Source organism: Bactrocera oleae, chromosome 6 (assembly GCF_042242935.1).
Source record: "Bactrocera oleae isolate idBacOlea1 chromosome 6, idBacOlea1, whole genome shotgun sequence".
NCBI lineage: Eukaryota > Metazoa > Arthropoda > Insecta > Diptera > Tephritidae > Bactrocera > Bactrocera oleae.
Window position 1 is genome coordinate 44,397,718 of NC_091540.1, and position 281,061 is coordinate 44,678,778.

The window sequence follows — 281,061 nt, forward strand, 5'->3', positions numbered from 1 at the left end:
TATTGAACTTGCCCTTCTGTTTTAGTCTATCAGAGTTGTAATTGAAAACCATGTCGAACTGTTGTGAGCAATTTTAAAAACTAATTTTATTTATATTCTTTTGCATTGAATATAAATTGCCACTATCATTGCACCACACTCTTCCTCTCACACAACTGAGCTTTGAAATTTTTAAGACCCAAAATACAAGTCTGCAAAGCCTGCGCGTGCGGCATGAGTGCGGTTACAAATACGGCAAATTAATTCAAAGCTTTGTTATATCAGCGACACTTCATACATTTTCCGCTCAACGTCAGTTCCTTTATGACTATCGTTATTCCCTCCACCCGTCATTCTTGACATTTGCCACGCGCTCGAAGTCGTTTGAGAATATTACTGCCACACTTATTGTTGTTTGCCATGCGTTTCACGCTTATTTTTATTATTATTATAATTCTTCTTTGCATAAACTCATACGCACATATGATAGTCTCAGTGCCCTGCACTCTCCACGGAAGTGATTGGTTGCTAGTTGAGATTATGCGGCGGCACATATCGCATACTTGCCGTTAAGAGTACACAATGGTACACCTTTTACATATTGGAAATACATGCAGTTAGTAGGCATACATATTTACCGTTACGAACTTTGCTTTTATAATGCTGACTTACTTTCCTACCCTTCCGTCCTTTTCTGGACTCACCTGTCTCTATGTATTGTAAGCAATAAAATATTTATGCTTCCCAGCTCTCAGAGTAGCGGTGCGGTTGGCTAAGAGTATTGCTTGTCATATAATCGTACACTACATATTGCTATAAGTATATACATCATGCTTATGTAAATTTGTATTTGTCTGCTTACACCTCAGTATATTTATGTGTGCTTGGGTTCTTTAAACTGCTGATATGTTTGAAAGTGACAGTAAGAATATCTTATGTGTGTGCTTATATGTAACATATAATATTTTCAGTATTATTTATTACTCCTTTGTATACATTTTCTCTATGCCGCGCGTTGGCTTGCATAACCAGACTTTATTCTTTCGTTGTTTCTCTTTCGCCGTGGCATTTTTTGCAACCGTTACATGGTGTCCCATAAATAATTAAATATTAACTGTTTCATTTTATGAGCTTGTATTGTGCGCTTCGCAGATGACAGTTCAAATACGCCATATAAAACAGTTGTAATGTAGCTTTCAGAAATATTGCTCATACGCCGTGGTTAACATACAAGTAAGCTGTAGTACATAGCATGTAGTTATGCATGTCGGCTTATAAGAATATCAAGACGATATGTATTTTTATTATCACTGGCTGGTAAAAATTTAAATTTTATTATTACTGTAGTTCTTCTCTTTTGGAGTTTTTCGTTGTGTATGTATATGTGTTTGTCCCTTGCCCATTTGAAGTCTTTAAGTGAATGTTGATTGATTAACCAAAGTACTTAGAATTAGTATGGAAACATAACGTTCGAAAGGAGTTAAAAATTATTTTAAGAAATATAAGTTCACTTAGCTTAGTTTAGGTTATAGATATCTGGATCTTAAAGATGGCGAGGAATCACACTTAGACTGCTATGTACAACCCCTTGCGAAGCCAGTTAACTGTTTTAGTTGGATATCAGCTATCGATAAAGCGCTTTAAATCTATCTATCACAAATCTGCTAAGAAGCTTTATTTATATTTTCACTTTTTCAAGTTCAAGTCTAAAAGTATGAGATCCGAGGTGGTTTAGCCTTGATCTGGCAAAGGCGGGCTATTCGAGAAGAAGGTATTGCAATGATTCTAACTAATCTTCTTCCAAGCAAAATGTTATTATAGTTAACAATTTGAAGAAGCAGCAGTCGATCTACTGCTACCTTTATGACAGCCACTCCCCTTGGCTGGGGGGCTTAAAGTTGAATTTGATGATAGAGCCCAACGGTGTACTCCTTCACGAAGCCTCGGTGCAAGTTTTGAGCCATCCGTAAAAATGTTCACCGAATCTCTCCGCCAGCAAATCCTTCCCTCAAATGCCTACCTCGAAGGTATGTGCGTAGTGCACCACACATACTGATGACAGCCACCCGTTAAATACTCGCCAATTTCTTCGGGACATACTACGTAATAGACAAAAACTAGAAGATGGACCAACAAAAACATTTGTGGATAAGATTGTTTGAAATTTGTTAAAAACTCTGGTAAGCCTTATTTCGATGTCATTACTTATGCCCAGTCTATGTTATTATCAACTAATGCCAAGATTTTAAGTTATACGTTTTTTGTTAAATTTAATGTTTCTGCAGCTTTTCTCTGGGCATACGAGGGCTCCTCGTTATTACTGTATTTCTTTAATGATAAAACGATAGACGTCTATCTATTTTGGTTGGCATAACTCTTATTGTGTTTGAACCTTGAGCTTTGTTACTTATATTCTCTGTACTTCTGTACTCTTGCAGACCTGTAACAAACATTAAAAGCAATTAGGTTGAACCAGCGACTTTGATAATTGTTTTGTTTCTAACAAAATATGTTCAAAGTACTATTTTATCAATTATATGGTATAAGCTTTAATATCTAAGATCATATTTTATTGTATTCCTTATTCCAAAGGCTCTTATTTTTGAACCTAATATCACTGCTTTTGTTAGTTTTAATTTTAAAATCATACTTGTGAATCTCTTAAAGTTTCAGAAATTAATAGAGCTTAGTGAGTTAGTTGCTTAGACTGTACTGTTATGACTTGACTCATACTTGTGATAGTTCAAGCCAAGGATGGGTTTGGTTGTTTGACATTGTGGAAGGAATCAATAGCTATGGATGTAAAAAAAGCTATCGGCAGGGCTCGCTTTAAGTCCCGCTTATCTTGTTTGCATTTCAAATTCTCGAAACTTTGAACAAATGTAGCAAATAAAAAAAATACCGCCTTACTTTGTGCAAAATGTTGTTGGCTATTGGCTGGCGCCTGGCAACACTAAATAGCCGTCTTAATGTGTTAATTGCGCACACAGCAATATCGGCAACATAAGCCACCGGCAGCGAAGGCGCACACACATACCCACATATATAGATACGCGATTGAAAGTTTAAAATGCAGATTCAGCAAAAAAAGGGAAAATAACTGAAAACACAAAGAATGTCACCAAATAACTGTTGCAACAAGAGGGGCAACAAAGCGCGCATTGTATGATGGCCGTAAATTTGTGACGCTGCTGGTTGCACGCCATAAAATCGTACTCAAAAAGCCATAAATATAAATTAAAATAAACATGGCGGCAAAAAACTTTATCTATGAGCCAGCACTGGAAGGTGAGAGGAAGCTGGAGGAAGCAGGGTTGTGAAGTAAAAAAAAAAATGGATAAATGAATACTTTGGTGTGCGCAGGCAGAAAGGCGGAGGGAAAAGGCAGCGTGAGAGTAAATTTTCAGCGGCAAGTATGAAGTAAAATAAATATACAAAAATACGAAACTAATTTAATAAATTAAATGGCACCATCAATGATGTTAACGAGACACTGAAACTGGCCACGCTGGCACCGTTTATGGTGGACTGCTATGAACGCCACAGCGGAGCGAGCAGCCACGATGCTCAGGACAATAAGAGCAACAAGAGTAGAGAGTATGTAGGTATTCATACTCCTGCGGCAGGATCAATGCCCACAAACACTCAGACACACACACACATATATCCACGCAGCATAAGTTATTTTGTTGTTGTTGTTATATGTAAGTCTGCAATTTAAAATGGCGCGTTGATCGTAAACAAACTAAAATAGCACTCACTTCCGGATAACGGTTACACCACGCTAGCACCATATTATTGACGACAATGTCACTTACCTCTTATGATGACCTGCCGGTGCCTGCTGCCTGTTGCCGTCTGCCTTGGCTGCAATTCCATGTGGAGCCTCTGTTGTCTGTCGCACGCCTTGAGTGCTTCGAATGGCTTGTGTTGGCGTTATTATTGTTGTAAACATTTATTTTTTCTCCGCCTCAATCGAACGAGTTGGCAGCGTATGCAATTCGATTTTATTGTAAATAACAACAGCAAACAGCCAACAACAGCGGCTGCAGCAAAAAATGTAATAATATATCGATACTTACATACCATATATACATACATATATATATATATATTTATGTATATACTTGTATATATATAATGCATAAATACTTGTAGAGAGCAACAGCGTGGGAGTGTGCAGCACCAGCAACGATAGGGCAAGGACCTTTGAGGCAACGCTGACCATTGCTAGTCAGCCTTAAAATTAAAAACTCTCTAGCGATGAGCAAAGGAAGAAATGAACATATCTACCACATATACATACATATGCGCACATTTTATCGTGCCATACAATATGACTCCAATGGCCGCTGGCGTTTATTTGTGCCACGGTTGAGCAGTTAATGCGCGGCGACGGCCTCACTATGCCGCCTCGTTTCGTTCGATATTTTTACAATATGGCGCTTGTTGGTGCCAGCGTAACCATTCACCTTTTATGTATGTGCACATTCGCATAGCCATGCACCCACACCACCACACTCACCTTAAGCTAGCCACCTTGCAACAGTTGGCCGGTATAGGCCACTCAATTTGTCCACATCGTAATGTGACACAATGCTGCCTTTACGAGTTTTCTTCTTCTTGCTATTGTAATCGTTGACGTTGTTGTTGCTGCTGTTGATATTATTATTGGTTGACCAGTGGGCCGTTCAACCATTTGGCTGGTTAGTGCGTTATTTATTTTATTAGAAATTACTTTGTGCAACTGATTGCGTGGGCGTTATGCAGCAGCTTTGTCAGGTTCTTACAATTTTTCAACCATTTTTATGGCATTTTCGTCGCCCGGAGCAGCACTCTGTGGACGAAATGGTAGAAGAAAAGCAGAGTACAGTTAGGTTTACCGTGTTTGTGGTAGTGGGTGTATTTTTTTTTATGGGCTTGATGGCTTACTTCTCAGCTTCCAGGATTTTTGTATTACTTTAGTGTACATTCTTACGTTTGAAATTTTTTTAAAGCCTAGACTTTCAGATGATACTAATATGAAGAAATATTGTATAAGCTTCAAATACTTTGGTTTTAAACATAGTGAACCATAAATTATTTGTTTTATTAATGACGCACTTTAGCGTTTCTTTTTATTATTTTCGAAATTCCAAAAGTTCTTTGCACAAGTCTCATTATTAAAAAAAAAAAAAAAAAAAATTGCTTTGCAATACACAAATGTATATAAATTAAAGTATAATTTCAATATTTCCGTTTTTGGCTTCGAAATAATTTAAAGTTCTTACCTGTAGAGGTGAGGCATCTTGTAGAAATTAAAAAGTATTAACATTTTGTAAAGCGATCAAGCAGTTTCGAGATATCAAGCGTGACTTTCATCAACCTGGTAGCATTACATATCATACGTTCTTCGTTGGTTGAATGGTAAAAAATGGAGACATGGGAGCTAATGGACGCAGGTGGCCTAACTGAAGCTATTATCAGCCTCATTGAGTTTCCTAATGGTAACCAATTAAGTCCTATTCAGTAACTCACTTAAGGGCAATGTAATGTATATCCACCACGATTCATCCATCAGTACTGCTTCCTAAAATAAAGTTAAAATTCTTTAGAAAAAAAAACATAGCTGAGAACTAATATATTATCCATATATAATATATTATCCATCCATACAGCTGTTATGGTAAGAGATGAGTATTTGAAAATCGTAAAAAGATTCGTTCGATATTTCCAGTAAACTGGTAACCTAATGCTGTCTTTAGCCTAAGTCGTTTAGATTTGAATGGCATAGTAAGATTAAAAAAGGCTAACGTAACGTTTAGAAGTTTAAGCAAAATTCAAAATAGTTCCCAGAACTGATTCAAGTATCGTTTTAATTAAGCACTGATAGGCCGATTTTTGGTACATAGTGGCAAATTATATATTTTTGTTGTCAAATGTCTCAAATCAAATATGTAAGTGTAACGTGACCGCGGAAAATATTTCTGAAAAGTCGCGACGTCGCATGTCAAGAGTTCATAGTCATCGACCTAAACTTATGGTATATGCGGCTGATTTATAGAGGGGGGAAGAAAAGATTTTCCACTCGTGCTCCAACAATTTATTTACTATATACTATAATATTAAAGAAATTTTGGAATATGCGGGGACCAGGTCTATTTTTCCGCAATAACTTAGTTGCCAACCCAATATATACTATAATATTAAAGATATTTGGAATATTCGTGCACCAGGTCAGCACTAAGGTCAGTTATTTTCCTCGGTTTTCTCTAACAATTCTATACTTATAGCGGCCTATTTTAAAGAGGTGCAATGAAACAAGATAATTTACTTTCTTTTAAATATTGAGAGCCTCTTCATTTCTTCTTCTAAGTTCTTTTTACGTTGCCTGGTCTAGGCTAGGTACATAAGGGTAATACTTGATAGTGGCTTCAATTATGTCCTCAGTAGGCTTATTATGCGTATTCCTAATACTCCTATTAATTTCAGCCGAACAATTAATTTAAAAGCTATTGCGCTAGCAAACGCCCACTCTCAACTAGATTATTACTGAAATGTTAATATGTTCGCAAGAGCTGCTAAAACGCATGAAATGTTATTAAATAATTATTACAGGCCATTCACGTGACTCTAAATCATTTATTTATAAATAACATTAATCCAATTACTCACCCGTACGGCAATTTAATAATCCATATTAACAACGGCTTCATTAAATATTTAGAATATATGGTAAATAATAATGCTTCTATTTTCTTCTCTCTCCTCTCCCCATACTTTTCTAAGGCAACAACGCAGCTATATTTCCAATCAATACAAGTATATGAGCTTTGTAGACTACACATATACACTTATGTATATATACAAACACCGTTACCTTTATATGGATGTATATAAGTGTGTTGCTGCAAGTTTTAATAACTTTATTGCATCTGATATTCATGCATAACAAACCCACCTGTCGGCTGTGAAACTCAAAGCGTATAAAATGCTTAAAAACGACCACGTCATGCCAACGTTTCAATCGGACGACAAACAAACAAGCTTGTGAGTGCCGGTGACACATGCAACAGCGACCGCCTGCCATATTAGTTTTAAATGCAAAAACTTTGATATTTTCATGGGGTCATGCACACGCACAACCACACATACAAGTGAACGGTTATGCATACTAACACACATTTACATACTCGCATAAATATTCATATGGGAGGAGTGTATGTGACGCTTGTCCGACATAGGCTACTGTGCATAACGGTTTTTAAAAGTTTATCAATGAATTTCAGCTGCTCCACACACACACACACATATATACAAGTACATATAAAGGATTTGGTTTTTTGTCGGCAATTCCTATGAAAAATACAAAGCCAAAGGAAACTAATTTTTGATGCAGTTACACGCAAATTTCATATACCGACAAAATACTCGTAAAGCTCTCTCAAAGCCAAATCTCTGCTTTAGAGAAAATTAAACCAAATAACCAAGAGTTGGCTTGTTACTTGTTGTTTGTGCGCTTAAGTTTCAAATTAATTTATGAAAATTTCCAAGAAATATCTGTGAAAAATTAATATTTCAATATTTCTATGAAAATTCATTTATACTTACACATGAGCGTTCAATTGGGAGTTATGAACTACGTGCCTTAAAATAGCACGAGTATTTAAATAAGAGGTATAAATCGTACGCATGTAAAACTGTCATTAAAATCCGAACTCACGATAACAGACTACTTATTTACGATTAATAGTGCGGAAAAATGTTGAGCTGGTTTAATATCTAACTTCTTTGATTTGTGGAAATTACGTTTTCTTGCGGTCTGCTAATTAGGTGTTCATGTGGCAATAATTTCTTCTGAGGTTTTCTTGTTCATTCTGTAGTTGAACTAAAAGGTCCCCGATTTATATCGAACTCTAATGAAATTTTGTGAATATTATTTCAATGTTGTATTCAAAAATTAATTTAAATGATACCTATGAGTTAACGTTAGAGGGTTTAAATGTATCAGAAAAAAAATATTCGTGCCAAAACTTGTCTGGTTGCACGGTCTTCAGAAAGACCTCTAACTATTTTTTTAAACACTTTTTAATTTTTTCTTATCGTTCAGAAACTCCATCCTTATTCTGTTTTATACAAAGATTGCAAAATATAATCGATGCCAAAAGAATAAGCATATTAATCAAATATGCGTGTCACCAACTCGAAAAGTTTTACAAACAAAGAAAAATCAATTAAAAAACTAGCTATTCAAACACCAACTCTTTATGTTAAATTGAACAAATATTATTCTTGGTGAACATGTTAGGTACTCGTGGCATCGTCGTGCTTCAAAACTTGGAATTTTAGTGATCGCAAACGAAGATGAACGAAGTAGCGAACAAGAGATTAACAAGTTGAAAATATTGTAGTTTATATGAAGACAAATAGTTGCTAATCCTAAGCAGCAACCAACTTCATTTAGAGCATTGCTGAAACAAAAATGTAGAAGATATTAGAAGAATAGAGAATAATCGATCGGTGAGTAGTTTGAATATTCTCCCGCTTCGCTTTTGTTCAAAATCAATATTTATGTTATAGAAATCTGTCTACAATTTAGCATAAAAAGCTCCGATTCCGGTCTCCTTGCCAGGAGTATTTCAAGTGCGTTTGGTTATGATGATTCTATAGATATGTTCTTAAAGCACGATCGTAATCATTAATTTGAGGGGAGGCATATTTTAAATGCTTTTATTATAGAAAGTACGTGCATAGCGAGACCTTTGGGTGGTAGAAAAATCACCAATTAGGTGGAGGTAGAGTGAAGAATTAAACAGTTTATGATTTCACAAAAATCTATCTAATTAAAAGCGATATTTCTTGATTTATTTTAATATTCAACAATACAAATAATAATTCGATTTTTCAACTACATGCTTAATTTTGATTTCCAAAAAAAGCTGGCAATTATTTCTCGATTGTTTGTAAAGTTCGGCTTACACTATTTATCAATACAACTAATTTAAATATGAAAAATATGGAAAAAGCTAATGTTTTTTTAAATTATTCATTAAGGGCACTTCAGCTGCAGATGCTTGACTTAATGTGTAATTGAGCGGTCAAAACTGTGTTTTTCATTCAATTTCGTAGCGTTCATATCACGCCAACGCAAAAGACAGTCAACAAGCTATATCAAAAATAAATTCTTAAGCATAAAAAGTGAATGTAGTCAGAGAGTTGTGCGCGTTATTACCTCGTATATATAGATGTACACACATATACACATGCATATGCTGTCAAGCGCCATTGAGCACACGAGCTTTGTGAATTTATGTTTTACAATATGAAATTTATCCATTCGTCGTTTGTGTTGCATTCTGAGCCAAAGTTTATTTAACATACCAACGCGTTTATAATACATGCACATACATGTGTGCGTGTGCGTGTGAGTGGAGATTTTTTCAACACTTTTTACGGCTTTCAAATTGCAACTTCTACTCCTACTACGCCCTAGTCCACATTGCTTCGACATCGTTAAGTGGGTTAGGGCTCCTCGCGAGCGAATGGCCAAATGCTTATGCATGTTGTTGTAAGCATTGTTGCATTTGCGCTTGCCTGTATGTGTTTCTATATGCTGCACGGCAAAAGCTATGCAACGCTGTTAATTGGCTTAAACTCGATTTTTTATGCCTTTATGTCATATCAACTCACATATCAAAGAGAATATAGGGTGCTTTTATTTATTTCTTACTTTCAAGAAATTAAATTTAATGCACTGATATTAATAGTAGAAGTATTTTGGATCGGTTATATATTTGTACATATATTTAGGTTAGATTAGGTTGGCAGTTTAGTAAGACACGCATGGACCCGTTGTCCGTAGCGGGGGTACGATGCTTCAAGCGTTGCCTTGCTAATTCCAGGCAGCTGCACAAGATAGGCTCCATTTTCTCCCTGTTGGCTTGTTCTTGACATTTTCTGCAGTCGTCTTGATCTGTCAGCCCCATTCCACAGGCGTGTTTGGCCACTAAACTGTGTTCTATTCCAGTCATGTTCCTTTAGTCCTTTTTATCAAGAGTGAGTACGAAATTTGTGTATTTTTAATTTACTTTTTGCACACAACTTTTTCAGTTTTGCGTCACTGTCCACTGATTAGTATTCGAAATGAGTTTATTGCCTTGATTACTGCTTGACGTTCTCTTTAGATGGTAATTCTAGAATTGCCTGCTGATTCATTAGAAGCTAACTCCGCAGCAAAGACCTCTGTATGAAATATACTGCAGTGGTCGAGCAGCTTAAAAGGCTGCCTTATGCCTAACTCTGTACAGTAAATTTTTGCACCAATATATTTATAAATATATATGATTTTTATAAGTTTGGCTTGACAAATAAAAGAAAAAAGAAAATTACACATATTTTAATACTAATTTTTATTATCACTTTCAAAATATGTTCCAGAACCAATAAAAGCATGCCAAAGTTTAATCCAAGTTCTCATACACTTGTTATAAGCCTCGGTTGAGATGATCTTCAGTGCCTTCAGGGTATTTTGGAGTGTCATTTGCTAAATTCTACGACAGTTCCGACGTCATATTCATAAACCCATGTCCCGTCACTTTTGCTACCACCCTAGCATTGGCGCACTACATACACGAAACATTAACCAAAATATGCTGAGTCGATCCATAAGAGATCCCGATCAATATTCGATGACCTTATGACCTTCACTGAATGCTTTCGAATACTTGTCTTCGTGATAAGGTAGACTCTTCAAAACATTTCTGCAACATTTTCATTGATTCAGTAGCCGTGATTCCCTTGGAATATACAATTTTAAGCAAACTGGCTGTTAAATTTATTTTCTATGGTAAATATCACCAGACAACCTCTACACGTCATAAACAAGCAGAGGAAATCAAACTTGATCAGATGGTATATGTAATGTCGTATGTTATTTTTATATATATTATTTTGTGTACTTTAAAATATATAATGTTTTATAAATTTTGTACTGAAATTTGCAAGTTAATCGTACCCTGTTGACTATACAAAGGAGTTAAGAACCTTAACCAAATGGCATAACCTCTCTTTTCACCGCTATCACGGTGATTTTACACCAGTTTTACTATTGCAAATGGCTTAATTGTTAAATATGTTATAAAATTTTCAATAAAAAAATATTAAAATTTTTGCATACTTTAAAAAGTATATTTGCTTCCGCACTACAACATTTCATATGACTTTGAAAGACACCCTTTATCTGCATATATGCACGCGTATTTCTATCGCAAACAAATGAGCTGTAGCAGCAGCATGCGAATAATGTTGCCACCAACAGCGGCAGCTAAAGCAATAGCACAACAATAAAACAAAATCAACACAGCGCCGACATCAATAACAGCAGCCAGCATCATCAATATAGTCAGTAACGACATTTGAGTAACTACATTCGCATTTCTTTCATGATCCTTTTTTGTGTTCTCCGCGCTCGCCGTAGAATAATGCAATTTTTTCGACCGCTTGCCGAGCAAACGCTTCGCTGAGCGCCTATCAGCCTGTTGCAGATATGCAATCAGCGCGCGCACATCTGTACATACTTACGCAGACATGTGTGTGTGTGTGCGGTTGTGTTGAAATGCTTGTTTGCGTGTTGTTATGAAAAAATGCCGCGCTGTGTGTTTCCCTAGCATTTTCACTTGAGGACTCGTTTTTCGCTTGCTCGTTTATGAATACTGATGTGTATGTTAAATCAATTTGCACACACACACACATGTGCAACAACCGGTAACTCGTTGCACCAGCTTTCAGCCTGTTGCTATGTCCAGTTGCTCGCATTAATTTGAATTGAAAAAAGTGAATTTAACGAAAACGCCTGGTGCGAATCAGCTCCATATGTGCTACCGAATGGTAATTCAGATTTCAGTTTGTGTATTTTTTGTAACGCACTTATAAACTTTAAATATTGTTACACATGTTGTTGTTATTATACCCTGAACAGGGTATATTAACTTTGCCACGAAGTTTGTAACACCCAGAAGGAAGCGTCGGATACCCTATAAAATATATACATAAATGATCAGCATCATGAGCAGAGTTGACTTAGCCATGTCCGTCCGTCTGTATATATACAAACTAGTCCCTCAGTTTTTGAGATATCGATCTAAAATGTTGCACCTGTTTTTCCTTCACTAAGAAGCTGCTCATTTGTTGGTACGGTCGATATCGGACCACTATAAAATATACATACAAACTGAAAAATCGGAATCAAGTGCTTGTATGGAAAACTATTTCATTTGACGAGGAGTCTCCACGAAATAAGGCATGTATTATTAGTTAAACCAACAATGTAATCTCCGAAAGAACTGTTCATATCGAATCACTATATTACAAGTATATACCTGTCACAGAGGTTTTCAAGCATAGTCTCGATTTTGTATGACATCTAAACGATCAGAATCAAGTTCTTGTAACTAACCTTTTGTACCTAAGAAGGGTATTATAGATTCGGTGCAACCGCTGAAAATTTGTGTAAAATATGCATTTAAAGGAATTTTGAAAATTTCGCTTCTTATGAAATTCCAAATGAACTCGTAAATTTAAAGTGAAATTATTTGTGCCTAAGAAATTATATATGAACTTATATACAAATATATAAAATAAATATAAAAATATATCTATACATATATATAGATGTGTCTATGTAACAACTCGGAAAATACTAATATTTCTGGATCCTGAAAAGTTAGACTTAAGAAAAAGCAAATTTATTAATACTAACACTAAAAGTTTGACATTAATTTAGTCCGGCAGAAAAAAAAAGTGCCTTGGATGAATGTATGTTAAGCATATGTCTACATACTTCACACGAAACTACAGAAGTTGCGTCATTAACAGGTGCATCTTTGCTCTCTGGTGCTACTGAGTCATCTAAACTCAAATTTAAAAAAATTTAGAACGTATTATCTCAAAATTCTCCTGCTAACGGCAGTGTTTGGTGCATTTTCATGTTAGTTGGGGCATCCTCCTTTATTTATACTTCCTTCTCACGCGTTTCTGTGGACCCCTTATATTTGTAGTGAGAAGTGTACTTTCCTGCTCCTATTGTTTTCCACTTGGCAGATAATGGCAAACTTTTGAGCGTATTTCTGTTAAGAGAAATATAAGGTTGGAAGGTATCCGCTTCCGCTTTTTTGCTCTTCATTCAATGCTTTATAAAAAGTGTTACAGTGATCGCATTTAGTTAAAATATTCGCCGTGTGTTTCATTCGATGATCTGTTTCCATCTAGACGGCAACTTCATAATACCTTCCTCGTAGAAGCCCCCCTCCTTATTTGCGAAGAATTTGGACAGCCACTTTTCACAAGCCTCTTTTGAGTTCAACTTCACACCACCAAGGGCATTCGCCATGGACAGGAACAGGTGATGCGATAAAACCTCCCATCCGAGCTCCCGTAGCTTCTGACGAGTCATCAACGAAGTGTGTGGTCTGGCGTTGTCCTGGTGGAACACTACACCCTTCCTGTTGGCCAATTCTGGACGCTTCTGGTCGATCGCCTGCTTCAAGCGGTCCAGTTGTTCGCAGTAGATGGTAGAATTAAGCGTCTGGCCATATGGGAGCAGCTCATAGTGGATGATTTCCTTCCAATCCTACCAAACACACAGCAAAACCTTCCTGGCCGTCAATCCCGGCTTGGCCACTGTTTGGGACGATTCACCGGCCTTCGACCACGACCGTTTTCGCTTGATATTGTCGTATGTGATACATTTTTCGTCGCCAGTCACCATCCGCTTCAAGAATCGTACGAGTTCGTTCCGTTTCAGCAGCATATCACAGGCGTTGATTCGGTCTAGAAGGTTTTTTTGCGTCAAATTATGCGGCACCCATACATCAAACTTTTTTTTGTATCCAGCCTTCTGCAGATGGTTCAAAATGGTTTGGTGACTAACTCTCATCTCCTGGGCGATGTCACAAGATGCCATATGCCGGTCTAACTCGATGTATTCCATGATTTGATCGGTATTTGTCGTCACAGGTCTTCCGCCGGCTGGCTTATCCATGGTGTCGTTTTCACCGGCTCCGAATCGTCAAAACCATTCCTCCGCGGTTCGAAGTGATAGAGTACCATCCCCCAAAACACCATTAATCTCACGGAACGTTTCTCTAGCGGATTTGCCTTTAACGAAGGAAAACTTTAAAATAGCGCGAATTTCGGCGTTAGTGAACTCCATGTTTACACGTCTATAACTGTTGAACGCAATATCCAAACTAATCATGCATAGCGATGTTTTGTAGGTTATGTCAAGACCTTTCAAATTATGTATAGTGTTGCCAGATACGAGCTCTGTAGCGCTTTGTACATAGCCGCGAAATTCAAAAGACAAAAAAGCGGAAGGGAGATACCTTCCAACCTTATATTACCATAAAATTCATTAACCGCTCGCAGCTAAAAGCCTGTAGCTAGATACCTCTATTTATCGGACGATATGAAGGTGAGCATCACAAACGAAATGAGACCGACAAGGAAAATCTGCTGTTATAAAATCTAAAGATCTCCGAATTATTATAGCAACATATCTTAAAATTGTTAACCAAATTTTGATAAGTTTGAAATAAATCAAAATAAAAATCACTGAACGTAGAATACCTTTTACAAATACAATGCCCTACAATAACTTGAATTTGATCGGTCAGTTTGTATGACAACTACATGCTATAATGATTCGATATCGGCAGCTCTAACAAATGAGTAGCCTCTTGGGGAGAAAAGGACATCCGCAAAATTTCAGATCGATATCTCAAAAACTGATAGACGAACATAGCTAAATCGACTAAGCTTTTCATGTTGATCATTTATATATATATATTTTTTTGGAACTCTGTTTCCTTCTGGGTGTTAAAAATTTCGTGCAAATTTAATATACCCTGTTCAGGGTATAAATATCAGTTTTCGACACCTCCAACTATCGACAGGTACTTGTAGCTTAGAGCCCACGTTTTGATTTTGAGAGCTTCCTACCTACACAAATTTGTAGCAATTAAAACGAATTTACTGCTGTATTATTCTTGATAGTTGATAGTTTTGGTCGTGGTAAAAGAGGTCCAAAGCAAAAGAGAACATCTCCTAGAACGAAGGTAAAGCTTAAATGAATTATAGCTCAAGTACAAAAGACTTTTAAACCGATGGCAATAATGGCGCTTCACTTGGGATCGAAATGTTCAATTTGGGTAATATTCCTTAATTCACCCTGCCTATTAAACTTAAAGTTATGTAGTTAGGCTTTAAAGAAGGGAAACATTTGAAAAAACATACTTATTGTGTTGTTAATACATTAATGCTAGTCAGTATCCTACATTACTTTTCCGGGCTACTAAGCTCACCGCAACTGAAAATAGAAAGCATTAAGAGGGTGCTAAGGGTTTCGAAAACTAAATTACATAAAACTAACATACATTTTCAAAGTTGTTCGTGTCCATTAAGCTGCCGATAATATTCGATTCGACATACTTATCACTGTCTATATGTATACTGTCAAATGCAATGAAATATCTATGCTGGAAAATATTTTAGGTATCATGTAGATGGTATATGTATGCTTTCAATTTGAAATTGCTAGAGATTTCAGGGTCTTGCTTCCTAGGTTACTTTGTTGCTGTCATTAACTTCTTGTCTCATGATTTCATCGCTATCGGTATCGAAATATTTTATGTTTCATATTTTGGTGGAATATTTCATTATTCTATAAACTTGCCTGGAAGCATCGTTGTTTTGTACTACAATAAGCTATTAGTTTAATAGGCATAAATGAGACTTCTTGGTCAAAATGTTAGACAACGTAGAAAAATCATTAAAATTCGTGATTAAGGCGAAATGCATGCTCTTTGTTTAATTTGTGTCAAAGGTATTGGTGGGTACAACGTGATCGTTGCGGCTCAAGCATCATAACTATGTTAGAGTTTTTCAACTAATTTCTCAGTTTATTGCTGGTTTTCGTTTTAATAACAGGAAGTAATTTAAATATTTATATCATTTCACAATCAAAAATCCACAACCATTTCTCTCTAAATTCAATTCAAATTTATAAAAACAACAATAGAGTTATAGTGCCTACGCCCATTACTAAATGCTTAAAATACGAGCACATAGTTTGAAATAAAATATTCAATTACTGCAGAACAAAAGAGATTTCATTTCAAAATCATTCGAAATTTATGCTCCCACACATTCGGTCCACGCATTTTACATGAGCAGAACGTTATTACATAGTACAAAAAGAGTCAGCAACAACAATTACCCGCCCACACACACACACACACACACATGCGCTGATGTGAATACATTTAAATATGCACATTCTGCAAAGCTGAGTGCTTAATTAGGCTGGTCAGTGATTACAAGCTATTGTGATGCTGTTGTTTGCATTTTTATTGGTTGTTGTTGGTGTTGTTGTTATGGCTTTCAGTGTTTTGAGCTGTTTGAGTATCAGTGTCGACATGGCGCAAAGTTTCATCCAATAAACGATAATGCTACAAATAATAACATTGTAATCAGTTTTATAATTAATGCTAATTCCGCTTGCCAAATCCTATCAACTCACATAATTTTTAGGCGGATTATGCGCGTGAATTAACATTCTGACAATTTGGCAATTTTCCGAACAAGCGAGATTAATTTATGCGCGTACCAATAAATAGGCGGAGGGAGTGGCAACAGCCGCCACAGTGAGTGCGAAAATATGCTCTGGAGTGGTGTGTTATGGGGGGGCAAACCAAGTGCTATAACTAAGTAGTTAAACGTGTTCGACAACGCCCGCACTGCTTTATCGCTTTACATATTTACATATGTACGCGCATATATTTAGTTATGTTGACCGGCAATAAAACAAAGTGGCTAGTCGGGCGCAAACAATGTGATTTGGCAGCTTATATTAAGTATTTGCGCTTATGTGTGTGTGTGTGTGTGCTTGTTTGCAAACAGAATATGTAATTAAACAATCCAGCTAAATGCAATGAGCCATTGCATTATGTGTGCATTTATTTATATGTGTGTGTATATATGGATGTGCGTAAATTTCTTTCTCGATAATCGGCACAGGAATTGAGCAAAAACAATTAGCAGAGAGTTCATTCAAGAAATGTATTGTGATTTTAGGATTTTTGCGGCTTTTAGCGCTGCCAATATGCACAGGTGTATATGGCAATTTCGAACGCAAATATTTGTTTATAACTATAGCAATATATTTGAGAAGAGCATATTTTATTTGGTATTTTTTTTTATTAAGATATAGAAAATATAGAAAAATATTCATATTTGTATTGGTTTTAGAACTATATTCGCGCGTATTGTTTTGTATAATAGTCAGGGCCGGATTGAGGGCAAGGCCGACGTGGACAGCGGACCGAGGCCCAACATTCCGGAGGCCCCTACAAATGAAAGAACAAAATAATTTCTTTTTATCGGCACAAACGATTCTTATTGCTATACAGTGTTTATTCTATTATATTTTTTTAAATTTTTGTTACACAGTTGGTTTAAATATACTCGTAATTTTATTCTATTAATTAACACTGTTGATGTTATCATTTTATTTTGACTTGATGTACCCATTCACACTGGCCACTGGTAACCAAATAAATACTTGCAAATACCTCGTATTGTTTGGGGCGCTGATCAACGTATTGTATTGACGGCAGGTACTCACGTAAATCACAACGAAATTTGTTAACTGTCTGTTATATAGGCAATCACTGGTGAAATCCAAATGAGATGAGTTATAAGCGTACGAAAAAACTGTCAGAAATTTCTCCAATACTCATAGTCGAGTCGCCCGAGTAAGATGTTTGCTTTTAACCTTTCGGTTCTCAGGCATTGGCAGCGAAACTTTCAGCGAGAGACAAATTTCACACGAAAGCTTTTCTTGCAGTCATTGCCGAATTAATTAGTGCACTTAAAAACAAAATCTCTGCTTATGAGTTGGTTTACGAGCGACTAAATTTTATTGGTGACCTGATACACATGAAATCAGGTGATATCGAAGCAAAAAAGTTGTGGAAACATACCCAAGACAATTAGAAGCCTCCTTTGGAAATGAGCACATCTAACTCAAAAATTTTGCAAATCTCTACACAAAAGGAGAAAACAATTAAGACATTATTATTCTACGATTAAACCTGTCGATGATGCTCACGAATTGCACAAGTGAAAGACCCTTCTTCAAGTTTAAATTGATGAATAATCGACACCGTACATGTGTGGAGGAAGACCGACTTATTGACCTAGTTTGTTTTGAGTTCAGAAAGAGATATAGTGCGCGAACTAAATTTAAACGATTGAGCTCGTACAGAGTCGCTGCAGTAGTACCATCTCAATATACAGTGTTATGTACTGTTAACACGTCAAAGTATTGATTAATGTATTACTTATGAAATGGGATATCTGATTATATAATTAACGACCACGTTGAAACAAATTGACGAGTAACTTTTCAATGAATTGTATAAAAAAGAGCCCACTCGTATCGTGACCTCGTGGACCCCATATTATTGATTCGGTTCTGACAATATTAATCAAGGTATTGTCTATCTGAAGCTGTAATATTTTCCAATTTTTCAGACAATTGGTGGATTATATCCAAAAGAACTGTGCCGGCTTGCCAGCCAAGAATGAACCAAATAAATTTTTGACACCCTGTTCTGGTGTTAACTATATTCCAGAGATGACATTATGCAAATGGTTGTCAGAAGGGGTATAATACAGCTCGCCTTTCTGTTCCCACCGAAGACATAGCATTACCGCAACGTCATGGATATTCAGCTTTGCCTTTGATTGACTAGTTGGACGTTGACGTAGTGGATCTATTTTTCATCACCGATTACAATCCGATAAAAAAACGAGTTTTTTTCGTAACGTTAAAGCAGCATTTTCGACGCTTGACTTTAGTTCATATGTCACCCGATTTCTTCCGTATAATTTTAAACGTTTTAAAATGGATGCTTGTGTGACTACCAAAGATTTGGCGAACTTTTCTCGCATTTGACAACAATCTTCATCGAGTAGAGCTTCCAGTTCTTTATCTTCAAACTTGTTGGCCGCATTGGACATTCGTCGTCCTGCAAGCCAAAATCATCACTTTTAAATCCTGCATACTACTTTTTGCTTGTTCGCTCAACTAGAGCATATTCACCATTAACTTTTACCAAAATACAGTGACATATACGAAAAAAAACTTCACAAGGATAAAAGCTTTCCAAAGTATGTTCTCAATATTGTAACAATGGAGTAATAATCATATTGTGCCATCTTGTGGCAAATCGCACGAACATATGTATAGACCCATTATATAAGCAATCAACATGATCAAGACTATTTTTTCAAATTGAACAAAGTTAAAAAATATTTTCATTGAATTGAAGAATTTATATATAATTATTTTATTAGCAAATGTGTTCAAGTAATGACATAAGCGCTGTTCCCGATTGATATTTTTGATTACGTAAATTTTTTAAATTTTTACAATTTGTATGTTAATGGTTTTCTTAGATATCTGATTTAATATTTCCTTTCAAATAATAGGAGATTGATGTTGCAATGACATCATAGACTTACTTGTTGAATACAATGTTTGCAAACGTTCAATTTCAAACTCATTTAACATTGCAACCAAGCATCAATTTTAAACTAATACTCACAGTGTCATTATATTACCGTAAGTGGCTTTGCTTGTAGACAATATTGCATTAGCATATTAATCGACCACACGCACAGCATTGCATGAAGGCATAAAAGGAGGTACGAACTATGCACTCCTCGGTATAAAAAATAAATGCAGTTTTTAATTAGGCAGACACAAAGGTTTTATTTTACATAAAAAATATTTTACGCTAGTAGTTTTTATGACTTTACATAAAATATTTACACACATACATACATACAAAGGCATTTGCATGTTATGTTATTAAAAGCAATCATGCCATAAAACTCATTTGCCAGCGTGTAGGTTTTAATTATGTTGTCAGAGATAGACAGCCTACATGCATTGCAAGTGTGTGGTTGTGTGCGTGTTGTAGGTGTGTGTGTGAGTGCGGAAATGGATTTATTGTGTACGCTGGTGAATTTAAAAATAGCTAAATGTCATTTCCTTTGCACGCATTTAAAAATAATTCTTCATTTTATTTCTGCTCCGTTACATCCTTTTTAACCATTCTCTTTTAAATGCTCTAATACAATAAGGGAGAGTTGGAGCTGAAGAGTTCCACTACAATGCCCCTTAATAGCAGGCATTCAAACTATTAGTGTCAGCATTTTTAAATGCACTTAGCATAAAAATGGCGCGCACCTTTTGATTTGCTCTATAATTAAATATAATTATGACGAACGCTTAAGTTCTAATACCATTTATAAGAGTAGTCCATAAAGATTAATTACTTTATTGCATGTAAATTTATATTTTAAAGCAAACTCATACGTTTCTAAGAATGAGAAATTCTATGGAAAATGTAAGAAAAGCGTAAATTATAGCATATCTATTCTTAGAAAGTTGCGATATTTCAATATTACGTGGTATTGCAAAAAAAAAAAACAAAAAAATTACGTTAACTTATATTGCACCGAAATGAAAATTAAATGAAAAAGTTTTCCATACAAGCACTTGATTCCGATTGTTCAGTTTGTATGGCAGCTATATGCTATGGCGGTCCGATATCGGCGGTTCTAACAAATGAGCAGCTCCTTGGCTAGGGAAGAACGTGTGCAAGATTTCAGATCGATATCTTAAAAACAGAGGGACTAGTTTGCGTATGTACAGACAGCAGCAAAGACAGACGGACATGGTTAAATCGACTGAACTCATCATGCTGATCATTTATATTTATATATTTTAAATATATAACCTCCAACTTTTCCTTCTAGGTGTTATAAATTTCGGGTCAAACTCTAAATACCCTGTGCAGGATATAACAATGAAAAATTAGCGATAACGTTAGCTACACCAACGCGTTTTTACCCTTCAGAGGTGCATTTTTATACCAAGTATATATTATATATTACCAGCTAACTGTTTGTCTCCAATGCCAAAAGTTTCGCTTGTTTTTTCTAGCCACGTTGTTTGATATAAACGACCTTCAAGTCGAATAAGACTTACTTAATAAAGAAAAAATATATTTTATGAAAATCTTAGTCCCGATTTTGATTGATTACTCATTTATATTTATACTTTATACACAAATTTCGTGACAGACTTAACATATACTGCGGCGTGCTATAAAAATGTAAGCGAGTGTACATATTTTTGTTACTCATACGACGTGACGCCCGTAATTCCAGTTGTCGTTGAAATAAGGAATTTGTTACACTATGTAATGTTTATAAATCACTCGTTTCTCTTTTTTGCAAAAAGTATACCTACGAGGCTAAATTTCTTTTGAAATGATCGTATAAGCACTTATGGTAATTGAGAATTATTTCAATCCGATCGCCCCCACCTATACCGTTTACAGGAATAGCATGCATAAATTACCAAAAATGCAATCTTTTTGGCTTTAACTAATCAATAATCACTAACCGCACTATAAAATAACTAATTTTTTTAACTTATTCCAGAATTTTAATGGCGAAAAGCCACTCTTTGTTGGAGATCAGACGAGCTGCAGCGTTATATTGAAATACTTCCCAGCAGATTTGAGTTTTTGTTGCTTGAAATAATCAAAAAGTAAGCATATGATAATTTCAAGCGGTATGCATTACAAACTATTTGATAATTGAGTCTAAGACGATTTCAGCTGATGTAGCTTTTTGTATTGAGCCAACAAATATATTATGTTTATTCGTTTTTTCTGTTTACAAATATTTGGTACTTCTGAATCAAAGCCCTGTTTTTATGTATATGAATAGATGAAGTTTCTAATTCGTTGCTCAAAATAACTAAAATTTTCTAGAGTCGTCATCTAAATCTGCTTTTGAATAAATATTTTTAAGATTTTGTGATTTTTCATTATTTGCTTTCATTATTTACCTTTTTTGCTTTCTGTCGATATTACTTACCAAATTTCAATTTCCTTTGTCAAAAACTGTCTATACCATATTTATATAACTACAATGAAAACGAAATATTTTACATTAAATATATTCACGTGTATATTATTTATTTATTTGACGACATTTGACTTCCATCAATTACATTTCGGTAGAATTAATCCATATTCCATGTACGCTGTCTTTGCATATACCATACTTACATTTAACTGTATATATAAGTGTGTGTAATGTTGTCTGTAACTTTGTTCGTTTTGCATGGATTTGCTTTTACAATATATGCTCTGTTATTACATATGTATTTAAAACTTAGGATTTGGTTGCATTCTGGGCAAATACTCGTATATGGCGGGTTAAAATTATCGCATTTATTTATTTTTTTTATTTTGAGCGTTTGGTTAAAGAAAAATATATTGAACTGGTACCTTTGTACATTTAGTTAGTACTGAGAACTTTCTGCGGCTTTTTTAATTTTTTATAATTAAAAAAAGTTTAATTTATTTGTGGGAACGAAATTAATGTCACTTGCGTGCGGTTTGAAAGCAGGCTGCTTTTAAAAATTATTTCTTTGTTTAAATTAAAAAAAAACATTTCATATTTAAATTTAAATATTTCAAAAGTAAGTAATTTTAATTTTAATATTGTATATTTAAGGCATACAAATTATTTTTTGCTTCCCTTTTGAAGTTGAATAAATACCGGCTGTGTCTTCATACACTTGTTTGCATTGAAAAGTTCGGTCGATTTTATGAATTCACCCGTAGCAGTAATTATTTATTTAAAAAGAAATTTTTTGTGGTTTTTTTATTTTTTATTCACCAGTTTGCGAAAACTGTTGCTGCCTTGCTTAAGCATTAAATATAATATAATATAAATTAATAAACTTCATTTTGCTTATAGCTAATAATTATTTATGTGTATATAAGCATTTTTATACTTAATTAAATATTTTATTTTCGCTACAAAGCCTTTTTGATTCACCTAAATTATAGTAAAAGCATTTTGTTTCTGTTTTGGTTGTTGTATACAAATAAACAGCTGTAACTATTTGAATAGCGACTTTTGTAAGTAATGTAATTTTTATTACTCATTTAATATATATTAGCAATAAAAAAGAAAAATAAGTTTTTAAACGCCTAATGGCAAAAGACTTAAACGTTTTCTAGTATGCGCACTTAGAGTTAGTTGCTATGTGAGCTGTAAATCTATATATCTATGTATATGTTTATATATATATAAATATATATGTATAGATATATTTAACATTAATTTTATTTCATTCTTAATCAGTTTAAATTTAATTGATTTTTTTTTTTGTTTTTTCTTAATTATTTTTTTCTTAAATTTTTTTTTTGTTCAGTTTGCCTTTTGCTTTTATTTGGCTTCACTATATTTATCATACATACATATATGTATTTAAATATGTCCAATACCTATATTTATACATATCTAAATTTATGCTCGCTTAGACTTAACACATACTTACATATACTTATACACTTGCATATGTATTGTGTATATACTTTTATTACTCTAAATTTACTTACCTTTTTAAAATTTATAAATATTTTATTTTATGCCTCAATCGTTTCATGTATTGAACATTTCATATTTTCGCAATTATTTCTAGCTTTCGCAAATACTTTCAATAAATATTTGTGCTTTTTAATAAATTAGTTCATCAAGTCCTCTGGCGCTCAATTTGTTGACTTTTTACTTATTACCCACCAATTTACAATAACAGCATTGACGTCTGTATATATGTATGTGTGTGTGTGTGTGGATTTTGCTACGGCCACAATTCATTTTCGTCCAGCCACTGCTAATTTTATCTTGGAAATATGCTTTTATGCACCGTTTCAACTATTGATTCTACTGCATTTCACTCGCTCTAAAATGCTATTATGCCGCTTGTATGTGTGTGTGTGTGGGTGTATGCTTTGCTGGCAGTTCATTTTATTTATTTGGCGTAAATTACTATTTTATTGATGCCATCAATCAATTATTGGTTTACAAATTGGCTGTGAATTCAATTTCTGGAAAGTTATTTTCGTAAGCCAAAATTAAATTAAATGTTGTTTTGTAACATAAAGCTAATGGGTTTGCGGAATACAAATATAGTATATATAGTATATGTATGACTCTATAAATGCACTTGTAGAATTGCAAAGAAAAGTGCATAAATTTGCATATTATTTAAAAATATGCACTACACTACACAGGATTCCGCTCAATTGAGTTAAATATTCATTAGGCAGAAATACAATTTGAATACTTTGAAACTAACAACTGAACCGTGTGGGCGATGTCTATGAATTATATGTATGTATGATTGCACTGGAGTTAGTTTTGTGTTGAACAAATTTCTAGTATGAAGTGTAGACATATAAAATTAAAAATATCGGGAACAGATGATTTCGGAACTCGGTTATTAAAACGATCGACAGTATCCGAATACAATAAGTACCATAAATTAGTATTCACAAGACTCAAACCCCTTAAGGAATATTGTAGAAGCCAGTAAATACTAAGAATAATAGGAAGAAATTATAGGTCTGATATTTAAACTCAAGTTTCAACTCAGTTATCTCAAAATTTGTTTATAGGACGTATTTGTTTTGGTTCGAATTTAATAAAAATTTCTCATATCCAAGGCAGTTGGTTTTTTTTCAGATTTATTCATTGCCGTGCGGAGAATTCAGTATTATTAGTTGAAGTACACATGAAAAATGTTTTAACTGTAATATAGAATAAAGTATTTTGCGATAGTGTATTATATAGCAAATGTTGGTTTGTGGTACGAATATTTATGCGATGTAGTGTATGAGACAGCACATTTCCTGTGGCTTCAGCTCCTTGATTGTCAGCTAAAATTAGTACTATTTGCTAGCCCAGCAAACTTTAATTTTTTCTAATTGTATATTGTTTTAGTCCTATTGAAGAGTACATTATGTTTTTGAATATAAATTATGAAAATAAAATAATTTTAGCAGAGAAACTGAGTAAAAATATGAAATTTTTCAATTTGGCAATTTATGTTTTTTTCTTGCTTTTATGCTGATTCTGATTGAAACATTTATACAGTAGTGTGAAACAGCAAGTAACTGAAGACCTAAAAAAAGTTTACTGTCAATGCTTATTCACAAATATTATAATTTATGGAAAGCGCCTTATAGTTAATGCGAGCTGTATTGCTTCTGCCAATTTTTTTTTTTAACTTTCCAATTAGGTTTTCTTTAAAATGCATTTTAGGTATCTATAACTGAGTGCTCTTATATACATATGCACATACATGTATGTATGTTTATAGCTGCTGCTTATAGCTTCTTATTGATTTCTCATACATTGCCGTTTATACAAGTATTATTCTTCGCATTTCTATTATTCTGACTTAAAAATATGAGATTTTTATATTGACACTTGATAGTTCTTTTTACACTTACACATATAATTTTGTTACACTTGCGCACACACACATGCACGTTTCTATGCATTTGTGACTATATTCGAATATGCAAATTCGTAGATATTTTTGCATATTTTCTGCTTTAATGGCTTTGGCTTTCCCCATTACTAATCATTACTATTTCATACACCTAATATTATTATTAAAGATTTTTTTTGTTTTTGTTCTTTATTCCTTTATACATTATCAGTCTTAGGCTACCAAAAATGTTTCGCAATTTAGCAAACTAATAATTTAATTGAAACGAAAATATTTTGATGAACATAAATTTTATAAATTTATAATTGTATAAATAATTCAGTGCAATAAATACAAAAATGGTAAAAATGAAGAGCGAGCAGTTTGTGTTCTTATTTGCGCACACATTTGCTTAGCATCTATTCCAAATTGCAAAAATAAAAATACAAAAAATATAAATATATATTAGCTATTATAAATTAATAAATTATAAAAAAATACAAATAATTTAAGTTTGATAAAATTAATTTTTATTGTAAAAGAATTAAAAAAAATTAGTATATATTGCTATTAATAATATTTTTATTCTTAAAAATTTTAAGCAGCAACTTTTTTACAATTTTTTATATTATATTTCGAAGCATTTTTTCAATTTCGCTCACTATTTTGACGATAATCGAATGCTTACAGTGTATTTTTGCCTGTTTCAGTTTCCCTAGTGAACTACCACTAACCCTACGAGTCTCTAACTGCACTATAGAGTTTACAATATTCATGGCAATTTACATATACTTAATATATAATATGTTACTTACAAATATCATGTATGTATGTATATATTACAAGCGCGTCGTTTGTGTAGCTGTCTCTTAAGCATCTATGGTAGTTGATAAAGTCAAGGCATAGAGGTTTTGGTTAAATTAGGAATGTTTGAGAAGATATTTTTTTAATAAAAAAAATTAAATTAAATAACATAGAAGAAGTCAAAAAGCTTGATAGATAATAATAATAAAAATATATTTTTTCTTCAAAATTTAAAAATGATCTCGGAGATCGGAAATAGTCGATGGCTTGTTGTACCAGGTTAGGTTAGATTATGATGTCGATCCTAATAGAGATCTTACTTTTGGTTGACCTCCGTTGTGATACTTAATACTCCTTCATAATAGATCATAACACCCTCACAAATCGACAAAACGCTTTGAACCTGTCACAAATTTCTTGAGATGGCTAATTACTTCGCCGATGGTGGGACTACCGAGATGTTTCAATATTAGTTCTGTAAAGGCTAGAAAATGTAGTTTGTTATACAAATTTGAAATAACATTTGGTGGTAATGATGAGTGATTTCTAGTCACTAAATCATAGTTTTAAGAACTGACTAAGAAGTAAAGTAAATTATAGAACCTATCACTAAAGCTGTATTACCAAAATTTTAAATTTTTTTTACTCTAATCTTTACCTTAAAGAAACTTTGGGAAGCCTTAATTGAAAAAATTCCTAAAGGTCATTTAAGGACTACCCATACTTTCTTGATTATTGACACTGCAAAAAATCCGAAACAATGTTAGGATCACCGAATAATTATTTTGGTTTGCAGAATAATATTCTGATAAATCATCGAAAGTATTTTCAGCTTATGAAGTCGCAAATCTAAGATATTTGGTATCTGGTGCAAGCAGACTATAACAAGGCTATAATATGTGGTCTTGCCAAACTAACCGAAAGCGATGTATTTATTCGAAACCAGATCTAGGGGCAACTTTGGAAGCAGACCTAACAGAAATTTAGTAGTAAATAATTAGATATTTTTTCTAATTATAATAAAATTATGAAATATTGAAATATGTATGAATTAGGAATCTTAAAAATAATAATCATCTAAAGGAAAACTGTATAGTTGAGTACATTGTTAATCAACTGCAAAACAAATCAAAACATAAATAAAAATTAAAACAAAAACAAAAATTATATAAATTCCAGTCACAAGAATAGAAAAAGGAATGCTTGCAAAAACCCTTTCAATGTTTTTTTTGTATATATTAGTGTTATTATAAATTCTGCAACAACTACGACGCATCTGGAGGTTGCCACATTTTTTTAGCAGCAGCAATATAAAAACATTTACACTTATTTCCGTTTAGCTATTTTCCATTTTAGTGCTTAATATACTCTTTATTTATTTTCAGTTTCGCTTTTTATGACTTCAGCCGTTTTTGCTTTCATTTATTATTTATTTAGTTTTAATATGTTCATTCACTTTGTTGATTTTTGTAGTTGAAAATGAAACACCAGTACATCGGAGGTTTTTTGCTTTGTAAATTCACACATTTTTGTGCGTGTGTGTGTGACATGTCTGCAAATGTATTTTTAAGAGTTTTAGCTATTATTGTGTTTATATAAATATTTCAATTAAGTGTTTTTTCGCACTTACAACTTATACGCGTACTTGTTTAAGTTTCTTCAATTCTGGCGGTGAAATTCAATTCGCTTGACCGAGCTGAATGAAATGCATATTTACATACATACATATACAAGTATAATTATTTTTAACAGAATTTGAATATTTTATTAAAAAATGTTTGTGTGTTTTTACGAAAGCAATACTTTATATTTATTTACAACAGTATTTCATGAAGCGCATTAAAAACGTCAATGAAATCAAAAACCTTTTTTTATAATTTTTACTTTTGTGAAATAAAATCCGTAAATATATAAATCATTAATACATATTTCAATTAAATTTTTTAATTATCTGTAAGCGCTTAAGTTGAACTTGATAGCTCGGAAAAGTTTGAAACTCTTTTGAAAAGTTATTTAAATTAATAAAATTATAATTCTGAATTGAAAAAGTTTTCCACTGTCAACATATATTTATTATTGAAATACGACAAATAAATAGTATTTATAATGGCAAAAGTTGCAGTCAACTGGAAGTTTTCTAAACTTCTGTAAAACCATTCCAAATATTGCAATTGTCCAATAGCTTTACTTGTAGTTTAACCCTTTATCTTTCTTGCTCATATCTGTTTTGTTATTAGGTCTAGATCAACGAGTATCATGCTATGCCCGGAAAACATAATGACTATTTGTCGACAAGATATTGATAGACAAATCAAAACATTCTTTATAAAGAAACACATACAAAACATATATAGTTCTCCAAATTATGCGATCGAGGTTTGCAATTAAATTATGTTCCAACGCTAATGAAATCTGTAGAAGTTTTTTCTTTGTTGGCGATATTGCTTCCCTTTTCTGCTAAATTTGAAAATTGCAATGATTTGTGATATAAGTAATTTCCATATTTCAGAGTTGATGGGTTAAACTCATCGAAATCATTTTATTCAAATAAAGTTCTTACTATTAAAGTCTGAGATATTATATTCAAAATCAAAATAAAGAATCGAAATAAAAGCAAAAATTATAAAATATTGCCTATATATCGGCGCAAAGCTAAAATTAATGTGCTAACAAACGCTTCCACTTTCAACCTATTTCTCCTATAGGAAATTTACAAATTTTGAATGCGTAACGGTAAAGCGAAAAATATTGCTAATTTTATGGCTTTGTTGGTCTATTGTTTACACTTCATGACCAAATTAGCAGAGTCGTATTTTTATATATCCAATCTTTTTAAGAACTCTGTGACAAGTTTAAGTACATTTCTTAGATATGGCTGTGAATAAGATTTCCGCCAGATGGGGAAAGAGTTGAGCGGACTTATCCATATAATTATCATCTAAACGAATTTTAATTGGAATGACAAAAAACATACACATGTTTTAATATAAATCTTCACGATCGCACCCTTCAAAATTATTTTAACCAAAAATATGTCCTTTTAAATTCAAAAGCAAAATAAATTTAAAAAACATTGCATACTTTTTGGCGCAATGTTTAAATAAATGCGTTAACAAAGGCTTCCACTTTCAGCCTATATCACTTATAAGAAGTTGACTATAAATTATTTTCTAATATTAATAATTTTTAACAATAAAAACTTTTTTTTTAGGTTAATTAAACAAAAGGAAACAATTTCTTTTCTTAAAATGTTTAATTCTTTAATTTTTCTTTACTGTTGAAGGTAATTCCAATTAAATCAGATTAGCCTAAAGTCAAAATATTTTCATATATCCTGAAAAATTTGGAATAAATAGTCTCGTTATTTAAAATTTTGGTAATTTTTTATTAAAGAAATAAAGCAAGCACAAGTCGTTGTTCTATAGCTATTTTATATACTTAAAACTAATTAGTAAAATTAAGTTAATTTTTGGGCATAAGTAAAGTACAGTCAAATATTTCAGAAAAAGAAAACAAAATACAAAATCTAAAATCAAATTAGAGTATAGAGTAAATTATTTCGCTAGATAAAATGAGAGTTACTTAAGCTCAGTGTAGTGGCATCACCTCGCACGCTAATTTTGTGTCCCCAGTACTAGACCGACACGGTTGCACAGAATAGATCGTTTAATATAAAACTAATACATGTGTTTAATTGTATGACCAACACATGGAAATATACACAAGACTAAAGAGATAGATTGTTGACAAAAAAAACTGAATAAAAATAGATATGTAACTTAATTTTTATGCGAATTAAAAAATTTTTGCTGTAAAATAGAAAAATTACGTGAAGCGGCGTATTTTGTTCATTTTAATGCATGAATTATTTTTACACTTAACCAATTAGTTTTTACCATTTATATAGCAATATACATATATATGTATCTAATTTAAGTTTTTTATTCTCTCATTAGGCGCTAATTCCTATTTTATATTTTTAATTTTTTCGCTGCCCGACAGGCAAAAATAATTTATTTTGAGTTGCTTAAAACTAAGTGCTTTACCATTTGCTCTTAAAACTATACCCTATATTTATTTTTAATGTAAGGTATAATTAAATTTTAATTTTTCTGTGTGTGCTTTTGTAAGGTTTTTATACCAAAAAGAAAGTAAGCATACAGTTAATTGAAGCACGTCTTGAAGTTTTCTTATGTTTTTTGTGTTTAAACTTATTAAGCGTTAAATGCTTAATAATATTTTTTTTTTGTGTAATGAACATTACAGCTTCGTTTTTTTTTAATTCATTGTGTATTATTACTTTTTTGCTTTATTTTATTTAGTTTTATTGTTATATACAATCATAAGCTAACTACAAATTATGTCTGCCCAGTTTTATACTAGTTCATTTAAGCTGGCCGACAGAAGCTGTTCATGTAGGCATTAAAATGTTGTTGTTATTTCTTTCCTTCTTTAAGATTTCGCTTCCAGGTGTTTTTTAATATGTACAGTGTTTGCTAAAATTCTGCGCTTCGGCTTTCAACTGCATTGGCTCACGCAAGAGATCGTTTCACATTAAATACGCTAACATGTGTATCTAAGTATGTGTGTGTGTACTGTTAGAAATTATTTGCAAATACAAAAACGCCGAAAAATCGTTGCATAAAATTCTAATTCGAAATTTTCAATTCACTTCAAAATAGTTAAAGGAAAAATGTAAAATAATTTTTTTTTTTATAATTTATTGTTACAAATTACCACTGTATATTCCATATTGGCAATTGTCTACACACAAATATTTCCACAGTATTCTTAAACGCAGATACACATTTAAATAGAATAAATGTTACCTATTACACCCGCGCGCCGTCCTTGGTGTTTAACCGATACGCCGTCTGCTGCTGAAGCGTAACATTATCGCCGCCACGCCCACCAAGGTCGTCGTTGCCATTGAAAGTGCGCTACCGGCCGACGACATGTTGCTCTGCGCCTGATTGCTGCGCACATCCATGAGATCGCGCGACAATGGCAACTCTGTCGGATCGCTAAGCTCGTCGTGACACGGCAGACGTTCGAGTTTCAATAAGAACAGACACACCTTGATGCCTAGCGGCTGTGGCTTGCTACCGCCATGTTCGTTGATTGTATTGGTCGGTCCAATCACATCATTGGTTTGCTGATTGTACAAAGCATTCTGTTTGAGCGCGTCCAAGCCTTCGCCCAGTTCGATTTGTTGTGCTAACAGCAGGCCATGCGGCGCAGCAGCGCCACCGCCTAAACCGGCAGCTTCGTCGTAGTAGTCATCTCTTATTTTGGCGGGCAATACGGATTTCTTTTTCTTCTCACCAATTATATTGACGGTGGCAACGTCTGGCATACCTGAAGCTGCCAAGAGCGCATCATTGTATACTTCCGGCTGACTGCTGGCGACAACTGTGAGCACATTGCCATCGGCTAACGAACGCTTGCTTAGCGACAATACGTGTTCACTGTGTTCGGGTGTTAGCGCAACGGCAGCAGCATCGATCACATCGACATTCTTATCGGCGGTTAATTGCATTTGTCCCAGACGCTGTCCGTTACCGCCGACACCGCGCTGTGTGCCACCATTTTGACGTGACTTGGAGAATCGTTTGCGTCCGCTATTGTTGCCACCGAGATGTAGTTCGGCGCTGTTGCCGCCATTGTAGCTGCTGCCAATGTTGAGTAGATCTAAAATATGATTTGGTACGGGCTCAACAAAGTTGGAAATTTTCGGATCATGCAGTGTGCATACGAAAGTCTCGAGCGCCTCACGCAGTGCAGTATAGCGTGTACGATTTTTCAGCTCAAACAGCCATTGAAGACGACAATCGCAAACGAAGTTATTATCTGCAATGAATAAGGAGAGGAAAGGAGAATTGTTAATAATGTTACAAGTGGGCGATTGCTAAGGTCTCACTAAGACCATATTCAGATATTTGGGCGAAACAATGGAACAAGTAATTTTTGTTAGAACAATACAAAGTGCTACTAGGGAATGCAAAGCACATTCGTGGACAAATAGAAGAAACACTGCTAGATTTACAAGCTGAAAATTGCTTAGCAGTTCACCAGCTTCGATGCATTGTGACCATGAAAGTTGGTGCGTAGTAGTGGAGCACAAAATATTGCCAATTTATTGTTGGTCAGTTGTATACCCTTCTTAGCAAAGCCGTATATTTATATATCTTTTTTTTTACGAACTCCGTGACAACCTTGAGTACATTGCTTAAATATGATGCAATATTCTACAAGCTATGAATACAATGTTCGCCAGATGGGAAGGAGTTGAGTGAACTAATCTATATAATTATCATCTGATCAAATTTGATCCGAACCAGGAAAACCCCTACATTTTTACTTATTCTATAACAAATGTTTATGATCGCCTTTAAAGTAGGCTCTTGAGTCAATACAGGGATGCTAACTTTTTCTCCAATTTTCCTTACACCTTTTATAAGTATCGGCTGGAATGTCCTGCAGTGCCCTCGGCGAATTTGGTTTTTTCGATTTCGATTTAATTTATGGAGCGCCATTGGCTAGATTACTGGACAGTCTCGACGATATATTTATAAACTTACGTCTCGTCACCAATACTCGATACTGTTTTTGCAAAAGATTCAGGTCTTTTGGTACAAGTCTAGCATTGACACATTTCATATCTAAAACATTAACGAAAATAAGTTGAGTCAATTCTCTGCTATCTCTCTGATACCAAGCCCGATGGATTTCAAGTACTGTTTCTTTAACTGAGACAAGTTTTCAATGAGTTCACGACCTTCTTTAAATGGTTTGTGCCCCTCAAATATTTGTGTTGTATGAGAAAGTAGACTTTGCAACACACTTACGCAAAATTTTCAACGATTCGGTCCAATGATTCTATTGGAAACACAAAATTTCCGGTCCGTTGTGGTATTCAAAAACAGCTATATACTGGATCACAAGACCCTTACAGATCAATAAACGCCTTGCGCCTATCACAAATTTTTTGAGACTCCGGTCGGTTTCGATTATCTTTTCTGGTCCACCGAAGGTAAGATTACCGAGATGTTTCAGCCTCAGTGTTGAAAAGGCTGGTCAATGGAGAAGAAAGAGCCTGAATGTTTCCACCTTACAATCCTACAAGATTTTAAGCACTACCGCATGAATGCCTATTGGACAGTGTCCATTAAGAACTCCCACGTTTGCGGCAAGATGAACTTTAGGGGCAAGTAGATCTCTTTCCAGAAAGATCTCGCAGTCGTATAGGAGCTGGTTGTCGCCTGGTAAGCGCACGTGAGGTCCAATGGTTCATTCCGTTGTACCCAGGTACCCAAACGAGTCCAACTAGTGAGGACAGACACTCCTTAACTAGCTTTGAGCGCACAGCTAGCGAGCTCAGCGCTAGTATTGCCCCTCTGCTGTCGAAGTGCATGCTCGCCTCTCTGAAAGAAGCTGCATTTCGTAGCAGTATGTCTACCGCACCTTGATAGCAGTCACTTCTGCCTGAAAAATACTACAATGGTCGGGTAGCCTAAAGCTAAGATTGACGGAGAGCTCTTTACAGAAAACTCTCCTTTCAACCTTCCCTACTAGCTTCGACCCATCCGCGAAAAAGTTCACTGCGTCTTGCTAATAGGATCCTAAATGTTGGAAATTCGAAAGTCGCGAATTACTTGAAGTTTAAAGAAAGCTTTCTTGAAACTATGGACCACCAGCATCATATGTAAGTGTCCATAAGAGTAAATATCCGCTTCCATTTTCACTACTTTAAGCAGCTTAGGAACTAAGCCGATTTCTTCTGAATATTCTTCATACCTTTTGCTGTCATAAAGGGTATTCCCTTTGATCATAATTTCCTGTAACTGCATTACCTCGATGTTCAAGCGAACGAATGTATACGCCTTGCAAACAGTTCAATGCGTTCAACCTGTGGCATGCGACAATACGCGCTCTGAATACAGTGTCCAATGCTTTTGTCTTTTGCTACGTCTTCTCGTTTGCTTTTGCTGTTGATTTCGCAACTCTTTTGTTTTGGTTGTGTTTTCTGCCTTTTACTAAAAGCGCACCAGCGCTGTCAAGCGTTTCAATTACGTGCTCAATTATTAGCCTTCACGCCCGGATTGAAGACAAAGGTCACCGACACACACACACATATACGGACGATCAAAGTATGCACCGCCTTGTGAACCATCCATTGCTTGCTCTCCACAATGGTTGGTAAAATGTATGCGCTCATCTTACCATCTACCGTTGGTTGCATACACATACATGCACACACGTACATACATAAATAAAGACTTTAGAAAGCGTGCGGCAATGGCGATTGTCTGCTCTGTTGCTCAGAAGCGGGCTGGACGTTCAAAGTGCGGCTTTTGTTTGCTCCTCGCATTCAAATATGTATGTAGCCATTCGCCTCCTTGACCGCTCGCCAGCACTCCGTTATCGGTCGATCTATTCAACTATCTGTCACCCATCCACTTTCCGTCACGTTTACCAATTTCTATTTCAAATTGAAATTCGTATTCTGTCTCACCAGGCGCCACACACATCCACACACACACACACTCTCATACATAGATTTACATTTTTTCTGCTCGGCAACACATTGTCTTGCCTCGCATTGCCCGTCTCTTTGTTGACCTATGCTGCCTGCCGGTATTTTGTTTCGTTCGAATTGCCACCCAATTGAGTTGTCGCTGTCAATTTATAGAGTTGCTGCCGTCCGAATCTCAGTCGCATTGTGACTTGACGTTAAATTTCCAAAATTTTCAAATTTCATTGCTTGCTTCTCCAGCTGCATTTCATTTTATTGCAATTGACTTGGATTTGTGCTTTGTTGTTTTTGTTTTACTCCTCTTTCTTTTTCGATCTAAGCAATTGGCATAACAATTAAAATACTTTGACTTCAGTGTTGACGCTGTCGATTTCGATTATCCTCAAGGCATATCGGAATTGCAGTCAAGCTGCCATTGAGAATAGCAATAATAGATAGTTTATTACAATATTTGTTTAAAACTGTAGGCCGTTAGTAAAGTTTTGATTTCCGGAATTACAAATACTATGATTTCGATAGTTTTGCTTACTAAACAATTTTGAGGTTAATTTGGTTTTAGAAAATGTCAGTAGGCGACGAATTTTAATTGAATTATAATAAGTTGAATTATTAACTTTTAAGGCTTTGAGTTTACTTTTATAATCTGAACTTAATATACCCTAAGTTTGTCGCAAAGTTCGCAACACACTGAAAACTTTGGAGACCCTGCGTGTCGCACTGAGTCGATTTAGCCATGTCTGTCTTCCCGTCTGTATAAATAGTCGCTAGGTTTTTTAAGATATCCACCTAAAACTTTGCAGACGTTCTTTTTTGCGCAAGAAGCTGCTGATTTTTTTTGGAATCGCTAGAATTTGCCAAACAAACAAAACTTTTTTATTTGACAGGATATCTTTTCAAAATTTTGCACAGATTATGACCTTAAGAAATCTACAACCTCCGAAGAAATGATTCAGATCGAACAGTTATAGCATATAGCTGCCATACAAACTGATGGATCCAAATCATGATAAAGATGTTTAGATGCCCTTTGTATGTAAGATATTCACCTGTGAATGGTTACTAAATCTTGGTACTACAAAAAACAAATTTCATCGGTCGAAAAAGCCAATAAGAGACGTTGAGAACCTTTGAGATTTCGCCAGTAATTATGTAACGATTTTTAAGCACAATTTAATATATTGTTTGAAGTCTTGAAGGAGTCAAATTATCATCGCTTTACGACTTCCACTGTATGATTTGTGCCAATCAAATAGCTCAATTTTCGATAAAATGGACTCGCGAACAAACATTTTCAAAGTTCCGATGATAGTACTTCTTTCGAAAATACTAAATAACAAGCAACTCCTGCCATGTTTACCAAATAGAAATAAAAAAAAAGTTACTGTGAAAAAACTTGACAAGAATTTTTTTTAATTGTTAGATAACACTTTAAAGCGCTGCTAAAGCGAATTTCATGCCTGTTCAACCAAACTGTTGAAGGTTATGCCACCAGCACTACGTAAATGGAAGAACCTCCGATTGTCTTTCCAGCGAAATAGTAATAGTAATAAAAGTTCATATAAGTATATCAAAATAGCCGCATTTACATAAATATTTAAAGTTTTAATTTCGTAAGGCAAATTACCGTTAAGAAGACATGAATGTATGAGCATAATATGTGTGTCCAAATGCATGGCAAGACCACATCAAGTCAAATGTAAACTAACTAACCACTAACGGACTGAGTGGCAAACTGACTTGGCCTCAAACCGCATTCCACTCAACTAACGGTCAAGTGTTCGTAAACTAATTTAAAACTAACTAAACACAATTCACTATAACCCAAAATGCACTTAGCAATTCCAGGCAACAGGCAACAGCTGCCTCAGTACCTACACACCATTGGAAAATAGGCAATGAAGGCAACAATTTTGGCGTAAATGTGACGGAAAGAGGCGACTTTGACTCTGAGAGTGCCAGCTTGGCTTGTGGCATTCCGACACATTTTTGAAAGGAAAGTTTTTGGGAAAGTGCGCGAGTACGTGTGTGTTATGCATATGTGTGGCAATAAAATCTAATGAAGTGAAGTGAAGAGTACACACATTATTATACATAAATTTATTGTAAAGTTAGCTTTGCGGAAGTTGACGGAAGTAAATGGTCATTTGAAATAAGTGCGACTGATTTCACAAATGTTGTCTCAACTATGAAATGTCACTTAATATTTGGCTTACGCGAAACAAGTGTGAAAATCTTGATTACTGCTAGCAACTTTAAATAATCATAATTTTTAGCTTACGCACAGCTAGATAGGTAGTTTCTTGATTTTGCCTCGTTCGGTCGTCGCAAATATCGGAACCAACGAGAACCGACTCAAATACTATTCACCGTTTGCTGTCGAATTTCGTTGAAAAAGAAACAGAAAAGGATCGTCAACATGCAAAAGCGGCGCAATAACTTTAATGAGCTTTTAGGCAGAGTGTTGCCAGAATTCACAAGAGTCACAAAAGTCACACGTCAACCTTAATATATCAGCTTCAGTGGATCCACTTTGCGGCACATTTGAAAAAGTAATTTATTTTAGTTATATATAGATTCTAATTAAAAATAACTTATATTTAAAAATATATGTAATATTATAAATTGCGTGCTGAATACCTTTCTGTACCGCCAGAAATGTTCGAAAAATGAAAGAAATTGGTAAATAAAAGCATTAATTTGGATATCGCTATTAAAATACCATTCGCCATGTTTTTCCAAAAATATTTCTAACAAATTACAAACAACTTATTAAGTCAAACATAAAATATATACTTTTATTGCTTCAATATTGTCTATATACTATACTTTTGTACCCTAGCTGGGTCCCTAGGAGGAAACTTTGGAGCATCTGAACTAGTCCCCAAGTTTTTGAGATATCGATCTGAAATTTTGCACACGTCCGTTCTCTCCAAGAAGCAATAGTTAACAATTAAGTGAATCGATCCAAATCAATTTATGCTATAAAAGTGCACCCGTGAAGGGTATTAAAGCTTTGAAATATAAGTGCAGTTGAATTAAATTTTTGTTTTGTGTTAACACGAGGTGTGTACAAAGGAAAAGGTGAATTTTGAATTGTTTTGACAAGTTCTTGAAAGTAATGCTCGTCGGATATAATATACTTGCGCCAACCCGCTTTCCAAGCACTTCTGAATTCTTTCTTTGATTCTTACTTGATCTCTTCAATTGTGGCAAAGCGCCTTCCATTCATTGGTTTCTTCAATTTTGGAAATTGAAAAAAGTCGCAAGGAGTCAAGGCTGGTGAATACAGAGGTTGAGGCATGATTATGGTTTTGTTTTTGGTCTACTGAGCGGTATTTACGCGACATTGCTTTTGCTAAATTGTTAGCAATTTCGGAACAAACTTCGCTGCCAAACGTTTCATGCCCAAAACATTCGAGAAAATGTAATGGCATGAACCGATTGATATGCCAAAATTCTTTGCAACTTCCCTAATAGTTATTCGACGATTTTCAAGAACAATTTTTTTCACTGTTTCGATGTTTCTTCGCTTGTTGACGTAGTCGCACCTTCAGTATGCTCATCGTCATCAACATCTTCTCGACCTTCTGTAAAGCGCTTGTACCACATATAAACATTATTTTGAGACAAATTGGACTCATCAAATGCCACAGTCAATATTTCAAGTGTCTTGCAGCACTTTTTTCCAGTTTTAACGCAAATATATTCTTTGATCCATTTCTTTCAAAAGTCAAAAATCGAAGAGCACACAAAAACGTAACTAACCTCTGCTGTTGCCAAAAACAAACTACTAATCGAAATTGGCTCCTAATGCAAGCACATGATAAGCATATGTGTGCGATTATAACAGAAACAAAAAATGGATTGTCAAATGTACAGAACCCGCGAATTATCAAAATTCACCTTTTCCTTTGAGCACACCTTGTATTGCTCTGAAACTAACATCTTGATGGAAAAATTAAATGAATAGTAGGCGGAAATGTTGCCAAATTGCTGAACACTGCGCAATATTTACCGAATATTATGTATATGTCACTAGCTTACACTGCATATGTACATAAGTGCAATGAAAAATAAAAAATAATAGGAAGCATATGTGTTTGCAAATATATACTGAAGTCTAACACAAAAGAAAAAATTACATAAACCAAAAATTGGCATGAAAAACGAAAGAAAATAACTGGAAAATACTCACTTGCCTACCAAAACACTCCCAGCAACGCCAGCAATGTTGCAACAACATGTCAAGCTAATTCGTCGAGTTGTCGTTCATGTAAGTTAAGCGCATACAATGGGGACACATTTAGGCTTTAATAGAAATAAAGGAATTTACAAAAACTACCCACTGGCACCCTACCTCGTTTGGTGGGCGGTGTAGGCTCGGTTAGCAGTGACGAGTTCGGCTGTTGGCGTGTGGCTGTGTTGCCAAATTTTGCACACTTTGAAATGCAGAAAATGGCAAATTTTCACTAAAAAGCATGAAAATGCTGCCATAATCGCCTGTCGCCTAATTGTAGCAACTTGCCACACTTCAAAAGGGTTACCTATTCCTGTTGTTGTTGCCTTTCCTTTTTTTTTTTGTATAACTTGGCTTACCCATTAGCTCTCTGGTTATCCTGTTGTTTTGCACAACTACAACAATTTAGACGTGGTCTGTTATCGTCAGCGTCATTGTAGTTGTTTTTGTCATTGTCTATTTCTATCGCCAGTGGCTACAACATTGGCCTTTGGGACGTACAATTCACTAACGTCGACATGAATATTAGTTTTATCTATGAAAAGCTCCGAAAAGATAAATGTTGTTGTTTTTTTTTTTGTTGGCATTTTGGGTCTGATGTGTGCTTTTGGCAAAATAACAGACAAACTATTACTCACATACACACACATGCGCATTTCTGTTAAATAGTTGTTAGTATTTCGTATACTGGTTCCGCTCTCGTCCCCAGAGTGCAGTCTTGTAAATATTCCAGTAGTTTATTACACACAATATGACTGTAATAAAGAGAATCATCAACAGAGTTTTCAAATTTGAAAATCCTTTTTTTTCGAGTAGCTTCAGTTGTCACTCTCGGTGCGGATGTGGGTGGGGATAGGGACACACCACAAGCATGATGGATTCGAGTATGCAGAAAGTATTGTTATTATTTTAAAAATATTATTCTGTAAAAATATAGTTTGTATATTGGATATGATTGAGTTTAAATATATATATATATATATATCTACTATGTGTGAAATATAAATTGGTTGTTCATAGAAATTTTATTAGCTAAATGCTAAAAACATGTTTTAATGCTTTTTTGAATTTGCGCCTCCATAGACTCCAAAAGCTTGCAGTTTTCAAAAGACTTATAATTTTAAAAATAAATATAAAATAATGTCGTAACTAACTTTCAAAGTAAGAAAAATTTAATTTTTTCAATGAATACTGACAGCCAACAACAAATTATGACATACGTATTGAGAAAATTAAATTATTTGTTGTTTTTCTAATGAATTAATTAATATTTTAAATGAAAATGTATGGGGCAAGCATATATTTTCACTTAAAATGGAAATATATATTTATAAAAATAATATACTGAATAAGGAACAGAAGAATGAACTATATTATTTTAAAACTAACTACTTTTTCATTATAAATCATTAATATGACATAACCCTACAGTGGTTGAAAGCATTCAAATTATATTACTCAGGTAGCCAATTGTTGGAACCACTTCATGATATACAAATGGCAATTTGTGTGCCTAAAGCAACCGAAATTTTAGGATATAAATAGAATAAAAAATAAACAATATATTAATAAAGTGATTATTTATGTAAAATAGGTTCTATTAGACTCAAGACAACACTTGAAACGATTAACCAGCGCATGCATATACAAGTACATATTTGTTATGCCATTTATAAGAATATTTTTCATCCTCTCGCTTACGGCTGCTTGAATGGCTGGGATACATCATAAAATGTCTCATATTGATCAATTCAGAAACAGAATACACTCACATAGTGATATATTAAGTAAGTACGAAGTGTGGTTGATGAAAGAAGTCCGTTTTTACATCAAAAACTCGGTCACTTTTCTGATCTTTATTTAAATCACGTGAGACAAAACGCACAAGGCTTCTGGCTGGTCTTGTACCCAAATTTTCAGTCAAAACTTCTCCAAACAGTATTTTTACTCGTGTTTAGTTCCTCAGCCAAAATTTTTGTATTAAAATTTGCAGCGATACCAACAATTTCACGAACTTTTTCCACGAATTCAGCACTATTACAAGCTTTTAGACGACCTGTGTCTTTGTCGTTATTTAAATCCTCAAGATCTGTAACTTTAATCTCTGTCATCCGATTTCCATGAAGCTTATTTATTGCTTCTTTTAATAGCTAACGCTGCATGTTGTATGATGTCAATATTACGTTCGGCTATTTTTGAAACACACCTGTATGTCTTTTAGTTCGATATCAAAACTTTGTCGCAATAAAAGAATCGTTTTACAAGCAGTATGTTTTTTTATATTATGCTACTGGAATCATTTAATACTGAGATGTTTGATACTAAGCTTTTGCAAATTTTTATAATCAGTTTTTAGATATTACTGAGAGTCTTTTCAGAATACAGTTTCACTAAAATATTGTTTATTTTTTTTATTTTATTTTTTTTTTTCATTCCTAAAAGAGTCTCTATAAGTAAGAGAATAACTTTTCACAGTTGTGGTTCTTTTCTGGTTATATTTTATATTGAAATATATATCAAGTGGTGAAGTTTAGGAGCACTCTACCATTGAATACGCACATATACCTTGGCTTGACAAGATTGTTGCTCGATGTTCAAGAGGAAGAACAGTGCTGAGCCAATGCTTAAAACTTATAAAAAATATATGTATATGTATAATAATAATATAATTTTATATACTATATACTTTATATATTAATAGAGACTCTTTTAGGAATGGAGCGAAAACAATCTTTAGTGAAATTACTGTTGGAGCCGGTAAAATTCTCAAGGGACTGTCAGTAATATCTAAATAACATGATCTCTAAACATGATATTTATATAACAAATTTGACAATTTTTTTTAAGATACAAACCAAAATTGGATTTGTAACTCGGCTTAACATTTTTGGTGCAACAATAGTATGAAAGAAATTGCATTTAATTTTATGTTTAGTGTAAATACTTTGGATTTTACTAAATATAAATGCAATTAATTACATATTTCTACTCAAATCGTTAATATGTCCTTACACTTTCAAGATCATACAAAAGTCTGCGTTCTGTGCCATATTTAAGTATATCCTTGCCTGCTGATTTGGTTTTCAGCGGACACATTTGTTGCCAAATATTATATGCCATTTAATACAAGTTATCAAAGAAAATAAATTTTGCTTATCTCTGTGCATTTATATAAATTTCAATGGTATGTTTTTTGTATTTGCGAAACTGGCAATTTATTATACTCTATTAGGAAGCCATTAAAATGCCAAAACAAACATTTGACCCAACAATAAAAACGACAAATTGCATTGTAACACGCGTTTAAATTGACTTTCAAGTGCAAGAAATGCTTATCTACATATGTATGTATGTATGTGTGTATGCATGTATAAGATGAAAATAGCATGCTTGCAAAATAGTTATTTAGTTGGAGAAAAGGAAATCGACTAAGTGTAGCCGTAAAGAACATATGTTCGGCATATTGCTTGTGGGCCATAATTTAGAAATATCTTTAAGTGCATATGTGTGCGCATATGTGTATAGATTCGCCTGAAAGGAATATAAATCTAGTGCAATGCAATGATTTGTGGCTTCGACAACAAAACCATATGACTGAAAAGCTGAGACATACAAACAACACTCATAGATGTGTATATATGTATATATTGATTTATTTAATCTACCTTCTTTAGATATATTTTTATAGGATATGTATATACCAGTACATCTGCGATAAATTAGTATTTGCACATGTGCCACTTACGCACGATTAGCTTTCTATCCAACACAATTCCACACATGCACATATACATATACTTGTATGTATAAATACTTTCGAACGGATATGATTGAGCATTGAGTCCACTCAGTGGGAAATGCGCTGCTCTCACAGGAATGTCATATCTATGCACATATTTTCGATCAATTAACTGCATATATGCAGATTAACTTATTTATTTGAGTGCTGGCGCAACACATGCAATTTCTAATATTTATCTGGAAATGTATAATTATACAATTATAGATAAATATTTATAAGCGATTGGTGTGCATGCGGTGGCATCGTGGTATTTGCTCAAACTCATATATTATACTGCAATGTTTGTATATTCCAAAGATTAGCTTTTTTTTCTGCTGGTCTACCGCTTTGCTAGATCACCTAAGTTTCCTCAGCAATCGAATTTTCTTCGACGCATAATTCATTGCGAATGCCTAAATCATCTATAAAGCTCTAAAGTCAGTTGATTTAAATTAGGTATTCAAATATTGTGCAATCACGCATTTACATGTGCAAATATTTGCAGATAAGTAATTTAGCTATGTATTAGATGTGACTTTAACACTTGCAGGTCGATAGAGGCCCTGTAGGAAAAAGTAGTGGTTTTGCGACTGCAGAGAAAATTAGGTGTGGCACTTAAATAGTGAACTTTTTAGGTCATATTTTGCGCATAATTAATTAGGGCACCAAGAAAAAAATTAAAAGATCAGAAGAGGTAGAAAGAGAGAGGAAGTTTGCTCCACTGTCGTCAACACAGCAACTAGCTTTTGGCATTTCTAGTATACTTGTATACCATATTTAGTGAATGCTTTGAGGTTGAAAAACTTACATAGTAAGATTATAAGTGTCATCAGAAAGTTTTACTTGTATTTACGCTGTAGGCTAATGCCGAAGCCTTTCAAAATGATTAAAAAAAAAAAATAAATGCATAGTAGGTTGAAATCCATCGAAAACGAAAGATGAAATGACATAAAAAAACATTAAAGGAAAATTTAATTAAATTTACAGGAAATCTGAAGTCGGGTAATGGAATGGGAGGGGCGTGGTTGAATTTTTAGGGGCTAAATAGAGTTTGTCCCGATTTTCGGCAAAACTACAAGTCCTGTAGAAAAACGTTATATGGCATTGTTGTAAATAATAAAAATGTCTATGACTTTTGCATATACACTTATTTTACATAACCTCAAAATTTAAGTGAAAAATTCAAATAACGAAATTTATATTTTATTATCCTGTACAATTTTTTTTTCAGCTGAAAAACGATTCAAAATTATAGTAGTTTATATAATCCACCTATTATTTTGTAGTAGCAAATAATAAAAAGCAGCTTGAATCGTTTTTCAGCTGTTTAAATTGTCTTTTAGATGTTAATTTTCAAAACTTCAATATATTCAAATTATTCAGCATACATTTTCTTTAAGTACGTAGCTCACAAGATCGCTTCCATTCAATAAGTTTCAACAAACTGTGGGTTCGGAAATTAGCGCGTACACAAATTTCCAGACATCGTTACATAATATTGACAAACTATCGCCAAATTATGTCAAATAAATACAAATGTGTGTTACAACTAACTTGAGACACGCCTGCATTGACTTTTATTGAAATTAAGTGACTCAAGTTCATGTCACATGATTCCCGGTGGGCTACGCACGGTACTGGCGCTGACACGCGCACACGCCTGCATAAGTAAGCGATGCTTTTGCTTGATCAAAGCGCTCAAGGAAAGCACAAACACACAGTTAACGGTACATGCACACACATACCCTTATGTAAATATTTGTTGGCATATTAAATAAACTACAGTCGCATTTAATCTCAAGTGACTGCTGCCGTGTCTATAAATTTTAAACATTTAATTTCCGTTAGGATATAGAATGGCAAGCGACTGTGAATAACAGGCGGATAATGCGTAACCTCTGACTACATACTTGTACCTAGGGTTTCTCGCAAGACGTCTGGCACATTTTTTAAATTTGTTCGGAAGAAATTCGCAGCTTTTGACAAGCAAGTAAAACGAATTGTATTTGTTATTTTACAAATATATATAAACATGTGCTTTTTATATAAGGAGTTGTGCTCAAGGTTGTTTTTGTGTCACTAAAAGCATATTGTTGCTCATACGCCAACGCCAACTCAACCGCATGCCGCTTGTGATAAGGCTTCTAGTTAACTTAGCGAAAAATTTGCTTAAGAATTTGCTGCAAAAATTAAGCGAAATTTGTGTGTTTGTATGCTGTTTCACAGCTTATGTATTAACATCTATTCGGAAGACGCTCAGCTGACGTCTTTCTTACTACTAAATGCTTCTACTCTGTGTCTATGTATGCGTAACCCACTCTCTCGCTGTTATTTCTGTGCGTTTTTATAAATTTGTTTTTTTTTTTTTTATTTGGGCCGAATTTTTCAAGCATCTGCGCTACTGCTGTCTCCGGTAAAGTTTCTCCAATTTATTTTATTTCATTTAATTTCATTGCACTCGCATTTTCTTTGCTCTACCTCCTTTATCTACACCACTTTTAAGCTTTCCAGTTGCGCTTGGCTGCTTGTGGATATTTTGAGAGTTTTTTTTTTGCATTTTGATTTCACTTTTTCACTTAAATTACTTGTTGAAATTTAATGAGTTTAGCTATATATTTCTTGTTGTTGTTTTATGCTTTGATTGCGTTTTTCTTGCCAAGGCTATTTGCTGTTTATATGTGTATAGGTATACATATATGTATGCGTCTTTATGGCTATGCTTACGCACATTCACAGCAAATTAAATTTGATTTTTATTTAAATTTGGCCTAAAGTAACTCCAATAATTTTTCTACATTTTTTTTCTCGCATCTTTCTTTAACAACGTTTGTTTACTTTTTGCTTAGCAGATCATGCTATACCTTTCGCTGAATATTTTCTGAATGACGAAGACTTGAAAAATGTAAAAAACTACAAACTAAAGAAACAAAGTAGTTTCTAGTAAAATGGTAAGTGTTTTTAGCAGACGCATTTCATGAATTTTTGCTCTTTTGTGTTTTTTGAAGAAAAAGTTAGCTTTCTTGTTATGCTATTTTAACCTACAAACCCTTATTATTTTCTAGCTTACGAGATAAATGGAAAGAAAATTTTAATGCAACTACACTAATTTTTATACTCTTGCAACATGTTGCTACAGAGTTATATGTATAGAAATGAGCAGGATGATGAGACGAGTTGATATCCGAGTGACTGTCTGTCTGACCACCTGTCGGGCTCGCTTGCACAGGCGACTTGGTTAACTTGAATAAAAATTAGGATATCTAAATGAAACTTAACTGACATGTTCCTTGGGAAAAAAGTGACTACGAGTTCATAGATAGGCGTAATCAGATCCCTGCTACGCCCATAAAAAACATAAAAATTACTATAACTGAGCCGCAAATTAAGATACGGAACTTATGTGGTTCAACGAATCGCAATAATGAGGGTCACCTGTGATTGGAACATTTTTTTAAAGTGCGCGTTGCACCTCCAACTAATTGATTTGATATACTTACTTCCCAAATCACTTAAGGTACCATGACCAAATTCGCTTAAAACAAATTCCTTAAGCATCCCTACCGATTAATGGGGATGGATGAAATCGGGTGAGCACCCCGCCCACTACCCATATAACGGTTCTGTTAAAAACTACTAAAAGCTTGATAAATCAATAAATAAATACGCCAGAAACACTAAATTTTTAAGTATAAATGTTTTTTGACACTGATTTATCACCCTAAATATGGGGAATGTTTTATAGTTTTGCTTGTTAAGGAGCAATATAATCCCTGAAAGCATTGCCTGCACTTAGGCGCTTCTTTATAATATATAGGTATACAAGGGCACCAAGAATTCGATGGAAAATATATAAAAATATGTAAAGCTTTCTAATACTTGATAAAAATTTTTTGGAAATATCGAGAATCTAAACAATAAATATTTACCATACTAAAAATGAAATTATGAAAATTGCTGCCTAAAAATAGGCGCTCTGTTGTACTATATCCATAATTGCTATCAAAAAAACTACCAGCAGAGCAAACAAGAGAAAGATTCTATATTTTTTTCTTGAACATTTAATTTAAATTTGTAATATTATTAAAAATTGTATTAATTACTTTATTTTCGTCTTCTCTTATATGCATGTACATGTATACACATAACGGCATACACGTGCGTGTATGATGAAAGCATCAAGCATCATTCAGATGAATAAATTATGAAGCATCAGCTATGCATGAGCAGCTATTAGCACGCTACAAGTGCGCCACCGGAAGTATGCCTCTGCATCCGAAGCTAATTATTACGCAGATTGCTGCCATAAGTGTACAACAAAAAAACATCAGGACTCTCAACCAATACTCACGCAACCGCAAGTGAGTTTTCTTCATTGTACATGCAGCAAAGTTACGCAGCGAAAGCCCAACAACAGCAATAACCACAAAATGAGTGTGTGATACACAAATATGTTGGCTTCACCTTGGCTTCGTTAGTTTTCTGTTTGCGTTGCGGTGCTGCGATGCATTGTGTTGCCGGCTAAGAAATCTAACTTATAAAGTGCTTTAATGTTAATCATTGATGCGTGTGTCATATCTAACTAGGCAGGCAAACACCCTGTATACTGAAGCAGTTCTGTATCATATATATGCATATTATTCTCTTCAAGTACTGAAAATGTAAATGAAGTCAATGTGTGTCAGCTGACATCGGACTGTCGGCATTTCACTCACACTTTTACAAGTACTAAGTACGAGTTGAGAGTTTATATTCTCTTGTTACAATAGCAACTTTAATGACTGCCTAAATAATTTGTGTTGGCACTGGCTTCAAAATATGATTATGCGCGGTTTTTCGGGTATTTTAATGCATTAAGTGTGTATTTCAGGTTATTATACGGTAGGATAACATAAATATGTAGAATATTCACTTATTTTCCCCACTGCATATATATTTCACTAACACACTTTTTATGTTGTTATAAAGCATAAACACCCTGGAGGGGTTTATCCCAAAAGTACATTAGCAAATAAGGTGTTGTTGCAATGATTTCTCTATTTGAGAAGCTAATACTTATATAAGTAACCTCTTCTAGAAAATTAAGAGATGAAAACAAAACTACAGATTTTAAGAGTTTTCCGCGTTCCCTAGCATTCAGTTGAGCATTATAGATTTTAGGGCTCATCAACTGCATATACCTTAATTTGCAAATCATAAAAGTCTCCAACTTTCGAAACTCTATTCTTCTGCTATAAATATTGACTTAATTATTCCCGCAAAATATTTAAGTAAAAAAAATATCTCAAGAATATTCACCAACATTAGTCTTTTTCAATAGTTCTTTAACTTTGCTACGCTTATTTATTAATATTTACTTATGTATGGGAAATTTCATAATATCAGTTTTATAATAAACTTTACTACAAAGCCTTCTTTGTTATTTAATATATTTCATTTGTAGTTTTGTTTTGTTAAACAAGTTTCATCCGCTCCCACTCATTGAAGTACTTACTTGCTAATACTCCAAATACACATATATTATGAACATAATAAGCAACCAAGTAGTACGAGTATACACATTTGATATTTGTACATTATACAGTCACATTACAACTTAAGCACCCACATATTACCTTAGCAAAACAGTTCTAATCCATCTTCATAAACAAGAAAGTTTTCGAAAACAAATGCCGTTAAGTATCTGCTTTACTCGCGTACTTCACCCCGGCGCTGTGCTAATGTCAAAATATATGCAACTGCGCACCGATTCGTCTCGTCAGCATAAAGCTCAAGTTCGCTATGCTTTAAGGCACTTCATATGTTCACAAATAACTAGTCGTTTTGGGTAGTATGTGGAAAACGTATGAATATATATATATGTATATGTAGTAACGGTACAAGCTTAACTTATTATATTTAGATGCCAACTTGTGTGTTTGTGTATGTGTTCATAGTTTATCTGCCGCCAACTCACAATACGTATGAAATATTTAATCCTCTAGCAACTACCACAAACGTAGCTACCTATTTATACTCTTGACTACAAGAAGATTTTTCCCGCTCAAGGTGGCTTGTTAAAGAAGCGTCGTTCGATTTATAGATGTCACCAACATATGCAGTTGTGTGTCTATAGCTCCTCAGCTGTTGTAATATTTCATTGGGTTAAATGTGTGTGTGTTTGTTTGGCATTTTCAACACATTAATTAGTTGATATTTCTAGGATTACTTTGCGTAACAAATACTGTGATGCTTTGGAATTGCTAGCGTAAGCAAATGTGAAATTTTCATGAAATATTAGCTTAAATACATATATATGAAATGTATTATAAACAAAATATATTAGTCTGGTGAATTGTTGATTATGCTGAGTCCAACTTTGTCTCATCAATGATGGATAAGGAATTGCTTAAATACAAATATTTACACTTTGAGAGAAAACTAAATGTTTCCCTATAAAAACACATTTATCCGCTTATACTTGGTGACTTCTTATGTATCGAACATAAAAACCGAATAAACATTTAGTGCTTGATAATTATACAGTAAAGGAAAGTGTTGCCTACACTTAGGCGCTGTGCTAGACAATTTTACTTCTAAGAACTTAAATAGCAAAAATTTAAGAAAATGTTGCTGGTTTATGAAATACGAGCCTCTTATTCCATTTTACTGGTTTTGACTGGAGAATACTTCGGGGCATGAATACAGATATATGGTATTTTGACTAAAAACTCTTTCCCGAAATATATATGTCTTATTATAGCTGTTACTATATATACTTATATACTATTGTAGTTTCAAGCGAACTTATGCTTTCGTATCCATAAATAGGCAGTACCTGGCTCTGTTGTCTATATATGTATGAACTTATCGGGAATACTTTCCAAGTAAGTTTTTTTAACTTTCAGCGAGTACAATTTTACATAAATTTAATATAAAATTTCCCTGCGTTAGGTTAGGCAAGGATCCAATAAGCAGACTAGCAGGTATAGGAATAGAAGGAAACGAAAAGGTAGACGAGTTCACCTGCTTAGGGGCAGCCATGAACACAATTCCCCTAAGTTGGAATTGGACTAGACTATTCAGCTCAGGACACAGGGCAGTGTTAATGGTGGAAAGACCAAAAAGTTTCTATTTCCAGGCAAAAGGGAACTAAGTAACATTGTAAGGGCTATCACAGGGCACCTACCTTAAAGATCCCACTTTAAAAAAAATTGGTAAAGTGGATTCGGCGGAACGTAGAGCATACGCAGAGGATGATGAAATACTAGAATATTATCCCTTTAAATGCCATGCCTTCAGTTGGCTGAGATAGGTTATATACCACGGCTGGGGTGGAAAAAAATCAGGTGTTTTACCAAATCCACAGAGCTGCTGAATAAGGCTTAATTGGCTACCACACGAAAGAATAGTGAGCTTAACAATAGCCTAAGTGTGGCCGCCTGCGGTCTGCCGCTCCTGCTTCTCCCTTTTCAATCTTAAATAATTGCAACAAAAAAGACTATTTATAGTATTGAAATAAGCAAAATTCTATTTCAATTATTCATTTTAAAGATTTTGATAAAAAAAATTTTAAAAAATTTTTAAAATTAAAAAAAAAAACTGTTTTTATGATTAAGTTTCTGGTAAAATATAATAAAATAACATAAATAAATTAAATAGAAAAAGTTCATTTAATAAACACATTTCGCTCACATAAAATTGCTCATAAATTACACCAAAAGCTCATAAAAATAATGCAAAGCATTTATAACAAAGAATTGCAGCCTACGGCAAATAACACAAAATTACCCAAAGTTCGCAAAATAACAAAAATTACGACGCTTTTGATGTCTGCTAAGGGCATCGCGGACGAGAAAAGCAAATATAGTACGCTCGACATCATTTAGAATTCCGATTTCAATAAAAGTAAAATTCACCATTTATTATTGCCTTCAACATCTAATCTACTGACACCCGTTTTCTATGCCATTTTCGCCATTTTGCATTGTCTTTCATAGTTGATGTGCTTTGAGATCATTTTTTACAAGCCCCCTTTATTATTATTATTGCTTCTCAGAGCGTTGCACGAGGGGAACAGCAAAACGTCAAGCCAAGGGAGAAATGCTGCCAAAGTCCATGAAATATCCATAGTCCATAGTCTATAGCGAATGCGCCAATACATTTCAATCAATAAGAAAACAATTGCATCATTAAACTGTAATATCAGTGGCGCTTGGGCGACCCTGAACCACCACCAACACCGGCACATACACAGCAAAGCGAGTAGATATCAGTGACACACATCGGCGATGCGATGAGCTTGAAGTGTTATGTAATGAAGTGATTTGGGCATTAGGCGAAAGAGTGACCAAATACCCGCTGAGATTACAGCGTGTGTAGGTGTGTGCTGGTGTGCATGGTAGTAAAAGCAGCAGCGTTGCAATAACGTATTTAATATTAATTCGCAAAATGTAATGGAATTGCAAATCACAATTTCCCTTCAGCGCCGTACAAACAAAAATAATAATAATAAAAAGAAGTGAATAAAGAAAGCGATGAAAGTTTTTTCACACCCTCCTTTTCGGTCTCGTTTACGCGGCATATGTGCTATTAGCGCCACCAACCACCCTTCCACCTACCGCTGGTAGAACGTATTTAAATTTCCGTTTACTGCCAATTTCGTTTGCTCTCATCCGCCTAAGCAGCCAACCACCCGAACGCCCGACCACTCTTAACGGTCATAACTTTTGAGCTCATCGAAGATTGTTTGATTGCCACATTGATTTGTTTGGTTATTTTCAGAAAAATGTTTATCCTCAAGCGTAATATTTATAGGTCGGTAATGCTAAATCGTTTGCAATGACTTCTTTGGCGGTCGGCCTGCCCTAAAAAGCCTGCTCTCATTTCTCCCTTCGGTTTGTTGGACTGACTTTTTATATGTTTGCCGTTTGGCTTGTTTGCTTATAGCGCTCGTGTTTGTATTTGCGTTAGTGTTTGAACCTGTGCGGGCTTTTCGCAGCTTTCTTTATTTGCCTCGTGCAAATTTGTCTTGTACGGCGCTTTGATAGCGGACTTCCCCTCCACCATATATATTGTCACAAACAAAAAAAAAAAAACAAAAAAAAAACAGTAAAAAAAAACTTTGCGCCAAACTTTCCTGCTTATTTAATATTTCCGCCATTACTACAAGTATTTGTTGTTGTGCCGGCTTTTGCGTGGGTTTTTGTCTTTCGCGTGGAGGGGTGTTGAACTGTTTGATCTCTTGCTTTTCGCTTGGTAGATTGCATCAAATAATTTCATAAAAAGTAAGCCTGCGTAAGTGGTGGGTGCGCCAACGCTTTCTGAGGTGCATAAGCTTATAAACAGTTAGTAATATTGTTATTGCTGTTATTATTGTGGCAAGTGAAACGTTTGCTGATGCTGATTGAAAATTGAAATCGTTTTGCGTTTAGTTTATTGCGAAATTCTTATTATTAAATTTTCGTTGATAATAATATGCCAACCTTTCGCGTAAATTCTTGTGTGCGTGTGTGGGTGTGTGTAAATCTTCACGTGTTTGTTGAAGTGTAAGGAAATATGCTTTTTCGGCGTAGATTGCTTTTAATATATTATTACTTTTTCTGCTTGATTGGTGAAATTTCGACAAATTTGTGCATATCTCTTTCGATTGCCTTCTGAAGTGAAATATTATTAATATCCTTTTGCGAAGCGGTACAGGCGGCGTATTAGAAATTGGATTTTGCATAATTTAGAGAATGACAGGCGAGCAGAAAAGATGTTGAAAACACAAGCAAGAAAAAATTTTAACTTTGGTTACATCCTTCACAAATAAAAAAGTTTTCCATACAATAACTTGATTTCGATCGTTCAGTTTGTGTAACAACCATATCTTGTGTTTCGATGAGAGCAGCTCCTTGGGAAGAAAGGGCATGTGTAAAATTTCAGATCAATATATCAGATAAACCGAAAGAAGCACAGGGCAAAATCGACTAAGCTAAAGCACCAGCTAGATTGTTAGACAGTTTCGACGTCATATAATTAAACATACGACTTGTCACCAATATTGATGCGTTTGATGAATTTAGTGTCCTCAGCTACGTAGTCAAGCATCTTTTTTGCGACCTGTACTCGTTCTTTTAGTATTGAAACTCAAAAAAGTAATCAAAATGTGTTGAGTCGATTCATAAGAGATGTTGCGCTTTTTACCTTGTTACCTCTCTAAAGCCAACACGACTATTTCCAAGCACAGTTTCTTTAAATTTTGCAATGTTATCGTCATTACCCGATAATGGGAGACACGCATCAGGCAAGTTTTCGATAACTTCAGACCGCAGTGTATATGAATCAGTCTGAGCTAATTTTGATCAGATTGTACAAATGAATATTCTAGTCATAGTTTATTTGACTTCATATTTTCTCCCTGGAAAATAAAATATTTCAAATGTTGTCCGACTGCCGATATAAGTACCAACCTATTTTTATTTGATATTTACTTCCGTGAAACTTACTTCCCTACAACTTAGTGAAAATGAGCAATTCAATAAGACTAAACTTTTAAGAACTTACTTATATGCTTAAAAACGGACTGTATTTTATTATATATATATTATTTTTGTAGAACGAAGAATAGGTTTATTATGCTAAATGGTGCTTTGACAATAATAGAATAGAATTGAAATAGAATCTGCACGACCTTATTATGAGGAACCATCACGAAAGAAGACTACCAAAAATAAACTTATTGCTAAACAAACTCGAAAAGCGGCCCATTTCGGCCAATGTGTAAGACCCTGCACAATACCTGATACATATATTGTACATAAGTAAGCACCTTAGTACAGCAATGTCGCACACATAAACAACACTTGTAGGTCAAATTGAGACGACCGAAGAAAGTCCCCAAAAGACAGCAAAAAAACGTGTTACTAAGCAGCAGCCGCTGATAACCGTCACCTCTACGTATGCGCAGCATAACGGGAGCTTGAAGATGAAATAGGTATGTCTGAAGAACACATATATACACTTGTGTGTGTGTGTGTATATGAACTATAGCGGCGTCGTAAAGCTGTGAACTTAATTTGCATACATAAGACTCTTGAGGCATGCAATAAAAGTGATAAAACCCTCGAGAGGACAACCAACTGTCCTAGGAAGCCTACTAGCGGAAGGAGTCGATTCCGGCGGCGGCGCGGAGGAGCTTTCGTTTAGTGCAAAGCCAACACTGTTCAGCTTAAATATATACAAGGTGTGCTCTTTAGCGCATAAGTACACAAGTGTTGCTATTATAGTCGCTATACATGTACATATATACGTATGTATATGTGTGTGGGCGAGCGTTGTGAAAGCGTCTGTGTTTTTTGAGCGCAAGAATCAACATTACATGAAAATTTACAACGCTCACCGAAAATAAAAGTTAGCAGACTTAAACTAGGCCATCTGGTTTATTGTTGCTCTATTTTTTGGCTGCCTTGTTGTTGTTACTTTTTTTTCATCAGGGAAAATGGTGAATATCGCTTTCGCTTTTGGCAATTCGCTTTTGCTCCAACTGCCACTTTTAGTGTTGGGTTTGTTGGTCGCTCGGTTGCACGGTCGGTGGTGAGCGTTTTTCTCGCCCACCAAAAAGGCTCGAATTACTGTTTGTGTAAGAACGGTTTTATTCGTTTTTAGATTACATAGACCACGGTTCGTTGACGCTTTGATGGCCTGCCTTAGTCGGAATTGCCCGCTTGCTTGTTGTTTTTCTGTTAGTGCTTTGGCCGGTGGTGTGCTGGAAGCTAATTTTTTTGTTATTTTATTTATTTCTAGTTTCTTTTTTATTGTTTTAAAGCACTGCCGCGGTCATGAGAGTGCACGAACTGTCGAAATTCCGCTTTGTAAATAGCGCCGCAGACCACTGTACGCCTAAAACCAGAGCGTCGAAATTGGCGAGCGCTACACTATTGCTCTCATCAAAAATTCGAATGAAAATAAGGAAATGGTCTTTGAACTTTGCACCAAGCTATATGGAAGATTCACTAAGGCAATCAGAAATAATTTAAAATTTTCAAGTGAAACCTCTTTTACATCAAAGTGGTTGAGTGACTATTGGGCTATCTTACTAAGCTGATTAATGCTCGGGAGAGTTCTGCGTAAGCCAAGTGCTGATTAACAATTAGGTCGGAGGTTTCACAGCAATGAGGGAATATTTGATTTTCACAAATGATATTTCTTAATACGCAAGCTTTAAGTGTTGCCGTTGAATTTTTTGGGATTGTTGATTTTGGTTTTGTAGGTTAGGTAGTAGCATTGAATACTAAAATATTCCGAATTGTGGAAAACTTTGCTGTAATGAATATCAATATGGAACATTATTATCTCCTGTTCTTCGAAACCTTTTACAGAACTACTAAAAGCTACTAAAAATAAAAAAAAACTAGATAGTAAAGACGAATGTGCTGAAGTGATTATATTTTCAGAGCTGAAATTTGCTTTAATCATCATCGAATAAGTCCTTTTGATATCGAGTTAGTATTTCTAAGTCGACAACGATTGTATGCGAATACCCTGAAACCGAGTAAAACTTTCAGTTTGTATCAAAAATATATTTTGTTTCGATATAGACTCTAGGCAAGATAACTTTGCAAATTTCGATTACGTTCAACTAATATTCAAGAACTTTTTAGTAAAAATCTTGGAAAGAGGATATTATTTATATCAAGGACTTTTACTAGAAGGAATAAGATTGAACTTCATATTCCTAGTTCTGTGTTAACACTAAACTGAAGATAACATATAGATAGCAACAAAACTCTTAAAAAAATTACAATATAAATTAATTTTAACTAAAATTCAAGTAACACTTCAAAAATCACATTTACTTTTTATGTTCTGGAGGTACTCTTTGAAATTCGTTTTAAAAAATATTTAACCTTCCACTAAATCACTTAAATATTTACTGAAAGTACTTATGTACTTATGTAAAGTACTACTTATAATATTTATGTATACAGTATATGTTATAGTTGAAAGTAAATATGTATCACATTACCCTAAATAGTGAAATAGCCGTCATCATATGGCAGGAACAAAATTAAACAAATCAACCAAAATGGCATTCAAGAAGATGTGTGCGGTTATGCTTGAATGTATTGGTGGACACATGAGTGGACACCTAAACAAGTGTTTCCTAATATCTAACCCAAACAAATATAAACAAATTTGCTTAAAGGGTTAAAAGAGTAATTTTTTATTTGAAAGGTTACTGAATTCATGAACATTCGTTCACATGTACATAAACTACACTACAATGTACGTTTTATATGAAAATTGTGCTGTTATATTCACGTCTACTTAGCTTAGGTAATGGTAAGATAGAAATAAATTGTTCCAAAGCGTATTGTAAACGCTTTTTTTTGAAATAAAATTTATGGTCAAGAATGCTCTTGAGTGAGTTTGCTTGTTATATCGCTGACATACTCGTATATATTTTTGGTTTGCAAAATTTACTGGGATCAGATGAAAGTGAATAATTATATATAATATTTTTTTTTTACCAAATCAAAAAGATGTATTGCTTTGCATGATCATTTGCATTTATTTGAACTGCAAAGACAAGTGTTTGTCATTGAAAATTACGCTGTTGTTCTAAATAGGCGCAGTTGTAGGGCGATTCAAGCCTTTATCAATTATGTTGGGCGACTTTATGATAACAAAAAAAACTTAAAAATTTAATAAATCTAGTTCAAAATGGTCTATTACTTTCTTATATAAAAATCTGAAATAAAATTTTATAATAAATCAACACTAACTGTTAGGTGTACAAATATACTATAGTCTGTGCAACATGTGGCAAGCGTACAAAAATACTTTCCAAAATCAGCAAACAACAGTTTTAGGTTATGCTACCTAAAAAATTTCGAAAAAAATTTTTTTTTTTTTCAATTTCAGTAATTACAACTTTTTAGCACACCAAATTTCCAATCGAGCAAATTTATGTTTATAGCGAAAGTACTGGTTTATATATTATTTAAGTTTTAAAATACTGCCTATTTCATCGGCAGCGGTTCTCAATGATTTGTTGAGAAAAAAAGCAGCATTCCAAAAGCATCTTACTGCTCCCATCGGTGTTGCACATCATGGCAGCTGTCAACTTGCTTCACACACACGCAGCAGAAACACTAAATAACAAGAACAAAAATTAAACCTTTTTTATGCGCGATTTTACTTCTAGAAATCGTATTTTATAGACTTTTTATACTCGCACTCGCACTGGCACAGCTGTCAGTTGGCAAAATAACAACATAAAATTGTCGAATGTGAAATTTATTGCCAGGTCGTGTGAGCGGCAACAGCCGTGTGGAAATGGTCAGTCACATGCATCAAATGAAAATAAACAAGCCGCATAAAGTAGCAGCGTACGTGCTGCAAGCGGTGAGTGGCAAACACATGTACATGTACATATATATTGTTGTATACGGTGTTCAACGGCTTTGGTGTGTGGAGTGAAGGCGAAAAAGCTTCAAGTGCGCATTCCTAACAGCTTCTTTACTTGCTTCGTTTGTACATTTATGTGGAACAATTTTACAAGTAAATACGTCGGTATCGGTTTTTATGAGTTATATGCGTTATGTACGCGTATTTGTTTGTTATTCCACAGGCTTTAATTTTTTGTTGCAGTGCAAAGCCTTCTTGAGTCGCCCAAACGTTGTTTTCTCTCGCGCAAAGTCACTAATACGCCGCGTTGTCCTACACTATTTCTTAAATACTTTTAAGCGCATACTGCACATAGGCGCAACGCTGACTTACAGCAGCGCATGACTCTTGCGATAAAAATACAACACTGTTGATGTTAGTTCACAGTATAGTTGACTGTGGCGTTAGATTCATACAGTGTATTGTTTACATATTGGTTTCTTTGAAACGAAAATACATTTTTAGACTTTAGAAAGCAGTTGTATAACCTGAGATAGTGATGCTACGGGGAACTACTTTAGAGACACACCTACTAGATCGCCTAGTAAGAGGGGATTTTTGGGTATTTTTGTAAAGAAAACTACAACGAAATATTTTAAAATCTATAATATATAAAAAAATATTTTTTAGCGATTTGATCATAAGCTTCGAGTTGCAACAGCAGCCAATTTACAAATGCAGTTTTGAGAAAAAGCTGTTTAAGATAAACTGATAGATCTGATTGAACTGAGAGGACACACTTTAGAAAGCTGCAATTCCAAAAAATGTGCCATTTAATGTCGATCGATTGATCAGATGGCTCTTTGCAATATCTCTGAAATAATTTTAACATCCCGCTAAGAAATTTTAAAATTTTCTAAAAATTGGTGAGCTCAAAAGCAGTGAAAAAAGCAAAATTTGAACCGCCAACCATTTTCCACATATTTTTTTTTCCAATTCATATCATTTTTGATTTTAGTTGTTTATGCGAATAACTTCCTGTAAATTAAAAATCCGTCAAGACCTTCGAAGTTTAGTTTATACTGATTTTAAAGAAAAAAGTGATTTAAATGAACTCTCCAATAGCATACTTGTTCCTCAATGACTCAAAATATTATTTCATGACATATATTTTGTTGGGGAAATTTAATATTTTATTAAATCAAATAATATTATATAACAGTTAAATTTAATCACTGCTCTCTTATCCTTAACATTTTCTGATTTCTCTTATTTTAATTCCTTTAACTAAAAGACTAGCAATGTGGCCATAAAGTTTTAATAAGTCCAAAGCAGAGTTTGAAAAGTTTGAAATTTAGTAATAAATAAAATCTCAAAATACTTAAAAAAAATCTAGTGTTTGAGGATATTAGTTCTGCTTAAGAACATTTGGTTTGATCTACAATGGTCTTATGTAACTCACCTGGATATTCATTATTGGCCAAGTTGTTTGCTAATAAAAGCTAACTTAGTAAGTAATGCCAATTATAAAGTGTAGATAACAGGAACAGGTTTATTTATATTTAGAAAAAATATGAAAATTTCCTGAATTTCAAATTTCAAATATAGAACCAAAAACTACTTCAATTTGCGCCATTGTCATATTTTCAAATTGTTAGCAACGCGCAAATTTTCCAATCCAAAAATTGTGTTCATCGTTTAATTCTCCAGCTGAAACCAAAAAAGTCCGGTTACGGCTTCTATTTCAGTTCAATGCAGGCCGCCTTCGCCCGCTGTGCTGCTGTTGCACACAACAAATGTTTATTATTGCTCAGCACCGGCCGCTGCATGCCATGCAACACGGTGTTTTGTTGGTCATTGGAGTATTGTAAAGCCACATGGAGTGTTCGCTGGTTTATTCCAACGAGCGCCTGTGTATTTTGTTAGTTTTTGGTGCAGGCTGAAACCAATTTTTTCACCATTTTCCCACAATAAATTTTCAATGTTTTTGTGCAAGACCAGCTGCGCTTTATCATGCTACTATGTGCACCACTGTGTGTTTGTGTGCTATTGTAAGTGGGTTCATGACAAATATTGCTTCATATGCTGCATTTTGTTTTGGTGCCTCTGCTGGCGGATCGGGCGGAAAAGGTATTAAAACTATTCGGTGTTTTTCGTAACTGGTAGGCATACAACTGACCGGTTCTACTGTCGCGCAACTATCACTTATGTAACGATTAGAAGTGCACATTGGAAACATATATGTATATGTAAATGTGGTGAGCCGTTGAGCTACAACATATTTGTTTGAGCTGTTCAAACGAGGTTCGAATGCTAAAAAGGAAGTGCAGTGAGGAAGCTGTGAATACTTATGATTGGAAATGATTTAGAAATATTTTTGTATTTTTATTACTTCCAGATCATAATATGACTCTTTTTGGTAGTATATTAAGTTGCTTTCAGTAAAAATCATGCAACTTTAAAATCTTATACTCAAAACAAAGCTGAAAGGCAGGTTTGTTAAATGTTTAAAGATTATTTGAGATTATACATGATATTTTTTTACTTAAGGTCATTGCTGATAGTTTTTCTCTAGCGCTCATCTGTAAGCCATAGATTTCTTAATAGCCAGCTATAGCTTCGATTCGCCAAGCGTTACTCTCCAGCAAATCGAACAAGCTATACCAGATGCTCAAGCAAACGGGCAGCATTTGTGGTGTAACCCTGCACTAACATGTCTTCTGACACATGCGCGATAGTGTTATGATTCTTTCTTGATGGAGAACTTATTTTTTCGCGTACAAAAACGTTGCTGTAATCCTTTATTTTTGTTTTCTATAAATTACTATAATTGATTTTCCGGCTTAAAGATTAAATACGTAGACGACGGCAGGCGGCAGGCAGCTTCTGTCAAATATTAAAATACACATATTCTTATGGGCACAGTTATTCAGACAACAGCATGACTTCACGGCAGCATGCTTTTTGCCAAAATATTTCTAATTTTGCCGACTGCCAATGGGCAGTTGTAGTGATGCCACTAATATGTAAAATGTAAAATTATTTAAAGCTTTAACAAGTTTAACATTATTTTAGCAACAGTTGCATAAAATAGCTCTGATATATCATTTGTAATAACAATTGATAATTTAAACCAAATTAACCTACATATTTACTTATTTTTTGCACACAAAATTTCACTCTGAACAAAATATTTATATTTTATTCAAGTGAAAAGTTTTAGTACGGCAACAAAGTTGTGTACATCAGCTGTTTGATATGTCGATGCCGTCTTCAAAATATTCAAGAAGCTAGCTTCAAGATGGCATTTGCAGCCAGGAAAATTTCGATGCAGCTACGCTGTGTGGTGCAGTCGTCTATATGTTTAAAGTTAAGTTTTAAAATACAAGAAAAAAATTAATTGTTTTTTTATTTGTCACTTGATCCACTCGCAATAGAAAAACTGATCTAAAATATGCAAACAAAACTTGGTAGCACTGAAGATAGGGGCTTCACCAGTTTAGTGAGGTATTCGCATACTCACTTGCACGATATCAATTCGATAACTTTGTTGTTGTTTTCACATGTACAAAAAAGCAGCAGTGGGCAGCGAAATGGCGAATCGAAGACAGCTTTGAATTTTAATTGTACATGTCATGATTTTATATGATCTTCTGATTCCGTATCACATTCCTTTCCATGCATAATTTGGATTGTTATCAGAGCAAAATATGGTTTTCTCATATAACTTTTATACTGTCACAACATGTTGCTACAGAGTATAAAAGTTCTGACAGTTCATAACTTTTAATTGTATAACCTAAAACTAATCGAGATTGTTATGGAGTTATTATTATGTATATATACATCATCATCAGGATGACAAGAAAAGTTGAATTCTAAGTGACTGTCTGTACGCCTGTCTGTCTGTGCAAACGGTAACCTGAGTAAAAATTAAAATATCTTGAAGAAACTTGCTATACATATATACATATATCTCCGCTCTATAATATTATATTGACATAGTTATCTTACAGAGTAAAATCGTACTTTTCATATAACAACCATATTTCTATTTATGTCGAAAGATAACTTTGTACAAATTGTGCCTTTAAGTTATGACATCTAATGTTTCAAAATAGTCGAAATCGTAGTACAACTTATCAAGGCCCCAGATACCAAATTTGTGGACATAAGTGCCTATGGCTGATTTTTCACCGAAAATAGCGGTCAATCTCTAAGATAAATAATTAAACGTTTTTTTACCTGGAAATATTATGTCCTGGTCTTAAAAATAGGTCATTGGTTTCTAGAGCCCCCATATAGTTAACAGAAGGATTTTTAAAATTTCAATTGATTTTATACCATATATATCGGTCAGTCTGTGACATATATATTATTATTGAAATTTGGAGAGTATCGGTTTTTACTAACTATAACTAATATATATATTTTCCAACTTTTGGTTGACTTTATACCACATATCATGATATCTAAAATGAAAACAAGCGACGAATATGCTTGAGTTATGCCAAAAGTTAATACAATCAGTCCAAATCGTCCCTTAGCCCTTATTCGGTTACAATGGAGCTTAGCCTTCCTTACTTTTTTAAAATGAAAATGTGTCAAATAATAGGTGAATTGTTTCCTAATGGAAAATATTATGAATATTTGGGCACACATATTCACTTATAAGCTTAGATCAGTTTCCTCAAACAAAAAACTCAAATTCTTTGAAATGGCACCTTACCCTTTTAGAAAATCAGTACAGTTCTCTCGATTACATACAATAATCTTAATTTTCCTCAATTAGGGGCTTGACTTGGAATTATAGCTAGGAAATGTAATAATCATCGTCGACCAATTAATTAAAAAAATGGACAACAAATCACCTAAACTTAAAAAACAAAACTCAAAAATTTTACAACAAAAAACTCAAAATTGCACTTTTCTGAAAATATTGAAATTGAGCACCATTTGATGCCACATTTCAAGTCGCTGCATTCATTAGGTACACTAACGTACACATACTCACACACACACACACACATTGAAGCATAAAGCAAAATGTCTCGGGTGTCAAAATGCACATAAAATTCGATGTGTTGCCATAAACTAAGTAAAAACACTCGAGCGCCGTTGAAACACTTTCAATCCATTAAGTTTTCGACGCGTACAAACCCAAGAACTACAAGCACTACGTAGGACTGCAAGCGTTGCCAAAATGCGCGCTTTTGCTGTTGTTGTTGCTTTTACGGTTGACAGTGTTGAATGTGACATATAAAAAATTCATGAACATTGAGGCAACGGGACATGCGGAAATGCACTGTGACATTGCCAACAAGCTGGCAAGAGTCACTTAACAACAACAACAACAAGAACACAAACAACAGCGCTTGCAACAACTACTATAAGCGCTACTAAGAGCAGTCAATAACAGCAAATAGCGGTGATAAAGGAAAACCGCTACTCTTACACAGACACCACACCAAGCCCCGCCAACCGCGCGCAACTGTTTGGGCACGGCGACATCATCAATCCGTTGACATTTTGAATGCTTTCAAAATATTTAGCGCATCATTGCAACACTTTGCTGTCAGCAACAATATAACGGTGAAAAGTGCTGTTGTTAACAATAACAGCAACAACAGCACCAGCGATAAAGCAACAACGTACAAAGCTCGCGTTGCTCTTAAGCAAAGAAGCCGCTGGTGTTGCATATGCTTACAGCAACAATAAAAACAACAAGCAACGTTGCTGCTAACAGCTGATGTCAATTGATGCTGTTATCTTTGTAGTTTTTGTTGCTGTTGTTTGCATGTCGCTTTTAACGCCACACCAACCGCTTGTTTAACTACTGACTTATGGCACAAAGTATGCACACACACACACACACACCGCACATAAAAATGCATAAATATAGCATACTGGCAGGCGCACGGACTGACTGAGCATGATGCGCTGTAAAATAGTGCGACTTTCTACATTTTGCCACCACAGTGTACCGAGCGACTGCCGCAGCAATAAAAATTGTGCAAACAACACTTAAAAGTAAAATCGTGAGCATTTTACATAGAATATGTGTCGGCAGTCGCATGCGACAAACGATGTTCCTTTGATGTTCAAATATCGAAATTTGTGGCAATCAAGCGTGCAACATGCAACAGGCAAATATTGCGCATACCTAGACATAAGCACAGCGTAAGCAACAACAACAACTTTTAAACGTAGCAGCACTATCCGTTTATCACCCATTCACACTTTTAGTTGTACAAACAGCAAAAGCAAAGCAAGCAAAATGAAGACGGAAAATATTTGCTCTAGGCTGCCGCTGCTGCCGAGCGTGCAGACGCAGATGGCAATAACGAAATGTCTTTTATGCGCTAATGGAAATCCATCACTTGGAAGTGGTTATTACACACATGCACATACACACTTATGTGTCCGTATGCCTGCCGTTGCGCTTGATTGCGCTTTTTTCGAAACACTTCTTTTGAGTTGAACTTTCGTTGCAGTTTGACATCTATCTTTCGATTGCTTCTCGTTTTTGTCAATTTCTATTCGCTGCCATCGGTTACTTCGGCATGTTATTGCCTTACGTTACTAGCGTTACTTGAACTCACTCCAATTTCTTTTTCATTTTTCGTTTTTTGTGATTTTCGCCGCCAAAGTCATGCAGACAGTCAGTCACTCAATTGCTCAATTACTTAGTATGACAAATATAAGCGGCTGCAAAGCTCTGCTAGTAAATATTTATAAGAATTCTGGTGCAAAATTGAAAGAATTGCGCAAGTTAAGCAAACAAATTGAGGACTGCTAAACGTAGAACAGCTATGTGCAGACTAAAAATGCTGAGGGATTTCAAATCATGCGAGGAGTATTCCAGATTTAAAAAGGTTTAACTCAAATTCAAATGTTTTTAACTTGAAGTTGAAAAAAACTTTTCATAACATCCGATTAGAATAATGCATTTGAAAAAACGGGTTTTTTTGTCCAAAGTTCATTATTTACCAACAAAAATCAGAGTAAAAAGAACTGTAATCAAATCACTACTTTCAAAAACACATATTGCAAAAGAGTTGCATTAGGCACAAGAAAACATCAACGGTGATGGAAGTAATGAAAGATGAGTCAACTTTTGAGACGTTTGACATAGAAAAGAACAAACATTTATTCAAAGAAGCATCCCCAAAAGGTGCATGTTTATGCATAATCTCTGCTCATGGGTTTGAGGTTTTGAGGTGCTTCACAGAAAACCTGAACGCCGCTAGAATGATAAAATTGTATAAAAAGGATTTAATGAAGTCAACTGAAAGCTTTACGGTAAAAAACCAAGATTATATGCTGCAAGAAAACAATGATCTGTAACATAGAAGCAGACTCTGTATTCAATGGAAACAGGACAACCATATTGATAAGCAATCTCAGTCAGCAGACGCCAAGGATTTCATTCGGCTATTCCAACATAACTGGAGTTTTCTTCCCCTGGAATGCGCGGAAAATTTAGTTGCCATCAAAGTTGTCAGACTATATCAGAAAATGCGGGAGATTGAAGCAAGTAGTGAACATCAGCTATATATATATATATATATATGTATTTTCTATAATTACAAAATTTTCTCCAACGCTACCTATAGTTTTGGGAACGCACTGCACCTGCACAGACAGCGAAACTCATTAAGACCCACCCACTTTCGGATATATACATGTGTGTGCGAAGATATTAAAGTTATTGTTGGTGTAGTGAGCATAGACTCTGCTTTGTGAACAAGGAAGTGAGATATTATGAACGCTGCCATCTAATCTTGAGATTTTTTTTTATGTTGGCCTGAATCGGTGACATTGTTGTATATATCTCTATACAAGAAAAAAATACGGTGCTGGAGACTTTTACCAAAAAGCATCCTAGCTATTAAGGTCTTTTGAATACTACTATAAAATGGTGAGAAATTTAAAACTAACACTGAAAACAAACGAAAATTTATGAAGACAATGAGAGTTATTTGATACTTCTAACCCTTAAGCAATTCTATATTTGAAATAACCACATCGCTGGTACAGCTATATAAGCTAAGGCAAGAATAAACTTCACTTATTTATAGATTATAGTCCATCGACTTTCACAAATCGTTTTGTAATAAAAAAAAATACGTGAATAACGACGAAATCATCTTATATAACTTATAGACTAGGCGCCTCAACCTCAGCGAAAACTACACCAACCTATTATAATTGCTCATATTCCCTTTTTGGCACATAGGGCCCCAAGAGTATGTGTGCATACAGATAACAGAATAAAAGCAACGCTTTTCTCATTTTTGCAATGCGCCAAAAACTATGCTTATTGATTTGTGAACAAACTTTAATCGAACTAAATCGAATATTGCAACAACTCCGCATAAATGCGTATAAAACTGCACAGCAAACGCGCTTGCCTCCCTCATTACCGAAATTATAGCGAATATAATATTTCTAAATTGTGGCACTATTCACTTATGGCGAAAAGCACTTTGTATAATGATAAATCACAACAAAAACAAATGTATTTTGATTTCTAACAGTTTTCAGCGTGGTTACGTGTTGGTGTGTGCCTACACACACACACACATACACTTACAAGCGCTTGAAGTATGAATGGGCATAATCAATGTGTGTAAGTGAATTAAAAACTTATGCGCAAGCATCTGGCAACGCACACGATCAGCACGAGCTATAAAAATAAAGTTAAACGAATGTTTTCAAGCAATTTTCAGTCATTTGGAGGCAATTTGCCGCCGCTTACCCATTAGCAAATGCAATTACAGCACCCAACAGCAAATATATTTAAATATGCATACGTGTGTCTCTGAGTGTGTGCGTTTGTGTGTGAGTGAAACATGCAGTACGCTAATTTTATACACTACCAACACACACTCAATCAGTAGAGCCTTCACACACACGCACACACACAGACACAATTAACTGGCAACTGTGCGCTCTTATAAAATGCAAATGAATATGTATACCGTTACACATATGCATATGTGTATGAGTTGAAGCGATTTATTAGTGGGCATACACACATACACTCATATACATGCTCATATGTGTGTTTGTACCTCTGTCGGGCTTTTTGCATGTGTAAATAAGTTACGTAAATGGCTGCCATTAGCTTCAATTCAGTTTTGCAAAGCTTTTACAACGTCGCCGGTATCGTGGTAGACCTCATTCTCGACAACACGAAATGGGTCCACGTTGCGGCTGGTCGAACGGTCGGACGGCATTGGCAAAACCGAAGTGCCGAAACAAAGCAGAAACCATTGAACTATTTTTCAACACTAAGGTGCTAATTAAGCAGAGTGTTAAAGGTTAAAGGGAGGTGAGGCAGCGGCGTTAGCAAACACACACATACACATGCAAATCTAATTTTAGGACACTTTCCGTTTGGTGGGTTCGAGACGGGTGCGCTCGGCATGGGTGAAAAATTGAAATACTCCGACAATTAGGCAGACAATTTAGCAACTACAAACACACCCATGTGCCACACACACACACATACACAGCGCCGTGTGTGCGTAGGATCGTATGAATTCACATTTAATTTTATGAAAATTGCTTGGGGCCCATGTGTAGGCGCCAGACATGAATTTCGAAAATTACAAAACATTTAGCAAAATTAGACATATTCGTGTGAACATGTGTGTGTGAGTGTGTGTATGCGTGTTGTAGCCTACTCTGACAATTTCAGTTGATTGGAAATTTTGTGTGAAAAGTGGCAGCTGCATGCACCGTGTGCCCGGCTGCCTGTAATTTGTTGCTATTGTTTGGGTATGTAAATAAAATAAAATTTTAGGTGTTTATTATTAATTCACTTCAAATTCTCTATTAATATTCCAAACAGTCAATCAGCTACATATGCAATTATAGTCAAACAAAAGTCACTGCTGTAATATTTGCCATTTAACACCTTCGACACCTTGAACTGTGGCAAATTATAGTGGCAGCAAAGGACATTAACGAGTTAGCTGTAATGGTCTGTTTGTTTCTATGTACATATGTACATCTGGTTGCATGTGATTCACTGCCACAGTTTTCTTTTTTTTTTGCTATTGCTGGTTTTTGGTCTTTTCCCACTCACAACGGCAGCGGAATTCAACACTGGTCACTGCACCGTGACACATGAAAGCTGTTGCAAGGGGTGTGTGGCAAATGGCAGGCGGCAAATGTCAACGGAAACGCTCATTCTAGCAATGACGATTTAACATTTCCTTAATGAGTGCAATTCTCAGCGTCACGTCCAACTAGTTCACATAAACGTCGCGCGGTAAAGCGTTGATGTGTGTGTAACTATGTGAGCACATTTTTTATGACCTAATAGACACATAGGTATATACGTATAATATATAGACATACATACACATTGTTAATGGATTGTATAGCAGCATTTTTTCAACGACCCAACCGGAAGATGTAAACCTTAATAACTGTACTATGAAGAGTAATAAGAGCAATAGCTAAGATTATCAAAAAGATTATGGTTAGCATATTTCGAGGTTAAAAAGTGATTTGCTAAAATGGTAGATCTTAAGCTTAAAAATTTTGAATCAAGAAGACCTTGGAAAACGTTCGAGAATTTTTTGTAGCATGGAAATAGAAAACTCATCGATAGTATATACTCATTTCTACATTCTACAACATTCCATCGCTCCTTAGAAGAGCTTTTTGACATTTTGTAAATTTGAACTGTTCGGCTGTGAGATATTGCAGATGGTGAGGCAGTCAAAGTAATAACATTTTTTGACAGCATGACTACTAATTTAAATACTATAGCTAGCCAAGCTATTACGGTGATTTAAAAGCTCTTCGTCCATTTACATTTGTTTTGAAATGTTTTTAAATCAAACCTTAAAATTTTATTTAAGAAAGCAAAAATATTCAAAAAATATTTTTTTCCTAGTTTTTTAAAAGCTTTCCAAGCTCTTTAAATAGTAATGAGACCTTAAAATTATATTTAGGAAGCAAGTAATAATTTAAATATATATTTTGTTAAGGCTTTTAAAGCTTTTTAATAGTAACTAAACCTTAAAAACATATTTAAAAAGTCAAAAATAATCAAAAAAACTTTTTAATAGTAATTGAACCTTACAAATCTATTTAAGAAGCCAAAACTATTTAAAAAATTTTATTTTCAAAGCTTTCTAAAAGCTTCCAAACCTCTTTTAATATTAAATATACCTTGAGCCAAAGCTAAATATATTTAAAAAATTTTCGAAAATTGATATTTATAATAAATTTATTTTGTTAGTCTAAACTTTTAACGACGAGAAATTAGTCCCTAGTGACCCAAGCAAAGTTAATAGCTATACATATACTTCTTCAGCTGACTGATTTCTATAAAAAAAAACGTTAGATTTGTTGATTTTAATTTAAAAATAGTGCATTTACACACACAACCGCACTCTCGCTTACTCATCTATTCTCTCAGTGACTACAGAAACATTACCGCTGCTTTTGCATGCAAAACACGTAGGACAGTTGGATGAAAAGAAATTTACAAATAGCCGACATTCAAGCGTCTGTCATCACGAACACGTACAGTTCGCGTGGAGCGAGCGCCTAGCAGCCGACAAGTGAGTGTAATTAGCAAAGAACAACGAATATAACTACCCACACGCCCACATGACTCAGACATATCGACAAATTTACAAATGACACGTCAGCAGTTCGCTATATAAACACATATGCACACTTATAACTATATGGGTATATATGTATATGGTATATACGCTTATTATAATGCAAATATTTGCGCATGTTGGCTTTAGTAACTGACTGTGCGATAATTTAATAAGAGAACTTGCAGATTGTTTGACCAAGAAGCAATGTGGGCCGTCTGCTAGTTGACTTAAGGCATATTTATATTAGTCGCTGCATGTCAAATATTAAACATTGCCGTAACTTTTGTTGCGCTAAACTTACCTGACAGCAGCAGTTCACTTGTACTGTTGACCAAATTATCCATAATTGGCTGGAATGTATAAAATGTCAAAGTCTCCAACTCGTTGCTTTGCACATTGATGTTGAGGAGCGCGGGTGTGCCACGCAGTAGTCCGTTATCGAGTTTCTTTAGCTTGTTATTGCGAAGATTCAGCGTTTTTAGCGTATTCAAGCCATCGAGAGCACGTTCCGAAATGCGCTGTAATTAAGGTAAATAAAGGGATTTAATAGACATTTCTTTACACAAGAGTTTGTGCATATGCTACTAGATTAAAATAGACTAATATTAGTACAGTAGGAACTTTAAGGTGGGATAGCTAAAAAAACAATGTCACATTTTTAAAGTAGTAGTAATATATAATTTGAGTGAAAAATCAATTACCTGACAAATGGATATGAGGAAGGAAAATGTATACTTATTAATATTTTAAGTTTATATAAATTTAAATAACCTTTTTCTTCTAGAAAAATAAAGTAGTATATATAAATGTAAAAATTGTAAATTTTCAATGCCAACACAATTCAACAACTATTATCCTCTACCTTATTACTCGCCGAAACTAGCTCTTCCATAATTGTTTTCAATATAAAATCAATATTATTCGCTTCTTCACACCCATTATTACTAAAGAAACAAAATCGTGTATCAAATGTAGTCAACTATTAGGCGCATAATTTGTGTTAGTGAAGACACATACCTTGAGTACAGTTTCCAACCACATTAGTTAATAATTATACACAAAATGAGTTTTAAAAGATATGATAACAATTTTTGGTGATTTCATATTTCAAAATATATAATATATATATTGCAGCTAGTATTATTTTTTCCTATAAAAGCTATTCTTCAATAATTCATATTATTTTAAGTTTAAAACTGATTACCGTAATTATTTGAGAGCTTTCTTAAAATTTTTTTTTAAAGTAATTTGTGTACTTCTTCAACAGTAAAAAGCATATAGTTTTAATTAAATTTAACTACCACTCAAAATGGACTCAGCTTTCATAAAATAATTTTCGAAAGAAATTAAAATCACAGCTCTGCGTTTATGAAACTTAATTAATAAAGCGTAAAAACTAATATTTTTCGGCAATAAAAAGTTAAAGGCACTCCTCTTATTGCATATACAACAACACAAATGTGTGTATTAGTGGCTTAACACATATATGTATGTGTGTGTGAGTATATTGCTGTCCTTGAGTTCATGTGGCTGCCTAAACGGTTAGGTTGGCATGAAATTACCACTCACTTCAGCGCCATTTACGAGCCTTGGCGCACACAAAGTGCACGTCTGCCAGTCATTAAATTATTTAATTGCTGGCCAAAAGTGTAAATTTTCGCCTTTTATTTCTGCTTTAATTCTAGCCAAACAAAGCTATTAAGTAACTTAATCACTCACTCACTCGCGCTCACTCAGCTACTCAGTATACCCATAGCGGCCATTTTAGCATTCTATTCAAGTCTCTTTCAGCCGTTAAGGCATTTTTAATGTGAACTAATTATTTCCTGATTAACTCTGGACATGAACTGACTCATCTATTCTTACCGGACATAGCCGTTAAAGTGTGCAAGTAACGGAATGTTTGCGCAAAAAGTGATGTTCGCCGGTCTTTATTACCTGTCAGGTGGCATGTCTAACCCATATTAGCGGGCACATTTCTTCACTGAATCTACATTATGTATATGTTTGTATTATATATGCAGGCTTTGCTTATTTATATATGCAGGCTTGTTACTCTTGGAGGCGGTTATAATGCTGAAAAGGGTTCTATATGTTTCTTAAGTCAAAAAATTACTTTATATCTATGTTGAGCGTGATCTGAAATCGAGCGAATAGTATCTTTAGTACGTGCACTAACTGCTCTCTATAATACAGGTGCAGAAGTGGTTTATAATGTTATAATTAATTTTCTTAAGTACTATTTGCATAACTTGTATTCAATTCTCTTATTAAAAAAAATTCTATATTTATACGCTATTATTTCTATTCTTAGTAAGCTATAATAATTTTATAAATATTATATAAATTTATTTTCCTACAATACTAAACGAGTATTAACCAGATGTGCAATTTAGTTGAAACAAAATCCGCCAGACAGACACCCTTGCAAAGTCTGGGTGCAACAGTGCGTATAAGCAACAAGAATTTGTACTTGACAAACGTTTTTCGCTTGTGTGCAAGTGTGTGTGCGCACTTATGCCGCCACTTGACGTGCTTGATCCACTACTCTGCTTTGAAGTGTTAGAAAGCTGCTGACACATATTTATGAGCGACGCTTTTAGTCGTGGTTGAGTTTTCAATTTGTATATATTTGCGTGCATACATACTTATTTATAGTAGGTATATATTTATGTATGGTGTGTTGGATATATGTATGTACGTGTGAGTGATTGCATATTTAAGATGAAATGTTTAGTGTTTTATCTTGATATAAATGTTTCATATTATAGATAAGACGCAATTAAATCAACTCCTAAGTCTCGAACCAATAAATAACCCCTAGGTGATGACCCCAAAATTCGCAGCAATACGGAGAATCTCTAAGCTGAAGAACTCAAACTAGTCCTTCTAATTAAACTACTCTAAACTATAGCACCACTAAATGGCTGAATAATCCTCAAAAGAAGTTTTTAAACCTAATGATTTTGATAACAAGAGGGGGACTATGTGTACCTAATAAATTTCTGAAATCATAAAGCTTCAACTTTTGAGGTTTTATAGTTAGATGAGTTTGTAGAAGTCTTTCAATTATTCTTTGATAATTATTTATTTTTAAGAGCTTTCAAAGCTTTTGCGAAAGCTTTTAATACATCTTAAGCTAAAATTTACAAGAGCTTCCAAAATATAAGTGTCAACTATCGCAATCTAGTGTACATCTATTGTACTTAGTCTGACTTGGACAGATATCTAGAATCTACGAAGGACAACGATTTCCCGTGTCAGCAAAAGCGATAATAATGCCTTAAAAATTGAGTTAACTCAATCGTGCTGGACAAAAAGTTTCACAAATTGGTTCTAATGACAATTGGTACTATACAATTTTTTATTATGCATGCCACTGAAAAATATTACAGAAGCGACTGATTACTAATTTTGAAGTCAAAACCCGATTTTCGTTCGGTTCATTATATTTAAAAAGGCATTTCAGGCAGGCACGACTAATTTAGCAGAAATAATTATAAACAGTAAATGTAGCATGAGCGCTTACTCAATTAAAAACAATTATACCGTTAAAGTCGAGGTGCATTAGAATTATGAGTTTTTGTCAATTGGACGCATATAGGTGTAAATATTAGGGATATACCTACGATCTATTACCTTATTCATACAGCATATTAAAACAACTTACCTCAATCTTGTTGTCGTCCAACTTCAATTCCGACAAGATCCACAACTCAGCAAACACAGTATCGCCGATGAAATTAATATTATTATTCGACAGTTTGAGTACATTCAAATTACCCAGACCTTTGAAGATGTCGCTGGTCAACACCGATATCTGATTATGCGCCAAATTCAAATATACCAAATGTGGCATCTCCACAAAGAGGCTGTCATGCAAATTTGTTATATTGTTGTTGTTTAAGAGAAGTTTCTCGCATTGTGGTAGATTATGAAAAGCGTGGCGATCGATCTCAAATATCTGATTATGCTCCAAATTCAACTCACGTAAGCGTATGTGATTAGCGAATGCGTCCTGAGCCAAGGCCGCTATGTGATTATTGGTCAAGATAATACGCTCCAAATATGGTAGATTAGCAAAAGCATTACTCTTCACCACATCCACTTGTGAGTACTCAATAATAATGCTGGTCAAATTCTTTAACGATTCAAACACTAGCGTTGGTATATAGTCCAGGCGACCATGATTTTGTATGACAAATTTCAATTCACGCAAACGCTTTTGCTGAAAGAAACGCGTCCAGGTTGTATCGTTCTGTGGCAAGATATCGGAGAATACCCAGCACTCCGCCTTCAACACCGGCACGTGATTCTCGTCCGGTGTGCAGTAGCACATGAGCTTCATATCGCGACGACGCACACAAAAGCCGGTCGTATCCATGGGACCCGTATACGAGCTGGTGGCCGAGGAAGATATACTCGCATAATTGCTGTTCACGCTGCCGCTGCTAGCGTAGTAGGTGGACGAGGCGGAGGTGGAAGAGGCGGCTGAGAGGCGATCGCTGCGACGACGTCCTTCTTTGTCGCGCGAACGGGACGCTGCGGGCGCAATGAGGCAGGCAAAGCAGACGAGCGTGATGGCGAGCAGTATGAGCCGCTGACAGTTAGACGGCCACATTTTGGTGGTGTTGTGGGGTTTGGTAGTGTTTTTGTTATAAGAATGTGTAGATTTTTTGTCGAAAGTGTGGAGAGCTTTTGTTTGGTATAAGGTTTAGCTTAAGTTATGCTTTTGTGGGAAGTTAGGTGGGTCGGTTGTTCAAATTATTGATTGTATCTTCTTCTCTTTATTCTTTCTTATTCGTCTGTTGTAGTATAAATACGTTCAACAATTGCACAAAATCGTTTAAGCTCTAGTTGTTAATCTGTAAGACGAACAAAAGGAATGAAATATGATTAATTTTTAGGGTTATAGGTGTGGTTAAATTAGCGTTTATAGATATTTTGTTCGAAATAATGACATATTTATGGCTGAAGTAGTTATTTTTATTTCAGCCGGAGTCATTTTGGTTACTAAAATGAAATGTGTCAAGAAAAAATTGTTGTTAAAAAAAATAGAACAATTTACTAAAATAAATAGCAAGAAACTCGCACAAAATGCATAAAATTTGATGCAGTGGCAACCACTGATTGTTAATAATACCCTTTATTACCGTTATAACTATAATATATAAATATATAAGTACACTTTGATGTTCAACAAGATATCAACCATAACTTTCAGCACATAGCACTTGACTTACGTTCGTAACTAGACACAGCCAGTGTCAACTAGACGCGCTACTCTGCCCTCCATTCACACCAACATGAGGTATGAACATCGTCCTATCAACTGACTGCTTTTCAACACCGCTTGTCTCCAATAAAGCTAGCAATTTTATTTGAAAAGCTTGCAATTGTATTTATTTGCAACATAACTTTTATTTATTTTACGTCGTCTGGTCACTATGTATGTGTGGGTTGCATTGCATTGCTGCAGCCGGCGATAATAATACAACAACACAATCGCTGATTTCGCTTTGCTGCCCTAACTACAGTAACATTTTGCTGCCATTACGTTCATTGGGTTGCCTCCTGCTCTTCACCCACTCCGTGACCTTTTGCACTTAACTTTGTTTGCTTTGTGCTCGGCATTTGTGTCCTTTTTTAAATTGCTTAAAATTGTTTCCTTTTTCATAGATTTATGACACCCATAAATTATAACAACAGCACGAATAACAGTGCAACAATAATGGCATTATGAGAAATAAAAAAAAAAAAAACGAATTAGAGAAAAACGAAAAACTCGTTGGGAGAAAGAAATTTATTGTTCCCAGTACTGAGTAGTTTGAAAAACAAAATATTATATAATGAGTTTAAAAAATAAGTTTTGTGTGAATATATTTTTGTTGATTTTTAATTGAAAAATATTTTTTAATAACAAGTGCGCTTCTATTTATCTACTACTTCATCTGATTTATGAAATATTTATTCAAGTTTCAAAAAAGTATTGTATACACTTCTGATCATACCAAATATAATTGAATATTGAAATATTTATGCCCCTTCAAAATTAGACAGACATTAGTAGGGGAGGACTATACTGCTTTTTCTCTACCGGCGGGTCCAAGATGAACTGCGGAGTAGAAATGGGTGAACGAGTCAATTCCAATGATCTTTACATCTCTCTCTCTATGCGTCGACCAAACTCAGCCAGCATATTCCAAGCGGAAGTACCAGGTAGAGGAGAGGCTTTCTTTATTGAATAGTTACGGAAAAATACAAAAAGCAACCATATACACGGATAACCAGGCTAGTATTTTTGGCCACATCGACGTCACAGATTATTTCCAACGTAACCAAATATAACTTAACGAGGCATAAATGCCCCAAGTATGATAAGAACAGGACTAAGGACTCATCAAATAGGTCAAAGAAAAGTATATAAGAACTTACAAGGTGTACTCAAAGGAAAAGGTGAAATTTGATTTTTCGCGGGCTGTGTACATTCGGTTATCCATAAAAATTGTTCTTGAGAATCATCGAATCACTATCAGGGAAGTTGCAGAGGATGTTGGCATATCAGTCGGCTCATGCCACTCAATTGTCTCGAATGTTTTGTGCATGAAACGTGTGGCAGCGAAGTTTGTTCCGAAACTACTGGATTTTGAGCAAAAGCAATATCGCATTAGTATCGCTCTGGATTTGAAAATTGAAGAAACCAATGAAAGGAAAGCGTTTTGCCAAAATTGATGAGATCAAGTCAGAATCGAAAAAAGAGCTGATGGCCATAATGAAAAGTGCTTTTCTGTGAGGATTGGAAAAAGCGTTGGCACACTAGTATTATATCCAAGGGGAACCCCTTTGAAGGGGGCAAAATAGATATTGTTAAATAAATAAGTACTTTTCGAAAAAATTCAAAGTTCACCGTTTCCTTTGAACATACCTCGTACAGCGACTATAACGAGGCACTGACCTTTTAGAAAGCATGCAATAATAATGGGTCCACCTTATAAAAATATTTGCCGCAACTGCAAGCCAGAAGGGAATAAGGAAACTATTTTCCATATTCTATGTGAATGTCCAGCTCTATCACAAACCTGACACAAAATAAATGGAAACCATCAGGCCCCAAACCTTTAATGGCGGTTTACAGAAAGCATAACAGATATAAGTAGTTTCATTGAGAGCACCAATGGCGCGTCCAGCGATAATTGCGCCCAAGGTGGCTACACTTTTACATACCTATCTACCAGGTGTACGTATATAAATAGTGAAACTGTATTCTGGAAACCTATTTATTCCATATATACAATTAATGAATTCGATCATATCTTTGTGCTGTCTTTTGAGGTTTAGGATCAAACTTGTTTAAAATCTTCATCCAAAATTTGTTTCTGTTTTTTGTCTATTTTCTATTTTGTTTTGTATGAGTTCAGATAGACCCTTTTAATAGAAAATCAAATTTATAGCTTCTTTAAAGACAGATTGAAACGAACCCCTTCTAAGACCTCTTAGGGAATCTCCTCTCTTCCTACTGAATAGGAAGATGTTTGGTACATAGGTATGTAGTAACATATAACACTTAAGAAAATTCTTATAAATTGGTACGACAAGCTGAAAGGGGTAGCCAATGAGCAAGATTGGAATTAATTTTTAAATAATTTCACCATATATGTTATATCTCCTTTAGTTACATTATGACTTCCAGTTTTTAAAGTCTGTTATATAATATTCTACCAGCATGACGTTTCATTAGACTTACACTGCATACAAGTTTTGAAGAAAATATAATATTTTAGGAATAGGTTAATATAACATTAGTAAAGTTTAAATATACTAATTATTTGTTTAAACTTTAAGAATATCTAATTATCTCTATCGAAGATAAATCGAATCGATTGTTTCATTACTATTTACTTCACAGATCTAGCACTTGTTGTATATAAAACAAAGAATATACTTGCATGATATATCTGTGAAACATATATAAATTTTAATATGTATACATACAAACATATCCGGTACTAAAATCATCACAGCACACTATGAAATATTTTCAATTCTGCATACTTCAAAAGAATTCAAGCAAAGCTCGAAAAACAAAAGCTTCACCCAAAGATACACAATGCAAATATGACAACGAAAGCCCACAATAATCTCTTATGCCTGTACTATGTCTGTTTGTATGTGAAAGGAGCAGATAAATAAAATATTAAAGTCAGACAGCAACGTGACAAAAGGATATTGGAATGGAGCAGATTATTTATGCATGTGAGTATGAGACATATGAATTTACCGTTTTGTACCATGGTTGGTTGCACTAACTATGGTTATTAGATAGCTGATCTTATGTTTCTTCATGCAATCTTTTACAGGAACAAAGTTCTTATAAACATTTAAGTTGAAGAATTTGTATACAGATTGCGAAAATACTCCTCTTTGAACAAAAACTGGTCCAGAAATTATCATTGAAGTCTAAACCCACACTTTTAATGAAAAATCTTTAATTAAAGGGGTCGTTTGAGTATTTACATTTATACATATATATCTTGAATCGAAGCATTTAAGATTCTGCATAGATATGTATGTGTGTCTGTAGAATAATATCTATAACAGCATGAGACAAAATTCTCTAACACACAGGCATTCCAACTTTATGAGCAAAGCAGCGCAAAACTACAGACTACAACACACACATTTGCTTGCAGCTTTATATGAGTAGACAACTATTCAAGTATATATATATATATGTATATATACATACATACTTATTTGCATATATGTATCTGTATAGCAAGTTTCCTCCATCTTCAGCATTGTCTTCCACATACGTTTGCATGTCCATACGTGTGAGCGGTATGTGGGTGCGTTTGTTGTGCTCAGCATGACTTAGGAAACTGCAGCGAAAAGCAATTTGTCTTTCTTCAATGATTTCGATTAAACTTTTGCACAACATAATGCCACACAATACAAAGTAAATATGCAGCTACATAGCTTAGTAAATAAATGCTGCTGGGACGAGTTGCAATGCCGCACGAGTGACATACCTTACTGTCGTCAAAAAATTTTGCATAAACCCATGTATGTATATATGTATGTGTGTTGACGTTTTATGCTACACATTGACAATACTTACAAACTGTGCTCATAAACATTGGAAAGTGCTGAAAGAGTAACATACTTTCGTTTATGGTTGCAAAGTCAAAAGTCTAGCAGAATACATATGGAGAGATGAGTAATTGACGGGAATTTACTTTCTAGTACATACGAGGTGTGTTCAAAGGAATTGGTGAACTTTGAATTTTTTCAAAAAGTAATTATTTTCGTCGATATCTATTTTGTCCCCTTCAAAGTAGTTCCCCTCGAATTTAATGCACCTGTGCCAACGTTTTTTCCAATCGTCAAAGTACTTCTGAAATGAGCTTTTCGGTACGGCCATCAGCTGTTTCTTTCAAAACGTTTTCTTTTCATTGGTTTTTTTAATTTTGGGAATAGGCAAAATTCGCAAGAAGCCAAGTCTGTTGAATACGGTGGTTAAGGCATGATAATGGGTGCATTTGGCAATTTCGGAATAGACTTCGCTGCCACACCTTTCATGTTCAAAATATTCTAGAAAATTTAATGGCATGAGCCGATTGAAATGCCGACATCCTCTGCCACTTCCCTAATAGTGAACCGACGATTTTCAAGATGTTTTCTTCGCTTGTTGACGTTGTCGCACCTCCAGGCTGCTCATAGTCATCAACATCTTCTCGGCCTTTTATAATGAGTTTTTATCAGTTATAAACGCTTTGTTAAGACATACTGGACTAAACGAATGCCACAGTCCACATTTCGTGTGTCTTGCAGCACTTTTTTTCTATTTTTAACGTAACATATATTCTTTAATCCATTTCTTTCAAAGGTCAAAAATCGAAGAGCACACAAAAACGTGACTAACCTCTTCTGTTGTCAAAAACCAACTATCGAACGTGGCTCCTAATGCAAGCACATGATAAGCATATGTGTGCGATTATAACAGAAACCAAATATCGATAATCGAATGTACTCAGCGAGTGAAAAACCAAAATTCACCTTTTCCTTTAAACACACCTCGTATATGTTTATATCACAAATATACTTGTATTTATATTGGTTGTAACATGTGCTTGGCACAGCCAGTGTGTTGTCGGAACGTGGGTTGCTGCTTTGGAAATCAATGCAACACCCTTTTGATTTTAACAATTTTTATGAAGTCCTATATAGTCATTGTTTCTCGTGAGAGTTTATTGCTTCCAAATAGTTTTGCTTTTGTATTCATTCACCTAGAAACAATATGCGATTGAATACAAAACCTAGACGACTTGTTTTATTAAAACATACAAGTATATTGTATATAAACAAAAAAGAGAAGACAAGGAAATTTTAATTTCAAAACAAATGATTTTAGAATTAGTTTTATGGTCTATCATGTAGTTTTCATTACATGAAAACATCTAGGAAATGAAATTATTAGGTGAAATAACGTTCTAGGCAGTCCAAACTGTTCTGTGCTAGCACTTTTCACAGTCACGCTATTAACCAGGCATCGCTTTCAAGAAAGTGTGGAATTAAAAACAAAACTTATATTTTAAGCTAAACAGTAAAAGTTGTGAAGAAAAAAATTAAATTTTTTGAGTTACACGCGATCTCCGACGGATGAAACTTTAAAATTTGAAATTCTAGAATATTTTGTCCGTACAGTGCTACCAACGGTGAAAAAAATCAAAAATTTATTAAATAACGGCCTTCAAAAGTAGTTAAGTTCTACCAAGATTTTAATAATTTTTGACCTGCCAAATCGGATCAAAGAACTGGTATATCATTATATGGAAAACTATATACAGAACAAGAGCAATCTGATAGTTATCGGATAATTACACTCCGCGTAATCACTCAAGCAAATTTGAAAAACTTATATTTACATCTAAATAAAAAAGCTCGTGTCAAAAGAGAATTTGCTTTATGAGTTTCCAAAATTGAGTTTTATTATATCTCGTTTTCATTGAAAAAGGCTAAGTAATGCTGCTCATAATCATAATTTTTTTCTTCAGTGTATTAATTTAAAGTTAAATTAACACTAAATTACAAGTTTTCTGAGAATATTTCTTGAGCGCCTTTGGTGCCTTCATTGAGTTATCTACATCTAACTACTATTTCTAGAATTTGTTTTTGGTTTAATTTCCACAGTTTGTACTTAAGCACACTTATTTTAATAAACTTGCACGCTCTCCTATTTTACTTACCTCCTACACTTTTCTACCGTGTCATGTATGTTAAAAAAAAAATCATTAAGCTTTAAAATTGATGATTGATGATTTTCCTTCCTAAGCTTTAAGCTCAAATGTCTTAATATATTGTGTGTACGTTGCACACACAAGCGAAAAGACCATGTGCTTGATGCGCCCGAAAACAAACAGCAAACATATTTGCGCTTGAGCTTGAAACGTTTAACATTCAATCACGGTCTTTACCAAGGATAAACGCAAAATTGTTGATTGCTTTGATTTCATTTATTGAAACTTCAAGGGAAATTGCTTTATTTATAAAATCGACTTCCGATATGAAGGCCTAATACCAAGGAACTACAACGAAAATCTTCTAAAGAGCAAAACCGGCATTACAAATTGCCTAAGCACATGAGCAAAACCTTTCTAAATACACAGGCATACTCAAATTTGTATAGATTAGTGTAAGCGCTTGTGTATGTGTATGTGTGAGCGTGTATGAGTAACCCGGAGCACCCGAAACATATGCAAGCATACCCGAAACATTTTGCTGACAGGCACGCATATCCTGTTGACCCATAAATATTTAGTGTGTACATATGTGCACGGAGTGAATATGTGTGTGTGTATGTGTGCGTTGGCTTCTGCTTGAGTTTGGCACACTGTGGCGTATGAGTAATCTGTATGGAAATTGTTTTCAATTTTTGCCATTTGACAAATGGTGACACTTCCGCTGTGGCAAACCTTAAAGTGCGAACAGAGACAGCCCGACGGACGGACTGACTTGCTGCCTGACTGGCTGACTAACGGACTAATAGTAGATAGTAGACAGTGAGCCGAAATAGATGAAGGGATAGACATAACCGGCAGATGAACGAATAGCGCACACACACACACTCACTGCCACGCACACAAACTGATTTCCCAAACACTCTATACGCATGTATGTGTGCATGTGCGTGTGGGTTAAACGTATGCGCTAGCCTGAAATGTTGTCAGGCGGACGGATTTCGCCAACAGTTACTGTCAGCAGTCAAAACAACCAACCCAACAAAAAATGTAATAAAATAGATGACAAAACGCCACAACAACAACAACATGTCAGCAATATCAACCACAGCGTACAGTGGCAGCAGCTGTATGTAGCCGCCACTGTAGTTGCAACATCGCAGCTGTTGCTGTCGCTTGCTGCCGACGTTGTTGTTGTTGTTGGTGAAGCTTTTGACACATCAAAGCTGTGCGCAAACAGCACAGTTCATCATCTTTCCATCGCAACTGTTGTGCTGTAGCGCTTGTTGTTGTTGTACGTACTCATGTGGTATGCCGAACACATGTAGCTGTGCTTGTATGGGTGCGCATGTGTGCGTTGCCGCCGCCGCTGATGAGTGTGCGATGACGATGATGATGTCGTTGATGGCTGGTCGGGATCTATGGTTGAGCTGCGCATGAAATAAAGCCAAGTGTGCATCATCATCAATCATTATGACACAGGCAGTCGGAGGAGCGGCGCACGCATACAAATTTACGCACATTTACTGCTTTTTCGCTTGATTTTATAACGTTCTTTTTTTTTCGTTTTTCTGTTTGTTGTTTTTGTAATTTATGAATATTGCACGCGCTTTGCGTTAGTCTGACAGCAGAACTTAGCCGCCATGGGATTTATTTTGTCACGGCGACTATGCACAGTGCGACAGTTAGCTGAGCTGTACGCACCCGCCAGGCACCGACGGTAAGACGTCATAGCTTATGAGGCACCAGGCAGACTGACAGTCGTGACAGTTAGTTATGGCAGGCGATTTGTAATAAATCGCTGAGCTGTCATGCAATTCAATTCATTTCAATTCAACTGCTTCAACGGACTTTTGTACAAAAAACTGAGAGCGAGCGAAAAAATTACAATAATAAGTTACAACAAAAATAAACTATGTTTATATGACATTGAGTTCATTGCCTTGTTTATCAATTATTATTGCAGAAATATGAATGTATCAAGCCAACTTCATATACACAACGAGAAGGTTGTGGCATTTGACATGAATCCTCATTTGTCAGCATGTATGATCACGTGGATGAGTATGCTCGTATATTTAGTTTAATACTTATTAAATAAGTTCTTGTTGTTTGAAACTAATTTACGGTTTCGCTTGCTCTAAAAGGAAATCATCTCATGTGCACCGAAGCTATAATACCCGCACAAGTACCAAATGTTCCATACAAGACCTTTTACTTGATCTGAACAATTTCTTCGGAGCATGCACCGTTCTCTTAACCTCTCCACCTCTGATTTATGTAAAACAGGACTCATTGTTTGAATAAAATAATGTTTTCTTCAAAGGTATATCTTCATCCACTTATGAATTTTAATTCAATATTTTTAACTCTTTAACAGCATCAAAAGGTAATAAAAGCCTATGATGCAATCGTAGTGACCGAGTCCGTGTATTGGGACTTGTGATAATGCTCTAGTTAAATTAAAGTCAACAGAAATTTTTTCTATTATTGACCATCACTTCTCAGGTAAGTTAAAACTTTAAATAGCTTTTCTAAAATTAGAAAGTTTTTCGTAAATCAGCCATTAGGAGGTGGGAATGTTAGCTGAAACGACATTGAAAGCTCCTTGGCCACTTAAGGCGTTTAACTGTCTTTACTTTAAAACGTTCACAGGATCATACATTTTAACTATTCAGAACTGTCAAAAATAATCAGACAATAATTCACATATATTCAATCAATATTTTGTAATTTAAAAACTTCTTTATCAACAGGAGATCAACGAATAGTGATTTATAACTGGCACAAATCTCTATGTGGCGAAAGTGGAAGAAATTCAATTCAAAGTATTTGTTTATTGGAGTTCTTAGTTGAAAAGTTATTTCTTGCTTATAGCAAATATGAAAATAAACTAAATCAAATGTGTATGTGCGTAATCGTGTGCCTGTGGCAACAGCATATAATTCGATATCTCGCACAGAACTCAGGTAAATCACTACCCCACCAAGTGCTGCCAACCTACGCGCCAGCCTGGCAGCACACACAAACATACATGCTCACGAGCGATGGTGACTGCCTCGGTGGCATCAGCTGCGGCACACTTTCAGATAAGCGAATTCATATGTATGTATATACATATATATATTTGTAAGTGTGTTCACACAGTTGTCACTGCAAAAGTTGTTAACCCCTTCTTTGGCCCATGTGCTTATCGCAACGTTTTTCATCGAGAGGATTCAGGTGCAAACTTCTCGACGCTGACACAGTCAGATTGTATGAATATTTCGCCAGCAGATTTACTTAGAAAGCACATCTTATCAATATGAACATACACTTTGTATGTCTGTGTAAACAACAGTCAGCCAGCCAAAGTTTGCGCAGCATATATCCACACACACACACACACATATATATAGACTCACACGCTGGTTTATTCAATTTGTTTTTATTTACACCTTGTTGGCATGAGTTGGTTGTTATTGTTTTTGGGAATGAAATATGTGCTTTTATTTTGTAGAAAATTGTTTGGCAAATATTTTTGCAATTTCCATAAATTCTGACAATGACAGCTGTAATATAAATAAAAATACTTACACTTTCACAGTGGCATACAAGTTGACACACACACACTTGCCAAGATAAATCTAAGTATGTGATTATATTTGGTACTTATGTGAATGTAATGTAGTATGTATATTAGGGTGGATCAAATAAAAGTAAATATTTTTTGGCTTGATACTCTAAAAAATTGGTTCTTAGACACCTCTAAGAATATCTCATAAAAATTCATATAAATTTATATATTGCTTGCAAATATTTTGAAAAAATATCTCGTTTTATAAATTTTGTAGGAAATTTTTTTCCCACCCTTATGTACATGTGTGTGTGCATCTTTCCAAGTTGCCACGTTAGGCACACACACATGCACACAAAAGCGCTCAAACGCTGAATTACCATCCAGCTGGCTCGACTCAAGCAGCGTCTGGCGTATTGCCGTTTGAAGTCGTGCAAGAAAAGCAACAAAGAAAGTGAATCTAACAAACGGAGCCTATAATGTAGCTGGTGCTATTGGCAGTCAAAGTTCTGCTTTTCGTTTTCATATTGTCATACTTGTGCATCTGACCTTTCCAAATTCCTCGCATATTTCTTGATAAAACAATTTCAAGCAGATGATACCGCCAGCACCTATGAATATACAAAAATTACAATAACAACAACACCAACAATAAAATTAAATATATGTCGCTACAAATAGGCATAGACAGCAAGTGTCTGCGAACTTATTTATGTACTTGCGCACGCATACATAAATGAAAGTCACCTTAGGCGTGTGTGTGTGTGTGAGCCTGTAGAAGTTCAAAACGAAACTTTATTATATTGTGTAGTAAGTAAATAATAGCTACTCTTCATTTTGTCTGAAGGGTATATGTAGACCGTGGCAAGAAATTTTTGAGTGCGTCGTGCGTGTGTTGCCACCTTTTTGGCTGTGCAAGTATTTGCTCGTGCTGTAAAGGTGGTGAAAGTGATATGCTCATATGTGTGTGTATAATTGTCTGTGCATCGCATGTGTGTAGATTTAATATTCGCTGTCGGCGTTTAACATTTTTAATTAATTATTTCGTTTCATCTCTGCTTATACATATTTACTTCGTCTTGAGGAATTGTGGAATTATTTATTCCTAAGAAAATACTACGACATTTAACTGGTTACATCCAATTCTACATATATTATATATTATACAATATTTGGGCTGAAGCTATCGCCATAACTTTTTTAATTAAGTGAAGTATTCTAAAATTCTTGTATGTTTCATTAACTTTTGATTATTAAGCTAAAATCTAAACTTATACAAAAAATAAACCCTTTATCTTAAAGAGATGTAAATTTAATTTTTTTTAATTTTTCAACGTACGAGTCGTAATTGCTTGTAAATTTGCCAAGATTTCGTTAAAATTGTGGAAAATCTTAATACCATTGGTACAAACTACTAAAACTAAGAAAACGCACTTCATTTAAAATTTAAAAAGTTCAAAACTTCATCTTAATAGACACTAGAAAATAATGAACGATTTATTATTGAGAATGCTTTAGAAATAAAATTGTTTATAATTGGATCATCGCTACCTGTAATACATAAATAGATCGCAAGTGCTTTACAAATTTGAAACAATCCACACAAATTTACAATAGGTCGGGTTTAACTATATGAAGGGATTTTTGGCTTAAAAGAATTGTGTGCGACAACGTGTCTTCGCTAACTAAATTGTTGTGATATAAGAAACGGTTTTTCACAATGACCGTATGAGTTTTTATGCTAATCGTCTAGGCTAAAAACTCATAAACTACATCCAAACGACTAATGGATTTTTTAGAAAATATTTTATATTCGGGCTTCATTGGGATGTGTTCACCGTCAGTATAAAATTGCAAAATGAGTGGAAATTTCAAATTTAAAATGTAAAAATTTTTAAAACAGAAACCTGAATAGAGCAGTCAACCATGTGAAGAAAAAAACATATTACGTAACTCACTTGATTGAAAATTGTAGTTTCAATTGTCAGTTGTTTGAATAGTTAGCATTAATAAAGAATCCATTTTTTGTTAATTTCAGATATATTTAGCATTCAATAAAAAACTTTTTTCTGATTGAAAATGTTTATGAAAAAAAATTAACAAAAAACCAAAATTATTTAGGAAAAAAATATATTTAGGGAAAAAATTATTTAGAAATAAATTCGGAGCTTATTCAATTTAGTGATATTGTTTTAGAAAAAAAAATCACAATGTCTATAATATATCGCACGTATATTTAAAGTGTGTTTAAAAAAAATTTCTTTTGATTGAGAAATTTGTTAAAAAAAATTATTTGGCAAAAAATTATTTTGAAATTTTTAGGAATTTATTTATAAACTCGGAGCTTATTCACTTTACTGTTATTAGTATTTTTTGTATAAAAAGCACAATTTGCTTAATATATCGGATGTATATTTAAAGGGTGTTTAAATTGGTACATAGCCCAGGGGGAATAAATCTCAAATCTCACCTGTTAAAGAAAACACATAAATACATATATTTGAAATTTATATACAGTATATTTAGTCAAATTATCATGCAAAGACTTGCAACTGAGGAACGTTGAGAAATTGTGTATTTTTCTCCCAAAAGTAAGCGTTCACCGCTTTATCTATTTTCATTGATGAGGCATATTTCTCTCTTAACTAATAAGCAAATTAGCAAAATTATCACACTTGGAAAACAATTAGTCCGGAAGGAATTTTCCAGATTCTCTTACATCCATAGAAGTGTTACCCCCACGTAGTTTCTGACTTTCTGCTTCTAAAAGTAATAAAAGCAAAAAAAAATTGTTGTGCTTAAAAAAAAACGTTTATATCTCTAAAAAAAGCACCCTGTATTTGTATATACATTTATGTAGTATGCACATAAATTTGCTTGTTAAACTACTCGCGTTGTATAATTTTGCGTATAAAACGTGAATTGTTGATATGCACTCATTCGAAGCTATGGTTTTGATTGGAATAAATTCGCATAAAAAAGGCATTGAGCCAAAAAAGAAAAAACGATCTTCATTAAATTTTTCTGCTTTTTGGCGCTTTCATGCATAGAAATGTAAATGCGCGTGTAAATTCCGACACCCACACGCCATTGAGCTTGCGCTAACATACATACGAATACATGTATGTATAAATATGTGGATTCAGATGTGTGACAGAATAACATGAATCACATGACTTCAAATCAGAATGTCCTTCCCGTACACGCATATTTACATATGTACATTTCCATGTAAATTTATATTTTTAATAACCATGCCAAATATACTGCAGTAACCATTAGAGATTCCCAAGCAAACAATGTAAGCATCCAAATATACCACACATACATATACACATATGCATAAAAATGGTGGAAATGTTTGTTATTATGATTGTAGCAGAGTTGTTGCGGCAGATCTGCAAACCTTTTATGGCTGGGGTGAATACATTATATTTTTTATATACATACACACATTAATATATATACTGTGTATAAAATTGTGCTTAGCAAAGCATATGCGTGTGTAAGTGAGTTGCTCCTGGCCTTCATATGACATTAGCGTTATCAAGAGTAACCCACTTCGCTCATGACTGCCTCAAACACCGACACAAGCTCATACTTTATTTATTTATGCATGTAACGGTGAAAAGTAAAACTGTTACACATGTGTCACGGTAATATGATATGTATTTCAATGCTGCATATACATGCACATATATATATTTGTGCTTTTTAGTAGAGGTCCACGTGCAGCCTTTGGGGAAAAGCTTTGGTTACGCAGGTTTGGATTTCTTATGAACACGTCACTGAAACTTGTTTACTTTTTGATTTTGCTTTAAAGTTTCAGTTACTTAAATATAGTTATATTTACTAAATAGATTCGAGTTTTTTTAGATTTAATATATTAAATTTTCATACCCTGAATGTATTCTATATTAAGTTTTTCGAAGTTTGTAACACCCTGAAGATAACTCCGGAGACCTTATATATATATATATATTCATATATAAATGATTAGCATGATGAGCTGAGTCGATTTAGCCATGTTCGCCTGCCTGTATATACGCGCAGTAGTGCAGCAATTTATGAGATATAGCTATGAAATTTTGCACACGTCCCTTTCTCCTGACCACTATAGCATATAGCTGTCATACAAACTGATGGATCCAAATCAATTTATAGTATGGAAACTTTTTTATTTGTGATGGGTATTATAACTTTGGTTTAACCGTAATTTAACTTTATTTATAGCTGTAAATTCGTGCAATGGTTAGAAAATCTTGTTTATTGATGGTGTTAACATCAATCAAACTATTTTATAGATTACCACGAAGTTTAGAGACTGAAATAGTTTCCAGAATATAACCGCACCTCAAAGCTTTGTGGCGTAGGTTGTTCGTAGGCTTAGGAAAGCTGTGTATATGAGAAACTCCGAGCAGGGACACACTGAACATTTACACTACTTCGATTGGATTCTTGAGAAGCTAGATTACTGCATCGCGGAACCTTCTCCTGCTAGTTACTTCGCTGTTCACATACCTACGAAGGATTTGTGGTCGAAGCGAAGCTGTTGGAGAGGAAGTGCAGTGAGTTTTTTCACTTTCCGATTCCGAAGTTAATAGGAAGGGTTGGAGGTGAAGTCTTTTCACGCGAGCTCTCCGTCAACTCTGGTTTTAGGCTACCCGACCGCTGTACCGTCTTTCAAGCGGAGTGGGCACCATCAAGGTAGCAGTAAATGTTCTGCTCCGAAGTGCTGCTTCCTTCAGAGAGGTGTGCATTCACTCCGAGCACTTGTATTTGCTTTTAGCTCGCTGGCTGTGTACTAGTCAAGAAGTGCATGACCTCACTAGGAATAGCAGCAAGCTTCCTCCATATTAGACTTGTGTGAGGGCACGGTCTCAGCGGAATAGCCGGAAACTGCAAAACCGATGAGCTAGCTAGGGTGAGCGTCCTTATCACAATTTCATACGGTTGGAAGCAAGTCGGTATTCCAATGTCCTCTTGCGTTCTAGCATTGGACCTATGAGCCTCCAGTGAGCCCGGCAAGGGCTGGTTAACGACCAGAACTTGTGCGACTGCGCGATCCGTCTGGCCCAGAGAAGCCGTAAGAGTTCCCTCAAACTACTTGCTCTTAGCTTGGTCAATCTCACCGCAATTGTGGCTATTCTTACTGGACACTGTCCCATAGGTATACATGCGGTGGGATTCATTTGTACACAAAGTACCAACAGATATCTGGTATTCTTTTAGTAAAATTGGTACAATGATATATTTGTAATTTCATTCAGAAAAACTTAAAATACGTACAGTATAATGTGTAGAGTACTGCTGCGTAGAAGGATGCCTCTCCACTGAGAATTCAGCTCTTAATCTTGATTTAATTCACTCTTATTAATTAAACGTAAGCGAAAAATATCCGATTAGAAATTTTCCGTTCAAGAAAAAAGTAAAAATTAAAAAAAAATTCATAATTTCTTCAGATACTCATAAAATTTGAATATATTATACCGTTATTTGAAACATCATAGCATGCTTGATTATATACTTGTATCAGTGCATCATCACCAAGTACCATCGAAAGAAAATGCCCTCAACCAAGGATAACAAGATTTTGAGGCACTCAGCAGTCAACAATGAATATTATAAGCACAAGTATGCGCGCGTGTGTGTGTGTGTGTGTGCACTTTATATATACTTGTAGTACTTTGTTTGAGCATGCATCAATGCCAACGAGCACTTGATTGTAATTAAGTGAGGTAATTTGCATAAAATATATTCAACACTTTTGAAAAGTTAAAAAGCGCATAATTAATTGCAACCAGCCTCTTTGCCGCCGATGCATGGGTGGATGTGTGGATGGATGTGCACTTCTTTGCTTTGATAATGTGATGGCTTGTCGATGCACTCAAAATTCAAAGGGCGGCATAGTTGTGAAATAAACTTCTAAATAGACAGCAAAATGCATTAGATTGCCGCGTGTGTTTGTGTGAGTAGTTGGCTGCTCGGTTGGTTGAGTATGTTGAATAATGAATAAAAATGAGCATGAACCTCAAAAGTTGGGCTTATAAAGTTATCATCATTGCAGTGATTATCACAAACATATATGTATATGTGTGTACTGTAAGCACCATGAATATGCAGTAATTACTAGTATTTGTGAAAGAGTGTAGGAATACAAGTATATGCATATATACATATGTTATCTATCTACATGCGAATATGCCTTTTACTGAACATATATTTACCTATTTTTACAAGCTTTTGGAAATAATTTTTTCCACTAATGACATCGTCAGGTATTTACAAGCCGCTAAATATTCATATTCATATCAAATGTCTGAATATAGCCCCTACAACATGTTGGTGACGCCTTAAGATCCCTTCAAATAAGTTCAACCATTATAAATGATGTTGTTGTCACTATATGCTTACAAGTACATACGCAAGCGTTATATTTAATGCAATATGCCCATATATACACATACATATAAATGCTTGAAAATATGCGATGGAAATAAAAATATTTAACTTAATCGAGTGCAAGTCAACGCAAAGCATTTACAATTTTCTGTTATTAATTCTTATTAACCGCAATTGCCAATGTAATTTTATTGTTGGGCCGTACAAAATTCTGCAAAAAAATTAAAGTAGTGCAAAAATTATCTGTAAAAATATAAAATAGCCGGCGTAAAAAATGGCAAAGTGATTTCAATAAAATTATTTTAAAATAATTTTTTAATTATATTTAAAAAAAAAGCAAAAAATACCATTGACTATGGTTATATCGAAGCTATAATACCCCTCCCAAAAATAAAACTTGATTTTGAACGATCAGAGTGTATGACAGCTATATGTAACAGTGGTCCGATATCATCGGTTCCGACAAATGAGCAGCTTCTTGTAGTGAAAAGACGTGTGCAAAATTTTAGATTGATATATCCAAAATTTAGGGACTAGTTTGCGTAGACAGACAGGCGGACATGACTAAATCGGCTCAGCTCGTCACGCTAATTGTTTATATATTACACGTTTTTTTTCAGAGTGTTACAAACTTCGTAACAAACTTAATACACCTTGGGCAGGATAAAAAAATCGTAGATATAAAATACACGATTTGCAGTAATGAAAAAGCTTATGGTCATCTAAAATGCAAAACAGCGTATCATCAAAAAATTTGGAAATCGAGTTTTTTATAGATTACGAATAATGACATCATATGGCGTATAACTACAAAATCTTAAGCTTCTGCTACCATATATAATCAAGTTATAACGAAAATTTAAAGTTGGTTTCGAATATGAGCCGGTTCTATTTTAAATGTATTTTTCTTACCCTGTAAACTTATAAGAAGTAATGTTACGCTATTTTCATTTTAAGTAACGAATGGTAACTTTTTTTATTTTTATCGATATAGTTTTTTAAAAGGCATATAAGGCAATAAATATTTGAGCTTTTTCTAAAATTACATTTTCTTAAATTTCTCTAGCAAATTTCCTCGCAAAAGAACTTAAAAATTCGGTCCACCCTAATGCAGGCAATTGCTGATATGCGCGCATACAATCACATCTACATATTGGCATGCATATTTCTTCGCTGTTCTCTGCCGTTATTGGCTGCTTTAAAAGAGCTTTGCATTGTTTAATTATTTGCAATTTACGCTCAATTAATTGAAATGATATTTTTTCTTTAAAACATTAATTTTTCGCCGCATAAAAGTGCACACACATATGCAGCTATGTATACAGTGGTGGCAAGTCGCATTATGCAGCGCAAATACGGTCCAGCAGATGAAAATTAATGACGACTTCGTGAGTGGTCATATAACTGCATACTCGCATTTATGCTTTAAAATTTACAACGTGCATGTGTGTGTATATACGACTACGTTGGGAGAATTAATTTGTTTATGTGTATCTAGTAAATGGATTTGCAGTGGCATTAAAGCGGGAGAAAGTGACTGGTAGAGGTGTTGAGTTTAAATTTGTTGGCAATTTTTTTAAGGAAAAATAATAAAATTTAAGAAATTTGTTTGAAAACAACCGAAGGTGCTATCTAAGGATCTCTTTAAGAGGATTCGTCATTGTTCGATGTTAAAGGCTACCTTTGCTTAGTGTATTCATTCAGAATGGAAGATTCAGATGGTTTTTCAGAAACCCAAATATTCAACGTGTTGTTGCTGTATTTATACAAATTTTGAGTAGTTTTTATTGTCTCAATAATTAAATAAACAGCAGATGACATATCTTCAAATGATATTGATCGGAAGGTTCTCGTTTATATTACTAATATACCCCAGTTAGCCACGAAGTTTGTATCATACAGCAGGAAATGTCGGAGACCCTATAAAGTAAGTATGATATATTAATGATCAGCGTGACGAGTTAGGAAACATTATATGAGATCGGGTAGTTTCCTTGATCTTTAAGTGGAAATATAAAAAAGGAGGTGAGCTTGGCATGGTCTTTGTGTCTAAAATAGTAACTCATAATGATATACTAGCCATCTTCTCAGCATTGAACACGCGAGAGTATGTGAACCTTTCACTAAAATTATATAACCGCTTGCTCTCCTGCCTCTATTCGATTATGCTAGTCTTTGTGGTTAATCAGATGTGACTATTACATATATATATATATCACATATATTCGGCGACCATTCCCAGCAATGCATTAAATAATTGCTCGCATTTTTATAGTTTATTGACTTAACAATAGCAATTATTAGCGGCGCTGATGGTAAAAACCTCTAAAGCGAATAACTACCCTGAAACAATTAAAAATACACTACCGTTATATTGTGCATCAGTTGTTTATTCAACTATCCCAACTCCCCATTTGCGCCCAACTAACGGTATGCTAATTGCTCACCGCCCCCTAAAGCTAAGTGGGAGCCACAATCGGCACAGATGATCAATGCAGATAATATTTCGGTGACAATGTCGTCGTACACTAACACAATAAACGCGTAGATAACAACAGTTAAAGTGCTGCCAGCCAACTACTGCAACGGCGGCGTGTCAGCGATGTGGAAATAATAACAATGCCGGAAGGAATTGCGCGCTGTTTAACTACGCCTTTCAAGCATGTTGTTGTTTTGTCATTATTATTGTTGTTATTATCTGCTATCGCTGCTGCACATTACATAATGGAAGTAGAATAAAAGCTGAAATGAAGCGTTCGTAAGCAATTGAGTGTATGAATGGATGAATGAATAACACACACACACACATACGTCGCCGCATATGGTGACAGACATGAAATATTTAACATAAATGAAAAAAATCGAAAAACTTTTTGAAGAAAATTACGCTAAAATGCCAACGCCCACGCGCGCAAGCCGCCTGTGGCACGGGCAGGCCAACGATGCCGTAAATGAGAAAAACAAAACAAATAATAATATTATTACAACAAAACAAAAAAACGCGTAAAAGTCAGTAAATAAATAATGCAATTACTTCGTCCATTACCAAAACCAAATTATCGTACTCAGTGTGTCCACATTAATACATATTCGTTAATATTCAAACGCAGTTATGTTTCAGTATACATATGTGTCTGTGCATGTATGTGTGTAAAGTATTTATTAAGTGGCATATGCACAAACGCACCCTGTAATTGGCGTAAATGTGCTGGTGTTTGTATTTAATATTAAATTATGACGTGGTATGCCGTTGGGAAGCAATCCGACTACTGACTCTGCATGCACGCACGCGCTCACCGCGCCGTCTAATGCTCTTCACACCCACATTCGCTCACAGGCTGCCGCACGGTTTCTTCGCATACGATTAACAAATACGCGCGCTTATACACTCTGAAATTTAGTTAACATTAGTCGTATATACGTAATTTAGTAAATCCCGAAATTAAAACCGGTAGTCCCGAAATTAAATCTCTAAATCCCGAATTTTCGGGATTGATTTTTTTACTAAATTTTTGTTCAAACTGCTATTAAATTTATATGCCGACAGAATTTGAATTCGATCCCGAAAAATATCCCAGGTTAAATTTGAAAACGTACACTATAAATCTTTAGTGAAATTTTGAGACTATCTTGGCATACGAATAATTTTGTATCTAAATTATACCACGAGCTCCCAATTCAATTTGAAGATACGACTGTGCATAATAGAAAAGAGCTGCCACCACTTGAAAAAAATTAGTTTTTAACTATCAGGGTTTCCATTTGCATAAATAGTACGTTTTATTTTAATATAATATCGTTTGGTACGCTGCTATCTAATAATAAAATTAAGTTTGAAAATCTAACAACTTTTCTAAGGGGTTGCCACCTATTCGTACATAACAAAATAAGTAATAATTTCAGATTAGATCATACAAAATATCTTAGCAAAATAATCAGACCATAAAAATTTAGACCTACTAAAAACTAATAATAAACATACTAAACGTTAAACAATACGTTGACTCCTTATATGGTCAGTTTTGGGTACCCACAAATATGTAAATTTCTTAATATTAGCAACAGACATTTTTTTATTGTTATCTTTAATTTTTAGGAACTTATCCCGATAAAAAAAAATAGATTTTCACAACCCTAACTCTTATTCGCTTATTTAAATTGGTTAGAGTACACGCAGTTGTGACATGCCATTGACCCTGCTGTGCATTTGTTGAGTTTTCATATTAGCATGCAAATATGTCCACATGTCCATATACATTTCTACATATGTATGTGTGGGTATTAGAGACTTTACTTCTATTGCCGCTGCTGCATGCGCGCCCGGCACTCTTTGACCAATTTCAGTTAGTACCAGCTCAAAAGCGCCATACATATGCCCATACTTATATGTGTGTGTTTGTTTAATTATGTCGGTATAAATGTTGAATGTCTTGTACGCTTGTAGTTAACACCCACATAATTTCCTCATTTACTGCACACAAATACATACGCGCTTATGTGTGTGATTTCTGTTTGACAGTCCATAACTTTTTGAGGGGTTAAATGTGCATGCACGGCGAAACATCCCCATTTTGAACCGATTTCACGCCAAGCAGTTACTTTGAGCGACTAAAACGCCGGCACGACATTTATTATAGCCTGTTCGTGTGTATGCATGTGTAACGTAGGAATATTAAATTAACTTTGTTTAGGGAAGCCGTCAAAGACACAGGCAAAGAAAAAATAGTTTAAAATTTTTTACACTTTTCTGATTGACTGGTGTAAAGTTCATAGTGTAAACAAGAATATGTCTCTTAATCGCTAGAGTATTTATATGTATAGGTATATACATACATTCATAAAATACACACTTATGTATATTTATAAGTTAAAATATTTAATAAATAAGAGGCGCCTGGTGTGATTTCACATGGCGTGATATTTAAAATCTATCGATTTAAAAAGTTTATGTAAAAACATAGAAAACTTTAAAATTATATGTAAATATTTTTCATAGGGTTGCCAGCTTTCAGAAATTAGTAACTTAATATATTTAATAAGGAAAACTAGTTATTGCAATAGTGAAAAGGATTGCAAAAACTTATATTCAATAACGTTGCCACCCTATAATTTTTTTATTCAATTAATATGCAAAAACCTAATGGTGTAAAAAATTTATGTGAAAACATTGCAAATTAAAAAAAAAATTTACATTTTTTTATTAGCGTTGCCATATTTTCGACATATTCAGTTCAAAAAATTTGGTATTGAAAACTAATTATTACAATACAAGTAATGAAGAGTAAGCAGATAATATAATTTCCACATATTGTTGAGAACAATTTTGAAAAAGGTTGCCATCTTTTAACTTTGTACTTTGTATTAGATTGCAAAACTAAATGAAATTTCACAGAACAATGTTTTAGACAGTACTTATTTATATTAAGTGAAATCTTAAAAAATTGTAGAACATTTTTTTGATAGGAGAATAATTTGAATGGCGATAACATTGCATCGAACAAATGTCAGTAATGCGCTCTCTATTCAGCTGTCAGCTTAAAATAGCATAACAAAACTAACATAAAAAATGTATTTATATAATAACCGCTAATTTCAACGCTTCCAATAATTTAATAATTGATTGAAAGTATCGTTTACAAGAAAATTTATTTTTTGATCCATGCCATATATAAAAAATATTGAAAAATATTCAAATAAGAAAAAAGGTTAATTTCGGTTACACCGCAGCTATAATAACTTTCACAACTAAAAAAAAAACTTTCTATAAAATAACTTAATTCCGTCAGTTTGTATGGGAGCTATATGTTATAGTGATTCGATCTGAATAATTTCTACGGAGATTTTACCACTACCTTGGATAATAATTCATGACGAATTTCATTCATCTTATCAAACAAAAAAGTTTTCAATACAAAAATTTAATATTCATCGAACAGTTTGTATATCATCTATATCGAATAGTGATTCAATAGCGAGGCTTCCGACAAATGAGTAGCTTCTTCAAGAGAACGTGTGCAAAGTTTCTGATCGGCATCTCTAAAACTGAGGGGCTTGTTCGCGTAGGTATATACAGACAGACGGTCACGACTAAATATACTCAGCTGGTCACGGTGATTTTGCTATGAAACGCTTTTAAGGAGATGGGAAACAAAATATATCTTTAATCAAAGTGTGAAAAATTTGTTTGATTTTTTATTATTTTTCGGTAATATATCTTAAATGAGATTATTAGAAACTCTTTGAAATAGCAAATAAGTTGTTCGTAGCCATAGCTGACCCTAATACATGACAACAATTCAAATTATTTATATTTTCAAAGCATAATTTGTTAAGTTGGCAGAAGGAAAAACACATATGTATGTACGTATATTTTCACGAGCTCAGTGACAAATATTTATACATCCCGTTGCGAAGGCCCAATCACTGTCTCCTTTTAATACATCATAATTTCATCAATTCGAATGCTTCGAACAGACAAAAAGTTGTTATGACCCCGTTTTGCTGTGTAGGACATGGCTTTATTTCGACACAAATACTTCCGCCGAACGAGCGACCTACAAAAGTAGTAACAACAACTCCAACTAATGGGCATAGAATAACAAAAGCGCCACATTGCTGTGACATAATCACACAAAAAGTTGTCCAAATACGCATATTTTTAATACAATTATCGTTGTGTTTGTTTTCGAGGTCTAACTGCTGTGTTTTACAGCCATTTCTCCATCAATTTTTGATGAGCTACAACGGCGTTGTGGGGCGCGTCCGAATGGCGCGAACACCACGAAAGTAGGTGTACCTAGATGTGTGACTCCATTCACGCTTCAATTGTCCACTGTATCTACATATGTATGTATTATCTGTTTGTGTGTGTGTGTACGTGTACGCACTGCTGTCTCTGTATGTGAAAATACTAGATTTTATGGACTGCTTGTTTGCATAAGTTTCGGTAATATTTAGATTTTATGTTGACAGTTATGCGACAGAGGCCGATGGTGAGGGGATGTGCAAAGTGCGGAGGTGGAACCCATTAAAATCACAGATTTACGTTTTTCTGAATAATTTAATGCGTACATTAAATGTGAAAGTGAATGCTAGTGAAATGTTGCTGTAGTATGGTGCGAGCGACGGGTGGCCAGAGAGGGAAAGGTGGTAAAGCACTTAGTTGGTTGGTTGTAGTTATTGTTGTTGTCACGACTAAAATTGGCTGTGGAAATTGCCGTAAAATGGGCGGAAAATGTGGCGGAAGTGTTACAAACGGCGGGACACACAACGCACTTCGCTGTCACTACTCATCGCGAGTGGTAGGAGGGTGTGCTTCGTTGTTGATTTTTGGTCATATAATTTTGGGCATTTGTCACAGCTTACGGCTGTAAAATTTTGTTTGTATCGAGACTTTTTTGTATATTTTTTCATTAAATTTAAATGGCATATTCTGTATACGCCCGTGATTTAAGTTTTTATGTGGAAATAAATTTGTGAAATACGACAAATGTCAAAGAAATTATTCCGCCTTAACACATCACTTCCACAAATATTAGTGTTGACAGCCACGTGTTCCGGTAGTTAGTAAAATAAAAAGAACACATTGTCAGAGCTTCTTGCTTAGTCTGTGAATGAATCGCATGTTAATTTTTCAGAGCATTTCCTTCCTATTACCAAAGAAAAAAACTACTCTATAAAGAATGCGAAAAGTCCTCAACACTTACAAACCCATGTAAATAGGAACTACAGATTATTAACCGTAGGGTATTTAGGCGCACTTGCTTTCGCTTTGCGCTAGAGCATCGTCTTCCGTGCCTACGGCATGGCTTAACCAGCCTGATCGTTGATTTTTATGCGCTTAACTATATCCATGTCACCGTAGAGCTCATACAGTTCATCGCTCACGCAGTCGACACCAAAGACCTTGCGGAGAACAGTTCTATCGAATTTCTCATAGCGGTTAGTCACCATAGAGAGTAATACTTGTTCGCTGAGGGAGGAATCTGCTTCTCAATTGTCCTCTGGTTCCATAGTATCACCTGCTGGAGTTCACGAGTTATTCTGCAGTTGATATTCAGGCTTAAATTGTTTAGGGTATTTATTATTTTAAGATTTGCCCACTCCATTGATTGCACCAACACATACACCTTCCACACTAGCAGACAGACAAGTAGTAAACAATATATACTTAAATGTGTCACCGGTTGCTTTGCTCGTTATTGCCTTGTTTATACTTCGCTGTACAAATATATGTTTTGCCTGTCATTGCTGCCAAACCGACGTGTACCCGTACCTCTGTTGAAGGAAATAATTTTTTAATAATAGATGCCAAGCATGTTTTTCCTGTTCCTCCTGTTCAACACGTTGCAACATTGTTGTGCCACCCCCAGGCAGGGTGGCCCTGAGCCCTTACACATTTTCTTGAGTACGTTGCGTCACTCAATCCAACGGGTCTATGACCCAAGCACTCGAGAGTATTGTAACTAAGTTGCCTATGCAAATAGTATAGCAGGTTTGATTTTGATTTGGTTGCCACCGCTATTGGTTACCACCATTGTTTGTGTATTCATGGCAGTGCAAATTTATTGTATATGATCCTTTTTTAGTATTCAAGCAAACAAGGTGGTGAAAAAGTATATTCTCTAGTCCTTAGCGCAAATAATGAAGCGCTACTATCCAAATATAATACGCTTGTTATTTTCCTACCCCTCTAGCACATCTTCACCTGTCTGGGTGAAATCTTATTGTTATTGTTGCGCAGCAACTGTGGCAACACGTCGGCGTTATTTATTTAGCGCTTGCAGTGCGTTGAGTAGCTGTTTTTGTTTTTGTGCCTGAATTTTTGTTCTCATTATGTGGAGTTTGTCGCCACTGTTTCATGGCATTTGTTGTTGTCCTCGTGGACTATACAGTGCCATCGAAGGGATGTACTAACTCAGCCGGCGCATCCCTTAGCGTTATAATTTTTACGCAACGCAATTTCCTAGGGTCTTTAATTTAGCGCTTTCTTTTTTTAATTTCGTATGACAACTTTTTTTTTACTTTTGCAGCACACTCCCTCGTACATTTAAGAGCACGCTGTTGAAGCACTTGAAGAGGGTCAGACATTATGTTATACTCAATATTATTATTTTTTTGTTTGCTTCAGCCTGTTGCAATTGAATTTATAGTGCGATTTTGTTATATTTTATTGGTGGGACGTGATCTACTATGTGGTTCTTCAAAACTTAACGGCATGTGTAGTTAAAACATATACACAAACAATATTAAATATACTATATTATAACAAAGTGTGTGTATGTGTGTGTGCGTCGGTCGAGCTTAACTTGTTTACGGCTTTCTTGCCGCATTGTTATTTATCATTGTTTCGCCAATCATTGTTATTGTTGTGCTTGATCATTTCCTATAGTACCTTCGCCCAGCTCAATTTTCATGCTTTATTTATTTGCTTTCGTTTCGTTTTCGTTGTTGTTGTTTGTTGGGATTAGTGTCGCAATATGTACCCACGTATGCGCTATACATATTGAAGGGCTAGGGTAAATATTTGCTTAGTCGCAATTTGTGCCCGAAAAATCCTTTTTTAATTTACCTACCATTGAATTTAATTGGCGGAGTTGATTAAATTGGTTACGGCTTTCACTGAGTTGTTGTTTGTGTAGCTTTTTTTCTCCATGTCATTTAATAAGGGTAAAAGGACCCTAGACATGGGCACAGTTGATTGTTAGGGAGGCAACAAGTTCTTGGAGGTGGCGGTTTGTGCTAGAATTATGATTAAATAGGCGTTCCGGTTCATTAAAACGCTCCAAATTACAGCTCAGTTGTTGTCAATGTCAATAAATTCCATGGTTTTTAATGATACTAATTGAAGCACCGTCGTAGTCGAATGGGAGAAAGTTTTCAAATATTGTAGATTGTAAAATTTCGGCTAGCAACGGTTAGTAAAATCAAATCTGAAGCAGTATTTCTTGGAGAAATCTGACTTCACACAACTTCATGCATTTTCAGGTTCGATAATTTCGAATGCTGGGGAATTGGGAATTGTGGGCAAGTAGAGGTTTTAAATAGCTTAAGAAACGGTTTGCTCAGACTCTCAGCTATGATAATGCGACAAGGACTTTTCTACATAACTAACGTCAACAGAGTGATCTGACAGATTACAGCACAACGATTCTACAAATTTGCTATGTTTTTGCTAAGGAGTAAATGGATCTTTTCATAGAGTTATTCGAAAGCCAAGTATTTCGTCCCTTTGCTATAAGATATACATGGTGAACAGATTGATTATTTGGAAAAAAAGCGAAATCGGCGGAAGTACAACATTTTTGAATAGTGCGCCATATTAATTACGTTTTTCGGAAATTATCAGGATTTACAAAGCACTCCAAACACTTTTCGTCCAAACATATTTATATTCCTACGACTGGTCAGATAATTAAGGACAATACAATAACTCTATAATAATCAACAAAATCCGTCTGGTTTATGTTGAGAGAGCGCAGAAGAATATAATAATCATTTTAATTATTTTCACCAAAAATAGGCGACTCGACAATGCTAAAGGTGAGTGTTTTAGAAAGCTCTAATCAAACTTGTTACACATAAATAATTTCAAAAGCAATTGAGTTTTATGCAAAGGCATTAAATTACTTTATGACATATAACTATAATGACCTTATCAAATATGCGTAGTAATTACAATGGGTTTACTAAATTCTGAACCAAGTTAGTACATGTACTATATATATGGAGACATAAATGTGTAAAGTTACGTGTGTTTAGCTTATAAATCTGAACAATTTGGTAGCGTCACTTGAACTGGTAAAGCAATGAAGTAATGGCGTTAATTACACCAGAATTGAACTTGCATATAAATAAATTATGAAGGTACAACAATTAGCCCAGAATCTAAGAAGCCTAAGTATTCAAGAGGACACACATTAAACCACTTCACGCAATAAAAATTTAGTGAACGCACTGGAAGGCAAGCTTTCAAAGTAGACCGTAATGTTATGCTAATACAAGTCATATACGAGTATGTACTTTACGCAATACATATTATTGCATTTGTATCATAGTTTGTTTATTAAAGAGCCTTTAGTTGTACTTTGGGGAAAATAATATTGTAGAAACAATTTCAACTTGTTGAAATATTATTATTTTATCCAAAAGCATTACATTTTTACAATAAGAATATGACCGCAGCTAGAATTCACTTGATTCTCTTATGCATTCTCACCAAACCCATTCGACTATTCAATAGGGTAGCTGAGGTGTATTAAAACAATTAATAGAAACTAACTAAGTATATATGTAATGAAAGTAAGTATAAGGGTGACTATTTCATCAAGCAAAAATAAACACACGTACAAGCTTATGCACATAGCATATACAAATAGAACTGGTCACTTAAGCGTCATATCCACAGGGATAGTTTGGCGATAAAATACAGAACAAATACACACACATATATGTGTGCATGTGAAGCAGCACAACTGACTGCCGACTGGAAAACTAACTGATAAACAGATGCTGCTTTGCTGCTATTTCGTAGAAGAGCTAATGTTCGAAGTAGATAAGACAGTTTACCTTCGCCTGTCGCTAAATGCTGTCTGCAGATACTTTCCACTCGTATTTAAATGCATTTGGAACATCTAAATGCACTAAAGTGTCATATAATTGTAGTTGTGTATTTTTGCGGTGCTTATGTGGCATGCCACATGTGTGACTGGCTTACGAAATTTGCTTGCGTTAGATAAAAATCTGATAGTACTATCAACATCAAGTGGGTTTTGGGAAATGCTTAATTGAATTATTTAATTAGCACTTGAGGCTTGGTGAATAATAAAAGTATTCTTTTGTTTGCTGTGAGAACACTACTATCAACATAGATAAGAGGGTACAAGGTTAGTTGATGTTTGAAAAATGGAGGTGTACAGTAGCATTAACGAAATATGTTTTAAGTTTGGATTATTAAAGTATATAGTTATATAGTTATAGCTATTTCTTCAGAAATGGTTGTAAATCAATTGGCCCCAATATTTGAAGCAATAAAACATATCGTCATTATAGTGAACTAATTTCGATCCTTGATGCTTTGGAATATTTCGACGCGAAAAATTTATAAAAAATTGAAAATATATTTTAAGGTTTCTGCTCATCTGTCGAGACCGCCGCTATCGGATGTATAAAGCATATATCTTCTATACAAGCCAAGATATCTTCAAAATCGTTTAGCATCGATTATTGTCCAAGTCAACTATAGCAAGATAGAGAAGAATAATTTTTACACCCTTCCCATTGAACCAATAAGTTCTTAATAGATTTCGGTCCAACTTAAATTGAAGCTCGGAACAAACAAGAGAACAGATTTTACGCTCAAAGAGAAATGTATAATTAAACCAAAATTTCTTTTAAAAAAATCTTAAAAGAAGCGCGGCAACAATAAATTACTATTTTGTTCAAAAAAGGTACGAATGCATTATAATTCATATCTTAGCTGCGTCCATGTCGAATTCAATGACGCTGTAATAAAAAGTTAAATATTCGTGTGCTGACGTCAGTTAATAACTAAAGTTAGTAATATATTGACTATTGCCGCCGAGGGTTAATCAACGCCTAACAATAGACCAGAGTCAGTACTTTTTGAATACAAAGAAAAAATAATAACAGTAGAATGAAAGTCTTTGGAAAGGGAAGATAAAATAGAAAAAATAATAGAATCAATTGACGGGCGATCTGCAGTCGGGAAGAGGAAGGGTGCTGAATTTTTAAAGGTTAAAAAAGGTTAATATCGATTTACGTAAAAACTAAAAGTACTATGGAAAAAAGTTAAATTGGAAAGTTGTGGGTAAAAAGGCATTTACATACTTTTAATATGACCTTAAAATGTATGTCAAAACTGGAAATAACTACGTTTATTAAGTTTTTTTTTTAACTTTTTCGATATTTTTTTTCACGAAATTTGTGCCAAACAAGCTATAACTTTTTACATTTAAAATATTCATTAATCACCTTTTTTTGACTTCATATCGGAAAAGGATTTTAGTTTTCAATCAGAAAATATCACAACAAAATATTTGCTTTTTTAAAATAGTCGGTGAGCATTTTCTTCGTAGAGAACTCTACTTCCTGGTGTAATAAACAATATATACTATAAAATATATACCATGTAGTTTTTTTAGTAAATGCTAGAAAAGAGGAAACTTATCTACAATGTGTATTTACAAAATATTAAAAATTAAATTCTTTATTGGAAAGTAATATTTTAAAAAGTTGCCTACATTTAGGCGTAGAGTTGTTTCAGTACTGTGGTAGTTGCATTGCAAACCTCTCTGAAAATTAACTTGCTTTAACTAAGTAGTTTTAAGTTTTACTAAATAGTAAATTAGTCATCATAATATAATAATTAAATTTAGTACAAATGTAGACGGCAATACTTTGAATGGTTTTACTTTCAATAATTCAATCATGGTTTTTATTAATTAAAATAAGGTCGCTTTAAAATTTCAGATAATTTTATTTTTACACATACATATTAATATATATAACGAGTAGTATATCATTCTAGATTGTCTCGTTATGAAACATAACTACGCCAATATACACCACTTAAGCATAATTATTAATTTTATTTAATGTGTTCAACATTTCTTCAAAAGCCTGAAAGCCAAAGTACCAATCAGTATCAATTTACCAATATCGATTATGCAATTTTATTCTCCACTTTGGCTTTTGTGATGGCAAATTAATTTCATTTTCTTAATTGTAAAATTACACCGTTGTTATTGTTGGTGTTTTTCTTTGTTTATTTTATTAATTTAAATAAAGTGGAAAGCGGTGTAAAGCAATTTTTTACCTGTTGTTTCTGTAACGACACAGCGTGAGTGTCAATAAAAATTGTTGACGCTTTCTTTAAGGTAATAATGCCGCAACACATACACACAAATGCACGCACGCACACACACACTTACACTTGAGAGCCGACATGTATAAGCATGTAATTGTGAGCAAATTATACACGACAACTTAAAACACATTTCCATGAGTATATATTTCTATAAATATATATGTATGTATGTGTATAAGTATAAGTATATACCATATATAAGTGTATAAGTAAGTGTGATATCATGCACTCATGCAGACAGCCTTTCATGTATAGATATACACACACATACAGTTATGTTGAATGTGACGAGTAATTACAGTTCAATGGCAACGAGAATTACGGTAAGCTGCAATTTTTTTCCATCTACCGCCATTATTTCTGTCGTGGATTTTCGTTTTTTGCTTTTCGGTAGATGTGAATGCGTTGTGGCAACATTTTATGTTCGCTGCAAAAACAAAAAATTCCACATACATACACATAAGCTTACACATATCTGTGCATTCGCCGATTTAAGCTCATCTACAGGTGAATTTTGTGTGGCGAGCAACGGGAATGAAGGCAACAAAACACCATTATATGTCGGTGGCCGTCGGCTGATGGCTAACGACGACAACGACAAGGCATAAAGCAAAAAATAAGCGCATACACAGACACATATCTGCATACAAAAACATATGCGATGTATGAAGGAAAAAATGAAAGTGCCACTTTGCTGCGCTGCGATAAGCGTATGGGCGTGCGAAGCACTCGAGCTGGGCGGTGAGTTGGGGTTAAAGGCGCCAGCTCTGCTGTAGTTCCGTGCAGTTGAGCGCAGATTGCGGACTATAGTGTGTTGCACATGTTGTACGTACATTTGTAGGAACATATATTAATTTCTTCTTTCAACAATTGCATACAAAAAACAATGGCGGCATTAAAAGCAGTCAACTGAATTGCCTTTTTACCAACGTAATTTGGATCATTGTATTATATGTGCACGCGCACATACAAACACACATACACATATGCGCATAAGTGCACTCATAAGTGCCACAGTGGGAGTGCATGTGCGATTATTGTTAGGTGAATTTTATATATTTTTAAGGTATAATTTTTGGCGCGACAACTGGCGCGACAACAACACTAATATTCCACTTAATATAGGCTTACAGTTGTACATGCATATATGTGTTTAAAAATATTGGTGGGCGTGTGTGCGTAGCTTTTTGCTGGCCTGCTGTTTATTATAAAGCGCAGGAAGTCAAAAATTTAATTTTGTAACAACACAACAAACAAATATATAAAAAATATATAAAAATGTTTGTATGTATCTATGGTATATATGTATATGTATGTATATAAAATCTTTAAAATCTGTTAAATGTCGCCTGTCACCGTAGCCAACGCTCTCGCCGCAGTTGTTGCCAATAAATTGCCGTCGTCGTTACACAGACGTTCGTCAAAAAGAGAGGTGAGCAGAGCAGCAACAAGAATAACAACAATATCATGGACATTGACAAAAACAGTGGACGCCATTATTTCACGTATTTGCCGTTTCCATTCAGATTTATACGAGCGATAACTCGTTTCGCTCAAATAAAATATATATATAATATATACCATATATGGGCATAATACATGGGCTGAAAATGATGGGCGGCTCACACATATATGGCGTTAGTTTTATTTAATTCACCTCATTTTCTGTTACTGGTAACCTTCAAAAGACAGCTGTTAAAATTTCATAATATTCTATTCATTTGTTTGCGAGTTATTGTGCTAAGAGTGATACTACTTTTGTTACTTCAAAACAATGGATAACAATTTCATGTTTTAATTTTACACTGCTTCTTGATAAGAAAAAATACTGTTCAAGCGAAGCAATGGGTTGAAAAGTGTTATGGTGATTTCACACCATCAGCAATCACAATAAAACATTCGTTGGCTGACTTCAACGTAATCGTAGAGACATCCAAATGAGGCTGTAACACCAGAAAAAATGTTGCTCTTGATGGAGATTACATTGATGAATGAAGCCAATTTTGAACAATAAAAAATCGTGATTTCTTTGTCTCGGCCCGGTCATTTTCAGCCCATATATTAGGTATATGTATGACCACACAAACAACAAAACAGTAATAAACAAATGAAATTTAAAAGAAAACGTATAGGTTGCTACTTGGACGCTACTTTTGTATTATATACAGTCTAAGATAGATACATACATACATGTACACACATATGTCTGCATATCTTCATTGCTAATTTTTTGCATGTGGCGCCCCTTTGCTTGTTACAACAATTTTTTGTATAGTCACTTGTCTGGTTGATTGACAAACATTTTTTCCAGATATACAAATAAACATATGCTTGTATATTTGCGTATATACTATACATACGATTTTATGTAAAAACAAGTAAGGAAGGGCTAAGTTCGGATGTAACCGATCATTTTATACTCTCGCAAAGTCAAATAGTAATCTCGTTTGAGATTTCTTGGTGGATTGACTGATATTTTCGGTAGAAGGTCAACTATAGGCACTGGGGTCCACATATTTAGTGCTTAGGGGCTTGAACAGTTTTGGTTCGATTTAGACAATTTTTGGCCGCAAAGTGGCATACTTTAATCGCATTATTCACGCAAAGTTTTGTCCCGATACAGTCATTGTTGCTTGATTTGCATAGTGGAAAGTGAAAGAATCAGATGGAATTTAAAATGGTGTTATATGGGAAGTAGGCGTGGTTGTAGTCCAATGTCGCCCATTTTCGCACTATGACATAGAAACATGAACGTTATGCACCGAATTTGGTTGAAATCGGTTAAGCAGATCCCAAGATATGGGTTTTAACCTAAAAGTTGTCTGTGCCACGCCCACTGTCTAATTTTGAACGCGGTTCCTATAAAGTCATCTCATACCATCCAAGAGATAAAATTTAATGTCTCTGGCGTGTTTAGTGCTTGATTTATTGCGCTTTTAGTAGTTTTTAACAGTACCGTTATATGGGGAGTGGGCGGAGTTGCCACCCGATTTCAACTATTTTCGCACCGTCAATAGAAGTGCTAAAAAAATTTGCTTCCAGTGAATTTTGTTATTATAGTATTAGGGGTTTAGGAGATATGAACATTAAACCTATTAGAGGCGGGAGCACGCCACCTTAAAAAAAAAATATTTACTGCAGATGCCCCTCCCTAATGTGATCCTGTGTACCAAATAACAGTCTTGTATCTTATTGCGGAGCTTAGTTATGGCAAGTTATTTGTTTTTGATTAATGGCGTTTTGTGGGCGTGGCAGTGATCCGATTACGCCCATCTGCAATACCAACCGTCTCACGGTACCAAGAAACATGTCTACCAAGTTTCATAAAGATATCTCAATTTTTACTCAAGTTAGAGCTTGCACGGACGGACGGACGGACGGACGGACAGACAGTCACCCGGATTTCAACTCGTCTCTTCATCCTGATCATTTATATATATATAACCCTATATCTAACTCGATTAGTTTTAGGTGATACAAACAACCGTTAGGTGAACAAAACTATTATACTCTGTAGCAACAGGTTGCGAGAGTATAAAAAGTTTAATGCGTTAAGTTAAGTGTAAGGAGACAACACCCTGCCAAAAGCTGAAAACAACAAAAATTGCATTGCTGAGGACAATTAACTTAATTAAATTCTGCCCAAGCACGTGTTCTACTAGACGCTTTCTTTCTTCCAAGAAGAGCTCACAAGCTTGTTACGCCTACATCACCTGCAGGGCACCTAAACACACACCTTTTTGCACTGTCGGCATTGCACGGAAAGGCATTGATATGTAGAAGGATGCGGAAAAGACACTAAGCGCTCTTATGTATATAGAGGGTTATATCCACTTGGAAACCAGAAAAAAATAATTTTTTGTGAATTTAGTTTGAAGAAGCATTTTAGTTAATAAATAAATAAATAATTTACATTTATCGTAGCTGATCTACAGCACGACCTTCGATAACAGGTGTCTGACGGTGAGGAAGATTTTCCTGCTTAAAGCTATTTCAAATTCTGAAACTAAAAAACAGCTGACTACAGGTAATGATTGAATACTTAGTCAAAATTTTGATTTATGACAAAATAGCGGCTTCCCAGGGCAAAGTCCTCTTAATGTAAAAATGGTTACTATTTAGAGTGGCTTGAAAAATCAAAATTATTGTGAAAAATCTGATTCGAATAAAATATTATAATAATGGATTAATCTAAGAAGGTTGTGTAAAAATTTAAATCAAAAACGAGAATAACGGGTTTAAAATGTTGGGAACCGATTAGACTAAGTTAAAAAATTCTTACGAATACACTTATATCTCTAAAAATATTTGCTGGTTCAACTTAAAAATTTCGGAGAATATTTTAAAACACATGTACGTTCGATATGTAGATAAAAAAACGATTTTTGAAATTCAAAACTGGATATAACCCCTTATGGCTGACACAAACACACACAAGACTCATATTGTTTGCCGATTAGTTATCAGACGTTCCGACATTGCCTTTGGCAGCCTTTGGAAACCGGGTTTCTGCCCTATATATGTCATTCCAAACTACCAAATAATTAAGATTTGAAATTTTTCCAATTCATCCATTTATTTCTCAAAATCACCTTTTCATTATGATTATATAGACATTAGTTTTTTTTTACTCTTTTAGGTCAATTTACCATAGTATAATATTAAAAGTGGCAACCTCAATGGAACTTTTACTTAAGCTAAAGCCAATTCAAATATACGGAAGCCGTCTTCTTTGAATTACCATAAATTACTTGGACTCTGATTTTTGGAAAAAGTTTTCCATAAGAAAATACCAACAACAAAGTTATCCAGTTGAGGTAAAGGCACGAAAGTAACTGTGACATGCTAGATTTATACCAGATTTTTGACTAATTCGAAACTTTTCACAGTAACGACAGCTTTTTAATTATACCAGTTGTTGTTCGATTGAAAATTTTTGAAATGTATGGCAACCTATTTCACTTTATGCTGCTTAACATTTATGCCAGTACATTTGATTGACTTTTACCGGTTGTATGTTCGATTTTCTACTCCCGAAATTTACACCAGTCTATTTAGCTTATACCAAATGCATGTATTGTACTTTAAATTTTTGATAATTGACTTTTAGTCACTTCTGTTTTGTACCAGTATATTTTATTGAACTTACACCAGCCTTATGTTCGATTCCCTTCTCTTACATTTTATGCCAGTCTATTTGACTTATACCACATTTTTAGTTCGATTCGTCATTGCACTTACACGCTCTAATATATTTATGGCACTATTACTTATTCTCAGACAATTCGTAATAGAAATCGAGTGAAATTTCAAGCATTTTGTACAGCACCGTTAAATTGAAACATCGTTTAAGTGCTGGCCATTTTGCCAATTCAATCAATGTAATCTGTGAACAAGTCTCCCATAACAACTGACCCAACAAGTGATAGGAAATATAGAAAAAGTAGAAAAAATACGTAAAAGTTCAATTGTATATCGTTACGCTTGAAAGTTCGGCCGCAAAACGTTTACATTTACCACAAACATCGATAGCAGACACGAGAGCTAAAAGTAAGCCAGAAAATCAGCAACACACACCCAGACACATACAAATGCATGCATGCATATTTAGCACACAACAATTGCTGCAAGCAAAGTAACGATGAGCTTTGTGTAAAGCGGTTAGTTAGTGCTAAACGAAAGCCAAAGTATTGTAGAAGAAGAAGCAGAAGCAACAAGTAAAAACGAAGGCGACGTAACTTAACTTTTTGTCAGGGATATAAATCTAAATTTAATCTTATGCTACTGAAGGCGCACAACAGCACCAAAGAGAGTCGTCTCTTCTCTAGAAAGCAAGCAAGCAAGCAATTCATCGTGCAACATCAACAGGGTGGCAGCATGCGGTGGTGTAGTAGTGGTGGTGCTTACGTTATTGAGTGAAAGTGCAACGGTTGCTGATGCAGAGCGGTGAGGGATTGGAGGTGTCGCAAACTAATTTGTAACGAGATTAGTAAACGATGCGTTGTGAAGGATGGGAATGACTACACGTGCCGCTACGCATACACACACACACACACATACAAACCAACAAACAAGGATATGTGTCTATGCAACAAATTTTTTGTGCAGCGTTGCAAGCATGTAAGCGAGTATAAATTACTACTAAGACGCCTTGTATGTGTGTGTGTCGCTCAGTTAAATGTCAGAGAATGAGAATTTACTCGAAATTGCTCAGATTTGCTACACAACGAGCGGCAGTATAAATTCAAATTTGCACAGTAGAGGTTGCGCAAATACACTAACAAACATACGGGTGATGTGCAGAGTAAAGACAGTGCAAAATTTATCTATTCACAAACACACAAACACACACAAATGCAGATGCAGACGCAGCTTAAGTCTAGTTAAGCCTTTGTCATGCCCCACAACACTGAGATTTCCAACGCAATCCCCTGCTACTCATGTTTGTACATGTATGTATGTATGTGGGTGCTGCCACATATATACATATATATATATATATATTTGCGCTTCCTTTGACAGCCCAAAGTCGGTAAACTCGCATTTGCTTTGAAAACATAGAAGCAGTTTTTTTCACTTTAAATGAAAATTGTTTATAATTCCCTCAATAAATGCTGACATCATTTCCGAGTGAGTTGCATGAAAATCAAATTTAAATATTTGCCAAGCGCACATACTCGCCAAACGCATACAAATACACACTCACATCTACTTTCTATGCAGGCGCATAAATATAGTAAATTTATGTTTCTGTGCATTTGTATGTATGTATGTGCTCAGACAAGTTTTAAGTTTGCGCACTCATAGTCGCTTACAAGCTCATAAGCTCACTAGAAGTTTTGCACACGCCTTTTTTCTCTGCATAAACCACTGTTTCTTATTTAATTTTGCATGTGCGCGTGAGAGATTGTATGTGTGTGTGTGTTGCAGTTGTTGCACAAACAGTCGAAAATCTCCCAAGGCACTTGAGCTATTTTCCACTGCGTTGCCACATTTTTGCTACGTCAACCAGCACTCGCACACATACATATGCACCACACACAAACACACTCACAGAAAATTGCAAACTCAATTGCGAATGTGTGTGCACTGTGACAGCAGCAGCACAGTTAGGGATACAGATTTGCTGCAGCTTGCGCGTAATTGTATGCCATCTGTATGATATGCAGTGCAACGTCAGTTTGGAGGACGAACTAGTCAAAAAATAAACAACAAATAGCAACAGTGACAAAGTGAAGGCAAGCAGGGCTACATTGAGTTCGGCATTAGTGACGATTCGGTACCCTACCAAAATGATAAAATCATAATCGTGTAAAATTTCAGCATGAATTATTATTTTTTAGTATCATGAATATATTTTTCAACTCTAAGGTCTTTACAGGTGCAATTTTTATAGCAACTATATGTATAACTAAATCTGTTAAGTTAACCGTCCAACGATTTGCATTCAATGGAAAACGTTTTGCTAGTTGTTTCAGCGAATATTAACGGTAATTAGTAAGCAAAAAACATCTTTTATCAAATCTTTATTTTGATTTTGGTTTCAGTTTATATGGCAGCTATATGAAATAATGTTTTGATCTGATCAATATATTTGGAGATTGTAGCGTTAGCTAGAACAATAACCTGTGTAAAACTTCGTGAAGATATTTTGTCTAGTAAAAAAGTTCTTCATAAAAAAATTTGATTTTGATCTTTCAATTTGTATGGCAGCTGTATGTTATAGTAATCAGATTTCGGCGGCTCCGACAATTAGGCTGCTTCTTGAGGTGAAGTGAACGTGTGCAGAATTTCAGATCAATATCTCAAAAACTGAAGGACTAGTTCATGTATATAAAGACGGATATACGAACAGGTAGGCATACTGACATGGCTAAATCGACTTCGAATCATTTATATATATTCTTTATAGAGTCCACGAGGTTTCCTTTTGTCTGTTACAAACTTCATAGCAAACTAAATATACCCTGATCAGAGTATGAAAATCATCGATTTGTCGAACAAAATGAGTGGTGAATCGAACAGATAATTTACATAAAGCAAGCCAAGTAGTATAATGAAATATAGGTGGTAAGCAATCTCATATAACATGCTTACACCACAAGACCATATAGCTCATAAAGGTCTTGAGAAGAGCGAACTGCTCAAATAAAGCGAGAAGAGTTGGCAAACCGACAGCTTTAACACCATATGAAACTTCAATACGAATATTCCATTAATTTGCATTCTAAAAGACGTATTTTCATGAACTTCGAGTTTATGACCGCTTCTTTTCTAATACGTAAACATACTTCTATATGTTTGATAGCAAGTATACGCAAATAACTACAGGGTACCACAGAGTCTTGCATGCTAATGCAGCGTTTCATCTTTATCCATACAAGTATATACCCCCATATATAAACACATAGCTTTTAGAGATACGTATGTATATATGCTATTTATTTGCCAGCTTTTGCTTTGCCGCACAAACTGTTGATATGCCTAACAACAATAACAACGTTTTGGAGTAAAAAATAGCTTTTTGAATGGCAAAAACTTGGCGAAGTTTTACATGGCTTTATGAAGAAAGCGGGCTTTATTTGCTCTCTTCGCACAGCTATACGCACATATATGTATATAAAAGATTGTGTGTGTGTGCGCTGCAATACAAATTGTTGCAAGTGGCCGCAGTGATTCAGTGGCACTTTCGGAAACATTTCTCTCTGCTACTTATTTATTTGCGACCACTTTGCATATTTCTAAATTTATACGCTGGCTACTTGTACGGTTGTAGCGCGTCTGCAAGTGTGCAATGGAGTTTTTGCTGCCACAACGGCTGCTGTAAGAACTTAGTGTGCCGTATGGGTGTGTGTGTAACGTTTTTGTATGTCTGTTTATTTTACCGTTTTATCAACAAGTTATATGCATAACCATTTGCACGCTTATAAGCACATTACTAAGTATATTGGTATTTATATGAGCAAACACCATTAAGCCCCTGCTGCACGCCTTTGCATAGGCTAGGGATTTTTTAGTTTTGTTTTATTTGTTTTTCGTGAGTTTTTTTTAATAGTTGCGGTTATCTGCTTTTGGCTGCTTTATTTTATTAAATTTCTTTGTATATATTTTGGGTTTTTATATAGCGGTTTTTGTGTTTTTTTTTTAACAAAAAGGAAATCACTGTATCCAATAGACGTCAACACATTGTAAGTGCATGGAATGACAACGCGAACGAGGATTAGGCGACAAAGCGTTTAAATGGCGTTAAGGTGCAATTTTTTTCGTTAACAAAAGAAAATACTATTAAAATTAATTTATAAAATTGTAAAATACTGCATACCACAAATTTAATCAAATATTCTAAAATTACCACAATCAGTGTTTTGCATACAATTTCTCAAGATTAGAAGTATTTGAGCGGTATAAAGCCTACCTGGTATGTCGTGAAATCAGCAAAAACTTGACTTATGCGAGTCATCTGTACAACACTGTTAATGACGATAACATAGAAAAAGTTAAGTAAACAGTGCTTGAAAATCTTCTTGTCATCATCAGAGTGATATTAAAGTATATCAAAATATCTTATGGATCGACTCAACACATTTTGGTTAAGGTTTTCTATATGAATCGTGCCAATGCTAGACTCCCATCAAATGACCTGAATGTTTCAAAAACAACAAAATTCGCTGAAGACTGACTTTTAGTGTCCCAGCCGAGGGTTATAGCAAGTGTATGGGATAACAATGAGATTAGGCGTAGGCATGCTTATATTAATTCAGAAGCCTATGTTGAAGGTAATAATAAAGATTTTTACTAAAATACGTGAAAATGTAATTTCTTTGTCAGTTTATGTCAATTTTGAGTAGATTTATAATATTATAATATATCTTGTGTAGTTTTAAAAATTAAACTTTTAACAGTTTTTGAATGAGTCTACTAATATCATAGTTAAACCATTTCTCTTGTCTTGACACTAATTTACTTGTTCTGCAATTTTTTATTTAAACCTAGCTAAATTTAACTAAAGGTCTTTAAAAGTAAAACCTGTAGCTTACCTTATAGCGATACTCCTTCAAGACAGATGTCTAACCGCAAAGAAGCTTACATTTCATACCGATCTAAATATATATTAGTGGTACATATGTATATGCTGAGGAGCAACTTTGGCACATAACTGCATACCTAATACATTCTAAGCTACAGAGAGAAATGGAAAATTCCACAGAGACAGTGATTTACTTGCAACTTCTTGCTATCGTTTTGTCTTACTGAGATCATATGTGTGAGTGTACGTATGCAAGTATATATATAAGGGCGGTAGTTAAAGATTTATAGCTGCTAGAGATTTGAGCCACTTCTTTTACAGATTATAGGTATAGCTTGTAATTTTACATCTTCGGATACAACTGTAGAAATGTTGGATCATAAGATAAAAAATAATTATAATGACTTCAATTTCAAATCTCATTTTAATCGTTATAGAAAAGCGTATTAAGTTCTCGTTCTACGCGTCTTAAGCATATGAGATAAGGACTAAAATTTGCATATGGTATCTTCAACTGTGGATAGTGTCGAAGTAGTTTAAGAAATTAAATGTCTATATTTACGGTTCACCCTAAAATGTACTCGTGGTATGAGTGAACTTATGCAGATATGAAAACTTATAAACCTTTGTATTTGTATCTAGCGTTATTGCTACTGCGAAACTTTCAGATGCTTTAAGCACATATTTCTATACCCAACGCACAAACATAGGCACGCTTACAAATACATTTGCATATTCATACGTTTGCCTGTGGTTTTTGAAGAATTCAAATGTTAGCAAATCAACTTGAAAACAATTAAATTTTTAGTCAATCAATGTATGATATGAATAGCTAAAAGTTCTGTGCACATTAACAACATATGCGTGAATGTATATTCGTGGCTAATAGTAGATTTAACTCTGCATTTCTATAACAAATGTGAACTGGTGTGTGACGTATATGTGCACACAAGCTTCGGAAAAAGCTTTGTGATTAATACTTGTAAAATTGAAATATGATTTCATAAGGACACGGAAATTCCATTTCGAAATCGATTACAACCACTGAGCAGTGTGTTTACCAGCTTTACAGTTGAGTTGGAAAAATACTTTATTTATTTCGTTTGCTCTTATATACCTATTTAGTGGCAGCTACTCAGCATAACTGCTCAACAACTATATATATATTTTGTTGTTTTTGGTTAAAAATAAAATTTCCAAACATATACAAATTGTTTTCGTTCGATCTAAAAAAATCTACTCTAATTTCATTTCAAGGAAAAGTGACAGGTAATAAATAACTGAAGATTTAAAAATTTATGAGTATTTAAAGAATTTCGTGCGGTTTTGTAAATATTTGTACGATTATAAACCAGTTCTTTTATATTTTATTACTTTATTTAAATCCTTTAAGGAAAGCCCATAACTTCTAATCGATAGCGAGTGCCTAGAAAAACTATTGAGAGCAATAAATTAAGAGGTGATAAGAGAAATCTCAATCAACACTAAATTTCTTTAACGCTATTTTTCAGTAACAAAAAAAAAATATATATATATTTATTACTAAAGGCTTTTAATTGACTCTCAATATGAATGAATATTTTTTCTTTTATTAATTTGTGAACTATTTCGGCTCGAACTTCACTGCTGAAGAGTGGACTTGGATCACCAACCGAAGAGTTCGTTAAGCTTATAAGCAAAGCTTTAGCGTATTTTTCAGCAATGGTTCGAGCGAATACGGTTGTTTTTGTGTAATTTTTATGTTATATGTTATATAGCCAATATGAAGATATATTAAAAAGATATTAAATAATAAATTGAGCCTGAAAAGCTTCTCTCTATTCATATTCATAAATACCTTACCTGAAATACATATATCTTTTCTACTGTTCGCGCAACTGCTATATAGTATACTTAACACACAACCTTTAGCTTAGGGTCTTCATTCAGATACTCTTCGTAAATTCTTCCTATTATTATTGTTGTAAAGGTCATAAAATATAATTTTTAGAAATAATGCTATAGTGCTCTTTGTGGAATATAACTGCGGAAACTGTTAGGTTATATTGTGAATGGACTAAACTTCGGAATCGCCTATTTTAAAAAGGCTTCTACAGGGTACTGTGGTTCTATGTACTCGTGCTGTCAATAAGAAACTAAAAACCAGGTTCTTAGTCTTTATAAAACGTGTTGCTCTTGAGCTTTACATCGGTTTGTCGTAAAATAATAGATTTGTAAAAGAAAGGTTTTTACCGAAAAAATTAGCAGAAATTTGCTTATAGCGAAAGGTTGAAATACTAACAAAAAAATTGGTCTTAGTTTTCTGTATAAGGTCACTGTGCATCTATAGTAAAAATTTCAATTGGATGAACGTGATAATATCCCAGTACCATCGGTGTTCGATAGGAAAAATGCAGTTTCGGGAAAAACCCATTTAAATTTGTATATGCTCAATGTTCCGAACGCTTCGCCAATACAGTGGTTTGGACATGGAAAAAATATATTTTTTCACTATTCTATCAATTTAATAACTATTTTATAACACTAAAATGCTCTAACCTAAAAATTAAATTTTATTGTAAATCTAAAACTGGCTTAAATCATTAAGTAGCAACTAATTTAAGGACAGGTGTGTGTAATTTGACTCCACCCGTCAACCCGGATTATAGCATTAGCTTTCGATGTAAATGTTGTCTGCTCTAAATATAAATTATGCAGCATATCGATACACTCTCACACACACACACATAAAGAATACACATAAAACAATGACGATCTGCTGATTTCACAAAGCGATTGCGAATAATTATTTCCAGGCGTTCGCTTCACAATGGACATCAATGTGTTTTTGATGAACACTGTAGCCATGGCGGCACAACTGGAGCTGCAAGGTATTTGCTGAAAGCAAATCAACTATGAATACAACAACAATGAGAATTAAATTTACACGTATATACACTAAAACATAGAGTCACACATACTCCCACAGAAAAGCTCAGCGGCGCATAAATGTAGTTTATAAGCAGTCAGTTAGTGATTTACGATTTTCATTTGAAATTTAAATTAACATAATGGTCGGCTGCAGACGCTTGAAGACAACACAATACATATTTATGCATTAGCGTCGAGCGGAGGCAACCAGCAAATAACGGTGTGGACCCTACGCAACCAGCAATCATCAAGGGTACTCATCAGCACGTCGACAGCCGGCAGCTTGTTGAGTGATGCCAGTGGCGTCACAGACAGGCGGTATAGGAAAGAGCGTGCGAACAGGTGAGCGGGTAGCGAAAGGGGTGGGGTGGTGGACGTTATTACTAAGCTTTGTGTGTTATTGTGTGCGTGTGTGTGTGTGTGTGAGAAAATTTGCTGCGCGGCGGTAGTTTTATGCATAGGTAATTAAGTAGCCGAAGATGAAGGCACAAATTCATTGCGGGACGTGCATATATACATATAAAGTATATAATCTATATACATATATATATGTGTGTGTGCGTATCATTGTATAAGCACTGGCTCAACAAGAATGCTGAAAGTTGCCTAAAATCTAAAATGTTCTGCTTGCTGTAACGAAATTTCGTGGCTGATGTTGATGGATGTTTATTTTCGGCACAGCTGTGTTGACAATAACAAAACAAAGTATAACATAAAAGCAAAGAAATGCGCGGCGAAAGCACGCTGAAGTTGAGGTGAATTTTCCGAATTTCCCACAGACGAAATTCACTATATTTAAATGCGTTTTTTTGCTAACGATCCTTGCCGCAGGCACTGGAGAAAAAAGCGCGAAAAATAATTTACTAACACACACACCAACAAACAGCAATAATTCACAATTCGCGCAAAGACACACACACTCACACTTAAACCACTTATGTTTGTATGTGTATTTGTGTGAGCATGGCAACTTGCAGTATTTTATGTAGTCGTCAACAACTGCCTAAGCTGTTGCGGATTTGCATACGTAAAACACGACAAAGTGACTGTAGTGCGGCAACGTGTAATATTTTCACTTTCTTTTATTGTATTGTAAGTTTTTATTTTTCACTTTTGCTTTGGTGGCAAGAAAAGGCTCAGTGTAGCAGCGCTTTAGCGCAGACTTACCCGTACTTGTTGCTTATTCGGCTGTTGAAGGTGCCTGCTTTCCAACTGTGGGCGTGTTGCAGATAAATACAGATAAATTTATTTGCTGTTATTTCATTTACATTTAGCACTTGTTTGTTTTTGTTGTTTGTTGCGCTTGTAATTTTACTTTTATTTATTTATATTTCCTCTTTGTAAACAGTTAATGTAATTTACAGTAACAGCTGTCAATCGACATTACAGACACGCTACAAATTATAATTGAGTTTTATACGCGTTCGTTTTTGTATGTGTGTGTTTTTGTACGCGTGTGTATTTCACAGATGTGTATCAATATATCGGCTCTTGTATCACTTCAACACTACGCTTTTGTCATTTTTACACATTTTAAATTAATTTATGCACATACAAATTTTGTAAGATAATTTTTATTTCCGGCAGGAATTTGTTTAGTGAAGGTTTTGTTTTGCCTTTCAGTTTATATTAAATGCTTTTCCTTTATTAGAATTGTGAATTTTCTGCAAAGGTAGAAGTATTTCAATTAAAATTCCATTGAGATATTTATAATTATTTATTAGTGCATAAAACCTTAATTTATATTCTAGAATTCATAATTTTTTTGACAGCCTCAGTAAAAGTTTTATCTTTACTAAATTTATTGTATATGATTTTCATCCTTTTATTGCGTATAGTTCGTAATTCAGTTAGTCAGTATATGCAAATTCTGCAGCAGAATTAAAAAGAACAAAAAATTATAAATAAACATTTTTTTTTTTAAAAACTGTAAGAAATTTTACTTCATTTAAATGTAAGGGCTTTGTATGATTGCTTAGATTCAGTATGTGCTTAAAATTGTTCTAAATTGTTAAAAAGAAGATTTTCAACTGGATATGAAGTTATGAAATATTTGTTCGATAAAAAATAGTTAAAAGTAAAAACGCCGAACATACTAGAAAGAGCACTTCTGTTTTGGGTTGACATAATATTTTATGAAATGCAACATTAAAGCTCATCATATTTGAGCCATATGCAATAATTGCTGAAATTTTAAGTGTGTTGCTAAATAGAATAAAATATTAAATAAATAATTAAGCAAAAATTTTCATTTATAATGAACCAACATAGCTGGGTAGGTAGGTTGGATGTCTGACGATGCACCTAGACCTTTAGGAAAACCACTGTGACACTACCGGTATAAAAAGACTCCATATTTATAATCAAGTGTATAAGTACGTTTTAACGTCCATATGCAAATACTTTTGTGAAGCGGGTCTTATTAAATAAAAACCAGAAATAATTAAATCATAAAAGTATTCTGAATATTACTGCGAATTTATTTTATAACATTATAATATATATTTTTTTTAACCACTTGTTGGTTTCAGCTCTTAGCACGATCACATTCGCACACACAAATTAACAAACCCATGGCTTTATAACTCATTTTATGAAATAACAAATATTAAAAATGTCAATATTACTATTCTATGATGCATAAAAAAATTAAACATGTAAATTGTGCTCGACTTTAATGAAATATTTTGCCTCGAAATGATTTAAAATGTTGTATGAAATTTCTAGAAAACTCATATCAAATTTGAAAAGTTTGTGGATATCTTTAAATCGACTTTAAATTTACAAACTTCATTCAAATAAAATGAATTGATGCTGATAACAATTAAAATCTCCTACTTATATTTTTTGGTATATGGTAAACAAAAAAAAAATGCATGATTAGGTTGAATAAAACTGCCTGCTATTGTAACGTCAAACCCGAAACACTTTCAAATATTGAATAAACTTTGTGATTTTTTTTCAATTTACTCAAAACTGAGCGCTCAGAAATTAAAATTGTAGCATATAAATAGGCGCACAACCATCAAAACTGTCTTTGACGTCTGACTTTTTAATTGTTATGTTTAATTTGTAACACAGGTAAACACCAGAAGTATGGAAACTGAGCTCAAAAATTAAAAAAAAAAATATCAGTACTTTTTTAACGCAAGTGTTGTTCTTTATTTTAAAATATTTTAAATAATAAAATTTTAGAATCTTTAGTTAAATATTTTAAATTAATGCAACATAATCTAAGCACAGAATATACACATTTGGTTATAGTCGGGTTAAAATATAATGTTTCGAAATTCTATAATTTTATTTAATTTTTAAGATTAAATTTCCTTATAGAGTCTAAATACATATATTAAATCTAATATCTCCGCTTCCACATAGTTTTTAAATCTTTCTGAAAAATCAAAAATTTTAGCAATTTATAGCAATTTGAAAAAAAAAAAAATAAAACGAAATTGTATGTCTTCACAGCTGCTGTTGCGAATTTTTGTGTATATTTTTCAGCACTCGCATTTAAAAGCACAACACTTCACAGCTTCGGACGAACAATCAAAACTTGTTGCATTGCAGCCAGGCTAAATTCGTTGCACGCACACTCACGCAAGTGCCACCTCGCAATGTTTATACGTACGTATACGTATGCTTGTCATGCCTGCAAGCCGCGAAATACGTCGTAGTCTAATTTGCATTTTAAACCTTCATTTAATGTGTATTTAAGACTTTTTTAGTTTTCGCTAAAAATAACAATAATTTAACACTTTGACACAGTTTTAGTGAATTCGTCTTTTTTCGCCCGATTGAACCCAAATACATACACATAAATGCGTTCGCATACGTTCAGCGCATCACACAATTACTGGGTGAACAATATAGAAAATCGTCAAACGTTAAAAACGAGAGGAGCAACACGTTGCTAACACACAGACCGCCCAACGAAGACTGAGCGCACGACAACAACTGTCACAGCAGAATAGTAGCACACGCGCCGCCACAATCAGAGTCGCAGCCGCAGCGCTGGGTGGCCGAACGCACGAGCTAACGAGGGTGGTGAGTGGTGGTGACGATTTTAGTTTGCTCGAAACAGGCCAAACACCAATACAATGAAGCAGCACACAGCGCAGGCAAACCAAGTCCAAGCGACTTCAATTGGAACATCAACACACTGTGTCTGTGCCTGCAATAGCGGCGCTTTTTAGCCGACGTTCGTTCGTTTGATACTCGCAATGCGCTCTGTTTACGAATCTGCTACATGTATGTTTATGCTTGTGTTTTGGTGGTAACTTTCTCTCATTTCCGTTCTGGTTTTCATACGATTCCTCAGTATTTCATTTCAAATTTGTTTCGCTACGCTTGCGGACTTGTGGCTCTCACGTGCACGAATAGCTTTCTATCCGGGCTATCTGTTCGCTGGCTAGCGCAAAATAATGCCAATGCCCTGGTGAGTGTTGGTTGGCGCGTAGTTGTGTGCTCTCGCATGTCCTGTGTCAGCGTGTGAGCAGCAGCGAGTGGCAACCACTCAGTGAGTGTTTCAAACCTATTTCGTTTCATGTGACGGAAAAGCGGAAGTCAGGTGCAAATGTTACTTGTGGTAAAGAAACTGGAAACAAAGTTTCGTTAAGTTTGTTAAAATTTATATATAATGCACTCAATAATAATAATAACTACAAAGTAATTAAATTTGCAATATAATAAATTATATCAGTTAATTGATAAGAAATCAGAATTTCTGAAGAAGACTTTTTTTAAATAAGAAATAATAATAATTTGCTTAGATTTGAAATAATATAATGTAGCAACAGGTATGTTCAACAACGTAATGATATCTTAGCTTGGAATCATACATGTATATATAATTTAGCGATATTTTTTCAACGAATTATAAAATCATCTTCATTATGAACCAAAACTTCGAACAAAGGAAAGAAAATAAATATATCAGAGTTTCTTGATGTCATACTGATCTAAAATCGCTTTTGAATATATTTGTACCAACAATTCATGAAACTATCGATGGTTTTGTAAGATTTTCTTTTGTTTATTTTTAAATCTTTATTTCCATTTTACACTATAAAAATCAGAAAACATGGAAGCAAATATTATATTTACTAATTAAGTCAGTTTTTTTTTTTTTTTAAATAGGAATACATTGAAGTAAACAGTGTGAAAAACTGTGAAAACATGTGTTATATTTCAATAAAACTCCTTTAATGGGCTTTTATATCATAATTTTCCAGGTGGTAATATCTTTTTGCTCACAAAGACCTTGATACCATACTTCCATCACTTTTAGTTGCACCGCTTTTTCTGTTTCTCGCTATAATTTCCAAAATTATCTGAAAACTTATCCAAACGGTTATGCAGATAGTCTAACTTGATTTTTACATTTGCTCCAAGAGTTTGAAAGTTTGCCAACAAATTCTGCACAATTTCTTCATAATTTGGTACTTAATGTTTACCTGGGAGATTTTCGACTATCAATACAAAACGTTTCCACTATTCGCTTTCCAGAACACTCATAACTTTAATAAGATATGTATCTTTCACTAATATCACATATTCCACCTTTCAGCTTTTGCATACTAAGTTCGGAAATTGTCACTAAAATAATATCCTTCCACGTCCAACGCTTTGACCATTTTTTTTATCATTCCTAACGTGATCATGTATTAAAATACTGACTTCCTTTTGAGCATATAACTTTGGTGTTGGCGTTTTACCCTCTTATTCACAGCCATTTACAGACCGTTCCGTTATGATATTTGGCGCCATTATTGTTTCTGAGTAGTCCATGCAAATTATTTTTGAAAGAAAAACGAAATTTTTATTAAGTAAAACAGTACATTTTGTAGGCTGTAAGTCTGTCTACGTTTGATGTTTCGTAAAACCTCAAAACTTTCCGTACATTTTTGGTAAAGAGCCTGAGAGTGGAGTCACTAACAAGCCGATAATTATCCTAAGCCTGAGAGTGGAGATCACGCATATGCAATTAGCTTAAAAACAAGAGCACATTCAATTTTTTTATGAATAAGGTCGAAATCTGATCTAAAATTTTATTTTTGTAGAGCTCTTATATCCGTTGGCAAAATAGCTAAATATCTATGCCTCGTTTTTTTATAGATCTAAAATAGGACAGCTGGCGGTCTTACATGTAAAATTTAGTTTTGACAGTTGTTGGAATATTAATGAATTAATGAATGAATGAATTTAAACATATTTACCACCGATATGTATTATGATTCTAAAAAACAGTCAACATTTTGTGAGTTGGTTTAAGATTAATCCAAATGGTATGGATATTTATTTTTCAAAAACGTTGATAGATACTTTAAATACTTTTTCAAACCCCACAGCGCTATAAAATATCAAAAAAAATGTATCTATTTCTAGAACTTTTATGGAATAAATTTAGAATTAAATCTTTCTTTAGCGACAATTAACAAAAATACTTCATTTTGTTTCGAATCCCAATTAAAATATGAAAACAAGCCAATTGTAAACTTTACCTGTATCAAAACTAGGTTAAATCAACATGGAATAACCATGCTCGTGAATTTACCAAAAAGCTAATCCTATAGGTTTGGCTTTTGCGGTAATTTTATTAAAAATATTTGTACACATGTAGAGTTTGGAAAGAAAAGGTTATTTGAATTTAAAACTCTGACAGAGCGCAACTCTGCTCAAAAAATCTTAGCCAAAATAATGTTTAGCTTATGGAAGTTTCAGTCAGAATTTTTTTGAAATACAAGTACAGCTATAAATTTAAGATTTTAGGAATTTCAATTCGTCTCTTCTCTGGTCCTTATTTTTTAGGCGTGCTTGTTTGTGAAAAATTGTAAGTCGAAAAGCAACAAAAAAGTCAGCACAAATGTTGTTGAGCAACTGGTATAGTAAGGTTTGTGCGATTTACTACTCTGTTAGGTTTGGCGAATCTAAGAGAGCTATATAAATTTATGTCTTAGCAAGAATGTCGGCTACCAATTATTGTAATGCGGAAAAGGTAAGACAATTTCAGTTACCAATTATTGCTATGTGCAAAAGGTATGATAATTATGTTGTTTGAAGCCAGATATACGAGGCGCTCCATACTTAATCGGTATTTTACATATACTTACTTATAAATACACCCTCTTTCATATGTAATTAAATATCTTCAAGAAATTATTATACACTCAAAATATTGCCACAGCAATTACAGAGATCATGTACCGAAATGGTTTAACAGCGCAATGTTAACGAAATATTTCTGCACAAATTACTGCTAACAGCTGCTCGGCAAATAACAGTAACTTAGCAGCGCTGTTATTCATTAATAACATGGCACTCTCAGCTGTATTCCATTAACATTTGATTTACAGATTTAGTGGACTCAGACATACAAACATACACATATACATATGTATTTACTTTCTGAACTCTTATGCAACGTTTGTTTTTATTGTTATATGCTGTCTTGGTGTTGTTGATCTGGTTGAGTCATACATGCATACATACAAATTTAGTAGTTGTTGTTCTTGTTATTGCTTCCACTGTTTGCTTATGTTTGTTTATTTTACTCTATTCGCGCAATTTGTGTTTTATTTTTGGGAACATCAAATACTGTTAAAGCAATCGCTCACTGTTGCTGTTATCCCGCTGTATGCTCTCTCTTGCTACTGCTGCTGTTGCTGTTGTAATCGCTAGACGGTGTTCTATTTTTAACTGGCGTGTGCCATCGACGCATGAACTGCTACAAACGCACGCAGGCAGGCAGGCACTTATGCATATTTATATATATGTATGTGTGTGTGTGTGACTACGTTTATATGGTTGTGTGTGCATATCAATATAATAACACAAGTGTTGTATTGTTGTTCTTTTTGCTGTTGCTATCGTTCGTCGTGCATGTTTGCACGTTGCTAGTGCTGCGCTCTGTAGGTGGAGTCAGCAGCAACTGCTGGTCATACAATAAACCTCGTGTAGTATGTAAGTATGTAACACTATGTGTGTGTTTGTGCTCGCACGCACTTGCTGCTGTTACATTTCCGGCTCGTTGCACTTGTTTTTCCTGCTTCACTATGTGCGTGTGTGTGTTTTATGTTGTTGCTGTAGCAATTGTTGCTTCAACTGCCAATGATGACTTACATTTACACTGTATCCCCCTCTTACCTTTCGCCGCTGTTTGTTATTATTGTAGCTGTTGCTGTTGTTGTTATTATTGTAGCTGTTGCTTTTACTGATATTTTCTGGCATTCGTTGCAACATTTACTTTTCACAATGTTTTTCAGTCCTTTGTTGAGAGCGTATAGGTTTTTGGTGTGTCGCTTTTGTTATTTTTGTTTTTGCATTCACAGCATATGTAAACAATGTTCTTCATCGTGCATTATTATTGCATTTCTGTTTACATATTCTTGTTTCTATCAATATTTTCAATGCATACGTAAGCTGTTGCATTCCAATTGCTGTGATTTTAAGTGGGAAATGTTATTATTTCGCTTTCGCTGTCTATCAGCCATCCCTAGTTCGTTCTATGGGTGTGCATTTCAGTGCGTTGCTGTTTTTATTGTGTTCACTTTTTACAAATTTTTTTCCTCATGTTTGTAAAACATTTTTTTGTTTAATTTGTTCTTAATAAAGCTGTTAATATATGCTGTGTATATATTATTTTTTCAGTGTACTGCCAAATCTGTAAAAATTATATTTTTGCATAAAGCATTTTGCTTTCGCTATTTAAAAGTTTTTGGGGACTACTTTTTGTCTTCTTTGCCTTGAGTGGCGAGTTTTTAGCGCGTAAAATGCACTCAACAGGTCACTTGCTAATTTTTGAGGCAGTAAAAACATGACTGTGATATACAGTTATAAGCCAAAAAAAATCAAACAAAATTGTCATATTTTACAGAATGAAAATATAACTGTTTTCCGACGCCAGCATAAAATTTTCCAGTTTCAGATTTTAGTGCAGCGACTAATTGACTTTAGAAGTATTTACTTTGACTTAGGTTATGTTGAATAAATTTGTATAGCGGGTCAGAGTGTCAAATTTTATAAAAATACACTCGACTTAGCCATCTATTTATTCTAGGCTTACAAACATATCTTAGGTATAAAATGCTAAAGCTTTCTCAACAAAATTTTTTAGATATTCAATTGAATTGCGCAGTGCGAATATAAGTATAATATTATATTCCAAATTTTGGATTTCACCTAAAATTTTAATCAAGTTATCGCTTGTACAGTCGGACGGACGGACGGATGGACAGACAGACACATCATTATGATCGGTTATATATATGTATATAACCCTATATCTAACTCCATTATTTTTAGGTGATACGAACAACTGTTGGTGAACAAAACTATAATTACTCTATAGCAAGATGTTGCGAGAGTATAAAAGCCGTCGTGTTGTCATCGGAGAGACAGCAGAAAATCTCAACAACTCTTAAGAATCGAGTCAGCACATTTTGGTTAATTTTAAGGGTATGCAGCATGTGAATGCTTGACTTGTAACAAAAGATCTGAATCTTTTGCAAAAACCACATGGAGTAGAGGTTGCAAAAGAGTCTATATGTAGTATACAAGTATATGTAAATATGCGGTAAATATCTTAATAAAAAATTTAATAAAGAATTTTTATGCAAATAATATAAATATTTTGAAGGAATGTTTTTCGAAATAATTTTCAGACGTCACAGTAACTGTATTTGTATCAAAAATTTATGGGATTTAACACAAAATTGCTAAAAATTAAGACTGACTGAAAATACTAAAAAATATATATTTATTATTATAAATAGTATAGTTTGACTGACAACAAATCTTTTAAAAATATTTTCACTTATTACTTAATCTTCACTTCTTGCTAACTGCTTTTAGTTAGTATAAAAATTATGTAAAATACTCTCAGCGCTGATAACGAAGCGTGTAGTCATTAGTCCCCTACACTCTCATACACGTGTGCAATAACAGTAAAAGAACATCAGCTGCGCTACAACATATGCTACTTACGATGGGTAATCAATATGTCACAAGAGAGATATTTGCGCTATAGACACATGCCATGTACCTAGAAATACAATTTGACCTGCAGTCATAGCATTACATTTATGGTACATTGCTTGTCGGGATGGAGAGTAGCTGAGCTGATACTAAGTGATAGACGCTGAAGTACAAACCGATCTACCTACATACATACATTTATATGGTACATAAGAACGTTATGAATACACAATGTACATATACCTATATATGTATATGCTTGTATATACGTATATGGGTATATAGTATATAGAGAGATAATTTCTGCTCATTGATCAAAACCTAACAAGCTGCCGTAAAGTTTTGCCAAAGCTTACTTAGAAGTCGCACATAAATTTACAAAAACGTATATTTACATTTACATTTGCATTCACATACATAAAAGTGTAGGTGTGTGCGCTCGAGAGTGATTAGCCTTAAGGAAGCTGTGTGCACTACCACATAGATATATACACGTGCGTATGCTGTGAGATAAATTGGTTTGCTGCTAAGCCATCATCGCCAGTATTAGCCGACAATATGCTTGAGTGAACGTCTGCGTCGAAGAAGAATATGATAACAGCTGCGCATACAAAAATACATAGTTATACATACATACAAACATCTATAGTTGAATGGGATTACTAAGTTAAGTGAGATGGTGGCATTGTGGGTGTTTTAGGCGCTGCCTGGTGACATCGAGCATTCGGCAAATGTCCGACTATGTCATTATAATTATCCGTTACATGCTCACCATGGTTGCTTTTGAGCTGTAAGCTTTTATTCTTTTCCACTATGGAAGTTTGTGTCAGAGTGGAACTGGTTGTTAGGGTAACCGCTTGTATATTGTTGTTGTTGTTCATTATCACTTACTGCATTGACTTCAGTATCGTGTAAATGCGCTATTGTTATATTTATACGCCGTTTACTTTCTTGATATATTCTTTGTATTATAGCAATATAATTTGTCATGCTCTCATACACTACCAGTTGTTGTTGTTTTTGTATTCACATTTAACAGCTTGTTGTGTCCTGCGGCGAAAATTGACATCCAGCATTACTATGACGATCAACACTGTTTAAAAATTCCCGCTTAATACGCGCTTTTCTTCTTGGACAGGCCTTGAAAAGAAAGCATATTTATACCCTGAACGAGGTGTATTCAGTTTGCCACGAAGTTTGTAACGCCCAGAAAGAAACGTCGGGAAGCTTATAAAAAATTATTTAAATAATCAGCGTGACGAGCTGAGTCGCTTTAGCCATGTTCGTCTGTCTGTTCGTCCGTCTGTTTGTATATACGCGCACTTGTCCCTAAGTTTTTGAGATAAAGATCTGAAATTTTGTACCCATTCTTTTCTCACCAAGAGACCGCTTGGAATGACCGATTTCGGATCACTATAGCATATATGTAGCTGCCAAACTCCTCGATCAAAATCGAGTTCTTGTATGGAAAACTTTTCTATTTAACGAAATATCTTCGGGAAATTTGGCATGAGTTATTATCCAAGACATCGGCACATCAAAATCAAGTTCTTGTACGAAAATCTTTTTTATCTGTGAAGGATATTTTATTTAGCTTCAGTGCAACCGAATTTAACATTTTTTTTTGCTTGGTGTTGTTGTTGTAGGTATTAGTTGCCGCGACACGGTCAAAGTGCCAAAGTTGAGCACGTTTGTATTACAAACAGCAACCTGTCAGTTTATTTATTTACTTGCTTTACTCCACTTTTCTACTTCTTCTCCCTCCACAACTCTAACGCCTTGTCGGTCCACTGTTGATTATTTGCAGCTCCATCAACGCCTTCATCGTCAGGCTGTTTGAAGTCGTCAGTGTTGTTGTGGCTGTCAGTAGCTAAGCGGCACTCAGTGCTAAAGAAAGTTACTTTGTTGCTAACATCCTGTCACTGTCATGCGAGCATAGGCTGACTTGAACTCAGCACACACACCCTTACGGAGCCGGCCACTCACTGACATCCACACACTCTCTCACAGATACAGTCGGACTCAGTACAAATGTAGTGCTTTCTACATCCATTATTACATGTCCGTTACAGCGCTGACGGTGAAGGCGCTCATCAGCAGGCACTCAGACACTCATCACCAGCAGGCATCTCTCCATCATGGTCATCATTTGCGCTGATGTGTTGACCATGAACTCCGTTTGCGGCCGACAGCGCATCAAATGAAGCCATCGCCGCAATTGATTTCGACTTTCCTCGCCAGCCCACACAGCACACTTCAGCTTATCAATGCAACAGCACAAGTGAAGCGAGCAGCAGGAGCGGCAAGGGAAGCAGCCTCTCAGCTCAGCTACCCTTTGCACGGCGGGTGGGCGCTTGATGTATTAGCGTCGCTGCTTCAATTTTTTCCTTCCGTTTTTTGGTTTTTTTTTTGTTTTGTTATGTTTTCGCCTCACATTTCCACAGTCGATTTATGTTCGCTTTATGCCATTCTGCCTCGACAAAACGCTGCTGTTTCATTTCATTGTCAGTTGGCCATCACTCGGTCCGCTGGTTGGTTACTCCATTCGATGGCAGTAATTTCTTTCGTCTTTATCACTGCGGAACTACTACAGTTTGTTTATTTTAGGGTGTTGAAGAGATCTATTTCTGTCCGCCCAAACAGAAGGCAACCGGCGCAAATGAATTCAGTGAAGCGAAATGATTCCGATATGCTTGAGTATGAGTGTAGGTGTATGTGCCCACGCCGCAGCGCATACCCGATTTGTATGTAAATATTTATTCTTTGTGCAATGTTCGATGCCCGAAATCGGTGTAATAAAGGCTAATAAGTGAGGTTGTTAAACTTTGCATGCTGTTTGATGACTTTTCTGCGGAAATGCATTTCCTTGCCAGCACAAGCGGCCGCGGCGTTATGAAACTGTTAGATGGCATAGGATTTGTTTAGAAATTCGATTTGTAGTGCGCATATATATTTATGAATCTGTTGAGTTGGTTTAGTGATTTTATGTGTTTCTAATGTGTTTGTAGTTTTCGAAATGATTCAAGTGAAAGTTCAAATGTTCAAGAGCAGCAGTCAATTACCTGAGCCATTGTAGAAGTCACTGACCTAATTAAGGCGGCAGTTGATAAGTTTTAAATGTAAGAGTGAAGTAAAAGTATTGTGGATAAACTATTCAAATATGTCGGGGAGGAACTAAGAAAGCTTTTGAATGTACCTATTTTGCGACTTGAAGGGTTGTATGAATCAGATTTATATGATTTAGGACCAAAAGGATTAAGGAAATATATCAGGTTGACTTTAGACTTACATAACAACTACTGTAAGCCCTTTATGCATTCGTATGCAGCAAATCTTGAAAAATCTCTCAAACAAACGGATCTACGTATAACTCAATCTTCTTCTCAAAAGTAATGTTGACATCGTAAGTACGAAAGGACCCTAATACTTTAAAAACTATTTTCTGTCATTTAAATTGACGTAAAGTAATGCTACTGGTTACAACTCCAAAAATATCACCTCTTATCTTACTTGTCCTAAGAGGTACCGAAGAATTGCAGACGATCTGCAAAAGATGCCTGACCCAATGTGCAAGTGGGAATACGAGTACATACATGCCTTAAAATAATTGGCTGTACGAGATCAGTAAAGTTTACTATCTACCTTTGAAGTTAGCTTAGCTCTGAAGACATTCAATACATAGCAGCAGAGATGCATAAACTCTTGCTAAAGGCTAGTAAGCTAAGGCTCAGAGGGATTTTAGGTTAACTTCCGAATCGAAGGAAAAACAGGTACATAATTTTTACCGTTACTGAAAATAATTTATTTTACTTTTATTTTTGTAATCATTCTTGCTCCCAGCTAACATAAAATCATAATGATTCCAACGTTGCTAACAATTAATATGGAACTCGAAAGAAATACTTAAGGGACAAAAACATTTTGAGGTTAGAAATTACCCTCCATGAACTAATCCTTTGAAAATTTATTTTATGTGTTAAATATTGACTCGAGAATAATAACACTAATAATATTGAGGTGTCCTGATTACGCATTTGAGTTCAGAAATTTTGCATCACGTACATTTATTTTTCTCATTTTAGTAAATGGTGGTGGTTTGACGTCACAACCCTTGAATTTAACACAAAAAATCCTACGTGTTAGGAAATTTTTACTATCATTTTCGATTTTAGCAATCGAACATTACATTCGCAAAATAACTATAAACTAGTGTAATTGACAAGTCATTGTTCAGCCGCTACATTTAAAGAGCGAATTTTTAACATAAGAGCAAAAAATGCCTCGTTATTTTTTAGACGCTTATCCTTTCTAAATCCAATATTTTCTCTAAATTGTTTTCATTTTCACCTTACTTTTCCACTTATTCTGACAACTAATTTGCTCATGCTGCATGTATCCCTTGTATCCAAACAACTACCCTTAAACTTTTAAGTTCAAAAGAGCCTGTTGGTCAGTAAAATATTTTTTAAACCTTTCGTTTACCGAATTATGCTTTGTCTGCCCGCCAGTCTAACTAAAGGCTGCCCAACTCAAACGCGTTCACTGAAGCTAACATTTCGGATTAATGTCAAAGCGAAAGGATTTCGAATTTCACAACATATTGAGTTGAGCTAATATGACTAACGCTGATGCCAATACGCCACTGTAGTTACACTTTTATTTTAAACGCCATTATTGTGCCTCGTAATGGCTATTTGTTTTGTTGTGCCTTTCCTACTTAAGCTCGCTTATAACTTTTCTTTCCTCCTTTAATGCGGCCCATTTTTGTACTTGTATGTATGATTGGTATAATTCTACTTGTGACGTATGAGTCTGACATTTCATTTCACTCTTACCGCTTCGAGGCAGGATTAGTATACCGACCGGTTATCGAAGAGTATAGAGTGTACACTAACTGTAAAGGACAATAGCCATATTAGATTTATACACATACACTGGAAATATTATTACAAGACTTTTTTGTGAGATTAAAACTTCCGACTTTCGCATACAACATTTTGCAAACGAATATAGTAGGAACGGCGGATGGGGAGTTTTCGAGTATAAAACTTGCATCCCTTCAAAATTGCACATATTTGCTTATACATATGTATATTAGTTGGGGAAATAATCCGCTGGAATAATCTTGCTAATGATGGGTAATTGCAAAATGCTGGAAGGTAGATAATATTTAATTTTTTTTTACTTTTATCTTGCTGGGATCTGCACTGCTTGAGCAGAATATTGCCTAGGGCTTGTTGTCATTCGAAATAATTTCTTTCAGATTTAAACTATCTCATTATTTAACAATATTTGCTTACAGTCTGAGTAAATCTTAGAAGAATTTGATACGTTTTCAGTTAGTCTAATAGAATAGGGCTCTAGGTGAGGACTTAACATTGTTCAAACAGTAAAAAGTATAACGATAACAGATGGAGCTATAAAGGTACAGATTCGATATCAATTTTTGAAAAACCTTTAAACTACTCAAAATTTTTAATTGAAAACAAAAGTGCTCTCCTCTATCTCACCCCTCTCTCTCTCTCTCTCTCTCTCAAATTAAGCGCTGTAAGTAAATAAGGATTTGATAAAAAAATATTTATTGCAAACAATCAACGACACACATAAGATACAAAAAATGCAATACCGTTGATTACAATACCGCAGATGTGAGTGACGTAATCTCGCGCACGCAGTGGCATAATAGATGAAGCGCAAGCAGCAAAACACAGAAGAATGATGCCAACGCCAGCGTAACGGGAATGAAGTAATAAATATCCAAAAGTTTGTGAGTTGTATTGTCAGACTAACGGCTAAAGTGGCTAAAGAAGTGGAGTGTGGGGAAAGAGTAGTAATAACTCATTTGAGGAAAGAGAAATTTGTTGCACAGTGAAACAAACATAGAAAAGGTTTTGAAAAGTTTGTTTTTTGAATTGCTAAATGGGCTGAAGTCATAGAAAACTTGCCTCTTACGAGTCGTTCATACAACTCTGTTAATAGCGAAAACTTGTGCTTAAAAATCATCGTGTTGTCGTATTGAAGAGACCTCAGAAAATATCAATATCTCTTATGTATAAATTTTACAGATTTAAGTTAGTGTTTTGGTTATGAAACGTGTCAATGCTAGTCACCTACCAGAGTATCTGAACCTTTTGTTTTATTACTGGTGGCTAGACATTGGTTTGTCAAAATGACGTTAAAAATGTTCAACAATCTAGCGAATGGGGCTCCAAAAATGAGCCAAAAGGCACTGAAGGCCATTCCCAGCCGAAGCTTATAATAAGGTATGGACAAATTAGATTAAGCGTTTGGTTTAGGAGCTAAATACGTGAACTTTTTTTTATCAGTACGAATCAAATTTAATCAGATGGGTATGTCTAAACCCCAACTAGAAATTTTTGTATTTAAAATTACTTTTCGAAATATGATAATTATATCCCGTAGGTCGAAAAAAATTCTTTTTACACAGACTTAAATTATAAAAATTATTTACATTAATTTAAAATTTTCAACTACTCTCAAAAAATTATTTGCCGCGCGGTTAGACAAATTTTTATCAAGCTATAATTTATCGCCTGACCGAAAAACATTCTCCACTGTATAACCACCGAAAGCATAGGCCACAAACGCTATTGGAGAGGGAAACTGCTTAGGCACCTACAAGTGCGCTATGCTTTATCATTAAGTCGAAAATTAATCGCTTCAGCTGGAAGTGCCCGCCGATTACTCACACAATTTTGACACCAAAAAACAGAAAAAAAAAATTAATACGCTTAAACAAAAATATTCCGCACAAAATGTGAAAAAATGAAAAAAGCTAAATAACAGATACATATATAATATATATAAAAAATGTGATAAATATATAAACGTAAACTTATACCAGCTAAAAGCAAGAGTATCGAGCATAAAGTACTAAACATTATGCATGCTGAGGCCAGCCAATTCACGGGTAGGGGTGAGTTGAGCAAATCCGCATGTGTATAAGTTATCATACAATATTTCCTTGTAAAACCCCACTTCTACCCCCCACACACACACTGTTAAAAGGCCCTAATAGCGTATGTAAATTATACCCGTCACAACGAAGTCCCTTCACACACTCGCTGCATGCTCACCCCTGGTTGCTAAGCGCGCTGCCATGCCTCGGCTGTGTGGCGACGATGACGGTAGTTACCGATGATATTTCACATAATTAGGGTGCTGTGATAAACCAGAATGACAAAACAACGCGTTGAGTAAAATTTGTGTTCACACACAAAGCAAAGGAGAACGCGAAAAAAATCTGGGGATATCTGGGCGAAGACACAAAAAAGAAATCAATTTGTAACGCAGCACATATGTAATCGTACCAAAGATAACTAGATGTGTTGGTATATGTATATCTCTGTATACGCGTGTGTACGCGACAGGCGCCGGAAGCGGATGTTGACATGCTCGCAGACCAACGCCAACGACGATGACGATATATTTATTTACAAATATTAATGTAAGCAACTACGTGGGTACGAGAAGATAATCATTTGATTGTAGTCTTCTGTTGATTATTTGTATTTATATATGTATGTATGTATGTATGTAAGTAGGTGTGTATGTAGTTGTAAATGCATAAGGTTGAAGATGTATAGTATATTTAGATGTGTAACTGTTTCTGCTTAGCATCGGTATTATATATATGGTATATACATATTTAGTGATATCACATATCATGAAATAATGTAAAAAATTTTAAAACTTATCTTTCACGATTTGTGGCTGGACTTTTTTGTGAAATGTTAAATTCCTTACAAGAATAAGTTTTCATTTTCACTATACAATAAATTGTTCAAACGCACTTAATATCCAAACAGAATAAGAAACACGAAAAAACGTTAACTTCGGTTGCGCCGAAGCTATAATACCTTTCACAAATACAAAGGTTTCTTACAAGTACTTAATTCCGATCTAATTTCGTGAAGATATTTCGTCAAATAAAAAAGTTTTCCATTCAACCACTTGATTCCGATTGTTCAGTTTGTATGGCAGCTATATGCTATAGTGGTCCGATATAGGCCATTCCGACAAATGAGCATCTTCTTAGTGAGGAAAGGACAAACTTCGTGGCAAACTTTATATACCTGGGTTATTTATATGCAGAAAAGGAAAATAAGTCTAAGAACCATTTTTGCGGTTGTAAATTAGTAATTTCTGAGTTTGCATGTCTTTTAAAAGGTAAGAGGCAATAAAAACACTAATTTTGTTGCATCCATTTAATATATTACAATATACCGTAATATCATATTTCGAAATCACCATGTTTGTACAAATGTGCGTTTATGCAGTCACAAATAATTATATGATTAATTAATTAATTTTCATTGGCTTCACTTCGCTTCTCTGCTTGCCCTTTTTTAGGTGTAAATCAAATTATAATATTATCAAAATCTAATAATTAATTTGTCACTACATAAATACAGAATACTAGGAATAATTTCCGAAATTTGTCCGCTATATTTTGTTTTGTTGCATTGGCGAGTTTAACCAATTCACTGGAATTAACCAGCCGAAGACACAAAAGGCATATTAGGCGTCCTGTGAGGATGGAATTAAAATAGATTGATTAAATTTTTCATGGTCGAATCATAATATCAATACCCTTATTTTTAATTGACTGTATTAGAAGCTTTGATATTCTAGTACTAGAAGATCTTTCAGAAAAGAATACACGAATAACCACCCACTCGAACAGCTATAGTTTGGGGTTTGGACAACATCTAATGTTTCAAAGAGCACACTTTTCTCGTTGTTGGTACATACACAACTTTGTATTCTAACAATGATTTTATGTATAATCATTAAAAAGTATAGACTGCATGTTGTTGTAGTTTTAATTGACCGCATCTAAATGCAACCTTGGATTCATTTGAGGTTTATACTACCATAACGGTATATGCTATGAGTATAATTTAACCGTCAATACATTAACGTGGTTTCTGTTTTCGCTATATTTTCATAGTTTCCTTGTTCACGACCATTTCATTAATATGCACATAAATGGCGAATAAATTTTTATTAGCGCCGATATATGCAATAAACATGTTTACCATATATGTGCATGGCTGCTATAACACGCATACAATTTTACACATACATAAGCTCACATACTTATTTATATGCGTGTAGTGTTGTGTGCGCTTTATGCGATTGCGTCCACTTCCGTTTCTATAAGCAAATTAATTTTGAATACCGTAAAGTTAATTAATATGTGTGCGTTGTGCTGCTGCCGCCTGCATAATACATAAGTGTTAAGTAGGACTCGCCCAACGTACCACACACACATGCGTGTCTGTGTGCTATTCGCCGAAGTGAAGCCAAACAGTATTATTTATTCCATTTTAACGTGGCAAAAGGATTGCGGTGCGTGCCAGTCTTATTGACTTGGCATTCAAACTCCCATCGCAAAGTGTTGGTTTCTTTATATATATGTTTGTATATGTGCTTATTAACAGTTTTAACAAGCATGCATGCATAACAGACGAGTTTAAGTAAATATATGTTAATATATATACGCATATAAGTGAGTCACAAGATTTTCTGCAAACGAGCCGAAATCATAAATAATGCATATCCTGCATTTAGACACACACATATGTACCTATAGATAAGTACGAGTATATATCTATACATATTAGCTCTTGATAGAAAGTGCTTTACTAAAGCGTCTATTAGTCGAGCCTATACTATATGTTGTTGTAGTTGGGTCAACAGAGCTGGTGTTCTTTTATTGTATTTATATTTCACAAGGATCTTAGCAAGAGGTTTTCAGAACTCTATGTTAAGGTTTGACATACAATCCCTAAAAGGAGTCGCTTCTCAAATCTTAAGGGCCTGACACTCTGAGTAATTTTTTACAAAAGCCACACTGTATCTCAATAACAATAGACACAGACTGAAAAATCGTCATTAAAAGTACTTTTTAATTTAATTTTGCCCCAATGTTATAATACCTTAAATATTCTGCAATGCTAGTATTTTATTTATGTGCAGTTAAGAGATCTAACGTCAAATCCGTCACGAGTAAAAGTTGAAGCTACACGTAATAGAAAATTAGGGTTCTTCTCTTTAAGAGTTGCTTAGCGATACTGAAACCTACTAAGTGATGATGAGTTTTTTTAAAGAAAAAAAATCAATAAATTAACACAAACTCCAACGACCTACAAAATAGTGCACTACGTAATATAGATTGTCTTAATTCGAGCTTGGCGAAATTAATATCCCTTATAGGCAATTAAGATCGTACAAGTATAAGAGTTGATTACTATAGAAAAAATGCAGGAATTTTAAAAACGGACAGAATAAAGTAGATTCCAAAAGGCGACAGTGGAATTGTCTCGAGGCAATTTTGGGGTTAAATAAATTTCCTCACTACTGAGGTTAAGAAGTTTTCTGAAGGTTCTATATCAACTAATCTAGGGGACCACAGAAAAAGATTAAATCGTCGGGACTTTATTATACATTTCTTGGCATCTCCGCTATTTGATAGCAATGGGTGCATACTTTAGTTTAATTGGACAACATGATAGGGTTTCAAACAGACTAGACTTTTGTGGTTTAATGTTGAATTCGGCTAAACGTAAGCGAATGATAAATCGTGGCTTTTCATTCATAATCAAGTTATTTTCCATATTCTAAGAAAGATAGCTGCGATTGGGTGTTTGATTAATGAGAATTAACTGCATCTAAGCTACAGCCCTTTCCAAAGAGAGATACTTACAGACAGTCTCTTACTTAGATGTTCTCTAATTTTCAGAAAGATGTGTTATGATTTTGTGCAGACAAGATTTCTTTAAACGTCCAGATGTAGCCAAATCCTGCAGATGTAGCATACAAGAAACCAAAATAAATAAATACTGTAAATACCACGCTGCTCAGACACCAAAAGAAATTGGGGAATAATTGAAAGAAGCAATAATGCTTTCAAAGCGCCCAAATGTAGGCCACACTGAAAGCGCAGTCAAAATACTGTATACAAGCGAGACTGTGTATCGTGATTGCAAGCATGCTTTCCCGACAAAGTAAAATCCACTCAAAAGCAATTGCAAACAGTACACCGTACTATAAGAAAACAACAATAACAACAAATGCATAATGTATATAAAAGGCATTGACTGCAGCAAAACAAATTAAAACGCGAAAAACATTATGAAAAACCGCGCTGAGAGAGTGTGGAGTAAGACAATGCGAAAATACTGCGAAAGCAGAATTCCGTGCGAAAAGTAAGCTGCTTGGCGCTGTCGTGAGTATTGCACACCTGTTGCTTAATTACGGATACGTGGTTTACCTAGCTACGCGGATAAGTATGAGGCAGTGTTGAGTGCTGTGTCTATGTGTGTGGGTATCTGTCTATTTATTGTATATGGCTGTTGTAATGCCGCGATTTAATGATGCTTCGGGAGAGTTGAAAGCGAAATGCTTGGAGTTTGTAGTATGTAATGTGCCATTAAAAGTGCTGCTGTTGGTACACAGACGATACCGCACATCACTTAAGCTTTACTAGCATATCTTATAGTTTTAGAGCGGATAAAGCTTAGAAAAGAAGCATAAAAATCAGTGAAAATCTATGTGTATACGAATTTGAGAGCAATCATTTAGTCACTAAGAAATTCTACGTTGTTTTAATATTGAGAATTAGAAAATATGTATTTTAGGACAGAATTCAAAATTTATTCGATTTTTTTTTAACAGCGAAATATATTACTCTTAAATAGAAGAGATGCGGTAGATATATATATTAGGGTGGGTTCGCTAAGTACTCTGAAAAATTGGTTGGTAGACACCTCTAAGAAAGGCTCTTCAATTATCAGCTCTAAAGCGTAACGGAAGGTCCTCCGCTTTACCGTTATATATTTTTTTCGTATAATCGGATAGAAAAATTCATATCTCGTTTCCAGCTATTTGAAAACATTTCGATTTATAATTTTTTTAGGATATTAAATGCTTTTCGTAAACTTAACCGTTTAAAAGATATTAACGGTTGAAGTTGGTTTATTTTCAGGTAAATTTGTTTATTTATTTTAATTTAACTTTATGACAAAATATCATTTTTAGTTGCAAAGCTTGTAGACTTATAGGAACTTTACTGTTCTACATAAACGATCTATATAATTTTTCGATTAAGTTAAGCGTTTACGAGATATTTATAGTCAAACATCAACGCCTATCAAAAGCCTATATAACACAAAAAAGAAATATGAGAAAAAAATAAGGCCATTTTTGTAAAGCAGTAAATTTTTTAATTTTAGACTTGAAGAAGAACAAAAAAGAAAATCATCAGAAAGGTAGTGAAAGAAAATTATTTGTAGTAGTCGATAAGCACAAGTTTTAGTTTTCGCTTTGTATATAAATTTGTGTAGGTTTAAGTACTTAAAGTACTATTAAGTCTGAAAGTCTAAGCTTATTTTATTATTATATCCAGTTTGCTACGAAGTTTGTAACAGGTTTTTGAGATATCGATCTGACATTTTACACACGTCCCTTTCTTTTATACCTATACCGGACCACTCTAAGATATAACTGTCTACAAACTGAACGATCAAAACTGTATTTTGGTATGAAAAGCTTTTATAGTTAATGAGATATCTGCACGAAATTTAGCATGGGTTATGGCTAGAAGAAATTTTTTAGATAGGATCACTATATCCTATAGCTGTCAACAAACGGATCGATTCAAATAAAAAGCTTGTATGGAAACTTCTTTATTTGCAAAGGGTATGTTAACTTCGGTGCCACTGAAGCTCACGATTTTTCTTCTTTAATTTCTGAAAGGTTTTGCGGTTTTAATCCACTTGAAATTAACGCTTTGCCTTGTTTTTAATACAACGTCGACGTTATATTCTAAACGGGCAAGGTACTTGGGAGCTAACACTCAGAAGCATCGATAGAGATCTCGTTTTTCCGAAAGACCCTAATATTATCTTTTGTAGATCAATGCGATTCAGTCAGAGACAATCAGACTAGACCAAGAAGAGAATTCAATAAACCTTTCGCTTACATCTCCATAGTTCAAAGAGTAGGAGCTCAAGGTTTACTCTCTAAAGAGCATATAAATTAAGCGAATAAATACTGTGAAAGTACTGGATGTTCCAACTATGGCATAGGCATAGAGACTTCATGACGCCGTTTAAAAAAAATCAAATTAAAAGGATCGTTATTGTTATTTCGAATTGTTTGCAATTAACGAGCTGTTGAACCGACTCACGAGTTCTTGTGAATCAGCCAAAATCGCATGGACATATAAGGCACCGATGAGGAATTACGTGTAATAAGTGTTTTTACATATAAGTACATACTTATCGTGCGAAAAATAATTTATAATAAAATCGAAAGTGAAATCCTCAGGGTAAACATATTTGTGGAATTCAATTATATGACCAAATATGAAGGGAGTTATACAGACACGCGTTCAACTCCTTGTAATTGCAAGATATAATATTTCTGCTTTATTTTGTGCATTTAATCTGAAATTCCATTTAAAGGCGGAAGCAGATTTTTCAAATATTTTTTTATGATTTACACCACAACTGGGATAAGCCGGCAAGGAGCAAACTAACAAAGGTCCGCTACGTGAAAGCTCGCCAACAGTCGCCCACACCCATCGAATGCGATAAGAAAAAAGCACGTTAAACTACAAAGTAAACAACAAGGAGAAGTTAAGAAAAATACGCTAAATACATTACAAAGTTTGCAGTTCACAGCATCTCGCAAGCGGCCGCAATAAAAAGGGGTTTACATGCCGGCAACCGGTGAGCCGCTGCGTGGGCGCGTAGCAAGTGAAATACACACACATGCACGAGAAGAAAAAGGAACGGCATTAAGAGAAGTAAAATGAAATAAAAAGGATGCGCAAGGATACTTAATTTTGATTTGTTTGTGAGGTTATGAATAGTATCAAGTAAAAAAGTTCGAATGCAATAAGAAAAAATAAATAAATTTAACAAACTAAAAAAACTGTAATAAAAGCATGCGAATAACGAAAAAAATTCAATAAAGCGATGAAAGTTATGAAGGGTTCGCAAACAAGAAGTGAATGCCGGCTTTATGGGGCTTTTGACCCACACACATACACGCCTACATGTGAACGCGTGTAAAACGTGCTCAACACGCCTACAATTCGAGAGGCGATTTCAAATGATTCACATACACATACACACACACACACAGGAGCAAACACATTGAGCCAGTTGGCTGCCACGGTGGACGTTGTAAATATTTTCCAACCGTTTTCGGTTAAGGATGCCAATAAATCAAAGTCATATTTCTTGTTGGACACTTGCGCCATGTTGTTGTTGCTATATTATTATTTCACTTTTGTAAGAAAGGCATGTGTGGAATTTTTGTTAGCCGCACTTGTCGAACTATGAAATACTTCACTGTGTTATAGGGTATGCCGTTATATAACATAGGTGGCGGCAGAAATGCAGTCAAAACTATTTGGCAGCTGGCCAAGAGATTGCGGTAAAAAATGTGTGTGTAGGCACCTTGAGTGGAGCGGAGTTTGGAGTATTACGATTGATGTATGTAAGTAAGCATTAATGCTCTCTTACTAGTAGAGGTGAAGATTTGCAGAAATCTTAAAAAAAAAACTCAGTCTACAGCTTTTAAACGCTATATCAAGGTGATGTGGCTACATTTCGGAGATGTCTAAAATCGTTATTTAATCTGGTGTTTAAAAGTTATAATAGTCATAACAAGTTAAAGCATTACTAATATGGAAGTACAATCAACGAATATTATTCACTCGTATACAAGTCGGCGTCGTAGATATCCCGAATGAAAAAATTGCGCACACAAATTTATACATTTTTGTGAAATGCATGATAAATTATGAGTTATACCACTTTTGTTGTTGGCATTTGAGCATGAAGCATTCATTGACTTTAATTTTTTTAACGCATCATCCAGTCTTTTACTCTGCTTTTACCTTTAGCTGGTAAAATTTCGAATATCGTGGGAGAATTAATAAATACTTTTTGCTACGTTTGCCATTACTTTTTCGAGCATAGCGAACGGTGTAGCGAAAATATCGCAACGAATGTTGGCCTAGAAGTCGTCACGGACCCGGTAGTTGGTGTTGTATAACTTGCTGTGTAGATAAGTTTAAAGAATGTTTTGGGAGGCAGTTAAATTTGGTAATATTTTTGACATCAGAAAATCAGGGATTTTTTGTTATAGAAACAGAATCATTGGACTAACAGTCTGGCCAGTAGGCGATGATATGATTACTACGCAGAGCGGATATAATGAGCCAACATTCATCGATATCGTTTAATGTTAAAGGAAACCTTTTTTATTTTAGAATATATCTTCACGAACTTAGTTATTTAAGCCAACTCTACAATCTTCGAGGATATTGTGGAGTTAGGACCACTACTACTATCACTTTTAGAATTAAGATAAAACATCATTTTAGAAAATTTTTTGTTATAAGAAACAACCTTGTGTAGGGTGCTATGGCTTCAAAGCATTCGAAGTTAATTTTTTCTTGTTTTAAAGAAAGAATGAATTAATGAAGATTTTGGTGAAAGCGGCACCTGCTGCTCACAAATTAAGGCTTATAGAAATTGGTTTAACATAACTGAACGATTATATTTTTATATCAAGCATCACATTAGCACAATTGGTGTATGGCTCTTGAAATGTTATTCCTTCAATAGAAGTATTTTCTAATATTAAACAAGCCTCTAGTAGTAAATTCTAATTATTATTGCATTTATAATCTACTATTCTCAGTATTTCTAATATATTTTCAAACTAAGCTCAACTGCAGAAATCAATTTGTTCGAACGCATACATACTCACAGTAAGCTCTCTTTAATTGCTTTCGCACTTTTCACACACATGCACATTTATTTAGAAATCATACCAATTTGCTACAGTTTCAACATTCTAACTAGCTGCCATCCGCATCTACTGTTATTCTGTTTCGAAGTCTTTGCTTGGTCACTTTAACTATGCGATTGTGATTCTTCATAAAGGCAAATACTATCGGATGAGTAAATAATTTATTTATCTTTATAGATATGTATATGTGTGTGTGTGTGTTAGTGGACGATTATCAATTTCTATTATTTCAAGCAATAAATAGACAAATGCAAATGCAGTTAGGAACTAAGATAATGGCAACAAAAACAAGAAAAACTCTCAACCACACATGGTAAGACAACAAATTCAGAAAGTACAACAACAAAGTATAAATTTTTTTAACAATAACAAAGACGAATAACCCTTGACAGCAGTAGAAAGTATTGTAATAACAACAAATACAAAGAGCGGTTTTGTAACGATAAAATGATGAACTTAATGTAATTTACGCTTGAGAAAATACGAAAATTATATTAGAATAAAAGATTCGCTCACTTACTGAGCGCCCACACCCACACCAGCAACACACACAAACACATATAAAGATATGTTTAAAAGGTGGTTGTGTGTGCTGGTTGATAAAGTCAGAAACCGAAATTTTGCCCGCTGTGAGAATAAACCCTACGCACACAAACACAAACGCACTGATTAGTGGCCACAGAGGAAGGCAAAGGTAGAAGATGGGCTGCAATGTAAGATATAGGACTAATTTAAAATAAATAATTGAATTTTAAGGATGTTCACCCCGAAGTAAGTAAAACACAATACCGAAGGCGCGCAAGCGAATGGACTACAAATATTGTAAACGTGCGGATGCGTGAGTGAGTGTGTATGTGAGTACGCAGGAAAGGCTGCCGGGAAATGGTGAGCGCTAAGGTGAGCTTGTAAATTACTGCCGCCACAGTGTGGGTTAAATAACTGTGAGCGCGCTGTGTGCGGTATTATTGTTGGTGTGTAAGTATGCCTCAAAGAAGGTGCGTACTGCTAAGCAGGCTGTGCCGCTAGACTCGATTGTGGGAAAATTCTATTGTTAGGCATTTGTACGTAGACAGACAGACACACGGACTCTGAGGCAAAAAAAAAAAAAAACACGATTTCTGTTGGGTCTGTGTTTGATGGGTGATTCTTGTGCGCAATTCAAAATGAATTGCTTGCACACAAATATAGTTTACTTACAGTTGATAAATTTTCAGCAATCAATTAGTGAAGCAAACATAATCGACAAACTGTATTTGGTATAATAAACAAATACACGGCACTAAGAGTAAATTTCATTTGAATTACTAATAAAGTTAGTATATAATGTGCTGGTGAACTGACCTTTAATTTGCGGAGAATCTGTAAATAGAAGAGAAAATATATTTATTTAACAAAGTTATAACTTGTGTATCACTTATTTGTTAAGGTGCATTAAATGTTAATATAAAATAGATTACTTATTTTAATGAATAACTATAATTGTATAAGATACGTTCTATTCAAGAGGTCACACAGAAGTCACAAACACCAAGCGTTCCCTATAGGCACTTCATTCTGATCGTTCACTTGTATGACAGCTATATGCTATAGTGATCTGATCTGCACAATTTCTTCGGAGATTGCAATATTGTCTTAAGCAATAACCGGTGCAAAATTTCATAAAGATATCTCGTCAAATAAAAAGTTTTCGATACTACAATTTGTTGCTGATTGGTCAGTTTGTATGGCAGCTATATGCTATAGTGTACTGATATCAGTCGTTTCGACAAATGATCAGCTTCTTGGTGAACAAAGGACGGGTGACAAATTTCAGATCAATATCTCAAAAACTGAGGGAGTAGTTTGCATATTTACAGTCAGGCATGGCTAAATTGACACAGCTCGTCATGCTGATCATTTATATATGTTATATACTTTATAGGGTCTATAACGTTTACTTTTGAGAAGATTGTGTCAAGCACTTCTTAAAATTTGATTAATAGAAATAATATTGAATAACAGGGCAAAAAAATAAGTGAAACCAAAATTGCCAATTGACCGAAGGCTGCGGTGTTTAAATACGTAGACATAATCTTCATACGATTTTTTGACTATATTCTCTCTACACTCTGAACTTTGGATACAGCGGAAAAGTTTCGCAACTTTTGAGCTATCTGATCATATCCACATCAGCGCGGTTATAGAAACTGAATATCCACTTAAAAAAAAATTTTTGCTTTATTAATTTGAGATGACTTTGGATTTACAACTTTTCTATCAATTTATTTGTTCTTTGTAATTTGCGGTGCCTCGAGGTCACTCACAAAAATTTTGACAGTTGAGATGTCATCATGACAGCGCAAATTAAACTGTCATGGCCATTTATAAATTAGCAGTGAAAGAAAACAGATATAAATCTGTGACTTTCCTGTTGAACTTTATTACAGTGACTTCTGCTTGCACCTCAATATTTGCTTGTGCCTTCAACTTTCCCGAATAATTGTGCACAATAAATACACAGGTCACCCCATAAGCACGTAGGCACTTCAAATACTTCAAGTTGACAGCCTAAATATGAATAACAATTTGTACAGGGGTCAGGCAAGGACAAAGCCATCATTGAGTTGTTAACAATTCGTTAGATTGGCGCTTGAATGTTGAGTATGAAATGAAGAAAAAAATTAAAAAGACAGTAAAGCTAATCACCAAAACCATGACATGACAGTGCTAGAGCATTGGCAGTGAAGTGAAAAGAAGATAAGGAGCAAAGTAAGAGTGCTAGAGTATGTTGTTAACAGATGAAATAAATGAGCACGAAAGCGGTGCTATTTGTTGAGAAAGATAAGCTTTTTTATGAAATTAATGTGGAATTGTAAAATTCGTAACAATTTCATGCTGCTTGAAGATTTTGAAGCATATTTCCGTATCAATTGCAATAAATTCTCTCTAAATATAATTTCAAGTTAAAAGAAGAGGAGCAACAATTTTAAGTTTACAGCAAATTGACTGCTCTAAAGCGTGTATTACCTCAATGCAACACTCAGCGCATAGAAAATTGAAAGCAACAAATTTGCTAAAATTGACGATGAAAACGAAAGAAAAACAACATTGGTGCTACAAAAAACTATGGACTGCATTCATAAAGCAGCTTTGTAGCGCTAAAGCAAAATACGCTGCTGCTGAAGCAGTGAGCAAGCGAAACTTGAGAGTAAGACAAAAAAAAAGGAGAAAAGATCCGCATACACTAAAACAGAGTCTGCCTGAATACATCACGAACTGGATGAATTTCCCGGCTAAAGCAGATACTCACACACTTACACACATATACAAACATTGAGATGTCGCTCAGCAACATGCATGCTCAGAAATTAGACGGGTTTATGAAGGAGAGCGAAATGAAAGCAAATGATAATATAAGCGCATAGTAATGGAGATGATTTGTGCTGTTAACCAGCATATCCACACAACCACACAGCCACATGCTATCACTTTCGTCCTGCGTGGAACGCCCTACCACCTAACCGACTTGCACTCGCTTCTTCCAATTCGTTTACCACAGAAAATCCCATTTTACGCTTTCTAACTGCAATGGCATTAAAACTTTTACTATTTCGCATTTCGCAGAACCATTGCGCTGCTCGAAAGCTGGCATTATGAAAGCAATGGCTGCTGCATTGGCGCTTATGTTTCCATAATATCGTCCCGCCATGTTTTGCCTTGTCACTCGTGTTGTCTTTTCATCAAATCCACAATCCACACACACACACACACACCCGTACAGTACGCTATAGCTAGCGGATCTGATACTTCCTGTCTACATACGGACAGAGATATTCTTTTTATTTGTGCTTTGCTACAATAATGCTGACTTCTGTCGTAAATATGGTATTAGGAGCGTTACCATGTGTATGCGCCTGAAAGCTTACTTCGCCAAATGTACGCGTGTGTGTGTGTGACGAGCGCCCGTTGAATGCGCTGTGAAAAGAAGTGCAGTCGCAAAAATAAGTATACGCCAAAAAAAGATGAAGAAAAAATAGCAACACACCACGAAAAAAGACTTAGACATAAGACGGCGGCGAACATGTCAGTTAATGTGGCGTTGCAAGTGAATACTGTGGCGCAGTTGCATTCCACTCACGAAGCGGAAGTGAATGAATGACAGCGGCTAGCTTAGTTAGTGGCGAATATGATTTTTGCCGGCTTAAATTACATACGCACACACTCTTACATATACACATGCATGCATACATGCGCAGCTAAAGCGTAATTCCGTGCTTATGTCGTGGCGCTAGGATTCCACTGTTTTTCGTATTTTAAGCTTAACCTCATTTTTTAATGCAATTGCTTTAAAATCTAAATGTGAGTGGACGCTCTTCTGCTCTTCTCTTTTGGTATGTTGCAGCAGCCATTTTTATGCACGAATTTGTCTGAGTTTAGTTTTAGTTTTTGCGTTCGTCCATTTATCTAGCAGTTTTAAGATTTTAAGTAATTCTGCAGACTGCACAGTTTTTTTAAATTTCATCAAGTTTTCATTTAAAATTTAAAATTGTTTAAAGTTTTAAAATTTACCTAACAAAATCACGCTAACTAAATATGTTTGATGGACGACCTATATAAAATTAATGAAGTTTGCTAGACCTTCCGATATCCATATAACGTAGAGCTTTGATACTTTAAAAAGCTCCGCTCACTGCAAAGATCGGGAATTCTTCGGAGCTCAAATATATGTAGGTAAGTTCGTCACAGTTTTACGCGAGATCTATGTTCATCTCTTCTATAAGGTATGAAAGAGTAAAACTCTATTATAGATGGTGTTTTGCCAAATATTCTGTCAGTCCTCACGACATTTTTATTGCAATCTCTTGAGTAATGTTTGCATACGATGACCGACTGCCGAAATTAGGTAACCAACCGCAATTCGCACAATGACAAATTTTACTATCAACATAAATTAACCCAAATAAGAGGACTTTTACCACGTATCCAATAAGACTGCAAATTGCTCTTCCCAAATAGAAGCACTTAAACTGAAATGATCGAAAAAAGACAAATTTCTACAAACTACATTTTAAAATTCTATCCATACTTTTAGCTTTTGAAACACATAATAAATTTTTTTAAGTTCTAATTGTGCAACTACTTCGCCTTTATGTTAGGTTAAGTTCGCTGTAAGTGGCTTGTCCTCACGTAAGGTATCGCACTTATACTACTATGTATATTGTGAAACCATAAAATATATCTCCTTATATATAAGAGGATATATAAAGTCAACAAAGCGTCTTCGGGCCAAATAAGTGCTTATGCGTTTAATTTGTATACCCTAGAACTTAGTGGTATCTCTAAAAGTGTGAGCTTTCAAGAATTCAAGCCTTGATCTCGCAAAGACGGGGAAATCAAAAAAGAAGTGTTCAGATTTTTCTACCTCCTCTTCATGCAAACATTTACTATAGCTGGCATCCGGTACGACTTTCCACACTAAAGCATGGACGCGGATAGGGCAACGACCAGATAGAACATCCGCAACTAGAGAAAGGCTAGCCCTACTGAGTTCAAAGAGCTTTAGAACGATCTTCGATCAAAAGCAACTTGCGACAGCGGAAAAACTGACGGTAGCCACGTGCTGCACAAGCTCCCGCGAACCCCATCTATCCAGAAAAGGAGGCATGAAGTGAGCCGTTTCCATTTTGTTGAAAGCGGGCTCAAGTAGTCAGCTTTGCCTGCACCCATACCAGTCTAATCACAAAGTGAATTCGATACCTTTGATAGAGAGGTTAGGCATTTCATGATTTGCTTTGAACGCACGGTTAGTAAGCTCAAGGCTGGTTTCGCCGCTCTGCTATCGGAGTAAATAGTCACTTCTCTGAAGGAGGCTCTACCGCTACCTAGATGACCTCGGCTTGAAATACGCTTCTGTGATTAAGAAGCCTGAAACTGATAGATAGTTCCTGACAATACACCCCTCAACCAACCTTGCCCTATTCGTAAAGAAGTTCACCACCCCTTCTGCTCCAGCGGCTTCTACCCACCCACCTCTATCTTGCAGTATGTTGCCATTGAAAATACCGCCGGGGTGTGGTTTAGCGACTCCATGATCCAAATAAACCGGCATGTAGTCAAAGTGTGCGAGGATTTCCGAATGTTGATTTAAAGCCCAGATTCTTTTAGTCTGATAGCAACTTTCGCGGCCATGCACCTTCCGTCTACTTCTATAGGTATTATATACAGAATGGCATTAAATGCCATGGCTGGAGTAAACCTTAGCTCGTTAAAGCCTGTCTAGCTTCCATGCGAATGTGATCTTTTCTACGGACTTTTCCTATACAAGGACCCTAGAAACCTTAATGACGTTGACTATGGTGTCGTAGAGTCAAAGAAATACTTTCGGTGCCTCCACTCTACTGTATGGAATAAGAAAAGAGAGAATGTTAAATTGACACAACTTTCAGGCATTTTGAAAACTGTAATTTCGCCCTGATCAATGTTAAATGGAACTAACTATACTCCACTGCATTAGAAGGCCAGCGGTCTTCGTTTTGTTACGTATCTGCTCGCTGTATTTCCGCACTGCTATTTTTTCGAAAAATTTACAACAGTCCATTTCCAGCCGACTTCAAGACAAGATAACATAAATGTGGATCATCCCTCATTCATGTTATACAATCACTTAAAATTTCCTTTTCTCAACCATAAATATAATTGCCAGAACCAATTGTCTGTTCGTTTCGCTACTCTCAAAGGTTTGTATTACCGCTAAGTTGAAATCTAAAAATAATTCAAAACTGGTTAAATGATAGTTTTCACTAACTTTCGTTTACTATCCTTCACGTTTCGAGCTGTAACAAGTATTTCAACACATCTCATATAAAACTAATACTAATACATATTTATATATATATATATATATATATATATGATATAAATGTACGTATGTGCGATTTAAATGCTTTCGGTTAATAAATATTTAATCGCGAAGGACACGAAGTGGAAAATAGTTGTTGGTAACGTGGTCTTTATACGTTTAATGGACCCTCACACTTACACATACACATACGGGAGTTGAAAAGTTTAAATACATAAAAATGCGCCGAAACCAAGCATTTACTGTCATGTTAATTATGTAAACGCTTGCGACTGCGCAAAAGGCATATAAGACGAGCACAAGTGGATACTTCCATGGCCTTACGCGCATTTTTAAGTACAATAAAGGCTCTACGGACACACACACACACATTTCTATGTGCTGGCTTAATTACTTATAAATTACATACATAAGAGCCACATTACTTCTATGTTTGTATGTGTATAGCGACTAGAAGTATGTGTGATTATCCTTTTCATTATATACATACATTTTCCGCGTATCAGTCAAATAAACGGTGCATGAATATTCGACCAGCCTACAAAGCAACAACAACAATCAACAGTGGCACTTTTAACAAACAGAAAGGATACCGGAAATTGTTGTTTGGTTGTGCGCCAGAGTATGAATAAATACATAACTAAGTAAAGTGAGCGCCACATACATACATACATATGGTATACAAGTGTTTAAATACAAGTGTATATTGGCATACATGTATGCGTGTATGTGTTTGCTTATAATCACATATGCACGTGCTTAAGTGTATGTGTAAGGTACGTGAGCGCCAATTTCAGGTCACACAGTTGTAATTATGTAATATGTAGCAGATATGTATATATCTGTATGCATGTGGCTTACACATGTTCATGCGCGTATGTAAAATGCGCGACGTGGCGCGTGTGCGATTCTCGCAAACACACGCTTAATTACAAGTTAATTAACTTCAGCTCAGCGTATGGCGCAATGAAATTCCAATGGAGACGACAGCGTAAAACACCAAAGTCGTGAATTAAATATGAACACCTTCGGTATTTTCTTGTTTTTGCTACTTCCTTTTTGTCTCGTTTTCGTGTTGTTTATTAAGTATTAAGCTTGTGTGTGTGCGTGTGTGTGGAATGGCTGCGCGTGCGTGTAAGTATTGTGCATGCGTGTGTGAGCTTGTTAATATAAAATTATACACAGACGCGTGACTTAAGCATTTCGTGGCTGCTTCCAAGTTGTTATTGTTGCTGTTTTAATTTTTAAATTAAAGCTGAGGTGGTAGATTGTCAGCAGAAACGTCAATATGAGCAAAGTTTGCGCACAGCACAGATACAGATACCGATGTGCAGTTAAGTATGTACGTGAAACGGTCCAAAGGCGTGTGCTGTACAGTTCATCAGTCAGCGGAATTACGCGCGTGCTTTTAGTGTCGGAAATGAGAGCAAATAGCTGCGCTACGGACGATGGCTTGTTACTACTGATAAAGAAGTAATGAAATGTTTATGTGTATTTGTGGCAAACGAAGTGGATTAACGCCTAACGGATGTATACGATGAAATCGGTCAGATTGTGTCCTACGTTGCTACCATATTAACTTTGTCATTAGAAAGATGCTTAAATAACTTCTTTAAGGCGGACACTCAGCGTGACCGCTTAGTTGAATCAGCTTAATCACTTTATCTTTAAACGCGTTTTTGTCAAAACTACATTTTTCAAATTTGTTTGCGCGATAGCTCTGATACAATTGATTCGATCACTATCAAACTGCATGTTCAGTTTTTTCGAAATCAAATTAGGCTGCACAAACAAAAATTGATAAAATTTAACTTTTTTTATCACCGTCATAATTTTTTAGCATTTTTGGCGGTAAGTTATCGAACGAACAACATCTTCTTGGCTTCATTGACGAAGAAGGCCGAAATAACTGCAGCAGATGAGAACCTTTTTAAGTGCTGTCGAAGTTCGCGTCTAACTCAAAATTATATACAACTTTTCTTCAAAAATTTTACTGTTTATACCTGGAGTATGTGTAAGTATACCAATAACATTTTTAAACAATTGGTATAGTCCTTTTTTACTCAAAAATCGTATTTTGTAGGTTGTTACACTGGATGTGATCCTTAAATTATCATGCATGCTTGCAAATCAAAATACCTGCTTTAGAAGTAATAGTACCAATGAAAATAATTAAAAATATCTGATCACCCAAAGTACGCTCTAACGAGATGTTTATTTGTTAATCCGCAACTTGAAACTATTTAGGACTGAGACGATTGATACGAGTATTGGCAGAGAGAAACAAAAAGTACTATTAGCGTCATTACGTAGCATCATTTGTTGGAAAGGGAAAATTTTTATTCAAATTTCATTCATTTTAATCAGAAATATTATAAAAGTGCTCACTTTCCTTGTATAGAGTGATATAGAGTATTAGTTTTTATGCCCTGAATAGCGTATATTAAATTTTTCACAATGTTTGTATCAACCAACAGGAAACGTCTCATTTATAGCATATAGCTGCCATAGAAACTGAACTATCAGAATGAAGTGATTGTATGAAAAATTTTTTCATTTGACGAGCAATTTTCACGAAATTTTGCATAGTTTACTGTTTAAGGCAACGGTGCAATCTCCCAATTCTTGTAAGGAATATTTTGTATTTGTGAGGATTATTTTAACTTAGGGCATTGTCCATTCCATAATTATGTGGAATTATTGTGGAATGTGGAAGATTTTATTTATTGTATTTTATTTTTAACTCTAAAATATAATATTATTCGTCAAATGATTTGACAAAATATACATATTTACCACTTCTATTTGAATAGCGATTCAATTTAAATGGAACTTTGCTATTAATTAATTTTTAATTCATATTTGTAATTAGATTTTCTCTCAATCTCATCAAATACTCGAATATAAAAATCTCACTTTGTGATCGCTATTTTTAGCTTCGATTTGGTCAGCCGACAAAAACATTCGTGAGCTTACACCTACACACATACGCATTTCTTTGTTGTCATTAGCACAGACGCGTTGTTGTGGTCATTAACTTGTCGGCTTAAAATCTATTGAAATTTGTTTAATATGACATATATCAGAGTTCGATATTGACCGCAAGGTAAATTGCATTGTATTTGCTCAAATATATTCACATCTGGTATTTGTGTAACTGTATGTATGTACTTCTGTGGCATTGATTTGTGGATTTGTGGGTGTTGCTTATCAAAACCACATCGGCAGCATAGCGAAATTAATTTAACCCAAACATTGAACTACAATCAGAATGTTTTTTTTTCCTTAATCAGTATGCAAATTGCTTGATATTTGTTATTTAGTTATAATTGAAACCAAAAACAAAAATTAATAATAATAAATTTCAGTTTTGAAAAATACTTTTTTTTAATAATATGAAAAAATAAATGTTATATGAAATGTAATGAATATATTATAAAGAAAAATTTTCCAATTAGTTTTGAAATAATTATACGAAAGCTTCGCCTTAAAATATGGACATTTCTGAAACAATAAAAGTATCTTTATCTCGCTCTCTCTTCGTCTCTTTTTAACTAAAATGCTTGTGAGAAAGCTAGTTAAACTTTTTCGTTTCTATCGACTACCTTCAAAACTCAAATAGTAAGTATCTTCTGTAGAGACAACCGACAATTGGCAGTAAAATGGAAAGTTTGTCTTTGCCACAAAAATAATTAAAAAATTTTACCAGAAGTGTATGCACAGATTTGCGGTGAATATTCGAAGAATTTACTTTTAATTGTAAATGCATATATTAAGCTCACCGCACACTGGTAAACATACAATGTAAATTTCATATACATACAAGTATACATACATATATATAACAGATAGAAATCAGTGGTAGAAATTCAATTCAATTTCGAGGAAGTAAAGTTCGAAAGTGCAAACCAATATTTCGAAGGAAGCAGACATTTAGTTATAGTGTTGCACTTTTCTCTAGTATTTGGCGTTGTAATAGTTATGGTGTAACTAAATTTTTTAATTGAATTAAGTGAGAAGATTTATACTCGTTTTTTTTTTTAAAGCAGCGATATATTGTAGCAAGTACAGTTATTTTAAAGGTGAGCATTTTTCGTCATAAAATATTTCTAGTTCCATTTATATTATACAATAAAATAAGACATTAAAAACAATTTTTTTTAAGAAGTTGTACTGTTCATTATATTGATTTTTAAATTGGTTGGTTGTTATGCTGAGCAAATCGTAAAAACTAATTGGAGAATAAGGTCATTTGATGAAATTTGATTTAGAATGGACAATTTTGCTGCCTCTAGTTGTATTTGTTGCGAAATGAAAACGTTTGCTTATATTTGATTAAAATTACACATTATCGAAATGGAATTATGGCTGAGTGCTCTCGATATTGAAGCCAACAAATGTTTTTTGGATGAAGGTGTCTGGTGACAATACTTTCAGAATATTCTCAACGGTAGATCATATTGATCTGCCCATTTTAAACACATTAGTTAATTTTTTAAGAAAGTCGAACGCAGCGATTAAGTGTTTTAGGAAGGATTTTCCAGCTTTTAAAAGCTCTATTTAAAATGAAATTGAAAATAATGATTGTTTTGCATTTAGTTAAAGGATTGCTTGACGCAAATTGACCTCGATTAAAACATGTAAGACTATGTAATCACGAAGAAATTCCTGATTTAAAAATATCAAACTTCAGAGTTGAGAACATTTGGATGTAGAGAAATATTAAACCGATAATAACGTAAACTAGAAAACTGTTAAACCAAAAATTGGGTCTACATTAGTTCGGAGATTTGTAGATTTTTTTGTTTATTTTTGGAAGAGATCTTATCTACCCTTAACTCGAACGATTTTGTAACCTCACAAGACGTGTATTTATAATTGGACGGAATCCATCGCATAGTGTGATCACACGTTGGTCAGTTTTGCTAATATAATCGATAAAGGGTGATCTTTTCTTGTCACCTTTAATGATTTCAAATATATTATAATAATTTCTAGAGCTAAAAAAGTTGATTACGTTGAGTGTTAAAGGAACCGAAAAAGATACTTTCTATGACATTAGAACTTCACGAGACTACAACTGTTATCTCTCTTTTGACCAGCAGACTATGCCAATGTGAGCTGTGAAGTATTGTAAAGTAAATGGGCCAGTTCTGCCCATATTCCTATATATTTTTATGGCGACTTTAAAGATCTCGGAAGCATTTGTATCTTTCTCTTGTCTGTATACATATGAATAAGCTTTTCTACTTGCCACTATTGTTGAAGTGCTAACAAACACTTTTGTGCTTAACTAATGCAGATACTTTTTCATTGTCTTCTCTCCATTTTATTTATTTATAAGTTTTTGCTTTAAAGATAGCCCTATGCACAGTGCAATTTATAACAGGACCCTGTAAGATAATTGCAAGGACATTTTTGTTCAGTGAACCTAACGAGAAAACGGAATAATTTAGTGGAGTCAAAAATAAATTGGAGAGAATTTAATCCGACAACAATTAATTTTCGGCATTTAAAATTAAAGTTGCTTTAACAAAAAATTGCTCATCCCATTTAAAATGTCTAAGTTCGGAATGCTAACTTCCAGATGGAAAAATTATCAAATTTTTCTTAAAAAACAGTTATTTTTCTTCGTGATAATTTGAGAACGGTGGAACAGAAAATTTCAAAACTGACGCAGTACACAAATATACATATTGTGAAGCAGAGTTGTTTCAAAACAAGAAAAAACTTTAACATCGGTTAACTATTATACCCTTCACAAATACAACAGTTTCCTTAGAAGAACTTGATTCCGATCATTCAGCTGGTATGACAGCAATATGTTATGGTGATTCGATCTGAACAATTTCTTCGGATATTCTATTATTGGCTTAGATAATGATCCGTTCCAAATTTCTTGAAGATATCTTGTCAAATGAAAAAATTTCCTATACAAGAACTTGATTCTGATTGTTCAGTTTGTATGGCAGCTCCTTGGTGAAAAAAGGTTATATGCTAAATTTAAGATCGATATCTCAAAAACTGAGGGACTAGTGTATATACAGGCAGACGGACGGACAGACAGACGGACATGGCTAATTCAACTCAGTTTATCATGTTGATCATTTATACGTATATTGTATAGAGTCTCCGACGTTTCCTTCTGGGTGTTACAAACTTCGTGGCTAACTAAATACACCCTTTTCAGACTGTTTAGGGTATACCTAAGAATATTTATTTGTTCATATATTTTGCACATCGATGAAATGTAATGGATTTTAATTATTTTTTACATGTCCCTTAAAAACGATTTTTTCACTCTTTTTTAACAAATATAGCTCAAATCACCGATGAATTGTTTTTTATAATAGAAAATTATTATTTTACGGTGAATCTATCATCTAAAGCAAAACTTAGAAATTTAATATTTTTGAAAAAATTTTAACTTAAGGAAACTCTTGAAACCTCCAATCGGAAGTGGCTTAAAAAAAAACAACGTCATAATTTGGATAAAATGCTACAGACTTAGGCATTGGAAAACGTCATTTCTCTTAGAAACAAGAAAAGGTGGCAACACGATATTTAGCTTAAAATGTTTTGTTAATTTTCTCTACTGGGTTACCCGGCAAGTTAATATTAAGCAGGACCACAGACTTACATTTTTTTTAATTGTGTCCATGTGAAAAGCACGCTTGTGTGCGTTTATTTAAGTGGTCGACCACAATGGCACACAATTGTTTTCATTACGGAAACAATTTCATTTCACTGTTTACCTGTTTGTGAATTGGTGAGCTTTTCTTTTATCTTTCGCTTGTTTCCAGCACCGGCTGCTGATAAATAAAATGCATAGCGAGTAAGCACAAACAAATAAACAAACAAAGAGTTAACTCACACACATACACAAAAAGATACACATACACTTGGTAAGTTTACGCCAACGCATATAAAAGAGAGCTTATTTGGTGGCGTGGCTGCCCAGTAAACTTTTAGAACTAAACGCTTTGTGTGTATGCGCATGTGTGCGTGCGTATGTATGTATGTGCATGCGTGTTTTCATTTCACTTCATAAACATAACAATAATAATTTTACTAAATCTGAATTTATGCACAAAACCACAAACAATGGGGCCTGTTGCTACTTACGGCTACTACGTTCACAACCCAGCAAACAACAACAAAATCCTCTAGCTGGCGCAAAAAGCAAACAAATATTGTATGGTAGCATTAACAAAGCGGCAGAGTGTATTTTTCCCTTCTTCCTTTACTTTTATCTTCTACCTTAACTCTTTTTGCACAGTAATTGTTCGCCAGCAAACCAGGTGTAAGGCAACAGCCAAGCAAACCCGCTGCAAAAACAACAATAAGAAGGCCGCTGCAAAGCCTAAAATACAACCATATTTCTCGCACACATACATATGCACCTTCTTGTGTATGTGTGCGTAGTTCGACAACAAAGGACATCAGCTGCAGATGAGCAACCAAATGTAAAAATTAAGCTCAGCAAATTGTGGGTGAAAGCACTAAGAAGATGACAAAGCCAGGATGCGATAACTAAAGTGAGTTGGCAATATATACATACGCTTGTAAATAAAAGTAGTATCTGCGAAGAGAGGACTGACCCTTTGAAGGATTTAATTCTGAGTTAGCTGAGTGCTCCGATAATGAGTTTTCCTCGGTTGCATCCCTTTATGATTCTCAAATGAAAATACTTAAATTTGGGACTTCTCTCGCTACAGTAACAACACATTAAATCGTATATTGCTGTTAATGCAGCAGCTACCGACTTTTTTAAATATTTTTTTAAGATGAGTGCAACTTATATTAGAGGTTACCTCTTGCCAGACTAAAAACCAACAATAAGTAGGTGGATTTATATTCGAGGCTTTTCAAGAATATTTCAATTTGCACAAGTCGATAATTTATCTATTGGGTGGGGCTATCAGATGTAAAAATTCTTTCTTGAGGGGGTCGTCTGCCTTCGCGCTCCATTGGCGTGCGTATTGTGGAGGGTGGACTACAAAAAACAAATAATTATATTTGCAAAAAATTTATTTTATTTCATAAATTTTTTTTTTAGCTTGGATATAGGAAAAAATCCTAATTTTTTCAACACATTGCCAGTGCAAGTTCTTGAATACCACTGCTGGTGTGACGAAGTCGACTTCTTGGAACCAAAACCTGATCAAATGGCAGCGATCTAAAAAAAGTTAATTTTTTACCATGTTTACAAGCTGGAAAACACCGATTTTGATTCTTGTTATAATAGCTCACAAATATAACGAATAAATTCCCAATTTCTTGAATTTCTTGGTGTTCTGCCAAATTATGTGGTTTTTCGACATAAGCGACTAGAGAGACATCTGAGCTACTAGAGAGACATCTAAGAAGAGACTTCCCGCCTTCACATTCACATGTTCATTAAGTCAATTGTGGTGGGCCTTTGCCTGAAATCTTATTTCTTCAGAGACAGTATTTACATTGAGAACGCAATGAATATCAGCATTTCTCTTGTACCAGGGGCCTTAACAATACTTCATAACACATTAGTTTTGAAAGTAGGAATATTTTAAGAAATCATTCAGTCAAATAAATTGTAAATTGTTTGAATCTTTCTTTCGCGTCGCTTCACCAAATATTTTTTAAGATTCTTCAGACTTTCTCTTGGGAATTTTAAAAACTAGGAACTCGTTCAAGAAAGCTTGTTCGCGTACTTATTTTTAAACTTTCGCAACTTCTTGCTACAGAGTATAATAGTTTTGTTCACCTAATGGTTATGTGTATGTATATATACATGATCCGGATGAAGAGACGAGTTGAAAACCAGGTGACTGTTTGTCCGCCTGTCCGTCCGTCCGTCGAGTGACAATGCCGCCCACTCCCCATATAACGGTACTGTTAAAAACTACTAAAAGCGCGATATCAAGCACTAAACACGCCAGAGACATTAAATTTTACCTCTGGGATGGTATGAGATGACTTTATAGGAACCGCGTTCAAAATTAGACAGTGGACGTTGCACCGCCCACTTTTAGGTGAAAACCCTTGGGATCTGCTTAACCGATTTCAACTAAATTCGGTACATAATATTATTCTCATATTTCTATTGTATCTTATAGTGGGAAAATGGGCGAAATTGGATTACAACTACGCCTATTTCCCATATAACACCATTTTAAATTCCATTTGATTCTTTCACTGTCCTCTATGCAAATCACTATGCATCCAAGAATGATTGTATCGGGGTAAAACTTTGCGCTAATAAATCAAACTTAAACTGTTCAAACGCTTAGTTACTGTATATGTGGACCCCAATACCTATAGTTGACCTTTTACCGAAAATATCGGTCAATGTGTAAGATACAATTTGAATTGAAATTCATGTAATAAAATAAATAAATAAAACTCTAGGTAATAGTATTTTTTTGTGTCAAAAATGGGTTGAATCGGATCAACACTCCCTTTAATATAAAATTTTGCCAACTCCTGAAGTAATTTACCGGGCTTTGATCCTAGCAAGTTGCGAGAGTATAAAATGTTCGGTTCCACCCGAACTTAGAACTTTCTTACTTGTCATTTCTATTGTAAAGTTCGGCTTTAAGGTTCCCATACTGAATAGATTTCTTTGTCAACACATTATTTAAGGAAAAATACAGTTTTTTTGCGACTTTCATATATAATATTTAACGGGCTTGATGGGACGAGGCTCAGACGAGGCTAATTACTATGCAACTTTTATAAAATAAAGTATTGGTATTTTTCTTATGCAAATATGATTATAGCTTTGTCCTAGGTAACGGGCCAAATTTCATGAAGAAATCTTATCAAGTAAGAAAGTTTTCTTTTTAAGAACTTGATTTGTTATTTGGTAGCTGTAAAAAACGTGTGAAAAATTTCAGATCGATATCTCAAAAAGTGAGGAACAGGTTTGCGTAGATTGTCACGCTAGGATCGCCGACGTTTCTGGGTATTACAAGCTTCATGGCAAACCTGATATACCTGTTCAGGGTATAAAAAATCTGAAGAGTAAAACTCATTTGGTTGAATTCAAAGTCAATTGTTTGATTGGAAGTAGTAAGAGATGCAACCCAAGGTTTAGTAACTGTTCAAGTGCACCAGTTATTTTGACAAGCTTTTCTTGAAGATTGAATTCTTCTATTATCAGTGAAACTACTACTATATTTGCTAACTACTTAGTACGTAGTTAGCTTAACAATTCTTACTAAGCTAAATCGTTTCTAATTTGGCAATATCATAACTGCACTTGCAGCTATAAATAAGAATCGAATATGCCTAATGAGCACTCCTAAGGGCTGACTGCGGTGAAACTGTGTGAGTCGAACTAAAGAAAGTTAATTTTTGCCAGGATCCTTGCTCTGTCACGAAATGCGAAACTCACCACAACACTGCTGACGAAAATTTCAAAACGCTATGTAAGGTGAGCAAACTAAGTACAGATACGAGTTATTAATAAACACACATATACTTACATACAGACACACAATTGTACATATGTATATGTCAAGTGAAAGACAAGCCCTAAAACGAGCCAAGTAATACGTGAGTCTGTAACTAAGCAATCAAACATTCGAATTGAATGAATGCACAAAGCGCATTTGTGGAATGCTTTTCATTTACTCATACGCTGGTTATTACCGCATACAACACAAAGATAATCATTGGACAGCGACGGCAAACATCCTTTCAATTGCTGAACTTCAGTGGTGAGTCTACTGGCTGTGTATGCGTGAGTGTGTGCGGGAGGAGAGCAAAGTGTAGAGTTCACGAGCGAACTATCTACGAAATGCAGCTTCAGCAGTTGCAATGAGCGAAATTACATATTCAGAGTGGAATATGGGGTACAAACCACAAGTGGCAGGCAAATGTGGAAAGTTTGCTAGCAAGTAATCTAACGGTTTTTACGCATATTGAAGACTAAAAAGGTTCTACAGCTTGTAGTACAGCAAGTACAATTACTGGTTCACGTTCTTACGTTTTATATTTTGCCTTGCCTTACGGAACTCTCGCTGGTAACGATGAGCTGTGGAAGGCAGCACCAACCGAATGCCGTTGTATATATTTTCCAAAAGAAGTATAAAATGGTTGATAACTCGCTGAAGGCCCGAATAAAAACGAAATTCTTGAAAGTAAGCGCCTGCGACTGCTATTAACGACGTGTGTGCTTTAGTTAGGGATTTCACGTTATATACATATGTGGGGTGATAATTTGAATTTTAGCCGCCTTTATATCTCAAATATATTCAATTTTATATTAAAAGTATTTAAACTTGCTCTAACTCGATCAGTTTCGTCGAAAGCATGCTTGCTTCTGAACTAATAAAGTGACTGACCAGTTCGCATTCTCTTCCGAATTTTTTTTAAATTTTCTGTGTAACCATAAGTACGAAACCATTACTTAATATTAGGCGTAATTGTAAATATTATTCACGAAACTGTTATATATTGTAATATAAAATTTATTATTTCAGAAAGTATGAAAATAAACAGAGACTTTCAAAAATTGTAAAATGTCAGGTAATCTTTTCGATAATTCTTTCAAAATCAGTAAATCTCCTTGCTTTATGGTATACGATCTAATCACTTAAATTATCTTATACCACATATTTTCAGAAAACTCAACAACATATAATTTTGCACACTTCAGATCACCATGTGATGTCATAAATCGTTATTAACCGATCGCACAATGGTCTCAGTGTTTTTTTTTAATGGTGATTTTTCGCTCACTACCTGGATTGTACAATATAACCGTAACTGGAAACTAAAAGTATTTTTTTCGTTCTCTCAGACTTTCAAATCTCCATCGTAAGAGTATAGCTACGTTCTCTGATACCGTCTGTTAATCTCTGCTGCTTTCATGGCCGGTTATCCCGACCATATCCAATTTAAGCTGCTTTCTACCAACTAACCGAAAAGAATCAACCAACCGCAAAATCAATAAAAAGAGAGCATATAGTCAAACAGGCATGAAGATCTGGATATGTGTATTTACATCTAACCATACATACATATGTAAGTAAGTAGCAATACACATACGGGAATGGAAACATTTGAAATGTCGTTGGCAGAGTGCAAAGTGCAGCAACAGAAACTTGTGAAACAGTAACAATGCGGCTAAAAACAAGGAGGTAAATTTGTGTTTTTGTGTTCATACATATATATGCATATAATACTGCATGCACGCGTGCGTTTGTGTGCAAGTACTTCCACCACTGAACTGATAAAATAATGGAAAGTTCAACAGTGCCGCTCACTTTGCGCTTTCACTTAGCATCTAGCAGCGGTGTAAACTTCTGTATGAGTACACCTCCTTCGCTAATATATACATTTATGTGTTCAACTCTATATACATATGTATGTAGTTATGTGTTTGTGTTTAACAGTTTGCGCATTTGGTTAATACATTTGTTTGCTGGTAGTTGGTAAATGCTTCTCTTTGATTTCATCTGCTGTGTGCGGTTCTAATATATAAATTAACTAACGTAACTGTAACCCAGTGGGGACTGAGCTGTCTCTAAGCAAACTGTATATTTACTACTCTATATTTTTCTCTAATTTTTTTCAATTTTGAAGTGCTCGGTTATAGCTTAGTTTGGCGTTTTAACCCCGAAATTCCGAAGACTGGATAATAAAATGTTAAGGTAATATTTTTCTAGTGTTAGACCTAAGGCCGGCCAAGATAATAAAATGAAACATTTAAAAATAAACCAAAGGATAAGTGAAAATTCACTAGTTTTGACATCGATCACGAAAATATTTTAAAAACTGCTATAAAAACTCTCCTGAATAGAAGTTCAGTGCCAGAAATATGTGTCACCTGGAAAAATGTTTAAGATCTTTTCAACGTTCTACCAATCGGATCTAGGCTACTCATCGTGTTTAAATAATAAACTAGGTCTATAAATCCTTAGTCTTATCGAAAATAAATAAGTATCTCTACGGGGATGATAACAGGAAATATATGTTGTATGTATTTAAAGATATTCACCTAACCCTAAGCAATGTTGAGTATCAGAATATGTTTAAAGCTTATCATAGAAATTTAATAGGTTGCTCTACATAATGACAGCAGCGGCTTAAATTAGTTGAACAACATCAAAAGTTATATCAATACTGAAAAAATTCCGCTCGAGCCACTATCGAAGATGTAATAGTGATATTATTATTACTCACACTCTTATATATTAAAACCAGGAAACGAAGGATTTATTCTGCTACTAGACGCGTATGACACTACGAATTCAGAAAGCAAGCTCAATAAAGTCAGTTTAAAAATGTTTACTAAGAAAAGTATTGTTTGGCCCTACGCTCCAACTGGAATTAAGCCAAAAGTTCCACAGGCTAACCCCCGTATAATACTACAATATGTAGAGAAGCTAACATTCTTATGTCGGTAAATATTTGTCTCCTGTTGTTGCGGTTAGCATTGCGCATTTCCATTTGTATCGACCTCTGCTTCGTCCTTTATCTTGCAGGGATTTTCATTTTGTGCGATAACTGTCGACGCCATTTTTTTTTTAATAATTACATTTTGTCTCTTGCTTGCAGATGGCTTTATGTATGTGTATGTGTCAAAGCAAAGCGAAAAATTTGATAAGGAAAATGTATTTAACGTAAGGAAATTAAAATGCATAAAGAGCGAGCTTAAATGGAATGCAAGCCAAGAAAAACTAAAGTCAGTGAGAAAACGATTTTTTTGGGTGCGAAATACAATATTGAAAACTGTGTGCCTTATCGATCTCACAAGCTTATTCCAGTTCCCAGATTATTCTACGTTGCTTAACGTTAAGTGCTTACAAATAAATCTTTGACAATAGTATTGGAAGTTAAGGCAGATCTTTCGTAGAGCCAGATGTACGTTGCAGTTGTTCTATGATCAGTTTATTTTCTTTCATAAATTAGAAATAGTGAAAATAATAGTAACTAATCAGACAGCTGATACCAGTGCTTCTGCACTTTGCAGAAATATTAATCTCAAATCCAAGACTAAGGCATTTGGTTCTTTAATGACACGCGGATTCTTATTCAAATACCTGAATCCCAAATGCCAGTTTTAATAAATTTACTAAAATTTCTCAGTTTAAAGAAATGTTCGAAAAATATATTACTTAATATTATTCAGAACCTAGAAGAGGCGGATTCTTATTCAAATACCTGAATCCCAAATGCCAGTTTTAATAAATTTACTAAAATTTCTCAGTTTAAAGAAATGTACGAAAAATATATTACTTAATATTATTCAGAACCTAGAAGCGGGAAACTGAATTTTTATTTATATTAATCAGCTTCACCTCTATCAGAGAAATTGAAGTGGTGCCTACATTTAGGCATATTTTTCATTATATCTAGTGAAGAATCATACCAAGATTTACAACAAAAATTTGGTAGAAATAAACATAGCGAGACTAATGTTAAATTTTAACCTCATACACTTTTTACTAAAAACCAGCAAATGTGTTTAAAAAGCAAGAAGTTCGAGCGCAATGACCTCTACATCCGCAGAGTGACAAGTTAAGATTCAAAATTTTGCAAATTGTAACAACAGATTTGTGGTCTGTCATTTCGTCTGAGTTACTACTGCAATATTTGTCGCACAAATTTACTATTGACTAGTAAGCTAGTTGATTTATTTTACTCTTAATTAAATTTATTTTCTACAAATTGATTTTCTTCTTTATTTTATATTCGGTCGATAGAATTGTTATGTTTTATCAGAGTATTCATTCATTCATTTCATTGCTGCTTACTCTCTGCTCCAAAGAAGTTCATGAGCAGTTTTTCCTTGTCGCTTAACTTGCTGCCTTATTGCCTTAGAAGTTTGTCAAAAACTTTTCACCACAAAGTAAACGATTTACTGTTTAACTGTGGCCATTTAAAGATTGAGAATTTTTGGTGAGTTTGTGGTTGCAAAGTTGTAGCCTGCTCCTACACTCGAATGATGTCGGCATTATTTGTGACAATGATTTCAAATTGGTTTATAAGGACTATGAATATTTTTGTGTAGAAATTTATTGGCAGAAAGCCATAATTGCCATATGCATGAAAATATTTCTTATAGAAGTTTTGTGTGCTGAAATATAGAAATTCGATCAGTATATGTATAAATAACATTTGTCTAGTAGCAGAAATGTTTCACAACGTAAAGTCTTCTTATTACTCCACCTCTCGTTGTTATGAATATCTGTTTTTGCAATTTACTTAAAGAGTGCTCTAATTTCTGAGGTAACCATTATTTATTAATGAATTTATTTATTTATTTGTACATTTCTGTATACCATAGAGTAGTAAGGCAGCTAAAAGTCGGGATCTTACAGTTTTGAAAGGACACTTATAACTGTCTTTTATAGCTTCAGGTTAAATTTTAGTTGATAGGCGTGAATATTCCGACTACAACTGTTTGTCAACTAGGCTATACAAGTCATAAAGGAATAAATTGCTTAAATATTCGAATGTGAAATGTAATGATTCGCCTCAGGTCTGCTGAGATAGTTCGGTGATTTATGAGATATTTAGGATGAGTCTACACTTAAACAACCTTTCAAACCACATGAGTTTTAATTGAATCCCACAGTGAGATATGGCATTATGTGGGCGGCTCCGAACCGAACTAAAAAGATATTGAGGGCTCGACAATCCATTTCCATACAAATCCACATATATATTTGCTCTCCTATAAACATTACATACTCAAAATGAAATACTTGTCACAGGAATCGCCTAGTGTGCGTCTATACATTTGAAACTGAAAATTTAATCTTCAACTCGATAGCTCAATAGTGTTACCTAGAACTGTACAACATAGAGATTTAAAACCTACATATGTGCTAGCATGTGTGTGTTTATTTGTGTGCTACAGCGCTTTCAAAGAAGACCACTAAACTCACTTACTTTTAACGGTATCACTGCTGAGTGAATTTAAGTTAACTTTGAGTGGTTTGAGATGCACACACCAACAATTACACTTGCATTGGTCTGTGTGTCTTTTGAAAAGATTCGGTAGAGACTAGGAAATAAAATCATCAGGTTAACTGTTCTCGACAGGACAGGTGGGCGTTTGAGGAAGTGTAAAAGAGTTTACAGGCGATTGATTTTACAAAAATTGATCCTCTCTATATAGAGAAAAACATAGTATATGTGATGAGTGATTGCTTGCAAAAAATCAGGGAGAGGCTTGAAAAATTATACAACGAATTTGCTGTTAATTAAAAATACGTGTGAAACACAAATATTTGCAACTTCCAAACTATAAACAACAGTCTGAAACATAATACGCTCACCTCACACACACACACATCTTTGATCACAACACATAAAGTACAAATGAAATGTTTAACATTTATAAAGGACCACCAACAAATCCAACTTCAACTGGCGTCTGGTAGCCTGAATGGGCAACGATCCGCATGCTTGTGATTCTCATATCGCGCAGGAGTGTAGAAACACATATACATACATACATACAAGTACTGGCAGACGACAGTAAAATTTGCTCATTATGATTTCAAGTCAAATGAACTGCGCATATCAGATGTCAAATTGGGTCGTCATATTGCGCACAAACACACACGAGGGCAAATATACAGGCGCAATTACATACTCAAATAAATGCTCGTTTGGAGGTATGTTTGTATGTGTGCATGAATAAACGTGTAAATATGGAGGGTGCCGACTTTACGACTTGGTTGGCGTGTTTCCCAGATGATTGGGCGCTGGTGCGCTCATGTGTACGTGAACATGTGTTGGCTTAGTGTGCATGTGTGTGAGTGAGAGTAATTTACATCTGGAATTTAATTGTGGCTGGGAAATCATAAATATGTGTTTTTCTTCATTTACCAATAGGCACGTGTGTCTATTGACTTTTCACAATGTTGGGCGTAGGTGGCGGGAGTGATAATTAGACATATGCATGTAAATTAATTTTGCTTACATATTGAGAATTAGATTACTGATTCAATGCAGTTCAGAATTTTAACTTATAAATGCTCTTTATTTGTGAGCAGAAATTCTTGGTGCAGTGTAAAGACACCGGCAAAGACTATATGATAGACGTTGCTGTTTTAAATTTCATCGAAGAATTTTTTTGTATTAAAAAGCGCTGTATTGACCAATAGTGGGTAAATTCATAATTATTTTAACCGATTCACGTTACACATAGCTACTATGTAATTTAGAGGCAATTTTAACCAAAAAATAAGATGGACCAAGATCCATTTTTTTCAAACTAACTTGCTAGTAAGTATGATTCTTTAAGTGCTCAGAAGGTTCTAACCTCTATGAAACGAGAAAAAACGTTAACTTCCGCCAGACCGATTATATAATACCCTCCACAAATAAAAAAGTTTTTCATACAAAGATTTGAGTTCGGTCCGTTAATTTGTATGACAGATATAGCTTCTTTTTCATAAATTACTGAAAACTGATTATACTTAGAAAGATATATAAATTTAGTGGTAAAAAGTCTTGTTCATGATAAAGTTAATTATTCGAAATATCCACTCATTATTGGAATAAAGTGTCAAAAGTGTGTCGTTTTTTATTTAAAATAAATGAGTTTTACAATTTCTAACAAAAGAATCAATTCTCTATATACAAGTAAAATATATGACGAATCGGCTATGTATTAATCAATAGAAATATCCTTTTCTAAAACTTTTTCATAGTTGCACTCACATCAAAAGTTAAGCAATTAGTATATTCGACTGAGTAAGAGTTCCCAGCAAACTCTTGACATTTTTAGTGCCTTCAATTTTCTCGTATTTGACTTTCAATTGGTGTCAATTTAGCTGCGCTAGAAAAAAGCCATAACTGACCCACAACACTGACCCGATTATGTGAGCTTTAAGTGTTCATTAAGAACAAAAATGATAATCGTTCAGCAATTAAATGTCACGCTGACTACAAAAGCAAGCTATTAGCGTTTTTCGCAAACTCTACACTCACATATACATATACAAACATACGATGATTGTTTGACATAAAAAAGTTGTCATTATCCGATGCACATTGCGCAATGTCACTATGAAACATTTAAACATACATATGTAACATATCTGTATATACTATATAGCTGGTTGCCATAAAACGTCTCGATCCGTCTCGCCACATAAGCTATTGTTCATTTAGATATATATCTGTTCATATGTGGTACCAAATCGGAGTCTGTGAGCATTGCGAGGACATTGCACTGAGTCCACACTACCGCTGTCTGCATGTGTGTGTAACTGTGTGTAATTGTAAACTTATGAGTTTATTTTATGCGGTTGTATACAACAGCAAAAACAAGCTGAAAACCATAAAATGTGCTGTGAACAAAGAGAAACATACAGACCGACTCGTCGATAAACAACATGAAAGTCAGACAGACATACCGACAGATAGATATAGAACATGTAGACAAATAAACAATTGCTGGTGTAACCCCGAATAACCCCGGAATAATCCAAAACAGCTATGCTGCTGCTCGTTCAAATTCGTAGCGCTTCCATGGTCTTGTGCATTTGAAGCTCTTGTCAGGCAGTTGGTTGACTGCATTGCGTGGGAGTGTGCATGCTAGCAGTGAATAGAACTTACACACGCACACATACATAAATGCTTTTTTATGGATCATTGCTGTTTGTGCGCGATGATGTTGCCTTTATAAGTTGAAATATTTTTATTTTGTTTTTAGATATGCACAAACAGACATACTTACATATATACTGACATATATGGTTTAACGTTTATTACAATACGATCGCTGTTTTTTTTACAGTTACGCAACTTCCAATTTGTGTTGCATGATAAATATCTTTGTGCAAAAAATTGCAATTAAATGACAACGGCGAAATAATAAAGTGTCTGCTAACTGCCGGAGAAAGTGGCGTGGTGAATAGCGTTTCAGTGCTGCCACATTAAAAAGGTTTTGTGCTTGGTTTTTAATTGGATCGAAATTGAAAATTTTAATTTTTTTAACTCATCCAAATAATTCTATCTTTATGTTTGCTGAAGTTTGTTACCTGGCAGTAGAACCAAGTCCTACAAATTTCATTTAAACCATAGAATTTCAGTACAAAATATGTACTTGTATAGACCCTGCTTTGTAATAGACTTATTTTAGCTGAAAAGCAAACATTCACTCTTTTTCGGTTTTAAAGAAACTTCTTATACGAATAGACAGAACTCGCCATCAAACAAATTTATTGACGAAGCTTCTTTTCTTTTAAAATATATTATGTCCATTTTCAAGTCAGTAAAAACGGTTATTTTTAAAAATTTTTTTTTTGTAAGAGACTTTTTATTTAATAAATTAATAAAAATGATGTAGCATATATTTACAGAACGTAATAATCGGTGACTCATATTGAAAAATCTTGGTTTTCCTTGATTCTATAGTCGACCTCCAGCGAACCTCCGAAAACAACTGTCTGGCGTTTAGGAAGATTGTCTTGCTTCAAATTATCTCAAAACCAAAAACCCCAAAATTTTTTTGTTACATTAGATGAGTACAGGCAACGATCGAAGGACTAGTCAGAATTTTGATTTTTGACAAAATGATGGCTTCTCGAGAATAAAATATTTTTTGTAAAAAAATTTAAATTCCAGAGTGGCTGAGGAACCGGTGTTATTATAAAAAATCGTATGCCTTTGTCTCATCCAATATATCCACAATATATCTAATTGTGGCAGTTTGTGGAAACTTAAAGTTTTTATAAATTATGAAATGAGCAGTAGATGCCTTCAAATAGATATACACATAACGGTAAATATGTTCAGCTGGTTCGAAGTTCTTTGAAAAGTTAATATTGTAAACATCTTGCACGCCCGGGGGTTAAATACTTTCTTTTATGATGTCTTTGTGTCTTACACAAACTCCTCTATGAGATTTTTTTACTCTTTCCATGATCAAATTGTTTGGTAACAAATGGCTTAACTGTTTTTACTTCGCTGTAGACTAAAAAAATAAAGGTTGAGAAAAACTACATTCTTCTAACGACTTTCTAAAAAAATTATGACCATCGTTGTTCTAGATCCATGCCTTGCCATGCCCATCACTTTAATTCTCTCCTTAAGGAAATTCTTTATCTATTAAAATCAACTTCAAAACTGCTACGTCACAATTTTGAGGACTTTGTTGTGAAGCTCAGTGTCGTCTTAATATAAAATAATTATATTTGCTGTTTGCATAATGATGCGGTGGAACCAACTTTTGGTCTGCATTAAAAATTCTAAAAATTTGCAAAGACCTTAAATCATCGAGCTCTCAGAGTAAAATCACTAAATAGAGTAGCTTTACAAATGTGTGGTAGCTTGTCTAGCTACTAATCGTTTCCAATCATTTTCGTCATGAAATACACTACCAAGAGTCAGTATTGAACAATCTACTCAATATAACGTGGTCTATATATGGTAAATGTATATAGATAGATAGATAGATTAAATAGAGGTATCCTATGGTCTATTGTGCTTCCCTAAGTACACACGACTCATCTAGCCTCAGCACATTGATGAACTTCAATATACTGCTAGGTACTAGTGAGGCGATTTGATCCCTATTTGGAAACATGGATCCTAGGGCTTTAATTCACCATCTGCGAACTGCTACGCATTCTACTTCCAGGTGTTCTGGGGTTCCCGAATTCATGTCGCAGCACCGGCAGTTTGCAATAGTGGCCAATTCTATGTTGTAAAGATGCTTCTTGAGCCTCCAATGGCCAGTGTAGAATGCGAAAAGTAGCCGGAAGTTGTTTTTTGGGAGGCTCCATATGTGATAGTCGGTCTCACAATCATGGTGTACATTCCTCTGACAATTCTCGGGTTGCAGCCCCAGGATTTCCCAACAAATCGATTGCACACCATGAGTTAAATGTATATAATATATACTGATTCAACTAGCGCTGTAATTAGCCATTTTTTGTTCAAACTGAAATTTAATTACGTCATTAACACACATTGACAGCCCCAAATTAACAGTTATTACCAGATTTCAAATGTGCGAAATTCAAATATCCGTCTGAGTTTTTCCACTGCTTCGCATTAAATCTGCCGTAATCAAAGCAAATATCGAAACGAATTAAATCAAATTGACTATTTAATGCGAAAGTAATGAACATTATTGATTTGCAGCATGCGGTACCTCCCCCACACTTTCCCGCATGTCACAACGCGAAAGTGTCACAATTCAATGCAAATTAGTTGCACTTTAGTTGAAAATCATATGGCAGCGCCGCTCGATGCTCGAGCACATGCAATCATGCAATCGCAGCGCATTGACGTACGCTCAGGTACTCATTCACTCACGGTACTTAATGAAGTCAATGCACTCACTCAACGCGCAATTCAAGTGCTTATATGCGAGTGTTAGGGGAGTGAGTGGGCGACACACTCGATGTGTGCGTGCGGATGTATATTTGTTGGTATGTGGGTTAGTGTGTGCTGCGCATCGCTATGCATTCACCTGAATTCAAACAATTTAATTAACGGTTCTGCCACTAAATTTAATTGACTCGCACTAATTCAAAACTCATTGAGCTTTATCGCAGTATGCGCACTTATGCGGTTGACGCTGCCAGCCATTGTTGGCGTCCAAAACGGTGGCACATCTCATTAAGTGCATTTTATCACAAATAACGAGCTATTCATATCGACGGCATGCTGAATTATTCGCAATTTGTCGTTGAAATTCGATATGCATTTAATGTCGTTTCATTATTTTAGCAGACGAGTTTTAGTTTAATGACGAAATATTGGAAAATTAGTAAATATTTTTAGTGCAAGTGCAGTTACAAAAACAAAACAAAAATCGCAAATAACTGCTAATTCGAGCGCAGCCAAAAATCAGATACTCTTAAAATGTGTAATTAGTAAGAATATAAAGCGACTGAATTTGTATAAATCAATTTTGTTTAATGTAATTCAAATCTCTATACTGATATCCGGAATATATCGTATCGGTATTAGGAAAGTCATCATTTCAGATCTGCCGAAGTATTGGATCGCAATCACTTAACTGCAAGACCGAATCATATGTGTTATACTAAACGTAACACTTCGTATAATTTCAATAATATCACCGTTATGTAGAATACTATCCAAGAAGCATATAAATTTGTCCTGGACTTGTTCAAAATAGGCTCCTGAGCCAAAGTAAGCATGCCAATTCCTAATAAATAAATCAATTTTCCATACACCTTTTATAAGCCACGGCTGAGCTGGTCTTTAGTGGACAGTTTCGAAGTCATAACCTCAAACCCACGTCGTATCCCCAATAATGATGCGTATGTTGAATGTAGGGTTCTCAGCTATGTTGTCAAGTATCTCTTTTGCGGCATCTACTCGATGACGATTTTACAAAAGATTCAGGTCTTTTAATACGAGTCCACCATTGACAAGCTTCATACTCAAAATATTAACTAAAACGGTTAAAGTAATCCATATTAGATGTTGAGATCCTCTGTTCTCTCTGTGATTCCAACACGTCAATTTCAAAGCATTGTTTCTTTAACCTATATATATATTAATGACGGTGGTTCAATTGAAGTGAATTGTAAATTTACTGTCAATATTCTCAAGCTGTATGTATATATGCATATCTTATACCACTACTATTTCTGAAAAATTCCTAATACTTAACCTTAACTTATATGTAGCAGTAAAGGAAAAACCCCGATGGTCTTATAATACTTTAGGAGAGCAACCAGAAGTTACTAAATTAATTAAAACTGATTTAGCTTTACTTTAATCTGATATGTTTCCTGTTAAAAGGTTCAGTTAGAAAGAAACAAAAATTTCTCAGCGCTCACATTCAAGTAATCCAAAGCTCTGGCGATAAAGCCGGAAGAAAAAATTAATAATATTTGAATAACAATATATCGAAAGCTGCTTTTAAGAATACCAAATTTGTTTAACATGGCTTTCATATATATATATATATATATTTATAATAAATATTCAAATAAATATAAAATATAATACCTTGCAATGATTAATCCGGGAGTTCATACTCTATGGCGTACTTACCTGCAATGAAAGAAAAATACATATATAAATGCTTATATTCCTTAAAAGATGTAATTGTAAAATGTAGCCATCTCAGATCAGCCCACATTACTATTAAATATTTAAAAACAAAAATTTTAATGAATTTTAGATCCAAAATAATCTAATTTTTATTTCAATAATCCCATAATAAAAGTTAATTAAAACTTTTTGCCAATTCGGTTTTGAACAATTATTTGTATGTATGCTTGTGAAACATTGTGTGTTGATACAAATATCCTTAAGAAATTCTCTCTTCTACACTTTACCAATAAACTAACTAAATCTCTTATGGCAAATTGAATTATCTGGCAATTATCAGAAAAACAAAACAGCAACAATTAAAAGGTATGTGAAATGTGAATGAAAAGGAAAAGTGTTAGAGAAATTTTCGAAATAGGCAGCAGAGATAAGTTAAAGCACAAAGTTATTAGAAGTCAATACATACACTACTATTATTCATACATATTCGTATATTCACATGTGCAGATCTTGCCACCAAATGGAAATCTAGGTAGCAACACTGCCAGTTTGCGGTTTAGAGAATTTCCTGACTAAAATTGAAAAAGTCAGAAAAGCATAGTTTTTGGAAAGCTGTCTTAGAATAGAAATACAGTGACGAAGGCGAATCGGTATTTTTTCAATAAAAAGATAGAAATAGAGAAAAATCAAATTAAAAATGTTCCCGAGAAAACTAATTGAAATGCAGAATTATGTAACTGTTTTGAACTGCGGTGAAGTTGGTACAATTCTGACAGAAAACTGACAATTGCGTCACATAGATTAACAGCACCTAGTAGTACCTGTCACTTGTATAAGGAAAAGGCTTGTACACTTTCTTCCAATTTGGAAGAAATCTGCACCTCGTCATATCACACGAGTCTTCGATATATCTTTCTTTGCAATAATTCATAAGTACTGAGTATAAGTACGTATAACGAGAGCAAATGCAGGGATACCTATATTGTTAAGGATGAGGTAAGATTTCAGTCCAAAGTAAACTAATGTGTGCAATCGAATATATTTTTCGCTTGGTACTCTGAAAAAATGGTTGATAAACACCTCTAAGAAAGGCTCACCAAGCATGAGCTCTTAATTGCAACAAGAAGATCCTCCGATTAACGGTTTTCTATTTTTTTTTTATCGGATAGAAAAATTCATATCTTGCTTCCAACTACGTGAAAAGTTATCTCGTTTCACAGATATTGTAGGAAATTGAATGCTCTATAAAATGGTCTCTTACTTAAACATTTCAAAGATGCTCTACAAAAAAAAGGTGACCGAATACCTTTTGTATTTGTGAAGGGTATTATGGCTGCGGTGAAAACGAAGTTAAAATTATTTCTTGTTGTCGTACAAACTGAAGTTTTTAATGTTTTTTAAATAGTGTACCCCTTACTACCCCAAGCTTCGAGAACAACTTTCCTCTAGCAATAAGAAAGTTTCGAATATTTCTTTAACTACAAAACCACAAACCCGGTACTAATTTGAATTATCAGCGTTAAACCAACTTAGCATCTCATTACTATGGGGCCCTTCTTTCCCCAAAAAATGTTCTCCTGCCCATTGGGCAACATCTCAATTATGATTTCGGTAACATTCAATGAAAAGCAAATAATGAGAAAACATGAAAATATAACTAAAATAATATTGTCAATAAAATGTATAATAAGAAACCAAATAACAGGTAGTCAACAGCGTTGGAGACGTACTTCATTTTATTTTGCATCAAAAGTGTTCATCCCTCCAGCAGACAGTTAGCCAGCTGCCTTTCACTGGCCGCCAGGCAATTGTGTGATTTAGAAAAACAATCTCAACTGCAATAACAAGTATCACATGGGGTACGAGAGACATAACGGTACGAAATGGCAAAGCAAAATAAGTACATTTAAGTATGAAAACAACTTCTTCTTATAGGCAAGTTATGCAAAGTTTGTGAAAAAGCTAGGGGCAAAATTCCCGTTTGATGGATGGCCGAATAAATATATATGTACACATATATAGACAACGCAATATGAGTACTGTGGCATCTCTCAGCGAAATTATGATGAAATGAAAAGATTTCCTTAATGTTAAAAATGCCCGAAGTAAAGTAAATGAAGAAAACTGCTAGATAAACAAAACGCATATTTTGCACTTTATAGATATATGGTAAAGTATGTATGTGCGCTTTCGAGTAAATTCGTGTAACAGGTGCGAGGTGCGAGTAGATATTTGCTTTCGTCAAAATGTGTGGAAAGATTGCGAACTCAGCGACTTTTGCTTTTGATGTGCTTTTTGCTAAAAGCAAATTCATTGTTGTTGTTGTTCCTATAGGTTTTTGTGTGAATTCTTAGTAAACTTCGCTGCCGGCTATTTTAGGTAATGTCTGTTAAATGTTAAAGAATATTACATGAAATATTCTCTTATTAACTAAAGCATATTTGGCAAATATGTGTTGGAATTTTACTGTGCCGAAACTCACCGGAAGGAAACCCAAATTGATTTAAAGACCAACAAAAAGTGGTTAATTAGTTGTTTGTGATGTATTAAAAGTTTATTTCCAACTAATTACGCACAAATAATACTAAAAAAAAACTGTTTAAAAAATTCTTGCAGTCAGAAAAAGTGAAAGTGAACGGAACTTTACTTTACTGAAAAATTTTCAGTTTTTATATTTCAGTATGAGATTGATATACAAGGGACTTTTAAACAAAAGACAGAACAAATGGTTTAATCGGCAAAATCAATTAATTTTATTCAAAATAACCTCCTTCTGCTTTAATACAGCTTTTTGCACGGTCCAAAAGCATGTCGAATGAGTGTTTTAGCTCGTTGCTCGGTATGGCCGCCAGTATGCCGGTGCAAGCCTTTTGAATGGCCTCCACGTCTGCATAACGCTTTCCTTTCATCGGCAAATGCAGTTTTCCGAAAAGGTAGAAGTCGCACGGTGCCATATCAGGTGAATACGGGGAGGGGTTGATTGTTAAAATGTGATTTTTGGTCAAATAATCGGCCACAAGCGTCGATCGATGAGACGGCGCATTATCGTGCAACTAACGCCAACTTCCATCTTCAAGATATTCGGGCCGAACACGTCGAATACGGCACACCAAACGCTTCAAAACTCCAAGGTAGAACACCGCATTAACGTTTTGGCCGGGTGGAACAAATGCTTTGAGGACAATACCCTTCGAATCATAAAAACAAATCAGCATTGTCTTCACTTTTGACTTCTCCAGGTGCGATTTTTTTATGTTTCGGGTCATTTGTCATTTATGTCCTCACGACCACCTTGAAAACGTTGAAACCACTCGTGCACTCTAATACGAGATAGGCAATCATCGCCATAAGCCTGTTTCATCATTTGATGAGTTTTGGTAAAAGTTTTACCAATTTTAAAACAAAATTTAATGTTGGCTCTTTGTTCGAAGCTCATTTTCGCACCGATTACAAAAACATACTGACACTTAAAACACAATAATTTAACTTCCAATAGATGAAATGTAATGAAATTTGTACTGGAAGTCGCTAAACGATAGCAGATTCTAACTCACTAGTCGAAATGTAGATGGTGCGACTAGAGTTTACTTTGTTACTTTTGTCCTGTTTACTTTGGAATGCACCTTGTACTTGTATGTATTTGTAAAACACTCATAATGGTCCTTGAGCACTAATACATGGCAAATTTTGTGAAGATATCTTGTCAAATAAAAGAGTTTTCCATAAAATGGCTTAATTTTGATCGATCAGTTTTTATGTCGTCATCTTCTGTAGTGGTTCAAGCGTGTAGTGGTTTCAGCGGGGGTCCAACAAATAAAAAACTTCTTGCGGAGAAGAACGTGTGCAGAACTCCAGATCGATATCTCAAAAACTGAGGAAATAGTTCGCGTATATACAAACGGACATAGCCAAATCGACGCAACTCGTCACGCTGATAATTTACCGGTATGAAGAGAGCTTTAAGATACAAATGTGTTTGTAGGGAACATTTGTTTTTAACGAGCCTTAATTATTTTCAGTTTGGTTGGAATGACAACTGTCAAACATATTCGATAACCTCACTGTCATTGAACAAACAACATTATATTTTTTCATTGTGTTGAAAATGTCAAATTTTGTACCGGAAAGTGCTGCACGTTGGAAAAGTGCATGGAAGACCACCAAAAAAGTTTTAAGACGCCGAACTGCAGGCAATATTGAATGAAGATGATACTTTTAGTCAAAAGCAATTGCCAGCCATAGTAAATGTTGCACAACAAGCAATTCCGGACTGTTTGAAAGCTATGGGAAAGATCCAAAAGTGTGGAAAATGGGTACCACATGAATTGAATGAAAGACAAATGGAAAACCGAAAAATACTTGTGAAATTTTGCTTCAAAGACACGAAGGAAAATTAGTTTTACATTAAATTATCAGTGGCAAAGAGAAATAAATTATATATATATAAATATCTCATTTCATACCGGTACACCTGGTATATACTTGATAGAATCTCCTACGTTTCCTGCTAGGAGTTACAAACTTAGTCGCAAATAGCACACTCTTTCTCTTGTTCGACAACAATTGTCATTAAATCTGGCAACTATTCTCTTTACGAATTCTTGCGGTAATATCACCTATCTATTTGACGTATGAATGTCCTCTCAAGCATTTTCAGTTTTGCGACTACAATATATTTTATCAAAAGTGGTAATGACAAAATACTTATATACATATGTATGGTACATATTTGGTACACATATTCACCACCAAACTGACACACACTATGCAGAAATGTGCGTAACACGAAAATTGTCACTTTCAATTTAGTTGGATAAACTAAAGTGGTGAAAGCAAGCAGGCCGCCTACAAAAAAAATTACAAAACGAGTTGAAAAACCGAACTTTTAGTTTACATAAAATGAATTGCAGCCGAAAGTTGTGACATTACTGCCATCAGCAACGCTGTTGTCATTGTATGCGATGAAGATCGACGAGCGCTAAAAAAAAATATTCAACTACGGCGACCGGGAAGTGGTTTGAGCAAACCCAATAATAGTTGGCACAAGTGACATTTATGCGCTTGGGAGGCGTTGATGCGGCACTCGAAACTAAGCCAACTCAACTTAACTTGCACAACTTCAGGCAAAGTTGTGCCACAACTAGTGGCACTACCAAATCAACACCTCCACTTGAGCACTTGAGCCGCCGCCATCGCCCCTCACATCCGTGCCGCATACAATATTATCCGATCTGGCAACAAGTTGAGTATTACCGCACTGTAGCCCCCAATGAGAGTGACGCCGCTTTTGCGCCGAAGTTGAAGTAATAAGGATTTTAGTTTGCATAACTACTTCCCCCGCACAAAGCTTTGCCTTTCCTGTGGCGTTATTGATGCGGTATTGTATTTTTTCTTTTTTTCTCCACTTACTCTTGTGTTCGTGCACATTTTTACGACACTCGTTTTTGCTTTTTTTCGATTTCGAAAGTGGTAAAGTGTTAAGCAGTTTCCAGAGTAAAAAATACCAAGTTGTTGCTTTAGTTAATAGCTCAAATGGCAGCCAAAAGCACTTTGAGTTCTTTCGAAAGAATAAGACAAAAATTTAGGCAAGTGATGTGCTACAATTTTGTGTCTCTAATACCGTGCTTAAGCTGGGTGCAAATGTAGTATCGTAGCACTAAAAAATTTTCGAAAACTAATCTTAGAATCCTTGAGCTGCTGAGAACATCATAAACAGAGCATTCTAAGCTGGGCCCGAATTGTAAACTCTAAGCACTCGCTTTGAACAAAAGTCGTTTGGTGGCAATGGTTATGTAATGATCGCAAGATTTGTGCCACACATATATAACTCGTTACTTTAGTTATACTCGTACATCCAGAATTGGTACCAAAATAAAACTTAAGTTTTGCTGTAGTAGTAGAGCAAAAACTCAGACCTAGGAAGACCAGAGGAAGTTTGTCCCAATCGGCGACACAGAGTCGAACCAGGATCGTTTATAATGTAAACCGACATAACTGCCGACCGCACCTAAATACTAGAAAGTAGGCCTAACTTCGCTGCAGTAAAGATTTGTAAGCCATCTAAATGACTCACATATGTCACTGCTAATAAGCTAAAGTTTAGTAATTCCGTAGACTTAGTTGGTTGAGAATCATTGCAAAATGTGAAAATAGATTAATCACTATCTGTTGGCTTTGCTCAATTCTAAAAGGAATCTAACAAGGACAGTTTGGAACGCCGGTCAATTGTGGTACCTACAACTCCTATATTATACAAGTAGATTATAAGACAATCAGAAATCGACAAAACGCTTTGAGCCTGTCACAAATGTTGGTTTTGGCTTTGCTTGCTGGTTCGCCGAAGGTAAGACCTCCGAGATATTTCAACCTCAGTCTTCTAAAGGCTGGACAGTGGTGGAGAAAATGCCTGGAGTTTCCCCCACACCTTCCTCCATACAAATTTAACAACTTGCGTCGGACAAGATTTTAAACCCAACCGCATGAATACCTATTCAACAGGGTGCAATAAACCCTACGATTGTGGCAAGAGGAAAGTGTTAGTAGTTCAGTATATTTCCTGCGTTATCTCGCACAGGAGCGGGTCGTCGGCGCACGAGAGATTCATTGCTCTAGTGCTAGAATGCAAGATGCTATTGGAGATCCAAATCGGTACCATTCCGCTGTGAACGTGCCAAGGGTGCCCCCTCTGACAAGCTGATCGGCTTTGCAGTTGCCAGTAATTTCACTATGACCCGGCACCCAAACGAGCCTGCTGATGAAATAGCTTGAAGCTATTACTCGGCCGTACTAACTTTATCCAAACAGATATATTAAGTTCCAGATTGGTCAAATTTACTAACTGCCAACATAGGAGCTTACAGAGTAAGACTTTTCTATTTCAGCTTCTAAAACTAGTATGCAGAAAAAGTGGCTTATTAAGTGTTTGGGAAAAAATTATTTCAAAACATATGAAAAATTCGTTTGCTACTTTAAAATCCGGTAGACAGCTGGTATCTATTCACACAGAACTCCAGAACATTGTATGCTCTCGAACTTTAATAGAAGTTTAATGTATATGGAAGTGCGTGCAAGGCATATTAGCTGGCGTAGAAGATGAAAAATCATGTTAAAGAAGAACCAAGAACTCCATATAAGGCTCCACGTGTATAGACTATTCTGCATATGAATAATCACAACAAAAATAATAACACCACAAAGCGGTAATCGACAGCAGAGTAATTAAGAATACATCAGAAACAGCGAATTATGAAGAAATAGAGTGAACAACAATAAAAAGGTATGTTTTTTTAAGCAGAGAGTAATGGAAGTTTAAACCAGAAGAGACGCCGCCTGAAGCCTGGAGCTATACACCAGACACACCCACCACCACCAGCGATGCCGCAACTGTAATGCAACGAAAGCAACGATTGCAACACGGAACACACACACACATAAATACATTTTATTTGACTGTGGGTGCAGGAATGTATGTGTGTTGAAGGGGAGCCGTGGATACGTGGAGCCGGAGGGGAGTGAGAACGACATCGATTGGATTACCATCTGAGGCAGCAGCACAACATCAAACAAATCACAAACGATAAAATGCAGATGAATGCCATGCGAGGAAATGTTGCATTACGAGGGGGTAGGGAGGAAGTTGCACGTAAATAATTGAAGTTTTTCTCGAAATTTAAAATAACAAAAACAATTACCAACAAACAATACAAGAGAAAGTTAATTAATTGTGCGCACTGTTGACGAAAAAACAACTGTACAGCAGAATGTATGTGCTTGTGGCTAGTCAAGCCCAGAGGGGGCAACAAATGCGAACAATATGGATATTGACGCCGCGTTGATGGATGCTTTGTTTATATGCAGCACTGAAGCGTGGCATCAGCACACATACACATATGTATTTAGTTGTAAAGTTATGCAGCATGCAACATGTTGCACATGTGGTGTTCGTTGCTTGTAAACATTTTGAATTTACGAGTTCAACACACAGGTTAAGGTTGAATACGGTCGGAGCGAGCAAGCGAGCAAGCGATCAACGAACGTCAATAATCGGTACAAAAATAGAATAATATAAGGGAAATAAACAAGAACAACAACTACAAGCGGAATGCCGTTAATGAGAGCCAAATGATGTTGAATAGGAGCAGGGAATGCGGATGTTGCTTGTTAGATGATGAATGACTAGGTGACTTGTAAGCATACACAGACCGCAGCTGTACACAATTACATGGACACAAACACACAAACGAACACAGAGGGGTTTTACTGTGGAAATATGAATATTAAAGGAGCTGAGACCATATGCGTATATGCAAGGCGCAAAAAAAGTTCAAGGCAATGTCAAGAATTTAGAAATACTACAAGCACAACGCAAATTCAAAGCAACAACAACAGTAGTAACAAGTTGTACAAACACCCCGCCTTTTATGCATTATTAGTGGGAGACGAAAAAGCATTTACCTTTCCCATTGTTGTTTAGCCCTTTATTGTTGTGACTATTTTGGCTGTGTTTTCTTGTTGTTGTGGATTTTTTCTCGTTATGGTTATTTTAAATATTTTTCTTTACCCATGCTATAAATGTTGCTTTGGCAAAACATGCGAATAATTTGAAAATTTTGCCAGCGGCAAAGTATGCGAAAGAAAATAAAACGGTAATAGGTATACATACATTCACATACACGTATATATATGCATTAATATATGTATATGTGCATTGAAATGCAAAGAAGAAAACGCTGACAAAAGCAGAACACGAAAAAAGAAGAAAAAGATAGAATTAAAAACTGTCAAAAGGAGAGAACACTTCACGCATTGGACGGGGGACTGGGGGACAGAAGGCGGAGAGATGTATAATGCTCGTACAACAACAAAAGCTATGAGCAGAAAATGGCTTAACTACCTACCAACCAAACACAAAGCAAAGAAAATCACAAAAAAGTAACAACAACAACAACAACGACTATAACAAAATCCGAAATGACAAAATTTTCAATGTTTACTATGGAGCAAGGCTTGTTAATGCTTAACAAGCCTCAAGTAGCAACAAAAACAAACAATCATGCCACCCATGACAACAACAATAAACAACCAGTCCAACAGCGACAAAGCAGAAAAAATACGCGCGCACACACCAACACACAGGGAGGAGAGGGGCAGAGCGCGCCTGGCCCGAAAAGCATTCCAAACAATGCAAAGAAAACAAGTTTTGCGTCCTGAAGGACAAAATTTCATTCTCCCCACGCTATGCATGTTGTTTGTGTAGCGTATGTATGCATGCAAATGTGTATGTGGCTGTGTGGGTTCGGTCGCGCGTGGCAAAAAATGTTACGGCAATTGCAGCGGCACTAGCATCGTTGCCGCATAACTGGGCTCAGCGGGACAAACCTTAAATTCCAGCCTGCTTTCTAAAGATAACAATCTTTGCCGTTGCTGGAGCAAAGTGGGTGTCTGCGACGTGCACCCGTGATGGTGACGGTGACAGTATTGGCGAATGTGAAAAATCGAGAGGCGATTGTGAAAATTGCTGATTTTGGCAGGCTTTAGTGGCGAAGGTTAAGGCGCTGCTGTAGAAGAAGTGTTGTGACAGGTTTTGTGGAAAGTGTGTGTAATAGAAATAACAAAAAGATTGTGATAAGATTTTTCGAGCTAAAATTAAAAGAATGACAGTGAATTGAAAATAATTCTTATCTAGATTCGATGCAAATTGTAAGACGAGGATTTATGATCTGTTGCTATTTGCAGTAGAGCCAGCGTGGTCCAATGAAGTGGGTTGTTGGTAAATATATTGTTTTCTAAAATTATTCGAAATGTATTTTCACGTTTTTGCTAACGCTTTGAAGCATCTTATGTAAATGTATACATATGTTAATGCTCAAGGAAATTCAGTAAGTGGATCGCCCAGTTTAAGACGAAAGTATTTGAGTTGCAAAAAAAATTGCCAAGTCTGCTAACAAAGTAACAAGAGCTGCATTATTTGCGGGGTTTGAGTTTGTGTCGTTAGCAAACTTTTCTCATACAAACATTTTTTATATTTGTTTTTAAATGGGCTTCAATTAGGGTCTTAAGGTTTAGTTTGTCTTCATATTTTTAAAATTGGCCTATACATGTTTTAAGAGTTAATTATAGAGATCTACGTCTTCGAAACAGAATATATAAACAAAGTCACGACCTCGTCGTCACAATTTATACTCTTGTGGTTATTTGAAAAATAAAACAATGACGAATTACAAATCTATATTATTGTATGAACCAAGAAAACTAAAAACAAAACAAAATTAACTTCGTCTGCACCGAAGCTATAGTGTCTTCCGCAAGCTTTCCTATTGCATTAAAAAGTATAAAAATATGATTATCTTATTTTAATCAAACAGTTAGTATTGCAGCTATATGCTTTAATAGTCCGATGTCGGCGATTTCGATAAATAAACAGCTTCTTGGGGAGAAAAGGACGTGTGTAAAATGTCAGATCGATATCTCAAAAACTGAGTAACTATGAAAGCTCTTTTCGGTATCGCTCTTTTTTCATATATGTTGATACGAAGTTTTGTCATAGTTATCTTCCTTCGTTTTTTGACGTGTTTACTAGCATAGAAGTTTGTCTCCTTTGAAAAGAGTTTATTTACAATACTAGTTTGTCTTCGAGTAGACCTACCTCTCTCTATCTGAATTTCTGTTTTATCGGATACAAACTTTCGCGATTTTGAAATGAAAAATCTGAGAACGTATAAGCTGTACGATATTATCTGTTAGTCTTCTTAAAGCAATATTATAATGATAATATAATATATACCGACTTAAACATAATTTGGCAATGTCTTCAATGAATGAAAGCTCGCTGATTCACAATGTCTTCGATTCAGTAACGTTGCGGCAAAAGTAAAATATCAGAGAACTCCCATTATAACGTGAAACTTTTCAGCAAAAAGAACTCCGAACAAAATCTTTAGGTAGTCATAGTGTCAGAGAGAGTACAAAATATATAACAGCTCTTAAAGTATCGGTATTAAGAATATAAATTCCGGAAATTCAATTCAATTTGCTAGCGTTAATAAAACCTACAAAGTTAAGCTATTAACTTTTCGGTTGAAAGAAAATTCTTTAGCTATATTAAATTTATTGCGGACACATCGTATGAGCGTATGCTCAGCTAGGATTTTCGATTTACTCAAACACTATCCTGCCATAAACTCACTTCCCATTATACTCTGCCTGTTTATTTTCAACTTCTTTCTTTGCTTGCATCTTTGCTGCGGACAAGTTTTTCCTAGTAAGTAATTGTTAGTTGGGTCGCGTGGGGGTTCCATTGAACGCTGCCTGGTATTGAGCACAATTATGAAACCATAACTTGGAGATGTTTTGCAGCGCTGTACACTTTTGCTTGTGTGCTTCGTTGCGCTTATTTGCAACTTTCTTTATTGGTCTCCGCTTTCATGGCCTTTCGCTTTTCCTGTACGGAAATTGGACATTTTGTCACTGGGGAACACTTTGTCGCTTAGCTTGACGGCCTCGGGAGCAAAATATTATTTTACTTAGTGCCGCTGCAAAGTCTATTAGATAAATTTCATTTCAAAGAATGTGGCGCACCAAAACGCACAGAGACACACAGAGGCAAAGACAGCGAGAGCACAAGGCGCGCGGGAGCAACGCTGAGGTAACGGAGTTGCGTCAACTTTCAAATTTCTACAATTTTGCTGGAAAAGCACAAAGTTTAATATTATTTTTTTTTAAGCGACTAATATGAATGGAAAAAGGGGCTTGCTAAATAGGCGCTTGGCGCAAACAGTAGACATTTTTCGCTTCGCTAAAATCAACAAAAGCAAACCAGTCAACAACAACAGCAAGCTGGCAGGATCATGCGGTTAGAATTTGTTGGCGCGCTTTTGTTGTTGTTGCGTTACGAAAATGAGCAACAACGGTGCGCTGCACGTTCGCTTTCACTTTGTTGTTTTTCAGAAAAAAAAAAACTTTGATTCACTTTCACTTTATTTTTTCGGCACGCTTCGAGAAATTAATAAACTCAAAAGTATTTCTTAATTAGTTTTTGAGCTTGCTCACAGCATGAACCTAAAACAACAAGAAACAACTGAAAGTTATAGACACAAAGCAGCGAGGAAAACCAAACCAAAAAAAAACAAACGGCACAAAGAAAAGCTAAAACAACAACCAAATGTAGCGCCTCCAAACTAAGGGCAGGCTAGCGTGGTTGAGTGTGGGAAATGCCGAAAGCCACACGTGCTCGCACGCTCCAATGCGGCTTATTGGCAACAAGTTACCACTTTTTTCCATTAACGCGTGGTCTCGCTTTGGTTTTGGGCTACCTTTGTGCTTTATCGGGTATTTTTTTCATTAACGCATTTACACTTTTGTTTAATTCATTTCAGTGTAAGCTTTTCGAGAAGTTAGCAACAATCCTTTGTAGGAAGCTGAAAGTATTTTCTTCCGCAAACGTTTGTTTGTGTGCTCTTCTGTTAGTGGTTAGTAACCTACAGTCTTATACATTATATTATGGCAGATATGTGAAAACGTGTGTTCTAATGATAAGTTAATTGGATAGTACTTTTGTAAGTGCCAGCTAAAAGTTTTAATTTCTAATACAATATTAATTTTATGATTATTTGCCAAGCACGAGTAACGGTATAAATTTTTTTTTTTTTGTAAATCTATCAACACAAATGTGTGTTTCAGAGGAAATAAATTTCGCAAATACTTTAAAATTCGGAGAGTGAAGAATATTTCGTAGGCTTAAAACTACTTCTTCCAAATTAAATAAAACTTTTAAAGTATTAAAGAACTTTTCCGCTGGAAAAGAGCTTATATCATATAATTGTAGAAGTAGTTGTAGTTCCTAAAGAAATGCCCCCAGAACATTAAGAAAGAATAGATAAGTCTACATTTTGGAATAATGAAAAATTCAATTTACATTTTGTAATTAATATTTGTACATAACTAGTGCGTATCGAATATTGTTGTGTACTCTGGACGCAGCTTTAATATTAATCAACCAATTATTCAAGAAAAACTTTCTAGTTGTAGACTAAACATTTTAGTAGAATCAGCATTTAAGTCCAAACTTGTGTTACCATTAAAAATAAATTATTTTCGACCAGGAAAATAATTTAAAAATGATGAAGCATGCCGAATTGCGTACGGTCCCTTCGTTTTTCCTCATCGTTCCCTTGCCTACAAAGATCAGTTTATGGCAAAAATAGTCTTCGTGTGAACATAGTCGAATACAACTAGCACCTCAAAGTTCTCTCATCATTCTGTACTAATGCTGCCTAAGCGTAGGTGTGGGCAACATTGAACGGGTGACTTTTTTACGGCTCTAAATCAGCTGGTCTATTTAGTCCAGATACTTTTAATACGCGTTAAAGATGTTGTGGCCTTGGAAAATGCATGCTCTTGTCAATTTAACTGCTTTGATCACCAAATGAGAAACTATCAAAGTCTTGCAGTTGAAGGGGCTTCCAGCTTTTGCTGGAATGGACTTCAGTGCTTCAGCAACTGTCGGCTTCTTTCGGTTCTGACGCGTTCTTGGAGCGCCATTTGCTACATTATTAGAGAGTTTCGACATCATATTCATAAACCCATGTCTCGTCACGAGTACTGCTGCTTATGATAAATGTACGCTTCTAAGCAAAGTTGTCAAACATCTCTTATGTGACCGACTCTACGTCATTTTTGTAAAAATTCAGATCTTTTAGTACGAGTCTAGCATTGACATGCTTCATACCCAAAACATTAACTAAAAGGTGTTCAGTCGTTTCATAAGGGATGTGGAGATCCTCTGCTATCAGTCTGATTTCAATCATTGTTTCTTTAACTCTTTCGACAGATGGACATCGACTTCGTATGGACGACTCGCATGGGGCAAGTTACTACTGAAATATATATGTACCAGCACAAGTCATATTTGTGCATACTAGAAAGTATGGCATAATTCTCATACCTACACCCATTGGAATTTTATTTAACAAATTTGCAAAAAATCCTGAATTTCTAGCTGCCAGCTTTTGTCTTCAAGAGACAAGAATAACATCGAATGGTTTTCAGTGCATAAATGCAGTGATTTTTGGCTATCAAAAACAATGCCAATAATTTGAGCTTTATACTACCATCATCTTTTATGAACTACTTATCAAAGATTGATTTCAAAAGTTTGCTAAAGCATACTACAACACACTTATATTTACTCATATATACATACATATATGGTTTCCCTCATCCTAGTATTTTAAGCTTATCTAAAAGAGTCATTGGGAACAAGTCAAGTTGGACAAGCAATGCGCTGTCTTTGCTATTGTTTCACAGTCACAATATGAACAGTTAGCTTGCGAGCTGTTCGTTGCAACAATGTTGCTGTTGTTAATAGGAAATTACTTCGCAAAGCATTGGCATACCGACCAAAGTTGCTTTGATGACAAATGACAAAAAGACACACGCTGAACAACGGTTGAATGTGGCAAATGGCAATAAAGTGAGCACAAGCACTTGCACTGCTTGCAACATGTGCAACAAATGCATACAATGTATTTGAACACCCAACATACATACAAGCACAGGACATACGCATACATATATAGTGACTGGTTACTCCGCTCTTTTAGGCAAATTGTATACATTTTCGCTTGCTGAAAAGAGTTGAAAGACGACAAAACATTTTCATAGCCAAACTTGCTACACAAGTCATTGCAGTCTTTCAAAGTTTCCAACCTGAGCCACTGGCAACTGAGTGTGGCAGAAGGCGATGAAAAATGTAGCAAACCGAAATGCTTGCTGGCATTCACATACCAAACCGAGCCAGTCGTGTGCATTCGGTAACAGGCAGGAAAACAGGTGAGTGCGTCTTGTTAGATAGCCATTCAAATTCTTGCTTCTGGCATTCATGTTGCATGCTTGCTTCCTACGTTTGTGTCGGATGACAAGTGCTGCTGCTGGTTTGTTCAAATTGAAAATGCACTTTTATATTTGCTATTATCGGCACATAACTTTGTGGAGCATTTTTCTTGGCATTCTTGCTGAGCAGTTGCATATTGAGATTTCGACAAAATTCGAATTTGAATCCCGTCAGTTTGTTTTAATGCTTTGCTATTTACTTGTCACTACTGTGTGGCATTACAAAAAATGCACTTATGAGCATCGGTCTTACTCCAAAGCATTTCACTAAGAGAGGCATGTTTCGGCAGCACACTTTGTTGCATAGAGAAATTGGAAAATATTTTCTAAATTCATAACTTTAAAATTCATTCGAATGCAACGCAAGACTTAGAATCGACTAATTTACTTGCGAATAATGGGTAAGATGCTTAATCCATAATTTTTGGATACTGTTTTATTTACAAAACTTTTCTGGCTTTATAGTCCGACTATGTCAAATATGCATACTTTTGTTCGATATCTTATTGCCGCTTTGAAGGTAATTTTGTGGAGCTACTCTCATAGATATCCTGATTCCTATGAGCAAAAACTGGAACAATAGATTCTCACCAGTTGGCTTGAGGCGACTTTGTAACCAGCATACTTATTCGCCATAGACAGGAATATGCTTGGTGCCAGGTACCGACTATAAGGATGAAAAATATCTTCTAAACCAAGCCCTTGGAACTTCTGAAGTTCTGTCTTGGTGAAGCATAATTATTCTTCTATTGGCCAAAGCCGGGCGCTTCTGGGCGTTTGCTTCCTTCAGGCAGTCCAATTGCTGACAGTGCAAGTTGACGATTCTCAACCAATCTCACCAATTTTGACCTGACTTGTACACCGTTTGCGGCGGTTCACCGTCTTTCAATTCATGAGATTAACTCGTGTGGCACCCATACATCGAGTTTCTCTTTATGTCCAGCCTTATTCAAATAGTTGCAAACGTTTTGGTGTGCAATGTATAGCCCCTGAGTAACCGATACAATGCTTATATGATGGTTGAACTCGACGATGTCCACATTTTTGACGTCGAAATTACCGAAACGAAAACGACGAAACCAAATTTTGAATAATTGGCTGTTACAGCATCAGGACCATAAACACTTTTCTCATTTTTAGCCTCACGGCTTGCGTTTTCGCCATTCGGTTTTAGGTACAAAACTTATCTCACAACGCTGTATAGCGTAATTCTATTGCACTTATTCAACTCGAGATATATGATCATAAAAGCCATCTATAATTTGAACGGAAATTCTAGGATCCATCTATCTGATTTTTATTTTTTTTTTGAAAAGAACAAATCTACAATGTGGACTCCTTAATCTCCATCAACGAGTTTAGTCTAAACATCTAAATTAATCAATACTAACCTAATCTAACCTTTTATAGCAAAAACACACACTAAGTTTATCATCAAATGCGGGTAAACAACTGATTAACGTAGATGCCTCAGTCAGAATTTATGTTCACAACTAAGAGATGATATTTACACTCTGAAGACACTTCTGTTGAGGACGTCATCTGATAAGACTTACTGGAATCAATGGGACTTTTTCTGAAAAATTTTATACCAGACTAAGAGTGTAGAACGCTGATTTATAACACTGACGCTCTCTTTCTCAAACAAGGAAAATTATATCATCTTATCGCACCTTTAATAAGGCTTACTCAACAGAAGTTTACTCTTTGATCATAGAGCATAGCTTATGCAGAGAAAAGCTCTAACTAAAGAGCTTTTACCTTAAGTTATCTGGATATTTATCTATTGATTCTTTACATATGGGTTTTCAATTACATATTTTTGGTTATTTGGTGATGTTCGAACTCAAAAATGGCCTCAAATGAAATAAGAATGTTCACAAAAAATTTTTTAATGGTATTAAAAAACTTCGAAGACTACATAAAATTAAATAATGTGCCTAATTTGTCACCGGTTATGAAACTATTTGTTACGTTTGCTAGATCGTCGATTTTTTGTTTTATTGGGTTGGCAACTAAGTAATTGCGGACAATCAAAGACAATTTTTTCATGGAACTAAATAACTATATTCTGTAATGTATTGCCCATTTTGATCAAAAATCTTTCAGACAGCATCATAATCCCACGTTCATAAAACTTCTGGTTTTTATTAGTAAAAAACTGAATCCGATTTGACATCATCATCATTATTGAAATGTTAACCATTCAAGGAGTTTTGTAAAGGTCGAAATAAAAACAAAAAGTGATCGGATGGTGCAAGGTCAGGACCAACCAAGCTCCAATAACTTTTGCCGAGTGACCAAAGATGTGTGTGCCCTTGCTTTGTCATAATGGAATGCAACACCTTTTCGATTTATCAATTCGGGCCGCTTTTCATCAACTGCATTGTTTAATTTCGTCAGTTGTTCAAAGTAGACAACAGAATTGATCGTTCGGTTGGGTGGTAAGAGTTCAAAGTAGACAATTCCTTTATAATCCCACCAAACTGATAACAAAACCTTCTTTTGATGAATGCCAGCTTTTGATGTTGTTTAAGCTAGGTCACCTGGCCTGCTCCTCGATCTTTTCCGCTCCATATTATTGTAAACAACGCATTTTTCACAGCGGTTAATGCGTTAAATACGTTTCTTTTAGTTCGAGAGGAACATATCGCGTTTTTGAACATAGCCAAAAAGCAAAATATGACGAAAATGTTCCTTTTGATCTTCCATTTTTTAACGAACGCCAAACGAAAACTACGCAACCGATCAAAAACCTTTTTTTTACTGATTGACAGCTGAATTGCCAACTATCAAATAACAAAATGTGTTTTACATTGGGACTACGCCAGCAAACCAAAAAATTAACTGAAGCCATCTATGAGTGAAATCCGCAATTACTTAGTTGCCAACCCAATATTTTGTAGTTTTGAATTGCTGCAAATTGTCTTTTCGAATATACTCATTTGGGTTTAGAGTTCACTTACACTTTATGTATATTCAAATGTCGGTACGACCTCTTCCAGCTGTTCGATAAACTATTTGCCCTCAGCAACCTTACTTATATAGCTAACCTATATTCTCTTGAAACAAATATGTCTATAGATAAAGAGAATTAAAACTATTTGCAATTTGAGCAAGGCTATTTAAACTCCATCTTATAAAACCGAAAAACAATAAAATGTTATTGTGCTCATTTACAAGATGTTTCTGCTTCATCGATTAAGAGCGACTATCTGAAAGAGGAGTGAGAGATAATGACTTAATTATAAGTATAGTCTACTATCTTATCTATGCCACAAGCCTAAAATCAGTAAAGCGGACTACATTAAAATACTTAAACAAGTCAAGTGAAACTCTCAACGAAAACTTTGTATATGTATATATTCTCCACTTATTAAGGAAACAACTCACTTTCCACAAAAGCGGTCACAAGCATCAACATCAATATACAATTTTCAAACATAACCCAAAACACAAGGCTCAACAAATAAACACAAATGCGTTAAGGCCATTCCCATTTTAGTAGCAATTTCCAGCGAAAGTTACAAAACAATTGAGTTCTAAATTTTCCGAACTTTTTGTTGTTGGTGTCCCAACAAATCGAACGTCTATTGAAATTGGTGTTTAGAAAAGTAAATTTCACTTTAGAAGACAACATAAAAATGAATGTATAGCAATAGCAAATGCCAAGTATAACAATGAAAATGTGAGCAACAGCAATAGCAACAACAATGCGGACCACAACTTAATAAAACTGTTGGTCTATGAGCAATGGAAAAGCTCAAAGGAGCAGAAAACCGTGTCATAGAAGAGTTAAACGGCGAGAAACTGCGCATGGTTGGAGTTGATTGGACGGCACGGTCATTTACTCGTCGATGTAACGAGCAACGGACCAAACGAACAGACGACTAACCGACTGGTTGTGTGTACGTAGGTCAGAACCTCACTAGCGCGGAGCACAGTGGTCCAGCGTTGGAATTACCGAAGGTATCATAAAAGTACGCATATTGATTTTTATTTGTTTACCAATGAAACCCCTACAATCAACTGCAACAACAATAACAACGACAGCAACAATAACAAAATGAAAGGAACTAAGAAAACACATAACAACGATATAAATTGTAATTGAGCAATATAAGCAACAAGGCAACGAAACAAAGTGCGTGCAACTCGACCGCTGAGCAGACTGCCACATAAAGTAGCATAAGTGGGAAGATGTAGCTAAGATAGGTTGTGGATGGGTTAATAGAACAATTGTTAAGAAGTTTATACGTTGAAATCAGCTCCTTAGGGATACACCGGTTATAAAAACAAACATATATATGTGTAGGAGAAAAACTTTTCAAAATCGCTTGAGTTTAACAATAGGCGTGAAGAATCCTTAATTTTTGATTGTCATTTGCGCGTTGTACTTTGAACAATAGCTTTCACGAGGATTGTGTTACGAAACATTCTATTGTTGAGCAAAAGTCTCGGCGGTAATCTGATTTATCGAAATACTTTTGTGTTAGTGTTAATGTTATAAAAAGCCTGAGAACAAAAGGAGAGAAATACAAATGGAGCTACGGTAATTAAGTTCAGGAAGCATTGCTGGAGAGCAATGAGCACCGGTGAGTTACAGTCCTTAAATGAATTATATTCAAACTCAAAATTTAATAAAACATTTGTTTTCACAACTGATTTTGGATGACTTTCACGAAATTCATCTTGGAGTCATCTACGAAGTTGTGAGTTGTCAGATTGCAACACTAGGGTTGCCAATCCCGACATATAAAAGGCAACCTAAGTATACTTGTACATAAATAAATAAAAAAATAGTGTACTTTTGAATTGAAGCGAGTAAATTTTTTCTTTACCCGCATTAGATCACAAGTTACTTTTAATCAATCGCAATTGTTGTGCGCTCGGCTGTTTACGTTATACCGAATTTAATAATTTTCTTTGCGTGAACAATATTTTTAGACTCTTTCTTACGGCGAAACCCAACATGGTCAGTTCCGGGAAGTAGCAGCAGCTCAGTACAAGAGCGGAATTTCTAACTTACTGCTACGCGTTGAGCATAAATTAACTTGGGTCAGTTTTTGGATTTTAGGTTTCTCGTAACTTTATACCAAATGGCAAACAACAAGCCTAAGGGTAAAAAAGTTAATTAATCTAATAAACTTAGGTAGCCACAAACATATTTACCACACTGCCATTAAAAGGTAAACCAAATATTTATTAACTAATGAAACATTTAGTAAGCAATTGAATAAATCTTTTGTAAAATATACTATACATACATTTTTTTTAAATAAACATAATAGATAAGTAATTGTTTAATGCTTTGAAGCTGTTTCTGATATGTAGGAAGTTTACAAAATTTTTAATTATAAATTCAGAAGAGAATATAGCCAGAATAGAAACCAAATCTAGCAAATACAGTAGCAGACCAATGATTTCATCTCGTATTTGGTCAAAATAGTCAGCCACAGTCATGCTAGAATGAGTCGGGGCATTATCGTGGTGAAAAAGCCATGAATATTCTGCAAACAAATCGGCAAGTTTACCACGAATTGCTTTACGACTCAAAACGGCCAAGTAGTATTTCCTAATGAGCGTTTGACCTCGTGGAATGAATTTATGGTAAACCACAACAAGGTAAGCAAAGAAACCGATGAGCATCACTTTAATTTTTGATCGAGTTTGACGTGGCCTCTTTAAAACCCTCGTCACGTTACAAGCAATGATGCAATTGATGAATTTAGGGTTCTCAGCTACGTTGACAAACATCTCTTTTGCAACCTTTACTCTATTTCGTTTTTGTAAATTATTTTGGTCTTTTGGGACATTTTCATGCTTCATACTCAAAACATTAACCAGAATATACTGAGTTGATCTATAAGAGATGTGGAGATCCTCTGCCACCTCACTGATGCCAACATGACAATTTTCAAACACTGTGTCTTTAACTGGACGACGCACATGAGGCAAGTCTTCGATGCTTCACGACATTCACGGTTAAATTTTTACTATGGTGAAAAAAGCCAGAAAAACCTTTTCACAGACTAATTAATATACGGAGATCAATCTTTACAACATCAAAAAAAAGCTGTATCAGACTAGAAAAAAATTGCTTATCGATTCGATTTGCGCATGCGCAGCTTAAATGCACCAGTCCGGGTCAAATTTGAACGTAGGGTAAATGTAACAAATTAATATGGTTTATTAAGATTTTTGAAAAAAATAATCAGAAATTTTCCGAGGAGATCTGTCCATGGGTCTGCCAAAAACAATAACACGAGCGCAAGGCATATACATTAAAAACGTGAAACTATCACATTTAAGATAAATGTTTTCACTAAAGTATGACATCTAGGGTTCAGAAAACCACACCTGGTTCTCACTATTTTGAGACCGAATTATGAGAAGTACAACTACGACAATTTTTCTTTTAAACAACGGTGTGCGCCCCCGGAACAATGCTGAGTGTTGCAACGGCGTGGTAAAATAATTTTGGTCCGAAGCATTATGTTACATTTAATTGATATTTAGTCTTAGTCGGTCATCTGACTGACGCCATGTGTTTTGTTTTTCTTGCGAAGTAGATTCGGTAATAACATTGTTAGTCACTCGACGTTAGGCACAACGATTTTATCCACTTATAATGTTTTTTTGAAAATGATAGTGCTAAAAAATTCAAGCTGATACGGCTCAAAATAGTAGTTACTGAACTTCTGTTGGGCATGAAGTTTTTGTTTTTGAAAGATTATATTTTTAATAGCTGTAAAGATAGTATTATACATTGGCTGACAAAGTTTCATATTCAACGGACAAATCATTAGAAAAAGATGGACATTCATGATCACACAGCCAAAACCCATTTTCATACGCATATAAGTATGTATATTACATGCTACTAGACACATACGCACAAACACACGCTTACACTTGAAATAACTTGCATATTTATATCAAGTATGCTTGGCTGCCACTTATTGAAGATGTATGCACACATTTTGACCCAGAAAAAGTGAAAGGAAATAAAATATGAAATTATGAATATTTACATGCCACTGCCGGCGCAGCGCTGAGTGGGTGAGCATAGTTGACGCATGCACATTCATATGAGTATTAGTTGCAACATAAATGTGGCATGGTTGCTTGCTGTTTATAAAAATAAGCAGACAAAAGTGTGCAATGCAAGACAGTCAAGAAGATGGACAAGCGAGCTTATAAAATTTAAATGCGCCACATAGCAGATAGTTTCGAGCAGCACAAACACATGTGGCATACGTACACTCGCCACATGCACCCTTCCACACATGCGTAACATACATGCAAACAGTTACTTATACAGGCTACTTAGACTTGGTAATGTGGGCCAGCAGGACACAGCGCATTGCAGTTGAAGATAAATACAAATATGTTAGATACACACACAGACACACGTGCTTACGCCGCCATGCATTCTTAGTGCAATTATGAAATCGAGCACAAAACAACATGTGGAATGTGTATTTGCTTTTTGCTCTAAGCAAAACAAATAGAAAGGATGCTGCATTGTATACAAACCACACAAGTAAACGCGCCTTTGAGTGTGTGTGTGCGTGCTCGGGGTGAATGCAAGCGAGCCATGAGCTTATTATTATTCCATACTTTTGTTGTTTTTCTAATGGCTGCCTTTTCTTTCAAACACAACAGTGCGGGAAGCTGACACACTGCAATGTGCCGTAACCATGTCATTCACGAGCATGCACCGTTAGCTGCTGCCAAGCGCATAGTCGTAATGTAAACAATCGAAACTGCCACAACTGACCTGAAAGCAACATAAAATATCAATTTTGTTCTAATATTTCACAATTCATAAATTTTTAATTTAATACCCATTAGCAAATAGAGTGAGAGTGTTTACACACACACACATCTACGTACATAACTATATATGCGCGTGTGTATGTATAGACAAATATATTTTGCTCTCGATTTCATGCGCCACAAATTCGATTTCCTTTTCGCTGGCAGCGCCACAGTGCTTAGTTGAAGTTCGCCGCTCGAAAGCATGTTTACACACACAAACACACACACACAAGCAAACAAACAACCAAACACCACAATGATTTATGAGCCAAAGGGTGTGTGCGCTTTGCCTCAGCCAGCAAAACTACATGACCACGCGAATCATAGTGCTATAGTGACGCGTATAGAGGAACAGAGGGAAGAGAATGGCAGAGCGTCAGAAGTAGTCAGAACGAGTGAGCGATTGGAAGCTAGATTGTGTCGTCTGCGATGGCGTGAAGTTGTATGTTGGCAGCGGCGTTAACTGCCGGAAGCTGCTGTTTACTCATACGCCACGGTGTCCCGGTGGCAACTGTTGTCGTGTAAGTTCCGACAGCAAGCGGCGAGTGCAACCCCCCTGCCAAGTCAACAGCGTGGCAAGCTTAGAAAGAAACTCTAGCAATTGCGTGTAAACAAAGGTTGAAGGCCGCAAGTGGTACCATCGAGAGTGTACCGCCAATAAATCTCGTTTTGCTTGCGCGAGCAGATGAAACTCGAAATATGTGTCGCCTGTTCGGTTCGGCGAAATGACAAATGTCTCAATCGATCTCTTGGTTTCTGCACCGTTCTGTATTTTTTTTTTTGTTATTGTGTTATTGTTGTTGTTGTAAGTTTACAGGTGAAGCTGACACACAAAACCACGAGTACATAGCTAACGGAAGCAAGACATCCTAGCAGAGCGTGAGAAAATGTTGTGATGTCAGCTTGTCAGCTATTTCTAGCAGCTTCGTGAACACATTTTTTTTCTAATCTTACACTATAAACATACATATGTACAAGTATCTCACGCTTTATATATAGATAAAAGTAGTTTATTCCAAGTGTTGCTTACAAAGTGTTTGCTTGCAACACTTTTACTGAATCAAATACAGCACAACAGTGATGAACAACAACAATAACAAGAAATTTAATGTGTACAGCGTGTAGCGCAAATAAAGACAATGCATGCACGGCATGTAACAATCATTCGTTCCGTCTTGATTCGGTCTTACGCAGCCAAACCAAAGACGGAAGGAAGAACAACGTTACATTGTTGCACTTTGCTGAGGTGTAAATTGCATTTTACGAAACGCGAAAAACAATACCAGAATCAGGTGATGAATTCCAAGTATTTCGAGGTGCGCGTCACATGCTCCAGATGACAAAAACTTTGCACAAATACGTGATTGCATTGTTGTAATATTTATTTGAGAATTTCGCCTTGTCTTCTAAGCATACCTGCTCAGACCTACGGAAATAAAAGTATTGGTGAATTTGGTGTATGTACAAATTTTTAAAGTTTTAGAATTGTTGAAGTGATAAAATAATGAAGAAGAAGAAGAAAAAGCGATTCAGAGAATAAATTTTATAAAATGGACCGCTTCCAAGAGCTCTTATATTTAATTTCAGATATATAGGAGTGGTTAAAAATCTGGCTCAGGAGCTCATGAGCTTTCACTCTTAACAATTAATTAAAAAATCAATTTATCAGTTATAATAAAGAGAAATCCATTACTTTTACAATAGACGGCGTTAGTAATCTGTATCCTGTATTGTGTTAGTGTGATTGGGTTACGCAATATGAGTTTAGAGAGATAAAATGTCGTACTAAAAAAACTGTTTAGTCACTTTTGTTGCCTCAGTAAGAGCAAATACGGCATGTTTTAAATTTTTTCTTCGATGAAGCCAAGCGTCTGTAAATGTGAATAGTATTCATGGTACTGGTAGTGTAGAAGTAAGTCATACGCAGTTTTAGTTACGTTTAACCCGTTACGGAAATTTCGGTGTCATATATACGCTATACTCTGAGAGACCAATTGTCGAAAATATCGATGAAGTAATTGAAATCGTCGAGTTTGATTTCCCAGGAGCTAAGTATTACACAAAATCCATTTAGACAAGGGTGGATATAAAAACAAAATCTCGATTTATGGGTGCCACACGAGTTGCGTAAAAAAACCGCATGGATCGAATTTCCATCTGAAACGCATAAAATGGATACATTTCTGAAATGGATGGTTACTGGTGCTGAACAATTGGCTACGTGCGACAACGTTAAGTGGAAACGGTCATGCTTGAATTACGATGAGCCGACGTAAACGGTGATCAAGCCAGCATTGATTGTGAAAAAGGATTTGCTGTGGCCAAATTGGCCAAATTCTTAAATAGCACCTGTGCTGTCTGCAGTTAGATCATTTGAAGTAGGCATTCGCCAAGATGTGGTCAGCTTTGACCAATAGGAGAAGTATTGTGTTCCCTAAGAACAACGCCAGGCCATATACATCGACAGTGATTCGCCAGAAGCTTGGTTGGAATGTTTTTATAAATCCCACTACCTTCAAAATACCTACAAGTTATCAAACGAAACTGTGTATACTCTACATAAATGGCGTGAAGATCGTTCCGGCTTTGCATAGTTGAATTACGCTGTGGTTGGGAACATTAATCGCTCTCGACTAAATGAACTGAACGATTATTCGAAGCCGCAACACGAGTATTACTTAAGCTTACCTAAGTTGAAGCTTTCGAGTGCGCATCTGGAGAGAACTCGTCTTACAGTATAAATCTCGAAATATTCAAGTAGACTTCGGAAATTTTTGTAAAAATATGGGCAGTGGACTTGAAGTCCATTCAAGTCGAAGACATTATGGACCCCCCTCACTTTAGTTTTTTTAGGAGGCAATATTTCCACTTGGAGAATACTATTATTTTATTTAGAAGAAGTGGAGATTTCTAACAAAGAAGAAACAAAAAGGTATATTAAACTGAGTACAGCATGGTATTTTAACTCAACGCTTGTCCTACTGCTAAGGGACAGCACTATTAAGTGGTACACTGACGGCTCGAAAACGTCACAAGGCATTGGTGCAGGCGTCGCAGGATCGCGTACTAAACATTCCATACCTATAGGATGTTTTCCGAGAATTTTTCAAGCAAAAGTCTTTGTTATTAAACCTCCAACGCAAATATAGCAATGAAAGTATAGCCACACATAGCGATCACATCAAGCGGCACTTAAGGCGATCTCAGCTTATGAGAGTGAATCGCTATGGCTGCACGAGTGTATAGAACTCACAGACATGTGCCAGGCAAAGATGTTAATGGTTAGTTACACCCTCACTAGGTTTAAAAGTGTAATCAACTTTCCGAGAGACAAATTTCGGTAACTTGTGGCATTTTATACTGGGCATTGTAGGCTCAAGAATCAACTATCTAACATGGATATAGTCTCTTGTGCTAACTTCCGGATGTGTGACATGGAGCCAGAAACCCCCCAGCACCTGTTGCTAGACCGCACAGCAGTCTGGTGATTCATATCTCCTCAGTGTGGTGGTATCATAACTCCTCAACAGCACCCAGCAGGATACTGGAATATACCAGTGTGCTGGGATATGTGATTCGTTGTGACTGAGGATAGGGCACAATAGACCTTAGGTTGCGGTGCACGCCTCAATTTAATTTTATTCTCTTCTAGGTAGAATACATACGTGTTTTCATGCTGATAATCATATCGCATATATGAAATGCAGTAATGATAACCAATGGCCTTGCAAGTGCCAAAATTCACACAGAAAACTGACATTTACTTTTAAATCAGCATATCATTATTTCCAAAAAATTTCACTATGGAAAAGAAGTGAACTTACCTTCTTTACAAACTGCAGTTTCTTGTCTAAATAATCTAAAATACAAAATAAAACAGCTTTTTAATAAGATATTATGCTTTAAAACGTTTTTTAGGACAATTCGAAAGCAGTTAAACCATAAAGTGTATTTTTTAATTACAGCACAAAAGTTAATCCAAACACTTCAAAATAAAGCTTTTCGAAGCCTGCAAAACACAATAAAATGCTTTGAAATTTTTTCCGCCACACATTCGGAAATCACAGAGATTTAGACTTTTATGCCGTCAATTTAATTGCTCTAATTACGGAAGCGAGTGACAGTGAGCTCAACCCTCGCAGTAAACACAATGGAAAATTGTTGTGCTTTTAAGCTTAAATTTATACCAAGAAGACTTTCGCCGTTTTCCAGGGTTGTTGCGCCTTTCCATGAAAATTACGTCCTTAATCCGTATTTACGCCCAAACAGCCATAACAAAATGATAATTATTAACGCTTTTACTTTTTCGCCCGATTTTTCGACGCCACTGACACGCCTATAAGTATGCCACATTGCTGTGCGCTTCTCACTTTATAGATAAATATTGAAACAATTTATTTTTTTTCTCAGTTTTTGGAAAACGAATGCAGCGACCATATATTTTCGGAGCGTACTTACCAAGTCACTTAAAATTTAATTATCCGCGAGTTGTGCGCTTAAGACTTAAAGCTGCTGTGGCGCGTAATGACAAATGCACACATATGCATATGAGCGCCGTTATGGCATATATGTATATAGGTGTGAGTGTATATTTGAGTGTTTAAGCAGTTGTGTGTGCATAAGGCTTATCGTTAAGCCGACGGTGGCAGTAACAGCAACAACAATAGCAACAATATTAAAAACAGCATCATTAAATGCCACAAAAAAACACTAAAGATAAGCAGAAATAAATTGGGTGTGCATAAGTGTGTGTATATGTGTGGTGTTTGGTGGCGTTATATGAAGAAGTATGTGTGAGCGCTCCGCAAGGACACCAAGAATCAGTATCAAAAAAAGTTATAAAGTTATGTTTTGCAGTAAGCAAGCGGAAAAAGTCTCGTCACGCACACGCACGCACGCACAACGAAAATTATTTACGAGCTGTCAAATCCCAGTATACATGCGCGAAATTCATATCAACCAAATGGAGTTCATACCACAGACGCTGGCAGCACCCGGAGTATTCAAGCAGGCAAGGAAAAAAAGCGTTTACACATACGAACATGCGTTTTTCGCACACATATTCGCACAACAACTGTAAAAACGCCGAACCTGTGTATATATGCTCCTCAGTATTGAGGCCTCTTCATTTGCTGCCGCCACGCCAGCGTTACGGCACATGACAAATTCAGCAAATATCCCGCAAACAAACAAAAAATAAATATAAATAAATAAATGAGGGTTCGATTAAACGGGGTGTTAAGCGCTGGCAGTTCAACGGCGGCCTGAAATTCAGCGAATCTGGTTAAACAAAAAAATACACAGTGCAAAAAGCGTGAATGAAAAACTTTTCAAAAATCCGGCGAAGTCAATAAAGCAAACCGCCAGACTGCAAGCATAAAGAGCGCCTACAGTCGCTGCGGAAAAATATGTAAAATGTATAAAAGGGCGCAAAAAACGCAGAAAAAACATTTAACCGCAAAAATATTGCACACTTATTCACGCAAGTGTACATACACACAAACATATATGAATATGTAGTGGTGCACATTCATATTCGCTGTCTGTCGCCTGTATTTAGTTATTTTATGAATTTATGTTACATGTGCACGCTTTTATTGCCGTTATGAAGTATGCTTCGACGCGAGGGCTTAAGTGAGTGTGAACATGGTCTTATTTCAGCAAAAGACGTCTGTAGGAAATGACTAATGCTTGATAACTTTTTGAATTTGTTAAGCTATATGTAATATGTTTATAATTATAAACTATCCTTACCTATATAATAAAGGACTTATTTATCTTATGTGTTTCATACAAGAGTTTCCTGTACATGTTCTTATAATACAGTTTTACAAAAGCGAAAACCATTTCCTCCATCGACAATTTGTTATTGTAATTTTATTTCATCTGATTTTATACCATCTGAGCAAATTTGACTCGAACTGATCCTCGCACGCACAGCGAATCGATACTATTTTTCTAGATTGGTACAACGATACAATTATTTTATGTTCCTGTAAAGATTTATCTTCATACGTATCTCAATTGAACTGTATTTGGCAGCTGTTTGTTATCTGTTTATCTGGTGATTTTTGCTTGAATTTTTGGGTTTCCAATGGAATCAAGACTACAAAAGCGTTGACAATTTTTCAGAAGTGTTTTCGGGTGTCTACTTTATCAGTAACACAAATATGTGAGTGGCGCAATGCATTCAGTGAAGGCCGCGCAGTCATCAAAAACTTGTCTCATGCGAGTCGTTCACCCCCCTCTGTTAATGACGATAACATCAAAAAAGTTAAATAAACGTGCTTGAAAATTGGCGTATTGGCATCAGGAATATATGAGAAAATCTCAACATTTCTTATGGGGCAACTCAACACATTTTAGGTAATGTTTTGGGTATTATGTGTGTCAATACCCGATTCGTACCAAAATATCTGAATCTTTTACAAAAACGACGTCAAGTAGAGATCGCGTTTGTATGATTGTAGTAGCTCAGGAGCCTCTTTTATGCATTAATAATAATTTGTATTAAAATACGTGAAAATGTAGATTCTTTTGCCGATTCAGGTCAAATCTATCAGGTGGTATTAGTGGCATAAGCCTTCGATCAAGATTGTATAGCGAAAATTATCGATTACAACCCAGAGCATTATTACTTAGTACATTACAAGTAAACGCTGACGAAGAACTTTTTTAATACTCGATAGCTAAATAGTCTACCTTATTTAAAAAAAAAAGTAATAATGTTGTAAAGGGTGTCCCAAAATTAACGCAAGATTAGAATAAAATGGAAAATACAGTTCTTAGTCTTTCGATTGCAAGTTCTTATTGAATCATTGAAGACACGTTATTCTATCGTGTCCATTTCCTCTCTATTTGCTCCATTTTTACTCAGCCTAAACTGGCAGCTGTCGACTTTTTTTTTATTCACCTATCTTGCTTAAATTTTGGAATACCTTGTATTTCTAAAAGCGGCTGGCCCGTTTACGATAAATTCTGTCTTTAGAGAGACATTAGTAGAGTTTTGAAATTGAATGATTCCAATTTGAATTATCGGTACAATTTCCGATTTAAATTTCTGGCCGTCACCGATTCGACATTATTCTTCTAACCATTCTTTTGCACTGCTCACCTGTAAAATAATTTACTGTGGAAACACAACAGAGCTAAAGAGGTGAATACGATACAAGAGAGAATACGGATATCTCTTAAAGAGATGTGGCTTCTTCATGTGGCGTACCAAGTTTAATTTCAAACACTTTAGACCACTTTTACTATCATCTATGGTATTGAGAGTTTGAAAATAAATTTCGTGAAACTGAAGAACGGTTAATGGGTTTAGTAAAGAATCCAGCTTCGAAGTGATAGAGACCTTTTAAAGAAATCCGAATTAAACTCATTATTTATGAATTAATTTACATATGGACGAAATATATTCAATCTTATTTAAGCCCTTACTAAATTAAATATTTCGACTATTAAAAAAAATATGTCCAACCAATTCTAACAGGGCAACCATAAGAAATGAGTTCAGTTAAATGACTGTGCCACAAATTTAAAACACGGCACTCAAACTCTCCTTTCAGCCGCACACATTTAAGACCTTCACTTCACCGTCTTATTACATTTCGTTTTTCACATTTCCTTTTTGCTACATTTAATTCAATTCCAGCAGCCGCCGAAGGAGCCAAAATATGAGTCAACAGGACATAAAAATCACACACATATCTCATATGAGTTGCATGGCACTGATTTACACAAACGGCATGCAGAAAGAACATTCAAATATGAAAAATTCAAGTAATACGTAGCAATAATTGTGTGGCAGCAACGGCAGCAGCTCAGCAGTACGGCGGAGAAAATTTGGAAAAAATATGGGTGCATGTTGCAGACAGAATAATAACAGCATTTAGTGAAATGGTGTATAAGTCGTGTGGGTAACCGTTATGGTGCAACAAAATGAAAAATGATGGTGGCCGAGTAGTTTGCAGGAAGGATGGCTGCAAGAGCGACCTGTTGTTAAAGCAATTATAAGACACTATGACCAGGGGCCGCCTGTGGACCATATTAAATGAATTCGCCACGCAGATTGGTTTTGGAAATGAAAAATTAAATTTAAATAAAAACCGAATTAAATTTTGTATCTTATGTATCTACGTGTTTATATGCAAAAAAAAAAAAAATTAAGTGTGGGATTTTTATAAGATTTATACAATTTACTTTAAAAGCATGTACCAAAATTATAAAAGAAAAATTTGTGACATGAATTGAAATTGCTTGTCATAGTAGTATACATGGATATTTAAGGGTACACACATACAGCCATAAAAACACACATATAATTATTTATTTATTTTGCTTTATCATCACGAGGATTCTGTTTGCGGTTTTCGTTTTCAAACGGAAGTTTCAACGGATGCGCGTATGTGCCTGTGTGTGTTTGGGTGGATTGCGTAAGACGTACTTAATTATAACAAAAGAAAACAACAACCAGAAGACGAGACTTTCGTACTCACGTCAGGCGAATAATAAAAGAACACGCGTAAAATTTTCAAAACCATTTCACATGTCGCAAGGAGCGTATCGTTTTCACTACATACACACATGTGTGTGTGTATGTGCGTGTGCGGTAAATAAGACACATACTTAGTGGAAAGTGAAAAATGAAAAAATATGTATATATGTGCAAACCTCATGTGAGCATTAGGGTCGTTCTGCATTTTAAGTGAAGTGTTGGGTTTGCCCAAATCTGTAGTATTTGAGTAAAATAACTCTAAACATTCAGTTATCGAGTTTTTAGTTGAATATTAGCTGAAAAAAAACTAGATGAAAAGCTTTATATAGAGTTGCAGTATTAACCTCTAATTTATACTCGTTTAATTTGAACATAGAGTTCAACACCATTCAAAAATTACATTATGCAGCGCTCTTTTCAGCTTTCATTTTCTTAAGACGAATAGTTGGTGTAAACCAAACTAAATTAAAAACCTTTTAAGGAGTTGCTGAATTAGTCTCCAAATTAAACTAGTTTAATTTAAACTTAGAGCTCAACATTAGTCTAAGCTTTTGAGGAGTTTTGCCATTCAGCGCTCTATTGAGCTGTAACTTTCTTAAGCTGAATAGAACTGAAAACCAAAAGCTATGAAAATACACTTATCGAATTGCAGTATTAGCCTCTAATTTTTTATTAATTTTACAAATTTGCAGAAAATTGTTTAGTTCCATAAACTTAAGAACATCCCTCATAGTCATATATTTTAACAATGAGCATGCGAAAATCCTTGACTGAAGTACCGGAAATCTTGTCTTTCATTTCAAATTTGTTATGTTGTGATTTTGTTTGTTAAGATTACAACTCAAGCACAGTTAGCAGATATGCCAAGATAGGCACGAAAAATAAAAAAATTATATTTTTAAAACATAGTAAACAGAATGTTAGAAGTTCAGGATTCAACAAAGTAAACTATATTAAATTTAAGCCACGGAAAGTAGATGCTTTTGCAGCTTACTTAAAATTTCAGCAGTGGCGAAAGCTTTAGTATTAGAAAGAGCAAGCACCGGGCGGTAGAAACTTTTGATTTCTACACAGACGACAGTGTCGCCGCTACAGCAAATAAAATTAATAGAGAGAACAAGGTCAACATTGAAATCGAAAGCAGAATCACTTTTGCTCATACTTTTGATCTCTTCAATTCTGTCTTAAAAGTTTTGGCAAGCGGCAACCATTCTGACAATATTTTTGCGCTTTAATACTTTTTAAGCATCTGACCTATTGTGGAGTTTGAAAAACCTATAAATTTGATTAACGTAAATTTTGAAAGAGCAGGCACTTGGAAATAAAACTTATTATGGTCTTTTAGAATTACCAAAAACTTAAATTCGGTCCTCAATATTGCCTTCCTTCCAGAGAGGAGTGGGATAGGGGTTAGGGGGACAGGTGGAATCAATCCTTGACTTGTTCAACAAGCAGACAAACGCGGCATGAAGGCAATATGGGCCGCACATGCCGACTATTAAAATTTAAAAGGAATCACAGATCACTGTCTAATTGGCAGACATGCCAGTAGACTGGGAACGCCATATAACGACTATTGCATAAGCTGTCAGGAGGTAGAAAAGGGGGAGACTCTTATATACAAATGAAAGGCTCTATATAGGAAAAAAATTGCAACTATCGGGCAAAGTTTTCTTGACGACGGCTCGGAGATTGCACAGATACAACTTTTCGTACGGATGAATTTCCTCATTTCAGTATTACAATGAGCCTCACTGTTAGAGATTAAAGTCCCATTGCAATAATTGTGCGTTTGTATACATAGTTTTTAGGTATCGATACAGCATCCCGCTGAGCTCCGCACTGGAAATAGTTCAAAATTTGCTTATTCTTATCCTACATTTTAAAAATGCGGTAAATTTATAGAAAAGATCATTGTGCTGTCAAGCACACGCTAGTATTTTATCGTGTGAATGTGAACTTATATAATCGTAGGATATGAGCACAGCCCACCAATCTCACAGCTAGTTATGCCAGAGCCAACTAACAGCAGAAGCACCAACAGGAGAAGTCACCGACACAGAAACGTCAATGGCATTTACATAAAAATCAAGCTTTGACAAACGAAATAGACATGTAGATGTATGAATGTGTTTGTAAGTACTTGGGAGCCTTCTCACCAACAGCTGTTATGTCATCAAGAGCTGGAAGCCACACAATCAACGACAGCATGCATTACATTAAAAATCCTCAATTTAAATCCGCTGTAAGCTCAAGCGTTCAGCTGTTTTGTAAACGAAGCAAAAACCGTTTGCGCAACTGTAAGAGTGTGCGAGGGTTTCACGAGCTTTGTGAGCCTTCTTGCCGATGCTAGCAATTTTGAAAATTGGCGTGCAAAGTGCAAATCATAACATTTCAATTTTGGTAGGCCAACGTCACACCGACAGCTGATGAGATAGGCAGGGGCTGGTGGATGGATGGCTTACTGCACAGCTCCGCTTGTTTGATTTCATCTCGCTTGCATTTTGAATTCAGTCAAGCACCTGCCAATAAGCTTAAATTGCCTATCGTTTATCTTATCGTCGGTAGATTCTGCACGAACACACACACACACCTGCAGGTATTCACAAACACCCACACAAATATGTGGGGTACTAGCGTCGGCAATCTCTTTACAGCTGACAGATTTTCCAGTGTCACTTGGCTCAAGTTTTTTACATCTTTTCGGGTTTCTATACTGTTTTTCTGCCGCCGACTCACATTCTTCACTTGCTGGTTGACTTTCGGTTCCTCTTGGCTGCGTCTTGTGGCTCGACGGACGCCACAGTATGACGTGACTTGTGGTTTGGTGCCGCTGACATCAATTAATTGACGTTTGACGTTGGTAACAATTGTGTTTGTCGGCAATTGCCATCGATGTGAATGCGCGAGTGAGAGTGTGTGCTCACATTGAGAAGTGCGGTCTTGGGCGTATGAGTGATTTTTTCAGCTAAGTTTTTTTTTGCTTGTATTAATTTTGTAGATGTTTTAAATAAAAATAAATACATTTCTAAGGTAATGTGTAAAATGATTTGATTCTAACTCAGTTTGCAATTCATTTAGTCTCGTAATTATTTTTTAAATTAATTATGTGCAGTTAGGTAAATCAAATGCTTAATACATAACAAACAATTTTGAAATTTGGTACAATATACTTCAATAATCAAGAAAAATAAGATGAGTCGTATATATACATGCAGTAAAAATACCCTTAAATGCAGTATTTGAACTGAATAGCATCATGGTTTCATTTTATAACGCTGTTGCCATTTTAATTCAAATATTTTCATAAAATTGGTTTTCGGAAATTGGTAATTAAAATTTGTGCTTAAAGACAATTGGTGTGGTGTATGGAAGTTCCCATACTCCCAAAGACTATGCTAATCACCCCAAATGTACTGCGATTGGGTTTGGGTTCTCTTTAATACATACGCTAGCTCTATCAGTTAATTAAGTTAATTTTGCATGAGTTCCTGAAGCTTTTCATATGACACTCTCTTTCGTATAGCTGCCATGATGCTCTCCTAAAGCAAAGCATCATATAAAAAGCTTTAGGAACTCATTAAAAATTGGCTCTAGCTCATATTCTTCGAGAAATTATTTCAATTTCATCAAATTTCTCACCATATATAGAAAGTTAGACGCTTTTAAATAGTCGCTAGCCGATAGTTTATTCCAGACACATCAGCGTAGCTTGTGCCCAAGCCTCTTAGCTCTTATTTAATTCCTAAAAGAGGAAAACCTCATCTGAGAGTTTTTAAAGCTTTCTTAAATGAGAAAAGACTAAATTTGATAAGTAAAAATCACGAATTGTCATATGAACACACTGCCCTTGTGTCTTTCTTAAATGGAGAAATAACCATAATTCCACACATGTGGTTATCGATGGGCAGCTGGTTAAGGATCTATTAAGCACTTGTAAGAGAAATAATTAAATACCTCTGTAGCTTCTACTTGCTTCTTAAGAATTTATTTTCCATCTAAATTTTTTTATAAATAAATATACTTCAAACTCTCTTTTCAGAAGACTGATAGAGTGATTGACATGAGATGCTTTGTTTTTTATTATTTTTTTGTAATGACCATCATGTTGGTATGTTTACGAGTAGGTATATTAAAAAAGTCTTTTATTTTAATATTGGTAATACAAACAATATATGCAACCGTCATATTTTGCTTGTCCTATTATTACATTTATCTTTTCCTAGAGTTATAGTAAAATGTCGTTCAGCATCATCAGGATATTTAGTTTGTATTGGCTCGAAATGCAGGTATATTTATGTACATACATTGGCGTGGACTATTTTGACCTCAATGAAAAGCACAAAATACTCTAAACAAATCTTGCAAATATCAACCATGTGAGCAAAAGTAGTTTGGACTGATTTCAACTTACATAAGTTGAAAATATACCTGTGATGCATTTACGGGATTTCAAGCGTTCAAAGGAAGAACCAAAAAGCTGCCAGAATTCCAGAAAGTGACAAAATTTGCTTAGATATCGAAAGTAGAAAATATTGTTACAAGCATAAGGTAATACCGTGATGACATAACCTATATGTTTACTAGTTTAGCAATATGATATAATGCGGTCTAAAATCTACCCACAATCAAGTGTGTACATACATCAAAATTGTTTTGCGATTTTCTAATTATTCATTGCTAGCGCTGACAAAGAGGATAATCATAAACGAAAACTATTTCGTACTTAATACTCATAAGTTATATACTACTCGTACATCTGCAAGCACGCACATGTAACGTATACACACATATATATTTGAGAGACATAAAATGAGGTCCCCAATGAAGGCCAAAACGACATATTAGCAGAAATGTGAAAAGGAAGATAAAATAAAATACCGGAATGTCAGTTTTAAAAGAATGAAACAAGAAAATAATCAGAGAAATTCGTGTTTTATTATTTCGCGTTTGTTGTCCTTTTATATTCTTTGTATGCGCTTATACAAAAACCACACACACATAACATACATATGTAATGGCGGTTATTTATTGGTGTGTGAGTGCGTTGCGGCTTTGTGTGTTACGAAATTACGTTGCGTGCTCGGCATAAAAAAATTTGACGCACACCAAGAGGTATGCTGAGTATGTGACAGTAGTAACAGACGGACGTTTATACAAATGTAGGCATATATGTATGTGTGAGTGTGTGTGTGTGCATATACATTTGCTTTATATAAATATTCATTTGTTTGTATGTGTAAGTGTGACAGGCATTCTCTTAGCGGCTGTCATGGGCCTCTGCCGGTTGCTATATTCGCTGCCGCAATCAAGTTAAAGCAACGAACCAAGCAAACAGGCAACTAACCAACAACACGACTGACAGCAACAAGGACATTCCATTATACAGTGTCTTTCTGTTAACAATTCAAACGCATATATACAAATATTTATGTATATATTATATAAGTGTGTGTGTGTGTGCACATTTCGCTTTTGCCGGTAGGATATTATTCATATTTTGTCTCGGCATCCGCCGCTGCAGTGGTAAGCCTTTCAAGCGTCGAGCCTCCATTGTGCGTCGCTCTATTTCACATAGTACATACATATCTTACATAATATGTGTATGCATATACCTGTGTATGTACTTCATTATTATATATTTATATAGTGGCAGTAGCTCTATTGGATAATAGAGCCGGTATAATAATAGAAAGAAATGTCGAAACTCTTTTTTTGTGCTCTTGCCTATGCCTCGGCAGCCAGCGTAGCACTAATACAGGCGCACAATCCCTTTTCAGTCGGCTCACATACAAATGCATGTATATCCGTATATCCGTCCGTGCCATGTCAGCTTTTGTTGTTGCCTGTTTTCAGGCGCGTCTCTAAATGGTTGCACTTTTTCTGCCTTTCTGTTTTCTTTTCATTCTTCTGTTCTCTCTCTGACACTACGCTGTCGGTTAGTTTGTGTAAAAATTTACGACGAATTTTGTTTTATTTTTTTTGCCGTCGACACGTGTATGCGTGCATATGCGTATGCGCGGTCGCTTTAGGTAAATTTATGTACGCTTAAAACCCTACTTAGCCTATGTTTGTCAACTTAAGACCGTCGCTGACGTTGCCTGCCCGCAGAGACTTGTTGTTTGTCACCCGTTCTTGTCATTGGCCTGATAGTACATCCGGGAACGCTCAGCGCCAGCAACGGCGGTCTCATTGGAAAACAGGTGGAAATTGTAAGTGGCATGTACGAGTATGTGTGTGTGCGGGTAAGCGGTAGAGAGTGGTGCGGTGCCTCATTTGTGCAGTTGTATGCATGGCATATAAATACATTTAAATATTTACCCAAATAAACTGTTAGACATGTTAGGCAAAGAATATCTTTAGAGAAAAGGTCACCTGAAAAAAGTCACAACGGAAACGGAAGCGACAAAGGAAAACCACAATTGTGCATTTTGTGAACTCACGCAGTGAACTTGCCACACACACACGCATACACTCTTAGGTTTTACGGCACAAATTTGCGAGAAGACTCTGTCAAAAGACCACACGCAACCTAAGCAAACACATTCAAAATGCTAACAAAGTGAAAAACTTGTTGTTTGACAAGACAAGACTATGTAAATTGCGTGGGTGTGTGGGTACTGGCATACTGGTTAAATATATATAAAGTTAATGTGGATGAAAAAAATGTTATTGCACGCACCTCGAATATGTATTTATACGAATTACACTATTCAACAAATCGAAAAAAAATTAGACATGAAGATGTCGGAATTGTGTCTAAAGGCATTTATAAAGCATCCCTTTGCAGAAATATAGATCTCGAAGTTCCCTTAGATTGTAACAATTATTGTCCAGCACTAGTCCTTTTCAGTTTCGGTGCAATTGCTTGTATCTAGATAGCTGGAATCTCACGACACTGCCTGGAAGCATTATAAACTCTTAAGTTCGACTGCCCTTTTACCAGCAATATTCTCAGTAATCATAATTTATGTTATTAAAGCTTAAGTATGAGATGAGTTGCAGTTGTTTGAGGTACTGAGACAACAGAGACCCCAGAGTGAATCTGTTATAGAGAGATACAATATCTGTTCTGTTCTGAGAGAGACCAAAGAGAAGTCTTCTGAAAGATACTCGAAAGAAAAAATCATTTCTGTTTTGAGAGAGACTATAGAGAGCAAAATCTGTTCTACTCAGAGAGAGATTGCAGAGAACAAAATATATTATGCTCTGAGGGAGACCCCAAGAACAAATGGTGCTCTCTTCTGAAGGATACCCGAGAGAACAAAATCTTTTCTGTTCAGAGAGAGATTATTATCTTGCACAAGCTCGAACTCTGAATCCCAGGACATCTGTACAATTATCCGGTAATTTAAAAATTTTGTATACTGCACAGGTTTTTGTTCTTGTTCTAAAAGGCATAATTCCAAACAAAAACCATGGTAGTGGTCAGGGTAACGCAGAGTAGTAGCCAGGGTATATGTAACCACTTCATCACAGCAACTAAGTCGAAAAATATTCCCTGTATTAAATTTAGGACAGTTCCGATAAAAAGTTACCTTACAGATAGGTTGAAAAAACATAGTTCTTACTATGTAAGGACCTTTCTACCAAAATATTCTAAGCGGACTTTACCGATATCCCCATACCGTTAGAATAAGTATAGTGTGAGTGGTCTAAAATCGAGTGTGACTCAATATGGGATCCACTCCGCCTTAGTTACTAACTGTTTTCTAACTCAATTCCTGCTTGCTTGAACCAAGTGTAAATCAAACCCAAAAGCCGTATAATTTCGCTTTCTTTTCGATGCTGCGATCTTTATAGAAATAAAGAGCCTTTCAGGAATAGTTTTTTTGTATTTACAAATACCTTGTAGAACAATGTTACTTAAGTTACGAAGAATGCTTGTAACCTAAATAACTAAAATGGTAGCTTAAGGTATGGATTTCCCACCACACCAACTTTACCCCTATAAGTTTTACTTGCAAAACACACATACTTCAGCATTAACTCAAGGCCAATAATGCTGATGATGGACTCCATAGCTGCCATTTACCATGCACATTTAGTTAGTTCTTTCAACAGCCTCCTAGGACCGAATACCCGTACTCTTTTCATTTGTATTTGTATAGTTGTTGCACGACATATTTGTCTTTTTATGGTTGCCATCACTTTGTTTAGTCGCCACACAAAATTACTTATTTGTACATCAGCTTGCATATTGCTTTCAAGCAACATTTCGCCAGCTGCCGAGTGTGGGAGCGGCAAACAAAGACAAGCAAATTATTTTCGGTAGTCAGCAGGTGAGTTCAAGCTATTCAATTTTCATTATTTAATAATAGGAATTGATAAAGAGGACATTTTCATTGTGCTACGTGTCTTCTTGCTGCATGTTCTTTGTCTGTTTGTATGTATTGTGTGCATTCAGTATATTTGTGCGGTGTAATTGTCTAGGTGTGTCGGTTTGATAAGAAAGCAGCTTGTTGTCTGCCACAAAATTACACGCAAATACGCTGAGTTGACAACTCGTGGGTTATATACGCATTGTGTTTGTGTGTGTGTTAAACTCCCGTTATATACAATAAATAGGTATTTGCTCTATGGTTATTGTTGTCGTTTCTATTATTAAATTTTGTTCCTTTGTTGTTTCTTACATTGTCTCCCTGGCTTTTTCGAAATATTATAGGCTTATATAATATGTTCGGGTGTATGCGTGTATATATAAACTTTATTGTCAAGATTAACTTTAATTCATTTCTTTCGAAAATAATTAATATTTTCTGCGAATTTGTAAAAATGTTCACCATTTATAATAATAGAAATTGTATATTTAATAATACTAAATGTTGTGTGCTTTTAGGCAATAAAAAAATATAATGTTGTAGATTGTGCTGAGAAAGCTGTTTCCGCCCATTTCAGACTCGGAACAAAGGAGGATATTGAGTAGAGGATGGGTAATACTCTGACATATCGTTAAGAAACAACTCCTTTCTTGGCATAATTCATATATTACTTTGTTGCAAAAGTTTATATCGGCGAATGAAAACCCACTATACTCTCCGCTGAAACTGTTCATCAACTTTACGGTATTACACCTCTAGCGAGCATCGAAAAGTTATTTAATTTACAATTTTGTACAGAAGTAGATTCCAAAAAAAAATTTCTGAGATCTAAAGAACGACTTTATTGTATTAGCATTAGCTTTAAGAGACCTTCCAATTCGTGGTGCATCCTCAAGATCAAAATTACTGGAACGAAATTTCGCAAATCAATTTTGGCATTTTCGTTCGGTTGACACATCTTCTCCGTACACATCACATAATTCATAATTTTCGATTCACTTGAATTGCATTTTTCCCTTTTTAATAGTGAAACAGTAAAAAATCCGAATGCCGAAAATGCTGTCCATCTTCAATAGAGCACCAAACGAAAGCTATTAAAAAAAATTATAGAAATTTTTTATACAAACAAGCCTTACTATATCAGCTGTTTAAATGTATAACGGTTGGTTGTGAAAAAATCAAAAAGGATCAGCTATTGTCATCAAACGATATTACTTAGTGAACGACCTAATATAAGAATTTGTGACCTGTCACTCGCATGCAGGAAACACTGTATTCATCTTAAGCATGGTGACGAGATGAGAGTGGGATTAAAAAACGTTCTTTCTATAATAACTCTACGTTCAATTTAAACTATCTATTTCTAGTACATAAAATTGATATTTTTAAATTTATGCCCTTTGGAAGGTTAAACGAACAAATGTAGTTCTTGCTACTACTTAAGGTTATAGAATTTCTTTAAAATATTCAAGATCTACCTTAGGCAGCACAAAGTCAATCAGAATCAACCAGAACGCCGAAAATCTTTATATGAACCAAAAGTTAGGTGAGGTGATTATCGTGGTGTATTGCACTACGAATTCCTTCCGCCGGCCCAAACTGTCGACAAAGAAAATTATTTGAGCCTCAAGCTATACCTCGAGGTAAAGGTAAAAGGAGGAAAAGGTCGGAATAATGGGCGAACAACTTTTGGTTAGTTCATCACAATAATGCGCCATATCATATTTGATTTTTTGCGACTTTTTTGCCAAAAGCTTGACTCATATCGTATATGGTATATGGTATACTTATCGTTTCAACAACAAATACCACACCAAAATCTTCCTTGACAAAAGCCAGCTAAAACCTCCACCTTCAAGCATTTTAAATAATTTTCGATTTCATTTGTCAGCAATTATCTGTGGTCACATTAACGGTATTGTGCACAAGTGTGGTCAGGTGAAAGATTGATTTATCATGATATCATACTTCAGTTATCTCTACTATTTCAAACTTAATTATGAAGTGAAGCAGAATAGCGCGGAAGAGCATTGCATTAAAACCTCCCTCCGCACACCCTCACAACTTTGTTCAGCAAACAAGAGCACGCGAAGGAGGTAGGATTGCTCATAGCAACTGCTAAGCAGCTATTTTCCTCAATTCTTTTCATCGTTTCCCTGCCTACGCTTAGTCTAATGGTTTGCCAGCCAAATACTTCGTCTGCGCGCTCCGCATGCCAATAAATTAATATAAAAATTCCTCACGCTCAGCCAATAAAATAGCATTTAAGTGCTTTGAACGGCTGTCATACGTCTGTCCGTTCGGCTGTCTGTTCGGCTGTCTGTTCGCTTCGCCGCCCATTAGAAGTGCTGCAGTTGCATATAACTGTATGACTGTGTGTATATGTTGCGGCTCATATTTCTATCAACAATAAGCTAGAGAGTAAGAATATGTATATGTATATGTGTATGTGTGTATTTAATATATATATATAGATACTGCAGCCACTATATTCCAATGGAGCGCATCCCACTACGCTCTTGGTGGAAATTACTGCATGCCTTCTCGCGTTGGCCATTTAATGCGACTCGACGTTGAACTTGCAGCTTTTTTCATGCATTACGCGTGTGCATACAAACATACATACATATCAGATTTTTTTTTTTTTAATTTTACGCACATTTGAGGAAATCGTCTTTCCGGGATTCATTTTCCACTTACTCAACTCTGTTTCTTACACAGTTTTTCTTGTACCATAGCTGCTTCAAGTGCCCAGCATCATAATCATTAAAATTCTATTAAAATCATTCACTTTCCGGCATTAAGCGGAAAGTGCCGGTGTAGATGGGCGCATACAAATTATTGAAGGACAAACGGGAGTGCGCTCTCGCCAGCGGACGTGATCATTTAGTATCCATATAGTACATCAAAAACGACTGTTTGCTTTATTTTTGTCAGAGTGCCGCTATTTTTGTCCTGCTAACTTTTTTCGCGATTGTCCAGCGGGACACCTTCGTTCATGAAATTGTCTACGCAAATTGGCTGTAATCCAGGTAGGCACCCGTCGTCGCCTACTCCACCTTCTTTAGTTGCTGGTACTTTGGTTGAAGTCGAGTAGTGGCGCACTCACCCATACCTCATGTCATAGCATCTGTCCAATCCAATCTTTCATGGCCGCGGTATTGTCTGCCGCAGCCGTCTGCGTCTCGTCGCGAGTACCATCCACGATGCTACCAACGTAACGGTCGCATGAAAGCCCGTAATAATGTTGTGGCACTTAAATGCTGCCAACTTTAACGTCACTAATTGCCATTGATGGGAAAATCGATGGAAAACGGATTTTCCAATTTATAAGCATGTCGCTCGGCCGCTCTTCGCGTCAATGTACGTGTTCGTAGTTATGTTTGCTAGTTCTGGTATTATTGCGTGTCGTACGAATGGCGAAAGTGCATTTGGGGGGTTTGTGGGGGGTGTGTCTTTGCAAAATTTAAGAGAATTTAAATGAGCAAATGCAATGATATTTGCATGCTGCTCCTCGCCATCCTAAGATGAATTGCAATCATTAAGTAGTCTAAATTCCAATAATGCAAAAATAACGATTGATTTTTGTAACGGAACAACCAATACAAGTCAAAATGCTTTCGCACTAAGCGATATTTTAACAAAATTTGGCATGGGTCATTGTCTAAGCCAATAATGATATCTCACAAGAAATTATTCAGATCAGATTACTATAGCATATAGCTGTCATAAAATATATTTAGTTTTTGGTGGTATAACTGGTCTAAAATATTTAAAATAATACTAAGTAGCATTGAAGATTGCGTTATACCACTTTAATAAGCATCCGCTCATACTCAAATAAATTTTTGGACAAGAGAGTAGCGCGCCGAAATAGCGAGCAGAGCAATGGCGAATCGTCGACAGCTAATGGTTAACTAAATCGAGATTAATACTGAAATAGACATCACAGTGATCAGAATGACGAAAGAAATTTATTACCAATTGTGTCTTTTCCACCAATTGTGGAGTCCACCATCTAAAATGCTTCATCTAGTTGAACCATATTTGGTTTACAATATTTTCTGACCTCTTGACACAGTTCGAAATTGAATGATTTTGGAATACACATTGTAAGAAACAGTTAAGTTTTCAAAGCAAAACTTAAAAAAAAATTAAAAAGTCTTATGCTTCTCAGTATCTGCATTTTTTCCCAATGAAATCAAATAAAGTTGTCTTAAATATAATGCATGTGAAGAATATAAGGCAGCCATTATCAAGGTCAAAATATTCCTGAAATTAAGTACCAAGCCTGAATGAAATGGATTTTTACTTTCTTAAACCCAAATCTTAACTATATAGAAGTGCAAAGTTTTACGTAATTGATACAAGACGAGCGGACGGTGTCGTTTGGAGTCGACAATTGATCGAGTTGAGCCACTAATTAAGTTATCCCTCTACTAAACAGATAATATTGAATTCGAAATGAAAATTAGAAACTTCAAAAATAATGGAAACATCAAGTTTTTCGATACCTGTCATTTACTTCTACAAATGATTATTTGTTGCACTCGAAAGCAATGTGAGTTTACTGCTCCCAAAACAGTTATTTGAAATTATAAATCCATTAATATTGCGAGTCCTTAAATGCAACTGCATACAACCATTTATAATCAGTACATTTTTAAATATTGATGTGCATATATTTTGCCAATGAAAACGTGCTTTACATTTCATTCGATACTTGAAACTCGGAGCATAATTAATTGTATAAAAAGCAACGGTGCACTTTAGAAATGCACTCCAATCATAAATGGAAAGCACAGACGATCGGTTTGTCCAGCAGCGGAGGGCAGCGGGCTGGCGGCTTTCCGCTGACAGCATTTCAAAATGTGCTCATTTGGCGCTTTGCATTTTAAATATTTATCTCGTGAAATTTTCAGCTGTCGAAATGTACGAGCGCAAGCGAAAGCGCATATTTTCATTTGGCCGAATATTTTGCTTTCGTGGCAGTCGCTGCAGCGGTATTGCATTTCCACTTTACACATTTCCACAGTTGGAGATTAGTTGCATTTGTTGGCAGCAATGTTGGAGCAAATATTCCTTATAAATGGGTGATCCAAAAACTAACATATCGAATTTATGGTTGTTTTTTTTAATATATAAAGGCAAAATTTTCCGAGAAGGTAAGTTTTTTTTTAAATGTGTTGGTAGGTGTTCACAGTTTCCCATATGAATAATACGTTAACAATATATTTTTTTAATATTTTATTCAATGTACCATAACTTTTGAACCGTTTAGATTAAAAAAATTGTCTTAGAGGTATTATTTTTAATTCAAAAATTCGTATACGAGGTTTGTTTAAAAAGTATATTTATGTTTCAGTCAGTTTTGGGAACAAAACAAGTTTCTGGAGGTCAGGTTTGGGCAATACAGTGGCTGCGGAACCATTATTGTGTTGTTTTAGACAAAGACGAGGTTTGTTCAAAAAGTACCACGAATTTTGAATTTTCGCGGACTACGCGCGGTATTCTTCGTGCACCGCTTCTTAATCGACTCCCCATATAACAGTTATGTTAAAATTGCTATAAGTGCGATAACTGGCGAAAAACATGCGACATAAGCATTAAATTTCACAAACAAGATAGAGCTTTATAGGAGGAGGTGTATAAATTGTAAAATGGGCGTGGCACCACCAACCTATAGTTTAAATTCTATATCTCAGAAACTATCGAACTATCGAAAAGCGTGTTTTTTTAGTTATTCTATTTAAATTATTATTTTTATTAATTTTCGAATTTTTCATCGGTAACAACATCGGTAAACCAAGCAGTTTTGATACCTTTCGTTAAGTTTTTTTTTTTTTTTACTTTACTTACAAAATTTACCTAGTAATGTATATAATTTTTACACTATCAAAACCTAGAGATTTCAGTGAAGAAAAAATTTAAAAAATGGTATTTTGACGTGAGAAGTTTTGATTGAAAATATTTTTTTTATATTAGGTCAATATAAGGGGAAGAAATAAATATTTTGCGCAAGATAAAAATAAAAAATTCAAAAACTAGATTACTTGAATTTTTCACATACATTTTGAGGCTATGTAAAAAATTCTATATACAAATTCTAAATATAAAGGATTTTTTCATTAACTATAACATTGCCACATAACTTTTTTTATATGACTCATAGCTTTGCCGAAAACGAGATAAACCGTTTTTAACCATTAAAAATTCAACTACGCCCCACCTCTTCCATTAAAACCAAAACTCGATTTTGCTTAACTTTATTTTACATACATGCCTCTGACATATAGTATATTTATGTGGTATAACAAGTCCATGATATACACTGATATGCTATCTACAAACTATCAATCGCCGGTTTGTAGCATTAATGCACTATGGGTGAGATAAGCGGGAGGATACTGAGAAAACCTTGAACAACTAACTTTTCATTATTTTCTGTGAGATAAAGCCCATATTCTTAAAAAATTACGCAGCTAAAGTAATGAGCTTTTCAGAACAATCGTTGGTATGAAAGTTTATGACATTTTTGATCCAAGTTCTTTAAAATATCATTAATTGATAATACAAAAATTACAAACTTAATTTTTTTGACCATTAAATTAATATTATTGTAGTTTACTATGTATAGTATTATTCAAAAATAGGATCAGCTGGAATATCGCCTCTATTTACCTAGTGCCTTTCAACCAAACAGATTATACATATTACCATAGTCTCCATTATATTAAACATGTGCCAACGAGCATACGATACAAATTAATTAAACAAAATTTTTTCACTTAGAAGCACACATATAAATTTATTTGAGAGAATATACCGTTGCAGAGTGAAAGCTGCTACTAATTTCATTAATGAAGTACCAAAGTGAAACGAGGATCTGCGATAAATACACCAGATATCTCTGATATAATTTAGACATCTGTGTACTTAATAATGCTATGGCTACTTGCTACACAAGCATTTGCTTGCCAAATATGCTAATAATGAAGTTTTGCCTCTTTGTTGATTTCATGCCATTCCTCGTATTGTCCCTCAAGCTTACACAATTACAGGGATATATAAATTTCTATCATAACTACATACATACGACTATGTGCATGCTACAAATATGGTTCGAGTGGATGATAGACACAACGGAGTACACTGTTTACACCTCCACAATCGTGCTTCTAAAATGAAGCTATTGTGTGTATGTATGTTTAAATAATGTTCTCGACCCTTTTATGCAGTGTATAATGAAATGTTTGTACCGAATATCACATGGAAAATTTAAATATGTAGAGCTAGTTGGTAAATATTACCTATAAAATATTGATAATACTTCCGAAATGGAATTCAATTACATGCAAAATAATAAATTTTTTAAATTTCAATGAAATATATTCAATGTTAAGGAACTTTAATGAAGAACATTTTCAATTACAGAGTATATTTCAAAATATAATAAAATAATTAAATTCCAAAGGAGCTGAAAACTGTTGCACTTACCATACGGATATTAAAAATGAAAAAAAAATTAAAAAAAAAAAGAAAAAACGTTAACTTCAGTTGCGCCGAAGTACAAATAAACAAGTTTCCATAGAAGAACTTGATTTTGATCATTCAGGTGCAATCTGGAAGATTTATTTAAATGTTGTTACGTGGTTTTGAAACATATAAATATAAATATATATGGAGTAAGGTCAGCCGGACGTTTCAGTTATATGGAAGTTCGAAAATCTTTAAATTAGGCATTCAGCCCATTTTTGACACAAGGGTATATGTTAATACTGTCAAAGAAAAATGTTCCCCGGATTTCAATAATATATCTCCCAGATTGACCGATATTTTCAGCAAAATGTCAGCCAAACGCACAGGAGTCCTTATATCTGGTGTCTGGGTTCTTCAAAAGTTAAGTTTCGATTTTAAAATTTGTTTAATGTAAAATGAAAAAACTTGAGGCCACTATTTGCGTAAAGTTTTATCTGGATACAATTATTTGTTCTTCTCTATCTATCTCATCTCGAGTGTGAAATTTGATGTCTCTGAAGCATTTAGTTACTGATTTATCGCGCTTTTAGTAGTTTTTAACAAAACCGTTATATGAGGAGAGAGCGGGGTTACAACCCGATTTCATTTATTTTCAAACTGCCGATAGATGTTCATAAAGGATTTGTTCTAAGCGATTTTTGTGGATATATCGTAAACTTACTAGAGGGTGAGGCCACGCCAATTTTTTCTTGACACATATTTTTTGAAGTGTTATTTAGCGAGAATGTTTTATGAAATATAACTTTTGACAGGATTGCTTACTCTTTTTGGTCAAAAAAAATTAACTTTTTGAATTTTTAAGCATTCAATACGTATCCATCTGCGTCTCATAGGAGCTTTCACGTAAAACTGCATTCAAAGCTGTCTGCCTGTTGCTTCCAGCTGCTCCGCTAAGTTTATAACGGAAATTCATGCATACATACATACACTACCATACGCACAAGAGAGGAAGAATGAAATGAAAACTTTCAATTATGCGCGTAATATCAAACATGCCACAAGCAAAGTGACTTTACCACTCCATATGTAAGTATGTGCAACAAGCACTTGCGAGAACTGGGCGTGCACTGTGACCAACCTGTCGGCCGGATGGCCAACTGCCTAAACAGAAGTGTTGACAGCACGAAAGCATAAGTATTCCGACGCATACAATGTAAACGCACAAGCAAACAGGCATCAATATGCCAGCAGTGATTCAATGATACAACACCGGATATCAGTTTAAACCACTTGTTGTAGCGTTGAGTGGCAGGTCGAGTGATGCATTCATAAATACATACACATATCCCTGCATATGTTGTAGCATAGCTGATGCACCATATCCGTTACACTCATAAACCAGCGCTAACTTGCCACATGCCACATACGCGGTGTGTGGAAGTCAAAAAAACAAACTACATTGGACATGTAATTCTTGCCGCTTCCCGGTTCTGTAGCGGCGCGCGCTAATGCATCGCGTTCTCGTGCACTGTCGTAAGGGTGCTAGGCCATGATCATGTGCTGACAAGGAAACAACCAGTGTATATGTATGTGTGCTAGCACTTTTGTGGCATTACCAGCGAGGATTGACAGTAGCAGGTAACAAAAGGCAGCACAACAACACAGTGTAATTAACGGAAAATGCCTGAGGCACTTGTAATGGATGCATTGCAAGCAGTGCTGCACGCAAGGCTTAGTTGTCCTACTAAACAACGCGTGCTTCACACACATATATCTGCCGCGCTAGCGCTGCTAGGTGTGAGTGTGTGTGTGAGCGCATCATTCAAAGCTGCTCATAGATGAATATATGTGCTTAATTGAATTAAATGCGAAATAGTTTAGCTGTGCGGCGCAGCTGTGATATCTCTCGGAAATTCATTTATGCGCGCGCACACACACATCCACATAAAAAATCCGTGCTTAGACACAATTAAATGTATGCTTACACTGAAAACTGCTACGCATTGAAACAGTATGTGGCACCCCTTTAAGGTTCCTACTGCTCAGATACATACCATTGATATGAATATGTATGTGTTTGTGTGTGTATATGCAATCGTTCGCTGTTCTAATTATGCTCGCAATAACCACTGGCCACTCTAGATTTTCGATTTCATTTGCTTTTGCTACTTCTGTTTCATTTCTGCATTTCCCTTCCGTCGATCTCTCAATCTTACTTTCGATTCAACATATACATATATACACTATATGTGTGCGGAAATATGTATTCAGGCCGCAAATTATATTCCCTTTCATCGTGACACTAATGACCAAGATAATGGCATAGTGTTAGTTTCAATTACCCGTAGGAGCTCATTTGACCTTTTAAATTAATTGAATTATCACATGCGAATATCTCATTGCGTTTATTCAATTTATTTGCAAATGTTTTCTTATTTCTGCATAAAATACATAGATTTTATTTAAATGTTTATTTATGTGTGTAAAACAACAACAGCTCAAGTGAATGAATGAAGTGAATGTTGACTGCCATGCAAAGCCAAGGGAAAACCTGAAGGGAAACCAAGAGTAAGGAGCCTCGAATGATATTTTATAGGATTAGCAAGAAGTATAAGTTTAAAGGAGTTAACCTATTGCTGAAATCCTGACCTCATTGGATACCTAAACTTTTTGTAACACATTCAGGTCAGGTTCAGAGACTAATAAGTACTAAAATTCTTCCAAGTATTAAAAGTTGTAAGACATTATAAGCGACAAGTTACAATAAAGTGTGGACGCATGATAGGAAATTTTGCAGTTATTTGTGCCCTCGACCTTTTCAATAGTAATCAAATTATAATACTACAAAGCTTCAGTGACGATATGTTGACTCTCCAAAGAGCATATTCATCATTGACATATATGTAGTTATATACAAATATTCATTCACATTTAAGAAATCATGGAAAATTCTGCTTAAATTGTGAAGGAAAATAAAAAACACATTTTTAAAATGAAGCTTATAACTTCCAAAGTTACGAAACAGATCTGCTTATAAGGAAATGCATTAAAGTCTTTCAGAATATTTATGAGATCAACATTCTTCCAAAACAGAATCAATTATGATCGCATGGATAGAACGAAAATATTTTGGATTACTTATAAGACTTTCCGATGTAGATTAGGGTCGATCTAAAAACGGATCCCACTTGGATAGCTACCATTGTGCTGCCCAAAATGGAGTACAGCATTGATCGAAATAACTCTCAATAATCAACAAAATGCTTTGAGCTTGCCTGTTGACTTATTAAGGAATATATGACTGCCAAGATGTTTCAACCTCAATCTTGCAAAGCTGGACAATGCAACATAAAGCGCTTGGATGTTACTACTTCAATTTCCTAAATACAAAATTTGACAGTTAGTCCGACAAAGTTGTCAGTCTTAGCGCATGCACGCCTTTTGGGCATTGACTAGTAAGAACTCTTACGATCGCGACAAAAGGAACCACTACTACTAAGAATAAGTAGTTCAGTGGATTTGCTGCCAGAAAGATCTCACAGTCGTACAGGAGGTAGCTGTTGACAAGCGTGAAGTCCAAAGGTGCTCTCTCTTGTGAGTCCATCGGCCTTGCAGTCCCCAACGATTTCGCTATGACTAAGCCACCAGACGAGTCTGATAATATTGTAGCTTATTGCTATCAATAGTGAGGACAGACATTCTCTGACTAACTTATCTGGGATAACTCACCAAAAAAGGCTACATATCTCACTTTGAAATCCCCAATCTCACCGAAAATGTTTAACCAAATTATTTAGTTGTATGAAGAGGCTCCCTTGTCGAGCAATTATGGATATATCTATTAACGTGCCATAAATTAATTAGGCAGGGTTTTCAGTTTGTAGAAAATTTTTGCCTCATCTTTTCAATTAAAGACGACAACTTTGTAGTGCTGTAAGCGTTTAAGAACGAATTAACACCAAATATTCTCAAGCCATTTCTGTTGTTATTTGAGATAACGAAGTGTATCGAAGCCAAACTCAATCAAAAATGTTGATTATTTTCAAATGAAAAGATGGTTAACAATCAAGATTTATCTCGCTTCGATATTTTTCTGTTCGCTGAGCTTAGTTATGCTCTAAGAGTTTGCTGAAGGCTATATTGAACATGAGGATTTAAAATTTCTTAGTCTCATAAAGATATAAAGTTTGCAAAGTTACGAAGATTTGTAGTTCGGCTCTATTTTAGATTTATAACAGCCAATTGTACGAATCGGCACTCTGCAAGTTTCGGCATATAGAAAATTGCTATAATCGTTGTATATATACGCAAGTAAAAATTAATATTTTTTTAACCATTTCAATAAAATTCTTTATTTAATAAATTTTAGGACTTACGCCGCCAACTGGTCTTCTGCAATATGTCATATTAAATGTTATTTATGTTGTTATCGGCCTAGGCTTTTCCTGCACATTTTTTACATTAAATGTGATAAAGGCGGAATTCCCCTCACACTAACACGCCCGTACATATTCCCTCTCATTTTTATATTTTTTGCCTTTTGTTTGCCAAGCAAATAAATTTTGCTTTCATCTTATTGGACGTGCGTTTGTTTATAAAGCGATTTATTGTAATTATGCCGCGGCTAAGCCGAAAGCAAAATTAGTGTTAAAGTACGCACATACACACACACACACACACACAGCTATATATACACATATACAAAGGCCCAGTCGAAAAAGCGCACACAGAAAGCCAAAAAGAACAAATAATGCAGCGATTCCGTTGATAGTGGCATAAGGACTCGGGGAAAATAATGGTATCGAGTTAAGTTGCAATTAAGGCAAATTGCAGCCGACACAAAACAGCAACGGAATAGTAATGAAGGCGCACAGCAGGCCCGAAGTAGATAAGCAGATGTGAATTTATGGCCATGAGAAGTGATAAAGGCGAAATGACTACGAGTATACAAGTACATATAGACATGTGTATAATTTTTATTTATTTCGTTCGTTGTACACATTTGGCGGTGAAACGAAAGCTTCACGCGCTACTAAAATTATATAATTAGAATATTGTGGTTTTGTTGTCACCATAGCGCGCTCGTGCCTGCCAAGCAGATCAGATAAGTGTTGCAGATTGAGGTCGACGCTTTAAGTCAACATTGATCAAACCCGCATTTTGTCGAACCATAATTCCACAAAATCGCAAGATTATTTGTCATATACAACCTTATGTGCGCAATAAGTGTACAACAGTACCACATATTTGCACATACAAATATCATACGTAAACAAAGGCAAAAACAAAGAGTAATGCAAATCAATACCTACATACCTGCGTGTTTTCATATAGCAAATCATACCCAAAAGGAAATAAGTGGTAAGAGACCGCGTGGAATTTTGAGCTCAAATAACACAAGGAAAAATGTTAACCTTGATTGAACCGAAGCCATAATAGCCTTCAAAAATACAAAACATGACATACTTGTTTTTAATCGGCACTTAGTATGGCAGCTATATACTATAGTGATCCGATCTCAACAAATTCTTAGGAGATTATATCATTAACTAAGACAATAATGCATGGCCAATTTCGTGAAGATATCTCCTCAAATACGTATAGGTCAAAACTACATATATAATTTCTAAATTTCTTGTTTTTTTTTAGTTTAGTGGAATGAAGATCTTGTTCATAAAAAAATTTGGTGGAGTGGTAGAGACTTCGCTTAATTGAAACACCAAACCAGTCGCTTTTTTAAGCTAATATACAAATGGTAACTAATGCAATATGACTGTTAGCCTGCTGGAGATAAGTAGAAATTATCTACTTTGACAAAGGCTTTTCTTACACATCTACTGTTACAACTGTGTCTAAAATTAACGAGGCATCCAATTGCTTCACCTATAACTGTCCTTTGCGAAATGAGCAATCAAATAGTCATAACTTTATTTATTACATGGATTCACAAAAATTCAGCTTCCTCGAACATTAAACTTTATTATTAAGCAAAAAGGTAGGCAGTCAAAGAATATAGCATTTAACATTAAAAGAGCTAAGAAAGAGAGAAAAGTGTTTTTCGTAGATTTTTCATTTAACAGTGCACATTATATTATACTTCCATTCTCATGCTGAGAAAGGTAGCTACTGCAAGGACAGCGTCGATTCTGTACATAAAAGTGGCAAAATAATTCTGTTTCATCAGTTTTCGAAAGAGCACCAAATCCGAGAATTCACTCTTTGAATTAATACTACTGAGTGTTTTGCAAGTTAAATCTGCTGGTTCTGTTAAGGACCTACCAGTCTACTAACTTGGTTTGGAAAACTCGACATTTTCTACGAAGATACTATAAATTATAAATACACTGTAAAAATTTAAGAACGAAAATAGAAATATTGATGAAGTTCTAGTAGCTATACGTGAGCGTCTCGTGATATTTCGAAAGAGGAGAAGGACGCAGCTTATCTTTGTAAAATTGCCAGAATGAGTCGCAGGTCAGAAAAAGCGACTAACAATGAGGCCTATGAAGAAGCTGAAGGTTTATTATCTGCACTAGGGATAGATGATTGATATGTAGTATGATTTGTCTATAATAATAAATATAATTCTATGAAGCATATTTAATCTGTTGTTGAAACTTTAAACGCGTTTTTCTGGAAAGAACGTTATAACGGTCGGACCGGATGTTGTAATACTCATCAATAGCTCTCGCAAGAAATAGGAACTTTTTTAACGCTAACTTTTCATTTTACAGCGTTCTGAAGGTTATGCTCAGTGCTCTGGACAATAACGTAATATGTTTTATAGTTGCGGTTTCCCATTTACGCAACAAGAGGGGTCTTCTAAGTTTCTTACGAGATGATTATTTTACATACTCCGAAATATAGGTTGGTTGAAAAGTTGGTAGGTCTCACCAATAAATAGCACTACTAGCTCCAATTTTTTTTTCCTTTTCAATGTGGCACATCTGTCGTGTGAACACATGCAAAGTTACAGGTCATTCTGTCAATTAATTCTTTGTTTCCAAGCCATTTAGGGCTGACATGTCAGAGTGACATTTGAATATGGAAAAAATTTAATATCGCGCAGTGATGAAATTCTTTGTTTTGAATGGTTTAAAAGCAAAAGAAATTTATTAACAATTGTTAAAACTGTATAAGGAGTCCTCACCTTCAAAACGAACCGTTGAATTCCGGGCTAGTGAATTTAAACGTGGTTGTACTAAACTGGAAGACGATCCAAGCGATAGACAACCAAAAACCGCAACCACACCAGAAATCATTGAGAAAGATGAGAAAAGTATATTGTTAGTGAAGAGCTAAGTTAGAAACGTAAAATTACTAATGACATAGGCATCTCAGACGAATGAAAAATTTGTTTAGAAAGTAAGTGCCGCACGCGTTAACAATTCAGCAAAAACTGGATGGAAAACAAATTTCTCAGCAAAATTTGAAATATTTTAAGCAGAATAAATCCGATTTCGTCCTAAATTGAAACAAGAACGTTTGCAGTGGACTGAAGCTGGTTGTTCAGCTTCAAAGCAGGTAAAGTCACAAAGATCAGCAAAGAAGGTTATAGCATCAGTTTTTTTGGATGCAATAAAATTTCGTTGATTAATTATCTGCAGCAAGTTAAAAAAATCAATTCTGAATATTATTGCAGCCTTTGGATCAGCTGGATGAACAAATACTAAAGAAAAGATTTGATTTGCAGCACAAATGTTTCATGAGGACAATGCACCTTCTCACAAAAGTGTTTTAACAATGACAAAATTAAACGAATTAGAGTACGAATTGCTTAAGCAACCACGGTATTCACCAGATTTGGCTCCCAACAACTACTACCTCTTCAGAAACCTGAAACAATTCCTTCGTGGAAAGCGTTTTTCGTCGAATGAAGAAACCTACAGCCGTAGGTGGGTATTTTGCAGAGCTTCCGGAAAGTCATTATAGGGATGGCATAAAATTATAGGAGAATCATTGGAATAAGTGTATTAAAATTAAGGAAGATTATATTGAATAAAAAAATATATTTTGTACCAAAAACAGTATTTTTTTACTTCGAGAGCAGCAACTTTTCAACCAACCTGTATGCATTGACTCTTTGACTTCTTCTAGCTGTCTCAATAAAACTTGAGAACATTTCTTACGCTTTCAGATTTCCTCACAGGGTTGCCATGCACACGCACACAGCTTCAGAACTATACAGAAGTGTGCAAAAAAACCGATTGCGACAGCAACACTACAAACAATTACATAAGAGCAAGCACGAAATATAAAAGTAGCGAGGACAATGACTGACCAAATATTGACATAACTGTCAAACTCGAATTACGGCACAGGGTCAAGGGTCAGAGAAGTTTAAATAAGGGAGCGTTCGATAGTGTAAGCGCGTGCATGCTTGCATATGTTGAAGCAAAAGAAAATAGTGCGGATTGTGAGGGCTCTAGCTGATGGACTGGGCAGAACAATGACGCGCATGGAGGGGGATGATAATACCAAAGCAAGTATCGCAAATCTTATTGTGTTGAATATAAATATGTGTGTGTATGCACTTGAGTATGCCGGCAATAAATGGCAACAGAGAAGCAAACAGATTGACGGACATTGAGCATATAATGCGAGCAACATGCACTGGCAAGCACACGCATATACTAACATACATATTTACACATACATATTTACACATACCTATATGCTTACGCATATAAATTCATTCGTTATTTGTATGTATTTCTATGTGGTTTACTCTTTGTGCATACAAACAACAAGAGCACTGCAGTGAGACAACACGCACAGATCCGTGTATTTGTACAAGAATAAAAGGCTAAGCGATTTAAAGCATATTGAATTGTTAGACAAACAAATGCCATCGTCAACAACAACGCCTTTGCCTCGACCGAATCCGCATCAGCAAATACTACAGCATAACCACCAACCGCTCCACCGCTCGTCTTACTGTCTGGCATATGGGTGATTTAGAGCTAAATCACCTTAGTGATACTCATCCTCGTGGGCGGTCGCTAGGATCAGCCGGCACGCTTTTGAAAGCGACTACGAGTAATTGGACGCACACCGTTAGTGTTGGTCGAGTAATTGCACGATTCGGATATGTGATATGCGCCACAAACACAATGCAACGCTTGCTTGGCGCTTGTGAAAGAGCCTTGGATAATGTCTGCAGCAAGTGGAAGGGCAGTGTTTATGAGCTGCTGCTGCCCGAATCGATGTTCAATGCAGTTGAACATACAATAAATGGCAAAGTGCACGGCACAGTGCGTGCGCAAATGTAAAGTGGCAACGCAATGAACGCACTCACTGCATTCTTTATGAACTCTAGTACACTGAGAGAAAATTAAAGTTAGTTATTATTGAAGTAGTTGTAACAGAAAAAGAATGATGTTTCAGAGATAAAGAAAATTTTATTTTCTCAAAGAGTACAAATTAATTTTGAGTTCCCATAATAGATTTTGTGAAAAAGTTCAAGTTTACTCGATTGTTCTGAATTTTGAAGAAGTTGAATATTTTGTTTGTATATTTTGTTCTAAAGATAGATACTGTCAAAGAAATAAAAGTATTATCATTAATAGGAAGTTGTTTTTGTGGAAACACTAATTGTATGTCGGTAAACAACTAAAATTCAGTATCTCGAAATATCTTAGTTAATTTTGTTTTAAGAGTTTTTTTTTTAGAGCTGATTCTTTCTTTCGCAAACATTTCCAAATAGTAAGATTCTCTCAATTGTCAAACTGAACAGAAATGTTATGATAGTTGATTTAATCTGGGGTGATGACAGAAATATTGACAGCTACACGTGGGCGAACCGGATACCGGTACCAGATTCGATGGAGGGATGAGTTCTATGACGTACAGCTGATGAAGTTGATAATTGCTGCTCACTTGCTTCCCACTTTCAGAATGAACAAGTTTAGGTACAGATGGAGGTCTTCTTGTTTATTCTACCCCTCCTCCCATCTTGTTTCGAAGATGGTCAAATCTGAAGTTTTGTTCGAGCAGTTTTGTTGTGGGAAGAACGATGTGCTGAAATCTTTAGTCTATTCTTATCCCAAACTTGTTTTATGTAGAGTTTCTTCTCCTGCTATGAGTTTTACTGCGAATTTTAAAATGTGTAACACTGACGGATCCCCTTCATCGCGTCCCTAACGCTTCGCAAAAAGGTATACCCAAAATAAAACGTCTTAACTCAAACTTATATTTAACTAATACGTTTGGTAAGTACTCAGACAGCGTTGCTTACACATCTTGATGAATTTAGTTTTCTAATTGACGGTGAGTCTAATATGTAAAGTACTTTGGATTTTTGAAAATTTTTGCGCCAGCTTAGGATAGCTCTAAAATTTGTAATTTTTGAAAGAAGAAATCGACAAGTCCTTATTTTCTTCCTGAACTATTTTATAATAGTGCCAGAAGTCAACCAAGCAGAAATACCGTTCATAAGATTTAGCACTTTCACTAGTAGTCATGCTTTCCACTCTCCATTTTTCGCAGTGTATGCATGAATTAAATATAAGTATATTTGTATATATGATGGTACATATATCACGTGTACATTTGTACGTGTGTGCATTTGATTTTCTACAAACAGGATGCACTCACCTAATCCGCTCATTAATTATGGACTCGTTCGCAAATTGTTGCCGACCGTTTCAGAATAATTTTATTGTTATTGCTGTTTTTGTTGTTGCTACCTTTTATAAATAGCTATAGCCATTTAGATGAAGTTTATTATTATCCTTGATGTTGCATTTGTTTTTGTTCGAACCATTATTTATCAGCCACAAGTGTAGTGGGTTGGGCTAGGTGCGACTTATGAGCCTTACGCACTAATGCCCTGATCTCCAATACAACAAACTTTACAACCACCACCACCACCAGCAGTTGCTCAACAACAATAGCAACAGCAGCGGCAGCGCGAGTGGTAGCAGGAACATCGATATTTGACGCTGACTGGTTGCGGCAATGATGTGGTGATGGTTAAGGCGATTGTTAGAAATATTGTTTTTGTTGTTGTTGGTAGCGATAGCGGTGGCGTTGATAATGATGTCGGTTGCCTGGTGATGCACTTCATATCCGTAACGCACTTAATTGCTGCGGTCTAGTCTGCTTCCATCAAAGCAGCGCGCAGGCATAAAACGCCGATCATGAATGCGCGCGTGTATGTGAATGTATTTGCGTATGTGTGTGTGGTTGTACTTGCGTGCATGCATGCATGCATCTGTCAGCGACCGAGCGCATAGCGCAAAATAGTTTTGCGTGTTTTGCGGCAATAACTTCCTGTTATTCCACAATTTCCACTCTTCCTTCCGTTCCGCTTCGCATTAATAACTCCGTCCGCGTCGCTTTAAAATTCTGCAAATTAATGTGTATTCGTGCGCATTCGACGCATTCGACGCTCTCGAATACTAAAGTTTCAATTTTATGCATTCACTTCCGGCATTTCACTTTATGAAACTTATTGATATTAGTTTTTAGCATTGTTGGTTTTTTGCTTTCTTTGTGTGGGTGTGTGTTGCTGAGTGTGCTTTTAGTATTTAAAACTTGTGCACTTCGCTAATTGATTTGTTTGTTTGTTTTTGTTACAATAATAACTATAAAAATTATTCTTGTGATTATTATTTCAAACCATAAAAAACATGATTTTTTGCTAAATTTAATTTTTTGCTCACAAACATTATTTACCGGAACATTATTTATTTTAAAAAATTAAATAGCGGAAAAACATATTTAATGGAGTTTGTAAAAAAGTTTTTTGTGACAATTGGTGTAGTTTTGCAAAGCAATATAATTATAATTAATCTACTCGACGAACCTACAGAAATGGCAACGATAATCAACTACTTCGGCTTCTGTACAGAAATCAAACCTGAGATGAGAGCGAATATCCCTTTCTATTTCACCCTCTTCATCTCTCACTAACTACCTCTTTCTGCCTGTCGACACATATACGACATGTTTATAAAATATAAGGATTGCTCCAATCAATTAGGGACAATCCTTGTGTTTCGGGTGTTTATTTCACTTTTAGTACCCGAAAATTTTATGGAAAAGTCATGTGCTTTGGTTGCACATACCCAAAATATTCCATCAATTAAACAAATATCCACTTGGGCATTTGCCCTCATGGAGACAGAAACTGGTGTCGGAAAAGAAAAACAAAATTTATTAATATAATATATAAATTAAATAAAAAATTATTAGTCAAGCATTGCTAAACTGAGGTTTATAACATGATTATCCTCAAGTATGACACATAGAATCTAGTATGAAAGCATCTCAAGATAAGGGCGAAATCTTTGCATGGTCTAAGGTTCACTGCTGTCTGACATTGTCTTATGTAGCTGTAGTAATGCATGTGCCAAGCTAAGTGGCTGTCTATAGTCAGAACTTCTACGATAAATCAAACTTATTAAACGATTTGAGAAAAGTTTTAGAAGCACTTGATTTTTAGAAGTGTTATCAACTAAGAACCCATCAGTGAGATTTACAACCTCCACTCCTCAAATTTCAATTAAGGCGCCTCAAATTAACTCGCAATAGCATTACGGTAACAATAACAATAATACAATCAACTACTAATGCAATCAAATACAATAAAAATAACAACAAAGGGGGAGGTAAAAATTCTATAAATACAAAGGAAATAAGTACATAAGCACCAAGAAAGGAGGCACGTTTCCAACAAAACTTCACTAAAACCAAATAAGTCGACAACAACGACAACCACACGCCAACTGCTGGTCGCAGCAACTGGTGGCGTGTGACTGGTGAATGGCTTAGTGAGGTGTACAAAGTTAGTAAATTATGGACGAGAGCACGTCTGGTCATTAAGCCAAATAAAGCCAAAATAAGATTTATGACTTGCCTACAATGGACAACAAATGCAAAGTAAAGTAGTGAAGGAGAAAAGTACCGCCACACCAGGTAATAGTGGATTAAATGCTACAGTAATTTATAAGAGTTGTTTGAATAAAATTTATTAAGGCAGATAATTTCTCCCATTTACTCATTTATTGTTGTTGTTGCGTCTTCAACTTGCTGCGCTACCTTTCTGGTAGCAATCTTGGCACACTAAGTAGAAGCCAGTTTCCTCATACCAGCTGTTAACTAGATCCGAACTGTGTTAATGAAATTCACACGTCTGCTGGCATATTACAGCTTCCGCAGAAAAAACATCGAAAAATCGATACGTTTGTCAGGTGAATAGCAGCTTTAATGAAATCACGTACTTTTGCGGGCGTGCGAATATGTTCAAATATTTAAATATACCATAGTATAATACTAAGTAAAAATAGAGTGTGTTTTGCAGAAGCATTGTTCATTATGCCAAAATTTTTTGAAAAGCCAAATGTCAGTCGGTGGCTTTAAACTTATGGAAGTAATGTCTGTAACAGCAACTTGGTTGGGTTAGGTTAGGTTAAGCGGTCGATCTTAACAGGGATCTCACTTGATACAGCTTAGAAGGTCGTTCGGTTGTGGTACCTGAAACTAATATATAACATATTATAAGACCCTTACAAATCGACAAAGCGCTTTGAGCCTATGACAACTTTTTTGAGACGGCTAATGTCAGTTTCTGAAATGTCTACTGGTTCGCCGAAGGTTAAAACTGTCGAGATGTTTCAACCTCAGTCTTAAAAATTCCTTGATGTTTCTAGTTCATCTTCCTCCATACAACGTTGACAACTTGTGTCCGACAAGATTTGAGGTCTTACCGCATGAATTCCTATTGGATAGCGTCCAGTAAGAACCCCAACGATTGCGGCAAGATGAACTTTCGACCGACGTCGTCTGATGATAAAGTTGATTGATGCTATTTATAGTGAGGATAGACCCTTCTTGACTAGCTTTAAGCGCACAGCGCGAGCTCAGCGCTAGTAGTGCCGCTCTGCTGTCGGAGTGAATGCTCACCGCCATTTCTGCCGGAAAAACACTACAGTGGTTCTATAGCCCTAAGCTAATTTTGATGGAGAGATCCTTAAAAAAATTCCCCCTCCGAATTCAAGGTAAAGTTAACGTTAACAAACCGGGATACCGCTGAACTGCATATCCTTAAGAATTAAGTCTAAGGTCTAAGTTGTAAGCCTGTATTATCATCTTAACCACAACACAATTTTCTAGCTGTTAGTTACGCAAAAATTCTTTCATCAACTAAAGAAAATTAATTTCTGAACAAAGAGTCGCCATAGACAACGAAATTAAACATAACAAAAAGCTGCCTGCCAAGCCAAACAAGTGAAGCAAAGTTCGTGCAGCAACTTTCGCATAAAGCAATCATTTGCGTATATGAAGAGGAGCAATTCATAGGTGCTTGTAATTTGTGGCTGTCTGCTGCAAGCGCAGAAAACACAGCACAGAAACCAAAAGCCGAAAACAGGCTTGAAGGGATTGGGTTGTGGGTAAGGGGTGATAAGTTAGGGTTGGCGTTGCAATTTGCAGCATAGCCAACAAAAACTCTGCGGATGCAAATAAAACTGTCTTCCGAGTTGAAGGAAGCTAAACAAGAGCGCTGCAACTTCGGAAATGTTTAGAAAATTCAACTTTAAGTACTTCAATACACTTCTTCAATGGTGATGGTGGTGGTGGGTGGCGGTGGGTGTCGGCAGCTAAGTGGGGCGCAGATCGCTTCGAAGTCGATGTGGTCGAGTGCAATGACCCAAAATGCTTGAATGCCTTTCTATGACTGCTTTGGTTGTAGCGCGTAATACCGGATATGCCATAGAAGTGTTCGGAGAAGCTGCAGCTCTCGGCGAAGAAATCACTGGGAAAGCCAAAAAGTTTTGTGCCGAAAATAAAGTGCAATTTCAAGTGCGAAAGTCTGTGTTATTGATTTTGTGCTCCAAAGTTGTTTTGCTAAAAATATCTTTGCAGCTATTTTTGCCTCTGTGGCACTTTGCAGAAATGTTGTGCAAATTTTGAAAAAACAAAATCAAAATGCTTAAACTTTTTGTAAAAATATTGCTTGGTATTTTGGTTTTAAATTTTAGTGAGTTATTATTTTGAACGATAAAGCTGTGTTCGATCTTTAATTTCTGGCAAAAAAGCTAGGAGTGGGATAGCAACCCTGGTGGTGTCGGAGAGCACCAAGACCAACACCAGGACGTGAAAATGAGACAAATATGATAAATACTTGTTTATGGTGGATTATGTCAGATTAAAGAAAGGAGGTACTCGGATTAGATTAAAGTGAAAAAGAAATTTTATATTTGTTTGACGCGAATCCAACGATTGAACAAAAATGATTCGTGTCTATTTGTCTATCTGCAAGAATTTGTGCTTTAATTTTGATGACTCTAATTCATAGTCATACTAAAATGAGCTCTTTCCTCTGCTCTTCCGCTCTTAAAAGTTCTTATGAAATATAAAATCTGCTTTTTCTCAAATCATCTAGGTAGCTGCTACCATTTTTCACTTCCATTAATTGCACTCACTTCCTGTGAAAGGAAGAAGCCAAAGAAGACTTATGTACTTTACTCTTTGATGAGAAATACTGGAGTTCCAACACGTGATAGAATAATTGGCGGAAAACTTTTTAAGAATATACAGGCCTTAATTGCGTAAAATCGCCTTGATTGCAGAACAAGCAAGATATGCGCACACAAATTCTTATAACTTTAAGAATTCTTCAAACTCTCCCTAAACACACACATATCTACGAAGTAACAAAAAATAACGTTAGCAAAGCAAACAAATAAATCGACCTCTCTTATTGAAAGAGGCATTGGAAAAAATTTACCAGAAAAAAAGCAAAAATAAGAAAACAAAAAAACAATGAGTAATAAAATGGCATTCAACAAGCGGCAAACTGTTAGTCAAAGCACTCAGAGGCCAACTCGTATCGTTACCGAGGCAGAAGACGCAGAAGTCACCTGCAGCAGTCAGGTTCATTGCTTGGTTAGTTGCAGGTGCACTGGCACGCTTCGTCGGTTCGTTGCCCACTTCGTTGTCTGTATGTCTGTGCGTTGTAGCCTTCGTTTGCTGCCTGCTCACCTGGCAGCTGGAATCAGTCGCTTATTGTAAGTGCCATACGAAAAAGTTACCCTAAAAAGCTCATTGCTTCCCTGCCTAGTACGTTACGCGCAGGAAAGCAACTCTATTCGCATTGCAATTGCTGTCGAGAAGCAACAGCGTGGCTGCATTGGCAGTGGTGTTGGTGGTTGTTGTAGTCACAAAGCGTAACAAATCCTTTGTGTGCCATTGTCGAAAATTGAATTTCAAATTATTTTCACTGAGAAATGTTGGCAGCTAACGGTCGCGCCAACAGACACTTTATGCACGTGAATTCGGCTCTCTGCTGCACTGGGGAATGTGGCAGCTGGTTCGTGGGGTAGCTGGCACGCCTTTCTTGCGACCTAACTGTGTTTTTTGATTTCTCCCTTTTCTGTTTGGTTTAGCTGGCCTTCGCTGAATATTGTTTTTGCCTCTTAATCGTTGTCTTATTAATATTTGATTGCCATTTTTTATGTTTCCTCTTTATGCAATTTCTCTTGCCAGTCCCCACCGTACATTTCACAGCTTTCTCAGTCGTGTGATTAATAAAATATTAATGGAGTATAGTAAGTCGAAAGTATGACTTACATATTAGGCTTTCAGGGAATATATCCTAATATACACCCATATACAATATATTATTTATATTTATATGAAAAAGCATGAATGGACGAAAGCATGAAAATGAAATTTCTTTTCTGGTATATTTGTAGAGTTTGAAAACAATCGGTTTATCAGTTGGGTTCCCTTTTGAAGTTTATGTAACGAAGTTTAAACCAATCTGCTTGTAGCTTATTGTTCGCAGTAGTCAAATACTTCTAATTTTTTTATAAAAAATTTCCATCTTATAAAGTATGGTGTATATAACAGATTATTCAATAAGTTCGTAGGATAGGTGAAAAAAGAGAAATCTGGACAAAATTTGATTATAACGGGTGATCCAAGGATGTACTTTTCTCAATTGCTTTTGTTTAACAGATCACGCACGAGTCATCATGGAAAGATTTACGATTAAACCAAGTTTAAAAATTGTTTAACTATTCGACCGAATAGATCACGCCCAGCACGCAGTACTGAAAATATAGCGGTCGTAGCTGAGAATGTACACGAAGACCGTGGAGAGTCGCTTCGACGGCGTTCGCAGCAACTCGGACTGACGTATAGAGCAACTTGGCGCATTTTGTGCTGAAAGCGTTTTAAATTGAAAGCGTACAAAGTACAGCTTGTGCAAGAAGCGACATCGCTTCGCTCTATGGGCTCTTGAAAATTTCCAAGAAGAATCATCGGTCCATATTTCTTCAAAAATGATGCTGGTGAGAACGTAGCCGTCAATGGCGATCGCCAACTATTTGATGCCTGTAATTCAAGCTCAAAATCTCGGCGTCCTTTCAACAGGACGGCGCCATTTCCCACATATCGCATCAATCAATACATTTATTCAGGAACACTTTGGTGATTGAAGGATTGGCCACCAAGATCATGTGAAATCACACCGTTAGACTTTTTCCTGTGGGGATATGTAAAGTCTAAAGTCTATGGAACAAAAGATCACGCGTGTCATTCGCCAGTTACCAGTCGAAATGCTCGAACGAGTCATCGAAAATTGGACTCAACGAATAGACAATCTCAAATATCGCCGCACAAGTTTATGACATTGATCGATTGAAGCCTTACAAAATATTCGCTAATAAAACTTAAAGTCGCTCCAGTCGAAGAACAAGTGTGGTATTTTTCTAATACAAGCTTGGATTCAATCAAACACAGGGTAATTGAGATAAGATAATAATCATGAGATCGAGGCACGAAAAGACACGTATTTTTTGGAATCTAACGGATCCTGGTGAAGGTTTCTAATAGGGTTCTGTAGCCGGAGTCAAGAAAAGTAGAGATAGGCAGGATTTTCAAAGTCAACTCTACTGCCAAAATTATTCGGAAGAAAACAAAAATTTACCAAACAAAATAGAAAAAACGCTACGACGTCCAAGTAAGAATACGCTGAAAGAAACTGGTGATATATGTAATGAAACCATAAGCGAAATATAAGCCATAGAAGTCAAATTCAATAGTATTGTGGCACTTTGTGACCGATTTTCCGAAGGTTATTTTGGGTTAGCACATCAAACACAGCTTTTATGATAAATTTCTCTACTCACGAAATCAATTTGCCACATGCACGTCTCTAAAGTTATTAGCGTATTTTGCTCGGACAAGCAGGAGTCAACTTTACTATGTATACCATTGCCATTTGTTAAATGTTGGCTGGACTCTATTCCACTCCTGCCTTTTTTCCTTGTCCGAAACACTTTAAGATTGCATGATGTGCATGCATGTTTTAATTTCATTAAGCGAACGCTTCGACCCCATAAGAGTTTTAACATGGAAACACGAGCACAAACTCACACGTATACATATGCGCTGGTGTGCTTGAAAGAACCCACTGCTAACCTGCTTTCTTTGAGTTTGCTCCCCACTGAAAACAATAGCATATGCCCTGGCGCTGTGACATCTTGCGAAGATTTTGTAACTGTTGATAGGTGAAAATTGTTTTTGGCGAAATCAACGAGTAGAGCAATTCAAGGCGCTGCATGCTGCTAACAAGGGTCAGATGCGCTCGGACGCGTTGCTCAGCTATGCATAGCGGCGCTAAGTGTCTCTGGCGAGGCAGCCGCTCACTGTGTGTGTTTGCATGTATGCTGTGTGTTCGTGTGCGTGTATCATAATAGGTTTTCTTGCCTGCTGCGCCATGCTATTCATGCATAATTTAAAATTAATTTTGGCGTAAAATTGCAATGAGAATCATGCTTTCATGGCAAATTATTTATTATTCGCTTTTTCCTGTGCGCTCAGCTTCTTCGGTTTTCTGTTTTTCTTTGCCCTTCCGTTTGCGTTCTCAACTAAGAGTTCGGTGGACCAACTGAGAAAAGTAAATAAATATTTGCTACCACTACTGATGCACCCTCCGCTGTACCACCCAACATACTATATAGTAATTTGAGGGCTGTGGTGGCAGGCACACGACTAAAAAAAAGAAAGTTGCTATCGAAGCGAGTATAGACCAGCAGATATTGCATAGCAGTTAAAATAACAATTTGTGCAATATTTCTTTCCCCCTCCGTCTTCCCCGGCCCTTCGCATCGTGGCAGCACTTTTTCATAATGCCGTACGAAACCCGAAAATAAAGACACAAAGCTTAAGAAATACAAAAAATTGCATACCTAGAAGCCATAGTGGCATAATAGCAGTAGCAACAACAACAAGGCAGTAAAAATCAAATATGTAAAACAATGTGCCATTGCGCCTTTAAGTATGCTTTACAATTCACTCTTCTGCAAAATTTTGATTCCTTTATGCTTCTTCTTGTTTTTATACTCTTGCAACATGTTGCTATAGAGTATAATAATTTTGATCATCTAACGGTTGCTTGTATCAAACAAAAATAACCGAGTAAGATATAGGGTTATATATTATTTATACAATTGATCAGAATGATGAGACGAGTTGAAATCCGAGTGACTGTCTGTCTGATCGTCTGTCCGTACCGCCGTCTGTGCAAGCGATAACTGGAGTAAAAATTACGGTATCTTAATGAAACTTGGTACACGTGTTTCTTGGCAAAAAAGTGAGTACTAGTTCTAATAGGTTTAATATATATATCTCCCAAACTATTCCAATCACCCAAAATGGCAAATTACATAAATTTTTACACCTCTTGCGACAGCATGAATTTAAGCGAAATCGGCTAAAGCCACGCGCACTCCCATACACCGATTTTGTTAAAAACTATTAAAAATGCGATAAATCTAATTAAGAAATGCGTCAAAGACAATAAATTTTACATAAAGGAGGGCAGAAGAGGGCTTTATAGAAACAGATGTCAAAATTTTACAATAAGCGTGGCACGGCCCAAATTTAAGTAAAATCACATACTTTTCGAACCTACTCCTCCAATTTCAACCAAATTCGGTACATAAGATTACAATTTTGACAAGGGAAATCAGTCAGTAACCACGCCCACTTCCATTAAATTACTTAAAATAACTTTTTAGTACACAAATTAAGCACTAATAAATACATAAATTCGAAAAAGTATGCCATCTCGAATCTAAAAATCGTCAAAATCGGACGATAACTGTTCAACGCCCCACATACCGAATATGTGAACCCCAGTGCGTATGGCTGACTTTTTGACGAAAAAACCGATCAATCTGCGAGATATGTTATTGAAATTCAATGAAAATATTTCCTTGATAATAATATACCCTTCTGTTAAAAATCGGTCGAATCAGATAAATACTTCGTTTAGCCCTCATATACCCAATATAAAGATTTTCGAACTTCCAGTTGACTTTATGACCACATACATTCCATTTTTATGCGTCCAATAATTTTAGTATAATTTTCGCTGACGGGAAGTAAAATATAGTAATAAAACTAATTGAATTTGTGACCTTCAAAATAAGTTAATAAGATAGCATATTTAATTGTTATTCATCCACGATTTCGTTAAACGATGAGCTTGAACCATTGCGCTACATGTCTTAATATTGCCGACACCTTTGATCCTTGCAAGTTGCAAGAGTAATGTGATAAATGTCCGTCTCCAACCGAACTTAGCACTGCCTTTCTTGTTTTTGTTTTTTTGTTCAATGCGACTGCGTATCGTATTGGGCAAAAACCGTTGGGAGTATCGCATAGCTATCATTGGCATTCACATTTATTCGCTACACTTATGCCGTGCGCCAATTCAGCATTGAATTGATATTCATATTTTTTCGAAAACTCACACTTAAACACATAGTACAATATTCACTTGGTACGCTACACTCTGCTGCATACTCCGCCACAAACGCAGTGGCCTGAAAAAATTCTGCAACTTTTTCGCATCGAATATATTTCAGTTGCACAATCGCTCTCCTTTTCTTGATGCCACTTAATATTCCGTTCAATTTTTGTTTTTGTGTTCTTGAATTCTGCTCCGTTTGTGCTTGAATTTTGGAAGAAATATATACTCCTGCCGTCTGTCTGCTGCTGAGATTTCAATGGCATATTCCAATAGCGAGTTGTTGTACATCTCATTCGCTTCCGCTGCTTGGCTACAGTCTTTGATGACTGTTGCCTGTTACTGCCCAGGAAACTACTTGCATATCTTTTGTTACATATAGTAACTGTATATATATGTGTGTATGTGTATATGTGTGCAAGTTAATATAAATAAAAGTTTTTATTGGTTGCCGCTACTTCTGGCGATTTGCTTTATTGCTTTCATTATTTTCTCTTTTGCGCTTTTTGCTTAACCAAAATGTTGATATAATTTTATCCAGCAATTTTGCTTGAAACTTTCGATTTATTTTGTTTCGAAAATATTTGCATTTCGCACTTTTATGCAAATAAGTAAATATTAGGAAGCGAATGAAAGTTTATATTTAATTTGAAAAGAGCAGAGTAATAATTTAAGTGGTAAGATTTTGAAAATAAATCCTGATTTTTTAAAGGATAGAATCCTTTCGGGACATGACGAACCCAACAAAAATAACCCAGTTGATTTCACTTAATATAGGTGGCAAGGTTCAAGGTTTTTTAATATGATTACGTCAACAAAAGTTCGTCAAAAGAAAGGGATGACTTGGCGCAAGAATTATAACGACAAGATTGTGACACACAACGCCATTAGTGCAACGAATTGTCAAACTTCCACTGTGAATTGTAAACAAAGCCTTGACCTACCTTCGTTCACAACATCAACTTTGGCTGCATTGATATTATAGCCCTTCGCAAGCTCATTTCTTATAGCATTAAAGGGAATACGAAGATCTTTATCTTAATTTTACTCAATCAGTTTGCATGACAGCTATATGCTATTGTGACCCGATCTGAAAAATATGTTCGGAGTTTATTGCCTTGCTTCGGACAACAATTTCTTCCAAATTTCATGAAGATAGGTTAGTTTGTTGGCCTCTATATGCTATAGAAGTCCAATATCGGCAATTTCGACAAATGAGCTCCTTCTTGAAGAGAAAAGCACGAGTGCAATATTCAGGTCGATATCTAAAAAACAGAGGGACTTGTTATATATATATACAGTTAGACATACAAACAGATGAATATGGTTAAATCGGATCAGCTCGTCTTGCTAATCATTTATGTATATACTTTATAGGGTTTTCGACATTTCCTTCTGGGTATTACAAACTTCGTGCTAACAAAAAAAAAAAAACAAAGTAAGGGACGAAATTATGGTAATCTCTTTTTTTGACCATCTTGCCGGACACTATATAAAATTGGGTAGCCTGGAAGTAGTGGTTACTAACTACTGTCAGTAGTGTGGACCACGTTTATACTTTGACAGCTGATTTTACATCTGATTTGGCAGCTATAGTTCTAGAAAATTTATTCCTTTAAAATTACACCCTATATAATTTTGAAATTATTCTATTGTATTAACAAGTAATAGTTTTGAATATTCTCATAAATTAAAAATATAAAAGAGGCAAATGTTTTAAGAAAAAACAGAATTGGATTAGATTACTCAGGTTGTCTTCGAAAAAACAGCAAACAATGGGAAACCCTAAATATCGATATTAATATGAAAATGGCTATTAGAATATTTCAGAGCAATACGCTGCTAAGACTAAGTCTATAACAGGAACTCTTACAAAAGCCTTTATAAATAAAGAAACTGTTCGCATCTTGTTTCAGAAGTCGAGAATAATTTTATTAATATTTAAAGCTGAAGATCATATAAAGAGAGGGGGTGCTGAACTTTGCGGGTGTGAGACTCAGCTATAAATGACAGTAGCACCGTGTCATTCTATCATCTAAAACAGTCTCACACACACTGTCGTCTATTAAAAGGCCATAATCAAATATGCTTGCCTCCAGGCACGAACGTCAGGGTAAAGTAGATAGCTTTCACCTTAAGCAAAAATAAATAAATACATAAACACAAATAAGTAACTATTTGCATGCCTTTACGCAAATTTGAGCGCAATACAGCAAAAACAAAAAAAAACATACAAATAAAGCGAACGTGCGAGGAAAATGAAGCCGAACAAACGCAAAACATGACACTAACATGACATTTGACTTTCCACAACAAACACACGCACAGTTTTGCTTGTTGGCAGCTTGTCCGTAACAGGGCACAAACATGCTATGCGTTTAGCTTTGCAGTTGTTGCTGTCGGTTTTACGCGCCGCTGCTGGTTTTGCTCACCGGTTGTGACTAGCGTCTTCGCCGTAGTCTCAGGAGGGAGCACGTGACAAAGGCACGCAAATTTAGCTGGCAAAAACTGAAGTTAGAAAAGGGCAATCTGACTCATATCAAACGCCACTTCTAGCAGGTAGAGATGCGACGCTCGACAGCCGACAGCATGCCAATGAAATTTGCCACAGATACGCCCACACACTACCAACATTTATAGCAGATATAAAAATATTTATTATGCAAGTACATATGTATATGTGTGAGCTTGGATAATATGCATGTAGTAGCTGTTTCGAAACTGTTCTTTTTTTACAGACTTTATCTTGCAAATTTAAATTCTTTACCCGCACAGTAGCTTTGTCATGTCGGCTGTCATGTTGTTGCACTAATGCCGCTTCCACATTCACCGCCTTCTTCATGACTCTCCTGCGCCATTCCACGCGCTTGCTGAGGCAATTTTCCCACTCGCATGCAAATAAGCTATTAAAAGTGAATTTTAATAAATTTAAAGGCTTTCACCAGTCGCCATAGTATAAGTTTCGTGATTTCATCGCACTATTATTACTATTTTTACGCGAAAATTGTTTAGCGATTGCGCTGCCACAAAAGCGAGTCGTACGTACTCACTTACTCCACATTCTGTGCATCCTTTGGTATATGGATTTGCACGGAATCATTATCCCGACCGCGTTCAGGTAGCACACATGCATAAATGCATTTTGCTATAATTACAAAATGCTTTTAAAAATGTGTGGCATGCCACTGGCATACTCATAGCTTGCAACGTCATTATTGACATGCGCGTGGCGACGTCAGCGTTGTCCCCGTTTGTTTTTATACCCGTGTACAACGAGTTGATTGCTTCTTTGCGGAATTCTGCTAATTTAACGGTTGAATGCAATACGTGAAAATGATGATAAGCTGCGCGGATAAATGACAAATACGTTAGGAAAGCTCGAGAAAATTAAACCGGCTACATAATAAAACAACAGCGCCCTCACTTTATGTAATTCAGCATAGAACAGCGCTTAACAACGCTTTAATTTGACTAATCTGGCAACGACTACGGTCTTCTTTCACATAACTGTATAGAATGTCAGTCGCATAAAACTCCAAATTCTGAAAAATTGTAATAAATGGAGCGTGAATCAAATTCTCTTTATCCATGATGGTTTTCCGAGTGTTTTTTAAGCTAAGTTCTTCTTCAGGTTTCCTGTGAGGGTACAGCCTGTGGGGGTTAATAAACGAGTTATAAGTGAACAGAGAACTGTCTGTTCTGCGGCCTTGAGATGGAGACACCGTGGTATTTGCACCTCAAATATACTTGTTCTGCGATGACATTAAAAAGGGACAGGCTATCTGCATCTACAAGTCCTTTCTTCAAGGACCTTCTTCTTTGAAACTATAGTTTCGCCATATATTTTGAAGTTGGAAACACTGCGTAGTTCGGACTGAATTTAACTTCCTTACTTCTTATTTTTTGTTTCATTGTTTGAAGCGAAACACTCTCTGCTCAATCACGGTAAGCATTCGGTAAATTAGTAGTCTTAGCTGTAGGCGGTTTCCTCATGCATTTGAAAGGCTTGGAGTAGTGATTTTATAACAATAATTATTGCGTTCCCATTTCTTGCGTTCAATTGCTGTTGTATTATATGCTTCTGCCACCATTGCTTTATTGAACATTGCATTGACAAGGAATTATGGATGGTGTGTGTTTTGATCAACTTGGCTGTATAAAGACAGTGTAGCAAGTGCTCAGGAAGAAAATTTCACTGAAATTATCATATACAGATTTGATCAAGATTTGTCTGTACACATAGCTACACTCTTCAAATCAAGCTCAAAAGTGGACTTCATCATTCTCAGGTGGAGATAATTTTTTTCTCTCTCTCATATGTTAAGTCTGAACCTAGGTATAACATCTGCGTATTATCATACGCCTTAGATTATAAGATAATAGAGTCACTGAATCTGTGGCCTTAGGGATATTAGGGATATCGACTTATTAGGGATATCGACTTATAAATATTTCAAATCCTCAAATTCTAAATTCTTCAATTCCGAAGAATAGTTAGAAGCAGATCATTAGAAACACGGTTTGAGCTCTGGTGGGGCAGCATTTAAGCAATATTTCAGCGAATGCTCTGCTTCCAATCAAATGATGTTGAATATATTTACCAACGGACTCTAGAAATCAGAATTTTCAGAAAGTCTACTCAATGGGGTTTTACTCAAATTACTTAAATTCAGCTCTGGAATCATGAAAGTATCTCCTCAGCAAAATTGGATGATGAATATGATTTACCTTCTCTCTCACAATGAAACCTAATTAAAGCAATTTTTTCATTTTCATATATTTCAATTCCTGCGAATGAAATATTTTAAATTTCTTGGATATATCCAGATAATTTGGTCCATTGGGTATTTCTTGTCAAGAAAATAATGAAAGTCTTCCGCAATAAAATAATAGAAAGCTATATAAGCTTTCTAATCACATAGCGAAAATACATGCCATAATTAATCTCTAAGAACCGTTATTCTTTTAGGGCTTTAAGTAATTTTTAAAAAACTATATTTTTCCCTCAACTAAATAAATACAACAAAATTCAAAAGAATGCACCATTTCAAAAGTTTAATGAGAACACACCAGGTAAAACATCCTAACCACCAGAAAAAAAATTTAAATCACTAGAAAAGCGAAACCACTTAAAAGCAAATAGATAAACAAGTAAAAGTAATAGAAGAAAGTTTGCCATTGACTTTTAGTATTTTTTTCGTACTTTTTCTAGCTGTGTTTTTCATTTGCTGAATGGCAAAACTTTTCGAATTCGTTTGTCTAGCTGTCAGGTCCTTTTTATGAAAGCCAGTTTTGCTTTTTACGCCTTTTACGCGGTTGCGCGCTACCTTGCCTTCAAATGCGCCTCTAAATATGGTTATGTATATATATTTAGAAACATATTGTATTTATACCATATACACCTGACACTGTTTGCTGCTGCCCGGTTAGACATCAGACTGCAATGCAAATCGTAAATTAAGAACTAATTGTCTAGCACAAGAACCGAGTAGCAAATGACGGCAAAAAGCATACGCCATAACGGCTAGTCATCTTCGCCAAGAAAGAAGTACAGTTAAACGCAAATACATAAGTTGGACGCCATTGCAGTTGCATTTTATCGAGAAAAAGTGTAAAAAGTCTAGCTATGGTTCAATGGTCAAGGCAATCACTGCTTAAATACATACTTATACTTGAATATGTCTGGAAAAGATAGTCATAATGGCAAACACTGCTAAAATAGATTTTGAAATTTTTATTAGAACATGGAAAATTTATAAAAAGCTTTCTTAATTGAGAAGTAGACACTCTGTGTTGAGAAAAACTCCGTATGAATGAGAAAAGCTTTTAGAGAGCTTTCATTAACTAGTAATAATTTCGATCAATCGATTTTTCACTCTGTGGTTATTTTTAAATCATTTGAGCCAATGGAGAAAGAAACTATGTGCTCCAAATAATAACAGTAATCGACAGCATCTGTCCAGACCTGGCTATAATACAAATATTATGTTATATCCAAAGACTAATCTGAAGGCTATCTCAGAAAGCAGAGGGTCTCCATGAAAGATTCGGTGGCTACTGGCACAGTTATTACATCACAAACAATACTATATAGTTACCACATTTTATAAGTTCTCCATGTGAACATTAAACTATATGGAATTTTTAGACAAAAATATATTCTGCTTGCTTTGCCGTGTAGCTTTCACTCGTATTATTAGAACTTCTAAAAGCATTCGTTTGACTGCGATATAATGCGCATTATTATACACCGACTGAAATGATGACTTCTATTACCCGGGATAAGTAGACAAGTTGACAAGCAGAAAAAAATAGAAATTAAAATTAAAAGTGAAATAATGTAAGAAAAGTACGAAAGCGCAAGTAACGAGTTAAAATAAAAAAATGACGACTTTGATGAAAGCAAATGAGGGAATTAGTGCAAAAGGCTAATGTCGAGTTTAGTGTTAGAGTGAGAAAGCGTATGACTTGTTTTCGTCGTACGCTTGAAAATGAAACTCATGAGGATTTGCAAATGAATAAAAAATACTAACTTTTTAGACCACTGTGTAGGTGAGCACGAAATTAAAGACACCCAGTGAGAACTCTGTTGCCGAAAATTTTGTGAATCATTATCATTTTTTGTTTAAACAAAAACGTTTGTGCTACAAAGTAGTGGTGATAGCGGCCACGAAGTTTGTAACAAACAGAAGGACACGTCGTTTTTGAGTTATACATCTGAAATTTTGAGCACGTCCTTTTCACCCCAAGAAGCCGTTCATTTGTCCGAATTGCCGTTATCGAACTTTTGTATCAAATAACTGCCATACATTGGCATACTGACCGATGGAAATCAAGTCCTTGTCCGGAAAACGTTTTTATTTGGCAAGATATCTTCACGAAATTCAGTTTATTCCTCAAACTAACAACACAATATCCGAATAAATTGTTCCAATCGGACCACTATAGCGTATAGCTGCCATACAAATTAACCGATCAAAAACGAGTTCTTGTAAGAAAACATGAGGCTGTGAACGGTACTAGCTTCGATGCAGCAGTTTTTATTTTTATTTTTGTTTTCATTAGAAAATACCACACCTGAGGTCGTGCTGTTCGAGTCATCATCTAAGATCTAACTGGATCTAAGATCTTCAACATCATCCAAAATGTTGCACCACCAGTTGTATCGTATGTGAGTAGCCTTAGTTGCTTAATCGCTAAAAACAAAAGCTTGTTGTGTGCGCAACAGATAAGATCCTGTAAAAGCACAAAACAAAGCAACAACAAAATAAGTTCTACAAGCAATCACAACCAGCAAAAGTGAAATTACAAAACCAACTGAAGCAGCAAACTCCTAAACTAAGCGTTGACCCATCCACTTACAAGGTTGTGCATTTAATATCTCAACTTGTCGCCGACGTAGCGTCCAACCTTTCTGACCGTACACCGCTACGCTTGTAGCACGCTGTCAGTTTTCGCTTTGCGCTTTCCAGTCTTTCGCTTTCGACTTTCAGGCAAAGAAGGTTTTGCGCCTTACTCCACCGTCCGTTCAATGCACGAGAGTAAAAACTATTTAAAAGTTACCGTTGTTGATAAGATAACAACATCGGTGGCGGCAATTCTAGCAATAAATGCAACAGCTATGTCAACAAAAATAGCAACAACGACCAGCGCCAATCCAAAGGAATGCAACACAAAGTGGACATTGGATAGAGTCACTTTGCGCCGCGCGTATTAAGTATTAATACTGTTCACTCTCTAGAACATTAAAACAAAACAGAGCAAACGAAATGAAATGAGAAATGAGTTGAAATCGTTGTAAATGACCTGGGAATGTGAGAAATGTAGTCGAAGACGTTGTTAAATTGTCGCGTTTCTCTCTTTTGCAAAGCATTAATTAATGCAAGTGGCTGTAAAAGTGAAGACATTATTTCCACACAATCACAAAAACGTCCAGAGCGCCTGATTAAAGATCACAAATGATTAAATCAAAGCGAAAGCCAAATGAAAGGATTGTAATTTAATTAAATGGAATGAAACTTGAAAGAATTTAAGGTTATGGCACTTTGTTTTGTTATGTAAAATAGCAATTTGCTATTAAGTTTTATTTGCTAAGAATTGTGCTCATTATTGTGACACTTCAAAAGAAGCGTGTTCTCTGAAAATTCACCTACTTATTTTATTCTCAAATTCAGTAGTTTATTTCCAACTGTTTTCAAATATATTTTAATCAATTCGGAGTCCATATTGTTTTCTGTTGCTCAAACTTTTACTTTCGCTTTTCCGGAAATTGGGCCAACACGCGAAATTATTAGAAAATATAAAATGCTACAACATCAATGCTTCCTCTATATTATAAGCGTGAGATATATGGAGAATATAAGTCACTGAGATAAATATTTTGATATATTCATGACAACTTACTCAACAAAGAGTGCTCTTGTAAAATCTAAGTATTATTTAAACAGTTATCACCTCTTTCAAAACCAAAATGTCTTCAAAATGAAAATGAGCTTTAACTACCAAATCAATATCAAACAGATAAAAATCACAGGGAGCCAAATCTCGCAAATACAGTGGTTGAGCGATAACTCTCGTCTTCTAACTTTACGTTTGTTAAAAAAGTCAGTCATAATCTTGATAGAATGTGACGGCTTATTATCGTTGCGAAAAATTCATGAATTTTCTATCCACAATCTTTTTTCCACGGTCGGATGAGCTGCTCCACTTAGACGCCTCAAAATGGTCATGGTGTATTCAATATTGACCGTTTGATCTTATAAAACGAATTCATGGTGAAGTACAGCACGGTAATCAAACTTTGACTCTTTCGATTTTATCTCATTTTTGAAGTTCCATTCACTAGATTGTTGGACAGTTTCGACCTCATATTTGCAAATCTGCCTCATATCATCAGTAATGATTCTTTTTATGATTGTAGGGCTTTTAGCTTTAGTTTTCAAGGATCTCTTTTGCGACCTCTACTGGGCGTCATTTTTTCAAAGCTTTATGTAGGTCTTTTGATACGATTCTCGCTTCATTTCCAAAAATTAACCAAAATGTCTTGAGAGATGCTAAGATCCTCTGCTATTTGCTTGATGCCAATACGAGAATTTTCAAGCACTGATTCTTTAAAGTTTTTGCTGTTATCATCATTGACGTAGGTGGTTGGAAGACTCGCATAAGGCAAGATTTCGATGAATTCACGAGCTTCACTGAATGCTTTGATCAAATTGTATGTCACCTATAGTAGAAACTGTATCTATATTCTAATATTATATAAAAATTCGCTCTTCTTCAATTATCTACAAAGAACATCACTAAACGTGATAATGCAAGTAGCAACATAGGGGATGTTCATGATCATACAAAAATCGATAAATATAGAATCACTTGGAGCACCCCAGCACCCACTTCACCTAATTAACGTTGAAGTAGAAGTAAATAGTTTTGCCGTTATGTAGGGTTGCGTTCGCTGATATATCGCTATTAATTTTAGCTATTAAAAATAGCATCTGGCTACATAAAGTTTCTTTCGCTTTTCTAATACAAATCCTGGATATCGAACTTAAAAACATTTGGCATAGATATTCTGGGTAAATCTTCTCACAAATTACCTTTTTAATATCAATCAGAGTGTTTAAGGGAAGCCCAACGCCATAGAAGTTACCATTGTCAAAATTAACGACAACTTCGCTGGCAACGTATTGTTTTCAGGTTTATTTTGATTATTTATTAAACACAACAACAATAACATGTGAGTATAAAATTTATCATAATTAAAATTGCATCTTAACAACCACCTTCAGAAGCAATTATATTAGCTTTTTTACTGCTTTACTGTCTTCTAGAATGAAGCACTTTTTCACAAATGTGAAGGCAATTTATAAATAGTATAAATATTTATTTATCAGCATAAAATTAATTTACTCACCAATGGCTACACAAATTTCAGTGCAGATTTCTGTAAAGAAAAACAAAAACTTAATTGAATGCTTGACTTATTTAACAAATTAATTTATTAATTGCGTTCAAAATTATGCATAAACATAGCCGAATTGAATGAATATTAAATCCTTTAAACCCAGCAGTTCAACTTAATCCGACAAAGAGGTAGATAAGGCGTGACTTTTAATCAGCACTTCATTAGTAAATATTCCATAAATCAGCAATTCATTATGGCGTCATAAAGTAGTTTTCAAAATGAGAGCAGATTACACACATAAACGTCTTTGCTGCGATAAAGATCGCTTACACATGAGCACAGAGAATTATTTGCTTGCAACCTGAAGAGTAAGATTGCGAGTGCAATGAAAAGATGCGACATTAAATGCACATCCAAGCAACTTTGATTAGTCGCTGCTGCTGCCGCTGCATGCGGTGAACCACTGCACTTTGCCAGCCAAATAAGCGGCTTAATGAGAGCAAATTACCAAGAAAGCTCATAAGCATGCCAGCAAGGTTTTCGACTCTTTGAGCAAATCTTTGGATAAATCTTTCATTAGAAATAGTGCAAAAAATTTATAAAACCACATAGTTGTGTTTTGTGTATTTGTGCAGCTAGATATGTGTGCGTTTTTAGAGATGGGTGAATGTGTATGTGGTGGTATTATGAAAACGCTTTTTGATAACTGTTACTTCTAATGTTGATTGCTAGAGCTGCTAATGAGCAGCAAGTGTACTCAGTGTATTTAGCTGCGCTGTGGTTGTTGTTTTTGGATAAGGCGCTTTTAAAGTGTGCTTACCTCAAATCAAAATTAAATGAAGAGTTAAGGTGGCAACTTTATTTTATAAAAATATTTTTCGGATAATAACATCCATTTGATAAATTCGTTATAAACTCAATTTTCGTTAAAAATTTAATAAGGGGGAGCCTACAATAAAGTAAAGTCACAAATATGTATCTTTTAAAGCTATCAACATAAAAAGTAGTTTTGAAGTTAGACATCGACTTTCTACTATTAAAAAACACTCCTGAAATCCCTGAGCCCTCTATATATGCGAATTGTGTGTGCTGCTATTTAACGGAAAATATGAAGGCCTTCACGAAGTCTCCAGCTGTGATCTTAATACTTAATTTTGAAAACTCTGTACGATAACATTTCTTTGTGAAAACTGGTATTTAATAAATGTTGAATTGACAACATTTTATTTAAAAAAAAGTGTAAAAAAAAATATCATTAAATTCCATAAATCATATTTGTACAAGGAAATGACACACTTTCGCACGTGTTATACATTTCAAACGCGAAAGGAAGGAAAATCACACGCGAAATGTTCTATGAAAGCTCGTTTTGATAAAAATTCTTTTATTTTATTGCAAATAAATAAATTTTAATTTAAAAACACGAAATTATCAATTCGCCATAAATCTTTGGCATACAACCGAACAACAAAGACAAAAAAAAACAAAAACCAAAACCAAAATGTTCTCGGAAATGACCTAATTTCATCAAACAGTATTTTTGGTGGAAATTATTGCAAACTTTTTTCCGCAATTTATTGCCAACTAAACAATGAAAATCGAACAGCTAAAGTTAAGCCACCGGAATCCGATTTAATAAATCATCCGACAGCTTTGCGCTGCCAGATTGCGCTCATTGATGCCCAACACTAATAACTAATGAGAGCGCACACACACACAGAGCACATGTGTGCATACGCTTATGTATGAGTGCATCTGATGGTCATTAGAAAATGGCGCAATTAAAAAGTATTTAGAGCAGGACGCTCATTTACTGGCTTTTCACACTAAGCACTCTTTGTTGCAGAATTGACGATAGAAAATTGTTTGCCAACACCGAAAATATTTATTATTTTTGTACTCTTGCAACATGTTGCTGCAGAGTAAAATAGTTTAGTTCACCTAACGGTTACTTGTATCACCTAAAAATAACAGAGTTAGATATGATGAGACGAGTTGAAATCCGAGTGACTGTCTGTCTGTTCTTCTGTACAAGCGATAACTTGAGTAAAAATTGAGATATCATAATGAACTCCTTGTCAAAGATGTAAGTTCGTAGATGGGCGTAATCGGACCACTGCCACGCCCACAAAACGCCATTGATCGAAAACTTAAAAAATACCATAACTACGCACTAAATTAATATATAAGACTGTAATTTGGTACAGGGGATTGCAGTAGTAAGCGACACATGTGGACTAAAAGGTTAAATGTACGTATCACCTAAACCACTAAAGCCAAAATAACTAAATTCGCTTGGGACAAATCATATAAAAATTCTTATCGGCAGTGTGAAAATTGAGGAAATCGGATTATAACCTCGTCCTCTCCCATTATAACGGTTTTGTTAAAAACTACTTGAAGCGTAATAAATTACTGAATGCGCCATAAATATTTAATTTTTCACACAGGATGGTACAAGAGGCCTTTATAGGAGCCGGGGTCAAAATTGGACAATGGGCTTGGCACCGCCCTAATTTAGGTGCAATCACATATCTCCGGACCTACTCGATCAATTTCATCCAAATTCGGTATATATATTGTTATCTTGACGATCATGGCACATCACACATCTATGTCACATTGTGAATCTGACCACAACCACGCCTACTTCCCATATAGTACAATTTTAAATTTCATATGATTCTTTCCCTTTTCAGTATACAAATCAAGCACCAATAAATATATTCGGATAAAACTTAGCACAAATAGTGCCTTTGAGGTATCTTTGCACGTCGCAAGAGTATAAAATATTCGGGTAAACCCGATTATAGCTCGTACTTACTTGTTGCTATTCAGTTTTAAAAATACGTGTTTTGTGCTGTGAGAATGACACAAAAAACACATAATTAATAATATGATTATATATCAGTGATATTTTAAAATAGCACAAGTAGCATTTAACTCTGTGATGCATTTTGTTTTCCAGTAGAACTCCGATCACTTGATTCATATATATTTTACAGTTATTGCAGGTTTCTCACAACTAGGTTTTGTTCAGCGCAATTGAAATTGCTGCCATTAACTGAAGTTGACTTAAGCTCTTTACAATTATTACATCATATAACATTTATATATGTATATGTATGTGTTTACCATTAAGTACATAAATCAAAATGGCGTATTTAAATTTTAATTAAAATTTATTATCACTTGTTTACATATCGGTGACCGCTCAATTTTGGCACAATAATAGATTTATGGGCAAACAGAAAGTGCAAATGCCGCCCAAAATTTGTATTATTATGCTGTGAAATTCATAGCAAATATTTTGAATTATTAACAAAAACATTAATTAATATATTTTCAATTAAACTTTTTTTACAGCACTCATTTTCATGTTAAATATAAAGGGTCTGCCAACAAGAACGACGTGATGTTAGATTGAAATAAAACACTTAATTTTGGTCAAAATGAGTGCTGCCTTTTTTTGTTATGCAGATAATTTTACACCATATATAATTTGGACAAAATATCGGTCAAATAGCCATCACGGCTTCGTTTGCATAACGCATCTCCACACATGAAATTTCGGCTATAGTACGTTCAACGTTATCTTTGAGCTCCTCAAGCGTTGCTGGTTGATTGGCGTGAATCTATGTTTTAACATAACCCCAGACAAAATAATCTAGAGGCGTTAAATCGCATGATTTTGGCGTGCACTTGACAGGGCCACTTCTCAAAATTAACGAGTCGCCCAACTTTACACGTAAAGTATGAGGCAGCGCATCTTATGTTGGAATAGAGATTTGACTCACACCAACAGCGATAATTTTCTTCGTTGACGAAATAATATGGATTTGCTTAATAATCTTGGAGAATTTCCAAGCCTTACTGAGCACACTGACAAAATTTTACACAAATCCATAAACAAACATAACCGACAAGAGCTGTCAAATCACGTCATCCCTATTGGTAGACGCTAAACAATATTTACAACAACTTCAGAATATTGTTTGTTGTTATAGTAAGCTGCGAAAGTTTATTTTTGACCAAAAACTAGCAATGCGTTATTAAAGCTTTCTATGATAAGCCAGTAGTTTTAAATTTTTAATTGAAAATTTTACTTTTTTTTTAAATAATTTATCGGCAATTAACGAAATTATGCACAACTATTCATTGGCTTTTTAAGTCGATAGGCATCAGTTGCAATTTTATTCCATTTTGATTGGCAGCAAATTTTCTTTGCTTATGAATTTATAATATTTTGTAGTTACTGTGAAAACTGAATTTTATACGAAGCTTTAATGGTTTGTAGTACTAAGATTCAAATTTGAAATATCTGTATTTGATGGACTTAAGGGCTTCTGTCGAGAGCGTGATCTTCCCAAACATTGATTCAACAGGGTTTCAATTCATTTCATAAAGCTCCGATATTACCAACTGAAGGCAGACAATGAGATAGTCGAATATATTTCTCCATATTCAGAACGTGAGACAAACCCCCATAAACAATTTAAATCCTGATGTGTCCAGTGTAAATAGTACAGTACCATGATTTATAATATATGGTATGTATATGAGCACTGTGGTTGCGAAACCTATCATATTTACTTGGAAACACTCAAACATATTCTTTGTACAGTCCTGGGCTCCAAGCATGTTTCCTCAGCACGTACTGGTAAAAAGCACAGCTTGAGATTGTATTTACATATAGGCATATGATATGATTATACTTAAGAAACCAGTTGCGTAAATGTAAACCATGAAAATAGCAGAATTTCTGCGATCTGTATATATACACCTGTACAATTATCCCAATCTTAACGCTGTCGGAACATCCAGCTACTAGGATATCGCCTGAGCCACGCTAGGCACGCTAAGGAATTAGTTATCCATATAACTATGCAAATGGCAATAAGTGCTCACGGCTAATACAATTTGTGTGGGTATACAGGGTGGGTCATATTTTATTTTAGTTTACAAATAACGAATAACTTTGAAATTTAGCTACCGGATGAGTTGGTTAGATACATTTTCAAAACCTCAATGCAATATAATTTTATATATTAATCGCCATGCTGAAGATGTCAGAGAGTAGTGTAGTAAGAAAGTAGTGTCCCCAAAATTTTTTTTTTTGAATTATTATTAACTCCACAGCGCTCAGCAGTTTGGCGTCAGTGGAATTACTTTCCGATAACATAGAAAATATTGCCGCCCGATCATTCTGGATGCTTAGAATACAGGGGAATACTAATGAATGTTTAAATAATATTGTTTAAGTAATAAAAAAAAAAATATTAAGATGACTGACCATACAGATCTCGACATTTGAGTAACGTTAAGTTAATTTTATTAGGTTATTAAACGCAAGGCGAACGCCAGTAATTCCTCGACTATCAATAATCACAAGGCATTATTTTGCCAAAATCATCGCTATATGGCAGGACTTGTTCGAAAAAGTGTTGGAAAATGGGGTAAAAATGAATATTTCGAAAATAAAGATTGCAACATTAGCGATATTTTATTCAAAAATTAAACCATATTACATAAAAAAATATTAAATTATTTTTAGAATTGTATTCATAGCTTATATACCGACAAAAATTATGAAGCAACAAATATAGTGCAAACTTAGTAAACAAACCACAACTGCCAAGAGTTACATATGTATATAAAAGGCGGGGGGTATTAAGAGAAAATTACTAGTGTGGAATGAATTACAAGCTAAGATTTTACTAATTAATGTATAAGCCATCAAACTAAATCAGTACTTTGTAATAAAATTTGTCTGCGACTTACAATCTATCTCAGTGGCGGATTTTGGGTATCAAAAACTAAATCGGATATTTTAACTCAAATTCAGACGAATTTAAATAGTAACATTAGCATCAAAAATATGTGGGAAGGAAACAACCCCCAACCACCCAGAAATAAATACCGGATCCACACTTGGTCTGTTAAAAAATATGTTAAAAAAAGTTCAAAGAGTTTGCGCACACATAGCCATAATTCTGAGAAATCCTCTTGGATTTATAATTACTCTGACATTTAAATATTGCTTTTCAAATTAAATTAAAAATGTTTTTGAAAAAAAAAAAGATTCCTTGGACTTAAAGACTAAGGTCATTGCAGAATTAATTAGCAAATTTCTGTTTAATAAAGAATTGTGTATACTGAGACCTAAAAAAAAATAATTTTTAATAGAAAGCAATATTTTAATGAATTATTGGCGTTCCATTATTGATTCGCATTTAATTTAATTTTGAATTCAATTTTATTTTTACATAATATTTTGTGGAAAAAATGTCGATTTGCTTCAGGTAATAACCGGTAACTGAAAGCAATCATGCATGCCGTTTATTGGTACACAAATTTATGCAACTAAATTTATATTCTTACCTCACGTATTATTAAATATGTACATATATATATATATATATGTATGAGGGTATATACTTACATAAAACTTCTACGTTTTATATGGTTACATTTTATTATTATGCATTAAGTGAGCGCATAGATATATTTTAACTTGTTTGGTATCCCAGTTGGAACTGAGAGATTTGGTGATGTAATCAAAGAAATAATAATATATAAAAGTTTTAAATTTTAAAATTAAATAAATGTTTTTGATCTTAAATATATGTTCTTTACCAATATAACTTGATTCATATACCCTGAACTAATAACATTAAGATTGCCACAAAATTTGCAACACCCTTAAGGAAACATCTGATACTCTTATTTTATTGTTAATATATCAATGATCGGCTAGACGAGCTGTGTCAATTTATTCATGCTCATCTGCCTGTCCGTCTGTCTGTCTGTAAACATATGTACATTAGTCTGGCAGTTTTTGAGATATCATTCTAAAATTTTGCACACATCCTTTACTTCCCAAGAAAGTGCGCATTTGTCAGAAACTCCGATAACGACTCACTATGGCATATAATTTCCATATAACCGATTAAAATCAAGTTCCTGTATGGAAAGCTTTCTTATTTGACAAGGATCTCCACCAAGCTTATTTTCTTGTTTTTTGTTTCAAAATTTCAACGTTTATTGACAAAAAAAATTTGTGCTAAAGTATTTTCGATCCAAAGCTATAACATTTTTCAAGCTTTCTGTCAATTGGTGGATTTCATCCGAAAAGAATTACGCCGGCTTAGCGGTCAAGAAAGAATCAAATAAATTGTTGATGTCCTTTTTTGATGTGAACCGTATTCCAGACAGCGTTTTTTGGTAATCGGGAGCATTCCCCATTAAAGTTTTTACCCAGTCTGGATGCTCATGATATAGCACGCCCTTATAATCCTTTTTATTTTGATTTTTGGCTTTGCCATTGATTTGGCTGGTTGATCAGTTTCGCATTTGGTTTTTATCATTTGAGATTGTCGTAATGAATCCATATTTCATCAGCGGTCACAAGCCGATGCAAAAACTACTTCTTTTTGTAGCGCTCCAACAATATTTCTGACTTACAGAATCGTCTTTCAACGTCTCTTGGCTTCAGCTCATATTTCCTTACATTTTGTAGGCCAAATATTTTAAGAAATATTTACTTTAATACAAACTTCCAAATTTGTTTTAGAAGGGCAATGGGTAGACTAAACCTTGGACAATTACGAGCGGCATTTTTAATTTAAATTGGCATTGAAACCTCCGGATATAAGGTAGAAGAAAGAAAATAAGTGATAAAAAGTAGAAATCAACTGCAAATAAGCTCTGGTTACTCTTTAATACTAGTTTTACTTGAAAACCATTTCATCGCAAAACTCTACTTCAGTTCTCACCCGCATTTCAACTGCTAAACAAAACATATTCAATATACCATACATACCATTTATGTTCAAAATACATAACATAGTTATAACCAGCAAATAACACACTGTCCGACCAGGCATCGATGGCAATAGCAAATTGAAAAAAAAAATCATTTAAATGCTCATATTTATTATGCAAATAAATTATGCACGAAGTTTGTTAAATACACATGCTATGCACACACACACACACCGCACAAATATGTGCATAGAGTATGTGCGAATAAAAAATGTGGCAACGAATCGCTACGCTTGCGGCAGCTGCACACACATACATACATGCGCAGCTCGTTCGATTGCTTTGACTTGATTTGGCTTAGTTTTGGCCTAGCCGTCGACATTGGTGGCGGCTGCCAATTACGCTTCACTGATTGCACCATCAGCTGCTTTGCCTTTGAGGATGTGTGAGCGTGTGTGTGTGTTGATGCATGCAGTTACACATACGGGTTGTATGCAAATTATTATGTAAATATTTATGAGACAACTAAAATATGCAGCACATCGAATCCTTCAATTAAAGCATAAAATTCAACTCATAATTTTCCAAATGCTAGCTGCATATTTGAAAGCAATGTTAATCAATACACTTTTTTATACTAATTTCATTAGATCACTGCATTTGAATATTAACTGTATAATTTAATTATTATGAAAGATCACAAATACTTATTTCAAGTAAAGCCACTGATGCTGCTGCAAAAATTAATCGGTGCCTTTGAAAATGATAAAAAAAAACAAAAAAATTATAATAGATTGAAATCCACCGGAAACGAAAGATAAAATGATAAACATTAAGGGGAAAATAATTTGCTGACGATCTGAGTTCGGGAAAACGAATAGAAGAGACGTGGCCGAATTTTTAAGAGTTAAGAATGGCTTATCTCGATTTACGGCAAAATTACGGGTCCTACAAAAACATGTTATATGACAATGTTGTAGATAATTAAAAGGTCTATAGCCTTTGTATTGTGAACTTTTTCACATAGACTCAAAATTTAGGTGTAAAATTGAAATAACCAAATTTTTGGGTTTCTTGTTTTTTCTTGAACAAAAATTTTTTTTCTTTCACGACATTTGGTGGAAACTTACTTTATTATGTCCTACGCACACTGTATTTTTTTTTCAAAAAATCTGAAATCGAAATATCAACTTTTTTTATAAAAAGTCGCTTCGTTGCTGTTATGGTATGGCAAAGTCGTTCGTTTACAGAAAAAGTTAGTAATCTCCTATTGAAAAAAGCTGGCCACTTCTGGGTGTATGATTGTTGATAGATACGAGTTAAGAGTTTGGCCGTAGAAGAGTAGCTTATAATGAATGATTTCGCAATGATTCAGCAAATCCGAATCGGTGCGTACATTAGTGCGTTTTCTAACCTTCATCGAAGCGAAAATTTATAATATGGCGTATTTCCCCTTTGCTGGTGTTCTTCATTGACACGTGTTTAAACAATACAGGGTCAAGTATACACAAAACTGTCTGAGAGATATTTTTTGTACGAAATTTTTATTTTTCTAACGTTGTATTGCGTAATCTAATTGCACTTATATAACCTGAGATACAAGATGACTAAAGTCATCTACTTGAAAAATAATGGATTTATTTTTATTAGACCTAATATTTTGGTAATACTGCTTATTGGAAAAACATAATTTCATATATCGTCCATTACCAAGCTTCTACCACATAATATATTTTTTTGAGTACATATAAATAATGAGTCATCATATAATCATATAATACCTAAGTTCATGTTAAATTCTGCGAATGTTCCATCTTCAATCAACCTCATATCAATACCAAAGTAGTTCCGCGACAACTAGTACACAAAACTACTATATTATAACATATTATCGTTATTATCTACATATGTATATATTCAGTGCCACATTCAGTATATTAAAGCCAATAGTAACTACCGCTCTAACCGCACACATGCACATCGGCACTCACATACATGCGAATTTTCGCTTTTGAGTCGCACAATTAGGCTCACTAATGAAGTAAGTAATTAATGTCACAACGCTATGCACACATTTCATGTAACTTTGTGCCATAATTTATATTTTCCACATTCATATTTGCTAAAATTTTTTTTATATCTAGCAGTAGTTTTATTTCTCTTCTCATTTTTTATATTTCACACACAATGCCGTGCAGCAGCTCACAATAGCGCTAGTCAAATGGAATTACATAGTCAAAAGAGCATACTAACTAACTATGCGTATTCATTAAAAAGTTTTGCAGAATTCTACATTTCCATTTTATATTAACATGGTTAGTGTTAGCTGGCATATGCTTACTGCATGCTATTCGCCATTTAATCTAGCATTTGTATAAAATTTTTAATTCGTCTGATTTGCACATAATTAACTTTGTACATTTGCTTACAAAAGTATGTTTGCATAATTTCATAAATTTTACGTGTTACATATGTTTTTTTTTTGTGTATATTTATGATATTTGTTTAAAAAACTTTGAAATAGTTAGAGTTTTTGATTTTAATATGGCGCCTTGTAGTTGGTTGCCTTCAAATTAATGAGTAGCTGTGGGCTTTGCCCTCAAATTTTCTTATTTGATTTATTTATTTTATGAAAAATGTCACAGTATTTTCTATGTCAAAGTGGCAGTGTGTAAAAATATGATTCTACTTAAAACATTCACTACAGCAATATACATTTGCCGCAAAATATTATGTTTGCCACGATTTTTCCCACCAGATGACGCAAGTAACTTTTATACCGTAATAAAAGTTTTAACTTAATTTGTATCAAATCTTCTAAATAAGAACGAAATGATAAACTGTCTTGGAATAAAGTACGGTGGCAAATAGTTACTAATCTAAGATTTTCACTTGCGAAATAGATTTTAGAACAAAATAAAAGTAAGTGTAAAAGTATACACTTCGGCGCTTTGATCAATATGCTTAAAAGTCTAAAAAATAAAGATTGAACTTGTATGAAGAGACATATTCGGAATAAGGAACGGTCTCAAATAATTGCTAATCCTATGATTTTCACTTGGGAAATAGATTTGCGATAAAACCGAACAATTTTGATAAATTTTGTAAAAGTATACATTTAGGCGCTTGAATCAATATGTTTAAAAGTCTAAAAATTAAAAAAACTAAATCTTTAGGAAGGTAGGATTTAAAACCAGTTTAGATTAGTATTAGTTCTTAAGTTGTGTTTTTAAGTTTAAACAATTCGACAACTGAGTTTTGAGCATGATGTTCATGATGACAAAATTAATATAATGAGTCATATACCAAATTTAAGAGCTGGGTAGTTAGAATTTGTTATGGAAGTCGGGTAAGTAAATTTATCGCTGGTTGTTAAGTAGACTCGATGGTTCAAAATTTTAGACTTTGAAGCTTTGGAGCTCATTCCATGATAAAGAAATCCGTAAAACGCAGTTCTCCTCATTTATTTTTCCTAACTGTCACTAAAAGTTCTCGATTCTAGCTTCTAGAAATAGTATATCTATTGAAAGCTTAGAACAGTCTAATTATTTGTGTACTTTCTAGGAAGTCGAAGTTCTATGGATAAATTAGTCAGCCATAAAAAAAGTGGTGGAAAGATTTTAGACTAGTTTGAATATAATAAAGGCATCCACTGATTTAAAAAGAACTGGTTCTGCTTTAACATGAGCTAGTCGACCTTTATACTAAATATATACATATGTATGAAGACTTGAGACGAAATTATTTGTAGCAGTTTTGGGTGAACCACGTTAAGATTTCTAAAATATAAATTTATTTCGAGGTATAATTCCCTTATTGCACAAATATAGGATTCTATCATTATCAAGAGGTGATACAAATAATCACGAGGCTTGTGTACTACAGATTCCACCCAATGATTGTTGTCTTTATTTATCAAACAGACTCTAATTCCTAGCTCAAGAGACTACAACACTTGCATCTCATCGATCATATTCTACATAATGCCTTACTCCCTTTCTATATGTGACCCCAAAAATGTTCCTGCAAACTTTCTTAAACTTTTTCGATTGCACATTTAAGTCGGTGTGTACTTTTTAGTGGTCTTTGAATCGATTACGCCGTATTGACCGACTTCCACCACGCTAACCTAAATTTATCTCATTTTTAACCTGTGATGCCGACACTTGCAAGTGGTAAAGTGTTCAACTTTCGGCAATTTATTATATTGACTTAACGTTGGCGCAGCAAAAGTGCAAGTGTATATGTGGGAAGAGAAAACAAAACCAAATGCGTGGAAAAACTTTTTGAGACACACAGGAAAAAAGCCAGTATTTGCCGAGGCAAGAGGAAAAGAAATTAAAAGTGGCAGCAAAATCCAGTTCGAGTCTATGCAACTGACATTTCTTTGTGAGTGTGAGTGTTGCAAGATACGCAAACAACTGGCGTCGGCAATGGATTGAATAACCCAATTTACGCGCTACGCTTTAGCCATACATTTCCACACTTTGCAATGCATTTGCGCGTCAATCGCCGCCTCTGTCTCGCCTGCCCCGAGCATTGTTGCCACGTATTGCCGCAAGTGCAACACTGTAGCTGTCTGCCATGTTGCATTTAAAACACAAAAAGTTGATAAGTCAACTAACAGTTGAGCGAGAAGATACCGTTGTCCCGCTAAACCGGCGCGCGCTCATTTCACACCGCTGTACGCAGCTACAAAGCTTTCTTAATGGCGGATTGAGAAGGCGGGAAAAAACTGTGGATCCACAAATCGACAAGCGCTAAGTGCATTTAGGCGCTTATACGCCGCCCTCGGTCCGCTCTTCATGGAAAATGGAGTGCTGCGCTGTCGCTGCTCTGCCGCCGTTGCCGAGCACTTTGACTTTGTCCATAAAAATACTTTTTGTTTGCCACTTCATAAGTGTAAGTCAGCGTGAGTATGTGTGTGTTTTGGTGGCGTGAGGCATTGCGCGCGTCTGTTTTGCGACAAGTTAGCTTATTATCTTTTCCGTAGTTCATTTTTACTTTCACGGCGCAAGTTTGCAATATCAACCTGCCACTTCATGGGCGCACCTTAGCCCGCGGCGGTTGGTGAGCAAGCTGGTAAACAACGCTCGCTAGACTGGCTTTCTTCTTTATCGTTTTTGCGCTTCTGCCGCTTTTAATTGCATTTTTTGCCAACTGCCAAGCGTCAGCCAACCCTAAGCCGGTTGCTGCGCCATCTTCCCAGCTAACGGGTGCTGTGTGGCATCAACTTTTCGCAACCTGCCGGCAATGGCATAGCTTTGGCAGTGTTAATTGATAAATGCCCGTGAAATTGTTGGAATTTGTCTGCTATAAACTTTCATTTGTTAGCATAAAGGACACTAAATCAAGACGGACACTGTAGAATTTTAGCAGTTGCAGTTCGAGTTAGCGTCTGTTTAAAAAATTCATACACATTAAGGTGGTGCAGAAAACTTCTTCGTTGGCTGAACTTTCCTAAAATCATTTCGTTCAGATAATGTGTGGAATTCATAGTTTAGTTTTAGAGATTTAATGTACTCGTAGTAAAAAAATTATGACACAAGTGATAGTCCTTAGAAAATATGGTACATAACATACCGCAGTTAGTTTGTAAATGTGGGCCAAGCAATCTACATATGTTAGATATCTACTCTTCGAGGTTTTGATAATAGACCATATAGATTTAATGTAAATATTTTGAAGTGTTTTTTGGAAATCCCATAGAGGTAGAACCAGGCATTAGGAAGAAAAATCGAAAAAGATTTTGAAATTATTGAACTCTGAAACGCGGGATATCAGTATAGACTAGTCTGCAAGCTTTAGTTTTGATCAATTGAGTGCGCAATTACTGTTCTCCCATGACTTAACCTCTTATTTTGAGTACACCAAACATTTTTTTTATCAAAGCCTAAACGGAATGAAAAACTAATCATATACTCTGTATACGTATATTATATAATATATAATATATATAATACTCAATTACAATTATAAATTGTTTCGCCCTACCCTAAATCATACTTATCAGCTCAACTCCTCAGCTACAATCCTATAAGAACTCCATCGAATGCGAAAGTGCTGAGCGCGTTGCCGTGAAAGTTTATCGCTCAACTTTTTTCCACAAATGACTAGGAGTTAGCGCGGCATAAAGTCTGCGAAAATGCAGGACTAGAAGAACTAGATATTTGGAAAAATCATTAAATTCCAAACGAATTAAATCGTGTGTTAAGAAAGTCATTTGGAAGTGCAGCATAATTGAGAAGTAAGTAGATAGATGTTACTACATACTTTGCGCTTTATCATAAGCGTGTAATCAAAGCGAAAATTGCCTAATGGCGGCATCAAAACGCAAGTAGAGCAATAAAACGATGAGTTTTTAGAGTGCAAGTAAGATTATTACTTCATTAAGGAAACTATTTTAGCGCGAGAGAAGAGAGACCATAAAAGCAATAACTACATTCTAAAGTTCACGAAGAGGAAAACTTGGTGAACACTCTGAGTGAAAATGGAATAATTAAAAAAAAAAAATTTAAATAGTTGTATAATAATGGACGCGCCTAAGTATAATATTCGCTGCTCTATTGAACTGTGTCGGTTGAAAAATGAACACAAAGTGAATACAGCTCCACTTTCCTGTCAATTAGTGAGTTTTTAAAGAAATTTAAGCTGACAAAAGGGTATATTCTATTTTTGCTGCTTTTAGTTTCAAAAAAAAAATATGTTAATTTATGTCGAAAGCAGTAATTATGGCTTTAGCTATTTACTTGAATCAACTAGTCTCAAGTTTATATACATTTTATGCTTACTAATCAAACTGTCAACTGTCTCCAAAGCCCCACTTCTCCCCTTGGCGGTGCCACTTTATTTATGATTATTCCACTTAAATTAATAGTTTTAAAAATTTTGCAAAGTGAAAATTAAAATTGAAATATCAACGCTTGAGTAAATGCAAAGTGCATGTTTAAGCGCGGATACAAAAACAAATCGTAAATTAGAGGGTAGCACTTGAGTATAAATGAAAAAAAGTAATCCCTGTAGGAAGAATATAGTGAAATGACGAAATCATGCCAGAAGAAACTCTGCGGTTTATAATTTAGCTGAGGAAGCATATATAGGGGTAATTGAAAACTAAGTTCCTAGAGTTGCTGTATTTTGAGATAAAAGATACACTGCCAAAGATTTTCATTATTGTTTCAAGGACATAACAAGTGGGAGATTTTAATATCAGCAATGATAAAATCATATCAATTCGTTCTTCAATCAATTTTTACTACCAAAAATATTTTAAGTATATTTTATACAATACTTTATATATTATATTTTTTATTTTATATTTTAATATATTAATATTTTAATATATATTTTTAAAAATTATCTTTAGGAACAGATAATTTTAAAATTCGTACATTAAAAGTCATAATTTTTATACTCTGAAGAGAGTAACTTATGCCACGCACTTAAAAGGATACGTTGGTGACCATATAGTATACATGCATATATATCAATGATCACCGTGACGAGCTGAGCCGATTTAGTCAAGTCTGTCTATTCGTCTGTATGTACGCGAACTAATCCCTCAGTTCTTGAGATATCGATATGATATGATGTGATGATCGATATGAAATTTCTCACACGGCTTTTTATCACCAAGAAGCTGCTCATCCGTCGGAACCGCCAAAATCGGAACTCTAAAATGTATAGCTGCCCTACAAACTAACCGATCAACCACAAGTCCCTATATGGATAACTTTTTTTATAAACAAGATATCTTCAAAAAATTTATCATAGATTATTTCACAAGGTAGCGCTAACATATCCGAATGTAGAGATCAGACCTATATATCATATAGCTGCCATACAAACTGACCGATTAAAATTAAGATAAAAGCTTGTTTATACCCTTTTAGGCTATAAGAATGCACATATGAAGGGTATTATCGCTGCGGTTCAGTCAAATTTAACGTTTTTTTTCTTGTTGTTATTCGTAGTAAGAACAGGATGGGATCTCTTCTGTACTTCTTCTTACTCCGTAAATATATTTTCTGAGGATGAACAAATTATGAGTCGCTAGAAACTAAGAGGTATGTGGAGAGAAAATATAAATTACCTAATCAGGTATTTTTAATAATACAATAAAAATACATGTTTTAAAATATTGGTTTATGAAATATAATTCGTTCGTTTGATTAGAGTATTGACATATATAAAAGTTGGTGTAAAACCCGCAAATATAATATTTGCGGAGACCTTACAAAATTGGTTATCATAAGAATTTGATGAAATTTCCTACAGGGTTATCTACGCCTACAAATTTACGGATACCTTTGAATACGTGAATATGTGCTGGAATTTGCGTGGCAGCACACGTTGCATAATGCTTTGAGCATTTGATGATATTTGCGCTGCACTTGCCATACAAGACTTAGCAGCCCTTTCTTACTTGCCGCAAACTCTATGAAGGGCTCTATAGCTTTGTTAGCGCGGCTGTGTTGCAAGGTATTGCACTATACTGTACACAAATGTCCTTTGAACGCAGCGCGGTGCAGCTTTGACTCAAAGTGAAAGCTGCCAAAGCCTTTGCCTTAAACACACGGTCATATGGTTTTTATGATTCGCCTTTTGGCAATGAATGCGGAAGCAGCAAAGAGCAAATAGTGCTAAATATGCGGCAAAAAGCAAAACAAAAATTGGCAATTACATATGAGCACGTATGGTATACACCTGGTGCCCTTTCATCAAGCGCTTTCCAGCGTGCATGCCTAGCTTTGACGTAGCGCCTTTATTTGTTGTACTTTCACAAAAACAATTATGCTTTGATTAGCTGTTCACAACGTGCATTGCATGCTTGCTGTGTGTGTGTGTGTGTTTGTATGTATGTATGTGTTATGCGCGCTTATTAAGCGTGGGCTATATACTTGTATATACATATTTACATATGTAAATATCATGTTTTACAATAATATTTATTCACAGTTGAATAATAATTGATTGTTTGCTTTTTACTGAAATTTATTCGAACGCATAATGAAAACATATGAATAAAGCATTGAATGAAATTTGTGTTGCTGTTTGATTTATCTGCTTTATTTTTTGCAATTACCCGTATATATGTGTGCAAAAATGTACATGTATGGGCATCAAAAGTACACCAAACACCTAATTTAAAATTTATTTAATTTTCTCAATTAAATATTTGATTAGAAAAATATAATGAATACGATCGGACTTTAATTTGTATACGCCGCATAATTGCAAAACTAATCAACTACATACTGGCATGATTATAATTAGGATATTGCGTGGAAAAAATGCATTGGTATGCATAATGTTATTTTTGGCTAATTACATTGTTCAAACTAATTTTTTAGCATCACTTGGAAAAATAATTATGTTCTAAAAAAAAGCATTAAATTCCAAAACATGTGTAATCATTAGATTAACAGCTTCAAAATCAAATTAATTGTCTTGTTTCACATATCTAAATCAAATATAACTCAATATTTTTTTTTTTTGCATCTGAACAAGTTTTTAGTGTCTTATTAGAAATAATTGATTATTTGACTGAAAGAACAATCAAATAGTCATTTATTTACACCGGTAAAGGCCCAACTAAGCTGCGTTTTAGCTTATCCAACTGAAATCGAAATTTTCTTGATAAATTCACAGTGGTTTCCCTTCCATAATACATATGTGGGGATGTAAGGTAGGTCGCCTCCGCTCGGTGCATCCTGGGTAACGGTAAATGATCTGCGGTCTTCACGGCCTGTGAAAACTCTCTCGTATTAGACTCGGACTATGATTTCAGGACTGATGTGTTTTTGGATGCCGAGACTGTCTCCGCCCGTTAAAATCCTGACAGGCTCCGGAGTACGTTCCTCTTCCGTCATAAAGGTGAAACATTTTGGATGTCATACCATTGGTTAATTGAGCGAATTTGTTGGAATAAATATATATTAGCGTTCATCACAAATGTGTTTGTTGGAAAACGAGGGTCTCCTGATCCATACCTAGGTTTAACATGAAAACAGGTATTTATTTTAACAATCTTCTTCAGATTCCTGTCATTTCCGACGCGAATATCGACACTGAAGCCTAACCTTTCCTAACCGCTTGTTGAGTTGGTACACCTATCGGTTCTTTTACACTCTGCTCTTCGGGCTCTCTTTTACGGGATATGATATTGACGTCATTAGAAACGAGGATAAAAAATGTTGTGAACTAGATTAAGGACAGCTCAGATTAGACTTAGTTCACTATGAATGTAAGGAGTGTATAAGTCGACCTCTTTGTCCACTTTGTATCGCTAACTACTTATAAGAATCAATATTACGGCACGACAATATTATATATTTTTTGTCATCATGAACCTAATCTAATGGATGGCTTGTGGAAATTTTTTCTTTCTTGCTACTCGTTTCGTTAAGATTGGACCACGGTAAAGAATTACACGTATTTACTTTAAATTTGAAAGCAAACCAATAACTTCATAACAATTTCAGTTTTCAGAAATTCTGCCTTCAAACCGATTACTTTCTATAAACGGGAGCGGCTTCTCTCCAGAGGCCAACTTTATTTCTGAAATCGCTGTTTATACTTTTACAAGAAAATTTCTTCAGTCATATGAATGAGATATCATTGGAAACCAAAGTTCACACTTAGTTTTCAGAATATATTTTGAAATAATTAACTTCTTTAATTATTATCTATAAATTTTAAGTAGCACAGAGTACAGCGTACAGTCCCTACTCGATCTGCTGCAAACTTGCGCATATTCATATTCTTTTCCAACAAATTTAATATTTAACCTCAATTTTAATTGCACGAGTTCAACCTAAATGAGACGAACTTTTGACACCAATTATTCAGCAGCAGGTCACTTCTAAGGTTATGAACTACATAACTTTAATTTTCTACATTTAACCAACGACAAGCTGGGCGTCTACGAATTCGCAAGCAAAGACTCGAGTTCAGAGTGTGGGCTGTGGCATGCGGCATGCGGCATGCGGCGTGTGGCGTTGTGTGTGTGCGCCCAACAACTTGGGAATTGCGTCTAACGACAACATGCCAGTCACATTTAATTATGTTGAATGCACTTGAAGCGACGCTCAGCTGCGTGCAAATGCAACAACAGCAGCAAAGCGAAACAGCAGCGCGGCCTGAAAGGAATCAGCCATCAACGGCAGCGGCAACACCAACCATCACCAGCACCAGCGCCACTCAGCTTTACTTGTAAGTTGGATATTATGCGGTGGCATGTAGCGCTCGCAAAGCCACACTCACCGCCACAACCATAGTTACAACGTCCCCTTGCCCGGCGCTTGAGCAAACAATGCACAATGAAGCTGTGAAAATCAACTGAAACTGAAGGGAAAAAACGATGACGACGCCACCAACGAGGAAATGGGAAAATTACGAAAGATGGAAACTTGCAAAACTGACCCAAATATTTGCGGCGGCGGAGGCAAACAAAAATAAAAGAAATCTGAAACAACAACAACAGTAGCAATGTGCCAATTCTTATTTGTAGCAAAACCAACGCATAATTCATCATAAATCGTGATGGACTAACGACTTCATAGCTGGTTGTGGCTGGCGGATGTTGTAGGCGAAACGAATTTGAACGTTGCTCAGCAGGTTGCAAAGTTAGATGAAAATTTTGTTGGAATTCCGCTTAAAATTTTTTTATTCTTTTCGTCTAATTCGGTCGTACAATTCCAATTTGCCAAAAGATGAAAGTGGAAGTGTTCTGCGTCGCTGCTTGGTTACCCTTTTGCAGAAAATTATATATTATTTAAAAATGTATGGCACCCCAGAAATTTTTGGGTGAACGTTACCTGGAAATTTCATTCAAACGTTCTTGATTTAGCAATAAAGCTCGTTAGTATTAATGACGTTTTTAAAAGGCGCCTTGTGTCGAACCTTCGTTTTTCCAATTATGAATGTTTTATTTTACTGAGGGATCCCATCCATATCATTGGTCATACTAAAACTGCAGGGCCAGGATCCATCTGTCTTTTGTTTCGTATCTGCACATTTAATATGAGATTAGATTCCATCTACATAAGCTGCAGTTGTTTCCGGTTTCACTGAAAACGGGACAAAGTTCGTGATCCCAAAAACTGACTTCTGATTCTCCAATATCATTTCTCCAATTTCATAGGTTGAGGCTTAAGCAAAGTGAAACAATTTTTAAGAGGAAATGTACAACTCAATCATGTATTATTCTTTCTCTTTTATTATCTAAAGACTCTCCACGCTCTAGTTCCGAAATCAAAAACAGCCTTGCAACTAAACGAACGAAATTCTGTGCAATTCTTGAAACGCTCTACGCTACTCTATGTACTTTGCCTTAAACAGCTGCGCCATGATGGTAATAGCTTTATATTTCTTGCTATAATTCATGCGAGTCAACTTAACTTAAATCCCTTTGAGACTATTTCAAACGGAAATATTAACCTCCTATCAGACTCTCTAAATGATAATCATGGCACAGCTGCTGTACAGCAACCAGTCGTGCCATGTGGCGGCATATCAAAGCGATAACCACCAGCATAACGCAACGATAACGAAGCGCAAATGCAAAGTGTCCTGGCTGTTTTGGCAAGTGTTGGAGCTATGATTGCGTTTCACAGTTCATTTGTGCTCATCGCCGTGCACTCAGTGGCAATTTCGTTTCTCATCGAGCAAACCGAAGGCAGACAAACTGCAATGGCTGCAGACTGACGCGCACGCAGTCTGACAGCCTGGCTGGCTGGTTGGCTGTTGATTGCATGCCACACAGCCATATGATGCATCATCGATCGCTGATGGTGCAGACTGATGGTTATGATGGTAGTGTGCCGACGCTTATCAATTTTGGCGCTTTGAGTGTCCCACCAAGATTCTGACTGATTGGGAATGGTGTCGCGGTGTTTGCATTGTATTTCCCAACTGTTTACATTTCATGTATGCGCGCACTTACACACACATATGCAAATGAGCGCAGCGCCGCCACCGCACTCCCTATATTCGCTCTATCTGTATGTGTGTTGCGTTTGTGCGCGTTACGTTGTGAAAATGGCAAACTGCAATCATGCAAGTTGCTTGTTCTTGGTCGTTGGTCCTTGGTCCTTTGGCCCGCTGATGGCGAAACGCGCCAGCAAATAAGGCAAAGGCGACAGTGCTGTGTAATTGAAACACACGACCTAGAGTTGGCGGTGTGAAGGTGACAATGACGCGCGCACTACAATAACGGCGCTGTCTTTGCACCGTAACGCCTTCGAGGCGTGCGTACAATTCAAGTTGCGTTTCAATTTTTGTCAATTTCCACTTTGACACAAACATTAATGATAATGGCTACCAGCCCTCTCTATCGCGTCATGTCTCTGCTGCTTCTGTATTGCAACAATATCACTTAAAGTAACGGCGCGCGAAAAACTACAACGCGAACTGCATTAAAAGAGCGGCGAAAGTTTCAAAGTATAGATTCGATATTTGCGCTTCCGACGATTGCGGGCAAACAAATGCGGCAAGAAGAGAGAGGATTGAAAGGCATTAACTGCTCATACAAAGTATACTGTAAGTGTAGATTTGGTTGTGTGTGCCTTTGTGTAAGCCGCTTATATGACATACACTCCTAGCTGTGCTTACTGCACATCTATCTCTTGTTGCGCAAAGTCATAAAAGCGGTTGCGCAAATTCGATTTAACTCGCTTTTCTTCCGTTTTGCAATTATGTGTGTACAGCTAGCGTATAAATATGTGTGTTCACATATAATGTTGCTTGAGTGCTCCACTCACATAATTTCTATTTATTTATTTTTTTATTTAACACTTGAATTAATGGCTTTGTATAACTAAATCAGTAAATAGTTAAAGAAACAAACTCTGTTAAAGCGTAGAAAATGATTAAAACAAGTAGATCATATTCTATAGCTAACATTTTCGGTCGAGGGCTGCAAATAATATAATATTATAAAAACATAATTAAATTTACATTAAAATTTTTTTTTTAATCCCATATTTAAGATTTCTAATCCCACATACCGTATTAAAATATAAAAAAAAAAAAGTACTCCCACATGCCGAATTAATAAATTAAAAGAAATAAACCCCAACTACCGGACAGAAAAATAGAAATGAAAAATTTTAACTCCCATTTCATTAAGAATTAAAAACCTATTTGTTTGAGAATTCGCATTTTTTCACGTTTGCGTACTTCATTTAAATAAAAACAAAAAACCATATTTCCAAATTTTAATCCCAAATAGCTTGGATTAATAAATGCCATCCAAAAATTTAATTAATTCAAATAAATAATAAAAAATAAAAAACAACAACATTTTTATAAACAGACAACAAAAAAATGTCATTAAAAATATGTGCGGTATAAGTGGAACTTTCTTACAATATAGATAACGTACATATGGATTTAGGAAAACTTGTAGATAGACTTTATTCATTTTTGACATTAAACCACATCCAAACTTAATGTGGTTTTCTTATATAATCTTATTAAGATATCTGGACTTGGAACCATTTTTCCGAAATCATCTTCGAGAATAAAGTACTTTAAAGTATTAATAACGAAGTGCTAAAGCTTGTAGGAAGCTTTAAAGCTTGTAGGACAGCTGTGGTTAGAGAAACTCCATGTATGCCACTGTCCCGCTGCGTATTATTTAGTTCATCTTCTTAAAAGTAGAAATCTTTGCATTATCTGTTATAAGAAAAGCAATACCGTGCAGTATTCTACTTCCAGTCCATAATCGTCGTGCCAGAATCAGATTTCTGTTTCGAATATTAAAAAGAGTATTCTATCTTTCCAAGATCAACTCATATCTCTTCACTTCTCTCTTGTTAAAAATTTGCTGAACTATTGTATTTACATTTGATCAAAATGTACTCGGACCGACAAAAACACTAAATTTTACGTATTTTATTACAAATATTTATTATCACTTCGGAAATAGACTCCTGAACTAATAAAAAATTGGCAACGCTTAATCCTGTTTACCATAAACTTGATATAAGTCCCGGCTGGCCTATAGTATCTTCATTGAATTTTGTTGTCTTCGGTTCCGGCTCATGTTTGACAGTTTTGACGTCGTTTTTGTGAACCAATGTCTGGAATATACGGTCCTAAGCTCCAGGATCTATTTTGCGACAAAATGGTTTTAGTCAATCTATAAGATATGTTCAGACTCTCTGCTGTTACGCTGATGTCAACATTACAATTTAAGATTTAGCACAGCTTCTTTAACTTTGACGACTTTATGACGATAAATAAATAAAAGTGGATTGATAACTCACATAAGGCAAGTTTTCAATGACTTCAGAACCTTCACTGAGTGCTTTGTGCCACTCAAATACTTGTGTTCGCGATAAAGTAGACATCCCAAAATACTTCTGCCTATCATTTTGAACGATTCCTTAGCCATGTCTTTGGAAACACCAAATTCTAAGCAAACTTGTGCTTCAATTTTTCTTCTTTGTTAAAATTCGCAGCGTAAACAAACAGCTTCAAACATACACGAACTGACATATAGAGATCAAACTCCCCACAAACATAAAAAACAAAAAACAAGATAATAATTTTTTATCGATTCGGCTTGCGTGTGCAGTTTCAAAGAATCAGTCCTGGTCAAATTTGATGATGACAAAGTAGTTGTCGCATTTCTCATTTTGAAATTTTCTAGGACAATTTTCAGTTCACTTTTAAATGTGATTTATCGAAAAAATTGTCAGAAAAGCTACTGTCACTCACACTTCACAGAATACTGGTCTGCGTAATTTTGAGCGAACTTCAAAGTCTTATCACTTTGCTTTCCTGTGACAAATGTAAGCGGAACTAACTACAGACTATTCTGAAATAGACGATTTTTCAAAATGTCGTGTATTAATTAACTCATTTTCCAATCAGTTCAGTATTTAAAGAAATATATTCATTCGGAGGCTACGTCAAAGCAACTTGTTTTATTCTTATAAAATCTTCTATAGAACATTTAGAATTTTTAAATCATTTTATAAGTAAGCACGAAAGTCTGGCTTTAGAATATTCAAGTAATGTTCGACATAAATCAACTGCAGCACAAAAGGGTTAGACAACTACTCATTTCTGTGCTCAATCCACGCGTTTTGTAGTTATGACTTTGAATTAAAGCGAACGTACCTAAAAAGTAGACAATGATGAGTACAATAATAAAAACTGAAATAAATGACAACTATGTCAGCGGCAAGAAGGCGACATTGTATTAATAGGAAAAATGCGCACATACACCAACACGCGAATACTTCAAGCAGTATTCGCTTAAAAAGAGCAACTAAGAAACCGTAAAATGTCCGTCATTCGCGACCCTCTCTCTACCATGCGGCGAACATTGCCTTGATATTTGCATTTCGAACCGTTTGTTTTCATCGTGGAACTTGTCACACTCGCACATTTGTTGGCAATGTTCGAAAAAGTTAGCGTCAACATAACAAATGGCAACGCATCAATCTTAATCCGCGCAATTATTAAAAACGGCCTCATCGCGAACAACAGTCAACAGTTAGTCCGGCGCTGTGAGTCAGCCGGCCTATCAAACAGCCAGCAGTATATCTATAGCAATGCGTTGTTGCTGGAATATTAATGCGCAACTTTTGACTTGCCTCATTTAAATTAAAAACGAGCCCAAATGAAAACCCTCCCCCTCTTTCTCCCTTTCGCCCCCTTTTGTTAATATTCAACGGCACTAATTCGCCAGGCTTTGTATGAGATACTACAAGCGCGAGTAGACAGCCAAGGACGCTCATTTGTATAGACAGCTGAAAATAACAAAAAATAAAAAAATAGTGTTAAAATAAAATGCGGACACAGGCAAACTCTAAATCATTGGATAGTAACGAATTCGTTGCTGTAAAGGCGTAAGCTAGTGGTGGCGGCGTGTAGTATATTTCCTTAAACGATGGCTGGTACAATTTCAGGCAAATCGAACTCGAAGTTTATGTCACCGCACGGATTTTAGCAAAAATAAATAAAAAGCTATATCGGTCAGTGATTCCACTATTGTTTTAGAAAGGAAAGCGCGCAATGAAATCAAAGAGTGCGCTTGGATGATGTATTTCGTTGACACTTCTCTTCGATAACGAGCTAGGATAACTGACAAATGTTCACGCTTTCATACTGACAGACCACCGATTGAAGATGCGCGAAATAGCTGAAAAACCAAAACAGGGCTGGATGAAATTTGAGTACATTCGGAGGTACCGACTTAATTTGAAGATCTTGAGACAAAATATTTTTTCAACAGCTTAAAAAAGTTAGAAAATCCCTCAGTCAAGTGTAAAGACTAAAAGGAGACTAAGTTGGAGCTAAATTTACAATTTTCAAAATTTTTGGTTTTTTCTTTTATAGAAAAAGTAAATATTGGAGCACCCTCGCATATATAAAACTAAAATAAACAAAACTATGAAGTTAATAGCGCCAGCCCAAAAACAAAAAAGGTCTAACTAATAGCTGTGATAGCTGCTTTGGCATAATTTGTGCCATCATTCGTCATAAGAGTGATAATGTTTTTGTTTCGCTCAACTTTCGGCATATTTTATGTGCGTACTTTATATTGAAATTAAAGTGATGATATCAATTAACTCGCGACTTTATGGCGGAAATAAATCTGTGTTGAAAATTCACTGCGATGATTTGTGCAATTAAACGTACATATACTCGTACTTGTAGAAATATGTACATGTATAAATACAAACACAATGACGAGTGAGCTTTTCGTTCAATAAATTTTGATTATGATCTGCGCTGCGGTAGACAGAACACTAAAGATTAGGTTGATTTAATGACACGAAATGTTCACTTTGGAAATGAGAAAAATACATTTTCACGACTCATTTGCTTGAGCTGGTTGTTGGTGGTGATTGTTAGCTTTGTGTAACCCACCGTAGGAAGTTAAAGCAAATTTGGGGGATTTATTGGAAAGTCAATTAATCGAATAAAAATTCCTTTAGGTTAGGTAAGTTTTATGATTTCTCAAGGGTTTTGCGTTCCATACTCAATTAATATTCATATATTAAAGAAATTAATTAACGCCTACTGAATTTTGTGTTAAGATTAGTTTTTATATATGTTTAGATATTCTATAAATCTAGGTCATGTTCTTATATATTTCATTATAAACTTTTTTGTCGTATACTTTTTTGTATGACGCTGTCTGCCAATAAAAATTATCATCAGACAAATATCCTTTAGCCTTTTAGTCATAACAGTATGTGTAAAAGAGACGGCCTTCTTTGCTGTAACTCTATACTATGGGAAGAGTGTAGCTATATCCAAGTCTCAATAACTCTCATAATGTTTTTCCGAAAGTGTATAACTGCAATACCTGCAAAAAGTATTACGTTCAATAATTTATTATTATTATTTTTTTCCGTGTTTTCTGGATTAAAAGCCAATCTTAAAGTGAATTTTTGATTGTATTGAAAACAGTAACAAATAGAATTTTTAAATTCATGGCATCCCCAGCGCCATCTATAATGTCTATAAAATGTTTTCTTTCTTCTAATATCACTTATATTAAAGTGATTTGCAAAAAAGTTAAAGGTCTATAATATCGTTTCAAGGTTACCTGAAAGTAAAATTTTTTTAATGATTTAGCGACGTTTCTTCAATGCTCAGCTTAGCAAAGGTTGGTATTGTTTTAAGTTCAGAGAGTATACATATTTGTGTCTCTAAAGTATTGGTTTGGAAAATGTTTTTGATGTGTTGCAGGATGTTGTTTTCTTTATTTTTAAATAATATTTCATCGCTTCATTATTTAAGCACAGCTTAATATTAAATTTATAAACCTCACTCTCTTGCTATTAATCAATAGCAGGCCAAAAGCCAAGTCAAGCCAAAAGCCAGCCCCTATGCACATAATTCTCATTTGGTTGAGCTTGATCATTTTAATACAATTTTTTATTGCCTTTTTATTGCCTTGAGCATTAACAGTTGGTAATAAACTAATTTCCTCTTAAGACATGAGAATAAGTTTGCGTGGAAATGCTGGATTTTCTTCGCAGCAATATGCAAAAGAGGGAATAAATTATATTACAGATATCTATATATGTATATATATAGTATAGTATAGTTGTAAAATTGTATGTTAGCATGCACTTTTTGAAATTTAAAGGTGAATCCTTGGGACTTCATAATAATATAATTCAATATAATTCAGGATTTGAACATTGAAGTTACATTTCTGATAAAACTACCGCGAATTCAGTGGACATACTAAATAAATGTTTGATATTGACTATTGCATCACTTGAAAAAGTTTAATTTCTGTAAAAAATGTTAAAGTTTTCCCGTATTTATAATTTGCTTCACAATAACTCCCTCGTACTTAAAGCCAAAAGTATATTTCGCGTGAAATTTAAAGAAAAATTTGCAAAGAGAATTTCTGAATAAAAATAACCAGCAGAGCTCAGCAGCGCACTTTGGCACGCAACATGAAAAATAATAGGTGTGTGGTCAGGCTACAAATAATTTCACACTTCGGCGAGAAGAATAAGAATTGTCTGTCTGTTTTTATGGTTGGCGCCGAAAACGATAGCGGAAAAAAGTAAACAATTCATTAAAGATGGAGTGAAGCGCGTGTCAGTGACATTCTCTCTCAATCATTGTTTGTCTATATGGTTGTGGATAAGTACTTTTTTTGTTGCCTTCAACTTTTGCTGCTTAAACGATTTATATCCACTTTACTGCCATTAAAAACGAGCTGCGGTTGAGGACAATAAAGTGTCGCTATACATGAAGGTTGGTATATTTAAGATAAGCGTGGAAGAAATATCTCAATTCGTATATACGTACGTTTTTGCGTGTGCCACAGAAGCTAAAAATTTAGCGATTGGCGATTTATTCATAATTTATAAGAAAAGTATAATATTTTGGTAACAGAAATATTAACCAGTCTTGTCAATTTATACAAAAAAACGTATCTTGATGAAATACAATTTTATTGCGAATCCCGCAATTTCGAGACTACGTCTATCCCAAAATTTGATATTGAAAATTTGTGACAGATATTATATATTGATAAATTATTATGGTGAAAAGTACCTTCTACTAAAGTTTTCGTATAAAATGAATCCCGAAATTTCGGGACTTTCATAATAGCACCTGATAACACTGCTGAAAAAGTTTGCCTGCTCGAATGGTCGTCGACTTTAAATATAATTATTTTATTAACCGCTAATCCCGAAAAAAGTACCAAAATTTCGGAACAACATTAAAATCCCGAATATCATAAACTAACAACTCTATTAGCTGTGCAAAAAACATATTATAAACTTTCACAAATATTCACTACCCGAAAGTGTCGTTTTTGTTTATGACAGTGCGCACGTGCGTATACGCAACGCGGACATTTTGTACACGTGTACGCGTTGCGAAGAAGCAAAACAAATACAAAAATTCACAAAAAACTTGACAAATGCTTGAAACTGCCCGCAAACCCTCTAGCTAGGGCTACAAAAACAAATGACCGAGTGTATATGTAAATGCTTCAGCTTCCACTTGCAGCCAACCCACACAGCTCTCTATTGAGCGTGTACGAGTATATGTGCGAAAATACCATCAACTTTGAGCTTCTGCCATAAAATTTCTCATTAAATTACTTTAACACGACCAAAGCGAGAGAAATGAAAAAAATATGCGAACTATTAATTAGGGCCGATTAAAATGACACTTACGCAAGACACGCATACTATTTTCATCCACTTGCTGTTGTTGTTTTTCTTCATGCATCAACTTTCACTGAAAATATATGTAAATATGTATTCAGCCCTGTAGGCTTAATACATTACCAACACACCCACATACCCATATGCTGGAACGTCATTTTCAGCATATTTCAAAATTGATTGAGCACTTCGAGCGGCATAAGTTTGCTTTTGGCTTTCTGTTTTCTTGCATTCCTCTGTGTCCTTCACACTCAAGCACTAGCAACATAAATATATATATATCTTTATTCCTATTATCTTAATACCCCCTTCAGCTTCGGATTTAAGGACACATATAATTTCAGGCGCGAACTTTGTCTGCAGCTCACTTAAGCTGCATGAGTGTGTCGACTCTTAACTTTTCAGGCTGGCTTACTTATAATAATTTCACATTTTAGTAATTCTCTTCACACTTTTATTTTTGTGGAGTAGAAAAAATGCGCGCCGCGACGTTGAAGTGTGCCGTTTTCTCTGTCAATCCGCAAGACACTCCATTGCGTGTTGGCATACTTTGAGGTCATTATTTGTTTAAGTTTGAAATTTTCACGCTATCAAAAATGCTGAGCCTTGGCATTTGGCAGAAATTATTAAAATTTTCTCCATTCTTTTATATGGAATTCATTCTCTGCGCAAATAAAGTGGCATTTTAAGCCCAAAAAGTTCAAATGACGTCAAAATTACTTAGATCGGCAGCTCAGTGCCATCGTTAAGGTGTGAATATCAGTGAAAGTTAAATAAAGACAAAGTTTGTTTTAAAAACCAAGACCTTCGGAGTTTATGTATGCATAAAAGAAGTTTGGTTACTCATTACAAACGAAATTTGGCATTGTGAGGTTATTAAAGTAATAAAGTGCTCGGTTAGGTATTGTGTTTGTGCTCGAGCGTATGAGCCAGATATAAGTGCCCTTTTGAAATAGGAGATTGTTTCATGGTTTCTCAGACCAAGGTGCTTACAATTTCGGTATGCAGCCGAACTATTTTCGATATTTTCAAATATTGTTTAAATCGTTGTGTAGTTTTCTCGACCTTTAAATCAAGTCAATGTTGCACCCATTTGAGCTCTACGAAATTTATGGCGAAAAGTTTTTGTTTTATATGTGTTTAAATCTCAAACTTCCAGCAGCTAGAAGGCGATATACTATGTATAAGCCTCGTTTATGAAAGCAAAGTAAAAGGAGACCTTTATTGAAAGTGCGACCGAATTAAGAGCGCTTAGTCCCCTTTATCCTCTTATATTTTTGATGTTGATCGGTATTTATCTGATTAATAAGATTCGTATAAGTTTTAGGGGAATTGAGAATGCACCACACATGGTAATGAAATTAGCAGAAATATTCTCGGTAGCTTGTCAAAATTTGTTCTCAAGCGAACACTTTTTATATGTTAGTCGGAGATTTCGACACCAATGGGCTTGAGAAGTTATACTGAGCTTGTTGTACCAAAATATACGAACATTTTCTTTTTGGGTTCCGTCTGTTTAAATTTCACAGTTTTAACTTTATATATGAGCTTCCTCTTGACAGTTTCTCTTCAAAAAAACACTTTCGACTATTCAAAAAAGATTTTTGTAATAAATAATTTATATACTAATAAACTAATAAAGTGCTAACACTTAACATATTACGCCGTCAGCACTTTGACAAACTGAATATTTGCATGGAAATATAATTTATTAGTAGAAATTTAAAATTCACTGCTAAGCCGCTTGCAACAAGCAGCGCAATATTGCCCTGTGATTTAATTTGTTATTTACTACACTAAGAAGCTTATGAATTTTAAAGGAATAATAGAATCAATTTAGCAGTTTCACTTGCAACATTGCGCCCACATTTGCAATGCACTTTCACCACTGTTTGCGTGCATTTGCATGTTTTCACGAATAACAAAATCGTCAGGATAATCGCAGGATTATGCAAAATTACAAAACATAATGACACAAAGAGACTAAGCGCTACTTAAAGTGATTTCAATAAAATTCAATGTTGCTACTTTGCACCAGTTGGCTGACAGCTGACAGCCAGCCAAAGGGATCAGCGCTGATGTGGCGCTCACTGGGCACCCACAAACACATATATATTTGTACACACACACACATATATATATATATATATATATATATATATATATACACCAATACAAAAGCACAAATGTTCCGGCAACATTTGTAGCATTAAGCTAGACTCTGGCTGATGGACAGAAAATGAAGTATTTCCTCTGTTCTTTGGCGTTAGAGCAGCAGGTGCACTACACCAATACACACAAGAGCAACAAAGCATAACGGTAGAAATATAGATTTTATTTCGTCTGTATATATACCAGTGAGTGGTGGCTTCATTTCATGCTGAAGCTCCAAAATTATGCTGCTGTATAATACATGCTTCTTGCAAAATTCGCACGGTACTCCTACGTAAGCGCTTAAGTATCGTATGTAAGCGATGGATATTTGTGTGTGTGCGTTTAACTGTGGCATGTTGTCTGAGCTTCATAAC

At 35.1% G+C, this 281,061-nt stretch overlaps 1 protein-coding gene across 2 annotated transcripts; it reads right to left on the reverse strand.

Annotated features, from left to right (window-relative positions):
* Positions 1-29,564: 29,564 nt before the first annotated feature.
* On the reverse strand, positions 29,565-143,944 carry Con (leucine rich repeat protein connectin). 2 transcript variants are annotated; one of them, XM_036372438.2, is made up of 5 exons: positions 120,566-120,675; positions 117,921-118,417; positions 72,404-73,598; positions 69,035-69,251; positions 29,565-32,044 (listed from the first exon to the last, which is right to left on the reverse strand). In XM_036372438.2, exons 3-5 carry the CDS (start codon positions 73,352-73,354, stop codon positions 31,053-31,055), a joined length of 2,160 nt encoding a protein of 719 aa, XP_036228331.2. In that variant the 5' UTR covers positions 73,355-73,598; positions 117,921-118,417; positions 120,566-120,675; the 3' UTR covers positions 29,565-31,052. The 2 variants fall into 2 exon arrangements, with proteins under 2 accessions (XP_036228331.2, XP_014095201.2); XM_014239726.3 differs by lacking the exons at positions 117,921-118,417; positions 120,566-120,675 and adding an exon at positions 143,925-143,944.
* Positions 143,945-281,061: the final 137,117 nt, after the last annotated feature.

What these genes read in the sequence shown, in the direction of transcription:
- Con (XM_014239726.3), bottom strand. Translation starts at nt 73,354, where the DNA reads ATGTGGCCGTCTAACTGTCAGCGGCTCATACTGCTCGCCATCACGCTC. An exon ending in TGGACGACAACAAGATTGAG is followed by an intron (nt 69,252 to 72,403) that starts GTAAGTTGTTTT and finishes CCTTAATTACAG; the next exon opens with CGCATTTCGGAACGTGCTCT. An exon ending in AAGTGAACTGCTGCTGTCAG is followed by an intron (nt 32,045 to 69,034) that starts GTAAGTTTAGCG and finishes TATTCATTGCAG; the next exon opens with ATAATAACTTCGTTTGCGAT.